Genomic DNA, 263,810 nt, shown 5'->3' with positions numbered 1-263,810 from the left:
GTAAGGTTATAATAGGCTAAATGAGTCCATAAAATAGTTAATCCTGTAATACATCCTAGTTGTGGATGATAATCAACATCTGTGAATACAAGGGGTACCTGATAGTCTAAATATTTCATTTTTCTACCTGTGGTCTCATACAGGACACTGATTTTGTAATAGAATGCTTGGAGGGATTTTTCATTGTCTGAAATTTGTTTCAGCACAGTTAACAGTTCATCATAGTTAGCAGATTTAAACACAACTCTTTGTTTATTCTCCACTGATTAAGAAACGTTATTCATTTTTAACATAGAACATTATTTGTGAGGAGGGGGAAAAATGGAATAGTAAGTCTTTAATAAGCTTAGTTTTCCTGGCTTTTCATGTCTTAAACTGCTTTTTCAGAGCATCAAGCCCTTCTCAAGTTGTATAAAAATGAGAATGTTCTATTACAAATGTGTGAGTAGCCCTAGTCTAAAATATATCTTTAAAGATATTTTTTCTTCTCTAACTTGTCTCATAATGGAATTAGTACTTTCCACATTACTTTGAACCAAAACTAGAACATTCCTATAAGTAAAACTATTAACTAATCATTAAAAATAGATCTGGAAGACTTTTTAACTTTCAGTTTAGGCTTACCTGGTGACTGCATTTCGTAGGTTTTTTTTTTCTTAAGAGGTATCATTGCACTGCAAAGTGATGGGCTTTATTGTAACATTAATTTGTGGAGTACCCTGTTTGGTTTCTCCATTGCCTCAGTTCCCTCAAAAAAAGAGAAATTGAGCTAAGCTCTGTAATTTAAGAAGTGATGTATCTTCTGTTGCTGTATAACAAATTACCACAAACTTACGGCTTAAACCAACATATATTTATTATTTGATAGTTGCCACAGATCGGGAGCCCAGATGCAGTTTAGCTAGATTCAGTGCTCAAGGCCTCACAAGGCGTCAGTCAAGTTTCAGCCAGAGCCACAGCCTTTGAAGGTCGGGGTCCTCTTCCATGCTTGTATGGCAGAACCCGTTTCTTGGCAGCTGTAGAATTCAAGGCAGCTTGCTGCTTCAAGGCTTGCAGGAAAATCTGATTTCAGAAAAGGCCCTAAATCTTTTTTTGAGGGCTCACCTGATTAAGTCAGGCTCACCCAGGATAATCTCTTGACCACAAAGCCAGACTGATTGGTACCTTAATTAACCTGCAAAATCCCTTCCCCCTTGTCCTATACCGTAACCTATAATATCTATCATATTCACAGATCTTGCCCACACTTGGGGAAAGGGGATAATAAAGGGCATGTGCATCAGGGGATCTTGGGAGCCATCTTAGAGTTTTGTCTACCACAAAGGAGTATCAGTCTTTAGATCCCAGAGCAATTTAGAAGTGATCCTCTAGTATATTGCAAGTTTGTTTCTGGACAACCTATTCGAATTTAGTGCAAGCTCTGGACCAGCTTCCTCCCAAAATGCATAAGCATAACAGCTTTAGGGACTCAGGAGTCTGTGAATTTCTGAATAGAAATGGTCTGTCATAATCCTCCCCTTTAAATGATTGCCAAGAGGTGACTTGTCCAGAGTCCCACAGAGTTTTGAAATTACTTGATTGCTTTTTGAGTTTTCAAAATTAAATCATTCGTTGTAGAAATTAAGGTGGTGAGCTACAAACAGGCCAATTTAGCTTCAATCAAAAGCAGTTACCAGTTAACTTTTGAGGTTTGGTGAATTATTTACTTCCTAAGTGTAAAAGTTCACTTGTTGACTGTTTTGAAGGTCATGATATCTGGTAAATTTTTGTACCTTTTTACTTCTTGATAATTTTATTCCTTGGCAAAATTCGTTAAATGTCAGCTAGTAATTTAATATGACTTGAAAAGAAAAATTTGCCCAGACATCCATTCCCATACTCTGAAATAGGAAATCCATGCCTAACTTGATGTTTTGAACGTTTGAAGGAGAAAATTATTTTCTTTTTAATAAATAAGCACACTGGGTTTCCTGGCTGGCATAGTTGGTGGACCATATCACTCTTGATCTTGGGGTCATGAGTTCAAGCCCCACCTCAGAAGTGGAGATTAATTATAAATAAATGAGGGATGTCTGGGTGGCTCAGTCAGTTGGGGCATGATCCCTGGGTCCTGGGATTGAGTCCTGACTTGGGCCTCTTGCTCAGCGGGAGCCTGCTGCTCCAAATCTGCCTGCTGCTCCCTCTCGTGCTCTCTCTTTCTGACAAGTAGATAAAATCCTTTAAAAATAACCCATACTTTAAAAGTTAATCTACAAACCTTTAAGAAAATAAGCACATTAAAGTATGTTTTTAAAAATAGAAGTAGGGTAATTAAAGTTACACTAGATCCCTTTAAGCAGAATCAAGGTGCACATTGACAGCCTTATAATCCAAATTCCTAAATTAAAGGGAGACTTTAAAAATGAAGATTTGTCAAGCCTGTGTTAACGGTGTGACCAGAAGCAAATGGACTGAGTACAGTGTAGAATTGCATATTAGAACAGCAGCAACGTACAAGGAAGATAGATTTAAGACTTAACCTAGCAGTTCCATTAGTTTTTAATATTCCCTTTAAATTCAGGCCCCTTAGGTGGCAAATTTGGTTCAGAATATCCATCTTAAATTGTGCTGTTTATAAATATGACAGCTGGTAACTTGTGAATAAGGGCAGCTGAAAGATTGTTTCTGATCTACCTCTTAACAGAAGACTACTTTATCATTGCTTATATTTTTGTGTCGGTTTCTGCCTTTACAGATTTTGTATCTTGCAGCTCTAAATACACTGCTTACACCAGGTTACTTAGCTTTTCCAAACCATCAATTCTTCCAGTTTTATTCATGAAGAGTTTTTTAAAGTTTTTATTTATTTGACAGAGACACAGTGAGATAGGGAACATGTGCAGGGGAGGGCAGGAGAGGGAGAGGCAGGCTTCCCACCAAAAGGGAGCCTGACATTTGGCTCGATCCCAGGATCCAGGGATCACGACCTGAGCCAAAGGCAGACACCCAACAACCCATCATGAAGAAATTTTTTATAGTCTTTTCCACTTTAGTTTTTCTGTTACTCTGGAAAGCATGAATCCTATTTTCCCTGCCCAGATCGTACTTCTATTTTGTATAGCTGATGGATTCCTTGATATTCTCTAACTTTACCTGAGATTTCATCTGTTTTTATTCCAAACAACTGTTTAAAGTGTCTAATCAAAAAATATATAATGTCATTTTTGTGATGTTCCCTATCTCCAGTTGTTTGCCTTCTGGATAATTCATTCAGCATCCTGTCTTCTCCATTCCTCTGTCTTTGGAGCCTTGTGAGAACCACCTTTCCCCCTTCTTCTTTACGTAGTTACCATTTCACTCTGTACACATACTAATCAACGCTAAATATCCAGCTCTTGGACTTAGGGGAGGGTGTTTTTCTTATTTCAAAGCCCTCCCATTGGCTTATAATTACGGGATTGGGAAGGAATCAACATAGGCTTATTTTCTCCCACCATAATACCATACTTTTTTTGTTTTCTACAAGTTGTCCCCTTGTTCAACTCATAAACATAAAACTTCCCTATTATGGATATTTTCTACCTCCAACCACTTCCCTTTGTACTGCCACTGTACTCTCTCCATAAAAGTTAATATTCTGCCTCAAATCTTTAGATCCCAGGGTGGTCTTTGGGGTGTCCCACTTTTGTAACTATGTAACTGGTGCATTAAAACTGGTCTTTAGCTCCTTTTCGCCCCCTTTGAACCATTTTAGGATGGTTATAGGATAGCTGTTAAGCTGTTAAGGTACTTAAGTTCAGTAACCTTGTTCCAGTATGAGTCAACTAGTGCTCAGAGATGCTAAAGAGAACTGAAAAGTTGCTTTCCTGTTCTCTCTATCCCCATGTTCCTTGTTTTGCAGTTCTGCCCAGCTACCAAGAGGCAGTAGTTTCTGAGTGTCTTTTTTGCATCCTAGTTTTCTCAGCTCCACAGTTCATACCTTGAATTTTCCAGATCTCTGTCTCCTTCCAGAAGCTGAATTTGTCCAATACTGTCTGCTAACCTTGCCATCCCCATTAACTTATTTTGTAATGCGTGTCTTACATTTATGGGAATTTTTCAGTCTGTGGAGTCTGTCAGTCATTGGTCTTCTCACATCACCATTTCTCCATCTTCCTTTCCACCGGGATTGTAAGCTTCTTAGGGCAAGATCTGCATATAAACAAAGCTCCATAAGCCCCCATGAAGGTGCCTTGAGTTCTGTGAAGGTTTACAGTGATAATGATGCATCCTCTCTGACAAACTGATTGTAGGGACTACTTCTAAAAATCATCCTTCTATCTGGAATTTTAAAATTTGCCTCATTGCACATGAGGTTCAGAATGTTTCCTGTCAGAAGGAAAGATACTTTATTCCTTGCCAGATGAGTGGTCATTTCTTCATTTTTGATGTTTTACCCAGTGTAGGATCTGGATATCTGACATACATAAGGTCTTGAAAAGGATCTTTGTGGGTTTTTCAAATACTGGTTTTACATACTATGAAGCAGAAGCAGACAAATATCTTAATACTGATGTAATTTTTTTTAAACATGTACTTTATTGAAATAACTTTGCATCATATCAGTAGCTGTTTTTACAAAGAAGCTATCCAAACCTATGGTTTATCCAAACCATAAAGGTAAGTGGTTGCTGTTTTAGTCTATCTGTAGAACAAAATTAATAGAATGCTATTTTGGTTATTGATGTTGCAGTAGTCATTGATTGAAACAATTGTATAAGATTTCTTTTGCCTGAGTAACAGTTAAACAAATTTTAGTTTCTAGAAATAATTAGGAGCAAGCACAAGGAACTCCCTCAATTTTGTCTAGTCCCAATCAGAACAATTCTAATAATCATCAGGGTGTTTACCCATTCTTTTCCGCTATCACAGAGGCTTTTGATACAAATTAAGACCTTGGCCCATTTGGTAATCTGGCTTTATTCTTAATTATTGTGGGACCTTGTAAAGTTATTTTATCACTATGTGCTTCTGTTTCTTCATCTGAAAAGTGGAAAATAATCATAATGCCTATTCAGTGGGTTATTTGACAGCTTAAAAGAGTTATTAGTCCATGTAAAATGGGCACCTGGGTGGCTCAGTTAAGTATGTGCCTTCTGGCTCAGGTCGTGATTAGAAGATTCTGGGACTGAGTCCCTCATTGGCCTTCCTGTTCAGTGGGGAGTCTGCTTCTCCTTCTGCCCCTCCCCCTCCCCCCTGCTCTTGCTCTCAAATGAATAAATAAAACATCCTTTTTAAAAATTTCATGTAAAACACTTTGAATATCCTAGGTAGATAATAAGTACTACAACTGCTAGGGGAAATTGCCTTTAACTTCAATTGCAAATAAACAGAGAAGCTCTTTTCATCTTTATATTTGGTAAATATCTGAGAACCCACATTGGACTAGGCATTAAATCAGTAGCTTGGGATACAAAGCCAATTAAAATGTAGCACTTGCTCGGTTTATGGGGAGAGACACAGTCATAAGTGGATAAACAAAAAGCAGTAAATACAATGATAGATGTACATGATACCTTTGTTAGACCCCACTGTTTGGAGACTGTATGACAGCATTTGATGGAACACACAAAATTAGACTTATTATCTCTGGATTCACTTATTTCCACCTTCAGACTTTTCTTGACCTATTCAGACAATTTTATTCAAACCCTCAACCCCTGCCTCCCCCTCATTCTTAGTAGATGGTCTTTCCTATTTGGGAGGTGGAGGGAGTTGGGGGGGGTGGCAAAGAGAACTATATGGGAGGAACTCCTCAGCTCACTTCCAGATTAGAAATCCACATATAGGGGGACCTGAGTGACTCAGTAAGTTAAGCAGCTAACTCTTGATTTTGGCTCAGGTCATGATATCAAGGTCATGGGATCGAGCCCCATGTCAGGCTCCATGCTTCATGCTGAGTCCACTTGGGATTCTCTCCTCTCCCCGTGCCCCTTCCCCTGCTCCCTCACGTGCTCTCTCTTTTAAATAAATAAAATCTTTTTTTTTAAAATCATATAGATAATTCATCCATTTCTTTCTGCTCTGTTTAAGAAGATACTTCTCTTCATAACCAGGGCAGTCACATCGTCTTGAATTCTATTTCTTGCTATTTCTCAGGAATCTCACACTATGAATTACGGCTTTTCTTTCTATCCAGCTATTCTTCAGTGTGATTTTTTTAATGTGATTCTATCAACATTTAAACATGCTCAGTTATTTCCTGTCTTAAAACAGAAGTGCAACACTACCATTCCAGCTACTACACCATCCTCACTTTACTATCAAAGCCAAAGTTCTCTTGAGAAGTTTGCTTGCTCACTCCAGTTGCTCACATCTCATTCACTTTCAGTTTCCTTACACAATCTTACAATCTCCTTTACCCCATAATTTTATAAAGCCCTTGACAAATCACCAGTGCCTACATTTCATTAAATTAAATGGGCAGTTTTTCTCTTTATCTTGACTCAGAAACATTAAACGTTTGACAACAAAATCAATGCCTCATTGTTTTTCCTCTTTGATCATTGCTACCTCTTCTCATGCCATCTCAGACCTTAGCCAACATTTTGTCTCCTTTCTAGAAATCTTTCTAGTCATTAAATGCTTAAAAGAGTTTATAAAGATTTTATTTATTTATTTGACAGAGATTACAAGTAGGTGTGGGGGGGTGGGGAGCAGGCTCCCTGCCGAGCAGAGAGCCTGATGCAGGACTAAATCCCAGGACCCTGGGATCATGACCTGAGGCAAGGGCAGAGGCTTTAACCCATTGAGCCACCCAGATGCCCTGCTTCAAGAGTTTAATTCTCAGCTCAGATTCTCCTCTCACACTAAACCCTCTTTATGCAGACACAATAGCCAAACTTAAGTGACCATCTATGACATGCCCACTGATCCTAATTTAGTGTCAGCTTTCTCTGAAATCACCGTACTGCCTCCTAGTTCCCATTGTATATTCTTTCCTCCTTTGTTGAAGATTAATTGACTATATAATTGTGGATTCATTTTTGGGTTTTCTATTCTGTTGATCTATGTGTCTATTTTTGTGCCAGTACCATACTGTTGATTACTACAGGTTTGTAATATAACTTGAAATCTTGAGTTGTGATACCTCCAATTTTATTTTTCTTTTTCAAAATTGCTTTGCCTTTGGGGCCTTTTGCTTCCGTACAGATTTTAGAATTGTTTGTTCTAGTTCTGTAAGAAATACTGTTGGCATTAAAAATATTTTTTTAATATATAAATAAAGCCTTAGGGCACAGGTGATTCAAGAATAAATACTCACAGAAGGCTACCAAGGGTAGAACAGGACCTTTACATTTTCAGAGGCGAATCATGGGACAGATTGTTGATACAGGGCATTCTTGGCCAAGGGAATTCTGAACCCACATACAAACTTGAATGTGGAATAAACATGGTGCATCCTATCCGGCGCCTGGTTAGTGAGCATATGACCTATGGTGCCAGTCCCATACTCAGCAGGGCCCTGTGCTTGGCCTAAAACAGTGCTGTCACCACCTGACCTTTTCATCATTTTTTTCTTTTTGTAATTAACATATAATGTATTATTTGTTTCAAGGGTACAGGTCTGTGATTCATCAGTCTTATACAACAACCAGCACTCATCACAGCACATACCCTCCCCAATGTCCATTACTCAGTTATCCCATCCCCCAACCTACCCCCCCTCTAGCAACCCTGAGTTTGTTTCCTAAGATTAAGAGTCTTACGTGGTTGACAAACTGTTGGCATTTTGATAGGGATTGCACTAAATCTGCAGATTGCTTTAGGGAGTATAGACATTTTAATAGTATTTGTTCTTCCAATCCATGAGCATGGAATGTCTATTCATTTCTTTGCATTATCTTGAATTTCTTTCATTATTATTTTATAGTTTTCAGAGTACAGGTCTTTCACCTCTTTGGCTTTTTCCTAGATAGTTTTTTGGTTTTGGTACAGTTGTACATGGGATTGTTTCTTAATTTCAGATTCTGCTCCTTCATTATTAGCGTATAAGAATGCAACGGATTTCTGTACATTGATTTTGTATCCTGCAACTTTACCGAATTCATTTTTCAGTTCTAGTAATTTTGGGGTGGGGTTTTTAGGGTTTTCTATGTATGGTATCATGTCTTCTGCAAATAGTGGAAGTATTACTTCTTCCTTACCAATTTGGATGCCTTTTATATTTTTCTTGTCTGATTGCTATGGCTAGGCCTTCCAGGAGTACTACGTTGAATAAATTTGAGAGTACACCTCCTTGTTTTGTTCCTGAACATACAGGAAAAGCAGTTTTTTCCCTTTGAGTATGATGTTTGCTGTGGGTTTTTCATATATGGCCTTTATTGTGTTATGTTCCCTCTAGACCTACTTTGTTGAAGGTTTTTATCATGAATGGATGTACTTTATCAGATACTTTTTCTGTATCTTTGAAATGATCATATTGTTTTTATCCTTTGTCTTACTGATGTGATGTGTGATCACACTGATTGATTTGTGAATACTGAACAACCCTTACAAAAGACAAACTAATACTCCTGCATCCTGGGAATAAATCTCACCTGACTGTGATGATTTTTTTTTAATGTATTATTGGATCAGTTTGCTAGTAGTTTGTTGAGGATTTTTGCTTCTGTGTTCATCAGGGATACTCCCTGTAGTTCTCTTTTTTGGTGGTGTCTTTGTCTGCTTTTAGTATCAGGATGATACTGGCCTCAAAGAATGAATTTGGAAGTTTTCCTTCCTCTTCTATTTTTTGGAACAGTTTGAGAATAGGTATTAACTCTTCTTTAAATGTTTGGTAGAATTTGCCTAGGAAACTCTCTGGTCCTGGACTTTTGTTTGTTGGGAGTTGGGAGTTATTGATTCAATTTCCCGTTTGGTATTTGGTCTGTTCAAATTTTCTATTTCAGCCTACTTCAGTTTTGGTAGGTTATATGTATCTAGGAATTTATCCATTTCTTCTAGGTTGTCCAATTTGTTGGCATAGAGTTTTTCATAATATTCTTGTATGCAGCCCTTGCACCAGTTAGTAAAGGTGTAAATGTAAAGGAAAAATTCTTGAAGGAAATTAAAAGTGCTACTTCAGTGACTACACAAAATGGTAAGAAAGCAAAAACAGCCTTATTGCTGAAATGGAGAGCATTTCAATGGTCTGGATAGAAGATCAAACCATCTACAACATTCCCTTTAAATCAAAGCGTAATCTGGAGAAAGACCATAACTCCCATTAGTTCTCTGAAGGCTGAGAGAGATAAGGAAGCTGCAGAAGAAAAGTTTATGCTAACAGAGGTTGGCTCATGAGTGTTAAGGAAAGAAGCGTCTCCATAACATACTACAAGATGAAGCAGCAAGGTCTCATATAGAAGCTGCAGTGTATTATCCAGAAGAGCTAACTAAAATAAGTAATAAAAGTGGCTACACTGAACAACAGATTTTCAGTGTAGATGAAATAGCCTTCTGTTGGAAGAAGATGCAATCTAGGACTCTCATTGCTAGAGAGGAGAACTCAGTGCCGGGTTTCAAACTTCAAAGGACAGGCTGACTCCCTTGTTACAGGCAAGTGAAATTGGTGGTTTTAAGTTGAAGCCAATGCATATTGGCCATTCTGAAAATCCTAGGGTCCTTAAGAAATATGCTAAATTTACCCTGCCTGTGTTCTAGAAGTGGAAGAACAAAGTTTGGGTGATAGCACACCTGTTTACAACATGGTTTACTGAATATTTTAAGTCCTCTGTTGAGACCTTCTTGGGGGGAAAAAGATTCCTTTCAAAATATGGCATTGAGGGGTGCCTGGGTGGCTCAGTGGGTTAAAGCCACTGCCTGCAGCTCAGGTTGTGATCTCAGGGTCCTGGGATCAAGTCCCACATCGGGCTCTCTGCTCGGCAGGGAGCCTGCTTCCTCTCCCTCTCTGCCTGCCTCTCTGCCTACTTGTGACTGCTCTTTGTCAAGTAAATAAATAAAATCTTAAAAAAATATATATGGCATTGAAGGAGCACCCAAATGCTCTGATGGAGATGTACAATAGGGGCACCTGGGTGCCTTACTTGAGTGTCTGCCTTCGGGTCAGGTCCTGGTCCCAGGGTCCTGGGATTGAGCCCAGCATCTGGCTCCCTGCTCAGTGGGAGCCTGCTTCTCCCTCTCCCACTCCCCCTGCTTGTATTCTGCCTCTACCAAATAAATTTTTAAAAAATCATCATTTAAAAAAAAGATGTACAATGATATTAATGTTGTTTTCATGCCTTGAACACAACATCAGTTCTGTAGTCCATGGATCAAGTCTTATTATTTAAAAAATACATTTTGTAAGGCCATAGATAGGATTCTTCTGACAGATCTGGGAAAAGTAAATTGAAAACCTTCTGGAGAGGATCCACCATTCTAGAACCATTAAGACCATTAGTGATTTATGGGAAGAAGGAAAAATCAACGTGAAGAGTTTAGAAGTTGAACCCTTATGAGTGACTGAGGAATTCAAGACTTAAGAAAGTAACTGCGAATATGGTGGAAATAGCAAAAGAGCTAGAATTAGGAGTGGAGCCTGAAGATGTGGCTGAACAGCTTCAATCTCATGATAAAACTTGAATGAACAAAGAAGGTTCTGGGGGCCCCTGGGTGGCTCAGTCAGTTAAGCATCTGACTGCTGGTTTGGGCTCAGGTCATGATCTCCGGATTGCGATTGAGCCCCACCTCACACTCTGCCTCCATTGTGCAGTATGCTTGGGATTCTCTCCTCCTCCCTCTGCCCCTCCCCCTGGTCTCCCTCTAAAATAAAATCTTTAAGGCTCCCTGCTCAGCGGGGAGCCTGCTTCTGTGTCTTCCCCGCCCCTCCTCCACTCCTGCTCTTACTTACGTGCTCTCTCAAATAAATATTTTTTTTAATCTTTTTTTTTTTTAAGTGCTTTCTTGAGTTGGGATCTCCTTCTGGTAAAGATATGTAAAGATTGAAATTACAACAAAGGATTTAGAATCTTACATAAACTTGATAAAGCAGCAGCACGGTTTGAGAGGATTGACACTCCAATTTTGAAAGTTCTAATGTGGGTAAAATGCAGACAAACAGCATCGCATGTCACAGGGAAATCATTTGTAAAAGGACAAGTCAGTCAATGCCGCAAACTTTAGTATTGTCTTATTTTAAGAAATTGCCACAGCCACTCCAGCCTCCAGCAACCACCACCCAGAGCAGTCAGCAGTCCTCAACACTGAAGCAAGACCCTCCACCAACAAAAAGATAAGGATTAACTGAAGCTCAGATAATGGTTAGCATTTTTTAGCTACAAAGCATTTTTAAAGGTATGTACATTCTAGACATAATACTAATGCATACTTCATAAAATATGGAATAGTACAAACATAATTTTATATGCACTGGGAAACCAAAAAATTCATTTGACTCATTTCATTGTGATAATTCGCTTAATTGAGTTGGTCTGGAACTAAACCTGCAATATCTTCAAGGTACACTATAACCATTTTTACTCTAAAAGTTCACATCAGGGAGTGGTCGGAAGGGACCAGAACAAGCAACACATAATATGCTTTATTTAGGGAGAGGGATTTAGGGATTTTAAGTGGAAGAGGGTCTTTTCAAATTTTTTTAATAAATCACTGTCAACTTTATTAAACGTGAATTTCAGGAAGACTAATTAGAAAACTTTAAAATAAAACTTTAAAATAGAGCAATCAAGCATGAGATAAGGAGGTGCTGAATAGGGCAGTAAATAGTAGGAAAAAGGAATGGCCTAAAAAATATTTAGAGGCATATCTAATATCAGTTATTTCTCATCTCCAAATCCACCCTAATTTGCACTACTTTGTGACACTGGAGCTAGATCATGTAAACATTTTTCCATTACCAGCTGGCACAACGTTAGGCTTTGCCAATATAGAACACTGGCGTGACATCACAAAACTATTGTGGGAGGAAGACACTTCTGGATGCCATCTGTCCATTTTTATTATTTACCACTGGAGCCTAGTGACCTTTAGAGACAAGTTCCTGCTGTGCCTTCAGGCTGTGCTCTTTCAACATGGCAGCAGCTTCAGAGCAACTCCCAACAGGTCTCTACCATAGCATCGTGGATATATACCATAAAGCAGATACGATAGTGGCACCTGGGCGGCTCCGTCTTTAAGTGTCTGACTCTTGATTTTGGCTCACGTCATGCTCTCAGCGTTGTGAGACGAAGCCCTGCGTCAGCCCCCAGGCTGGGTGTAGAGCCCACTCTACATTCTCATTCTCATTCTCCCTCTCCTTCTGCCATCCCTCACTCTAAGAACAAATAATAAATAAATGTTTAAAAATTTAAAAAGATGACAAAAATATATTTACAGTCAAATTTTTATCCAAGGAGTAAACTTTATAAGAATATTGCCAGAGTAAGGTGAAGAGAACTTAAAATGTTAATGCAGGAAATCAGTGTAATCTCAAAATATATAAGCTTTCAAAACTCAATAAGAAAATAACCCAATTTCGGGGTGCCTGGGTGGCTCAGTGGGTTAAAGCCTCTGCCTTCGGCTCGGGTCGTGATCCCTGGGTCCTGGGATCAAGCCCCATATTGGGCTTTTTGCTCAGCAGGGAGCCTGCTTCCTCCTCTCTCTCTCTCTCTGGCTGCCTCTCTACCTACTTGTGATCTCTATCTGTCAAATAAATAAATAAGTAAAATCTTTAAAAAAAAAAAAAAGAACCCAATTTAAAATAAGCAAGAATTTGCATAGACACATCATGAAGGATGATATATCATGACAAACACATGAAAAGATGCTCAATATCTAATCGTGGGGGAGATGTAAATAAAAACTACAAAATACCACTACACACCTATATTAAAATGGCCAAAATTAAAAACAAAAAGACAACCAAATACTGATAAGGATGCAAAGCAACTGACCCTCTTACATTCCTGGTGGGAATGCAAAATAGTCCAGCGTCTTTGAAAAACAGTTTTTCAATGTCTTTTATAGTTGAACATGTACTTGACCTTACAAGTAGCAATCCTGCTCTTAGGTATTTACTCAAGTGAAATGAAAACATGATTCACACAAAATCTGCACGTGAATGTTTATAGCTGCATTATTTGTAATCGTACAAAACTATAAACAACCCTAAAGTTCCTTCACCTGGTGAATGGATAAACTGGTCATCCATATAATAGATTATTAGCCATCAATTTAAAAAAATAAGTAGATATATGGGGCGCCTGGGTGGCTCAGTGGGTTAAGCCGCTGCCTTTGGCTCAGGTCATGATCTCAGGGTCCTGGAATTGAGTCCCGCATCGGGCTCTCTGCTCTGCAGGGAGCCTGCTTCCTCCTCTCTCTCTCTGCCTGCCTGTCTGCCTGCTTGTGATCTCTGTCTGTCAAATAAATAAATAAAATCTTTAAAAAAAAAATAAGTAGATATACACAACATGAATGAATTTTAAAATGCACTTTGCTAAATAAAAGAAGCCAAATTCAGAGGCTTTATACTGTTTGATTCCAATTATATGATAATCTACAATAGGAATAGGAATTGTATGACAATCTAGAATAGGAAAACAACTATCATTGGGTTGCCCAGGACTAGGGAGGGGAGAGTATAACTATAAAAGAATACAGGAGGGATGGAGAAGTGCTATATCCTTAGCGTAGTGGTGATTACACGACTATATTCATTTGCCAAAATTCACAGAACTTCCCACTAAACAGGATGAAATTTACTAGACAGGGGCGCCTGGGTGGCTCAGCAGGTTAAAGCCTCTGCCTTCGGCCCAGGTCATGGTCCCAGGACCCTGGGATCGAGCCCCACATCGGGCTCTCTGCTCAGTGCAGAGCCTGCTTCCCTTCCTCTCTCTGCCTGCCTCTCTGCTACTTGTGTTCTCTGTCAAATAAATAAAATCTTTAAAAAAAAAAAAAAAGAAAAAGAAATTTACTAGACGTAATTTATATCTCGATTTTTTTTTTAAGATTTTATTTATTTTGAGAGAGCACGAACTGGGGGAGAGGGGCAGACGGAGAGGAAGAAGCAGACTCCCCTCTGAACAGGGAACCTGATGTGGGGCCTACTCCCAGAACCCAGGGATCATGACCTGAGCCCACGGCAGACACTTTAACCAACTGAGCCACCTAGGGTCCTCTATATCTCAGTTTTTAAAATATGCTATCATCGAACACAAAAAGATTTGAATTAAAAGTCATAAATGTCAGGGCACCTGGGTGGCTCAGTTTTCCCAAGTTGACCTTTTGAAAGAAAAAATATAACAGGAATATTCATGAGAATTCCAAAAAGGAGTACTAGCTCTACCAGGCTTTAAAAATATAAATTCATCATAATTAGAAGTGTGGAACTGAGTCATTAATAACAATTCACTAAAGCCCAAAATTTTGAAAACCCAGAAGTAGACCCAACCACATATAGCAACATAGTATATGTTAAGAACAATATCTCAAATAACTGGGGAAAGATGAATTACTCAATAAATAGTAATGGAAAACTGAACAGTCTTCTAGAAAGAAAGTTGGTTTCATACTTAACATCTCATACCAGGAAAAAATCCAAACAAAAGTACAAAAACCCACTAATACTATAAAAGAGCTAATGGAAGAAAGAAGCTCTTTCTGGATATAATGCAAAAATTCAGAAGCACTGAAACAAGAAACTGATAATTTTACTTACATAAAAGACAATTATCTGTGCAGGAAAATCTTTACAAGCAAACTTCAAAAGAAAAACAACTTCAAAAATTAATCATTCTAGACAAAGGCCATTTTCTAACACGAAAGGTCCTTCAAATCAACTTTTTTAAAGTCTCAGTGGAAATATGGATGAAATATATGAACAGACAGTTTAAGGAAATATAAATGATTTTGAGTTGAATGGTGTCCCTCTAAATTTTCTATGTTGAGAACCTCAGAACATGGCCTTATTTGAAAAAAGGCCCTTAAAAAGAAAAGTTAAAATGTGGTCATTAGGGAGGGCCCTAATCCAATATAACCAGTGTCCATATAAAAAGAAATACGGAGACAGACATGCACAAAGAAAGAACACCATGTGAAAATGAAGGCAGCAATCAGAGTTTCTCCAAGTCAAGGAACACCAAGTATTGCCCACATCCCACCAGAAGCAAGGGATGAGGCATAGATCCTTCCTCACAGCCCTTAGAAGGAACCAACCCTGCCAATGCCTTGATCTCAGACTTCCAGCCTGCGGAACTGTGAGACAATAAATTGCTGTCGTTTAACGCACCCACCTTGCAGTACTTTGTTATAGCAGCCCTTGCAAAGTAATACAGGCTCTTGGACATAGGAAAATAGACTTAGCCTCCCGCAACCCCGCCACCAAAAGTACAATTAAAATTGCAAGAAGCCATGTGTGGTCTTCCTGATTGTTAAAGATCAAGAATCTGGTTAACAAAATGTGTTGTCATTAGTTTGTCTTACTGTTTGGGGTACAAACTAGTACAAATTTTGTGGAGGGAATTTTAACAAAAATCTCTCAAAATTATAAATACATGTAACCTTCTCAAAATGTGAGAAATGGCATACCTAGAGATGTATTCATTTCCACATCATTTGAAAAATCAAGAGACTAAAATTAACCATCAATATGGTACTGGTTAAATCAATCAACATACATATAAGGGAACATCATACACTTACTAAAAAATTAAGGAAGGGGCGCCTGGGTGGTTCAGTTGGCTAAGCAACTACCTTTGGCTCAGGTCATGACCCCAGGGTCCTAGGATGGAGCCCCGCATGCAGTTCTTTGCTCAGAGGGAAGTCTGCTTCTCCCTCTCCATCTGCCCCTCCCCCTGCTTGTGTGCACATGCTCTCTCTCTCTCTCTTTTAAATTTTTTTTTAAAAAACTTACTTGAGAGAGAACAAGTGGAGGGAGGGCAGGCAGAGAGAGATGGAAAAGAAGACTCCCCACTGAGCCGAAAACCCCATATAGGGCTCCATCCCAAGACCCCAAGATCATAACCTGAGCCAAAGGCAGAGGCTTAGACAAATGAGCCACCCAGGCGCCCCTAAATAAAATCTAAAAAAAAAAAAAAAAATCAGTAATAAATAAAAAATGAAAGAAGATTCTGTGCATCAATATAGAAAAATTCCCCAAATGTTAAAAGACTGAAAATGCAAAATGTATATAGTAATCTGTATTTGTGTTAAAAATATAACTACGCATTTGCTTAAATATGCTTAAAATACTCTGGAAGGATATTCACAAGAAATTATCAATATTGGATTCTCTGTGGAGAAGAACCCACTTTCTGAAGGACGATGTTGGAGAGACAGTTTTAATTACATGTTTTAAAATATATTTTTCGAATTTTCAGCCACATGAATAATAAAAACAAGAATATATTTTTTACATAAAGTTTCACTTTTGCTGCCACAAGGGGGCAGTGTTGAAGGCTTTGTGGTAGAACGCAATACTGAAATTCGTCTCAGGACAGAACTTTTTTCATTTGGCTTGTAATTTTCAAGGATCTAATTGGGGATTGAAAATACATAAAGTGTATTTTCATACAAGATAGCATATTTGGAGAGCTATGTGAATATTTTCCCTTCATTTTCCTAATTTTATAATCATAGTCTGTTTTCTTTTTGCTTTAATTAAAGCACTATTGGCTTGTGGTTAAAAACAAAACAGATAGTACAAAAGTACTTTTAATGAAACGTCAGTCTTCTTCTCTGTCCCACTTCGATTCCCCAGAGGTAACTACCTTTTACTGATACTGAGGTTACATCCAACACTTTAAATAATATGCATTGATCTCTAGTTTTTATTTTAGGGTCAACGTTAAATAGTACATGCTACATGTAATATGAAAGTCAGGAATTAGCTCGTAACACCTTCCACTTTCATTCTTCTCTTTCTCTTCCCAATTTTGATAAATTATTTTTGAATTCTTCTAAAGGTTATACTTTGTTCATTGAACCTCTATTTCTTATTCTGAGTTTTCAACATTATCTCTTAAGCCCCTGGTATGTAAGCGATAATGGTATTATCGCTTCAGCTCTTCTCTTCACCCCTGTGCCCCCTTCCTCCTCCCAACTTTGGTTGGCTTTTATCGAGATATAATTCATATGCATGAAGTCCATGCGATTCGATGGTTTTCATGCACAACAGTTGGGCAGCCATCACCACAGTCTAATTTTAGAATACATTCATTACTCCAAAAAGAAATCCATTCCCATTAGCAGCCACTTCTCTTTTCCCCACACCTCCTCCAGACCTACACAACCAGTACTCTGCTTTCCATCTCTATAGATTTACCTGTTCTGGGCACTTCAGATGAAGGGAATCATATACTATTCAGTCTTTTGTGACTAACTTTCTTCATCTGGCATAATGTTTTTGAGTGTCAGCCATGTTTTGGTATGTATCAGAATTTCATTCCTTTTTATTGCTGAACAATATCCCGTTGTATAGATATACCACACTTTGTTGATCTTAGTTAATGGACATTTTGGTTGTTTCCACTTTTTTTGCTATTATGAATAATGTTGCTGTAAACTGTTCAATTTATTTTTCATTTTATTCTGTAACCGTAATTGTCTTATCTATCTTGACTACGATTGATTCTAAAAATTAAAAAATAATGAATAAGGTACATTATTATGAACATGTTGCTCCTACAGAGCAAAATACTGTGCTAAGATTATATTTACTTCTCTACAAAACTAATATCATAATCTCCTTTTTACCCCCCCTCCCCCAAGACATCCCCTCCGGAGCCTTCTGCCTGCTAAGGAAGGAATCTGATAAGGGACTTGATCCCAGGACCCTGGGATCATGACCTGAGCTGAAGGCAAACACTTAATCCGCTGAACCACCCAGGCATCCCAAAAGCATCTTTTAATGGGTGCAAACTAGCATTGTGGAAAGGTAGTTATATATCTAAAGTTTATCTTCAAGATGTAACTGTTACTTGGAAAATTTTAAGTAAGCCATATAGAATTATTGCCTTCAACATAGGACACGCTAAAAAAAGGTTTTCAGGAGCGCCTGGGTGGTTCAGTGGGTTAAGCCTCTGCCTTCGGCTCAGGTCATGATCGCAGGGTCCTGGGATCGAGCCCCGCATTGGGCTCTGCTAGTGGGGAACCTGCTTCTTCCTCTCTCTTCCTGCCTCTCTGCCTACTTGTGATCTCTCTCTGTGTGTCAAATAAATAAATAAAATCTTAAAAAAAAAAAAAAGAAAAGAAAAGATTTTCAACATAACACACAATAATCAGATAATTAGATCACAAGTATTTCCTGTGTCACAAGCTTCCTATGTACTGGGTCCTGTCCTAGGCCCAAGGAATATTCAGTAGTAAATAAAATAAGAGATGGTTTTTGTTCTCACAGAGCTCATATTCAAGCTGATTATAACAGGTTCCATATTTATATATATGTTCTCTATATATATGATATGTATTTTATTTATGATATATGTCAGATATGTTAACTATTAGGCATTGCCGTTGTAACTCTCAATCCAGGCCCATGAGTGTGAAGAGTCTGAGGGAGAACTGGACAGGTCAACACGGGGTCATTGTTTACACTGGCAGCTATGGTCCTCCTTGCTTCTCTGAACTTGCCGCGAACACCAAAGGGATAGCGTGAAGCAGCTCCAGACCCCTGCTCCCCTCTCTTCGTGTTCCATCTTCTTCCCGCAGGACCTTTCCTTAGAAGCGCGGTTCTTGTTTCTATTTCTGTTACTCCTTCAAATCCTGTGGTGTCTTGGATTTGATTTTTGAAACTTAATGAAGGCTCCTTAACATCGCTCCCTAGCAGTTTGCCTAAAAGTTGTTTGGCAACTCCCAAGAACAAGGACAGAGCCCCCTAGCTACACCGGGTGGTCTTTCTTACTCCTGTTTTCCCTTAAATCAGAAATAGGAAGGGAGGAGGATGGACCGGAAACTTAGTTCAGACTCGTCGAAAGCACCCCCTCTCAGGCTGCCTGTCCCAACAAGGGACCTTCCACTCCAGGGTAGTGAGGGAGCACGTTGGACAGAGGAGGCCTTCACGTTAGCTGTCACTCCACCTGCCATGCGGTACAGACAGTGACGTGGAAGCAGCCAGTCTTATACTGAGGCCCAGTGAGGCAGAGCAAGCGGCTCCCCCCACCCAGAGCCGAGGGTGGAGAACAAAGCTAACAACGGGAGAGAGAACATGGCAGATTCAGGGGTCTGCAGGCAGCAGAAATCTGGGAAAGCCAGGAGGCTAGGGCAGCCCCTGGGACCACTGCCCACACTGAGAGGGTCCAGTCACCATGCACGTCAGCCTCAGACTTGAACTGTAAAGTCTGGCAGCTCAGAGGGGGACTGAGGGACTGAGCTGATGATGGATTGTGCAGAGCCACCAGGTACAGAAGCAAAAACTGAGCATGGTTCTAAGGCCCTTGCCTTCCCCCTCTGCCCAAGTGTACAAAGTCACAGAGCAGCCCCTCTCTCCTCAGCATCCAGACCCGCCTGAGAGAGAGAAGGAGCCTCAGCGGTTGTTTCCACAAGGCCAAACACTACCTAAAGAGATTTTTTAAGTGACAAACTTCAAATGGAAATTTTATTTAAAAATGTTGTTTTTCGGGGCGCCTGGGTGGCTCAGTGGTTTAAGCCTCTGCCTTCAGCTCAGGTCATGATCTCAGGGTCCTGGGATCGAGCCCCACATCAGGCTCTCTGCTCAGTGGGGAGCCTGTTTTCCCCTGTCTCTCTGCCTGCCTCTCTGCCTACTTGTGATCTCTCTCTATCAAATAAATAAATAAAAATCTTTTGAAAAAAATGTTGTTTTTCTAAGAACTTGTGAGTAAAAGCTTGTTAGTAAGATCACCAGACCTGCTAGACCAACCAGAGATAAAAATAAAGAGGGTACCTTTTCTCTGCACATCCAAGTTGTGAAATGCTATATTAGTGTTCTCCAAAGAAACAGAACCAATAAAGTGTATGTGTGTGTGTGTGTGTGTGTGTGTGTACACACATAAATACATAGATATGTACAAATGCACACACATATGCAGACAGAGAAATTTATTATGAGGAATTGGCTCAGAGGATTATGGAGGCTGAGAAACCCCACGATCTCTTGCTGGCAAACTGGAGACTCTGGAAAGCCCGCGGTTTAGTTCTAGTCCAAGCCTGAAGCCTTACAAGCATGAGTCAATTATATAAAGCCCATTCTGAGCACTGGAGAACACTGATGTCCCAGCTCAAGCAACTAGGCAGGGTAAATTCTTTCTTCCCCTTTTTGTTCTCTTCAGGCCCCCAGTGGATGGGACGAGCCCCCCATACATCCACTGGAGGTAATAGTCTGCTTCACTCACTCTACCGATTCAAAGGCTAATCTCTCCGGAGACATCCTCACAGACATACTCAGAAGTAATGTTTTCCTGGATCTCTGGATATTCCGTGGCCTAGGCCAGTTCATACACAAATTGATGTATCATAGATGTAGATTTTTTTAAATCCTGATATGGAAAAAGTCCATTTTGTCCTTTCTCTTCCTCTGTGGACCTCCCAGTCATAAAATTGGCCAAGTCTGATCCTTGATATGTTAATGGAGGACATAAAAGTTTTGTAGATGTTTTATTTCTCAAGACGATAGTGTAGCATGCTTTACAAGGCTGTTATCTTGTTTTGGAATTTTCTTTTTGAATGTCAGAAGCTAATATTCCTCATTTCTCTTCTAAGCGGATGGATCCAGGGCTAATCCTAATGGTCATATATTCACAAAGTCAAGGCATAATGCATATTAGTCATTTTGAAAATATTGTTTCAGGCGTAAATATCTGCTCTTACTTATATAAACTCTTTTTAAAGCAACTTTTGCATTCAACAATCCTTATTCCAACACACTCTTTTCTGAAAGCAGAATCATTACAAAGTGCTATAGGTAGGAAAGAAGGAAGGAGGAAAGGAAGGAAGGAAGGAAAGAAAAGAAAGAAAAAGAAAGAGGTAGCCTCCACGGAAATAGAGACTGTCCACCAAACCCTGTGTATTTGTACCACTAAGACTTTCTGGTCTCCTCCTTAGGCCTTAGTGTGGTGGAAAGAACATGGACATCTGTGTTGAGCAAGACTGAGCTTGAATCCTACCTCTGTCTTATTTACTAGGTGAGAAAAACTATTTAATCAATCTAAGCCTTAGTTTGCTAATCTGAGAAAAAAAAAATATGTGTTCTATCTCCTGGTAGGAGTAAATGAGGTAATATATGCAGAGTGCCAAGCATCCTTTCTGGAACATAGAAGGAGGAGGAGGAGAAAAAGGAAAAAGGAAACAAACAAACAAACAAACAAAAAAACAGAGCAAAAGGTCTACCATGGTTCTTTATCTCACAGAACCCCTCCTAGCAAGTTCTGTCTTCTTTATGTCTTAAATATTACTGCTAAATTTATTTCTATATTTGCCATTTTGATTTCCCTTCTTAAAGACTTCCTCCTTCTCTTCGATAGTGTAGGTCTTAAGGTTTTTGGGAAATTAGACAGGGGAGAATTACTGAACTTAAAAATCCTTCTTCATATAGAGTTGCTAAAAAAAAAAAAATTCCTAGTTAGTTTAACTTGTATTTTTTTGAAACTTAAAACAACATACATTTATATCTCACAGTTTCTGTGGGCCAAGAGTTCAGGAGTGGCTTAACTCGGTTCTCTGCTTCAGGGTCTGCTGGCAGGGTTGGGGCAATCTCGGTTTGCAGTTTAGCTGGGGAAGGGTCCACGTTGAGCATGACTCAGAGTGTCGGCAGACTTCCACTTCTCGAAGCTGTCAGGCCTCTGCCGAGCTGCCTGCAGATCCTTCCATGTGGGTCCCTTCTCAGGCAGTGCACAACAGGGGTGCCTGCTTCTTCAAAGCCAGCAGGAGAGAGAGAGCAAGACTGCCAGCCAGCAAGCTGAATATTACAAACATAACGTCATCGCCCAAGTGCCTTCCCATCCCATCCCATTTGCCATAATCTTCTGATTAGAAGCAAATCACAAATCACTGGTTCCCCCCCCACACACACACACACTCGGGGGAGGGAATCATACACAACGATGAACACCACACAGTTGCATACTCAATGGTTCAACTTTTAATACTGTTTTCACAGACAATTTCCTGTATCTCTCACGGATTTCTCAAGGATCAGATTTTAAGTCGTGGATTAAGAACGGTGGTTTGCCTTAAACCCTTTGTGGAATGAGACGGTCTGTCTGTATCTATTAAAAAATAATAATAATAACTTGCTCTTCATGTGTGGAGGCACCACAGGATACGCATTCGAGAAGAGGTATGCTTGGACTGATTTCTCAGCCGCCTTCATGCTTTCCACTGCTGGCTTCCCTTGACCACAGGCACAGACTTCTGAGGCAACAATTCAGAGGTATAATGGCTTTAAAAAAAAAAAATCTCTCTGTAATGAGCATCAAGTAAATGCCAAACCCCTGGCCTTAGTCCTTTAGCCCCAACTAAGATTTGGTTTATCCAAAGTTAAGTCAGCCGCTATGCATTACTAAAGCTGAAGTCCGTTGGTGAATATGTATGTAGTTTTCAGCTTCTTCAACACTCCAAACAACGGATAGACAGGAGTGATGGAGTTCCTCATTTGACTGTTTTCCTGCAAATAAAACTACATATAGCGAGTCCCTAATGAACCTTGGATCCAATTTAATGAGGAATCCACTCACTGCATATACTTAAGTGCTTTTGTACTTTTGTGAGACGGAATACGAAAAAATCATTAGCTGTTAAATAAGCCGATGTATTGCCATTAAGTAACTAGAAGGATGACTAACATGATTGTTTGCTTTTTCCAAATGCTATTTTAAAAATTTGTAATAATTTTGATTCATTCATCATACCCTTGGATGGCTCTATCCACTCCCTCTGCTGTGTATTTGGCTTAAAAGATTAGTTTTTAATCATAAGTAAATAATGAATGATAGTTTATGAGACACTAAACAACCTTTTGTACTTGCCTTTGAAATGGAATTCATTTTAGTAAAAAAAAAAATTAACCTAAAAATGGTTTTATTTTTAAAAAGTCCTCTCTTCTGTGAAAGATCTCCTAATTTAAATGTCTCTAGGATGCAAAAAAAGCTTTCAAGGGCATTCTGAGACCATATAGATTGGAAGAAGCACAAGGAGTGCCTAAGCAATATGTACAAAAACAGAGATTACCTCTCCAGGTAGAATCAAAAGTTGGTGGTAGAGATGTTTCTCTAGCAAGAGTCAAAAGGTTCTTTCTGTAAAAGTGAGATTTTTGTTGTACCCTAAGAAGGTGACTGTACCCAGGATACATGAGGGGCTGTTCATAGGCAAAATTTTGGCCATTGTATGGAACTGGAGAAGAGATTCTGTGTCGGGTTTATTCACACTGGAGATCAGAACAGGAATTTTGGACTGTGCATGCAGTAATAACCAAGGGACAGAAATCTGAGTTATAAAAGGCCTTTGAATGATGACAGACAAAGGAGGTGGCTACCTGGCTGGCCCCCACCCAGAACCATTACTCTGGAAAGTTCATCAAGCTGTTTTGTGCTTTGTGACCTGCCCTGAGAATTGCTCCCACACTTCCATGGTTTCCTTTCTTTCCCTCAAATTCCACAGCAGGAAGTTGTTAATCCCAGTTAGTGCTAAAACCAAGAGGTCCGTGTGTGTGTGTGTGTGTGTGTGCATGTGTGTGTATACATATATATGTATATATATATATATATTTTTTTTTTTTACTGAAATTTTTTTATGTATTTGTCAGAGAGAGAGAGAGAGCGAGCACAGGCAGACAGAATGGCAGGCAGAGGCAGAGAGAGAAGCAGGCTCCCCGCCGAGCAAGGAGCCTGATGTGGGACTCGATCCCAGGACGCTGGGATCATGACCTGAGCTGAAGGCAGCTGCTTAACCAACTGAGCCACCCAGGTGTCCATATATATATATATATATATATATATATATATATATATATATTTGATGATGATATTCCTTTTCTCATTTGTCTAGTTCTTGCCACATCTGTAGAAAAATACATTTTGACTTCCACACATGTAAAAACATCTGAAATATGCCAGCTTAGAAAGTGAGAATGTTTTCTCCAGGTTCAAAGAACTCATATTCTTATTTATCTTAATATACCTTTAGTCACCTTTTTACACCTGCACTTCGTAGGTATTCAGTACATGAAAAAATAAATAGAATTAATCTATTTCCTAGTAATACATATGTAATATTCCTTTTTTTAAAAAAAGATTTTATTTACTTATTTGACAGAGATCACATGTAGGCAGAGAGGCAGGCAGAGAGAGAGGGGGAAGCAGGCTTCCTGCTGAGCAGAGAGCCCGATGGGGGGCTCGATCCCAGGACCCTGAGATCATGACCTTATCCCAAGGCAGAGGCTTAACCCACTGAGCCACCCAGGCGCCCCATATGTAGTATTCTTATTTTGCCATGGGGTTATAAGTTCCATGAGGATAGTTGTTTCAGAGCTATAGTACCAAGTAGCCAGTTGAGATTTTTTAAAAATTTCTTTAAAAATGATTATTACAAAAAAAATGATTATTACAATTACTTATTTGCCAACAAAATTATCATAACTGACCCATTACCTGCTCCAAAAGAAGGCAGAACAAGAGAGAACAAGCAGAAATCCAGGGCAAGTTTTACTGTTTACAGTGTTTCTGTCTCTGGTCCAGTGAGTGGTTTTGTTGGGACTTAATCACCGGGTCCGTGAAGAAGACCACACAGAGGGTGAGAAGGTGAAGGCCTCTGGGTGACACCAGCTGGCCACCCCAGGGTTCAGGTGGCCACGGGGCTCTCTCCAGAGTTCCTGTCTTGTTTCCCCTGTTCAACAAAGAAGGCATTACCTGTGATAAACTGGGGTATGTGATAAAGGCACTCCCGACGACCGGCTCTCCAGTGTCACCTTCACTCCAGCCTCCCAGCAGGGTCATCACAGAGCGGTTCTGTTCAAATAGGTTGTTTACAGTGTGAGAGGCAAGAAGTGCCTGAGACCTTTGGGGGAACTCTCTAAACATCGGAAGATGGGCTTTCACACAAACCGAAGGCACTGCAAAGCACCCAAGTCTTCCCCCACACACACCCACTCCATTTGCTAAAAGCCTCAGGGCCTGCCCTATTTAAAAGGATGTCAGGTACCTTGGGCTAGGAAAGTGCTCAAGTCCACACAGTGTAGATGGCCATTATGGCTCTAGTGTCTCACTGGTAATTTAGTGTCATTTGTTGTGAGGCTGTTCCTCCATTATCAAAGACAGTTACTGTTGGCAACTGAGTGGTTGTGCCCCATAGACCCAAGTAAGTGAACCTTTGAAGCAGGACATTCCTTCTCTCAACACTAAGCTTAGCTAGGGAAGGCCCTCACTTGGGATTAGTTCCCAGGGCGCTTATCTCTATAGGACCCATGCGGGACGTTCCCTGCACTGGAAGTTGCGTTCTGGCATTCACTGCTGGAGGACCCAAACCACTGTTCCCTTTCTCTCTAGGGTTGGTCAGCAGTAAGCCTTCAAACCCAGGGGACCGATGACCTCACCTCCTGGAAAACAGAGCTCTGGGCCCCTCCTCTGGCAGCAGCCACTCTCAGGAGGCAAGCTTATTGAAACAACCCTGGCCCCTCTCACTGGAAAGCCAGAAGAAAAATCATTTTATCTGCCGAGGGACATACTGCAGAATGGTAGGCTGCCAAAGCAGGTACACATTTTAACTTGCACTTCCCTCCCTCTCACAATGTTCTGTCTTATCACACCTCATTCACACTCCCTAGCCTGAAATCTCAAGTCCTGTCTGCTACTCTCTTTGGAGTGTTAGAAACATTCTAAAGAAGCAAATGTGAGTGAAGGTGAAATAATGCATACCTATAGAAGTAAAAGAAATAATGCATACCTATAGAAGTAAAAGAACGAGGGGCGCCTGGGTGGCTCAGCTGGTTAAGTGTCTCTCTTGGTTCCAGCTCCGGCCATGATCTCACAGTTGTGAGATGGAGCCTCATGCTGGGCTCTACAATCAGCGGGAAGACTGTTTGAGATTCTCTCCCTTTCTCTCTCTCCCTCTGCCCCTCCCCTCTGCACCATGTATACTCTGTCACTCTCTCGCTCTCTTTCTAAATAAATAAATAAATCTTCTTTTAAAAACGTATAAGAGAACGATAGGAGTGAAAATTATCATTAGGATATAGATTCAGATTATATTCCAGCAGGGTTAGTTACGTATGTGTATGTGGTTAGTATAGCTACAGCGTCTCTCAAACAAAAGAACAAATAGATAAATGAACAAGAATACTATACATAGGCTTCAGACTGCCCACAATAGATACAGTAACTCGATGGTCTATCATTTGATGGCCAATATTATTTTGATTAGCACTTATTAGCCAGGTCTTTCAACTGTAACATTTTTACCTGGCAGAAACTCTTATGGGAGCAATCACTTTGGTTTGAGACTCAATTTTAGTCTTAAACACACTATGAGAATTTCAGGAGGAAAGGTCCTTAAAAGTGGTGGAGTTTCTTAGTTTCTCTTCCCTTGGAAGATTGACCTTTCCTTTCTTTCTTCTTGAGTTTGGTCATTTATTAGCTTCATTTGCATTTAGAGTCACTGCCCAATATAAAGTATAGCATGAATGTAACCCATTTTCCTCCTGATGACTAAAGCTTTTTGTTTGGTGACTATGGTTTGGGACAATCAGTATAATCTTGAAAGGACTTACTGAAGAGCTTGCCCCAGACCTTGTGTTACTCACCCCTTCATCTCCTCTGCTTGGACCTTATTCCATAGTCAGCCTTGAAACAGTGTATCTGGTCTTTCCTCCACCCAAAGGAACTGGAGGGAGGAGGGAGGAGAAGGGAATGAAGGCAGGAAGAGAGGAGGCACAGGGACTGTGAAACCCCCCCACCTCCACAGTCGTGAACTTATATCCTCAAGCCAAACACCAAACATTAGGAGTGGGCCTTGGGGAAAGGGGGGAGCCAAGTTTGCTATCTTCCCTAAATGTGAAATTTTTAAAAAGCATTATTAACAGTTGGGGAACCTGGATGGCTCAGTTGGTTGAGCATCCCACTCTTGATCTCAGCTTGGGTCTCCATCTCAGCATTGTGAGTTCAAGCCCCACGCTTGTTCTGTGCTGGGTGTGGAGCCTACTTTTAAAAAAGTGTTATTAAAAATATACTGGTTTACATTTAGTCATTTAGTTACTTTCTAATTTGTGCTGGTGAGAATATTTGTAGCAATTGTTACCAATTTAAACCTCTGTTATTTACAAAGTTCAGGAGTTACATAGTTTTGTAGAACTGCTGAGATCTAAAGAGCCCTGGGGAGCACAGGCCTTTGAAGCTGGAAAGGAGTTCAGAGACCAGCCCTCTCACTTGATGGACGAGAAGCCTGAGGCCCAAATAGGGGTATCTGGTGTGGGTTAATGGGCTGGAGGCACAGCAGGGGCCCAAGTGTCTCCCTCCTGGTTCAGTGCTTTACCACAAAAGCTGGTGCATTCTTTCACTTACTCTTCAAGAAATGTTTAGGCTCTCACTATGTGCACAACACAGTTCTGGGCAGGGTTCTGCCCTCCATGAATTGTGTTGGACACTAGTGAGTGCCGGCCTTAGGGAAGTTCAGGGTGCTGTGGGCAGGGCAAGGAAGTCCAGGGGCAAGAGCTCACAGGCCTCTCTGGGTAACAACTGCAAGTCATTTTGGTGTGACTGGAATGTGAGGAAGGGGATGTGAGGAGAAAACAGAGAGGGAGGAGGCTAGAGAAGGAGGCAGGGTTAGGTCTTACAGAGCCTTACAGGGTTGGGTCTTAGGAAGCCACAGAAGGAGGTTGAGCAGGACAGTGACCTTGGAAGTTGTATGCATCAGAAAGTCCCCTCTCACTGCAGCAGGGTGAAGAAATTAGTCCAGAGGTTTCCAGGGTGGCATGGATGGTTTTAAAAAGAGCCCCAGATAATGAAACTCTTAGCTTCTGGGGCAACAGGCAAAACCTGGTGGCTTCTTCCAGAAGCCTAAAATGGTTATCCCAAGTGTGCCATGCAAAGGTTGTCATTTTCTGTGAGTCCTGTGATAAGAAACAGATCGGAACGCACAGCCTTGGAGGAGAGCAAAACTCTAGGTGGGGAGCCCCATTCCACAGGACATCCAAGACATATTGACCTGAACCATGAGGTGAAGATTTGACTCTTGACTTTGTGTTTCATTGGTTGTAAAGTGGGGAGTAGGACTCAAGGTGTTGGGCAACCAGAAGGGTGATGGCGCCATTTGCAGAGATGGGGAATGTAGGCAAAGAGCTAGGGTATGGGGCGGGACTGTGAGTTAGGACATGCTGGTGATAAAGGATCTGGAAGACATCCAAGAAGAGTTAGGTGTCCAAGGAGCAGGAAAATATGTGGCTCTGGGATAGGGAAGGGAGCCTTGGCTAAAGCTGTAGATTAGGAAATCCTCAGCCTACCCATGGTCACGGAAGCTGGAACAGTGAGTGTGTTAGCGGAAAGAACTGTGTGCAGTGAAGAGAAAGTGGGTCCCAAGAAAGGAATAGCAGCATGTAGACATGGCATCAAAGTGGATTCCCAAAAGAGAAGGCATGGCCAGGGAGAAGGAGTGAGAGCTGAGCCTGTGTGCAAAACTGAGAGCCTTTCTAGAAGATAGAGCTGCCTAAGGGTGTAAAACGCTGCCAGTGCTTGCTATATGGGGTCGTCAATAACCGCACACTCTGGGATTCATCTGTATTCTCAATATACATGGATGGTATTCACTTTTTTGTTATTTTCTGAAAAGGAAAAAGGGGGGGAAAGTACTATGTAAGGTGAAGAATGCGGTTAACCAAGCTTCTTGAGTAATCATTTTGCAATATATACATGTACCTAATCATCACTTTACATGCCTTAAATTTACACGATATTATCTGTCAGCTACATATCCATAAAGCTGGAGAAAAAAACAAAAAAAGAGGAAAAAGACATTGTCATTTAGTGGTATGGAAGTGATGGAGAAAGAGGGAAAAAATGGAGACCCTGAGAGGTTCAGGTAGAAACTGTAGGACTGGATGATGAGGGACCTTTGAGACTATGGGGTCTATGGGGCACAGGGTTGGAGACAGGGCCTCAGTTCCATGTAGCATGAAGGACCCCTGGCTGGGACCAGAGAGCAGCTGGCAGTACGTGGTTGGGTATGCAGGGGGTGAGGTGGGGGGGGGGGATGTAACATCAAGACCAGCCTCTAATGGCTTGAAAAGGAGTGAGCTCTCATTACAAGCTTGGATGGAAGAGCAAGAGGACCTGTGAGTGGCCCTCCGAGACCATGACACATCCCTAGGGACACTTTGGAAGCTGAGGGTTTGCTGGTGGTGGAGAACGAAGGAGCAAGCACAAAATGTGCTGTCATCTACATCCGCACGGCTGAGACTGGGCCCACGTCCCCGGGGTGTGGAAGAAAGCCCAGTGTTCTCGGAGAGAGCCGCAGGAGACATGACTCCTCCGGGCAGAGCCAGTTTCAGAAGTGGAAGGAACTGTTAGTGGAAGGGAGGAGTATGTATGGGGAGTTTGTTTTCCTGGAGACGGAAGTTCCGGAAGTCACAGTAGAAAGGAAAGTTCAGGAAGGAGTGGAATAGTAGAAAATTAGGCCAGGGAAAGAAAGGCCAGAGGAATAAGGTGTTAAACATGCATAAGAGGAAACATGATGAGAGATGGCAGTCACCAAAGATATGCAGGACTTGAGGGAAGAAAGAGGTAGACTGGGAGATGGGAATGGGAGAGCAAATTCGGCTCTCATAAAGAACCACTGGGCTTCAAAGAGGGCCTTGGCCGAGAGAAGTTCAGGCCTTTTTCCAGTCTCTATAAAGAGCATGGGTCTCTGGGGAATAGGATATGCCCCACTTCTTGGGAGAATTTATTTCTGACTTGGTCCCTAAGTTTCCAGGTCAAAGTCGGGTATGGCCTGGGCTCTTCCCTCCACATATCTCCTCTGCTCCTCCAAAATAAATTCAAAGCCTTTAAATTAATTACCTGTCAGCTAGTGGGAGTGCTCCTAATGTATATTAGCCTTTCAAGTTGTCATCTTAAGAGTTTGGTGTTTGCTAGTTAATTCGAAGCACATTTTATCTCACACACTCTTACACATGCAGACCTAAACGTCCTACGACTGTGAATCTCTAGCCTATCAGACACCCACAGGCTGGGCCCAGCTTATTCTGGAGTGGCTTGGTGACTCGGTGAATCAGGCTGCGGTCAGAGGGACTGCTAGGTCTCAGGCTCCACCTCTGTGTTCCATGACAAGACAGGAAAGGTGTGTGATTAGAGGGGATGCCTGAGAAAAGCAAGAAGCAGATGTATTACAATGGATATGGACTATAATGAGAGAGGGATATATTTAGTGTCCCAGGAGCTCGTGTGATAATGTCTCTTTGGGTGGGGGATGGCTGCTCATTCCCTCACAAAATAATTTTACCAGCAGATATGAAATGGATTTTAAACCCTGGATGTGAATGCAGAAATTCTTCAATTTCAGCATGCATCAAAAGACCTTATTAAAACAGACTGTCAGCCCCTGCTCCCAGTTTCTGATCTGGTAGATCTGGGGTACGGCCTGAGAGTTTGCATTTCTGGCACATTCCTGGGTGGTGCTGATGCTGGTGACCCTGAGAAGTTCAAGTCGAAACTGTAGGACTGGATGATGAGGGACTCTGTGAGCCTCTGGGGGTGGAGACAGGGCCTCACTTCTATGCAGCACTGAGGACCCTTTTCTGGCTGGGCCCACAGAACAGCAGGCAGCGGGGGGCAGGGCGATGCAGCATCAGGACTGGCCACCGGTGGTTTGAAGAGCAGTGAACTCTGTTTAAGAGCGTGGAGGGAAGAATTTGGCTTTTCCAAATTTGGGGAACCATTGGCTCGCAAGAAAGATGAGACTTCCCGAATAACTGAGGGGGAAGCATGTAGGTCTAGGGGAAGTGGGATTCAGGAGACGAGGAGAGCAGAGGGAGGCAAAGGAGGTGGTGGAGTACTAGAAACTGTGTCAGACAGTCCTCCAAACTCTGATAAAGCCTTTCAAACAATATGTTTTGCGTGAAGAGATTTCTTGTGGAAACTGGAAATGGGCTTGAGCTCCGCCTTCTCGGATGATGTGGGAGATGAAATAGAGACATTACCCACGGGGCCAAGGGGATTTACAGCTAAGTCCATGGAAGTTTTCAGAAATCTTGAGGAACCCCTGAGAATTTTCCTGGGTGTTGGAAAATGAGGGTTGGAGGCAATTTAAAGGAGCTGCATGTTGAAACCCAAGGGATAAATAAACAAATAAGCAAATACATAAAACTCAAGGGATGGGGGAGTGGGGTTTTGTATCCCAGCTGACCTCTAGATTGTGTGTGTTCTAGGAAGAAGTACTTGCTGGGGAGAAGGAAAGCCTCTGGAAGAAGAGAACACTGTACATTCTTGATGTGATAAAAGCTAATAGTGTTCACAGTCCATCCAATGTTAGCAAATACATGGAATGCCTGGAAAACACAGAAGCTGCTCGACTTATGAACAGGACAGGATTCAAACGACTTTTTAATAAGCCCATGTGCCCATTAATCCAAGGTGACATTAGTATGCAAGTCTCCACTAACTGCATCCTTCGGTGACTAGAAGAGGCAATGAGGTTTCTCCCCTGAGTTAATTTTTCCCCTACTTGGGGATGTTCACAAGTGAGGGGATTTCTTTACGTACCACACCATTAGCTATGGATACTCTGAAGGGTAGGATCATTACATTTTCTTTTTTTTTTTTTTTTAAGATTTTATTTGTTTATTTGACAGACAGAGTAGATCACAAGTAGGCAGAGAGGCAGGCAGCGAGAGGAGGAAGCAGGCTCCCGGCTGAGCAGAGAGCCCGATGTGGGGCTCAATCCCAGGACCCTGGGATCATGACCTGAGCTGAAGGCAGAGGCTTTAACCCACTGAGCCACCCAGGTGCCCCCATTACATTTTCTACTTCATTTCTGGGCCAGTGATTTTTTTAAAATAGGAAGTCTCATTATTTTTGTAATCAGAAAATGTTTTCATAAAGCAGATTTTTATCTCATACTTGGATGTTCAGCCATCTCATGAACTAGAGACTTTTCTCACTTGAAAAGGGAAAAAGGGCAAGACAGCTTTATCACATAAAGAGGAGATTGGGATGAAGTTTAACTTTACTGTGTTGACACTGAGCAGACAGAGATGAGCACCTTGCGAGTGTGTATTTGAAATTGAACTGAACTAACCTGTTTTGTAACACATTTATTTTAACAAGCTTCTGACAGAGACCTGTGAGGAATGCCGCTGTGTGGGCACACGGGGCCCTTCCGGTGGCAGCCACCCCCACCCCGCCACCCCACATCCGTCGGGGGACCTCAGCTCAGCCATGCACAGGTCAGGTCTGGCTGCTAACAGAGATGAGAAAATTTCAGTGACATCCAAAACTATTAACATGGTTCTAACATGAGACAGTTAACATACATAAATCTAGCTCAAGCAGGGACGGATACCAAATTTGCTCTTTGTATTTCCAACTCCTCCAAACTGAAAATTTCAAAGCTTTTTGTAAGTAACAAAATTGGTTTCATTATTGAGTTTCTTTATCAGAAGTCCAGATACTGTCTCCTTCAGAGAGTAAAAGGTCCTCTTTCAGGAATCACTGTTATTTCCACTGCATTTGTAAGATATATTTTATATACGTGTGTGTGTACATTTTTTTTAAGATTTACTTACTTATTTTAGGGGGGGCAAAGGAAGAGGGAGAGAGAGAATCTTTTTTTTTTTTTTTTTAATTAAAAGAGAATAATCTTAAGGAGAGACTCCTGCTGACTCTGGAGTGCAACCCAGGGCTTGATCCCATGACCCTGAGATCATGACCTGAGGCAAAACCAAGAGTCAGTGGCCTAACCCAATGAGCCACCCAGGCACCCCTGTATATATTCTTAAAAATCCACATTGGCAGGGCTCTGAGTGCCCAGCCCAGCCCCCTTGACATAATTTTGGCTAAGAAGACAGTATATAAGAATTTTGAGGCGTTTCTGGGAAAGGTTTTCTTTCCTGGTGAAAGAGATAGCCATGGCTACCATTGTCCTTTCCTCCTTTCTTTTCTAAACAGCAGGCAGACATGGCGTCTGAAGCTGGGCCAGCTTCCTGTCCCCACGAGGAGAGATTAAGGGAACTGCAGAAGTGCTGGGCCCGAGGTTGGGGAGCTGCTGAACGAACACAGGGGACAACTTAACTCCAGGTTTCTGGTGATGTGAGAAAAGGAAACCCTACTTTTCTAACGCTTGTTAATCCTTCCTTGGGAGCTGCTTTTGTGTTACTTGCACCCAGAATAATCCCTAATTTATTCAGAGTCGCATACAGGTGCTGTGGCACACAGGCAAGCCAAGCGAGACTAGCAATGGGCAGTCCACGCAGGCCTGGGCAGGCAAGGAGTTGGTGCAGGAAGCTTAGTAGCCGGTTGTCAGCCGCAGGATGAAGGGTAGAAGCACCTGCTTCTCCAAACATCAAAACTACACAAAAAGGCACACTCAGAGAAGCATCACTGTACTTGCATTTCCCATCCACCATTCTCCGCACCCCTTCCCCACTCATGCCCTGTAGACTACCCATCTGGATTCCACTTCTGGGTTTCTTTTTGCACAAACGAGAAGATACATATATATTCTTAGATTCTCTTCTTTCTTTCTTCCATGTAAAGAAACTTTGAACTTTGCGTTTTTCACCCAATGTTCTGTCCTGGGAAGAACTGGGCATCAGTTCATGAAGATGTTCCTCACCTTTTACACAGCTGAATAGTACTTCATTAGACCAACGTCCCATAGTTTTTAATTCAACCACTCTCCTGGGCATAGGCATTTAGGTTGTTTCTAGTATTTTGCAAATATAATTGACTGCAAAGGTGCTGCAACATACAACCTTGTACATATGTATTTGATATTGTTGGAGGTATCTCTTGGAGTAAATTCTTAGGATTATGGAATCAAAAGGTAAGTGCTCATGTAGTTTTGTTAGATATTGTCATGTTTTTCTCCAAAAGGATCTGCATTCTCATCAGCAATGTGCAAGACTTACCAGAGCCTTACCACGGAATATGCTGTCACAATTTCTCATCTTCAATGATATTTTACCAATATATATGTGAGAAGTGTGATATATCATTTGCATTTCTCCAAGTATGATCAACTCTGAATTCAATCTTATTATATATGTGAGTGCCATTTTTGTAAATTATCTGTTTATATCTTTTCCCCAATTTTCTATCCTATTTATGGTATTTGTCTCTCAAATTTTAAGAGTTACTTATATATGAGGATTATATATTGGTTCTTTGTGACATATGTTGCAAATATTTCTCTCAGCTTTTCAGTTGTCTTGTTTTTCTTGATGGTGGCTTTGCCATGCAAATTTTTTCATTTTTATATTGAAAATTATCAGTATTTTCTTTCATTGTCTCTAGATTTTGAATCATATTTTGAAAGCCTTTCCCTACTTGGAGTATTTACAATGTAAATGTAAAAAGTTACATTTTGTGTAATATATGGAGGGTTTAATTTTTACTTTATTTAGAATCTTAATGCATTTGGAATTTATTCTCATGTATGATGAGAGGTATGGATCTAATTTAATCTCTCTCCCAGTGGCTAATTAATTGTCTCAGCAGCATTTAATAAAAAATCCATTTTTGCCTCTGTAATTTAAAATGCCAACTTTATTAGATACTAAATTTTATATGCATTTGAATCAGGACCCTCTATTCCAAGACTCATCAAACTTTTTCTTAAAGTGTCATATAGTTAAGTATTTAGGCTTGTAGGCCCTTAAAGCCTCTGCTGTTTGAAAGCAAAAATAGCCACGGACATTGCTGTAACATTTTATTTTCTCTCTTTCAAGATTTTATTTACATGAGAGAGAGAGAGAGAAAGAGAGAGCACACAAGGCAGGGTAGGGGGAAAGGCAGAAGGAGCCCAACTCAGGGCTTGATCCCAGGATCCCGGGATCATGACCGGAGCTGAAGGCAGAGGTCTCAACCCACTGAGCCACCCAGGCGTCCCTATTTGTCTATTTTTGCATCAGTTACTCATTCTTTTAATATAGAGGCCTTTTAGTATATTGTAATGTCTGGTAGGGTTTGTTTCCCCCTGTTCTATTATTTTTAAAAACAAATGTATGATAGACAATGAAATAATGCACCTATTTTAATCTTGTTCGCCTTTGGCTTTTGGTCTGGTTCATAGACTGACTTGAAAGACAGTTTCTGAGCTGATGCTTTGAGCAATGTTAGTGTAATCATTCAGTCTCCCAAGGGGCTAACACTTAGAGTCATGGCAATGATCTGAATGTACCCAGTATGGATTGTTAAAAAGTTAAATCCTGCAACTTACTGTATGGTTACAACTTTTTCATGCGTACTTAAAAACTGAAGTAAAAAATATTTTGCTGAGAAAAATATTTTGAAATGTTCTAATAATCACTGAGGACACTTGAAATATTCTGGGCCAGTACAACCAGAGCCAGGAGCAGTTTCAGGAGGCATTCCCTCCCCCTACCCCGGCGGTAACTACCTTGTCTACTGCAAATAATACCTAATTCTCCGTAAGCTAAGATCATTCGAGGTATAAAAATAATCCTGTCAATCATCTCTGACTTATTTAGCAGAATACCCTTCTGGTGAATAGTTTTAAATGACAGAAAGCTTCCCAGTTTTATGAGACCCAGATCTTTGTCCTGCTGGACATGTTAGCTAATCGTTGTTGGTAACCTGATCGCTAATCTGGCAGTACTAGCTGTTGTCAGTCCTACAGCTGGACAGAGTGGGCTCTATGAACAGGAATTCAGAAGTGGTGCATGAATAGGAAGTTTGTAACTCCCTGATGACCACTAAGAACCAGAAGCCCTAAACCGCAGGCAAGCCTGGCCTCACCATATACATGAGTTTCATGGTTTTGGCAGTTTTTGAAATTATAAAGGTAATTTTTCCTTTCCAGGAAAAGTGCACAGTGGTGGTTTTTTTGTTTTGTTTTTGTTGTTGTTGTTGTTGTTGTTATATAAACGTACAACTCACTTTTGGTTACCGTCAAGTGGGTACAAGCTGAAAACCACGGTGTCTCCTATTGATGCCAGAATGACTTTTAGAGAAGGAACGTTTTATCCCCTCGTGGTAGGAAAAGGAACTTGACCCTGTGAGTATGGGAGTCAGAAGCTTGTAGCATCCAAAACGGCCAAGATCCTCTCCATTCAAAAGTGAGTAGACTGTGTTTCGCTTCTGAGAGAGGGCGATGGGAAGCGAGGTCCAGTGAAATCAGGAAGGCGAGGCCGTGTGCGTAGTGAGCTGGGCAGTCTGCTGAAGCCATCGCAAGCTGGGACCCATCTCTGCCAACATTGTCCCACTGTAACAAACATCTTTTTGTTTAAGAGTAAGAGATCTCCAATTGTTCATGGACAGGTGGTAGAGAGGGTGACTTTTGTTTTCAACACAATGTGAGTGATAATTTGAACGGGAACCTACATAGAGACTTTAAAATGTTCTTTGAGGAAGGTCCCTTTAAAATGTACTCAGTGGGGGAAGGTCTTCCAATGATTTTGGATGAAAATGCCAACAGACCTGACTTTTTTGGTTGGCTCCGCAGGGTTTGGTACACAAAGCCCTGAGGCCCCTTTAAATTGCAAAACACAAGCTTCACCTTCCCTTGAAACTCCAAGCTACTCCCTCAGGTAAGGCCTGCTCCAGGAGGGCTGCTGGTTCCCGGGGCAAGCACAGGGCTGGCTTCTCTCTAAGTTACCCCCTCTCCACCTCCTACCCCTCCTCCCCCCACCTCTCCTCCCAGCTACCTACTGTCTCTAATCTGTCCTGCATTAGGACAGAGGGTGCAGGGGAGAGAAAGTTCTGGAAGCCCAGTTAGAGTTCTCTGGACCTGGGAGATGTTTGAAACTGACCTTTTTTCCTGGAGGCTCTTTTGCAATTCTTTGGAGACTTGGGAGTTCTTTCATGGGTTTCTTGGCATCTATCTTTGGGGGCTTCTCACCTGCGGTTTGCCTGGACCAGGAGAGGCGCTCCCCTCAGGCTCCTTGTTTACGCTTCCTGCAGCCTCTAGGAGTGCTAGGGTATTTCCAGCATTTCCCACTGAGGCTCCTTTGCACCTCTGGTTGGCACTGGGGACAGGACCTTAGGCCACCCTATCCCAGCTCATCTGATCTTTAGGGACACTCATGCTCCTGCGGCCCCCCAGCTCTGAGAGGGCAGGCCAGTTCTCCTCCTGCTGGCAGTCCCCTCTTAGATTTCCGGGGGCCTTAGTTAATGTCAGGCTGCTGGGGCCCTCGGGGACAGGGCAAGCAGAACTGAGCTCTTCAGTGGTGAGGGACAGACACTGGGGCAGAGAGGCAGGGCAGAAAACACCCCCCAAACCTTTACAAAGGGAGCCTTCACACATCTTCTGCCACCGCAGGACACACGCTCCAGAGGTGAGAGGCTAACACCCATGACCAGTTCTCAAAGTCCCCATATTCTCCCAGAGTGGTCAGCCTCCTGCTTTACTTCGGCATTTGATATCTTGTATCTTGAAGCTGTGACTCAAATTTCCAATGCAAAAGTCATCTGGAGAAAAATAATTTATTTGGTCTGGGGAGGAGGAAATCGGTCAGTATCTAAGATTTGGACCTAATACCTTAGCAGTCAGATGGAAATAGATATAATGATGTAGCTTTCATAGCTATGTGTATCCTAGTCTAGATGTGAAAACAAACAAACAAACAAACAAACAAAAAAACACACCTTTTTCCTGAGCCTGAGATCTGAGAGAAATTTGCCACAGAGACATACTGATCATTGTTTTTAATCATGATTTTTTGACAAATGAAAACATTTTTAATCCTACAATGATATATATTAATCATCCTCTCATGATGTGAAAGGGCCCTTGGATACAGCATCAGGAAGGTAAAATGTGGCCTTAAATCTGCTGTGAACCTGCTGTGGACCCTTGAATAAGGGACCCCTCTTATGAGCCTCAGTTTATTCTGCTGAAAATGGGAGATGATTGCTGGGATTCGTTATCTAGTTTTCTAGGAGTCTGTGAAGCCTTAAACACTGTACCTGTGAAAAGTACAATGTTCAGGGATCTTTTCTTTTTTTTTTTTTTTTTAAAGATTTAATTTTGTATTTGAGAGCGAGAGGGCACGTGCACACATCGTGGAGGTGGGGGAAGGCAGAACGGGAAAGAGAGAGAATCCCAAGCAGACTCTGGACTCAGCATGGAGCCCAACATGGGGCTCGATCCCATGACCCCAAAATCATGAACTGAGCCAAAAGAGTTGGATGCTTACCTGATCGTGCCATCCCAGCACCCCAATATTCAAGGATCTTATTAGGAAGGCATGGTGGATTAAATGGTGGTCACCCAAAAGAGGTGTCCATATCTTAGCTCTCGGAACCTGGGAAATGTGACCCAATTCACATAAAGGGTCTTTGCAGGGGTGCATGGGTGGCTTGGTCGTTGAGCGTCTGCCTTCAGCTCAGGTCATCATCCCAGGGTCCTGGGATCAAGACCCCGCATTGGGCTCCCTGCTCAGCGGGAGGCCTGCTTCTCCTTCTCCTACTCCCTCTTCTTGTGTTCTCTCTGTCAAATAAATAAATTAAAAAAAAATTTTTTTAAAGGGTCTTTGCAGATGTAATTAAGAATCTTGAGATGGGATCATCTTGAATTACTCAGGTTGGCCCTAAATCTAATGACAAGTGTCCTTATATGAGACAGAAAAAGAGAAGGAAGACACACAGAGGACAAGGCCTTGGGAAGGCAGAGGCTGGAGCTGGAGTGACACAGCCTCAGGCCAAGGGAGCGCTGGAGCCCCCCAGAGCTGAGAGGGGCAAGGACAGATTCTCCCAGAACATTTGCAGGTAATGCAACCCTGCCATCACCCTAGTTTTGGACTCTGTCTTTCCAAACTGTGAGAGAATAAATTTCCAAATTTATAGCCATTTGTTACAGCAACTGTAGGAAGCTAATATAGAAGGTGAGTAAGAAAAGGAAAGCACGTGGCCCAGCAGTGAAGACGCCTGCTTGGGAATCAGAGAACCCTATTTGGTAGCTTGATCAAGGGAGTTACTGAAACTTGCTTGTTCCTTCCTTTGTAAAATAAGGATAAAAATAAGAGACTTTTTTTTAATACTTCATTTAAAAGTTTAAACAATAGTAACTATTTTATAGAGTGGTTGTGAGGATTAAGTGAGTGAATGAATGATATAGTTGAGTGTCGGGTTTATATTAAGTGCTCGATAAATGTTAGCCATTGTATTGAGATTATGACATCTGTGAGGTGGATGTCTCTTCCTTTTTTTGAAGGCTATCTCTAAAACTTGTTTGGTGTTTACTGATACGTTGCTGAGATAATCTCGGCAATGAGACAGGGTACCAGAAAAACACATCATCTGCTTTTGTCTTTCAATCTTTAAGAAAAGGCGAATTCTGGTTATAATGAACACTGAGGGCATCCTGAAAGAGAACAAAAAGGAACTGTATGTTACTGTCCACATGAATCATTTCAAGGTCTTAACACACATGTACTTGATGTTGCCATCTTGAAGATACAGAATGAGGAGTGTATATGGCCCTGTACCAAGTAGGTGGGTCTTTGTAACTAGAAAAGTCTTAGCTCTTCTCCTTTAAAAGAAAACAGGGCAGTGTCTCAGAAGAGAATTTAAACAACAGAGGGGTATTATTCCCTGCCTCTAAAACTTAAGATGAATGCTTCCTGATTTTTCAGCGGTGAGGCCAGCCATGGCCAGGAAGGTATTAGCCAATCCCACACTTGTCTTGCCTCACTCCAACCAGTCTGAGTAGAGGTGACAGAGACCATAAACTGAAAAGGTGGTGACTATAGACATGACACATGGAAATTTAATTGTGAGGCGGGCAGCCACTCTGATTTGTGTCAACTACAGAAACCACTCTATGGACTTCAGAACAGGTGAAGATCACCTCCGCCTAACCCCAGCTACCTGGTCACCAGTTACCAGCAGTCTTGGGAACTCCCCCCGATTCAGGCCCCGGCTCCTCGTCCCAATTTGCTATACGTTCACCCTAGACTACAGCTTCTCTGATATTATTAACTCTACTGTAGCTGTGTATTAGTTCGCTTAGATAACAGGGATTGTGTTCTTTGTGTCTTTCATGCTGTGCATTTATTAGTCAAATAATCAAATTGGTTTGATGAAGTGGATTAGAGAACCAGATAAGACTGAATCAGCATCAAAATTCTATGAATGATTTACAGGAAAGAATTCTTGAAATTCAAAATGTTTGAATAATTTTTAAAAAGCTTTTATTTATTTATTTACTTGAGAGAGCGAGCACGCACAAGCTGGGGGGAAGAGTAGAGGGAGAGAGAGAGAGAAACAGGCTCCCTGTGGGGGAGGAAATCCTACTTGGGGCTCCAACCCAGGACCCTGGGATCATGACCTGAGACAAAGGCAGATGCTTAACCGACTGAGCCACACAGGTGCCCCAAAATAAAATGATTATTAATGATAGATAGTAAATGAAAGGGAAACTAGTTCGGAGGTAACCTACTATTGAACAGAAGATAGACTTTTCCTTCTCCAAATTGCGTTCAGTGGTATAGCTGAAAAGAGTTGGGTGAAATAAATCCTACATATGCCTCAGTGTTTAAAACTGAGTAGTTTAGGGGGGCTTGGGTGGCTCAGTCAGTTAAACCTCCAACACTTGATTTCAGCTCAGATCATGATCTAGGGGTCATGAGATTAAGTCCCAAGTCAGGTGTGGAACCCGTTTAAGATTCTCTCTTTTGGGCGCCTGGGTGGCTCAGTGGGTTAAGCCGCTGCCTTCGGCTCAGGTCATGATCTCAGGGTCCTGGGATCGAGTCCCGCATCGGGCTCTCTGCTCAGCAGGGAGCCTGCTTCCCTCTCTCTCTCTGCCTGCCTCTCCATCTACTTGTAATTTCTCTCTGTCAAATAAATAAATAAATAAATAAATCTTAAAAAAAAAAAAAAGATTCTCTCTTTTCCTCTCCCTTTGCCCTTCCCCCTCCCTCTCTAAAACAATAAAGTAAAATTGTGTAGTTCATATATTTTTTAGGTAGTAGTATCCAAATTGGGCTCAAACTCAGCATTAAGGCAATCATTAAGGCAATACCAACACAGCAGGTAGGTTTTTTTCCTCTGAAAATGAGGTTTTCCTAGATTTCCTCTTGAGTCTGTGAACTCTGCTACAGCATACAGTTTGGTGCTTTTTCTAGTGGAAATGAACTTGTATGAAATGCTAGGAAGTCCTCCTAGTTCACTGTCCCCTAGGCATTGCCCCTGTAATCACGGTACCAGTTGCTGCTGTGTTTTCTCTGAAGTCCTAGAAAGGAGCCGCAGGTGCCTTCCAACTTTGGAAAATCACAGCTTGTCTGTATTATATAATTCCTCTGAGGCTGATGTGCTGGGAGACAACAGAGGGATGTCGAATTCTGTGGCTACTAAAACCCCAAATCAGAAAGTGTTTTAGCTTGCCTACGGGGCAGCTCTCTGTGACTGAGGCCCTCTGTTCTGGTGCTTGAGACAGAGAATGTCTAAGCAGGGAGTCTGACTTGAGCGCCAAAGATTGACATAAAATTCATGTTGTATCGCTTCCTCTTCATATCACCTGTTAATAACTGCCAAAATTTACCATCTTTTTTCTTTTTCCTAGATTCTATCAAAAAGAGATCAGTGCCAGTATATAGGCAGAGCCCCAAAGCAGCTGAATCTTCCCTCTCCCTTCCTTTTTTGGGAGGTAGCTGAGCACCTTAGCACCTCAGATTTTTAGGCTGAAGGATTTTAACTACGTACTTCCGCATTCGAGTGTTTTCTTTTAGCCAGCCTTTCCAAGCCAACATGATCTTCTGCAGGGGGCCTGAATTCCAACCCACAAACCCAAGTAGGGAGGGTTGAGGGTCTCTGCTGAGGCTGCTATTCTTTGTGTGGACTCTGGAAGCTTTCTGCCACTTCCTGGTCATGCTGGGTCACAGGAAGCCATAGCAGAGTTGGAAGCCCATGGGCCTTGAAGGCCGCCTCCCTGTAGAAACAGCTGCAGCCCGTCCTGTAGGTGTGATAGCTTCCTCCACCCAGAGCTGAGTCATCCCCATTCTGAAGCGGCCTCCACACTCCTCTCTTTCTGCTTCTCCCAAACATTCAGCCTCTTCCCCTAGATGTTATTTTCCTCAGCCAGCTGAGGCTTTTTGGAAAACAGAAACCAGTTAAGTCTTGTGAGAGCTACTTCCGCTGTCTTGCGACAGAATTATTTTCAGGGAAGGAGGTAGGAGGGAAGACGTAAGTGGAAAATATAATAGCTCCAAGCATTATTCATTATTCAGTCATATTAACTAATTCTAGAAGCAATTACACTAAAAATTTTAAAATATCGATAAAGACTTTTTTTTTTTTAGAGTTTGGGTTCACAGCAACATTGAGGGGAAAGTACAGAGATTTCTCATGTATTTCCTGCGCTGTACCCTCTATGCATAGCCTCCCCCATGATCAGCCTCCTCCACCAGAGTGTTACTGATGGGGAACAGAAGCAGAAAGATGTTCACCATTAGCTCACTAGGCTGACCTCTAGCCATGGGTCCTGTCCCCATGCTACTGCGTCTTTTGTAAATAGGTTGCGGCCAAGCTCCTGTACCTGCCTCTCTCTGCTTTTCCTGAATCACTCACCTCCTCTTTGTTTGCTTCTTCTTTCACGTGCCAGATCTGGACTACTTCTTGAGAGGACTGGATGAATGCTTCCTGACTGTTGTATGTGGGGTTTTCTGCCTCATCCATTTCCTGGGTTAATGGCTATAATAATTGAAGCCAATGGTCTGGTTAGTAGTCTACCTCAGGACAGGGACTTTAAGGAATATTCCCAAGCAGCTGCCAAACTCTTTTTATTTCAGGGAGGTACCCTGTCTTCTCCAGCCTGACATGGACTACTTATTTTCACTTTTTGTTGGTGGAAAGAAAACGGGTCTGTTCATCTGTCTGAACAGATGAGCTTTAGGAGCAGAAGTTCTCTTTCTCTGCCCCCTGAGCTTTGATCCACCTCCAGCCTTCCAGGCCTCACCTCATCTCTTCTGCCTGCATCTTCCTCTCCTCCAGTTTCTGCACCAACTCGAGCGTGGACTGCATAACCAGCTCCTGTACCATCCTCAGTGCCGTGGGTGCCATTGGCTCCTGCTTCTCCTATCCTGGCTACCCAGGAGTGAAGGGTACCCCTCCCTGGACTTAAACTGCCCACTTCATTTCCCCACAGGTGTGCCCCAGGTAAAAATCGACAGTGGGGAACAAATTGATTGACTCTTTAATGGACCAAGGTGCAACATATTCAATATTTAAACTAATGAAATTTGTTAGTTTAATTAAGATAGACATGTCTGGGGGTGCCTGAGTGGCTCAGTTGATAAAGCATCTGACTCTTGGTCTCAGCTCACACCTTGATTTCAGAGTTGTGAGTTCAAGTCCTACATTGGGTTCCATGCTTGGCAAGGAGCCTACTTTAAAAAAAAAAAAAGAAAAAGAAAAAAAAAGACATGTCTTTAGCGCATTAAAACTTGTATTCTGCCAAGGCATACTAAAGGTCAAATAAGCTCAAGTTATCTCTGTTGCAGTTTGTCCGCAAAAGATGGCTTAGTATGAAGGTTAATTTTATGTGTCTCAAAGTTCTCATGGGTAACTGCTAAAATCGCCTTCAAAATCTTTGGTAACCTGAACCTTTAAAGTTTTGCTAAGTTAGATGACAAATTGGGTTAAACTCATTGGATAACTAAGTCTTTTCCAAATAAAATAGAATACTAAACATTGATTACTGAATATAGGCTCATCTGCTTTTGGTTTCTGACTGCAGAGAAACTGAGGATACTTGGGGCTGTTGGTAATCATGCTTTCTGCTTTATTGAAAGATTTAGTATGGACAAAATATATGTTTTTAGAAATTATGAAATATATTTGTAAACAGTTCCAAATTGGCTACTACTTAATTTTTATTGGAGACTAAGGCTTCTACAGGTTAAAATTCTGCTAAATGTAATGAAGACTGATGGAAATTAGGGAAACAACTCTGTATGCAAGAAAAAGATGTTTTTATGCTCCACAAGTAAGTGAAACCATATGATAACTGACTCTATCTGTTTGACTTATTTCACTTAGCATAATCTCCTCCAGTCCTATCCATATTGATACAAAAGTTGGGTATTCATTTCTGATAAAGGCTTAATACTCCATTGTATATTTGGACCATATCTTCTTTATGAATTTTTCTTTTGAAGGGCATCTTGGCTCTTTCCACAGTTTGGCGACTGTGGCCATTGCTGCTATGAACATTGGGGGTACAGATGGCCCTTGAACTAGTGGAGATAATGGATGGCCCCATCTTCCTTATAATTGGATTGGAGAATGTACTTGGGGATGCCCTTCTTTTCACTGTATCTTTGGGGTAAATAGCCCGTAGTGCAATTGTGGAGCATAACGGATAGCATGGAGGACATTGGGAGATGGAGAGGAGAAGTGAGTTGGGGGAAACTGGAGAGGGAGATAAACCATGAGAGACTGTGGACTCAGAGAAACAAACTGAGGGTTTTGGGGGGGGGTTGGGTTAGCCTGGTTGTGGGTATTATGGAGGTCATGTATTTCATGGAGCACTGGGTGAGGTGCATAAACAATGAATGCTGGACCACTGAAAAGAAATAAAGTAAAATAAAATGAAAAACAAAACAAAACAACAAAAAAACCCAACCCAAACAAACACTTTAAGTGATTGAGTCCTCCTAAGAAGCTGTTTTGAGACATTGGGGAGGGTATGTGATATGGTGAGTGCTGTGAAATGTGTAAGCCTGATGATTCACAGACCTATATCCCTGGGGCAAATAATACATTATATGTTAATAAAAATATGTTTTTAATACAAAAAGATATAAGGAATGGGATTTTGTTGAGAGAGAAAGAAAGTACTTTGGTCCCAAAATGAGACTGGGTATTTGGAGAGAAAAGGCTTAGGACAAAATCTGAATGAAAAAGAAAGTGTAGAAGACTTGTGAGGGGAAATTTTTGGAGTAGAATTTTATATGTGGTTAGGACTAATGTGGAAATGAATGGATTTTAAAAGTACATTGGTATGAGATTGAAATCCTGCTTTTTCTCTCTCCATTAAAATGATGAAGTTTTCTTAGATTGTTGGTCTGCTCTTGATAGAAAATGAAAATGAAGGGTTTTTTCCCCCTTTCTATTCTTTATCTGCTCAGAAAACCAAAGCTTCTATGTTTTGTCTTTATCAGGACTTCGATTACTTAAGAAAGTTAGAACTTTTCAATGTTGGGTGGCTCAGTTGGTTAAGCGGCTGCCTTCAGCTCTTGTCATGATCCCAGGGTCCTGGGATCAAACCCCGTATCAGGCTCCCTGCTCAGTGGGGAGCCTGCTTCTCCCTCTCCCTCTGCTGCTCTACCTGCTTGTGTCTCTTGCTCTCTCTATCAAATAAATAAATAAAATCTTAAAAAAAAAAAACTTCTCAATGTTAAAGGAGCTAAGTTTTACTAACAATTGTATAATCTTCTGTAGAATCCCTTAGTTAAATTTAAATATTAAATTTATAATGACCTGTAATCACTTAAAAATTTTTTAAAAACATTTATTTATTTGAGAGAGCAAAAGAGAGCAAGGAGGGGAGCATGAATGGGTGGGGGTGGGGGGCAGAGGAAGAGGGAGAAGCAGGCTCCCTACCTGGGATACCTACCTGGGATCATGACCTGAGCCTAAGACAGATGCTTAAACAACTGAGCCACCCAGGAGCCCCAATGACCTGCAATCCTACTGAGGCATGTGCTTTAAAACCTTCTGAGGTTTTTGGGGCATATGGGCCTGGCTCAGTCAGAAGAATGTGACTCTTGATCTTGGGGTCATGAGTTCAAACCCCATAGTGCATATAGAGATTACTTAAATACATATTTAAAAAAACAACAAGTTTCTCAGGTTTTTTTTTTTTTAAAGAAGGTTTTACACCCAGCATGAGGCCCAACATGGGACCTGAACTCCCCACCCTGAGATCAAGACCTGAGTTAAGATCAAGAGTTGGCATTTAATCTACTGAGGCACCCAGGTGCCCCACTTTCTGAGGTTTTTAACAAATTTCCTTGAGACCAGAATTGTAAAAGAAGTCTTTTTAACTAATTAGGCTTGTTTATTTGGTATGTTAAGTTTCTTGGAAAGCACTGTCAAACCAATAACGATAAGCCTTAGGTTCTCTTGGATGGGTATATGCTATAACTATTCTAGAAAATACATGAAATTCTTGAAGTTTTAATATATGTTGATATAAGGTCATTGCTTGAATGATTGAGATGTTGTGTGTCACAGAAACAACTGATTTCCTTGTCAGCTACATAATAATGAACCCCATATCAGATCTTTAACCATGTCCATTTCTGAGTCTTGATTTTTTTTTTGTCATTTATAGTTATTGTTCTGATGCTCTTGCAAAATGTGTTTCATCTTCAAGGAAATTCATAAAAAGGACTTCTGGCAGATACAGTTTTTTGAGATCTTTAAAATCATAAAACTGAGCTTCCAGAATTTCCAGAATGAATGGGCAAGCTGCATTCAAACTAAACAAAAACTAGTAAATAGGACTGAACGAATTGAGGAAGCTGATAACATATTCCGTTGTGAACAAATGGAAGCATTTAACTTTTCTCTCTACCTGAACCTTTCAGAGGTCAGAAACTCTCAGTGAGCATTCTTTCTTCCATGGCTACTTCCATTGTACAAGTTCAATGAGCTTCTGTTCTTCTTGTAATAGGACACCATTGGAAACATTGATTATAATACCAAAGCTTTCACTGGAATGTCATATTTGAGAGAGACATATATAGACTGAGATATGAAAGACAGCTCCAAGGAATTAGGATTGACTTTTTCGGAGCCATTAAAACCCGTTGAGAATGTTAGCCTGATATGTTGCTTACAGAGTGCCCAGCAGCCTTACCAGGTGAGTAAAGAATGTTACTTCCTGGCAGGTGCAAGAACCCTCAGGGTATTTGGGGACCTCAAGAAGAGGAATGCACCCAAATCTATAGGTATTGCAAACAAATATTTGGCTTTACTCTGGCCTTAAGAAGCTATTAAAAGTTCATTCTAAAGATTCCTTATAAAAAGTCCTAGCAAAGCAGATTTTAAAAGATCTATATGATCAATCACTATTTTTGCTAAGATTATATAAATAATTAGACCAAATTTGTTAAAACTGGACTTGTTTTATAAATGAATTAGTCTTGATTTGGCTGTCTTTGGAAATAAGAGTGAATTTAGAGAGAAAAATTATGCTTCAATAATGCATACTTATGGATGTAAGATTCTAGTTTTAATTGTCTTTAAATGTTTGCTGTTTGCCTAAACTAGACAACTTGAGGTAAACTTCAGACACATTGCCATAATAGCTCATATATAGACAATCCTTCTGCTTATCACTCTATGGGGATAATAAAAGGGACCCCATGGGCAGATGATTATTTAAACAGTTGGACACTAGGATGAATGCCCCAACAATTATGTAACTCAGCCATCACCTTGATCAATTCTATGTGGCTGGGATAACAAAACTTTTCCTTAAAAGTTAGATCATGGGGTGCCTGGGTGGCTTAGTGGGTTAAAGCCTCTGCCTTCAGCTCAGGTCATGATCCCAGGGTCCTGGGATTGAGCCCCGCATTGGGCTCTCTGCTCAGCAGAGAACCTGCCTCCCCCTCTCTCTCTGCCTGCCTCTCTGCCTACTTTGATTTCTGTCAAATAAATAAGTAAAATCTTAAAAAAAAAAAAAAGAGCATACCCCACCCCATGGGGTTAACTATGAACTAGTGGAGATAATGGATGGCCCCACCTTCCTTATAATTGGATTGGAGAATGTACTTGGGGATGCCCTAATCTCCTGGGACAAGTCATCTCCCACTTGCCAGTAATTCCTCCTAATTAGGATACTGTTATCCTAATTGTTAAGGCTGGATGTTAGACAAAGAAGGCTTCTTAATGCTTTTATCCCTCAGCCATATTTGTCCTGGGAGCCACCTCTGTTATTGTATAATTATAAGTAGAGTCTTTGGCAAAGCGTACAGTGGCTGCCTTTAACCAAACCCAACACAAAGTCAGCCCCATACCAGCACATATAGGTATCTTTCTATTACTAAAAATGTTTTTTTATTGGCCAATGGTAATGTTACATGGGACTCTCTAGTCTATAGGCACCTCTCTCTTATCCTCAAACTATCAACATTTTAACAGACTATAGCAACCCACAGATAGGCTCATGACGACAAATTTCCCCACTACACAGTCCTAATTGATACACCTAGGAAGGTTTATATCAAATATGTGATGGATGTATGTTGCTTACTCCTAAAATAGGACAACTAAGCCAAAAGGTCCTTTTATGCTGGGAATAGAAAAACCATACTCTCTTAATTTTTAAAAGATATTATTTATTTATTTGAGAGAGAGAGAGAGAAAGCATGAGCAGGGAGAGGGGTAGAGGGAGAAGCAGACTCCCTGCTGAGCAGGAAGTCTGATCATGCCCAGGATCCCAAGATCGTGACTTGAGCTGAAGGCAGATGCTTAACAGGCTGAGCCACCCAGGTACTTTGAAAAACCATGCTCTTGATTCATAGCCCAAGAGTACTTGCCAAATGGAGTGACTCCTCCCAAAAACCCTGTGACCATGCCATTATTTCACTAACAAATGATTAGTTTTCTACTGACTGGACAAGGCGACCAGGCATCAGACAGCTTGCACCTAATGGAACATAAAGGTTATGTGGGCCAAATTTGTGACCATAGTTTCCACCAGGCTGGATTGGAAGATTCACTATGCATGACTTTAGCACTAGGACTATCACAATTCCAGCTAACCTTCCATATCTAAAACAATGATAGACAAGACCCAAGTTCCATTGGTATGAACATCTGATGTCTCTTTTTCTTCCATCAATAGATTTAGAAGATGTCAATGGCACATGGAGGCCCTTGATAAATACACAATTAGGCCTTAAATGATTCTGAAGACAGCATCATGTTATTAAACACTAAAGTAACTCTATAAAAGTAACTCTATAAGTAATTCTATAAAATAGAATGGCATTAGATATCTTAGCAGCGGCTCAAGGAGGAACATGTGCCATTATTACAGTGGAATGTTGTGTCTATTTTCTAGATGATAACAAAAATAAAACAGAATTACTGATATGAGTAATCAAATTGGTGCTCTTAAAGTCCCTACACTGCCACTTACTGACTGGTTACATTCCTGGTTAGAAAGTTGACTGTGGTCCACGCTGAAGGATCTTCTCATTGCTCTTCTTATTTTCATTATAACATTAATACTATGTTGTCCCTTTCACTTTGTTCTCTCCTATTGTCCAGATACATGCAAGCAGTTCCTGACTCCTTTGCCCAGCTCACAGATGATTCTTCCTACTTGAAACAAATTTATTCCAATGTTCACTCTGGACTATATAGCAATGGCCTCTGTAATTTATTTATAGAGACAGATAGTGACCATTTTCAATCCATAGCTAGGGACATCTCTATGGCCCCTGTCAGCTTGAAGAAGTTATAGAAGATGAGCCTTTCACCCTTCAACAACTTTAAAGATTTAAAGAACAAAAATTGGTCAGGGGGGAAATGATGAGGGATGGAAGGAGAAAAATGTTCATCTTTAGCCCAGTAGGTTGACCTATAGCCTGTATAGTCTTGATGAGGATCAAATGTGTGCTGGTTGCTACATTCTAAAAGGGTCTCATGACTGCCTATACATCTCATCAATAGTTAATAGTGGGCTGAATGATAAGCACCAGAAAATCTTGGAAAAGTAGTTTTAGGAGTAGAAATTTTAAGAAAACATTCATGATCTAATCTTTCTTGCACATCTCCTCCCCCTTGAGCACTAAGCATATAACTGGCTTCATATAAGGTCCTGTCCTTGTGCTACTTAAATAAACTTACTAAGTTGTACCATACAATGTCTCAGGAATGCTTTCTTGGTTTTTGGATTCCACAATCCTGCAACAGTACATTTGTAACAAGCAATGAATCTAAACTGACACATCATAATCACTCCAAATCTAGAGTTAATATCACTGGTTCACTTTTTTTTTTTTTTTTTTTTTTTTTAAAGAGAATTGGGGCACCTGGGTGATTCAGATGGTATGGTGTCTGCTTTTCACTCAGGTGATGATCTCAGGGTTCTGGGATCAAGCCTGCTTCTCCCTTTCTCTCTGCCTGCCTCTGCCTACTGTGCTCTCTCTGTCAAATAAATAAATTAATAAATAAAATCTTAACCAAAAAAAAAAAAAGAATAATTTTTATCTAGGTACAGTGCATTTATTGCTATGGAAAGATACCCATATTATTTTGACAAGAAATTTAAAATCTATGAGGATGAATCCGATATTTAAATAGAAAATGTATAGGGATAATAAAGCTGAAATGGCTCTATACCACCATGTAACAGTAGGAATCCTAGGATATTGCCAGAATCCATACATCATAAGCAAACTTTTCAGTAACTGAATTGGCGAAGACATCTGAAATTGACTTGAGTACTACTCACTGATATTACCTTGTGTGTTTTTTTTTCCCTACAATTTACTGCATAAGACCCTAATACCTGAGGATATTGGCAATACAAGTATACCAACGCTCGTTTTTTAAAATTTGTTTTTAAGATTTTATTTATCTATTTGACAGCAACAGAGAGAGAGCTAGAGAGCTGGCGCGAGAGCACGTGAGCACACAAGTACGGGGAGTGGAAGGGGGAGAAGCAGGCTTCCAGCTGAGCAGGGAGCCCCATGCAGTGCTCAATCCCAGAACCCCAGGATTAATTCCAGACCCTAGAATCATGACCTGAGCCAAAGGCAGATGCTTAACGCTTAACGACTGAGGCTCGCAGGGGCCCCTAAGGCTCAGTTTTAACCAGCACAGCGTTAATTAACTTTTCAATATAGTTAAGAGATGGAAACTGTGGTTAAGAAATCTTGAAATACGGCTAAAGTTTCTCAAGAAAAAAGGGAACCCTGACTAGTGAACTGCATGTTTTCTGATTCTAGGGGTTTAAGAAGGTGAAAAGAGGGTGAAGAGATTGAATCAGAAATCAGGTATTCTGGGCAACAGTGGTTATCTCTCAGTGATAATTTCACGAGGTTGGGAAATGGAGGGGAGAGAGGAGGGAGATAGTTATAAAGGAGTCCTAAGGTGCCGCTGGCTGTCACACAGTAAGTTCTCTTTAAGAAAACTGTAATCAGAAGCCCCCTCCCCCACATTGAGTCAAGTATTCAGGTAGGTCCAAATGCTCAGATTTCGTGAACCAAAGGAAACTCGGAGTTGGAGCAGGACGGAGCTTGCCTGCTGGGTCGCGTGCCCTCGGGCCGGTGATCTCCCGTTGCAGAAAACCTGTGAAGTAATAATGGGAGACGCCGCACTTTAAAGTCTAGAATCAGAACGTGCCAGATTAGCTCCAAGTGAAAAACACTCCTATGAATCTTGCGGGAGGTCGTCAGCCGCCGCCAGGCTCCACCTCTCCCGGGGCGGTGGACCACGTCCCACTTCCCCAGCAGGTGGGCCAGCCTAGCACCACGGCTTGCAGAAGCACCCGCCGGCACTGAAGCGCCTTCTGCCGCGTGCCTCGGAAGCTTCCGAGAGGCGGGCCGGCGCCTAGTGCGCAGGTGCGGGAAGCTGGCCCGGGGCTTCGAGCCAGGCCCCGGCAGTTACGCGTCCGCCTCCGCAGGCGCTGCCGGCCGTTTACTTTTGAAAGGCTGCCCCGCGCTCTTTTCCATTGGCGGACGCTACGCAGTTGAACGTTGCCGGGGAGACTGCGCTTGCGTCCTGAGGCTCCGCGAGGCCCCGCCCCGTCTGGGCACCTGAAATCCCTCAAGGCGGAGGAGGGCGGGGACGCCAAGCATCTCGGGGACGCGGAGCGTGGATGCCGTAGAGTTGTTCAGGCCTGTGGAGTAGGTTGGTCTCAAACTCCCCGCGGTGAGTCTAAGGAGCGTCTTGGAGGGTTCCGTCTCCTTTGTCTGTAAGCACAGGTTGGTGTACTGGGTGTGTTTGAGGGAGAGTCTAGGAGCTTGGTCATGGAGAGCGTGGGCACGGGTCCTGCATTTACTCTCTCTCGTCCCAGAGGAGGAGGTTGCGGAACCTCGTTTTTCTCCCACGGGTGCGGAGCTGAGTTTCTGTTTGGGAGCAGGCCGCGTGTGGTGGTGAGGGTGAGAAGAGCGGGACTCCACAGACCTGGTCTGCCTCGCGTGGTTTCCGGCGGGGGGCGCGGGGGCGGTGGAAGTGCATTGTGGGGGGGAGGCTCGGAAAGATTTGCCCTAAACCTTGGAGAAAGGGAAGGGTACGGTTATGTTGCGGCCCTTTGTGAGAGGTTCTCACAAGACTTAATAGTGGGTGTGCCCATTTTACAGGTGTGAAACCTCGGTTCTGAGAGGCATTAGGAAAAACTGACCCAGGGCGCCACAACATTTAAATGGCAGAACTGAGACATGTACAGACAGACGCATTGGTGGGGATAACCTAAATCAGTATTTATAATATTAAGCTGGCAAAATCTTAATCTCCCGTGGATGTTTCTTGTTTTCAAGTTGACTTGAAGAAGTTAAATGCGCATGAATGTTTGCTCCGTCATCATCATTGTTGGCTAACATTTTCAAGTGCTCGTAAGATACTTGACGCTACAAAAAGAGATCCTTTGTGACCATTTATTTGGTCACAGGATTGTTGGAATTTTCAGTGTACAAGTGATACCTCTCCTGCACCACCAACTGTTGATATTTCTCACTATTTTTATAAAAACACAATGAGGCTTAGGGGAGATAAACGTCGAGGAGTGAAATAACCTTTCCAGTGATGTCATATTTAATCTGTTCTTTGAGAATGCAAACCTAAAATATTAAGGTAAAATTATTTTAATTTTAGAACACGAATAAAAGAAACTGAGGAAGTTGGAGAAGATAAAGTATATTCAGTCGCTAATCCAGAAGATCAGCAGCAAAGTAGGTAAGCTCTGAAAGATTAAGTGAATACAAAATTCTCAGTAAATTTTTTTGAGTGTATGATTTAAAGTGGAAGTTGAGATTTTTAAATCTGAAAAAAGACATGTTGGTGTATAAAATTCAAGCCATTTAGGAGGAGCATAAAGTGAAAACCGCTCCCTCATCTGACGTGTACCTTAAAGTTAGTCACTTTTGTGTACCCTTTCAGAAATTTTACAGGGATTTGTGTACATCTAAACAAATGGTATCATTTTATACATACAGACCTGCAAGTTGCATTTATTCCTTACCTGGATATAAAAACTATGCATTTACATACTGATTTGTCTTTTTTTTTTTTTTTGATGACTATGTAGCTACCCTTTGAAGTAAGTTATAATAATTTAGTTGGGGAAGGTGAAAATTTTGATTTTAGGTCATGTTAATTTTAACATTGCCTTTCAGCAAACATTGCTGAATATACTTTCACTGTGAAAAGTGCTGAGGGAAAAACAATGAAAACCTGAATTTCTCGTTTCAGTTCTTGGTTAAATCACATAAGTAGTTTCTTTTTTAGTTTGGGGAAATAGGTTGATGTCAAATGCAAGAACAATGCAAATGGGCAGAGTTAAAGTCATATCTGACCATAGGATTTTTTTTTTTTTTTTTAAATTTGAAAGGGTTATGGTGACCCACCCATTATTTTTGTATATTTAGATGTACAAATGTATTTTTAAAATTTTTCCCTATGTATATAGGGCGATTGTAGTATTTCTGAAGTAATCTTGAATTGCATAAAATGTGTCTTGTTATCAGTTAGGGCCACAAAGATGTGAGACCCAATCAGAATTTTCCCAGACTTATAGCTGACTCACACTATAAGTTCTGGAGCAAGTCACTTAAACTCTATAATGTGGTAAACATAATTTGCTTCAGAGGTTGTAAAATATAATGGAATTTTTATTACTATTCATGTTTAGAGATGAAAGAGGAATTGTTAGTGAATTAAAACTTAAAAAATCATTTACACATACTGTGTAAGAGAATGGATATTTTTTTGTACTGTTTAATTCTCCATAATCTCTTTCTACTGACCATTCACTATTCCAGTTAGACATCATGGAGGCTCTGTAGGAAATCCACTTTATGGAGAATGCATTAAAAGTTTAGAAATTCAGAAGTGTATTTGTTTTTGACACTAAAACACAAGAATTTTGTGAAATAATTTATAAGTGGATGGTTTAGCCTCAATTTCTTTCTTTCTTTCTTTTTTTTTTTTCAAAGACTTTATTTATTTGACAGACAGAGATCTATGCAAGTAGGCATAGAGGCAGGCAGAGAGAGGGGGAAGCAGGCTCCCTGCTGAGCAGAGAGCCCGATTCAGGGCTCAATCCCAGGACCCTGAGATCATGACCTGAGCCAAAGGCAGAGGCTTTAACCTACTGAGCCACCCAGGTGCCGGAAGGCAGAGGCTTTAACCTACTGAGCCACCCAGGTGCCCTAAGCCTCAATTTCTGAAAAGATTTATTTTTATATTCATTTTTTGATGACTTTTTTTTATTTTTTAATTTTTTAAAAACGATTTTATTTATTTGAGAGAGAGAGAGAAAGAGAAAAAATTTACCATTATACGCAGTAAGTGTACAGTGGAGGGTCATTAAGTTCATTCACACTGTTGTGCAACTGTCAGCACCCATCTGTCTCCAGAACTTTTTCCATCTTCCCAGACTAGAATTAAACAATAACTCTCCATCTCCTCTTCCTTTAGCCCCATTTTACTTTGTCTTTGTGGAGTGCTTACTAGTTTTTATATTACATGCACTTTCCACATCTGTTGCAATTAAAAGTTTTGCCTCCATTGACCTGAGTAATTTTCAGTTATTAAATGAACTTACATTTCTGGGAAGAATCTCATTTTGATCATTGTACTCTGGATTTGGTTTTGCTAATACTGTTTTCAGATGTTTATATTGGTATCCATTTTTGAAATTAGTCTATTTTAGTTTTTATTAGGTTTTGGAATCATTTTCTACTATTTTCAAAACAATTTGCAAACTCTACATCTTTGTATTATAGAATAGTTGAACAAGAAATTGCCTCCTAAAAATTCGAAAGAGCTCCCCCAGAGAAGCTTGTCCCTTCTTTTTTTCAGAATAGCACTTTTCTAATTTGTGAATTTCTCTCATATTTTGCTTTAGATATTCTCTGGTCAGTTTGGTATTTGAACTGATATAGAGAATAATTCATTTTTAGTAACTCTTCCAAATAGAGTAGAATAGAATTATGCAAGGTATTCTGATTTTGGATTTTTCTATTTTTGGTTTATTTCCTTTTTTCAATGCTGACTTTGTATATTTGTTATTTCTTCTTTTGTCTCTTGATGGGTTGGTGTATTAATAAATTGCTGCATAACAAATTATCCCAATATTTAGCAGCTTAAAAGAACAAATATTAAAATACAATTTCTGTGGGCCAGGAATCTAGGAGCAGCTTAGCTGAGTGACTCCAGCCCAGCGTCTCTCTCATGAGGTTGCAGCCAAGTTGTTGGCTGAGGCTGCAGTCATTGCAGGATTTCACTGGACCTGAAGTATCTTGCTAGTAAGCCCACTTATCAGCAGACTTCTAGTTTCTAGGGGGCTGTTAGACTGAGGGCTGGTCATAACAAGTGGACTTTGGTCTGCTCACAACATGGCATCTCTCCTCCCTCAGTGACAGTGATCTAAGAGAGATGAAGAGAGCCAGGTCATTCCTGATGGAAACCATGGTCTTACTACAAAACCTTGAAAGTAATATCCCGTTGCTTCTGCTGTATTCTCTTAGAAGGGGGTCCCCTGGGTGGCTCAGTCCCTTAAACGTTTTCCCTCGGTTCAGGTCATGATCCCTGGGTCCTGGGATTGAGCCCCGCATTGGGACCCTGCTGAGTGGGGAATCACCTTCTCCCTCTCCTGCTCCCCCTGCTTGTGCTCTCTCCCTCTCTCAAATAAATAAATAAATAAATAAATAAAATCTTAAAAAAAGAAGAGAGTCACTAGGTCCAATCTACACTCAAGGGAAAGGGATTACAAAAGGACATGAGTACTAGAAAGTGGAGGTCATTGGGGGGCTATCTTGGATGCTGCCTATTCCAGATAGCTAGTGGCTTATTTATTTAAAGAGACAGCTCTTGGGTTTATCAATACCAGCAATTTTGTTAATTCATTGTTTTCTTCATTTATTTTTATTATTTTTCTTCTGCTTTTCCTAGGTCGGTTTTCCTTTTTTCTCTTTCCCTTTAGATGAATCCTTTTTCTATTCCTTTTGTTTGGTAATGAAAGTATATAGCTTCAGCTCTGCCCTATACAATTCTTTTTTTAAACCTTATAGATTTTCCTAAGTATTTTTGTCTCGCATGAAAAAAGTACATCTTGGCTGGGTACAGAATTCTTAGGTCATATCCTTTTCCTTCTAGACCCTGTGGACCTTGCTATATGATTTCTTAGCATTCCTTGTTGCTTTGGAGATGTTCTGGTTATGTGTTGCCCTGTAACAAATACCCGAAGGCGTGGCTGGCTGTGTTTTCATGATGACTTTTTCACTCACATGTCTGGTACTTCATTGCTTCTCTACTTTTCCTCTCTTGCCAGCAGAGTAGCCTGGACTTTGTTTTACATAGTGATTCATGGGTCTGGGACAGTAACCTGCCAGGCTAATTAAGGGCTGTACCCAGAATGGTCATAGCATCACTTGTACTTTATATCCTGTTGATCAAAGCAGTCACATGGCCTGCCCAGGTTTTTTGTGGGGAGAAGAGATTTCATCGTTTGATGGGGGAGTACCACTGAAGCCACATTGTGGGGAGATAATGGTTGTGGCCATTTTTGGAAATTATAATTTCCCGGAAGAGAATTCTGAGACCATTGATTTTCCTTTTTTAGGTATCTTAGTTTTTTGCCTGGATGCTTGCTTGTAGGATTGTCTCTGTCTAAAATTTTATGTTTTTAGTTAGCTGTTAATAGTTAAAAAATAAAATAGCAGTATTGAGGTTAATAATAAAAAGAGTAGCCCCTCCTCTCACTTTTCCCACTCCTGATTCCTGCTCTCCAGAAGCAACCACTCTCATTCAATGATTTCTTTTCGTATCTGCTTCTAGATATTTGGCATCTGCTTCTAGATTTTTTAATGTGACTTCTTGAATTTTTACTTTTGACTTCCTGGAAGATTAAGATTTAGTTCTTAGGTGTTTTTTTAAAAATTTATTTGAGAGAGAAAGGGCACAAGTAGGCAGAGTGGTAGGCAGAGAGAGAGGGGGAAGCAGCCTCCCCTGCAGAGCAGAGAGCCCTATGTGGGGCTCTATTCCAGGATCCTGGGATCATGACCTGAGCCGAAGGCAGCCACTTAACCGACTGACTGAGCCACCCCGGTGCCCCTAAGATTTTAGTTCTTAAACACTGTTTCCTTCCTTTATTCCCTCCAGCAAATATAATAGTCATTTTCTTAGTTTGGGCTGTTATAACAAAAATACCATCAACTTAAGTGGCCTAAACAATAGATTTCTTGTAGTTCTGGTGGCTGGGACGTCCAAGATCAGGATGTCAGAATGGCTGGGTTCTGGTAAGAGTTCCCTTCCTGGGGCACCTGGGTGGCTCATTGTTAAGTGTCTGCCTTCAGCTCACATCATGATTCTGGGGTCCTGGGACTGAGCCCTGAGCCCTGCGTCAGGCTCCCTACTCTGCAGGAAGCCTGCTTCTCCCTCTCCCACTCCCCCCAACCTTGGCTTGTGTTCCCTCTGTTGCTATCTGTTAAACAAATAAATCTTTAAAAACAAACAAACAAATGATCCCTTCCTGGGTTGCAGATGGCCCTCTTAATGCTGTTGTCCTTACGTGGTGGAGAGCTAAGGAGAGGGAGCAAGCCATCCTGTCTCCTCTAAGGGCACTAATCTGTTCATGAGGGCTCTGTGCCCTTATGACCTCATCTCCCAGAGGCTCTACTCACTAATACCATCTCATTAACCGCTAGGATCTCAACATGAATTTTAGGGGGACACAGGCATTCAGTCCATAAGTCATGTTTTTTGGTAAAGTCAATATTTAATATTACACTAATATAAGAAAGCCATATATTTCCTCTCATTTCATGGTTCTATCACTTTTCCCAAACTTTAGTTTTGTCATCACCTCTTAATATGTTCAGACACTTCTTGAAAAATTGTCAGTTCCATTTCTCAAAGACATTCCTTTCGGATCTTCTTTTCCCAGACTACTTGTTCTCTAGGCTTGCTGCACAGTTGTCTTGGATTTAATTTCACCATTAACCCAGTGAGAATTCTTGCTTTTCTTTTCCAAAATTTATTCTTCTGGGTATAGAATTTTAGGTTGGAAGCCATTTTTTCCTGGAACATTAAAGGCATTGCTTCACTGCCTTCTATTTTCCAGTGTTGTTATGTACATACAACATGGCTAAATCCAAGATACTTATCCTTGAAAATAAACATTGGTAAAGTTTTTGCCCTTTTTTCCCCCTCAGAAGTCTGACCTGGATATAGAAAACTTCTGGGGCATGAAATTTCATGCTGGTTTCTGAAGAACTAGCTCTAAGCATGATAGTGACCTATACTTTCTGATTCTCAGGCAATAACAAGAGTCAGAAAGTTGCTGACCTTACAGAGTTGTTTTCATCTAGGCCTGCTTCTGTTAAACAGTTCTGACTGTTCATAAATGTATTGCCTAAAATCAGCTTTTTTTTTTTTTAAGATTTTATTTATTTGACAGAGAGAGAGAAATCACAAGTAGGCAGAGAGGCAGGCAGAGAGAGAGAGAGGGGAGGAAGTAGGCTCCCTGCGGAGCAGAGAGCTCGATGCGGGGCTCGATCCCAGGACCCGAAGGCAGAGGCTTTAACCCACTGAGCCACCCAGGCTACCCTAAAATCAGTTTTGAATAGCTCAGCAAGAAGAGGGTCGTCCAAGAGTAGGATTTTATTTCTGTATCTTTAGGTTATCTACAAACTTCTTTTTTAAAGATTTATTTAGTTATTTGTCAGAGAGAGAGAAAGAGAGCACAAGCAGGCAGAGTGGCAGGCAGAGGAGAAAGAGAAGCAGGCTTCCCGCTGAGCAAGGAGCCCAATGCGGGACTTGATCTCAGGACCCTGGGATCATGACCTGAGCCAAAGGCAGTGACTTAACTGATTGAGCCACCCAGGTTTCCCAGTTATCTGCAAACTTCTAATTATATTTTATTAAAAATGTTTATATACTTTGAAAGTTAACATTGAGACCGTATTTGCTTTTTATTTTATATGAGCCCAGGAGATGGCATTTTCTTTCAATATTGTTGTAAATATCTTAATTGTAATCCAAGTTGAGCTCTTGCGGGGAAGGTCCCTAAATGGGTTCTCAGGGAAAAATGTTTTCTAGAGTTTTGTCAAATACGACTTTAGAGGGAAAGGTTTGATTCTGTTTTAGTCCTAATTTTGGCACTTTTAAACATTAAATAGCTCTAATATTAATTCTAAGTTGAATATATGTCCACTGCTCAAAGTTATTTTTTCACTGCAAAGTGCTGTTTTTTTTTTTTTTTAAGATTTTATTTATTTATTTGACAGAGATCACAAGTAGGCAGAGAGGCAGGCAGAGAGAAAGGAGAAAGGAGGCTCCCTGCTGAGCAGAGCACCTGATGTGGGGGCTGGATCCCAGGACCCTGGTATCAAGACCTGAGCCGAAGGCAGAGGCTTAACCCACTGAGCAATCCAGGCGCCCCGTAAAGTGCTGTTTTGTTTTTTCCTTCATTATGGATTCTGACATCACTAAAATCCTCTGAGAAACATGTTTGTTTTTCATGGGTGGTTTTGTGTGATTATAGAGCTCTCTGTAGATATAGGGGAAAGTCAAGAAATCTTCCCAGCGGGGCGCCTGGGTGGCTCAGTGGGTTAAAGCCTCTGCCTTTGGCTCAGGTCATGATCTCAGGGTCCTGGGATCGAGCCCCGCATCGGGCTCTCTGCTTAGCGGGGAGCCTGCTTCCTCCTCTCTCTCTGCCTGCCTCTCTGCCTACCTGTGATCTCTGGCTGTCAAATAAATAAATAAAATCTTAAAAAAAAAAAGAAATCTTCCCAGCATGCATTCTCTTGCACTGAATGTCATCATCTGTACTGTTGCTCAGTTACTTTAGTTTCCTGGAATGCTTCACAGTTCAGGCTTAGTATCTGTGTGATACGTCTTGGCTCATTAGGGTTCTGAATATTGTCAATCTGAATAGAATATTTTTTGATAGATTCTCCTGTTACAGTTTTTCTGAAACAAAAGTAGAGATTTTGCTGTTTAAAAAACAAAAAACTAAGATCTGATATTTATGTTGGTTTCTTTTTTTTTTTTTAAGATTTTATTTATTCATTTGACAGCGATCACAAGTAGGCAGAGAGGCAGGCAGAGAGAGAGGAGGAAGCAGGAGCCCCACAGAGCAGAGAGCCCGATGCAGGGCTCGATCCCAGTACCCTGGGATCATGACCTGAGCCAAACGCAGAGGCTTTAACCCACTGAGCCACCCAGGTGCCCCTTAATATTGGTTTCTTAAGGGGTAGTGTTTATTCAATCAGTGAGTGAATCACTACTGTGTTTAGTGAATACATGTAGTGAATGCTTAAAGTTCTGTTTAGACATAACTCCTGCCCTTACTACAGGCTTACATCCTCTAATATATAGGGAAATTTGACAGAAATCTCTTAACTCTGGTTAAGTGCTGTAAATTGGCAGTACAGCATTCAGTGAGATTGACAAGAGACCTTATTTGGGGAGGAGACAGAGCCCAATTTGAGACTTGAATGAGTTTGATTTTGAAAATGTGAAGGAGCATAGAGCCAAAAAGTCTAAAGAGGGTTTTTGTTTTTTTTTTTTGTTTTTTTTTTTTTTTAAGATTTTATTTATTTATTCGACAGAGTTCACAAGTAGGCAGAGAGGCAGGCAGAGAGAGAGGAGGAAGCAGGCTCCCCGCCGAGCAGAGAGCCCGATGTGGGGCTCGATCCCAGGACCCTTGGATCAGGACCTGGGCTGAAAAGGCAGAGGCTTTAGCCCACTGAGCCACCCACGCGCCCCTAAAGAGGTTTTCAATAGTTAATAAAAGTACACAATTATTTGTAGATATCTTCTCAAACTTTTCATCTAAAAAGTTAGTTTTATAGAGGATGATTTACATGGATGGGACTTGGGCTTTTTGTTTTGCTCTCAAGTTTCTCTAAGTGATGGTGTAACTTGATTTTTCTCTACCAGGGCTAAGTTTAATTCCTGAAGATTGTGGCTTGCATTGAGGATAGGTACAAACTAAGACTGTAAGATAAGGTTGGGTACAAAACTGTCAGGCTTTTGTTGTTGGAAATGTCAAAAATATCTTGCCAAGAGGTCAAATTATTATTTCTGGGTTTCTTTTATTAAGGAAAAGAGGACTAATGATGTTCTTTACCACTAACGCTCTACTGGTCAGTAATTCATAGTTAAGCCCAATTAATAGTTCATCTTTAAAACTGGTTTTTATTGGAAGGACTAATTAAAAAATGTTTTTCCCTTCCAAATTGAAAGTATTACTTTGCAGTAGTAAACTGTGCTGATTCTGAACTTTAAGCATACTAGTATTTCAATTGAAGAAGCTAAGAAATTTATAGTAACTGTTACTAGAGAAATTTAATACCTTGCCTTAGGAACTATGGTTGAGCCAATTGGGAATATGAATTCTTTTTTTTTTTTTAAGATTTTATTTATTTGACAGACGGAGATCACAAGTAGGCAGAGAGACAGGCAGAGAGAGAGGAAGGGAAGCAGGCTCCCTGCTGAGCAGAGAGCCCAATGTGGGGCTTGATCCCAGGACCCTGGGATCATGACCTGAGCCGAAGGCAGAGGCTTTAACCCACTGAGCCACCCAGGAGCCCTGAGAATATGAATTCTTTAGAATTAATAACATAATTTTGCTAATCCCAATCTGTTATTTAGTACGAATGTTTGATCTTGCCTATTTTTGCACAATTAAAAAAAAAATTCATGGGACACCTGGGTGGCTCAGTTGGTTGAGAGTCTGTATTCAACTCAGGTCATGATCCTGAGGTCCTGGGATTGAGTCCCACATCGGGCTCCTTGTCCAGTAGGGAGCCTGCTTCTCCCTCTGCCTGCCTCACCCCCTGCTTATGCGAGTGCGTGCTCTCTCTCTGGCAAGTAAGTAAAATCTTAAAAAAAAAACAAAACCCAACTTATTTTCAAGTACAAATGATGTACATTCATTAGTTTCATGTGCGTAACAGTTTCAGCAACTCTATATATGTTATGCTCACAGAATTTTAGCTACTATGTCACTATACTGAGCTGTTAAAATACCACTGACTGTATTTCCCAATGTTGTGCCTTATCCCATAACTGGAAGCCGGAACCTTCCTATCGCCTTTACCTGTTTCACCATCCCCATCCACCCTCTGCCCCACAACCACTTTTGTTCTCCGTATTTTTGGGTCTGTTTTGGTGTTTTTGTTTGCACATTTATTTATTTATTTTTTTTTAAAGATTTAACTTATTTAGAATGAGAGCAAGAGCACGAGCTGGGGAAGGGGCAGAAGAAAAGGTAGAGAATCTTAAGCAAACTGCAGAGCAAGGAGCCCCCATATGGGACTCGATCCCACAACCCTGAGATCATGACCTGAGCTGAAAACAAGAGCTGGACACTCAACCAACCGAGACACCTAGGTGCCCCCGCTCATTTGTTTAGATTCCACATATATGGTATTAGTCTTTTTTCTGCTTAGCATAATACCCTCCAGGTCCATCCATGTTATTGGAGATGACAAGATCTCATTTTTCTATGGCTGATTACTCCATTATGTCTATATTTATCTCACACACACACACACACACACACCAGATCTCATCCATTCATTTTTGAAGGACACTTTGTTATTGCCTCCATATCTTGGCTATTGCAGTGAACATGGGGTGCATACGTCTTTTGGAATTAGTGTTATCTTTGTTGGTTAAATATCTAGTAGTGCAATTACTGGGTTATATGGTATTTTGATTTTTAGTTTTTTGAGGAACCTCCATACTGTTTTCCAGTGGTTATACCAATTCACACTCCACCAACAGTGCAGGGTTCCCTTTTTCTCCACATCCTTGCCAACACTTATTTTTCTTGTCTGATACTAGCCATTCTGACAAACCTAAGGTGGTGTCTCATGGTTTGATGTGAGTTTCCCTGATCACTGATGAGCATTGTGTCGTATCTGTTGGTCATCTGTATGTCTTTGAAAAACTGTTTATTCCGATCCTCTGTCCATTTTGGGTGTTGGGTTGTACAGGTTCCTTATATATTTTGGATATTAACCCCTTATCAGGTATCATTTACAAATAACCACTCATTGCCTTTTCATTTGCTGGGCAGAAACTTTCAATTTTGGTGTAGTTCCAGTTTACTTCGTTTCCCTTGCTTAAGGAGACATATCTAGAAAAATGTTGCCAAGGCCAATGTCCCAGAGATTATTTTCTATGTTTTCTTTATGGAGTTTTCTGGTTTTACATTTTGGACTTTAATCCACTTTGAGTTTATTTTTGTATATGGCGTAAAGAAATTGGTCCAGTTTGTCTTTAACATAGAGCTGTTCATTTTTCTCAGCATCATTAAAGTTCTCTTTTCTTATTGTATATTCTTGTCTTTGTCAGAGATTGCCCATGTACATGGGTTTATTTCTGGGCTATCCTGTTCATTGATCTATGTTTTTGTACCAGTACCATACTGTTTTGACTACTGCAGCTTTGTAGTATAGTTTGAAATCTGGGATTGTGGTACCTCCCTAAAGAACCGGCAGAGAGACAGGCAGAGAGAGAGGAAGGGAAGCAGGCTCCAGTTGTTCTTTATCAAGATTTGCTTTGGGGGGGGGGGACAAGATGGCGGGGTACTAGGAAGAGGCGTCTTTTCAGCTGGTCCCCCAAAGTGAGCTGATTACCTACCAAAGAACTCCAATCACCCATGAAATCAGCCTGAGATCAGAATTATACATGTCTGGATCTCTACAGGGGCAGAAGACGCCAGTGAGCAGGTAAAGCGGAATGGGAATGGCGGACTGATATCGGAAGATAAACCAAAGGGGGAGGGAGCCACCAGAGGCGACCGGTGGGAAAGTAATACCCCAATACGAGCGAGAGTGCCCTGCGTCTGGGGACCAGCATTAACTTGGAGACTGGTTGAAAGCACTCCAAAAGAGCAAAGGATTACGGGGGGAAATTGTGGGAATCGGGGCGGCTAGGGACAGGGGCTTAAGTCCCCAGTCCCAGACGGCCTCCCCGGCGCGGAGGCAGAGAGAGTGCGGCGGAGAAAACCAGCTCCTGGTCCCTAAGCCGCCAGCGCGCCCCAGAGTGCGTGGGTTCCGGCTCCTGTGAGGGGATGGGAGCCGCGCCGGTCTGCAGAACACGCGCTAGCCCTACCACAAAGCTTGAGATGCGCGCGCACGTCCCTCCAGCTCTCCTGGGTTTCTAAGGCCCGGGGGCGCTTCTTGACCTGCGCCATTGTTTCAAAGTCTAAGCCGCGTACCCGCGAAACTCTTCCCCGGACAGAGGCGCGCAAAAGCCCAGCCTGCGGCTTACGGACCAGCGCCCCGTTCTCAGTGCCCCAGACGCGCGCCCGACCCACAGCCGCCTCTGAAAAGAGGTGCGCGCAAGCCGGGCACTCCCAGCCCGGGCTGGCGGCAAAATCTCAGTGTGCGATTGCTGCTTGGAACCTCTCCGGCGGTCAGGAGCTCCCAGACAGCCGCCACTGCCTTGGCTTTGGGGACAAGCAAAAGATCCTGCGCCCCCAGGGTCTGCAACGTGGAACCTGCTCTGCCAGCGTCCAAGGGGGAATTTATTCAGCTTCTGCACCCAGACTGAGGCTTCTCTCTGAGACGGAGATCAGGAAGTGTTCCAGGGTGCACCTTGACTGCACCAGAGTTGATACATCCAGCTACATCTGTTCAGTCTTCTCCCACCAAAATGACTAGGAGGAGGAATGCCCAACAGAAGAAAAATACAGAGGATGGACCTTCTGCAACAGAGCTAACGGCTATCAACATAGACAATATGTCGGAAAGAGAATTCAGGCTAACAATTATCCAGGCAATAGCTAGGTTGGAGAAAGCCATGGATGACCAAACAGAATTGATTAGGGCCGAACTGAAAGCGACCAGACAGGATGTTCACAATGTTAGGGCAGAGCTTAAAGCTACCAGGGAGGAGGTCCACAGTGCTCTCAATGAGTTCCAATCTAATCTAAACTCTCTCAAAGCTAGGGTAACTGAGACAGAAGATAGAATTAGTAATCTGGAAGACAGAGAGAAAGGATCAGGAGGAAGCCTGGAACAAACAGCTTAGATCCCACGAAAGCAGAATCAGGGAAATAAATGATGCCATGAAGCGTTCCAACGTCAGAATTATTGGAATTCCTGAAGGGGAGGAGAAAGAAAGAAATCTAGAAGATATCGTGGAACAAGTCCTTCATGAAAATTTTCCGAATCTCGCGAATGAAACCAGCGTTCATGTACTAGAGGCTGAACGGTCTCCACCCAAGATTATACACTCCAAAAAAACATCACGACACCTGATAGTCAAATTGAGAAATTATAATTGTAGGTATAATCTCTTGAAAGCCGCCAGGGCAAAGAGGCTCCTTACTTACAGAGGGAAGCCCATCAGAATAACGTCAGACCTGTCCACAGAGACCTGGCAAGCCAGAATAGGCTGGCAAGATATATTCAGGGCACTAAATGAGAAGAACATGCAGCCAAGAATACTTTATCCAGCAAGACTGACATTCAAAATGGATGGAGAGATAAAGAGTTTCCAAGACCGGCAAGGCTTAAAAGACTATGCAACCACCAAGCCGATACTTCAGGAAATATTAAGGGGGGGGTTCTATAAAAGAGGAAAAATCTCAAGAATAGCATTGAACAGAAATATAGAGACAGTCTACAGAAAGAAAGACTTCAAAGGTAACTCGATGTCAATAAAAACGTATATCAATAATCACTCTCAATGTGAATGGCCTAAATGCACCCATAAAACGGCACAGGGTTGCAGATTGGATAAAACGACAGGACCCATCCATATGCTGTCTACAAGAGACCCATTTTGAACCTAAAGATACACGCAGACTGAAAGTGAAGGGGTGGAGAAGCATCTTTCATGCCAATGGGACTCAAAAGAAGGCTGGGGTAGCAATTCTCATATCAGATAAATTAGACTTCAAACTAAAGACTGTAGTCAGAGATACAGAAGGACACTACATAATCCTTAAAGGGACTATCCACCAAGATGATCTAACAATTGTAAATATCTATGCTCCCAATATGGGAGCAGCCAATTACTTAAGAAAACTGTTAATCAAGATAGAGTCATATTGATATGAATACACTAATCGTAGGAGATCTTAACACGCCTCTTTCGGAATTAGATCATCGAAGCAGAAAATCAATAAAGAAACAAGAGCATTGAATGACACATTGGACCAGATGGACCTCATAGATATATACAGAACATTCCACCCTAAAACAGCAGAATACTCATTCTTCTCAAGTGCACACGGAACCTTCTCCAGAATAGACCACATACTGGGTCACAAATCAGGACTCAACCGATACCAAAAGACTGAGATTATTCCCTGCATATTCTCAGATCACAATGCTTTGAAACTGGAGCTCAATCACAAGGAAAAGTTCCGAAGGAACTCAAACACCTGGAAGCTAAAGACAACCTTGCTTAAGAATGCTTGGATTAACCAGGAGATCAAAGAAGAACTGAAACAATTCATGGAAACCAATGAGAATGAAGACACTTTGGTCCAAAACCTATGGGATACAGCAAAGGCGGTCCTAAGGGGAAAATATATAGCCATCCAAGCCTCCCTCAAAAAAATTGAAAAATCCAGAACACACCAGCTGTCTCTACACCTTAAAGAACTGGAGGATCAACAACAAATCAAACCAACTCCACACATAAGAAGGGAAGTCATCAAGATTAGAGCTGAGATCAATGAGGGAGAGACCAGAGATACAGTAGAACCTATCAATGAAACTAGAAGCTGGTTTTTTGAAAGAATCAGTAAGATCGATAAGCCACTGGCTACACTAATCCGAAAGAAAAGAGAGAAATCCCAAATTCATAAAATTATGAATGAAAAGGGAGAGATCACAACTAACGCCAAGGAAGTAGAAACAATCATCAGAAGTTATTACGAACAGTTATATGCCAATAAGCTTAGCAACCTAGATGAAATGGATGCATTCCTGGAAAAATATAAACTACCAAAATTGAACCAGGAAGAAATCGACAACCTGAATAGACCGATATCTAATAACGAGATTGAATCAGTGATCAAAAACCTCCCAAAAAACAAGAGCCCAGGACCTGACGGATTCCCTGGGGAATTCTACCAAACCTTCCAAGAAGAAATAACACCTATTCTCCTGAAGCTGTTTCAAAAAATTGAAGCAGAAGGAAAACTTCCAGACTCTTTCTATGAAGCCAGCATTACCTTGATCCCCAAATCAGGCAAGGACCCTACCAAAAAGGAGAATTTCAGACCAATATCACTGATGAATATGGATGCTAAGATTCTCAACAAGATCCTAGCCAACAGGATCCAACAGCACATTAAAAAGATTATCCACCATGATCAGGTGGGATTCATCCCTGGGCTACAAGGATGGTTCAACATTCGCAAATCAATCAATGTGATACAACAAATTAATATGAGAAGAGAGAAGAACCACATGGTCCTCTCAATTGATGCAGAAAAAGCATTTGACAAAATCCAACATCTGTTCCTGATTAAAACGCTTCAAAGTATAGGGATAGAGGGAACATTCCTGAACCTCATCAAATCTATCTATGAAAGACCCACAGCAAATATCATCCTCAATGGGAAGAAGCTTGCAGCCTTCCCATTGAGATCAGGAACAAGACAAGGATGCCCACTTTCACCACTCTTGTTCAACATAGTATTAGAAGTCCTAGCAACAGCAATCAGACAACAGAGAGAAATAAAAGGTATCCAAATTGGTAATGAAGAAGTCAAACTCTCTCTCTTCGCAGATGACATGATTCTTTATATGGAAAACCCAAAAGACTCCACCCCCAAACTACTAGAACTCATCCAGCAATTCAGCAACGTGGCAGGATACAAAATCAATGTGCAGAAATCAGTGGCTTTCTTATACACTAACAATGAAAATACAGAAAGGGAAATTAGAGAATCGATTCCATTTACTATAGCACCAAGAACCATAAGATACCTGGGAATAAACCTAACTAAAGAGGTAAAGGATCTGTACTTGAGGAACTATAGAACACTCATGAAAGAAATTGAAGAAGACACAAAAAGATGGAAGACCATTCCATGCTCTTGGATCGGAAGAATAAACATTGTTAAAATGTCTATACTGCCTAGAGCAATCTATACTTTTAATGCCATTCCGATCAAAATTCCACCGGCATTCTTCAAAGAGCTGGAGCAAATAATCCTAAAATTTGTATGGAATCAGAAGAGATCCCGAATCGCTAAGGAAATGTTGAAAAACAAAAATAAAGCTGGCGGCATCACTTTACCTGATTTCAAGCTTTATTACAAAGCTGTGATCACCAAGACAGCATGGTACTGGCATAAAAACAGACACACAGACCAGTGGAACAGAGTAGAGAGCCCTGATATGGACCCTCAACTCTATGGTCAATTAATCTTCGACAAAACAGGAAAAAATATACAGTGGAAAAAAGACAGTCTCTTCAATAAATGGTGCTGGGAAAACTGGACAGCTATATGTAGAAGAATGAAACTCGACCATTCTCTTACACCGTACACAAAGATCAACTCAAAATGGATAAAAGACCTCAATGTGAGACAGGAATCCATCAGAATCTTAGAGGAGAGCATAGGCAGTAATCTCTTTGATATCAGCCACAGCAACTTCTTTCAAGATACGTCTCCAAAGGCAAAGGAAACAAAAGCGAAAATAAACTTCTGGGACTTCATCAAAATCAAAAGCTTCTGCACAGCAAAGGAAACAGTCAAAAAAACAAAGAGGCAACCCACGGAATGGGAGAAGATATTTGCAAATGACAGTACAGACAAAAGGTTGATATCCAGGATCTATAATGAACTCCTCAAACTCAACCCACACGAAACAGACAAACACATCAAAAAATGGGCAGAAGATATGAACAGACACTTCTCCAATCAAGACATACAAATGGCTATCAGACACATGAAAAAATGCTCATCATCATTAGCCCTCAGGGAGATTCAAATTAAAACCACATTGAGATATCACCTTACACCAGTTAGAATGGCCAAAATTAACAAAACAGGAAACAACATGTGTTGGAGAGGATGTGGAGAAAGGGGAACCCTCTTCCACTGTTGGTGGGAATGCAAGTTGGTGCAGCCTCTTTGGAGAACAGTGTGGAGATTCCTCAAGAAATTAAAAATAGAGCTTCCCTACGACCCTGCAATTGCACTCCTGGGTATTTACCCCAAAGATACAGATGTCGTGAAAAGAAGGGCCATCTGTACCCCAATGTTTATAGCAGCAATGGCCACAGTCGCCAAACTATGGAAAGATCCAAGATGCCCTTCAACGGATGAATGGATAAGGAAGATGTGGTCCATATATACTATGGAGTATTATGCCTCCATCAGAAAGGATGAATACCCAACTTTTGTAGCAACATGGACGGGACTGGAAGAGATTATGCTGAGTGAAATAAGTCAAGCAGAGAGAGTCAATTATCATATGGTTTCACTTATTTGTGAAGCATAACAAATAGCATGGAGGACAAGGGGCGTTAGAGAGGAGTAGGGAATTTGGGTAAATTGGAAGGGGAGGTGAACCATGAGAGACTATGGACTCTGAAAAACAGTCTGAGGGGTTTGAAGTGGCGGGGGGGTGGGAGGTTGGGGTACCAGGTGGTGGGTATTATAGAGGGCACGGCTTGCATGGAGCAATGGGTGTGGTGAAAAAATAATGAATACTGTTTTTCTGAAAATAAATAAATTGGGGAAAAAAAAAAAGATTTGCTTTGGCTATTCAGGGTCTTTTAGGCATATTCCAGTTCTTTGAAAAATACTTCCTGGTATTTTGGTAAGAGATTACTGTGAATTTATAGATTGCTTTAGGTAATATAGACATTTTGACAATATTCTTCCAATCCAGACTATGGCGTATTTTTCAACCTGTTTATGTTATCTTTAGTTTCTTCCATCAGTGTTGAATAGTTTTCAGAGTACAGGTCTTTCACCTTCTTGATTTCTTCCTAGGTATTTTATTTTGGTAAATGTAGTTGTTAATTTCTTCCTGCTACTGTTGAATGTATAGAAATGCAACAGATTAATTTGTATATTGCAACTTGACTGACTCTTCATTTATTTCTAACAGTTTGTTGGTGGTCTTTAGGGTTTTCTGTATAAAGTATCTTGTCATCTGCGAATAGTGAGTTTTACCTTTTCTTTTAACCAATGTAGATGCCTTTTCTTTTTTCTTGTCTGCTGTGGCTAGGACTTCAATTCTTGTGCATAGCTTAGATTTTAGCACTTAAAATGTAAGAAGTTGCACAGGTTATCATTGAGTAGACTTCAACAGAATACTGAATTTTACTTTTGCATAGAAGCAAACTTAAATAACTTTAATTTGAAATATTTACTACAAATTAGAATTGTTTAGCATGATTTTAGTCCCAAAGTAAGCTCTTAAAAAATGATGTCTATATATTAGGAACTGTATTACTTAGAAATGTATGTACAAGTGTTTTGTTACATGGAGGCTTAAAATCGTTTTTTCTCTTGACAGGAAATGCACAATTTTGAGGACGAGTTAACATGTCCCATTTGTTACAGTATTTTTGAAGATCCTCGTGTACTACCATGCTCTCATACATTTTGTAGAAATTGCTTGGAAAACGTTCTTCAGGCATCTGGGAACTTTTATATATGGAGACCTTTACGAATTCCACTCAAGTGCCCCAATTGCAGAAGTATTATTGAAATTGCTCCAACTGGTATTGAATCTTTACCTGTTAATTTTGCATTAAGGGCTATTATTGAAAAGTATCAGCAAGAAGACCATCCAGATATTGTCACCTGTCCTGAACATTACAGACAACCATTAAATGTTTACTGTCTCCTAGATAAAAAACTAGTTTGTGGTCATTGCCTTACCATAGGTCAACATCATGGTCATCCCATTGATGATCTTCAAAGTGCTTATCTGAAAGAAAAGGACACGCCTCAGAAACTACTTGAACAGTTAACCGACACACACTGGACAGATCTTACTCATCTTATCGAAAAGCTGGAAGAACAGAAATCTCATTCAGAAAAAATGGTCCAAAGTGATAAGGAAGTTGTTCTCCAGTATTTTAAGGAGCTTAGTGATATATTAGAACAGAAAAAAAAAATTTTCCTAGCTGCTCTCTGTGATGTTAGCAATCTGATTAATCAAGAATATACTCCACAAATTGAAAGAATGAAAGAAATAAGAGAGCAGCAACTTGAATTGATGACACTGACAGCATCTTTACAGGAGGAGTCTCCACTTAAATTTCTTGAAAAAGTTGATGATATCCGCCAACATGTGCAGATTTTGAAACAAAGACCACTTCCTGAGGTCCAACCTGTTGAAATTTATCCTCGAGTAAGCCAAATATTGAAAGAAGATTGGAGCAGAACAGAAATTGGACAAATTAAGAAACTTCTCATTCCTGAAATGAAAATTTCTTCAAAGAGGATGCCATGTTCCTGGCCTGATAAAGATGAGAAAGAAGTTGAATTTTTTAAGATTTTAAACATTGTTATAGTTACTTTAATTTCAGTGATCCTGATGTTGATCCTCTTTTTTAACCAACACATAATAACCTTCTTAAATGAAATCACTTCAATATGTTTTTCTGAAGTTTCTTTATCTGTTTACCAAAATTTATCTAACAATCTGCATGATTTAAAGAATATGCTATGTCACACTTTATATTTACTGAAGGAATTCATGTGGAAAATAGTTTCTCATTGAAAATTCAAATCTGAATTGTTTAAGTAGGCTTAGTCTGTAGAGCAGACTAATAGCCATTGCTAAAGGGAGATGTAGGGTAGGATGGACAAATAACAAAGTAAACTATCAGATTTACAGCAAATATAGAACTATGTTAAACCATCCATGCTGCTTAGCTAGAAATTTGTCAGAAATGATACACAAGGTGTCTTAACCAGAATATCTAGTTTACTTGATTTAATATATTATCCCATTTTATTTGCTTGAGGTTGATATTATCGTTGTGGCATTGAAATACTCCTGTATCAATACTGTCTTTTAGCTTTTTTTTTGTCTTTTAGCATTGTTACTGCAGTGGATAGTGTTGCAGTTATGTAAAAATAGTTTTTAGATCAAAAAATCCTTAAAGTGTATAGGCCTTTATTTTGATGTGGCTTAAAGCCTTTGGCCAAATAAAGATGTTGAGTAGAGGTATTAAATTCAAATAGCAAAGTCTAAAAGTGATAAGGGATTGTTTATATTAAGGATATTTTTGATCAAATATATCTGATTACCTGATAACATTAATATATTGTAAGATAGACTTAAGAGCCCTAGAATGTTTATCAACCTTCATTCCTGACAAAGCTATGGCTTTTGGAAATACATTGTTAGGGAACAAGCAGTGAACTTTTTCAAATAATGGTTCTATTTTATTCTGTGGTTTGTGTAAATTTAACGTTTTGGTTAGTGCTTTAGTCTTGCCAGTCAAATCTGTTCTTGGATAAAAACTCAAAACATGTTACTAGCATTGTATATTGTTGATAACTTCCATCATTAAATTTAGGTGGCATCATGCTAACTCTATTTGTCTTAAAAAATGGTCTTTTTCTGCTATTTGCTAATGCTATCATCAAAGTACCAATAATTTAACTTTCTTAAATTTTGCTTAAATGGGAGCCTGTAAGGCTATTTAGTCAAATCCCTTTGATTAGTTCCCTTATTGTTAATAGGGACTGGAATTGTGCATGTGGTAGGACTTCTGGCTTGCCCCTTTTTTTCATGAAAACGTTAAGTAAAAGATCATTTTCCAGAAATTCCAAATTGGCTGTTGCTCTTAGATCCATTCCCTAGGAGCCCTATATAGTTCAGACTTTCAGGTCCTTTTGGGGAATGTTCCTGGTCCTATACTACATATAAATTATGAGTTAATATGGCTGTAGTTCTAAAATGTTCCTAATGTCTTATCTGCTGAGAATATCAACACAAAGATGGCTGGCTGTATTAAGTCAAATACATGACCAGAATCAGAATATATATATAGCACAATTAAAAATCACAGAGGCAAAGAACACTTGGGAGGGTATTAATGGTGGTGGTGGTGAGCTAAATATTAAGGTATTGAAATATAAATACAACATAGTAACTTAGATTGAAGTTGGCTGGTCACAATACAGTATAAAATGCCTCTTTTTTTGAATACACATATTAGTAAGCACTGAAATTTCTCGCTGTTTGTGTCAAGCACTTCATGTCAGGTTTCTGAAGTAGGTATTATCTTCCAACTTTTTGTAGATAAGGAAATGAGAAGCGGTTTGCCTAAGGCCATAGAGCCAACATAAGGGACAGTATATTTTTAGTGTTTCTGCTGTTATGCTACCAAAACCTTAAGCCAAGATTTTAATTCAATTAGTACTAATTTATGTCTAAGAATCTATCTATATAGCTAAAGATTGGGACCATATACTTATTAACACATTTTAGGTTTGACATTGTTAAGTTGCCAGTTCTTAGACAAAACCGAATTTTATGTAGTGTGTGTGAATATAGTCAAGAATACAAATTACTGATTCTTAATACATGCTGTTCTGTTTTATAATTCTTATCAGGAGGATGAAACTGTAAAACTTAAAGTATATAATCTTGAAATATTTCTAAGTTTTATGTATAACAAAATATATTTTAATAAACTTATTTTGCTATTTTATGTGCATTTGAGTGGCTTAATAAGGCGCTCAAACTCAGGGGTAGTAGCTCTGGAATTTTCATATGGGTAATGGGAATTATCTAAACTCTTTTTTAAGACTTAAAATGTTGTAGAGCTTAGTACTAGAGTATTAAGTTCCGTAAATTCATCACTATTTTCACCAATGAAAAAGCACTTGATTATATTCTTTTTACTTTTCCCTTATATCTTGATTTAAAACAAATGACCATATTAGAGTTTCATATCTTGCTTTATTTAAGTCCATGTTCATGTATTTACATATTTAATGACTGTTATGACACAAACCATCTTTGTTGGATCTTTTAATACCTAAACAGTGGCTGATTACTGAGCTAATAACTTTTAGTTTTAATTTCTTAGGATCAATATCCCAAAATCAAATAGCTAGGGCAAAGACTTGATTCAATACCAGAATTCCTCTTGAAAACCAAGTGGTTGCCAACGTCAGTTACAGTGTGACACCGAGCTAATGCAGAAAAGAAAAAGCCCTGGCAGATGGATAGGCAAACAATTCCCATTTATACTAAGAAAGTTAACCCCTACATACTTTTTTTTAAAAAATGAAGCAACAATAATGGGTATATTTATTCCTTTTTCACTGATGAGTATTTTACTCATGTTCAGATACTGCCTGTTTGCTGACTGGCCCTCTTGCAAGTTTTAAACACAATGAGTTAGGAAAGCATATAAAATATTTAAATTTTCATCTTGTAGAATTCAGAACTGTTTAAAAAAATGTTCCCATTGTTTGGGTAATAAATACAGTGACTGTCCAAACTGTTATAGTAAATTAAATAGAATACCTTAAGAATTTATTCATTAGTAGTTGGCAGGCTTTTCCACTGTAGATTAGGGATCCATGATGGTATGTGCATCTTGAGTAACATGATGTAGTTTAGAACTTACTGTTCATGAACTAACATACTTTTAAACTCTGTTGGTTAGTAACTTCAGACTAAGGGCAAATCATCTAGCACTCCCAAGCATCTTAGTTTCTCCATAGCCTGTGCTTACAAAACTGGCAGATTCTTAGTCTCCTAGAAGCAGGTATATAGAATATTTTAAAAAAGATTTTATTTGAGAGACAGGACACAAGCCAGGGAGAGGCAGAGGGAGAAGCAGACTCCTTGCTGAGTGAGCAGAACCCGATACAGGGCTCAATCCTAGGGTCCTAGGATAATGACCCAAGCCAAAGGCAGATGCTTAACCAAAGGCAGATGCTTAACCGAGCCACTCAGGTGTCCCTAGAATATTTTATTAGATGATTTAACCTATCTCCTAATAGCATAAACTAGAAACCAGTTATATGATCCAGTTTAGGAATATGTATTTTACATAATTTATAGTCCTTTACAAATAGAAAATCAATAATACAATATGCTCAATCTTCACTGATTCAATTTAAAGAATCCTGGCTATAAATTAATTCAACAAAGTCCTTTAGATGCGATTTGTTTTGGATTTACTGCAACACTTTTTGTTATATTGTATGTCTTGTAAATTCCAATAAGTCTGTCTGAAATCTCAAACATGTTATTTCGAAGAGAAATTATTATGAACTGGGCATTTTTTGTTTGTTCCTAAAGAGAGAAAAAAATAGAAGTATTAGTAACAAATCATAACAAACATCTAACTTACTTGAAATGTTTTTGCTGGGCAATAAATTCAACATTAGTTTGATAATTAAGATGAAGAGGAATGATAGCATGTGTAATTTATGACACAGCCATTTGAGAGGAATTTGGTTATTTTGGGATGCATGGTTGCCTAGAAGCTTCTGGGGCGGGGGGGAAAGATCTAAGGAGACCAGGGATTCTAGCTGGGTTTCTGCTACTAATTTACATTACTTGTCCAAATTAGAAATATTTAGTTCAAATAAAGGACTTGGTCTCTCGGATGCCACAAGACACTGTGTTAAGAGTATAGGGGAAAAGCTCAAGTCAATAAATTCCATGTGTATTGTTAGGGAACCTATAAAATTCTCAGAATGAAAACCTCTAAATGATTACTTACATATATATAAAATGCGACAATGGACACATTTTTAAAATCAAGGGCTGCATCAATCTCATCCATGAAGTACAGAGGAGTAGGTTTGTAGTGGTGAAGAGCAAATACTAAAGCCAATGAACTAAGTGTTTTCTCTCCTCCTGAAAGATTGAAGATCTTCTTCCAACTTTTCTTAGGTGGTCGAACACTGTATTAAAGAAAATCTCTTATTAGATAACTTGCAAAGCTAAAGATTTCATGATTTGTTTGATTTAAAACTGGCTTCTACTATCTTTCTGGGGAATCTCTAATTGGCTTTTCACAGATTTAAACTTTTTTGAGGTTATTTTGTAAAAATGTTATTGGAGAACGAACACATAAGAACACCTACCAAAATTTTAAGATTTAAACAGCAAGACAGTAAACACTTCTTGCTATTCTGTTTCCAGTGCATTTTTTTGCTTTGCAACTTTAAATCCTTATGTTAAACTGAAATGGCTCAAATATTTAAAAAGATGAACTAGACAAATATCGTGTAAAATTAAGTATTTGCTGCTTGCCCAGAATTTATGTTGTAAATTGCTAATATGTAAACAAATTAATACTCACCATCAAACAAAACAAGCTGGAGATCTAAACTACACATCCTACCCTTAAAAAATACTGACAGTTTGTGGAGAATACGTAGAGATGTGTAACAAGAGGATCCAAAACTCAGTATAATTACAAACCTGAACATGATTCCTTCAGAGAAAGGATCCAAGCTGTCTACAAGCTCCAGTTCAGCATCACCTCCCAAAGTTAGCATTTGGTAATTTTCCTTTAATTTATTTGTTATTATATAAAAACCTGCCATGAATTCATTAAGCCTTTGTTTCCGAAGATCTTCATATGCCTGTCTAAACTGATCTCTTTCACAAGTAATTTTGTCCAATTCTGCTACCCGCTGTAAATACAATTCTTCCTATGAAAAAAAAATCACGAGAAAAACATCTATTTAGTTACTCTTCTGAAATGAGAGTTAAAACTGCTAATTATACAAATTAAAATTCACAATTTAGGTTAAGGACTAAAGAATTTCTAAGTCATTAACAGTTTACTCATACCTTCTTTTTATACTCTGCAATGGCACCAAGGTTTGGTTTCATTTCATGACACTGGGCTTCTAAGAGTGCAATTTGATTTGTTATAGAATCTGGGTTCTTGATTGCTTCAAGATCCTCTGGGGTTAAAACTGCAATCTCTTCAAGAGGACTGTCTTCTATGGGATGCAGTGATATTTTTGAAATCTAAAATTTCAATTTAGATGAGCATTAGGGAAGGCACAGAACTAATTATTTAAAAAAAAATCAAATCACTATATGACAAATTACTTATCTACTAAATATATACTAAGGATTTATGGCTAATTTCTGTAGCAATTATTTTTCAAAGGACAAGAAGAAAAATATTACAGTGTTCCAAAACGTTCAAGTAGTCTTTTGTTAAATCTCTGAATCAGCCCTGGGGTGAAAATACTGACTAGTGGAAACATTACACAGATATATCTATATATAGGAATTACTATTATTTTGTTCATTACATCCCCTGTAAACCTAAGAAATGATTATCTCTGGGGATTAAGTATCACAACATCTCAAAAATGCAAAATAGAAACAAGAAACACAACTCTTCCATAAAGGATCTTTTAAAGTGACATTTAACTAAATGGTAACCATCTTACCTCTTTTTGCCAATATTTTATTTTCGAATTATGTTCAGCAATGTGACCATCTATTTGTTCAAGTTTCAACTTAATACTAAGTGCATCTTTTTGAAGAGCATGTTCATTTTCTTGAATTATTTTTAGTTCTTGAAGTAGATTACGATGTTCTTTTTGGATCTCCGGTAAGGACCCCTAAAAAATAAGAACTACTACTATGGATAATGACCTTCCCAAATGGAAAGAAAGAACAGTATTTTTACATTACAGAGATGAAGAAATTAGCAATCTCTCCCTATGCCACTTCCGTTTAAAAAGTTTATTTATGGAAAAGTTACAATACTCCTCTATTCTTTATTGTACAAATAAATGTTAGTTATAGCTACAAAACTTTTAAGCTATTGAGTCTTTACTATGTCAAGGTACTGATGTCATATATCCAAATCTTTAAATTGCTTCCAATACCATTCACTTCCATCTCCAAGTCTTACCTCTGCAGCATTTGTGTTCTTTACGACCTCTGCTGCTTTGTCCTCAAGACTTTTTAGTTCTGCTGTTAAATCATCTACTTCTTTCTCAGTGTCTTTTATTTCTCTCTCTGTGCGAAAGACGGAGTCTTGTGCTTTTTTAAGATTTCTAAACAAGCAAAATGATACATTAAAAATGTGCTAACGTGGGATTTGTTTTCCTGCTTATGAGAGTTTACCAGAAAACTTCATGACATTGACAGATTTTACAATTTATGATTTCTGAACCATCCTTGATATGGTTTTTATGTTATACATACACTTCTGGGATGTATATTTTATTAAACTCTGAATATAAATTAATGAAACCTAAACCATGAAGCAAAGTTGTCCGTTGTAGTATTATATTCTTGTCATTTTCTTATCTGATTGGAGATCCTTAAATCTCTACACTCATGAAGTTATACCTTCCAATAGATAATACCTTCCAGTTAGGGCAATGTGTGTTTCCCAAGGACAGGAACAAGGACTTTTTTCCCCCTTAATAAAAGTTCCTTCTACTTTGACCAATGTGTTTAGATAAACTTCTGCTCCTAAGAAACAAATGGCTTATTAGTGCTTTATCTACCTTTGAGCCAAAAACACTGGAGTAATTTAACTACATAAAATTGTAACAAATTGATTATTAAGATAAAAAAGTTATTCACATTTTAACATTTTATAAACATGTTTAAGCTTTAATTATCTAGAAACACCAATACTCTAAAAATTGATTTAAAAACAAGACCTATGAATGGTTAAGACAATGGAGTAATCCAATTAACTAAAAACTAAGTTACCAAGACAATTTTGCTAATTCTCCTAGATCTATTTAATAACCATCAAACTACTCTATGCCAGAGAAATAAAACAGATTTTTAGGTGCACACAAGTGGAGTTACAGAGCTATACTTTGCCAAGGCATATACCGGTTCACCACTTAACACACACCCCACCCCCATGGTCATCATTAATGTTTAAAGGTTTCCCTTTACTAAAGTCTTATTAGATAAAAACATGTTAGATAGGATTAATAAGTAATAGCATACTTTCCAAGCTTTTCCAATATGGAAGCAGGAAGAAAACTGGTTAGGGTTAGCATACATACTCTACCTGTCAGCAGTCTTGATTGCTACTTGGGCTTTAGTAATAGCAGAAGCACATTCATCTAATTGCTTATTTATTTTATCAAGTTTGTCTTGCTGGGCCTTGAGTTTATGGTTATTGATTTCTACAATAATATTGTGTAATCTTTTAACCTCAGCTTCTACTTTTCCAGCTCTCTCAGCCACGTTGTCATATTCTGAAATAAAAAGAAGAGCTCAATTCACGTTTCTAAGGTTCACTATCACTTACTAGATGTAAATTTTGTCAGTCATAAAACTTAACCTGATGCATGCAAAATTTTAGACATTTGGGGAAAAGTGTATCTCAAAAAAACCCAGAACACACTATGTCAAAACAAATGGTATTATAACCACACATGGTTAAATTCTCTGGCTTAGCCATAGCATAAGCCACTCATTTCTTCTTTTTAAAAAATCAATTATTTATTTATTTAATTTGACAAGAGATCACAAGTAGGGGCGGGGGGGGGGGAAGTAGGCTTCCCACTGAGCAGAAAGCCCGATGCAGGGCTCGATCGCAGGCCTCCGGGATCACGACCTGAGCCAAAGGCAGAGGCTTTAACCTACTCAGCCACCCAGGCACGCCAAGCCACTCATTTATTAATGGCTTCATGTGCTCAGGATCTTTTAAAAAATCTTTGCAACTTTTCTCTCCAAGAAAAGTAGCCACTGGAGAGTGATGTACAGGGAAGTGGCATTAGGTGACCAGGGCTTTTATTTATTTTTAAAGATTTTATTTATTTACTTGACAGACAGAGGCATGACTTGAGCCAAAGGCAGAGGCTTAACCACTGAGCCACCCAGGCGCCCCCTGAAGCTGCTTTTAGAAACCATATAAAACCAAGAAAAAGGGGCGTCTGGGTGGCTCAGTGGATTAAAGCCTCTGCCTTCGGCTTAGGTCATGATTCCAGGGTTCTGGGATCGAGCCCCACATCGGGCTCTGCTTGGCAGGGAGCCTGCCTACCTCCTTCCTCTCTCTCTGCCTACTTGTGATCTCTGTCAAGGAAATAAATAAAATCTTAAAAAAAAAAAAAAAAAAAAAGCATGTCATCTCTATTAAAGAATGCCATGGGGCAGGGCACCTGGGTGAATGACCAGCTCTTTGTTTCCATTAGGCCTCTGGCTCCAAACTCAGAGCAGAGTTTGCTTACAGATTCTCTCCCTCTCCCTCCCACCCTCAGCTTGCTCTATCTCTTAAATACATTAATCTTAAAATAAATAAATAAATAAAATGCCACGGGGCTTAGTAGGACCACAGAAGCCTCCCAAAGCCATCTCATTGTACTCCCTTGGAAATCTAGAACTGCTTGCAGGAAAAGGCACTCAGATTAACAAGGAAGGGAGTAGGAAAATGTAGAGGTGCTGAAGAGAGGGGCATCTTGATCCAAGGTTCAGAGACCAAGAAAGGGGAGATAACCGGGAAATGGGAATGATAGGAAAGAGGCAGTTAAAAGTCTGCTTTGGGGACACCTGGGTGTCTCAGTGGGTTAAGCATTTGCCTTCAGCTCAGGTCACGATCCCAGTTCTGGCTTTGAATCCCGCATGTGGCTCTTTGCTTAGCAGGGAGAACCTGCCTCTCTCTACCTCCCCCCGGCTCCTGCTTGCTCTCTTTCTCTCTCTGGGCCAAATATATTAAGTATAAGATTAGGAGCATGGGTTCTGGAATCAGACTGCCTTGGTCCTCAATTCCTCTATCACCACATGCTGTATGACCTTAGGCAAATTATATAAACGATTCTGGGGTGCCTAGATGTGTCACTTGGTTAAGTGACTGCCTTCAGCTCAGGTCATGATCCTGGAGTCCCAGGACGGAGTCCCACATCAGGCTCCCTGCTTGGCAGGGAGTCTGCTTGCTTCTCCCTCTGAACCCTCCCTCTTCTCATGCTCACTTTCTCTGTCAAATAAATAAATAAAATCTTAAAAAAACCCAAAAAACCAAAAACCAACCATAATCCATTCTGTGCTTAAGTTTTCTTATCAAATGAAGTACTTAATAGTACTTAGTTTATAACCTTTTAAGTACAAAAGAATAGAAACCATGAAACAGAGACGTGACTTGCACAGAAGTATGTGACTGCTATTTTTATTCTATAAACTGCTACATTAAACACTTCAAACATTAAAAGCTTATTTTTAACAATCTCAAAAAAAAAAAAAAAAAAAAAAAGCACGTATGAGCAAGCAAGTAACTTTAAACATACCTGTTTTGAAAACACTAACATTTTCTTCTAGTAATTTCTGCTTTTTTTTGTCAGGGGCTGTAGCAAGTACATTAGCTTCAAGTTCCTTAACTTGGACATTCAAATATTCTTCTTGCTCTGATAAACGCTACAGAAATGTTTTAACATTATGTCAATATTTTAACTAATAACATTTGCCTTAAATAGTTTAAAAGAAATAAAGACACTTAAAATCTTTAAGAAAATACTAACTTAAAATATACTGGAGACTACACCTAGTGTTCAGGCTTGGAAAAACAATTACCTATATGTTATTAAAAGTTAAATGAATCAGAACCATCATTTTGAGAACAATTTTACATATACAATAATGCCTGAAACACTGTACCCATAGTGGGTAGTAATTTTAGGAATGTAACCTAATAATTGGATGAATGTATAAAGATATACCTAAAAAGCATTATTTATTTATTTTGAAGATTTTAAGTAATCGTTAGACCCAACCTGGGGCTTGAACTCACAACCCTGAGATCAAGAGTCTCAGGTTCCACTGACTGAGCCAGCTAGGTGCACCTGTCAAGGGTATTTTAAACACAGCAATATTCATGACATGGAAAAGATTTATCAAATTGTGATACAAACGAAATGCTCAAATGCAGCTGTAAACAAAGTAAATTTACACTGGTTTGGAAAGAAAACCACAATTTACTATGAAAAGTTAGTATGACTCATTAAAAATCTATGGTAAATATGGATATATGCATAAACAAACACAAAGACCAAATATATTAAAAAGTTCAAGGATATACATAAAAATTAAGGGTGATAATCTGTGTATTTTCTGCAAACCACTTTTTTCTTTTTTTTTAAATAGTGGGTATGCACTGCTTTTCATAATTAAAAAGCACTCTTCTTTGAAAAGAGAATGAACATAAAGGCTCACATAGATGTTAAAGGAAGACTCCATTAAGTATAAACGGAAGCCAAGAATAGCTGTGGTTAGTACTAAGGGAAACGAAATCAAGACACAGGATTTCCATCTAGAGACCCACTCTCCTCCCTTATATTCTAAAATTATAAGCAAACAACAAAATGGTTCTGCCAAATATTACTGAATTCTAACAGTTTTAGCTAATATTGACAAAAGAGTACCTGGATGCTTGCAGTAAATTTTTCTAGGGTATTCCTCATTTCTTGTTCATTATGCCTTAACTCAACTACTGCTTCTTCCAGTTGCACTTTTTCCTCCTGGATTTGCATTGCTTTTTGAGAGTGTCTCTGCAACTGTGATTCCATCCTATTTACCTACAAAGAATACCAGAGAAATAAGTTTACTCCATGAGTCATTTCAGATTAGCAGCCAAATCAACCAATGAATGAAGAAAACTGAAACTTGTGATTTTAAAGACTAGAATAAAACCAAAAATCCAGTTCCAATTCACAATCCTAAAGCTTAGGAGACGGGTCGAACTGATTTCTGTATCACATTTTAAGTGGTGTATAGTTACCTATTACATCATGAAAATTTTTAAGTGGAAGCATAGCAACTATTTCAAAATATGAGAAAAACAAACAAATAAAACCCAAGATACACCTTTTTGGAAAAAGGTCGGTATCCAGGACATTGAAGTATATGTTTTTAAGGAATAAAAAAGTATAGTGTTCCAAGGGGATGATGGAACACAGAAGTTTTTTCTAGACATTTTAACATTCTCATATACTTTTGGTCATGTTAAAATATTCTGAAATAAAATCTGAAAATATGCATCAGAAGTCTTTGCTATAGTTAAATTTTTTTGAAATAGAAAAAACAATTACACACTGCAACAATAATTATATGTGGAAAAACATTAAATGTCAAATGAGTGGTTAAATTATGAAATATCCATATGATCCAAATGTAATACTAGAAAGATACATATGTGGAGCATATATTTTCTAATTAACATGTTTTATTTTTAGAGCTTTAGAGGGTTTTATATTTTAAAAAATTCCCAAAGCTTATGTCATTTATACAAAATTCAATCTGTTAACTTAAAATTTGAGTACGCTTAGGCTGAATTTTATAGTATGTATGTTACATATCAATAAGCTTAAATAAAGGTCTGACTATAATTTTATATATGCTGACCTCTTCTTCCGAGATTTCGACAACAACTGATGAACCCATCCTTCCTTTCATTACTTTGCTTCCACCACCGGTCATTGTACCTATAGAACAGAAGTCAGACTTAGTTGTCTCCCCCAACAAGATTAAATAAACTCAATGCCAGGAAAAAAGATGATTATTACCTGACTGTTCTATGATTTGCCCCTGTAATGTCACCACTCTCCATCTTCTATCTTTTTGATATGCTACTCTTGTGGCTTGGTCTAAATTGTCAGCAACTAAGGTATCCCGTAAAGCAAAGTAAAAAGCCTGGCGAATTTTCTCATCTTTTACTTTTACTAAATCAAATAACCGAGGAGTATTTTCAGGAGTTTGAATTTTGGTCATTTTATTTGCCCACACTGTCATCTAAAAGTTAAAAAAAAAAAGTTTCATTTCAGGTATCATTTATGTAAATAATATACATATATTTGTATCAGGTAAGATCATGTATACAAGGTTCTGAGTATCTGCATAACTGAGTATTATTCTACTATTATTGGAAAAGAGTTACTGTAAAATTCTATTCACTGATGATATATAAAATCTTATGGAATACACACACACGAAACTATTAAACCTAGTATTTCAGCAAACCAATATACAAAAATTAATTGTATTTCTATACACCAGTAATGAATAACCTAAAAATGAGATTTAAAAATTCCATTTGTAAGGTCATATTAAAGAGAGAAAACCTCCAAAACAGGAATTTAACAAAAAAAAAAAAAAAAAAGAAAAAGTGTACAGTAAAGGCTATAAAATATTATGGTATAGATTCAGACCTAAAAAAATGGAAGACATCCCCAGTTCCTGGACTGTTAAGGTTTAAAATTATTATGATGGCAATACTACACAAATTGATCTACGGATTCAATGCAACCTGCATCAAAATCCCAGTTACCTTCTCCTCCCCCACCCTGAAACTGACAAAATTCATATGGAAATTATAGGGACTCAGAATAGCCAAAACAATCTTGATATCAAAGAACAAAATTCGGGGTGCCTGGGAGGCTCAGTTGGTTAAGAATCCAGCTCTTGATCTCAGGGTTGTGAGTTCCAGCCTTGCATTAGGCTCCATGCTGGAGGTGGAGCCTACTTAAGAAAGAAACAAAGGGGCGCCTGGGTGGCTCAGTTGGTTGAGTGACTGATCCCGGTCATGATCCCGGAGTCCTGAAATTGAGTCCCACATCAGGCTCCCAGCTCCGCGGGGAGTCTGCTTCTCTCTCTGACCTCCCCTCTCATGCTCTCTCTCTCTCAAATAAATAAATAAATAAACAAAGAAAGAAAGAAACAAACAAAGGAACAAAATTAGAGGACTCTTGATTTCAAACTTTTTTTACAAAACTATAGTAATTAAGACAGTCCTAATGCAAGGACAGACATACAGATAAATGAAGAGTCCAAAAATAAACCCTTACATTTATGGTCAGTTGATTTTTGACAAGGATGTCAAGTAAATTCAATGGGGAAAGAATAGTCTTTCCAACAAATGGTGCTGGAACAACTGGACATTCACATACAAGAGTAGAGTTAGACCCTTTAACACAGTATTATAAAATTAAAATGGATTAAAAACCTAAATGTAAAAACTAAAGCTATAAAACTCACAGAAGAAAACAGAAGGTCAACCACCATGCCCTTGGATTAGTAGTAATTTCAGGTATGACACACAAAACACAAGAAACCATATTAAAAATTTATCAAAATTTTTAAAAATTATGCTTCAGAAGAAACCATCAAGAAAGTGAAGACAACCTACAGAATGGGAGAAAACCTTTGCAAATCATACATCTGACAAGAGATTTGGACCCAAAATACAGAAAAAAAGACTCTTACAACTTAGTAAGACAAATATACCAGTGAACAAATGGGCAAAGGATTTGAATAGTTCTCCAAAGAAGATAAATTAGCACATGAAAAAATATTTAACATTAAGCAATCAGGAAATGCAAATCAAAACACAAAGAGAAGGGTGACTGGGGGCGCAGTGTTCAATTCTTGCTCTCAGTTCAGGTTTTGATCTCTGAGTCGGGAGTTAAGCCCCATGTTTGGGCTTCATACAGGGTATGGAGACTATTAAATAAACTGAAAGCTTTATACATTATGGGTAGTACATGGTACAGCAGCAGTGGGAAAATTTGTCAGTTCCTCAAAAAGTTAAACAGTTAACAAATAACCCAGCAATTCTTAATCCTAGGTATTAACCAAAGAGCTAAAAAACATGGGTCTGCACAAAAATCTGCATATAAATGTTCATGGCAGCATTACCCATACAGTCAAAACATGGAAAAAACACAAATGTTCATCACTGATGAATGGACAAACAAAAGGTGGCACATCCACAGAATAGAACAGCTTGGCAATAAAAAGGAATGAACTGTTGATGTATCCTACAACATGGATAAATTTTGAAAACCTAAACTAAACCACACACAAAAACCTATATATTGAATGATTCCATTTATACAAAACACCCAGAACAGGTAAATAAAAAAGCAGATTTTAAGTTGTGGGGGGTGGGTAACTATGAATGAGTAGTCTTTTTTTTTTTTTTTTTTTTTGGAGAGAGGAAAATATCCTGGAATTAGTGGTCATGGTTTAACAACCTTATAAGTACACAAAAACCCACTGAACTCTATACTTTAAAATGGTTAAATTTTATGATATGTGAATTTTATCTCCATAAAAGGTTTTCGGTTTTGTTTTTTTTAAAGTAGTTACTGACAATGGAAATTAAAAAGAGCTACCAGTCACTCTAATATTGGAATATATATTCCTTCAGGGGAGGCATTACAAGGTTTTTTCCTATAACCATATGTCCCTAGGGCCTAAAATAATCCTCAAAATATTTCGGGTGTTCACTAAATAACTATACAGAAAACTAGGGTTCAAAAACCAAAAAGTAGTTTTCACTTTAAAATTAAATTACAGGTAATTATAGGTAGCTTATTATGAATACCCACCTTATCCAAACCTATAAAGGTTGCAACTCCAATATTTTGTCTTTTAAGGAAGTTCACACAATCTTGGGCTGTATCAATAGAATCAACAACAATGTAGTCTAATGCATGACAACAGGAGGAAATAGCAACATCATATTTTTCATCAATTGCTCCTAAATCCCCCTAATAATTAAGAGGAAGGGAAAAAAATCAACGCATAATCAGTAGGAAATTAGGCACAGGATCATCACAATTTCTACAGACCTTTCATTACTTTTACTTGAAAAACTACTTATGTATGGTATAAATAATATAAAAAGGGTACACAATGAAAAATATGTGTTCTTCTCAACCTTCCCCTTCTGCAAAATCAATTAGTTTTTAATGTACCTTCAAAAAAATTTGGATATGCATAATTTGAATTTTTAATGAACACAAACGAAAAGCACTGTTTGTTGCATGAAAATAATGTGAAGAGTTTAAAATCTTTCAACCTTAAAAGTACTATGGCATAAACAAAATAAATGCTAAAATAATAAAATTTTTAATTATTGAAAGCCAGCTAAGATTATTTAAGTCCTGATGAAACACATTTGCCTACATATCTATTAATCAGCCATTAAGCAGCGTCCACAGACTAGACTTTTCCATGAGAGCAAAAGAATAGAGTCAGATTATCTCCCAAGAAAATCAGGTGGAAGTCACCTGACACAAAGACATGGAAGTAACCACGCTGGGTAATTTTCATTTGCCCTTATGAATCATTCTTTTTCTGCTTACTTCTCTGGAAGGTTGACTCAGGAACTGCACTAATTGGTACCCTTAGTTCTCTAGCTTTAGAGAATGTGAGGTATCAGCTTGAGATGGCATGGCAGAGATGAAAGGGGCTGAAATATTTCCCCCATTCCCTCCTGTCAGCCTCTAGCCATGACTATAGTTCCCTTCCCTCTTCAAGTTCAGGGGTAGTAATGGTCTTCACTACTGATAATCCTGGGTTTCTATATTACCCCTTGTTCATTTCCCTACATTCTAGCCACACCCTTCAGTAAAATGGTATAAAACACAAAATTTATCAAATTCCTGTTTATTAAAAAAAGAATGAAGTGGTTTTGTTAAATTTCCTTATCACAACTACCTAGTTTTTTTCTTGGTAAGAAAATGATAGCTATCTGAAACTAAAAAAGAAAACTTACTTTTAATCATACCCATAACCCATGAGATAATCCATACTACAAAAGAATTTTATCAAGCCTGAAGAGCAAAGTGTTTAAAAATCAATGTCTTTTAAAACTAAAATAAATGTTATTTCATGTACAGTAACTTAGCATTACAGTTCTTTAAGTCAATGGAAGAAAATTATTTACAATGTCTTTAAGAAAAATATATAGTCATTGCCAAATAAATCTACTTTACCAATCTTCCATATATTCCTGGAATCCTGCCAGATTTTTTTTCTTGAATTATTGCATCAAGGACTTTCCCCCTACTTCGATTCATTGCTAAGGAACTCTTTGCTTCTTCAACTTTTTGAAAAAGATCACGAACCAAACTTTTAAATTTTATTTCTTCTTGTGTAAGTTTTTGAAGTTCTTTTTCTTTCTAAAAGTGTAAAGTGAAGAAAATGAATCCTAGAAGCATCTGCCCAACCATAGCACAGAATTAGTTGTAATGTCTCATAAAAAAAAGGAAAGACCAATAATAAACACTTGAACCAGAACTAAACTTCCATCTTGCAACTGTTGAGGCTAGGTTTGAAAATATGGATGAGTTTTCATTTTAAAGGAACATAAAATTATTTGAGTCAATAATAAGGAACGTGAGTGTAGTATGGTTCTGGTAGTACACTGACTGACAGAATTAGTTGAGCTATGGCTGTGGAAATCCCAGCTTGGCACCACACAGCTATGCAAAAGTGTGTCTTAATTCTTTAACATTTTAAAAAATTATTTTATATATTTGAGAGCGAGAGAGAAACCATGAGAAAGGGGAGGGTCAGAGGGAGAGGCAGACTCCCCACTGAGCAGACAGCCCAATGAGGGACTCAGTCCCAGGACGCTGGGATCATGACCTGAGCTGAAGGCAGACACTTAACCGACTGAGCCACCCAGGTGCCCCAGTGTATCTTAATTTTTAATGTCCACACTAATTAAAAATGGACCTTGGTACAGGACCCAGAAAACAGGTTAGTGGACAGGACTATGGTTATACTGTGCTTTGCATTCTAAATAATGACAGATTTTTATATTTATTATATATGTGGTGTTTTTTTTGTTTGTTTTTAAAAAACCACAGCCCTTTAAAAAAAGATTATTTTAGAGAGGGAGAACATGTCCCATGAATGGCTGGGGGGGTGGTGGGTAGGACAGAGGGAGAGAATCTTCAAGCAGACTGCCTGCTGAGTGTGGATCTCCCCCTCCCACTTGGGGTTCTATGCCATGATCCATGAGATCACAACTGAGCTGAAACCAAGAGTTGGATGCCCAACTGACTGAGCCCATCCAACTGCCCCCAAATGCAGTTTTGAAAGGGAACATGGTAAATGAACAGTACTACTGCTATACAAAAATGTCAGGATGCCAACAAGAGGAACCATACACATGGATACAAAACCCCAATCTCTGTTTCTCAATCTCTTAAGTTAGAGCAGCCACTTTTCCCCTGACATTCTCCCTATCTCCCGGCTTTAAAATATTACCTCTATTATTAGTCATGGTGTCAAGTAAAAGCTCAAGTTACAAATATAATTTATCCCCAAATAAAATGAATCACCAACAAGACAGAAGTGGTCACTGGATATAATTTTACATTTTAATTCTAACTGGCCATGAAATTCCCTGATGACCAAATGGTGTACATTTACTAAAATAAAAAGGTTTTCAGTATAATTCAACTTCAAACAGCATTTTCTATTGCCATCTTACCCAATGAGGGTCTCCAAATTAAAGCTGTGAAATTCCTTAGAGACCTAGTTCACTCAAGGATAAGGAGGGGAACCTAATAAAGAGCTAAGTTAGATATCTTAATTTGTTTAAAACAGTATACAGTCCCAACAACGACAACAGAACTATATACTTAAGTTCAAAATCAGAAAAAATATACTAAGATATATGTAAGAATGAATATAGAAACCATCTATTTAGGTTTTTCATTTATCCCTGCGTAAGTTGTCTACATTTAGATTTAGGGAAACACAAACTTCCTTTTATTTCTGTGGGAAATAATGGTGGCAGTGGCAGTGTTATCTATTGTTTGACACTTCGGGGGAGAATAGAGTTCCTTGATAGACTCAATTCACAACTAACTCCATTCTTTTGGGGAAGATTACACTAAATGAAAAAAGTAAATCTAAATATATCAGTCACTTCAGATGTTTAAATTAGAAAAAATATATATAATGTATGAATTGATAACAAGTGTTGATAAATAATATTTCAGATGAAATACAGAAGCAAAGATTTACCTCCTTTAATTCCAGTTCAGACTGAGGGAGTCTTGCTTCTATTTCTCTGATTGCAGCTTTCCTCTCTTTGAGAGTCTCAGAAGCTGTAATTAGAGCTTCCTTGGCCTTACTTAATTGAGACACTGCAGTATTATGACGACTGAGATAGATATCAAGTTCTGATTGGGCAACATCCATCTTTGAACGAGCTTCATTTACCAATTTGCTGAAACCCATAAGTTCTTTCTCTCGACTCTGTTAAAATATGATGGACTCCATTAAATCCGAAATACATTTTCAAAGCTAAGCTTTTGAAATGGAAACCATACATGTTGACTTTGCCTTTAGAGATTCTATAAACATAATACAAAAAAATAATTTTTACAGTTGGAATTAGACTAGTAGTTTTTGCCTAGTGGCCAATGTTCACTATACACAAAGTCTCTTCCCAACTAATTTCACAAGGGCTTAATGGACTAGATGTAAATATGCTCATTGTGGAAATTAAAACAACAAAAAAAGAGTGGTCCAAAGAAAAACCCAAGTCTAAACTCTAGATCCATGGTCTTTCTACACTACTTTATCTGAAATGGTAAGGAATAAGGACTATTGAGCAGAAAGTTTCCTCAAGTATATTTATATTGAGAATCTTTGTAAATTTTAGAGGGTAGGCCAGGTAATCCTCAATACCAGTTATTATTTGACAAGTGAACAGAAATTATGGGCTACTATAACTGACTGTGTAGAAAGGATCTATATATTAGAATAATGGCAAATGAAAGGCCCTTACAAAAGCTCAATCCTTCCCTTTCACACATAAGGGAAAAGGCCCAGGACCAGGGGTTATGTGCAAAGTCATCAGATCATCAGTTTAAATGTCTGATGGTGAAAATCATGCACACTAACATATATACACACTGCTCATGATGTTCTAGGCCTATTATGAATGTTATGTATGAATTCTTTAACATAATGATTTCATGAGGTACTATCAATGTTCATTTTGAGGAAAATGAGGTCAGTTTAAATACTTTGCTCCAAGTCATACAATCAGTCTTAAATGGTAGAACCTCTGTTTTCAGCTACTATATTATGTTGAGGAATGAAGAAACTTGGATATATGTCCTGGCTTTGTCATTAACTCATGGTGCCAAGACACAGAGAAATACTCAATATGCATTAGATGAGCAAATGTGAAAATCTGTATCCATAAAGTACTATATCATAAAAGCTACTGCATTATCTACTGCCATTTTAACACTTTGGCATCCTACTTGTAAAAGTTTATAGTGCAGCATTAGAACACGCCTCTATTCTAAAACAGATCTACTAAATCTTTAATTTAAAAAAAACACAAAACCCAAGAAAACTTTACAGAGATATACAAAGTTTGCACAGAAGTCTATAACTTATGTATGTAAGCCTTACATATCTATATGAATTTACTTATATAACATAAGTCAATTCAACTCAATTACTAATTTCTACTCAGTTTTGTCAAAGGTTGTGAATATAAACAAAGACAGCTAAACTCTGTGCTTTATATATACTCTTGTTGGGCAGATAAGATATCAATATGACCACCTCACTCTCATTAATAAGGTGCAAAATAGCTAATGTTTATTATTTCTAGGTACTTTATGTGAGAATATGTACATTTTATTTTCACGAAGATTCACAAGATGGTTAGTATTTTCTTCCATTCTGAGAAGAGCACTTGGAGACATAACCCATGCAAGATCAGAGATAATAAATGAATGAAGTAGGATTTCAACCAAGAACTGACTCAAGGGCCATGGTTTCAAAGTATTATACAAGTGTTAACAGGAAAAGAAAAAAAAAGGTAAGTATCAACCTGTGGTTAGTGTGTTTCCATGTTTTTATAGGTACTAACCTATTAAATTATTTTCTTGGTAACTTAGAAGAAGAAAAAGACTATCTGATGAAATTAGCAAACTTAAAAGAATGACATATATAACAAAGTATTTGACATCACGCATTTCTTGCCATCACCATAAATTCTCATTTAGTTAACTTTTTTAAAAATGGGAAAGTAGAAAACAAAAAGGGAAAAGAGTCTAGGCTGTTTTTAGAAACATTAGATATTAGAAGTCCAAAATTATTCTAGCAGTTCAGTTTTTATTATTATGCAAAAACATTAAGTTAAAAAAAAAAAACCTCACCAAAATAAATATCAACTGATAAAGAATCTTACCTCTTTTTCCTTCTGAAGCCCCTGTGTTTCCTGTTTAAGGCTATCCATAACTTCTTTTAATTTGTCTTCTTCTTTCTCTTTTTCCTTCTCTAGAGCACTGCTTCGAGCTGTTGTTTCAGTTATGATCTTCTCACTCTTGGCAGGTATACTTTTAAATTCTTCAACCTAAGATGGTAAAATAAACTTATTGGAGCATATGCCTTTAGACTAATATCATCAATATTTGACTTATTTAAAACTATTTCTCAGGGTCCTCTAAGTCTTTGTGGTTTCCTCTGTAAATCAGACTTGAATTAGCTAGCTTTAGCAAATACTTTAACCATTTATTGCATTTCTGTGTTCTCAGTTTAATAGAAAAGCTAATTCTATGAATTCCTCATTTGTTAAGGAAGAAAATCCTCCCTTGCTGGCCATTAGGTCTTTCTTCCTTCTGCTCCATTTTCAGGCTGTAATTACCCTTTTTCACCAATTAATACACTCAGACTATATGGAATTCCCAGACTGTCCCTCACAGAATATTGCAATTTACCACAGATTACTTTTATACCCCTGGCCTCCCTGAAATCTTAAAATCTTTCATGATACCCTTCCAAAGTTACCATGTAGGACTAATATCTTATTCCATTAATACCTTTGATAATAACCATTTACTGACATATTTTGACTAAAAGCTAATACTTCTCTAAGTTACAGCTGGCTTAGTTGTAATTTAAGGGTTACTCTCAAATCCATGTTTTTGTTTATCCTGATAACCCAGTATTAGTTCAGTATTTCCCAAAATGATGACCCTCAAACACTGATTCACCCAAGAGTTATTCTCATGCTGAGCATAAAATATTTTGTAAACAAATGTATTTGGAAAAATACAATGAAAGACTCCCAACTGATTATTAGGGACTCCTAAAAAACTGCTTCAAACTTCATTGTTTTTAAAGTTTTAGAACAGCTACTCAGCTCCTTGTAGATTTTGAGCTTTCCCTTCTTTTCTTTTCAAGAGGGAACTCCTACTCTGATATTTTCAACTTGATTTTTGTTGGAGGCAGGTAATATTTTTATAAGTCCAAAATATATAACAAAAACATCTCTTTAAACTGTTACCCTAAGAAAAAGAAAACTATTTTGTGATCAAATAGAACTGCTATTTTGGTAACTATTTCCCTAATAGTGTAAGCCACAGAAAAATAAGCTCTAAACTCAAAGCCAATGAATGCTATGATTTACTTTTAGAGAAAAAAAATCCTGAAACAGTTATTATTCAGAATCCCAACTCATTCTCTTAAAAATAAGGACTGGTACATCTACGAAAAATATTGAAAATTAGATCTGATATTCAGATTCTTTGAAAACCTACCTTTTCTTTGTCTTTCTGAAGTTGTTTCTCCAGTTTCTTGGCTTTACTTGAAGCATGTTTTAATTTTTCCTGAACTTGAACATCTTCCAAATCCAGCTGTGTAAATTTTTCTTTGTTTTCCTCAATAAATTTTGTTATTTTATTCAGTTTCCTAGCAAGGAAAGAGAATTATGTCACTATTTTGGATATTCATTTAAAGCCATGTTATATGCCCTGCTGGGACACTGCTACTGTAAACACGTCCAGACTCATACGAGGTGGAAGATCCTACAGCAATCCATTTTCAAACTGCACCTCCCACTTAATTTGAAGAAGCCATTAAGATATGATTATGAGAGCTGCTTTGTCCTTCTAAGCTAGCTAGGAAATACATTTTCCAGTGACTATAATGTCAAGGTATAGAAAGAGTTAACCATAAACTTAGGTGAAGTTCATTTTAAAGGAAAAAAAAAAATCACATGGGTAAGAGATACTGGTGTTACCAAATACTGACAGAGAAAGATCATGATAAAACTTAAAAAAAAAAAACAAAAAACAAAAAACAAAAAACCAAAACTATCTAGAGTAACCTAATTCTACCTCAACTAGATTAGTGGACTGTTTATTCTTTAGACAACTAACATGTCAGATTAGATGCTGATTTTCGCTATGATGGTTTGAGTTGTGTTCTGCCACTAGGGGGCAGCATCCTCTGCTATTTTAATACCAGAGTTGGACATTGAATTTGTAATAATCAATCGGATGCAGGGCAATTAAGTTTATTTTCTGTTTGGAAAAGGAAACCATTTTATATGCTGGCAAAAGCATTACACTTATGTGCTGGCAGTAAGATTATGTATGAACACACACTTAAAAACAAGAACTCAACCCAAATACTTTTAACACTTTCCAAAAGATTATTACTTCTCTACATCTTTTACAGCTTTATTCTTAGCTTTCATTTCATTTGATAGTATACTGCTCTTCTCATTAATTTCTCTGGTATCTTCATGAATTTTTTCCCTTTGAGTTTCCATTTCAGCAATTCGTTTCTGCAGATCGTAACTAGAAAGAAAGAAAAAAAAAAATCAGAGAACCCAAAATGCCATTTCTAAAACTGTGTAACTACTTCTGGTAAAACCAGTTGTTTTTAAAGTATTCTTTTTTTTTTTTTTTTTTTAAAGATTTTATTTGAAGGAGAGAGAGAGAGAAAAAATGAGCAGGGGGGAGGGGAAGACTCCCTACTGAGCAGGGAGCCTAATGTGGGCCTCCATCCCAGGACCCTGGGATCAGGACATGAGCTGAAGGCAGACGCCCATCTGACTGAGCCACCCAAGCGCCCTGTGTCTAAAGTATTCTTAGCTGCAGTCAATTTACCATTACTTAGGGCTAGGGGAAGGGGAGAGACAGGGAGCACTGGAGGATAGACCTGAGGGTCAAAGCTAGAATTAAGGACAAAATAGGTTCCATATAGACACAATTAGGCTGGCTATTACATGAATTATATATATATAATAATTACATGTATAATTATTATACATATATATTATTATGAATTATAGAGAATACATATGTAGAATTATTAAGTATGTTAACAAACACTGGTGAACCCATCTCCCAACTAAAAGTAGGATTCTTAAAAGTCAACTTTGAGGACTTCAGGGGTAGGTAGGACAATAGGAAGATCCTAAGTTCACCTCATCCCAAGGATATAATGGGTAACATCCACATCAGTTTAAACCCAGAAAATGATGAAGACTGGCAGAGCACTCTCCAGAGCTACATGTAAAGAGGCCAGCCACACTGAAAATGGTAGGAAAGGCGGAGACAGGCTTGGGACTACAGAGACCCAAGGCACTATTCTTGGGAGGGAGAGGTGCCACAAGCATAAAAAAAGGGAGGGAAACAGACACATCAAGAATCCCAGGTATGGGGAAGAGGAATCCCTGTAACATTTGGCTTTGAAAACTAGGGGGGCCTAATTATGACAGTTCTGATAATCAGTGGGGTGTCACATCTTAACTTCAAATATCAACAGGAAGAGAGGAGAGGGTGAGAGGATACGGAAACCTGACCCTTAAAGAGACAGCACAAAAAGCCAGTGGAGATAGAGCATAGAAGCAGCAGTTTGAAAACTGGGGTTTATGTGAAAGAAATTTATTTACTAATCTCAGAGCAAGTGCTGGACTGGAAGGGCAGACAGCTTTAGAAGATTCTCCCAGAAACAAAGGAGCTAGCAGGAGCCATTTCCTTCCTCTATCTCCCAGCCTAGATACACAGATAGCTGCATGAACAAGTGCAATGCCAATACCCTCCACTTATCTTGCTAAGAGCTTGCACCCTCCCCCAATTCTCCTGAAATCCTGCCCCCTCTAATAAAATGCCCTTGGCCAGAGCCCACCCAAAGTGGTGCCATAAGCCTGGCAATGTGCAAGCAGCACAGACAGGAACCAGAACTGCTCCAAAGTGACACCTGCCCTGGGGAGAGGCGAAGACTGACTAAACCCCAGCAGTGGGCTGGGAGCAGACACCTGGTCTGGCTGCAGACCCTGCTTACCAATAGAAGCTTCTCAACGGACAACAGGGAAAGTGTCCTGTAGTTCGGTGCTATTGTATCTCTGGCAAATGCCTAGTCTGATTAAATTCAAGCTCAAAGTGGCCCCAGACTAGCTCACTAACAACAGAGGGAACAAACCTGCCCAAAAGGCAGAGAGACTATTGCAGACAACGCTGAAGGCAAATGCAGCTTAGCCACATCAGTGGGGCACATGCAACAAACACATAACAGATATTCCTGCAGTGGCAAGTTCTGGTGAACAGAAAACACTGCAATGCAGGGCACTATAGCACCTCTTTATGAAGCCACTACTTTCAAGAGCAGGAGACTGACTTTCCTAACACACAGAAAACCAGAGTTGGACAAAATGAGAAAACACGGAAATATGTCTCAAATGAAAGGACAAAAATCACAAGAGACCTAACAAAATAGAGATAAGCAGTATGTCTGATAAAGTAATGGTCATAAAGATCCTAGCTGGAATTATGAGCGGAGGACCTCATTGAGACACTCAACAAAGAAACAAAAAACATAGAAAACCACCAACCAGAGATGAACTCAACAACTCATATTAAAAATACACTAGAAGGAATAAATAGAACAGAAGAAAACAAAAGAAAGGATCAGTGACCTGGAGGACAGGGTAATGGAAAGCAATCAAGTTGAAAAGGAGGAAAAAAATAAAAATGCAGAGTGGGAACTCAGCAACACCATCAAGCGTAATAACATTCGCATTACAGGGATCTCAGAAGAAAGAAATGGGGGCGGAAATTTTATCTTAAGAAATAATGCTGAAAACTTCCCAAATATGGGGAAAGAAAGTAAAAAACAGAATCACTATATGATTCAGTTATTCCACTACTAGAATTTATCCAAAGTATATGAAACCACTAATTTGAAAAGAAATAGGCACCCCTATGTTTACTGCAGCATTTACAATAGCCAGATACGAAAATAGCCCAAATGTCCATCAAAAGATGAATGGATAAAGAAGATGTGGTACCGGATGCCTGGGTGGTGCAGGTTGGTTAAATGTCTGCTTTGGACTCAGGTCTTAATTCTAGGGTCCTGGGATTGAGAATGTCCCGGGCTCCCTGCGGTGGAGGAGAAGGAAGGGGAAGTCTGCGTCTCCCTCCCCCTCTGCTGCCCTGCACATACTCTCTCTCATACGCTTTAAAAAAAAAAAAAAAGTGGTATATAAACACACAACCATAAGAAAAGAATGAAATCGTAACATTTGTAATATGGATGGATCTAGAAAGTATAATATTAAGTGAAATAAGTCAGAGAAAGACAAACACCATATGATTTCACAAGTATGTGGAATTCAAAAAATAAAACAAAAGGATCAAAGAACAAAAGACAAACCAAGAAAAGAGATTCTTAACTACAGAGAACAAACTGATGGTTACCCAGAGGGAAGGTAGGTGACAGGATGAGCCTAAGAGGCTAAGGGGATTAAAAGTATACTTATGAGTACTAAATGTAAAATTGTTGAATCACTACAGTGTATACCTGAAATTAATAAAATAATATTAGAATTAAAATGAAATAAAAATAATCAACTTTAATAATATGGTAAAAGACCCTAATTTAATGAATTACATAAAAGTTCTTAGAATTTTTTTTATCTTTTTCTTAACTATAGGAAAGACAGCTTAATGTTAGAAATAAGAACTGATAAATTAATGTACTTACATGTAATACTGACAGACATGGTTCTTTTTTCTAAATATTTCATTTTCCAAGGTAAGAAATTCAATGGCAATGTTTTTCTCTCCTTCTAAGGCATCCTTTTCCTTTTCCACCAGCTTAACTCTGTTTAACTATAAAAATTTAGTGTGTACAGATTATTCAAGTATGCTTTATATGTATAGCTTCAGTTTCAAATATACCCACATTGGACAAAAACATCAACAATATTAATAAAACACTGAATTTTAGATTTCTTTTTGGCATTTAAATGAGCAATCTAAACAGCAGATTTCTTCAATAATTCTAAATTTAGTATTTGACTCAACAAAACCTGTTCAATAAACAGTCTGATTTGCAAGATAAGTCTCAGAAAACTCACCTTCTCTCCTCTGTGTTCATTTAATATTTCAACTCGCCGACACAAGATTTTAATAGGCTCATTTAGCCGTCCGCAACCAATGATATCTTCTAAGTATTCAAGCATACCCTCATCATGTTCAGTCTGGCCTTTTGGTTTCATCATAGCGATTTGTTCAACTTCACCCTTTAAAAAAAGTTGTATTACACACTTACTGTCTATGTTAGCCACATCATCTTAAGTGAGGATCAGAAACAATCAAACCCAACAGTAACCAACAACTAAATGATGTCAATCAGTCGTTCAATGAGATTTAATAAGATATAAATAAAAATGTTTTCTCCACTGGTGTTAGGAGTTTTCACTTTCATAGGTGGTTAATATATATTTGTACTCCCTTACACAAACTCTTACAAAATTACAATATATAGTCACATACACGTATTAGAGGCAAAGAAAGATTCCCTATCTAAAAAGTTCATTCAATATAAAAAATAAATAAAAGTATTAACTTCTCTATGAAGCAAAACTCAGCAAGAAATTCACATAACCTACAATTACTTTGGCAACATTATCAATTGTTAATAACCTAATTAGAGCTCCTGTTCTGAAACAATGAATTTTCAAAAAGATCCTTCATAGCTCAACTGTAGTAGGAATCCTGTCCCAAGATGGTACGTTATTCAACTTTCTCTATAAACCTGGTGTTCTGAGTTCCTCAACAAGTGCTAGACTTTATAATGCCCTAACTTCCTAATATCAAGACCATTAAAGAGAAAAGAAAATGACCTACTTACTACAAGACATCCAAATGACCGAAAACTAAAGGTCATGGTACATATGAATTTGGAAAACAATAGCAATTAATATAACTACTTTCAAGTATAATTAAAATTCTTAGATTAGCATTATTTGTATTTATAATTATTTAATTACAAAGGAAAAAAGAAAAATGCACAATCAGTAACCTTCAAGGCTGATTGCCAGGCAGCCACTTAGTTTCATGGTGGAGAAAATTTTGTCTAAACATGCTGAGGCAAAATGCTGCTGCTTTACTTCACAGCACAAGCCTGCTTGTGCTATTACAACAGAAGATGAGGCAAGAAGAAAAAATATATACTACAACTTTATTTCAGCAAAATAACAAGGGTGAAAAAAATCAAGAATACCCATAAAAAGCATACCATTTCCTCAATTTAAATATTCAAAGTATTTATGAATAAATCTCAAAAATCTGGAGCAAATCTTGCCAATGTAATGACAAAGTCATATTTACTAAAAGCTCCCACATAAAAATAAGAAAAAACAAAACAAAACACAAAACAAAACAAAAACACAAAAAAACAACTTTGGGCACTTGGCTGGCTTTGTCTGTAGAGCATGCCACTCTTAATCTCAGGGCTGAGAGTTTAAGCCCCACGTTGGGCATGGAGTCTACTTAAAAACAAACAAAAAAAACCCCAACAAATACCAAAAAAAAAAAACCCCCACAAACTTAAAAACAGTTCATTTTAAATCTAATCATTTAAAAACATAACAACATTTTTGTACACTATCACCTTTCTATAGTTTAACACAACAGAACATTATTATCAAACACAAAGTAAAATGTTATCCAGAGAGCTTGTTATTTTTTTATTTCTCTGTAACCTTCAGTAATGTAGAGTGTTTTAACTAAGTGTTTAAAATATGTAGATATTTATAAAAAACCTTTTATTCTGCTTTCAATCATCAGGTCCTTCCATATGTTTGCAGTATTAGCTTTAAGTTTTAGGATTAAACCTGGAATAACATCCAAAGTTTGGGATTACAACAAGCAAACGTCAGCCCTTGAAGAAGCATAGAGTCTTATCAAAGTTTTTAAGGAGGCAGGTTTTATCAACAGCAACACTACTCACATTTTGGGCTGGATATTCTTTGTTGTGGGGAGTTTTGCTAGGCATTACAGGATGCTTTGTAGTATCTCTGACCTCTACACACTAGATGCCAGTAGCATACCGCCCCGCCCTCAGCTGTAACAACCCACAGTGTCTCCAGACAATGCTCAATATCCCGGGGATAGGGATGTAAAACTACACCCAGCTGAGAATCACTAATTTGAGATAGTACTCTTTTGGGGTTTATAATACAAACAAAAGATATCTGACATCTGATAATCTAATATACTGCCTAAATCGAGTATCTGAACACCTGTTTTAAGAGGACTGAAAAACTAGGCCAAGAGAATTTAAATCTTAGACAAAGGGGCATACGGTATTACTCGAGTAGCTGCTTTTTGGATAGCCAGAAGTTAGGACTCAGTGTAGAAGTTTACACTGACAAAAATATTCCTAAAGGCATTACACTTTTCCTGGCCAAAATTACTCAAGAGATGGAATAATGCTATTAGGAGACTGCCTAACTTTGAGTAAAACATAGTGGCAGCTTCTTTTGGGTTACTTGTTCTTCCCTCCCCAGTTAAAATGATGGCTATATAGCTATGATTTTTTAATTCTAATAAGGCTGCAGTCTGTTGAAAATAAAAATGCTAAAGTTAAGACAAGGACATTTATGAATCAAAATAGTTCCATTACAAGTGCCACAAAACATTCAGTTTTAAATTGTTACATGGCACTCTTTCTTTCCCCAGCCAGTTATTAATAGATTAGTACTACTGAGTCAACAGGCTACTACAACATTTAGGCCTCCACCTGTCATTTGACTTATTATAACTACTGTGCTACTCCAGTGACAACCTGGGACTTTTCTTATGGCTCTGTTCCTTGATATTCTTTGCCTGCTTTACCACCTACTACTATTTGCTTTCTTCTTTTTCCATTTTACATCATTTCATATATACTGGGAGTTCACAATCTGTGCCTGGAAAACCATTCCCCCACCCCCGCTGCTGAAAACATACCTATCCCATGTGAAATTATACAATATAGTTTTAATTTAGGGCATAAGTTATATGCCCATACATTTCAGAAATGATTTGAAGGCATCAACCTAAATTTAAAGTCGCCCATCCATATCAAGGCCCTAAATCACAAATAATGACAGCATGAAAACATAAAAAAATTTCAAGTTGCTCTCATATTAGCATCTGAAGCCAGACAAGTCCTACAGGCCTCCAGGTATCTCTAGCTTCTATACCTTCAGTAGACGGAGTAAGATTTCAAGCCCCCCCCCCCTTTTGCTGTTCTTTACTACAAACTTTAATTATATCAGAGACATTAAGCAACTATGCAAAATACCAACTATGGTTTTTAAGAGTAACAGAAATTGCAAATATATTTCAAAAAAATACTTATAATAATCAAGGGCTTAAACCTTAACTCACTAAAGTAGGTGGCAAATCAGGATATTGTGATTCAGTTGCACTATTTTTGATAACTTATTTTATAGAAATACACAATTTAAAAATCTAAGAAATAGGTATAATGCTCTTTATTCTTAATTCATATAGAATCTAAATTTTAGCAAGTATGAACCACAAGAAACTCAAGTCCAGAGCTATATTAAAACTTTTTTCCTAGGGACGCCTGGGTGGCGCAGTTGGTTGGACGACTGCCTTCGGCTCAGGGCGTGATCCTGGAGTCCCAGGATCGAGTCCCACATCAGGCTCCCAGCTCCATGGGGAGTCTGCTTCGCTCTCTGACCTTCTCCTCGCTCATGCTCTCTCTCACACTCTCTCTGTCTCAAATAAATAAATAAAATCTTTAAAAAAAAAAACAAAAAAAAAATAGATTGGGGAAAAAAAAAAAACAACAAAAAAAAACTTTTTTCCTAAAAAGGCTTGAAGGATTCTTATGATAAATATGGGTGTTTGCATCAAAATTAAATGGCCCCGATTTAGTGGGCTCTAAAATTTTTGAAGATTTTATTTGAGAGATCATAAGCGCCCACACACTGGAGCATGGGGAAGAGGTACAGGGGGAGGGAGAGGGACAAGCACAATCCCTGCTGAGCACAGAGCTAGATGCAGGGCTGAAGCTCTCCATCTTGAGATCATGACCTGAGGAGAAACCAAGAGTGAAACGCTCAACAAACTGGGCCACCCAGACACTCCTGGGCTTTGAATTTTTATATTGTCTTGATAACCTTTTTATTTTCTCTACTTTCCCCTGTACCATAAATTATTGTCCTTTATATTCTGCTAGTAAATTTTTATTCTAATTTGCTCTTTGTCAGTGTCAGAGGACAACAGACCAAATCACCAAGGTTAGTATTGGCCTAAAATACATACATAAATAGAAAGGATAATGCTTTAGTAGGTAGACAGCTTGATGTCTATTCTGGTTGCTTAGGAGTAGCTTCTTTCACAGCTGAGGCTGTTGAATCAGATACTTTTGGGTAACTGATAAAGCTAAAAAACTCTTTTGAAATAGCACAGACTAATTTCTACAGCTAAGACTATAACCAAAATAGTTTGTATGACATGCCAGGCTTGGGAAAAATAAACTGGAAAGAAAAAGGAACAATAGATAAACTAGATTAACAAAGGTCTGAGTTACCTATTTCCAAATTATTACACAATAAGAAAAAAGTCTTGGTTCTTATTTAAAGTTCTATCTCAGATTTTATAATAATGAAGACAAGATGTATAGGAAATTGAAAACTTTGACAAAACTAAAATTGCCTTAATAGTTGTAGCTTTTAGGAGTTCACGAAACTGTTCCTGAGACAGCAATCATTAGTGTAATTTTGAACTGCCATAAAAGCATTAAGGTTATCATTCTTTTAACTTTGGAACAAATGTTCCAAAACCAATTGAATCTCATTTATAAGTCATAGTTACCATGAAATGCTATGGAGACCTAACAAAACCCTACTTATTTGCACCAACAGTTATTACAACGGGACAAAGGCTTTGAAATTAAGGTAAATATAAATGGGGACATGTACAAACACGAGAAGTACAATGGCCAATTATAATCTAACACTTTTTGAAGGCATGTGTGCATCCCTCTAAGGACAAGAAACAGGGCTTAATCATTTCTGTATCTTTTATATCATTTTCGTACATAGCCTCATCATGTACTCATCTGAATCAACTGATGCAATTTAAAATGGATCCAAATACTAGAAATGCCTACTTCAAAAAACTACTAAATCAATATAAACACTGCAAAAAAAAAATTTTTTTTTTTTTTACTGTTATGGACTTCTAAAATTTAATGGTGTTTAATCTTAAAAATCAATATTCACTTTACCTAATTCAGATTACTTAGCATGATCACTGGCCAGTCTATATGTTTTAGTCAAACTAAGCACTTGTGTTTTGATATTATGCTGTCTCCAAGTTCCCAGCCTCCCAAATCACATTAAAAGAAATCTTCAATGGGAGAGAAAATAATTAAAAAACCATAGTTTTTACTTACCTTCAACTGCTTTAAAAAGTTAGTGCAGGAGTCTAAACTTTTGAAAAGGAATTAAACATCCATAGAAACCACTGTCACTCTCCCTCAAACTTTTAAATAGGGCATCATTATTCTACCTAGTCCAATCTTTATTTCTTCTTCCTAACAAGTGAATTCCTAAGGTTCCTACCTGTCAACTTAATCAAATGGAAAATCTGTTACTTAGGAAGTTTACCTTATATTAAAAATGTTTTAAATAATTTGTTAAAAGGACACAAAAAGGTTGTGATTATAGGAGGACAAATGGCATAAGCTTAGGTACTTCAGAAGTACATGTTTAACGAAACTGACATTAAAAAATTACTGTTATTTACTTCTTTGGAAAGTTATGACTTTATTTAGCTTCCTTTATTGTGGAATTATATAGAGAGAATGCACCAAAGGAAAAAAAATTACCCTTACAGGAGTTAAAATGCAGTATACTTTATTTTGAGGAATCTTGGCACAGATGTAAAATTTTAACCAATTATCCCAGGATGACAGTAAACAGCAAATAATAAACAAAAAATAAACACAAGAATAGGGTCCTGCAAAATGCTATTATAAAATATAGTATTATAGAGTGAAATAACTTATAATCCATAATTAACCAAACCAAATCCTAGAATATGAAAGTCCATATAACACTTAAATTTGATTAAAGACAAACATACATACACAAATACACACAGCTTTATTTTCATATTTTGTAAATACAAATTCTGTTAAGAAATATATCTGCAGCTGATTTCCCCCAATATTCATTTTTAAATAAGTCTGGGTTACAGAAGTATTACAAATGTACCATGCCTGGTAACAAAAGATAGTAACAGAAGTCATTCTAGAACAATGGGAACTGACTGAGAACACTCAGGCATCCTAATGAAACTTTCAATACCAAATCAAAATTCCCAACTTAGTTTAAAATCAGTAGCATAAGACATTAAAGAATACGAGCAGCTATTTTACATCACAATATAGTTTTGTTTTAATAATTATGCTCTTGGGAGGGTCTGGATAGAACACAGGAAAAGAAAGGAGCTTCAAATCAAAAAGGAATTAATATATCTGACAAAGCCATGTTTTACACTAATAACTTTCTGAACGGAAGACAAAAGAAATTAGGTATTTTTCTTACCAGGCAAGACTGGTAAAACACATCTTTACTCAGAGAACACAGGGTTCCTAATAAAATTCAACTTAACACCAGGTATTAGATTTATACCTCTCTAAAGACTTTAAAGAGTTGTGCTATTTCATAATGACATAGGAGTTATTTTCTTGTCTTCCAATATTTAGTAGTTCAAGTAGGCCATTCTAACCAAAACAAAAACCAGCTTGGTAAGCTTTTAGTTAACCATGCCAAGGTTAAAAAAAAAAAAAAAGTTAAGGCACTGAAGTAAAATTGTCAAACACCATGTGTACAGAGTTCATTTTTGTGCTATTTAAAATTAGTACAGATAAGAACAAAAGGACTATTAAAAGATAATGAATCTCATTTAAAATATTGTCTTAAAGGAAAATATAAACAATAACAATAAAGAGCTGTTATATCCCTGTCACGCTAAAGCAGCACAATAATATTGGTGTTTAATATTTATTTCACTACGCCAATATTTACGTGCTGCTAGAGCGGAACAAGTATGTCAGTCCATCCAAACATAAAACAAGCATCTTATGGTGAAAATAGTTTTGAATGAATTTCCTTAAATTTCTAGAGCAGCAAATAATGATTCGCATCTTGACTGTAGTATGTAAACCATGATGTGCTGCTACAGTACTTTAAGGCCTCAATAATACAGGATTCATCCAACAGGGGGACACCCCTCTAAACTTTATTGAGGAAAAAAAGAAAGAAAGAAAAAGAAGAGACTCTCTTAAGTCTTTAATAAACTTACCTGCAAGATTAAAAATCTATTATGGTCCAGGTCAATTCCATGGCTTCGAAGAAGAATTCCAACATCCTTAAACGTTGTCTTTTTCCCACTTATGTGATAGACAGAAGTATTATCTCTGTAGGCAGTTCTGGATACATAGAAGTTACTGTTAGGAATGACTTCATAATCATCCCCTTCCTGTTTTGCATAAAAACAAAACCAGAAAACAATTGTTGGTATTAAGTCACAGGTCTGCACCAAATTTCATTCTCTTCATATTCAAACCAATTCTATGGATTAAAAACTTCAACATGCATATAAACTGGCAATAGTTCTAAGACATAACCCTCTGAGCAAATAGTCTCCAAGTTCTGATCTCTTACTCGTAGATCACAAAAAGCAAAAGGCCAAACAAACAGAAACAAAACAAAAAACCCACCTCCAAACAAGTCAAAATATATTTGACTGAGAAAAAGGGCATTTGAAGTGAGACAAGAATCTCACCATATCTGAAACAAACTCACCTAAATTATCAAGCCATGTTGACAGATTAAATTACTTGTCCCATTTTTTAAAAGCTGCAAGAAATGATCCAAGGAAAGGAAGGTAATAATGGCATAACATGGCTTAACCCCCACCCCCGCTTTTTGGTAAACAATATTCTATTAATGAAAGGTATAAAGAACTGCAAAGAATTCACTACTTTCCTCCAATTTCTAGAAAAATCAAACAAATTTTAAAAAATGAAGTGTAAATCTACTTTAATATTAAAAAGTTGCTTTCCCTTAAAAGCTTTCCCATTCTGAAATTATGGCTTTTAAAATTTACACAAATCAAACATAATTATAATAAGCAAAGAAATCAAACCTGATTTACTGGCAATCATTTTCTAACCTAAATTGTACAACAGAAAAGCACTAAGAAACAAAATAGATGCCATCATATAAATTTTATTAAAGTCCATTATGTTAAAAAAAAAAATCTAAAAAACAAAAGTTAGAAGCCAAGTCACATCCTCGCCTCACTATGAAGGTTTCTATATTTTTAGGTTCCAACCGGTCAGTTTTAAGCCATGAATTTCCAACGTTAGCTATTCAACAGATAAGAAAAAAAAACGAGTACTAGCAGAACCATGTAAATAAGCTAAATATTTTACCTAAAATTGTTTTTCTAGAAAAACAATTTGCCTTTTCCCTGTTTTAAAAGGGTGGTTTTATTTATAAAGCATAGTTTAAACTGAAGCAGTTTTTTCATATTACAGACAACTAATAACATTAATGTGAATTAAAATAATGGAGATGGTAAAATTAGTAACATTTGTAACTTTTTCAAATTTAAGAAATTTATCTGAAAGCAATAAAAACAACTTTAAAAACGAACCCAAAATTTATAGTGAAAGAATGCCTCGATGGCACTCAGGATTATACTCAATGTTTTATTCTAAAAAGGTAAGTACTACAATGAGCTACATATAATTCATTCCCCTGGCTAAAAATTTTAATATTTTAAGTGTAACAGCTGCCACCAACACTACTCAAAAAGAAAATATGGTCTGGAGGTAATGAAATCAGATCTGGGGGGTAATAAAATAATTATCTGTTCTGCTTTAAACATACGCTGATTTTTTAAAAAGCCAATTTAAGCCAAAAATAATAAATGCACAAAATATGGAAATCTTATGTTCCGTACTTGAAATTGCAAATAACTAAATACTCCAAAGTCCCTTACCTTATCAATTATCTTCTGAAAATGAACCTCTACAGTACAACTCTGAATGTCCTTGTGTTCATCAGAATTGTGTATTAGTACTGAAAGTTTTTTAGATCTTATTTTTTGTGCTCGATAGCCAAACACAAAAAGCATAGAATCAATAACATTGGATTTGCCACTGCCATTTGGCCCAATAATACAGGAAAAGCGCTGCATAAAAAGAACAGAAAATAAATTAAAATAAAGTTAAAAAGGTCATACCATACAACTGATTTTAATTTAAACTGCTTGCCTTTTTTACTTGCAGCAAAACTATTAAGTATTTAAAAGGTTTCATTTCAACTTTTCTTACATCATGTTCTTTATCACAAGCTTCAACACTTTTAATAAGACCATATTCTCATTCTAACTCACTTTTTTACAAAATTCATTCTAATAGAGAAAATACTTCCTTCAAACAAAAAACTCACCAATTCTATTCTGTGAGGGGAATCTTAACAGCTAAAGTCGTACCAAAGATAACCAGTATAAACAAAAATTAATTTCAGTTGTTAAAAACACAGGAAACATACCATGTGTTATCAGGATGAACATGATAAAACTGATTTATTTATCTTGTAATAAAAACACATGACCCTATAATAGTTACTTAAAACAGTCAAATACCTTATGAAAAGGTCCCAGAATTTTTTCCCCAGCATAGGATTTGAAGTTCTGGTTTACAATATGAGTTATCATAAGCCGAGGAGCTCCAGCTTCATTGGCCATTGCTGGAGGCGGGGGAGGAGGGATGCTATTCAAAATTTCTTCTAAACTTCTATTATCAATTTCCTCACTTGGTGTCTCTAGGTCAGTCAAAGCAAAGGGAAAGCAAGGGGGGAAAAGCCTATATTAGTGCAATTAGTTCAGAGAACTACTGCTTGCTAATTTTTGGAGAAATGTTATTTATGAAATCTAGGAATCTGTATTTTCCACTTCAATGTATTATCCTAAATTCAGGAGAAATGAGAATCTTTCAGCTTAGTTTTGTAAAGAAAAAATTCTTAAAAGAAATAACCTACAAAAATACATCTCTTAGGAGTAAAAATGCTACAACATAAGGCAGGTCTGGGAAAACCAGAACAACGTGATTCTCTGCTCCTCACCTAAACAGGTGGTTAAATCCTAAGGCTCTATTCCTCTTATCTCTGAGTACCGGGAACCTTAACTTTGCACACTCAAGAGCTCCAGCGACCCTGTCACAGGGGCTTTCTAATGTTACCCAATTCCCGTACTCACAAAAGTTACAGTAGTTTCGAGTAAATTATTCTCTCTTTAAACGCAATTTAAGACCAGGGAAATTAAGTTATGGTCAAGCAACTTTAAAGATGCAATCATGTTAATTCTGTCCTAGAAAACTGTATACTAGCTATTGGCTTACCGACTTCCGTGGAAATACAAGGCCACAAATTCATAACTGTAGCCATGTACTTGCCCTAATCCCCACCAGCACCGTTACATCGAAATTGCACGAAGACTCTGATCTCTGAAAATTGCCAAATCGCTTTCTTGAGCTGCTCTATGGGACCGACACGCGACCAACAGACATCAACTCCGCAGCCCCTCACCTCCACGCCTCCAAACACCAGTCAGTCCCGGGTTAGGCGCGGACCCACTATAGTCTCCCAGCGCGTTTTCCGAGGGAGTCGCGGTGGGGTACTCACCTGCGGTAGCAGGGGCCGGGCTGCCCGCGCGGCCGGGCGGGGGTTCCGGCTCCGCGTCGCTGCTGGTGCCGTCCGGGGACTGAGGCGGTTCTTCCCTTCTGCGCCGGGCGGTGGAAGGTTGGGTGCCTTTGCGGGGCATGGTCGCTGGGGCCGGGGGAGAGCCAGGGGCAAGTCAGCCCGCCGAGCCGCAGGACAGTACCGGTACATTCCCCGCTGGAGCCCGCGTCGGATGGGTTCAGCCCCCACCCCGTCCCACTCGGGGGAAAAACTCTGCCCGTTTCCGAGAGCCCAGTTTAAAATACGCCGCTCGACGCCAGCGGTGTGCTCGGTAAAGAAGGCACGAAAAACCCAAGTGCCTAAAAGGCAGGATTCGTTTTAAGTCCGAAGCGAGTGGGAAAACCTAGACGTGCCTGGTTGTCAAGCAAGGATAGAACTGCCTAAGTTCTTTTTATTTCCTTAATGCCCCCTACTCCCGTCCCCCCACAGGTGTAAGAATCTTATCCTTTAACTTCCTAACGAAATAATTCCTATACGCCGGAATTTACTGACATTCCCACGCTGCGGGGGTTAGAGAAGCAAGCGCACGGACTCTGCGAGAAGAGTTCTATTAGCTTCAGGTTCGGGGGGGACTATCAACTCTTCCTAGAGTAGCTAAGAAGACTAACGGGCGACTCGCCGCCTACTTTCCCCGCCATTTAGCTCTCGGTGCCGTTGACGGCCGGGGGCTTCCAGGTCTCCTCGACACCGTCCGACCGGGAAAGGCGGCAGGAGACTGGGGTCGACCACTCTCGACTTCCAAATTAGACATAAGCAGCGCCTGCTCCAGCTCAGTCATCTTGGGGTGGCGGGGTCTGTCCCTCCGGGGCCCGTTGCGGAATCTCGCTGGACAATAAACTACAAAAGGTCACCACTAAAGGTTCAGACCCGGTGATTATTCCCTTGAGAGAAGAGAGAAGGTCAGGGGGCCGGGGCAGGGGAGACGCCCTTTCCCCAACAGAGACCAGGATTTCTGAGAAAAGATCCGTGAGGCTTAGAGTCTGCGTCCCCCGCACCCCCGCCGAGAGACGCTTAAGTAGCTCAGAGAAGTGGCGCCCGCGAGAAGCGCGCGGGAGTCCCGACTGCCGGGAGGCGGCCGAGGGGGGAGGGGTGACAGCGAAAGAAACCTCCCGGCGGCAGCCTCAGCTCAGCGGACTTCGGCGGCTCCAGCTCAAGGCCTCTACTTTCCAGGCGCCCGCAGACGGGGCAGGAAGTAAGAGTGTGACAACCTAATCAGGAAAAGAAGTACTTTACCTGCGGGGTAGTCCACGCACACCGAAGCTGGAAACCGTTGTATAGCACCCCCGCTTCTACCGGTGTTTCGGCTCCGGGTCCTTCACTCGAAAATGGCGCCTAAAATACAAACTCGAACGGAAATTCGTTACAAATGCGCGCAATGCTTTCTGGGAACCACTAATTTGAAAAAAATGCGGCGATTACCACCGCCATCTTCTGGTCGCTTACACGCATGCGCGAACTCCTGGCGGGACCCTTGTGCCTGGGCACTTTTATAAGTTATAAGGTAGAGCGAAACACTGTTTTGTCTGACTCCTACGGCAGCAGTATTTTTATAAAAATATTTTTCTTAAAAACACCAATCTGGAGAGTGGTGAACGAGAGGGAAAAAAAACCAGTAGGGCTCCACCCACAGCTGGAGGAGGACTCAGTCGTCCACTAACGTCCCTTAAGAAGAGGGCGGGATCGGGTGACCCGCGATGGGGAAGTATCGCGAGAAGAAGGAGTGTGCGTAGCTAGTAGGAGTCACTATGGTGACGGGGAGGTCGGGAGGCTTCTTGGTAACTGGTCCTAGCTCTGTGGGAGCAATCGCCACTGCTTTCCTGGAACTTAAGGTAAATCTCTTCACCTCTGGATGTGGTGAGGAGGGGGTTTGAAAATTGTGACCATCAATGGACCCCACCTTACTTGCTTTAATAGTGTATGTGACATAGAGCATCAGTTATTTTTCCATCTCCGTGGAGGCAGTGGGGCTCTGGACGTAGCTTTTGGGACGCGAAGCAGGAAGCCCAGAGTCTGGAAGGAGTAGAAAGACAAAAACAAAAATCCTGAATTGGTGAATGATTGTATGGTCTATATGTGATTAGCAAAATAATTTCGAATTCATTGGTGTTAGGTTGTTAGTGTCACTAGTGAAAGGGGATTTCGGGCTTTTGAAATCATTTGATTGAAAGATTCCGTAATGGAAAAAATGATTTGTTGATGTCATCTGGTTATCTTTATGAGAAAATTATCGATCGGAAAATATTTCTTAAGTAACCTTTGAAATACGTTGCGTTGTGCAAGGCATAATCAGGATTATTAAGCAAGTATTCCTGTTCCAAGAAAACTTAGTTTTGTTAGTCGATTTTTAACCTGTAGTCTGTGATCCTGGTAGTAAGGTGATTGAGATTCAGTGGAATTCCTAATTAACCCTTCCTCCCCCCAGCACCCCCCTTCCGCTGCTGAAACTGTAAACAGAATTCTGTGTGTTTGTGCTTTTTCTCTGCGGACTTGGTTTTCCCAGAACTTTGATTACTTTCTCAAATGTGGTCCTAATCTCCTATTATGTTAACCACTGGTTGATTTGACTACCTCCAGTGATGTATTTATTCAGCGACACTTAGTTAATTGACTTTGAGAACTGGGAGCCTTCTTTTCCCCTTTAACCTTTGCATACCTAGGGCCCGTCACAGTAAAGCTCCCATAAATCTGCTTTATAAATGAATTTATGTTACCATTCTAAGTAATTAGTATGAGTCTTGCCCCAGGAGCATAAAGTCAGGTTCAGAGATTTTCAAGTGGGGTGTGGAGGACACCCCTTACAAACTAAGAATTTGGTGAGGTTCAGAGACTAGTGTGGTTAGCAGGAACATTGACTCGGTACTAGAATGCACATTTATTTATTTATTTTTATTTTTGATTTATTTTTTGTCTTTTTAAAAAAAGATTTTTATTTGTCAGAGAGAGCACAAGCAGGGGGAACGGCAGATAGAGGAAGAAGCAGGTTTCCCGCTGAACAAGAAGCCAGATGCCAGACTCAATCCCAGGACTCTGAGATCATGACCTGGGCCTGAGCCCAGGCAGACACTTAACTGACCAAGCCACCCAGGCGTCCCTATTTATTTTTATATTTACTTACTATATTTACTTAACATATAGTGTATTATTAGTTTCAGGGGCAGAATCTAGTGATTCATCTGTTTCGTATAACACCCAGTGCTTATTACAATCAGGTACCCTCCTTAATGCCCATCACCCAGTAATATACCTTTATTTTTAAAGTTGAAAAAATTATTGTTTTCATAAGACAAATTACAGACATTAAAACTCAATGAAAAAAATTTTTGGCTGGTAGGCATATCAAGAAAATGTAGTGATTCTGTTTGAAGGCTTCTGGAGTCTTGAATTTTCAGAGTTTATAAAACACTACAAAACCTGAGTCAGAGAGATATCAATTGTGAAAAAAGCAAAGACTAGACCAAACTGAGTGGTGTGAAAGAGTCATGGAGATGATGTAGTAGAAAGATGTACCATAACAAAATCCCAAGTCCCATCATTTTTTTAGCTACGTGCCTGGACAGTTTACTCAATTTATCAATCTCTCTGAGAATATTTATTATAAAAATCAGTACATAATGTCTGCCTCATAGGATTGTTTATAATTATCTAGCACACATGTGAAGCATTTGATAATACTGTGTTTATGACATTGACCTTATTAGGGCATGTGCTAAGGATGAATAATGGGATGTCAAGTTAGAAAATCAGCTTATGAAGGGTCTTGAAAGCCAGATTGAGCATGTTAGATATGATATAGAGGAAATACTTATTAGAAAAATTTTGAGCTAAGGAATGACTTGGTTAAAAAAGAAAAAAAATAACGATATTTAAGTAGGATGTGTTAAAGAGGAGAAAGACTTACATCAGGCATGGCTGTACTGAATTATTAGTATACAGTCTTCCATGTGGAGGGAGAAGTGCCTACACAGTAGAATGGAAAAATATCCAGGAACATTTGGGGGGAAAAATCTATAGCTTCTGAAGATTTTAAGGTTTAAGAGTCGAAACACCTAAAGTCAGTCAGATAATATTCTTTGTTGGTGAGTCCCGAACTAGTGATGAGGAGAAAGAAAGAAAAACAAGTTATGGATAATTCCTAGTTTTACTGCCTTTGATGATTGCTATAAATAGCAGTAGGTCTTAATGACAGATGAGAAAGATACGCAATTTCAATAAATCAATTAAGTAACCTATTGATTTAGATTTAGTTCAACCTAACCATGCTCCACTCAGAACAAATATTTTCAAAATAGCTTAAACCAGGTTGTATAATGTAGAAAAGATATTTATAACAAACAGCTACAGAGTAGACCTAAATCTAAAGTGAAAGTAGGACGCTTAGAATAAGTGAAGTGATTTGAGAAGAGATTAGAATCACAAGAAAAAGTCTTGATTAATTCCTTCCAATATTTTGGATACTTCTCATGAAAATAACAGTGTTTAATTATAAAAAGAATCTGGTCAGATTGGGATGGACTAACTTAACAGTCATTTGGTAAAGTATAATCAAACCTCATCTTTCTGATCCAAAATCATCTAACAACCGTTATGTGTAATTTCAGGCAGTCTGAGAAAAGAACCCTCACTTTTTACATTTTAAAAGGGAAATTGTACCACATAGGAAGAAATAAAAATAAATTTAAAGAGAATAATAGAGTTAGAATTCAAATCCACATTTGCAATTCTTTACGTGCATACTTAAGTTTTGTCATCATCATAATATATTTTTTTGTCTGTCTTCTAATGAGTTTCAGCATTTCATAAAGTCTGATATTAGATTTGTGGATAAATGTTTAAAAATATGTCTCAAGTTTTTAGTTAATTGTGAGTATTTGGATTAATTGGATATTAACTAATAAATAAATATGAATTTATATAAGTAATGAATACTTAGAGAACGTTGTTCAAAATTAATAAATTGTTTGGGGTGCCAACCCTAGGAGTCATGACCTGAGACAATGGCTTCTGCTTAACCACTGACCCACTCAGGTGCTCCCATCTCATTTTCTAGATCATTGCACAGCACTCTGGCATATTGTTGAATATGATTATTTTTTATGCTAATTGATGAATTAAAAGGATGAATTAAAGATGACTACGTATTTGAGATTTTCTGGCTAGAATTTATTAGGCCATACTGTAAAAGGAATATAAATACAGCAATATAAACAATTATAAAAGGCTGGCTCAGTTGGTGGAATATGCAACACTTGATCTCACGTTGTGGGTTCGAGCCCCACACTAGGTGTAGAGATTACTTAAAAATAAAATCTTACAAAAAAGATTAATAAATTGGCTATAGAACAGGACATATAGTAATGACTATTCCTCTTGATAATATAATGTTATTATACATTTACATATTATACATTTTGTTGTACATACACATAATTTATATTTATGTATCCATGTAATATGTACATAAATACATTATACATTATATATTAGTACATGAATGTTATTGGAATTCTCACCCTTTTTTTTTTTTTCTTCAAGATTTTATTTATCTGACACAGAGAGAAAGTACAAGCAGAGGGAGCGAGAGAAACAGTCTCCCTGCTAGGCAGGGAGTCTGAAGTGGGGCTCTATCTTAGGACCCTGGGATCTGACCTGAGCTTAAGGCAGATGCTTAATCAACTGAGCTAGCCAGGCTCCCTGAAATTCTCACCTATCTTAACAAAAGAAATAGGAAGTGAGGAAGTAGAATAGTGTTTTGGGGAAAGACTTTTGAAAAATGAGTTTGCTTTTATTCATGTCAGTTGGGATTAGGAAAGATATATCCACTGGGAGCAGAGGCAAAGAATATAGCATAGGAAAGAAAATAGGATGAGGCAGTGCTATATGAATGAATATAACATACAAATAGATTAGTTTTTTAAGGTTGTAAAGTGAGGATAGCACCAGAAAATGTCCATTCTTAGACTCTAGGAAGGAGAAATAATTATAGTAATGCCTCAGGATGGATTCTGGATTATAGGTGATAGAAAACCTAATCTAAATTGTCTTGAGAAAAAGGGAAGTTTTTCTTCCACATCACTTATTTGAATAAAAGTCATGGGCCACCTGTGAAACAGTCTCTGCAAAGGGAATGGGATGTTCTAATTGGCTTAAGTCTCTCTCATGCTGGCTTCACTGAAGCCACATGGGCTAAAAGTGGGGAAGTGGGTGTTCCAAAGAGAAAAATTCTTTGTAGCTAGGAAGAGTGACAAAAAACACCAATTTTCAACTATGAATAGCTAACAGTTATGTAATTTTTTACTATGTTTCAGGCACTTCACTGGACATTTTACATACATTTAATTATCATAACCAACCTGTGAAATAGATATTATTAGACATATTTTATATAAGGAAGAAAACAATACAGTATCTGGAAGATCAGTAGGTAAAAGTTTCAATAAACGGGAGTGAAGTGCAGTAGAGACTGAAGGGAATGAGAATGTGATCCTATGAGAAAAATAACATTAGTTTTTTTTCAAATGCAGAAATGCATGAAGAAGACAACAAAACTGGGCCATAGTCTTATCACTCAGATAATCCTGTACTAAACATACAAATGTATATATAAGTAAAATACTGTGAACATAGTAAAAACTTCAAATGGTACAGAAACCTAAAACGATAATTAAAACCTTCCCTTCTCATTCCAGTGCACCTACCCTTACAGAGGTCTCCATTGTCTTGCATATCTTCCCAGAAAAATCTTATAGAATCTTCTAGCTTAAATATAGTCCTTTTTATTTACACAAAAAGGATTGTGTTATATTATACTGCCATGAACTTTTGTTTTTGTCATTTAGCATTATACACCTCTTTCTATATGAGTACATACAGATTCAACACACACAGATTCACCTCATTTTAAATTTTTATTTATTTTAAAAAAACTTGTTTATTTGACAGAGCACAAGCAGGGTTAACGGCAAGCAGAGGGAAGAGAAGCAGGCACCCCTCTGAGCAGCGAGCCCAATGCGGGACTTCATCCTAGGACCCTGGCAATCATGACCTGAGGCAGAGGCAGCTGCTTAACCCACTGGCCCACCCAGGTACTCCCATCTCATTTTCTAGGTAGTTGCACAGCACTCTGGCATATTGTTGAATGTGATTCTTTTATGCCAGCTGATGAATTAAAAGGATGAATTAAACATGACTACGTATTTGAGATTTGAGAATCTCATGGTTTACTGACTAGAATTTATTAGGCCATACTGTAAAAGGTTTACAGATACAGCAAACAAGAATAATATTAAAAGTGTGGTTGGCAATATCTAGACATAATCATGGCTAGAACTGCAGGGGAATGTAAATACCACAGTATATACATATACTTTAGCAAATGCATAGAGGCATTGGAATGGGATGGGGGTTAAAGATCTTCAGTAATTGAACTGTCTTCTGGCCATTTGCAAGCCTATTTTCTTTGCTTATTATGTCTCTGAATTTGTCTCTGGAAATGGTGCCTGCCTCCGTCTTCTCTTACATGCAAGAGATCCTACCTCTAGTCTGCAAGTGATTTTATGACAGGGCAACCTGGGTAAAAAGATCTGCCTTCCTCTCTCTCTCTCTCTCTGTACTCTCCTGGGAAAGAATCACAGGAATCTGATCAGAACTATCAATTTAGAAAACTGTACATAAAAGTTGCACTTTTAAAAATAGGGCCTTGGATAGTCATAAGCAAACCATTCATTTTAATATCAATACCCAAGGGCTAGCTAGTATGCAGATGACCCAGAATTTGGTATAAATGTACTTATGATTTAGCTTTTGTGAGTTATCTATTCTTCACATTCTTGTTCACTCCTGAGGCTTATCTGCTATTTCTTATCTATAAATTGATGTTATGCCTTCCCTCTTTCCTGCCTAAAATTTTTCTCATCTTGTTAGTGCTTCTACCTCTTAATTTTAATTCTTTTTCTAGATAAGATTTTTTTGGTTGTGTATTTATTTATTTGAGAGAGAGAAAGAGAGAGTGCAAACGGGGGCGGGGGAACAAAGGGAGATGGAGACGGAGATAATATCAAGCAGACGCTGCTCTAAGCCCAGAAACTAGCTCCAGCCCCCATTTCATGACCCTAAGATCATGACTTGAGCCAAAATCAAGAGTTAGATGCTCAACTGACTGAGCCAACCAGGTGTTCCTCTTAGTTTTAATTCTTAAGTCTAATTCTTTTTTTTCTTTTTTTGTAAACCATTTAACCATTTTTAAGTGTATAGTTCAGTGGCATTAAGTACATTAATATTGTTATACTATCATCTCCGTCTATCCACAGAACTCTTTTCATCTTGCAGAACTGAAACTCCATAGCCATTTGAGAATAACTCCCCTTTCTTCCTCCTTCCTGCCACCAGCCCCTGGCAACCACCACTCTACTTTCTGTCTTTATGAATTTGACTACTGTAGTACTTCATAGAAGTCGAATATACAGTATTTGTCCTTTTGGATGCTAACTGGATTATTTCAGTTAGCATAATAGTAAGTCAAATTCTCAAAATTAGTTCTGAATTCCAGTTTTTTGGTTCTAATTCATTTTCACATTATAAACACATATATCCACAAGCTGAGTGTGTAATCCATGATGAACATTTAAACTTAGTTTTTGATAGAAGTATACAGAGTTCTGTAATAAACAGGTGTATGCAGTTGCATATATGTCTTGATGTGCATTTATATGTATGTGATAAATTCTTATGACTAGCGATTCTTCCCTGGCTAGATTTCTTATACAATACTTTCATTGAATTGTAGCTTCTAACAAAGTTTAGCATAGATGTGTCAGATTGGCAGAGCCTAGGGTACTTACCTCTGTCTAGCTATAAGGAAGGCTAGAGAGGAAATAATGTTTCTTATAATGAGAAAAGGACTCATAAGATAGGGGATTACCCAAGTATAGGGAAACCAGTCAAAGGTGTGGGGTAGAGAACAGAATAAATGACCATTAGCAGTAATTTACCTGCTCTTCAGTAATGTATGCGTTGCGTTTCTGTTTCTCCATATGCCAGCACTGGGTTCTGAGTATTTTGCGTTTAACCACTCTGATAACAGAAAAATGGTATCTAGTTGTTTTAGTTTTCATTTCTTTAATTATAATTGAGGCTAAGCATTGTTTCATGTTTTTGATTGCCCACCTACCATCTGTACTTATGTTTCTGTGAACTGTTAATTTATATGTTTATCAGTGCCCTTGATCCAGTGACTTCATGGATGACTGTGTTGTCTTAGTTATTTTCTGCTTCTATACTATTGCCAATCTATCCCTCTCCACTGATTCCTTCTTTTTTGTCCCCAAACATGCTGGAGTTTACCCTAGTTAAAAAGACCTTTATAGCTACTATTCTATTCCATCCTTGAATCTCTACACTTAAATAGCTTAATATGTACAGTTATATAATTTCAACTTCTACCCTTATGACCTATGCTGCTGATTCCGTTTTAGAGCATGCAAGGATGGTTCTAGATGCAGAGAATATAGGAATGAACAAAATAGACAAAAGTTCTTGCACTTAGGAAGCTTACATTTTAGAAAGGGAACAGTAAGTAAAATGCATAGTATGGCAGTTGGCCTTAAATAGCTTGTACAGGGAAGGCTTCACTGAGAAGGTGATTTGGGGGGAAAAGGAGTAAGCCATGCGCCTACCTGGGGGCAGGGACTTCAGTCAAAGAATACAAGTTCAAAGGCCCTGAGGCAGGAGCATTCTTAGTATGTTAGAAAAGGAAGAGGTTTGTGTGTTTGGAGCAGTTTGAGTGAAGAGAGAGAGAGGAATCAGGTAGGGTCAGAGAATATTAGGATATGTTAGGGCTCTCCAGAGAAAGAAGAGTTGATGTTGTAGTCTTGGGTCCAAAAAATAGAAACTTGGGCAAAATTTCTGTGTTGCAGTCTGGAGGCAGAATTCCTTCTTGAGGACATAGTGGTCTTTTGTCATAAGGCCTTCAGCTGATTAGATGGAGGCCACTCACATTATGTAGGGAAATCTGCTTTACTCTAAGTCGACTGATTATAAATGTTAATCACTTCTAAAAAATACATTTAAGCAACATTTAGATTAGCCCAAATAATTGGGCACTGTTGTATAGCCAGGTTGACACATAAAATTAACCATTACAGTAGAGGAGTCCAGATTAAGAAAAGCTTTGAACACTGTTGGAAGAACTTTAACTTTGAGTGAGATAGGAAGTCATTGTAATATTTTGAGCAAAGAAGTGCTATGATCTATTTTAAAACAGTCACTTTGGCTGCTGTGGTAAGTATAGATGATGAGGGGTTAGAGGCCAATTAAGAGGCTATTATATCCAAGCCAACAAATGATAGCACCTTAAACTGGGGTCATAACAGTGGGGGTGGCAAAAATCAGATACTCTGAAGATAGAGTGTAAAAGTTTTGATTTTTAAAAGTTGGAGTTGAGATGTGAGAGGAGAGTCAGTAATAATTCTAATTCTAATTCTAGGCCTGTGCAACCACAAGAAAGGAATTCCCATTTACTGAGATTGGTAAGGCTGTGAGAGGAGCGGATAGAGGAATGATCAGTGGTTTCATCTGGATCTCAAGTTTGAGATGTATGTTAGACATTCAGATAAGTTGTCAAATAATCAGTTAGATATAAAATCAGGTTCAGTGGAGAGGTCTGAACTGGAGATAGGAAATTGGAAATTATCACTATGCAGTCAATATGTTTGAATTTATATTAAACCATGAAGCTGGGTGATACCACCATGGCAGTAGTGTAAATATAGAGGAGGTACAAAAACGGAGCCCACAGTTTAAGGCTGGGAAAATTAGGACAAGAAGTTGGTGAAATTTATTCCCTCTATAACTCTGCAGTTCCTTTCCCTTCCTAAACTGCCCATTGAAGTAAAGCCTAACACCCCAGTAGATTGAAAAGGAATCCCGCAGAGTTCCATGTACTCTTAGGAAGATTGCCTCTTCCTCCCTTACAAAACTGCATCAACACTGCTAACTACCTTAGAGACCAGTTCCAGGAAGATGGCTGCAATTTAAATTGATTATCCACCCTCCCTTGTGAGACCACTGGACTATTCCAGTATACCTTATGTTTACCTCAATCTCCACATTCAAGACTCTTAATTCCCTATATTAGTTCGTTACTGGGCTTAGCTGTTGATGATGGTAATTTACACATGATAAAACTTTATTATCTGTCACTGAAAAGGTGGTAAAAACTGATAGGACTCTCCACAAGGTCAGGAATCTTGGCTCTTTCTATCTTCTTACTGTTGTATACATGGCCTTGATGACATAGCGTGGAGAGTGTTACTCTTATTTTTCAAGTTTTATTTGTCAATTATGTTGTGATTTATAAAACTTTTGTAAGAGTTAATAAAATGGCTTCCTTAGGAAACTCATTTACTTTTCGTATTGCTGTTGTGGTTAACCACAGAATGTAAATCCCAGATTGGGCCACTAGGTTGATGATGATGTACCATCTCCACATGGGTTTCAGAATTGTTAATGCCCTGTGTGGCCACATCTAGTTTTGAGGGCAGCTGGGAAACATAGTTTTATTCTAGGTGGCCAGTGTACAGCAAAAATTCAGATTTTTTTTTATCACAGAAGGAGGGATGAATGAATATTGGAGGACAGCCTGCCATTTCTACCATTTTCTACCATTTGTCCCAAACTCTTAACTCCTCCCCATAAATCCTACCATTCTACCTTTTGGAACTCACAGTATGTTATTGGCCAAATCTGCATTCTCAGCCTTTACTCTGAATGATCCCTTTACCTTGGTAGTCTAACTTAAATCTTGTTGTTTCCTAAGGAAATTGCTTTCCCCATGACCCCTTCAAGTAGAGGCTGTTTGCCTCCCAGGATCCCATGTGTCAAAAGGCCTTATTTCTCACTGATGTATCTGGACAATGGATTCTTTTTCTCTTTCTCTTTATATATCTCTAGTCCCTTTAAACAAGTCCTACCAGATTAAACCATTCTCTATCCTTTTTGTAGTCAGTTGCAGATCTCTGCAGTTTTTCCTCATTCAATGAATATTTGAGCACCTAGCTGTCTTTTCCTCTACTACTATTATTGTCATTATTCTCAGTGATTTAATATCCACAAATCATTCCACTCCATTCCCTGGCCTCTTAACTCCTTGGCCTCATATACCCACTTTCACAGTCTTTTTTTTTTTTTTTTTCCTTTTTAAAGATTTTATTTATTTATTTGACAGAGAGAGAGAGAGAGAGAGAGAGAGAGAGAAACACCGAGACCACAAGTAGGCAGAGAGGCAGGCAGAGAGAGACTGGGGGAAGCAAACTCCCTGCCAAGCAGAGAGCACAATGTGGGGCTTGATCCCAGGGCCCTGAGATCATGACCTGAGCTGAAGGCAGAGGCTTAACCCACCGAACCACCCAGGCGCCCTGCACTTACACAATCTTAACCGACCTTATCATTACCAATGTCTACATTCTCTCTCAAAATCTGATATAATTGACACATAATAAAATAAAACTTAAAACTCCAATCTGAATTTTAGTTTAGTTTTTTTTTTTTTTTAAGATTTTATTTGTTTATTTGACAGAGAGAAAGAGCACAAGCAGGGAGAGTGGCAGGCAGAGAGAGAGGGAGAAGCAGGCTCCCAGCTGAGCAAGGAGCCCAATGTGGGACTTGATCCCAGGACTCTGGGATCATGGCCTGAGGTGAGGGCAGATGTTTAGCCAACTGAGCCACCCAGGAGTCCCTTACATTTTTTCTTCTTAAGCCCCACAAATGTTGACCTATACTGGACCAAAAACAACTTATCAGTGATTTTTAGGGGTAAAGGCATAGTTGCTCCCATCATTTTCTCATATAAAATTGCAGAGTAGATCAAGTTAGCTATACTGTGGAGATTTTCTTACTATTATCTCCCCACCTCAGCCACTCCCTCTTCCCAAATACTACTGACTGATCAGCCTTGATGACCATGGCTTTGGGTGGAAAAAATGCCTCAATGCAGTCCTCAGGAAGCTTTGTACTTCCTCAAATTGGCAATGCTCTAATACTTCTTTTCTCTTACCCTACTATCCAGTCTCATATTAGAATGCACATATCCTTCATGCAGATGATCTCAGCTAAATAGGATAGAATATCTTTCTGAGCAAGGGAGAATCTTCCCAGTGTTGGAATGCCTTGCTCTGATTCCTTGGCACCAGGTTTCTGAATGGTCGCAGATACCTTTCTTATCAAAACCATACTGCCTTTACTATTTACATGGGATTATAATTTCTTTGGTGAGGAATTATTCCTAATTATCATGGTTTTCAACAATTTGAGGTATTTTGATGTAGGATACATCATGCCTTTGCCAAAGATCTTTTAAGTTTCTGATTGCAATTGTATATTCAGATTTTACATGTATTTTCTTATCTATTGTGTTGTCACCAATTTGTCTGCCTTTATTGTTTTAAAATCCTTATAAGCTTGGTGAATTTGAATCATTGTGGAAAAAAAGCAGGATTTTGTAAGTACTTTTGCTCTTTTTCCTCCCTATAATTAGGAGAAGTTCTGATGGAAAGGAGGAAGTAGTTTTGAGAAAGGTGCTAAAGGTACTCCCAAAGATGAAAAAATAAGGCCCGGAAGGTGTGCCTCAGAGAGAGCATATTCTTGCTCTGGCTACTATACATAGATTCATACTTTTTAAGAAGGACAGAAATCTCCCTAAATGAACTAACCGGAAAAGAAGTGTTTCTGACCCTAGTTGCATGTTGGTTGACCATAAATCTTAAGATTTTTTCCTGTGGTTTTAACAGTCCCCACCCCCACTCAATCTAACAAATTAATGAGCAGAATAAGTGAAAAAGGTGCTTTGAAATACAGCTGTGTTTAGCACTTTGCTGATCTAAAAGTCTTCTTGGGTTTGGGAGAATGAGAAATTATCTAAGGGAGGTCCACTGAATACTTATCTGTACTCAGCAGCTCCTTTGATGTAGTTAGCAGTAATTTTCTACTGGGCAAAGAGATATTTTTTCCTTTAATTACACTTTCATTTGTTTTTTTCTTTTTAAGTTAGTGATATTACTCAGAAAGAATCCTGTAACTATAAATTAGGTTTAGACAATTTAGCAATTTTCTTGTTTATATAAATAAATATATGAGTTATATATATGAATAATTTATTTTTTAAAAAAATTTAAAAAGATTTCTTTATTTACTTGCAAGAGAGTGAGCAGAGGGAGGGGAGATAAGCAGACTTCCACTGAGTGGGGAGCCTGACCCTAGGCTCAATCCCAGGACCTTGAGATCATGATCTGAACCAAAATCAAGAATCGGCTGCAGGGGCGCCTGGGTGGCTCAGTGGGTTAAGCCTCTGCCTTCAGCTTGGGTCTTGATCTCAGGGTCATGGGATCAAGTCCCACATCTTGCTCTCTGCTCAGCGGGGAGCCTGCTTCCTCCTCTCTCTCTGCCTGCCTCTCTGCCTTCTTGTGATTTCTGTCTGTCAAATAAATAAATAATCTTAAAAAAAAAATCGGCTGCTAACCAGCTGAACCCCCTGGTTCCCAAGAGTAATTTAAAAAATTTTATTTATTTATTTATTTTAGAGAGAGAGAGCGCATGTGTATATGCATGAGTGGTGGGGGAGTTTCAGAGAGGCAAGGGGCAGAAGGTAAAGGAGAGAATCTCAAGCAGATTCCCGGGACACTGAGCTTGGAGATCCACCTGGAGCTGGATCTCAGGACCCTGAGATCATTACCTGAGCTGAAATCCAGAGTCAGATTCTGGGGCGCCTGGGTGGTTCAGTTGGTTAAGCAAATGCCTTAGGCTCAGGTCATGATCCTGGAGTCCTGGAATCAAGTCCCGCATTGGGCTCCCTGCTCAGCGGAGAGTCTGCTTCTCTCTGACTCTCCCTCTTGTTGTGCTTTCTCTCGCTCTCAAACACATTGTCTTAAAAAAAAAAGGTGCTTAACTGACTGAACCACCAGGTGTTCCAATTTATATATATATTTTTAAGTTTCTCATTTTCATTCCAGTATAGTTAACATACAGGGTTATGTTAATTTCAGATATACAATACAGTGATTCAGCAATTCTGTACATTACTCATTGGTCATCACGGTAAGTGTACTCTTTAATCCTCATCACCAGTTTCAAGCACAACCCCGCCCCTCATAATCACCAGTTTGTTCTTTATAGTTAAGAATCTGTTCTTGGTTTGTCTGTCTCTTTTTTCCCCTTTGTTTGCTTCGTTTCTTAAGTTCCACATATGAGTGAGATCATATGGCACTTGTCTTTCTCTGACTTACTTCACTTAGCATAATACTGTGTAGTTCCATCCATGTTGTTGCAAATGGCAAGAATTCATTCTTTTTTATGGATGATTAATACTTCATTATATACACACATACACACATACACCACTTCTTCTTTATCCATCTGTCAATTTACACTTGGGCTGCTTCCGTAATTTGGCTATTGTAAATAATGGTACAATGAACACAGTGGTACATATTTCCTTTTGAATTAGTGTTTTTGTATTCTTTGGGTAAATATCCAGTAGGGTGCTTCTGGATTATAGGGTAGTTCTATTTTTAATTTTTTAAGGAAATTCCATTTGATTGTTTTCTTGTGATGACAAGGTTATTTGGGGGAGTATTATTCTTTTTCTATATATATATATATTTTTTTTTTTTTTTAAAGAAGATATTTTATTTATTTATTTATTTGACAGAGAGAGATCACAAGTAGGCAGAGAGGCAGGCAGAGAGAAAGAGGAGGAAGCAGGCTCCCTGCCGAGCAGGGAGCCCAATGCGGGACTCGATCCCAGGACCCTGAGATCATGACCTGAGCCGAAGGCAGTGGCTTAACCCACTGAGCCACCCAGGCGCCCCATCTTTTTCTATATTTTTATTTGGCAAATTATCATTGCAATTTTTATAGAACTCTTATAAGAGATTTATTACCTCTTTCTTAAATAACTCACGTATTTTTTTCATTGCTACTGTGACAATCATAACTGTTGGTCAGTGTATCTATGTCCAACAGAATGTAAACCTCAGACTGATGATGTCATAATAGTCACATGTGGGCTCCAGAATTGAAGCCATTAAAACTAAGGCCTTGATCCCTTGATTAGACCTTGAGAATTTATTGTAATGTACCATTCAATAGGACCAATAATGATCTGCCGTTAAGGGGTTCCCAGTTTATAGAGTCTTTTGATTTGGCCCTAGGACAGCTTTTGGAAATTATTTACCTGCTCAGAATTAGTGGTGGTCTGTACTTGTATAATGTTCAGGCAGGCTGTAGAGGACCTCTGGAGTCCCACCCAAGGCTTCCAGTCACTCCTTGGCAGGATTAGCATACTGACTAGTTTTCTTCTTCTTTCCATGTATTTGATGCCAACAGTATTAAAGGTGTTTTGGTGTCCTTAGAGTGCTAAAATGTTTTGTTTGCTTTTATTTTTTGTGTACATGTGTTTGTTTTTAATACAGATTTTATATTTTCCCCCAACTTTTATTTTACAGTGAATACAATCAAATTGCATTTTAAAATTTTGCTGGAAGTGGAGACATGAGACTGAAGATATCTCTTTTAAAAGAACCAAAACATATCCTTTTGATACTTAAAAACTTATTGTGATCATCTATTGTTAAAAGTTTCCTATTTTGTATTCTAGTTATAGAGTGGATTTTTTTATTCTTTTAATGGTAATTTAGCTAAATTGTTTTTGAAATATTTGAGATCATGTGCTGCAGGTAGTTTTCCAAAGCAAACTATTTGCTCTAAATCTTACTTTCAAATTCTTACTGACATCTTTTTTACTCTGTTTAAGTGCATAAAACACAGTTTTTGTTTAGTCTAGTAGGATCCTAAAGAGTGGCTTTTTTTTTTTTTTAACAAAGTAACTTCTTTGCTATTGTGATTTAGTATGTTTTCACTGAGTTTTGCTCTGTTTCTTCATACTCATGATAAAGTGGAGTTTAAGCCAGGGAAATCTGAGCAGTGAGACCTTTATTATTTCATGTGGGAAGGTCGTGATTATAAATATTTTCTCAAATGCATGACTCTATATTGTGTTAGCAGGAATACCCAATTATGTATCAGGAGGATATGACAGGTCTCTCTACCTTCATCCTTAGTTATTTAGATTAGTGCTTCTGTAAGAATCAACTGTAGACTATTACAGGTCTGTGAAAGGATGAGTACAGAAATTAGAAAGTAAGAGGTAAATTCTTAACAGCAATTTGACATTGTCATAACACCCAAATATAAGATCATTTTTCTAATAATTAATTTTTATTTTATCTTATACAGGTTGGAAATAGAGAAAAATGTGGTCCTTCATCAGAGATAGCAAAGCACTGTTTAGATATTTGATCAAATTTTTAAAATTTATACTATCCTGCTTATTTAACCTATTGAGTAAAATAGAATTCCTTTGATTTCTCCTTAAATCCTTTTTACTGTCTTTTCAAAGTGTTCTCTCAAGAGTTCATGCCATATACAGTCTTACAGATTTTGACTGTGTCTGTAGTCTGCTTTTACCTTTTCAAGTTGAAGTATAACAGTTTTTTAAACTTTCTTAATCTGTCAGTCCCCTCATTTCTCCCATGTTCTTAGTTGACCTGTTAGGCTGAAGATCTATCACACACATCTGTTGTGCACTTACAGCAATTTATACAAGGATAAACTTAATGTTTTTGTTTTGGAATGGTGTGCTGTTTTTGTGTATTTTTCTTCCTTTCTTGGTTTTATCTAACATTCTCCCTTACTAATGTTACGTTTTACCTAACATTATTTAGACCATAGCAATTATATTGGAACAGTTTTTTCAGTAATGGTCTCGTGATATCCAGGTCCTTTTGTTTAGATTATATGTTGAATATTCCAGTGCTACTTTGTTATCTGTTTTTGAAGACTCTAAAGATCTTCCTGTAATTTCTTTTACCTTTTGGTTATTTGCTTACTCTGTCATTTTGAAATACTAAATCTTAGAACATTCCAGAATAATTATAGCACATTGTTTCTTTTTCCTTGGAGTTTATTGATTGTTCAGAAAAGCCAATAAAAAGCACTAGTGAGAAGAGGAGGAAGTAAAAGGATTATACAAAAATAGCAAGAAAACAACCCAACTAGGAATGATCTGGTAATACAGATACCCAGATATATGAAAGAGAAAGGTTTCTCTTAAATGACAAACTGAAATGCCTTCTCTATATACACAGTTCTGCTAGGGTAGGCAGCCTGTTCTGATGGAGGAACAGAGGGCTCCTTGAGCACCTCAATTTATGGAAATCCTCCTGATAAATCAGAGGCCGAAAAAATGGGTTAAATAAAGTAGGAATTTTAGGGTTCATATCTTATCCAGTGCTATGCGTCATGTAGGTGCAGTAAATTATAATTGAATTGTTTCCTGGGTTTAATGTCAAAAAGTTTGGTAAGATTTTATTTTGGCAGGTAGGCTGTAGGGTTTTTTCTAGGTAAATTGTTATTATAATATGTAATTTAAGCAGGTATTTTCCTGTTAGATTTCGGTCTTCTTTTAACACTTGATTTTTTTTAACTTATCAAAATAATACATATTTCTTCTAATATGATATAGATCTATATAGATTTAAAAATTACAATTCATTATTCTCACCTGTCCCCCAGCAGTTTAGTGTATATCCTTTTATACCTTTTGATCTGTTAAATGTCTTTGTGTATCTTCTGGCCTTATTTATGGAATCTTTTGTAACAAAATTTAAAATTTTTCATGTCAGATCTTTCTTTTTTTTCTCTTTTGGCATGTGGATTCTTGCTTTCCATTCTTCTTGCAATTGTCTTGATAGATGCAAGTCATGAAATGAAAATGTATTTAGAAAGTTGAAACGTTTTACTCTATCTTATCTTTTTCCTATAATCTGCATCTGCAAATTATTTTATTATGATTTAAGGTTTTTGTGTGTCTCCTTAACATGGTTATACATCAAGAATTAGTAAGCTGTGTGGGCTGGACTACGGCTGAAGAACTGTATTCATGTAGTGATGATCACCAGATAGTGAAGTGGAACTTGTTAACCAGTGAAACAAGTCAAATAGTAAAGCTTCCTGATGATATTTACCCAATAGATCTTCACTGGTTTCCAAAAAGTTTAGGCATAAAGAAACAAAGTCAAGCAGAAAGCTTTGTCCTCACAAGTTCTGATGGTAAGTTTTTAATAAATGTTGTATGCTCATCTTTGTATTTAAAAGACATATTAGTGTGACTTACACTTTTCGTTGTTTTACAGAGCTGATATTTGTAGATCTGCATGCCTCTGTCTACACATTTAATCCATATTCTTTGTAGTCATTTGCTTTGTGAATAGGCTATAAAACTGTTGTCATGGGAGAAAGTAAAGCTGGCATATCATGGGATTTGATCTGAGCTTTCAGCTTTACTTTTTCTGTGATATCACTGAAAATAGTTGTTAAGCTGTTATCAGTTTTGGTTTTGAATTTAACTTTATAACATAACCACACTAAAAAAAATACGGACACACACAAAAAATATGGGCACAATGCAACATTTAATAAGCTATTTAATATTATCTTTCTTTTCTTTTTAAAAAATTTTTTATTTATTTATTTGAAAGAGAGAGTGAGAGATCATGAGCAGAGGGGGAAGGGTAGAGGGAGAAGCAGACTCCACGGTGAGCAGGGAGCCCAATGTGGGACTCAATCCCAAGACCCCAGGATCACAGCCTAAGCCCAACGCAAACGCTTAAACCAACTGAGCCACCCAGGCACTCCTAATATTGTCTTTATTTTCTGTTACATGTTAATTTCCACTCAACAGAGTTGGAGTTTTGTTTAATTTGAGTGTAGCTTTATTACTGGTGAGTAAAAAGCACGATTTTTCTACTTTTTGAGGAAATGTTTTTATTTTCATTAAAATAACTTGAACTGCTTTTGTCTGTATTACACTTTACCTACTTTGTCAATTTAAAATACATTCATCAAAAGTAATGGAAACTTATTTGACTAACTTATGCACAGATGGAGATTTTGGTTCACCTAACTCTAGGGGTGGATCTTCAAGCACAGCTGCAATTACACCCCTGTTCTCATCATCTCTTAGATGGGTTCTCCCTACAAGGTGAGCGTGATGGCAGCCAGTAGCTCAAGGCCCATCCATAGAGAAGAAGTGTCAGCAGAGAGTCCTTCCTCAGTATCTCTTGCAGACAAGTTGCAGGAGAGTCCTGAGGAAACTTGTGTCCTGTGCTAATGAAAGAATCACTGTAGTCATGGGAATAGGACACTGATTAACTGAACACAACTGGCCTCAGGCTACCATGGAAAAGTAAAGAGAAAGAGAAGAGGGCTTTTGTAACAAAACAGGGAAGGGATGTTATGACAGAGTATCAAATCAGATTTCACTTCTTTTACAGACAGAACTTAGGATTTTTTTTTAACCTTATTTTTCTGAATCTTGATTAAATGAGATGTTGTGTGAAAGTAATTGGACTTAGAAGATTGACTCTGAACCACTGCTAGAATTTGGCTTACCTCAGATGTTAAAATGAAGGGTTGACTTAAAAAAAATTTTAATTTTGATATAATTTCACATTTGCAGAAAGGTTGTAAGAATTGTAGAAAAAACTCCTGCGTATCCTTTATCCAAATTCATTTCCTGTTAACATTTTGTCCCATATACTTTATCATTGGCTTTCTCCTTCTCTCTCCCCCACTTGACTACATATATACACGCACATACACAGACACACATACTTTTTTTTCCCCTAAGTATTTAAGGATCATTTATAGACATGCAACATGCCCCTTTTACCATAAAATACTTCAGTGCACTTCTCGAGGGTGAGGATTTTCTGTTACATAATCACAGTACATTGGTCAAAATCAGGAAATTTAACATTGATGTTAAATTGAATATACAGTTAATATTCAAATTTTAACAAGGGCCCTAATAACATCTTTTATAGAAATTTGTTTTTTTCTGGTACAGAATAACACACTGCTTTTGTCATATCTCTCTAACCTCCTTTAATATAGTTTCCTCAGTCTTTCTTTTATGATCTTAATAGGTTTGAAGAATACAGATCTGTTTTTTCTTTATAGAATGTCCCTCAATTTGTGTTTGTATGATATTTTCTTATAATTAGATTCAGTGTACACAGTTTTTAGCAGCAGTAATTAGGGCATCAGATTGCGAGGTTCACGATGCTGGTTTGATCCATTATTGGTGATGTTAACTTTGATTACTTTGAAAGGTTGTATTCACTAAAGTAATCCACTGTGAAGTTACTATTTTTACCTTTTAATAAATAATTTGTGAACAAATACTTTCAGGCTATGTAAAAATATTCTCTTCCTCCATAAAATTCCACCTACTATTTTAGCATCTATTGTTGATATTCAGCTGAATCATTTATTATTCACATGGTTGCCAAATGGTGATTTTTTTTTTTAATTCCATAATTCCTTCCATATTGATTAGTTGGTATTCTGCTGCACGGAAAAGCCTGTCTTTTCCTACCCATTTGTTTACTTACGTCAGATTAGACTCATAGGTTCTTTATTTTATTTCTGTAATTTTTAAATTTTGTTGTGAAAATTGTCCCAGCTTTGTCTAGTGGAGTCCCATTAAGCCAGCTCCTATGAATTTTTGGGGGTGGGTGGGTGGGATAATGTTTCCTCATCATTTTTTGAGCACTGCTTTGCTGGCACAAGATGTTTCAGTCTTATCTTGCACTTTCCCAATCCAGCCCCCCAAATTATCCATTTCTCCAAGGAGATCTATTCTTTTCTTGGTGCTTTCTGGTATTTTAAAAACAATATGAGAATGCTAGCAAGCTCATTTCAATGAGGTGTGTTTGCTTCAAGGTCCTTTCAGAGAGCTAAGAAATGGAGTATAAATATATATTAAAGAACAATTTTCTCTTTCTCCTGTCCTTCCCTCTGTTTTCTTTTCTTCCCTTTTCTTTCTTCCACTTCTCCTTCCTTCCTTTCCATACTAAAAATCATGAGTTCATTCTGATGCCACCAATTCAACATCACAGTTGGTTAATTCCAGTCTTTCTTTTTTCCATATTTGGAAACAGTGAGTGAGCCTGGCTCCCATTATTCTCAAATATATTTGCTCACTTGCTCAATTCTGCAGTACAAAGTAAGTTCTTTCAGAATGGCTTATCTATACTACTGCAAAAAACTAGAGTTTAATATTTGTTTACTTTTGCTTTGATCTTTATACTGAATATATGGAGTTAAAGTCCTGTGTTCAATAGTTACTTGCATTTCCCCTTCCTTAAGTGATATGTTATTCACAGTTAAATGTGTTGTGTTTTCTACTTAAGGTTTCCATTGTCTCCCATCCTTGTTGATTTATCTTCTGAATATGTAAAATAGTAACTTGACAAAACTATATTAAAGACAAAATTATGTTAAAAAACATAGACAAAATACAAAGACAAAACTATATTTAAAAAGCATACTCAGGAGCGCCTGGCTGACTCAGATGGTTAAGTATCTGCCTTAGGCTCAAATCCTGATCCCAAGGTTCTGCGATCAAGCCCCACACTGGGCTCCCATCTCAGCAGGGAGTCTGCTTCTCCCTCAACCTCTGCCTATCTCCACTGCTCATGCTCTCTTTCTCTCTGGGTCTCTCTTTCTCAACTGAATAAATAAAATCTTAAAAAAAAAAAAAAAAGCATACTCAGAGCAATGTCACTATTCCTACCCACCCAATCCTATACACCTTATTTCTGTTTACTCCCTGTAGATAAACAATCTTTTTGGTTCTGGTTTATCCTTCCTGTGTTTCTTTTGGCAAAGTAAACAGATACATGCATATTTTCTCATTTCACCTTTTGTATTACACAGGTGATATACCATATATTTTATTTGCATTTTCCTTTTTAAACTCAGTAGTATATAAAAATTAACTTTCTATCTGATGAATATGGACAATAAACATAATTAGTCTTGATAATTTTTGTTGTCTGAGTGTCTCTCTGAATTAAGATCATTTAATTACACTCAACTAAAGAATAATTGCTTGAGTCTCTATTTCAAATTGGTTTTAGAGAAAATACTTTCTGTGAGGGAAAATATTTTAATGTAAAAATGTAACTTAGGGGCGCCTGGGTGGCTCAGTGGGTTAAGCTGCTGCCTTCAGCTCAGGTCATGATCTCAGGGTCCTGGGATCGAGTCCCGCATCGGGCTCTCTGCTCAGCAGGGAGCCTGCTTCCTCCTCTCTCTCTCTCTGCCTGCCTCTCTGCCTACTTGTGATCTCTCTCTGTCAGATGAATAAATAAAATCTTTAAAAAAAAAGTAACTTAAAAGATAAATTTGTGAGATTTATATAAATCTATAAGTATAAATATATTATGACTCTTCAGAGGAAACTATAATGTTTAATATTATTTTTAGGTTCACTCTATTAATAAAACAAATAACATTACATGCCACAGCTAGATGTGGGAAATGTGAGAACCAAAGCAGAATAGTTGAATATTTTCTTTTAAGGTAGGATGAGGAGTATCGGGGCTTGTAAAAGAGGGAAAAGTATGATAGACCGAAGCAAAGAAATGGAAGGATAAGATAGAAAAAGCATCCAGAAATGAAAAAGAAATGTTCAACAAAGAAGAAAGTAGCTGTCAATGGGAGGTAGTCAAGGGCTTTTCTGTCAGATAAACATTTGAAGTTATTTTATGTATCAGAACTATATTATTTGTTAACCCAATACTTAATACTACTCTGGTTAAAAAAATACATAACATGAGATCTGCCCCATTAACAAGTTTTTAAATATACAGTGTGGTATTGTTAACTATAAGCACAATATATGTACAGCAGATCTCTAAGACTTTTTCATTTCGTATGATGTTAACCCAATTAAAAAAATTTTTTTTCTTCAAAATTTAATTTACTGCTCAGGAGTTTCTTTTTTCTGGTTGCCACCAACTTTCTCCTCTTGATTTTTCTCCCCCAGTGTTGGCAGAGAAGGGTTGCAGTTTTGGAGTTCTTCTTTCTCTTCCAGTGTTTTTTCATCATACCCCCTCCCTCTCCTGTGTAGTGGTAACATTCCAAAAGAGATCCCTGAGATCTGGTGGTAGGTCCTTAAATATATAAGGCAGACTTTTGCCAAGTGTTTTGTCTTACCAATAATTCTCTCCAACATTACTGCTTTTTGAATATTTCATGCAGCTGTACATTACTTTTTAGAAAAGATATTTGACAATGTATTAAAAGATTTACATTTAAAAAATAATTGGATTATGTAAAATGCATTAGGGGACTTCTGGTGTATAATCTTCTGTAAAACTGTTAAATACTCCTTAAATTATATTTACTGAAAGATGATTTTTTTAAATACATTGTATTAGATAGCTTAAAATAGTTCTTTTATTTTCTTAATATGTCTATTTTTAAATCCCACTTTAAAAAGAATTTGTGTGTTCATTTCTTTTATCATAAGTTGGTAGTTGGTTATAGATCTCTGGCTTTTTGCAACCATCTGCCAAATCATTTCTGCTATTAAGCAGTCTGCAAAAGTGCTTGTGTGTCCTTTTTCCTAACACCCTATTCCAGGTCCTTTCATGTTTCTACGGACATCTGCTAAGGCATTTCTAACTTTAAGAAATGTGTTTTATATAATTTTAATGTTTCCTCTGTTCTTTTTCTTTTTTATAACATATCCCTCTTTTTAAAAAGTCTTTTTTTTTTTTAATGAGCAAAAGGTTAATTTTTCACCTTAGGAATTAAATATCCAAATCTGCTTTTTTGTTCAATAAATTAATAATTAATATAACCATATTGACTATATTCTCTTCTCTACCCCAGCTGTAGCAAATAATTAGAAATAAATTGATCTGCTTTTGGGTCTTGCATTTTGAAAAGATTATAGAAAATTTGGAGAGAAGAAAGAAAATAGTTAAATGGATAATTATGGGCTTAAAAATATTTGTGATGTGGGGCACCTGACTGGCTCAGCCAGTAGAGCTTGTGACTATTGATCTCAGGGTGCTGGGTTCAAGCGCCGCATTGGCTGTGGATCCTACTTAAAAATTGTTTTTTTTTTTAATAAAAAAATAAAAGTATTTGATATATATATAGCTTTATATTTTTGGTTTTTTCTGGGTGTGCTAGTCTCATAATCTGTAATCAGACAAAATACAAAGGCCAAAGATTTATTGAGTGCCAAATCTAGCAAAGAGCTGACCCTAGTTGTCCCAGTATATATCTTTCTATGTGAGGTCATAGGAAGCAAGAATAATTTTAGCACTTGTCAGAAAATCAGTATTAGGTATTTTAGGATAAGAAATATCAATAATCTAAATACATAAAATTTCTCAAATACAGAATAGATTGAAAGGAAATATCTGGATCCTTCATTTCTGGTTTGAGAGATATTTGGTTAATCTCTTTGGTGATGGATTCATGCATTAGATGCAACAGTTTATATGCAATATATATTGTAATATATAATATGCAATATAATATATATCATAATATATATATGCAATTATGTTTATTACGTGGATATTCTGTGTTAGGCAGTGTGCTAACATTTAGTGAGAACAGATCTCAATAAAGTAAACAATGACCACAGGATTAGCTTTCCACTTACTATATATCATCTTTACAGTTTCCTCTTGAGATTTTTTTCCCCCTTACCTTTTCTCTGTAAAGCAACTGATTAAAAAAAGCATATCCCAGTTAATTTCAAGTTAGTTTAATGAAGAGAATAATAACAGTTGAATTTAAAGTAATTTTATTACATTCAAAAATGACCTAGCAATAAATAAAAAGTTAAAAGGAAAGGTATGGGGAAATATAGTTGCTGCTGGTGGGTAGTTAGATGAAGGAAAAGGGTAGCTTATTTTAGGCCTAAAAAATGAATGGTGAGAAAAGAAAGCTACTAGATGGAATGAGAAAAAAAAAAAAAAAGAATGTCAGCGTAGTCTGTTTTTTCTTTTTTTTTTTTCAAGTTAGGAGATGGTTACCTAGTTGGTCAAATTTAACAAGTGCTGATTATGTAAAAGCACTACTGCAAATAAAAATATGTAAGACATGGCCCCCTGCCCTTATAGAGATCACAGCCCAGTAAAAAAATGCTGTAACAGAGCTGCAAATAATGCTCACAGTGTAAAAAAGACGGAATTATTTTGTTGGTAAGAAGGGGTAGATGGTTAGTGAAGTAACCACAGGGTGCTAGGTGTTAAATGTTTCAAAGCCATCTGTATTAGAGTTTCCCAGAGAAATGTCTTAAAGCCATCTCAAGCATTTGACTTAGATATATAGATATTTAGTTATTTATTTTAAGATTTTATTCATTTATTTGAGAGAGAGAGCATGAGCAGAGGGAGGCAAAGCCAGAAGCATATGCCCCCACACTGAGCAGAGAGCCCATCGTGGTCCTTGATCTAAGGACTCCGGAATCATCACCTGAGACGGAGGCAAACACTTAACCTACTGAGCCACCGAGGTACCCCTGACTTAGATATATTTTTAGTGAATTGTTAATATTATGACAGTCTGGAAAAGCCTTCAGTTAAAAGTGTATTCAAAATAAATTCTATGACTCCAAAATTTGATTAGCCACATGATTTTTTTTTTACTGTAAGATAGATGACTGATGATAGATTGATTTGTGGGAAACTTCTAATTTTATTGTACTTAATTATTATGAGCTATGTATTACTAGATTTCATGATTATTCAAACCCACATTATTTCATGGTCTTCTCTCAGCCTTTTAAAAATAAGATATTTATTTATTTATTTATTTGTCAGCAAGAGAGAGCACAAGCAGGGATAGTGGCAGGCAGAGGGAGAACCAGGCTCCCCGCTGAGCAGGGAGCCCCATGCGGGGTTCATTCAGAAGATCCTGAGATCATGACCCAAGTTGAAGGCACTGATGGAGCACGTGGGCACCCTTTTTTCTCAGCTTTCTGTAATACTTTATTCTTTGCACCGTTGATTTGTCCCCTTGATATTTCTTAGGTACTTTAAAGTTGTAAGTTTAAAAAGTTGTGCTTTTTACCCATATACGTGTGAACTTTTTGAGAATAGCAATCAGGTAGCCTGCTCCTTTTTGTCTAGCTAGTGCCGGGCACAGTGTAAAATCGTATGAGGCAAGTATTTTAAAATTTGGAATTATCGATTATTAAATTAAGTAAACAACAAGGCCATTAAACAGAGGTGGCTCTATGCCTTTGGCCAGCATGAGCAAACCAATATCTGTCTGTAAACACGTCAAGGTTTTGAAATTAAAACCAAGGATAACCAGTCACAAACAGCCAACTAAGCCATAGGCTATAGCCAATCAATAATTTCCTCACTTTGTTTTTACCTTTGCTCTATAAAATCTCTGCCTCAGCTCCTGTTGGTGAAACATACTTCACCACTTTTGGTTTAGTGCAATCCATTTGGAAGATTTTTGTTCAAACTCTTAAAATTTTTTGTCAGACCTCAGTTTATTTTTTTTTTTAAATTTTTTATTTTTAGAGAGAGAAGAGGGGAGGAGCAGAGGGAAGGAGAAAAAAATATGTATATTTTATTTTTTATATATATTTTTAATGAGAGAGCTGGGGAGGAGGGGAAGAGAGAGAGAATCTTAACAGACTCCATGCCCAACATGAGCCGGATCTTATTGCCCTGAGATCATGACCTGAGCTGAAATCAAGAGTCAGATACTTAACAGACTGAGCCACACCAGTGTCCCTGCTTCAGTTTATTTTTTAACACCTTTTGACTTTCCTGGTTCCTGTCTTCTATACCTTTTCAAGCTTTTCTATATAGCCTGCAAAAAGTAAAAAAAAAAAAAAAAAGTAAGGCCACAAAACTCTGCTTAATTAGAAGGTTTTTTTGACATTTCTCTTCGCCCCCTTTGACCATATCCCAGTGGAGTTCTATTGTCCCTCTCATCTATCATAGCATCGTATAATACTTCTATTATATCACTTGTTTCAGTGTTTTATAATTTCGTTTTTGTGCCTATTTTCCAATAGATTTGTTTTTTTCTTTGGGAGCAGGAACAGTTATTTGAGTAGTAATATTATTTGTCCTTAGGTCTCCAGTGCCTAGCACTGTGCTAACTAGTCTAGGAGAAGGTACCTGTTTAAGAGATATTTATTGATTGAGTAAATTCAAATAGATTTTTCAAGTTTAATTTCTTTTAGGTAAATTTCATCTGATTTCTAAGTTAGGAAGAGTGGAAAAAAGTGTAGAAGCTCACTGTGGAGCAGTTCTTGCAGGAAGATGGAATTATGAAGGAACAGCATTAGTTACAGGTAGGTTGTCTGCAAAAATGATGTTATAAATGAACTGTTTAAAGAAAAATTTTCACAGAATCAGAATATTTTCTTTAGTAATAGTGTTTTTCATTGTCCAAGAGCAAATAATTGGCACAGCATTGAACTAGGCTTCTAGATAATGTTATGATTCAGAATGTCATTTTATTAGATTTCATATATGACTTATAGACAATATTTTTATCAAGGCTTTTGAAATGGACACTTATGGGATAAATAAAAGTTGTAATTCTTTAACATGTTAAAATTCAAAATATTTAATTGAACTTTACCCCCATTCCTTCACTCTCCCATTTCCTGCCCTATTCTCATAAGCATTCTCATCTTCATCTATGCTATTAGCTAGCTAATGATGTCTAAAAATTACCCCAAAAGGTAATGGCTTAAGATAATAAACATGTATTATCTTATAGTTTCTGTAGATCAGGGAACAATTTAATTTAGCTGGGTGGTTCTGTCTCAGACTCAAGACGTTGGATAGGGCTGAAGTCGTGTGAAGACTTGATTGGGGTTGGAGGTTCTGCTTCCAAGATGGCTCACTTGCTCTTGGCAAGAGCAAGATGCTCTTGGCAAGAGATCTTAGTTCTCTTCTCCTTAGCAGGAGGCCTTGGTTCTTAAAAGGGCTTCTCCATAGGGCTGCTTGAATGGTCTAACTACATAATTGCAGACTTCATAAGGGAGTGATCCGAGAGAGAAAAATGATAGGTACAATATATTTTATGACCCACCCTTGAAAGTCATACTCCATCATTTCTACCATATCCTATTAGAAGCAAGTCACTAAATGTAGCCCAAAGAAGAGAAATTAAGCTCCACCTATCAAAAGGAGGAATAACAAAAAGTTTTCGGATATGTAATCAAACCACCAACCTATCCTCTGGACTTTCTGTAGGGCTTTGTTCAGTGAATTGTTTCCTCTCCTGCCTATTTTTTTAACTTGTCCTTTTCCAGTGGTTTCTTTTTCAGCATATAAATATGTCCAGATGTCATCCATCTTGAAAATTGAGAAGAAATGGAATAAAAATTCTGCCTTTAACAAATGATTCGCTCTAGAGAATTCTTTCTTTCTTTCTTCTTTTAAGCAAGTTGTTCAAAAGAAAAGTCTACTATATCACTCCATTCAGTCCCCAACTCACTGAAATTTGCCTGCTGCTCTTCTTATTGCAATGAAAGCACTTTTCTTTGAATTCTAGGATGGAGATTTCAGTGAAAATGAAAGCATTAGTTGAATAATATACTCACAAATCTCCTAAGATTAAAGGAAAAAATAAAACTTTTTGACATGGAAGTTAGGAGAATCTGATAAAATTTTTTCAAAGTAATTTCAATTAAATTTTATAGTTATGAAGCACTGTTATTTAATGAATAAATTGTGTCTGAATTTTAAATATGTATTAATGTAGATATATTGATTTTTCTATGCAAACTTAAGGTTTAAATTTATTTCCTATAGATAAAAATATCAATTATTTTTCTCTTTATAGTTGGAGAAGATGGACAAATAAAAATCTGGTCAAAGACTGGGATGCTGAGATCAACTTTAGCTCAGCAAGGTATGTATATTAATCAATTAAGATATATTAATAGTTCCCTTTAAAGACTATTATAGTTCCTAAGACTGATTTAGGTAAGGTTCAAAGCCTGAAATCTCTTATTTTTTTTTTTTTTAAGATTTTATTTATTTATTTGAGAGTGAGTGAGAGAATGCACATGAGTGGGGAGGGGTGTGCGGGGGGAAGAGAGATTCTCAAGCAGATTCCACTGAATGGGGAACTCAGCTCAGGACTTGATCTCATGTCCCAGAGATCATGACCTAAGCTGAAATCAAGAGTTGAATGCTTAACCAACTGAGGCACCCAGCACCCTGAAGTCTCTTATTTCTTTTTCTTTTTTTAAGATTTTATTTATTTATTTGACAGAAAGAGACATAGCGAAAGAGGGAATACAAGCAGGGTAAGTGGGAGTGGGAGAGGGAGAAGCAGAGTTCCACCAAGTAGGGAGCCCAGTGTGGGACTGGAGCCCAGGACACTAGGATCGTGACCTGAGCCAAATGCAGACTCTTAACAACTGAGCCACTCAGGCGCACCTCTTATTTCTATTTATACTTTTTCTTCTTACTTTCTATGTTGCCTGATAAACCATGGTAACTGTATTATTTGAGCCAAGAAATATAAGAAACACTCAAGGCCTTTTTCTTTTTTAGTGAGTCTGTATAAATGCAGTTAAAGGCTGATGATTTTTTTTTTTTAATAATTCTGAATCCTTATGAGCATATACTATTTGGAATAGGATTGACTGTCTAGTTAAGTAAATAATAGTAATAGAAATATTAGGAGTAACTCCCTACTTAAAAAGTCCTAATAACTTCATAATATTACCATCCTTTCTGAACTGTACTACACCAAAAACTAATGATGTACTGTATGGTGACTAACAAAATAAAAAAAATAAATTGTATTGTATGTTTGATATCTAAACTACTGGAGGGGAGCAGATACTCTGATGGTCCAAAACATGGTAAACTGCAACTGCTTAGAGAAGCATTTCAGTTTTCCATGTTAATTGGGAGGAAGTGCCCATAAAGTTAATTCAGTGGTCATTCCTGTTGAGATTTAGGTTACATACAATTTTTTTTGTGTATATAGAAGATGTATTTTACTAATTAGATTTTTATGTAGGAATAGTAAAGCGGTTTTCATGTTTAACTGAAAATATATCAGCTGGCCTTCAAAGATGGCAGACTATTCTCGAGAATTATATAATCAAGTTATATGTGAAGCATCTCTGGTAACTGACTTCCAAAAATTTCCAGATTTCATTTAAAAAAATTTTTTTAATGATTTTTTAAAATTTATTTGGCAGAGAGAGAGAGAGAGAGAGAGCACAAGTGGGGGAACAACAGGCAGAGGGAGAGGGAGAAGCAGGCTCCCTGCAGAGCAGGGAGCCCAGTGTGGGGCTCCATCCCAGGACCCTGGGATCATGACCTGAGCTGAAGGCAGACACTAACCGACTGAGCCACCTAGGCACCCCCAGATTTCATTTTTTAAGTCATGTTTACTCTTAAGATAGTGTTAAAATAGGGGCGCCTGGGTGGCTCAGTGGGTTAAAGCCTCTGCCTTCGGCTCAGGTCATGATCCCAGGGTCCTGAAATCGAGCCCCGCGTCGGGCTTTCTGCTCAGCAGGGAGCCTGCATCCTCCTCTCTCTCTCTGCCTGCCTCTCTGCCTACTTGTAATCTCTGTCAAATAAAATAAATAAAATCTTTAAAAAAAAAAAAGATAGTGTTAAAATAGTTAAATTTCTTTAGCTACCCATTAACCAAATTTTAGCAAAGGGTAACCATAAATACTGGGTAGTACTTATCTAGGTAACCATAAACACTTGGTAGTAGCAAAAATGTTGATGAGATTCAGTTTATCCATTTTTTTTCTCTGATTGCTTCTGCTTTTGGTATCATATCTAAGAAACCATTGCCTAATCCAAAGTCACAAAGATTTAGACTTTTATTTTCTTCCACGAGTTTTATAGTTTCAGTGTTTACATTTAGGTCTACAATCCATTTTGAGCTAGTTTTTGTGTATGATGTTTATTTTAGAGAGGGATGGGTGGTACTCTTTTTAATTTTTTTTTTCCTTCCTTCCAAATAGATGGGTAAATAAATTCCCTTAGAAAGTTAAAATACTGATTAGGTCTATGATAAAGGTAATTTTATTATGTCTTCATCACATCATGTAATATTTTCCATTGACATTCCAAATAGCTATAATTTTCTTAACATCAAATGACTGAAAGGGCTTATCATTTTTATCTCATTTGAATCTTATTTATTCTCCTCACTTGAGGTTTATATTAAGTATGAGATTAATGAGCAAAATTAAGTTATATAGATTTTCATATTTTACTTAACCTGTTGATATTTCAAGATAATCAGATATCTTTGGATTAAGAATTACAGATTTACTATAGAACTATGCATCTGATTTTTAGGTTTTTGATTGTTGGTGCCACCCACGCTTTCCTAATAAGGCATAGACTTTTCCTGTTTCATCTCTGGGGAAAAACATTGGAAAAATTAAGTATGATGATATTAACCCTGAAGGAAAAATTTCTGGTTATTTATAAGGTTTATTTGATTTATTAAAGGCTACAATTTTTGATGGTGATTATGAACTACTGATAGCTGGATGCTAAAGGCTCAAATAAGGAGGCCAAAATAGGTGGGGAAGGGGACTTCTGCCTCTTTTAGGGGGAAAAACTATAAATTTTGGCAAAAAAATGAAATAACATAAGCCTGGGTTATTGTAACACTTGGAATTCAGTAAAAGTTGAAAACATCCTGGTGATTTTTACTACATGTTTATATTAGTTGCATTTATTTTTGATGAATAGAAAAAAATTCCTGAATTCATTTCTTTTTTTTTAGAAATAGATATTTTATTTATTTATTTTTAGATATTTATTTATTTATTTCAGAGAGAGCACATTCACATGGTGGGGGGAGAGGGAGAGAATCTTTAAGCAGACTCTGCTGAGGGTGAAGCCTGTCATAGGACTCTCTCTCGCATCCCATGAGATCATGACCTGAGCTGAAACCAAGAGTTGGACACTTAGTTGACTGAGCCACCCAGGCATACCTTTAATTCATTTCTTAATGATTGGGGATGGATATATAGATAGAAGTCATGGTCATCAGCTTCTCCTCTAATATAGAAAAAGCATTAATCCCACGTTTTTAAATTTTTTTTTTAATTTGACTTAGTTTAAAAACAATTCCTACTGGTACTTATGAGGAGTTATTTTTCCTTATTAGAGAAAAATAGTGTATGGGCCAGGGATAATTATAATTAAGCTTTGTATATTTTAATTATAGGCTAAAATTGGAATAGAGTAATACTGCAAACCTTTGAGGACATTTCCCCCATATTATATTCAAATGGAAGGATGGAATGACAAAAATGGAACCTGGAACATGGAAAAATGGAACTAAATAATGAATTTAGTAAAGGAGGTGAACTGGAAATATAAATAACTGTAGCATAGGCAGGATGTTTTTGTTATTACAAAGGTGCTGTGAGAGGAAAGCAGAGATTATTGCTTTGGAGGGAAAGGAAGTATTAGAAAGGCTTCCTGGCAAATATCAGAATATCTTTTTTTTTTTTTTTTTTTTTTTTTTTTTTTAAGAGAGGGGTATGGGAAAGGAGAGAATGAATCTTAAGTGAACTCCATGTCTAGTGCAGATCCTGATATGGGGGGCTTGATCTCATAACTCTGAGATCATGACCTGAGCTGAAACCAAGAGTCGGATACTCAACTGACTGAGCCACGCAGGTGCCCTTGGAATATCTTTTGATTGAGCTTTAAAAGATAAAGAAAGTAGGGAAGGAAATGGGCCTGTTAGCAATGGAGGGGAGCTGTGGAGGAAGTTAGGTGGTCAAAGGCTTAGAGGCAGAACAGCATAAGGTAGGGAAATCAGGTATATAGGAGCAGACCCTTTGGGCCAGAGGGCAGCTATATGAGGCTGTATATCCAAAGAGACCAAGACATTGATGACAATGGATGCTAAATGAAGGGTTTTGATTTTGTTTTATGAGTATACCAAACCTTAAAAAAATAAACAGAAGAATAAGAGGTAAAAACTATCTCTTAGGAACATAAACTTAGCAGTAATATGTAGGATAAATCAGAAGAAATAGAGATTAAATGGGGTGGCCAGCAATAGACATATGAAAAGATCTGAACATCACTGACTATCAGGGAAATGCAATTCAAAACCACAATAGGATAGCACCTTACATCTGTCAGAATGGTTAAAATAAAAAAAGACAAAAAACAACAAGTGTTGGTGAAGATGTGGTAAACAAGGAATCCTCATGCATGGTGGTCTAAGTTAATACAGCCACTGTGGAAAATAGTATGGAGGTTCCTCTTAAAAACAGAAACATTGTATAATCCAGTAATTCTACTACTGGGTATTTTTCCAAAGAAAATGAAAACACAAATTCAGGAAGATATATGCACCCCTGTTTACTGCAGCGTTGTTTACAATAGTCAAGATGTAGAAGCAACCTAAGTGTCCATCAATAGAAGAATGGATAAAGAAAATGTGGTAAAAATGTACAATGGAATATTACACAGCCATTAAAAATGATGAGGTCATCTCACTTGAGACAACATGGATGGACCTGGAGGGTATTATGTTAAGTGAGGTAAGTCAGGCAGAAAAAGACAAATACCATATGATTTCACTTATATGTGGAATCTAAAACCAAAACAAATCAGTAAACAAAAAGCAGAATCTGACCTATAAATATACAGAAGAAACTGATGATTGCTAGACAAAAGAGGGTGTGGGGGTGGGCAGAATGGTTGAAGGGAAGTGGGAAATATAGACTTCCAGTTATGAATGAATAAGCACCAGAGTATATGGCATAGCATAGAGACTACAGTCAATGATACTATAATAGTGTTGTATGATGATAGATGGCATAGCATAATATATAGAGAAATTGAATTACTGTGTTGTACACCTGGAACTAATGTAATGTTGTGTGTCAGTTACAGTAAAAAAATTAAAAATAATAATAACGAAAAAAATAAAATGATAAAATGGGGGTGACCAGTAAGGAGGTTATTGGAATGTTCTATGCTAGTGTGCATTGAGGCTTGAACAGAGACAGTAATGATAATTGAAAAAAGTGAATAGTTCTTAGTAGTTGACAGGAATGGATATCCTATAAGAGGTAGAGAATTCAGAAAGAAGAATTAACGAGGGATTCTGTGTAGAGGGATGATAGTTTTGAATGTGTAGAGTCTGAAGTCTTCGATGCAAGTAGAAATACTGTGTTAGGGCTCAGAAGTAAAGCTGAAATAATGTGAGAGTCAATTATTGAAAGGTGAAGCAATAGGGGAAGTTGTGATCGCCAAGGGATAAGTGGCTGAGGATAGAAACTGGAGATACAAATGCATTCATTTAAGCCTTTTCTCTTTACTAATCCAAGAACATATATAACCAAAAAAAGTTGCTTTTTTGTGGAATAAATCCTATTTGATTGCTTACTGATAATATATGTCCCTACAAATAGAATGGAAGGGAAATAATTCTTGGTTTTTAAATTCTTGATGATTTGGCAACCGAAAAAAAAGTTGAGTTCCTACTATCATGAGCAACACAATAAACAGCTAGTTGCTTATTGCATTACAAAGTGATTTCTAGTAGTGGTGGGTAATAGATAGTGCTTATATAGTATCAGACTCTGCTCTAAGTACTTTACCTATATTCCCCCAATGTAGACTTATATTGCATTCAAGGCAAAGATAGCTTATACTTCACTGTGATAGTGAAGAGTTTGTTTCAAAAGCATTCTTAAAAACATGCAAAAACATTTAGGGGCTACTTTTTAGTATGAGTTTGAAAAACATGGTATATTTGACCATGTACTTCCTTAAAACAATTGAAATACATTTTTGTCTCCTGTGGTTTAAAATGCCTTCAACAGGTTGAAAGAATTTAGATAATTTGTTTTACAGAGAGATAAGGGTCTGACATTTAACACAACCCCAGGTGCATGTGGTTTCTTAAAAAATGTCAAAAAGGTCACATGATCTTAGTGTACAGAGTCAGAAAAACAAGATATTTTTGAGTGTCTTAACTGAAATGGAACATAAATAAAAATTCCCAATATAAAAAGCAAGAAATTCTTTAATTATTATGAAACTACTTTTTTTTTGTCCATTTTTTTGGTAACTATTGGAATTAATAACATTACATAATTTGCTAAACTTTTGGTTGAAAACATATTTAACCTGAAGTCTATAGTTGTTATTTTCATACTGAGTTTGCAAAGTGAAGTGTAATGATGAGAGATTCAATGCTTTAATAAGCATGTTTTCAAAAAAAATATTTTAAATATTGCAGGTTTTTGAAATGTAAGTGGGATGGATTTCATTATAATAAAAATCATTATTTTCTTTATAAAGCTAATTTTTCCACTTTCAGTAATGATGTTCATCAGAACTACCCAAATTAGAAATTGTATAGTATATCTCCTTTTGGAAAAGAAAGCATTGGTATATACAGTGGTTTCACACTTAACATTTTATTATAAATATAAGAGATGAATATAATGAAAACTTGTCTTAGTTCTTGTCTTGATATTATATCCATTTTAAATATTAGTGGTTAGGAAGATTGAACTAATGGGACTTAACCATTAATTTGTTTTTGTTTGTTTTCTTGTTTGGTTGTTTTTTAAAGATTTTATTTATTTATTTGACAGAGAGAGAGAGCACAAGTAGGTAGAGTGGTAGATGGAGGCATAGTGAGAAGCAGTCTCTCCACTGAGCTGGGAACCCAAAGCAGGACTGGATTCCAGGACCTGAATTGAAGGCAGCCGCTTAACCAACTGAGCCACCCAGGCGCCCTCTGTGTTTGTTTTTGATAAACAAATGTGGTTAAAAGCCACATGTTATAGCAAAGGAATTGCTTAACTTTTCCTCTACAATCTTATTTTGTTTTATACTATAAGTTCTTATATCTGTTTTTTTAACATTATTATTGTTTAAAAAATATTTTATAATCAGGAAATGAATAAACTCCCAAGTCCTAACAGGGAAGATAATAAGTATTGTGAAGATTTATAAGGTTAATAAGCAAGGAAATGGTGACACAGCTGACTTAATGAGGCCACAAATTCAATGCTAAAGAGGACAAAAGCGTCCCTAGCTCCTCATCCTATACCCCAACTGTGCCTTTTACCACAACTAAAGGGCTAGAGTCACATCCTGTATAACTCAATAGGAGTTGTATTTACTGAATTATTTCCTTGGGGGTAGATGTTTGTCATTGTTTAATGTATACCCCAGAAAAGTGTAATTTTACTGATTGTATTCAGGATGATTTGATAGTCCTTAATTAGAATACATTAATTTACTTTTTGCACAATAATTACAACTATAATAATGGAAATAAAGAAGGTACCTAAAACTCTACCACCCTATCAAATAAGCATTCAGCCTCTATTCCCTTCCAGTACTCATCAAGAACCATATTTGAAATATCTGAAATTTGATTTACATGTTCTAGGGAGTTTATTAGAGTTGAATTCTATTTGGCAATTTACTTGTGAAATCCAGGTAAACTTCTGGCTACTTCCAGAGAATATTCCAAGAGAATGTACTTACCAAGTGCAGAAGAAGTGCCTTCTGGCCATTTGTGGGTTCTTCAGATACAGATCAATCCTAGATGTAATTGACTGAATAGCGTATTTAGACCCAATATACTATCTAACCTAAATCATGAAAGGCATGCTTCAGAGTTTATTTGTTTCGTTGGTTTTTTTTTTTTTTTTTCTCTAGGTCTGTTGTAAACTAGACTTTCTAAATTCCTTAAACCACTGAGACTTGCTCACAACTGAATTATATTCTGATTGGGAATAAAATGGCATGAAAAAAGTAGGGTGTCACTTGAGCACAAGCCATTACTGAAATTTACTCCCTGTTGATTACTGATTACTCTTGTTGATTAGCATCAGTTGGGTTTCCCATTTAAATGAACAGTTAAATCTTATTGATTACCCATAAATCCTCAGACTCAGATTTCATTTTCCTAAGAATGTCTTATTCATTCACAGAAAGTCAACTGCTACAGTAGTCTGATTTACAAGTTCTAGATGATTTTTGAAAGTGCCTTTAGAAATATTAATGGATTAATATTTCATAGATTAATTATATAACCTTGATTCACTTTCCTAATGGATGGTAACTGAGTCAGAGAGTGGAGTACAGTTTATTTAATGCTTTTGCCAGTATAATACTCATTTTTTTAAAAAAACTAGGTTCAAATAAAGTACAGCCTTCCAGAAGATATTAATGTGAAAGTCATTGAGTTAAAAAAATACCTTCTCCAAATTCCTATCCTAAGAAATTGAAAACAGTATGAAGTTTAAAGTAGTTTATAGAATGGTACATTGAGGGCGCCTGGGTGGCCCAGTGGGTTAAGCCTCTGCCTTCAACTCAGGTCAGGATCTCAGGGTGCTGGGATTGAGCCCCGCATGAGGCTCTCTGGTCAGTGGGGAGCCTGCTTCCCCACCCCCTCTCTGCCTACCTCTCTGCCTACCTGTGATCTCTGTCTGTCAAATAAATAAATAAAACCTTTAAAAAAAAAAAGAATGGTACATTGAGTCAAACATGTACTTTTCCCCAAAAGTATAAGTCAGCTTCATCTTGGTTATGCGGTATCTGAACCCTTCTTAGCCTAGCTTTCAGGCCAAAGTCCCGCTTGATCGATAGCAAAACTTTCCCCAATCTGATATTTAATTTGCCATTTATACATTCATAGATAGGAGGGGGTAGATCATTTTGGGGTAGAATGGTTTCTGTCCATTAGAGAACTGCTTAAGCGGCAGATGAGTGGTAGGTCTATTTCCTGTAGTATCCTCAGGAATGGAAATTAATCAATAAAGTAAATATACCATTAATATTTTTGTATGGAAAATTTAAGTCAACTTATGTATTGAGTCAGTTTAAGCACTGATGGCTGTTGGTGGGAAATGATAAATCATGACTTTTCTGATATTTCTTTATATCTTAAAATAAGTGTATTTATTTTATGTTCTATATTTTAGTAGCACACCATATTGAATTCCTAAAAACTCCCATCCTCTTTTCTCAGCAAGATCAAAATTAGTTAAAAACATAGTTTTTCAGTTGCTTAAAGTAGATTTTCAATGGTCAGTGTGAACTCAGTTTGTTTTAGTATCAGGCTATTCTTAAAGGGCCATTGAATATGAAATGAAATGGCACTCCATATTGCTTTTCTGATGCTCTTAACTAGCTCTCTTGTTATAAGGCATAATAATGAAAATCTGTTGATTTTTTTTTTTAATTTTCTTTTCCTTTTTACAGGAACACCAGTATATTCAGTAGCATGGGGCCCTGATTCAGAAAAAGTTCTTTACACGGCAGGCAAGCAGCTGATCATTAAACCTCTTCAACCAAATGCTAAAGTTTTACAGGTATTTCTCAGGCATTTGTAAGCTGTTATCAGGATCTGTTGGACTGCTAAGTGAGAGGTCACTTTCTTAGGAGTCCCTTTCTTCTGGGTGGTCTTTTGTCTGAAGCTTTTAAGTGTGTGTTTTTACTAGCCTTTATTACAGAATAGGGGATATCTGGTTATGTTTCTAACGAGGTTCACTTCCTCCTTATTCCAACTTACATTATACCAGTAAATCATAAATGTGTTTTGAGTTGCTAAATTGTCACATGATTTGGCATGATAGGCATCTTTAAATTTAGCAGAGTCAGCCTCACATGTATAGATTTGAAACAAAACAGGACAAAATCATAAAACTTAAAAGCTTGTTTAGACTGTGTTTCTTATCATTATAACTAGCATCCTTCTCCTCCTCTTAAACATCATTTATTCAATACACTTAAGCTTTCTCTAAAACCGTAGCATTCTTTTAGTATTTTTAGAAGGGTCATCAGTGTAATGTTTAGAACAAGTTAGGTGTATATACTTTTCCCAAATATATAGAAGCAAAACTATGGTGAGAGTTAAGACAGGTCAGAGTAGGATAAATTAATGAAAAATTTTAAGTCTGTATTCAGGGTTTTGATGTTTGATTTCAGTGTTAAAAGGCAGAATCATTTTCTTCATATTTTGATAATGTCACAGTATAGTATGGATAATAAAAAGACAGCCTTCAGACTTAGTCACCTGGTTTCAGATGTCCACTTATTTACCTAAATGTAACTTTAGGCAAGTTAAAAAATATCTTTGATTCTCAGCTTTCTCATCTCTTAGTTGTGATGCTAGTACCTACTGATAGGACTGTTGTGAGGATTAAATGAGTTAAATTACAAAGTGCATATGACAGTCTATACAATAAGCATATTGAGTGCATATAGTAAGCACTCAATATAGAGTAGTTGTTACTATAGATGTTACTGGAGAGTTATGTCATCCCTACCATTTAGTCAGCCTCTAATAAATTAGAGCCAGGGAGGCTGGAAAAAAGATGTGGAATGATTGGGTCCTGAGTAAGGGATTTTGGTGCTGGAGATTGAGCAGCTACAATGGGTATAAAAGTGTTTTAAGAAGAACTGTCAGATTTAACAGTTCAGTATGTATAGATTTTGGGGAGTAAGAAAATAGAAATGACATTGAGTTTCTATAATTTTAATTTCTATGTAGATTATGCTATACATATTTCATAAAGTCAACATGCATTTACATTTCTACTATATGCAGAACACTTTGCTAAGAACTATGGTACAAACAAGAAATAGAAGATACAAGTCCTTGCTTGCTCTTAGGCAACTAAGGTAAAGAATTTGGGCAAATGGAAGAAGCTGCGAAAGAACTAGTTCCGCCTGCCTTTAGTCAAAGTTCTTCCATACCACTTAAACTCCAAAAATCTGCTTTAAAATTATACAGCAAAAACAGGCAAGGTGAATCTTTTGGTTTATAGTTATGTGATTTATTGAGATACCTGTAATTAGGCTTATATGAACACAACTCAGACAGATACTATATATTACCATTGGTAAATTATAGTTTAGTGGTTTAGTAGAATCTTTGGGCCAGCACGTAGTAGAGGGCAAGAAAAGCACCCATTGCCAAAATTCGGCTACTGTGGAAGACGAGTTGAAGTATAATTGGTAACTTCGTGCAAATTTTCTTTTTTTTTTTCTTTTGGGTAAACTAAAGCTGTGGCAGTTTTCGTTAGGTATAAACACATATTCAAATTTGGTTTGTCCGCAAAAAGGAACACTTACTCTTGCTTGTAGAATATAGTTTAAAAGTATATACCTGATTTCCGGTAAAAGCTTTAGGGACTCTTCTTAAGACCCAGAGCTTGGTTTTATAGTGTGGAGACTTTTGTTTATTTATTCATTCAGTGAAAATGTAGTACATACATACTATATACCAGATACTGTGCCTTATGTGAGATAATTCAGAGTGAAACAGAACATAGTTTCTGCCCAAGAAGCTCGTTGTCAAAGGAATTTCACAAAATGTCTGGTTAATTAAGAAATAATTGAAAACTGTCTATGCCTTATGTGTAGTATATAAATATGTATAATATAAACTGATAATTCTAAATCATAGTATATGGAAGGTTTAAATCATATTTTGTTCCTAACTTTTGAATATATAAAAATTTATTTTTATAGTTTAGAAAGGAGACTCTTGAGAATCTCTGTGTATGTGTATCTATATATACCCATATCTGTGTCTGTGCATTGTTTTTTTAAAAAATATTTTATTTATTTATTTATTTGACAGAGAGAGAGACACACGGTGAGAGAGGGAACACAAGCAGGGGGAGTGGGAGAGAGAGAAGCAAGCTTCCCGCAGAGCAGGGAGTCTGATGTGGGGCTCAATCCCAGGACCCTGGGATCATGACCTGAGCTGAAGGCAGACACTTAACAACTGAGCCACCCAGGTGCCCCTGTACATTGTTATTTTTATCCTTGTAGTCTGTTTCAGGACATTGTATCAATTTGATGGGAAATTCTGTGAATTAATTCTTTTTAAAGTATATTATCAAAACATTTGTTTTTGAGAGTAGCTATTTTTATATATCCTGAGTAAAGCAAGCTATGAATTACTATTTATTCTTAAACTTATTTGACTCTAATTTAATATTTTACTCTGTGTGCATTAAGAACAATAGGATGGTCTGTTGTGCAACATAGTACTGGAAGTCCTAGTCTCAGATACAGACAACAAAAAGAAATAAAAGACATCCATATCAACAAAGAAGAAGTCAAACTTCCACTCTTTGTAGATGACGTGATAGTCTGTGTAGAAAACCCGAAAGAACTCCACCAAAAAATTGCTAGAACTGCTGCAGGAATTCAGAAAAGTCACAGAATATAAAATCAAAGCACAGAAGTGTGTTGCATTTCTATACACCAATAATGAAACAGCAGAAAGAGAAATCAAGGAATCAGTCCCATTTACAATTACACCAAAAACCATAAGATACCTGGGAATAAATCTAACTAAAGAGGCAAAAGATCTGTACTCTGAAAACTGTAGAATACTTATGAAAGAAATTGAGGAAGACACAAGAAATAGAAAAGCATTCCATGCTCATGGATTGGAATAATAAATATTGTTAAAATGTCTATACTACCCAAAGCAATCTACACATTCAGTGCAATCCCTATCAAAATAACACCAGCATTTTTCACAGAGCTAGAACAAACAATTCTAAAATTTGTAGGGAACCATAAAAAACCCTGAATAGCCAAAATAATGTTGAAAAAGAAAACCAAAGCTGGAGGCATTACAATCCCAGACTTCAAGCTGTATTACAAAGTTGTAGTCATCAAGAGAGTATAGTACTGGCACAAAAACAGACACATAGATCAATGGAACAGAATAGAGAACCTGGAAATGGACCCTCAACTCTATGGTCAACTAATCTTTGACAAAGCAGGAAAGAATATCCAACGGAAAAAAGACAGGCTCTTCAACAAATAGTGTTGGGAAAATGGGCAGCAACATGCAGAAGAATGAAACTGGACCACTTTTTTACACAAAAAATATTTTTACACAAAGATAAATTCAAAATGGATGAAAGACCTAAATATGAGACAGAAATCCATTAAAATCCTAGAGGAGAAGTGGGCAGCAACATCTTTGACTTTGGCCACAAGAGCTTCTTACTAGACTCATCCCTGGATGCAGGGGAAACAAAAGCAAAAATGAACTATTGGGACTTCATCAAAATAAAAAGCTTTTGTATAGCAAAGGAAACTGTCAACAAAATCAAAAGACAAGCAACAGAATGGGAGAAGATATTTGCAAATGACATGTCAGATAAAGAGCTAGTATCCAAAATCTATAAAGAACTTAACAAACTCAACACACAAAGAACAAATAATCCAATCAAGAAATGGGCAGAAGACTGGGGTGCTTGGGTAGCTCAGTGGGTTGAGGCCTCTGCCTTCGGCTCAGGTCATGATCCCAGCATCATGGGATCGAGCCCTGCATCGGGCTCTCTGCTCAGCGGGGAGCCTGCTTCCTCCTTTCTCTGCCTCCCTCTCTGTCTACTTGTGATCCCTCTCTGTCAAATAAATAAATAAAATATTAAAAAAAAAAAAAAAAGAAAGAAATGGGCAGAAGACATAAACAGACATTTCTCCAAAGAAGCTATCCGAATGGCGAACAGACACATGAAAAGATGCTCAACATCACTAGGCATTAAGGAAATATGAATCAAAACCACAATAAGATACCACCTCACACAGGTCAGAATGGCTAAAATAAATAACTCAGGAAACAACAGATATTGATGGGGATGTAGAGAAAGGAGAACCCTCTTACACTGTTGGTGGAAATGTAAACTGATGCAGCACTCTGGAAACCAGTATGGGGGTTCCTCAAAAAAAGTTAAAAGTTGGGGCACCTGGCTGGCTCAGTGGGTTAAAGCCTCTGCCTTTGGCTGTGGTCATGATTCCAGAGTCCTGGGATTGAGCACCACATCAGGCTCGTTACTCAGCGGGGAGTCTGCTTCCCCCCACCTTCTCTCTCTCTGCCTGCCTCTCTGCCTACTTGTGATCTCTCTCTGCCAAATAAAAAAATAATAAATACATAAATTTTTTAAAAACTTAAAAAAAAAAGTTAAAAATGCAACTACCTTACATCCCAGCAATTATACTACTAGGTATTTATTCCAAAGGATACAAACATAGTGATTCAGAGGTGCACATGCACCCCAAATGTTTATAGCAGCAATGTCCACAATAGCCAAAATACGGGAAGAGCCCAAATGTTCACCAGCTGATGAAAAAAAGGTACACATACACACACACATACACACACTCAATGGAATATTACCATTGCAAATCTTGCCATTTGCTATGACATGGATGGAACTAGAAGGTATTGTGCCTAGTGAAATAAGTCAGTCAGAGAAAGACAAATACCCTATGATTTCATTCATATGTGGTATTTAAGAAACAACATAGATGAACATAAGAGAAGGGAAGAAAAAATAAGATAAAAACAGAGAAGGAGGTAAACCATAAGAGACTCTTAACTGTAGAGAACAACTGAAGTTTGCTGGAGAGGTGGTGGGTGGGAAGATGGGGTAAATGGGTGATGGATATTAAGGAGGGCACTTGTTGTAATGAGCCCTGGGTGTTATATGCAACTAATGAATCACTAAATTCTACCCCTGAAACTAACACTACACTGGAAGTTAACTAACTTGAATTTAAATAAAATCTTAGTAGGTTAGGAATGGTCTATAGAGAGAAAGCCCTTAACATCAGTTACTCTTTGATGTGAAGATAATTGGCTCAGACATTAAAATGTACCTGTGGTCTTCAAGAAGAATTAGTTCTTTTTCAGTTATATTATTCTGCCTTAAACATGGAAAAATGCGTGTGCTAAATGGGCACATGAATTTATTGTATTGAAGAGCAAGAGGGGATCCATGCTTACTTACTAGATTATCAATTTCTGGGTGACATATATGTAATGCATTCTATAAATGTGTATAGAATATGTACATATCTGTGGAAAACTTTTTTTGTTACGTGGTAACAAAGTTTATATACAGAGGTTTCTTATGTAATTCAGTGACCAGAGACATGAAGGTAAAAAGAATGAGGCTTAAGAAAATATGCAGAAGAGAATGAACAGACTAGTAAAGAAGATGGTCATATAATAAAAGTTTTTTAAAAAGAAAAGAATTAGTAAATAAGAATGAAGACAAGGGGCGCCTGGGTGGTTCAGTGGGTTAAAGCCTCTCCCTTCGACTCAGGTCATGATCCCAGGGTCCTGGGATCGAACCCCGCATCGGGCTCTCTGCTCTGCAGGGGGCCTGCTTCCTCCTCTCTCTCAGCCTGCCTCTCTGTCTACTTGTGATCTCTATATGTCAAATAAATAAATAAAATCTTAAAAAAAAAAAAAAGAATGAAGACATTATCTTTAACTGAATCAACTGTGTAAAAAAAGAGTAAGATTTGGATTCAGTCCAGTGTAACCACACTTGTCAAGCTTGGAATACTTCAATAGCAAGAGATTTTCCATCTGGAGTCCAGGCAATTGAGATTTATAAGGAAGTAAGCTATATAGTGGATGTAAGCTATATAGTGGATGTCATAATCCTAAGTGTTTTCATTACTTTAAATTAGAAATGAAACAAGCAAATGAGGTTATGTGTAACAGCTATCAAAGGAAGATGGGAATCTCCAAAGACAGGATAAGAGAATCATTAGGCAAACTGTCTTTTCTTTAAAAAAAAAAAATAAATAAATAAAGCAAAATAAAACAAAACTTTCTAGTGCTCTTGAAGGTATAATTAAATCTTTTTTTTGTTTTTTTTTCCCTCATAGTGGAAAGCTCATGATGGCATTATTCTAAAAGTAGATTGGAACTCTGTCAATGATCTGATTTTGTCTGCTGGTGAGGACTGTAAATATAAGGTATATGATTTTTGAATTTATCATCTGGTTGAAGGAATTAAATTTAGGTAAAAAGTATTTAGCAAATAAGAATATTCTTTTAGTCTTTCACTTTAGCTATATCTTTTAACTGGAATGATTTGGCAAATTGTTATTTTATAATTTTAAGTGGTATTTTAAAGTGTTGACTTTCTCATTGACCTATCTTACTGATCTGTAGAATTTGATTTAATGAGCAGGAACATAAAACTCCTGGTTTTACTGGTTATTTAAATTAACTCAAGTTTTAAAAATCAATCTTACTGGTTTATTGAACGTTGTTCAGCTTCAGACCAAAATAATTTATACTATAAATAAGATTTAATGTAACTGAAGTTAGAGGAAATTTAACTGAAATAAATACTTTTAGGTAAAGTTGATAGAGCTTACTGACCAAAAATTTTAAGCAAAAAATTGAATATTTCAAAACTTTGTTGTTTAATTTAAAGGACTCAAAATGTATAGGTTGTATGATTAACCAAAGATTTAGTGAAATTGGAGAATTATTACAATGTTAAAAAAATTTTTTTGAGATATTTAGGTTTTAAAGAATACAGCTTTCCCCCCTTATGTGATAGTAAAGACATTTAGTCAGTACTATTATAAAGTGTTGATTTCTAAATCTCTAATTGATACCTTACTGTTAGGACAAACTTTTTAGTAATAATATGGTGACTGTTATATAAGATTTTTAAAACTTTGGTTTTTTAGGTATGGGATAGTTATGGCCGCCCTTTGTACAATTCACAACCTCACGAGCATCCTATTACGTCAGTTGCCTGGGCTCCAGATGGAGAGTTATTTGCTGTTGGATCGTTTCATACTTTACGCTTGTGTGATAAAACTGGGGTAAGTCATAATGGTGAAGAATCACAGATGTACTGTCATAAATGTGATTATGCATAACACACCTGGTTCTCAATCTTTAAAAAAAAATTTCAGTGAATGCGCTTGACTGCATCTTTTTGATTTGCCTTCTGAATATACTAGTTCAATCAACTCCAGATTTATGGGACCATATAAACTCTAAGTTGAATTTGAGGAATGGGTACATTCTCTATTATTTGTCTTTCTGGTAATAGTGATTTTAAGCATGATTATAGAAGATGGTGAAGTAGCTACAGTATTAAAATTTATATCCAATCAACATGGAGAGTTCAGTTTTTGAACTTTTTTTTAAACTGTCAATATGTTTCATATAGAAATTTTAGTTGCATGTTTTTGGCATGGATTAATAGTAAGTTTTAAAAATGATCATTTTTAAACCAGAGGAGTTGGGTTTTTGGCTCAGTGGGTTGAGCCGCTGCCTTCGGCTCGGGTCGTGATCTCGGGGTCCTGGGATCGAGTCCCGCATCGGGCTCTCTGCTCGGCGGGGGGGTCTGCTTCCCTTCCTCTCTCTCTGCCTGCCTCTCTGCCTACTTGTGATTTCTCTCTGTCAAATAAATAAATAAAATCTTTAAAAAAAAAAAAAAAGAATTCATGTTTGCATACACGGGGGTCCTTTTCCTCGCAAGAGAGTATATATACCCTTCTTTGTACAAATTCTGTTTAGAACCTAAACAAACAGCCAAGCTCAACAACATTCACCCACTGAACTTAAATAATGAGTTACTTCATCAGAGTGTTACAGAAGCAGCCAAGTGATGAGTGGGGTTATTCTGTACTACTCCTAACTAAGAGGAAATCACATAATTGTTCTGTGGCTTATTTTCCTTGAATGTACCAGGACCATTAAGTTAGAATTATTGAAGTTTTATAAATGATCTGCTTTATAAGTTTTCTATCACATGAAGTCTGGCTTCATATGGCTTCAAAATATGCCTGGCTTTAGAAGCTCTCTGAACTGTAATACCATAAAATCCATTCAGTCTTTCCCTCACGACTCCCTCATTTGTATCTGTACTCAAATTAGGCTCATGAATCTTCTCCGACCCTAACATCCTCACTCATCTTTTCCTTTCTGTGGAATGCTCTCACCACTGTTTTATACTTACTGAATTCTACCCATTCTTTAAGGCCCATCTGTGTTTAACTTCATTTCCTCATACCTTCTGCAGGTATTTATCTGTTTTTCTAACTTCCTCTCCTATAAAGTCTCTCTTTTTTTAGTTATAAATTAGGATGTTGTATCAGATAATCTCATTTTCATCCAATATTTCAGTGATGATTCTAAGTCTATAGAATATGTACACATTCTCACAATGTATTATGCTTTTATATTTTCCATTTTCATTTTTTGTATGTTATTGTTGGCTTCCTAGATAGTTTATAAGATTCCATAGGTCAGTGGTTCTCTATTATCTATATAACACAATAGATACTCAATAATTCACTTATAAGTCGATTTAAGCATGATCATTTTAAATTGCCATTTTGGGGTACTTGGGTGTTTTAGTTGGTTGAATATCTGACTCTTGATTTCAGCTCAGATCATGATCTCAGGGTCCTGAGATCCAGCCCTGTGTCAGGGTCTATGCTCAGTGGGGAGTCTGCTTGAGGATTCTCCCTCTCTGCCCTGCTTACGCTTGCTCTCTCTCTCTTTTTTTAAAATAAATAGATAAGGGTGCCTAGGTGGCTCAGTCTCTTAAACGTTTGTCTTCTGCTCAGGTCATGATTCCAGGGTCTTCGGATCCACTTCTGCATCAGACTGCCTGTTCAGTGGGAGTCTGCTGCTCCCTCTCTCTCTCTGTGTAGCGCTCTCTCTCTCTCAAATAAATAAATAAAATCTTGAAAAAATAGACAAATCTTTAAATGCCATTTTGATGAAAATATTTAAAAATTTAAAAATGTGGGGTGTTGAGTTGATTGGAATAACTGAATTAAAGATTTACTTTATTAAACACTAAACCTGTTTTTAGAATGTTAAATTCTATTCTGGAAAAGTAAACTTTCTAAAAGGATTTTTCTTTTACCTTATTCAGACTGAAGAATTGTAACAGTTTTTTAAGGATTTGAGGTTAGCACTTATATATATTTTCTTTTATTCAATAGACATCGCATTTATACTGCTCATCAGAGTATTTTAGAAACTGGTGATAGAGAGATGTAGAGATTTTCACTCAAGGTGTTGATAGTCTAGTATAGAATCAAGCTATAAGATTTATAGTACAACGTGACAAATGCTATACAGGAGGATTATTTTGTGCAAGCACTATGAAGGTGTGGAAGAGCTTAGTTCTGCCTGTGAATATTGATTGGAGAGCTGAGGCTTGAAGAATTAGTAGTTCTTTAAGGAGACAAGTTGGGAGATGAGAGTTGCAGTCAGAAGGAACCTTTGGGTATCCAAGTATGGTGACTTTTGTGCAAGATTTTGCATGGGATAGTACCAGGAGATAACACCGAAAAGATATTCTTGGACCAGATCTATGTTTGCCCTGTAAAAGAGTCTAGCATTTAAAAATCAAATTATTTTCTGTGAAGCACTCTTAGGAGTTGCTGTAGGGTAGAAAGGAGGTGAGAAGGCTGAGCTCCTGGTCATTCTTTCCAGCTGCAACCAGAAACTCTCTGCATTAATCAGTTTTTCTATTTGAGCATCCAATATTAGACTTCCTTTGAACAGCTAAAATAATAAAGTTGAAAAACTGGTATGTTAGTCAGTAGAAAGCCATGGATGGTGGCTAGTGACATGATTATATTCAAATATTGGAAATATTGCTTTGGTATCAAAGGAACAGTGGTACAGGACAGGGAACAGAACATGATAAGGCAAGGAAGTCTGTTAGAAAAATTAAAAGTAGATTAGAGTTTATTTTCAGGCAGTAGTGAGCCACTGATTCATTTTAAGTAGTAACCTTATTAGATTTAGCATTTTTAGGGAAATGTATTCTGAGATCAGCAGGGAGATTTCTAATTGGATAATTTTTGTTGACCTATCTTCAAGTTACTAATCCTTTCATTGGTTATCTTCAATCCTTTCATAGGCCTGTCCAGTGAATTTTAATTTCCAATATTTTTTTGTACTTCTAGAACTTCCATTTGGTTATTCTTTCATAGTTCTTATTTCTCTGCTGAGATTTTCTCTGTTGTTACAGTGTTCAAAATGATATTTTCCAGTAACGTCTTGGTTATAATATCTTCTTTAAAATCATTATCTGCTAATTCTAGCATTTTGTCATCAATTGCCTTTTTTCTTGTGTCATTTTTCTTGTGTGTTTGCATAACTAGTAATTTTGAATTGTATTCTGAACATTGTGAACAATACATAGTAAAGATTCTAGATTCTGTTATGTTTCCCTAAAGAGCACTGACTTCTATGTGTGTGTTAACAGGCAGTTACCTTGACTAAACTCAGACTTTAGTCTGTCTTTCTTTTGCTGGAAAGATGACGTCCCTGTGGCCTTTTTCTTTCTGGAGTTTTCCTGTCTGTTTCCATCTGCATGGTCAGTGAGCTTTATCCTCTGATTTCTTGGCCTGTGACAGCAAGTTTCTATCTGAGATTTAGCCACAATTCCTGGCACCAGTTAGGATCTGTTCTTAGATAAAAGGTTGTAAAAAAATGGAAATGAACTCAATACTGTTTCCTTTTGTCAACCATTGACTCTTCTCAAGTTTCTGCCTGCTTTTTTTTTTTTTTAAGATTTTATTTATTTGACAGAGAGAAATCACAAGTAGGCAGAGAGGCAGGCAGAGAGAGAGAGGGGAGGAAGCAGGCTCCCCGCGGAGCAGAGAGCCTGATGTGGGGCTCGATCCCAGGACCCTGGGATCATGACCCGAGCCGAATCTGCCTGCTTTTTTTTAAAGCAGCTTTTTTTTTTTTTGAGACATAATTTATATACTATAATTTTACCCATTTAAAGTATACAGTTCAGTGTTTTTAAGTGTATTCATAGGGCAGCCACCACATTCTAATTTTAGAAATGTTTGTCTCCTCTAAAAGGAGTCTCATACTTATTTACTATCCATCCCTATTTCTCCCTATCCAACTCCCAGCCTGACAACTACTACTCACCTTTCTTTTTCTATGGATTTCCCTATTCAGGCCATTTCACATAAATGGATTAATACAGTATGTGGTTTTCTGTGACTGGCTTCTTTCACTTAGTATAATGTTTTCAAGGTTCATCCACATTGTTTCATTCATCAGTATTTCATTTCTTTTTTACGAACAAATAGTATTCCATTATATGAATATAACATATTATATTTATCCATTCTAAATTATCAAATTTTGATTATTATGAATAATGCTGCTAAGAATGTATATAAGTCTGTACAGACATGTTTTCATTTCCTTGGGTTTACTTAGGAATGAAATTACTAGGTTAAATAGTAACTCTATCTTTATAACTTTGTGAGGAACTGCCAAACTGCTTTCCAGAGTAACTGTCTGTTTGCTTTTGATTGCTCTCCAGTCTTCAAGTAGTTGTTTTATTTCTTGTCTTGGGTGACTAGGTGTTATTTGTGAGAAGGCTAATCTGATAGTAGCTGTTCTACCACTATCATTCCTTACATATCAAGTTTATTTAAAATAATTGATCACGAATTTTTTTTTTCGAATATGGGTATTTTCTTTTGTTTTTTTTTCCCCAATTTATTTATTTTCAGAAAAACAGTATTCATTATTTTTTCACCACACCCATTGCTCCATGCAAGCCGTGCCCTCTATAATACCCACCACCTGGTACCCCAACCTCCCACCCCCCCGCCACTTCAAACCCCTCAGATTGTTTTTCAGAGTCCATAGTCTCTTATGGTTCACCTCCCCTTCCAATTTACCCAAAAGCACATACCCTCCCCAATGTCCATAACCCTACCCCCCTTCTCCCAACCCCCCTCCCCCCAGCAACCCACAGTTTGTTTCGTGAGATTAAGAGTCACTTATGGTTTGTCTCCCTCCCTCTCCCATCTTGTTTCATGGATTCTTCTCCTACCCACTTAAGCCCCCATGTTGCATCACCACTTCCTCATATCAGGGAGATCATATGATAGTTGTCTTTCTCCAATTGACTTATTTCGCTAAGCATGATACGCTCTAGTTCCATCCATGTTGTCACAAATGGCAAGATTTGGTTTCTTTTGATGGCTGCATAGTATTCCATTGTGTATATATACCACATCTTCTTTATCCATTCATCTGTTGATGGACATCTAGGTTCTTTCCACAGTTTGGCTATTATAGACATTGCTGCTATAAACATTCGGGTGCATGTGCCCCTTCGGATCACTCCGTTTGTATCTTTAGGGTAAATACCCAGTAGTGCAATTGCTGGGTCATAGGGTAGTTCTATTTTCAACATTTTGAGGAACCTCCATGCTGTTTTCCAGAGTGGTTGCACCAGCTTGCATTCCCACCAACAGTGCAGGAGTGTTCCCCTTTCTCCTCGCCAGCATCTGTCATTTCCTGACTTGTTAATTTTAGCCATTCTGACTGGTGTGAGGTGATATCTCATTGTGGTTTTGATTTGTACTTCTCTGATGCCGAGTGATGTGGAGCACTTTTTCATGTGTCTATTGGCCATCTGGATGTCTTCTTTGCAGAAATGTCTGTCCATGTCCTCTGCCCATTTCTTGATTGGATTATTTGTTCTTTGAGTGTTGAGTTTGCTAAGTTCTTTATAGATTTTGGACACTAGCCCTTTATCCGATATGTCATTTGCAAATATCTTCTCCCATTCTGTCAGTTGTCTTTTGGTTTTGTTAACTGTTTCCTTTGCTGTGCAAAAGTTTTTGATCTTGATGAAATCCCAATAGTTCATTTTTGTCCTTGCTTCCCTTACCTTTGGCAATGTTCCTAGGAAGATGTTGCTGCGGCTGAGGTCGAAGAGGTTGCTGCCTGTGTTCTCCTCAAGGATTTTGATGGATTCCTTTCTCACATTGAGGTCCTTCATCCATTTTGAGTCTATTTTCGTGTGTGGTGTAAGGAAATGGTCCAATTTCATTTTTCTGCATGTGGCTGTCCAATTTTCCCAACACCATTTATTGAAGAGGATATCTTTTTTCCATTGGACATTCTTTCCTGCTTTGTCGAAGATTAGTTGACCATAGAGTTGAGGGTCTATTTCTGGGCTCTCTATTCTGTTCCATTGATCTGTGTGTCTGTTTTTGTGCCAGTGCCATGCTGTCTTGATGATGACAGCTTTGTAATGGAGCTTGAAGTCCGGAATTGTGATGCCACCAACTTTGGCTTTCTTTTTCAATATTCCTTTGGCTATTCGAGGTCTTTTCTGGTTCCATATAAATTTTAGGATTATTTGTTCCATTTCTTTGGAAAAAAAAAAAAAGGATGGTATTTTGATAGGAATTGCATTAAATGTGAAGATTGCTTTAGGTAGCATAGACATTTTCACAATATTTGTTCTTCCAATCCAGGAGCATGGAACATTTTTCCATTTCTTTGTGTCTTCCTCAGTTTCTTTCATGAGTACTTTATAGTTTTCTGAGTATAGATTCTTAGCCTCTTTGGTTAGGTTTATTCCTAGGTATCTTATAGTTTTGGGTGCAATTGTAAATGGATTGTAAATGGGATTAACTCCTTAATCTCTCTTTCTTCTGTCTTGTTGTTGGTGTAGAGAAATGCAACTGATTTCTGTGCATTGATTTTATATCCTGACACTTTACTGAATTCCTGTATAAGTTCTAGCAGTTTTGGAGTGGATCTTTTGGGTTTTCCTTCTGCCCATTTTTTGACATGATTATCTGTTTTGTGTGTGTTGAGTTTGGGAAGTTTGTTATAGATCCTGGATATCAACCTTTTATCTGTACTGTCATTTGCAAATATCTTCTCCCATTCCATGGGTTGCCTCTTTGTTTTGTTGACTGTTTCCTTTGCTGTGCAGAAGCTTTTGATCTTGATGAAGTCCCAAAAGTTCATTTTCACTTTTGTTTCCTTTTCCTTTGGAGATATATCTTGAAAGAAGTTGCTGTGGCTGATATCGAAGAGGTTACTGCCTTCGTTCTCCTCTAGGATTCTGATGGATTCCTGTCTCAAGTTGAGGTCTTTTATCCATTTTGAGTTTATCTTTGTGTACGGCGTAAAAGAATGGTTAGTTTCATTCTTCTACATATAGCTGTCCAGTTTTCCCAGCACCATTTATTGAAGAGACTGTCTTTTTTCCACTGTATATTTTTTCCTGTTTTGTCAAAGATTATTTGACCATAGAGTTGAGAGTCCATATCTGGGCTCTCTACTCTGTTCCACTGGTTATAGTCTGTTTTTATGCCAGTATCATGCTGTCTTGGTGATCACAGCTTTGTAGTAAAGCTTGAAATCAGGTAATGTGATGCCCCAGTTTTGTTTTTCTTTTTCAACATTTCCTTAGCAATTCGGGATCTCTTCTGATTCCATACAAATTTTAGGATTATTTGCTCCAGCTCTTTGAAAAATACCGGTGGAATTTTGATCAGAATGGCATTAAAGGTATAGATTGCTCTAGGCAGTATAGACATTTTAACAATGTTTATTCTTCCAATCCAAGAGCATGGAATGGTCTTCCATCTTTTTGTGTCTAGAAATAAATTTTTTAAAGAAAAAAATCAGAAGAACAAAGTCTAAATATAAAATATCAATAGAGAAATTATAAAAAGGAATCAAATAGATTATCTTGAACTGAAAAAAATGAGCAAAGAATAAAAAGTATATTGTAAATGTCTGCAGAACCCAAAAATATGATTTGTCTCTTCATGATACAAATAAAAATCACAGTGTAATGCCACTTTTCAATCTTCGGAAAATGGGAAAATGTGTCTCCTTACAAAGCAGTGAAGGGCATATTAAGTGGTACAACTTTTCTCAAGTATAATTTGGCAAAATCTATCTAGATCCTTGAAACTTTGACACAGCTATTATCCTTTCAAGGAAGTTTAAAGATGCATTGCATATTCATTTGTTCATTTATTTTCATATTCATTCATTCCTTCATGAATATTTATTGTGTCTATTACATGCCAGGCACTTGCCCTAGGTGTTAAAGAAGCAGCAATAAACAAAATAAATTCCCTGCTCTCTAGAGTTTTCATTCCAGCAGATGAAAAGCTATACACAAACAAACAGAATCAATATATAATATGTTAAGTGATAATAAATGACATAAAAAAATAAGGCTGGGTAAGGAAGATGGCATTATTTTAGGTGAGGTGGTCAGGGAATTTCATAAACTAAATATACAGTATTGAGTTGTTAGTAAAATAAATTATAGTACAAATAAATTACTTATGAAATAAAAATTAAAATCCATAGTACCATAATTTTTCCCTTCATTTGATAATAAAATTTTTAACTTTGATTTTTAATAAACACATTATTCAAATACATGAAATAGAAGCTTTCAAGTTAAATTAGTTAGTGTTAATAAATATACAGAATATATTATTGAATTGCATTATGTTACATTAAATGGAACAGAATTAAAGAGAAAAGATACCTTTGGCCAGATTTTTAAATTAACCTACGTTATTGCTTTTATTAATCAGCAGGTGGTGCTATTGCTTGTGTAAGACAACTTTTGCCATTTTTTTTTTCACTGTTCATGAATATTCCGTTAGTTATTATAATAAAAAGACTTCCCTCTGTTCATTCATTTTTCCATTCAATTAAAATAATTGCAGTGATTCATCACCTGCAGTAACTGGTCTTACTGCTATATGTAACTTTTCATTGTCAATTACAGATGTCAACACATACAATTTAAGATAGCCTGCAATTTCCTAATTCCTGGGATATGAGGGAGAATATTGATTTTAAAAATCATTAGTGTAACAAAGAAATGTAAGAAAGTTTGTATCTATCATCTCTTCCCCCTAAACTTAATCTGTAAGCACACACTTTTACAAGCTGAATTCATCCGACTTGGCTAAGGATACATGCTTTTGAGAATCTTTTTAATCTAGTATTTATAGAGCAGTAGTAAAGAGAAAGGTGAGATTGGCATTTGGGAGGTGCTTTTGTAAGTTTTTACAGTTAAATCTTGTGTTTTAGTGTAAATATTTCTTGTTGCGTTGGTGGGGAACTCTGTGCTTAAGCAGTTTGACAGAATACAGGGTAAAAATGGTCTCTTCTCTTTCAAGGACGTAAAATCCTTTAATGAATAAGTCAACACTTTATAAATGCATTCTCATTTGTTCTCTATATTGGCTGTGCAGTATGATGGCATATTATATTTATTTTTTTTAAGATTTTATTTACTTATTAGAGAGAGAGTATGTGAGCAGTGGGAGGGGCAGAGGAAAAGAGAGACTATCAAGGAGATTCTGTACTGAGTGCGGAGCCTGGCCGTGGGGCTCAATCCCACAACCCTCAGTTCATGACCTAAACCTAAATCAAGAGTCAGATGCTTAATCCACTAAGCCACCTAGGCACCCCATGTTGTAATGTACTTTAATGTAGGAGTAGTATTGACATGGTTGTAGAGCCCTACAGTCAAGATCAAGACTCCAGTGGTGAATTTACAGAGTTAAATGGGCTGAGCTAAGTGATTACCTCTTCCCTTTCAATTCCACCATTCTGCCATACGTCTTGCATGGCCATTGGAAATACCTGCTTGCTTCTTCTCATAAGTAGTAATAGGGTTTTGTTTCTTTGTTTTATAGGAAGATTGTTACAAGGAAGAGGCAGCACTGCACATGGTATATTAGAAGTGGGTAAAACTCAAGCAGTGCTAGAGAAGTGTGGCTGATCCTGTAACTTCAGACTTATTCTATACTTTATTATACTTGGATATAAGTAGCAGAAACCATTAAGCAAAAAGAAGAACTGGCTACAGGGTTACAGGGATATCTTCCAGAGGCCAGGTCAAGGAACTGTGCTTCCTTTGCAGTATGAGACCCTACTATCCGAAATTGGGAAATTCACCAAGCATAACAATCAGAGTTCTATTACAGAATTAATTTTTAATCTTAAAATCAATACCCAACATATGGCAGGTGTTCCATAAATGTTGCATTTTAATGGATCATTGTACAGACAAAAGACATTGTTTTGGTTTCGAATGGCTTATATTTACTTAACAGTATAACTCAGTGACTTACATTGCAGCATTTTGACTGGATTATTTCTAGAATTGATCCATTTAATCAATTTGGTTGATGTTTTTGAGAAAGCTACTTTACGATTTCTAAATCTTTGGGATGCCTGGGTGGCTCAGTTGGTTGGACGATTGCCTTCGGCTCAGGTCATGATCCCAGAGTCCCGGGATCGAGTCCCGCATAAGGCTCCCAGCTCCATGGGGAGCCTGCTTCTCTCTCTGACCTTCTCCTCATTCATGCTCTCTCTCACTGCCTCTCTCTCAAATAAATAAATAAAACCTTTAAAAAAAAAAAAGATTTCTAAATCTTTGGCTTTTAATTTATTTCTTGGATTTTTCTACTTTAAAAAGGTTGAAGTCATGGGCGCCTGGATGCTTCAGTGGGTTAAAGCCTCTGCTTTTGGCTCAGGTCATGATCCCAGGGTCCTGGGATCAGCCAGCGTGGGGCTCTCTGCTCAGCGGGGAGCCTGCTTCCTCCTCTCTCTCTCTGCCTGCCTCTCCACCTACTTGTGATTTCTGTCTGTCAAATAAATAAATAAAATCTTTAAAAAAAAAAAAAGGTCGAAGTTATGGTTGAACTCTGGGAAAGAATTCTTTGCTAAGGACACAGGCATATTCATTCATTCATTCATTTAACAAATATCGATGTGTGCTAAGCTCTCTGTGATACTCTAGCTAGTCAAAGAATAATATTCATATATGTCCTCTAGGAGTAAGTCACCCTCTATTGAGAGTACTGATATGTAAACAGATAATTAAATAACATGGTTATTTAATGGCAAAGATTATAATTGTTGTGGGAGAATAAAGAAGGAATAGAGTATTGGCAAGTTTTTAGGTATGTCTGTACTTAGGATGAGACTAAAGTTGGTTTAAGTAAGCTTTCTCTCTGGTCAAATACCTTAAAAACATTAAAATGTGGGTTTTTAAAAAAATAACTAGAGATCTTTTTTTAACCAATAAGCACAAATTTGATATTGCTTTTTTTTCTGATTTTGGTACCTAAAAATCCAAATTTAACTATCTATGTCTTGAAACACAGAACTTCACTTCTGTTGACAAATGTTCTTTAAGTGTACATATGCTAAAATCATGCAAAAGCTCCTGTTACAAATGGACCAGTCCACTAACTCCTTCCGCACAATATGTCATTGTTCCTCCACCCTCCCATTTGGAGAAGTGGTATAATTTCCTCTTCTACAATCTCTCTCATAGTATCTTCTGCATAAACAAAAATACTTCATTAACTAAACTCCAATATTCATACATTCTGATTAATTAGTGCTAGAAATCAGTTATGTAAAAATTTTAAATCCTTTATTTTGATTTAAGGAAAGATATTATTTCCTCTTATTTAATCATTTTTAGTTAAATTATCTTTCCCTTCTGAACCTCTTTCTTTTTATTTATTTATTTTTAAGATTTTATTTATTTGAGAGAGAGCATGAGAGGGAAGAGGGTCAGAAGGAGAAGCAGACTCCCTGCTGAGTAGGGAGTCCGATGAGGGGCTCCATCCCAGTACTCCAGGATCATGACCTGAGCCGAAGGCAGCTGCTTAACCAACTGAGCCACCCAGGTGCCCCCCTCTTCCCTTTTAAAAGAAATTCTATAGATTTTTTTCCCCAGACCATTATGGCATATTAGTATCATCTGTTTAGTATCATCTGTTTAAATTTTAATAATCTAAAATTGATCCTTAAGGATTTTCCCCTCAGGATTCTAAGATGTTCATATTTTCTCTGAGGAAGGTTCTGTTTAAGAGTCTAATTTTTTCATACCATCAGGAAATATTCATGAAAAAAATAGCTTGCTTTTTCTTAATAAAGACATGCCTCAGAGATTTTGTAGGTTTGGTTCCAGAGCACTGCAATAAAGCGAATATCAGAATACAGCAAGCAAAAATGAAACTTCTTATTTCCCAATGCATGTAAAAGTTATGTTTGCTCTACGTTATAGTCTATTAAGTGTGCAATAGCATTATGCCTAAAAAAGATATTTATATACCTTAATTAAAAAATACTTAATGCTAAAAAAGGCTAACCATCATCTGAGCTTTCAGTGAGTCGTAATCTTTGCTGGTGGAGGGTTTTGCTTTAGTGTGGATGGCTGCTGATTGATTAGGATTGTGGTTGCTGTCTTATATGGACTTGGTTCATGGTGCCCCAAAACAATTACAATAATAACATCACTGATCACAGATCACTGTAACACATATAATAATATTGAGAAAGTTTGAAATATTGTAAGAATTGCCAGATTGTTACACAGAGACACAAAGTGAGCGGATATATTAGGAAAAACAACATCAATTGACTGGGTTGTTACAGGTTGCCACAAACCTTCAATTTGTAAAAAATGCAGCATCTACAAAAGCCAATAAAGTGCAATAAAATAAGGTATGCCTGTATAATTTCAATGCTTTCTGTTTAACTTAATGGTAGACTATTAAATGCATATTTTGCTTGATGTCATAAAGCCATTTTGATTCTTTTTTCTTTCTAAAAACAACTTGTTCAGTAATTTTTAAATCATTTCTTTTGGATATCCTTGAGAATTCGATACCATGTGAACAATACCAAGATTCTACTACCACTTGGCAACAACATGATCAAATTATTGTTTAGTTTCTTTTTAACTGTGAATGAACCTTTTGAAAGCCAAAACCACAAACCCCAAACTACTTGAAAAAGTGGTAAAAGTACTGGTTAATGTGTTTATGCTTATATCTGAGTCTGAATCTTTAGAGAAGAAAAAACTTAAAATCTCCGAATTGGGGCACCTGGGTGGCTCAGTCCATTAAGTGTCTGCCTTCTGCTCCCAGGACCCTGGCATGGAGCCCCAAGTTGGGCTCTCTGCTCAGTGGGGAGTCTGGTTCTCCCCCTCTCTCTGCCCTTACCCCATCCGTCGTGCTCTCTCATGTGTGCTCTCTCAAATAAATAAAATCTTGAAAAAAATGATAAATAATAAAATTTCTAAATTGACTTCTATAATTTCACAGTAGGTCAAATAATGGGCCCCCAAAGATGTCCATGCCCTAATCCCCAGAACCTGTGATTATGTCACCTTACAAGGTAGAAGGAACTTTGACGATATGATTAAAGATATGGACCTTCAGATGGTAAGACTATCCTGGATTATTCAGATTGGCCCAGTCTAATTGTAAATCCTTAAAAGCAGAGAATCTTTCCCAGCTGGGTTAAAGGATGAAGGAGGAGGAGATTCAAAGTAAGAGCAACTCATTCTGCTGTTGCTGGCTTTAAAGATGGTGAAAGGGCTCCACAGCAGATGAATGCAGGTGCCTCTAGAAGCTGCCAGTGGCCTGCACAGAAATGAGGACTTCATCCTACAGCTGTAAGAAACTGAATTCTAAGACCCTGAATGAGTAAGGAAATGGATCCTCCCCTAGCCTCTAAGAAGAAATGTAGACTTAACAACAACACCTTGATTTTAGCTCAGTGAAAACAGTGTTGGATTTATGATCTAAGCCATTCTAAGTTTGTGGTAACGTGTTACAATAGTAATAGAAGATTGTGTCTTTGTAACTGAAGTTCAGGGCCATGAATATGTGGCAATGAGTATGTGGATGGAAATACCCTGGGGAAGGCTTCTACCACCTATTGTTAACAAAACTTCTATTAGTTTTATTGCTTTGACTTAAGAAATTATTCTTTTCAGGTCCTTTTCCAAGTATTTGGCTAGTTGAGAGCAGATTTCAAGTGAGAGAGTGAGGAGAGAGGTATAAAATACTATTACACAGGGAGAGGGCCCTTTATGGAGAGAATTGGGTTGGCCATAGAACACCGTCAATGTTTTGGGTATTTGGGGAGGTACCAGAGTCAAAACCAAACTGGCCAGCCTTAAAATTTTTCAAGATTGCTTTAGAAAAAAATATTGCTAAACCTCTCAAAAGCATGCCCATCAACAACTGCTGTGCTCTTGCTCAGTGACATAGTGCTTCTTTATAGGCAGCTGAAAGTAACATTGATGTTTTACTTGAATAACATATTGTGAATACAGATCACATTTGTGTTCTATAAACTTATTTTATAATTACTGCTTTTTCTATTGCTTTTTTTCTGTTTTTTGCTTATCTTGTGTTTTTAGAAATTATTTGTTCTTAACCAAGCCAAAATTAGTATTTGTTTACCTTTTCATACTCTGTATCCTAAGAAAACTGTGGTTGCTGCAATCAATTTATTGCTTTGAATTAGGGGGGAAAGATAGACTACTTCATCAGTATTGTGAAGGCACAAACTTCATCAGTATTATGAAGGCACAAATAGTGTTTAATATTAAACAGTTTAATTAGATAAACAAAAAAGCTTATATTTTGAGGAAATTAGCAGCAAAAAATCAATATAACAAAAATAATAAAAACAAAAACCAAAATATAATGTGATAATCATAACATACCAAAAAAATTAGTATTTTCATATTTGTATGAACCTGTGTACCTTTCAAGTCTTCGGACAGACTTTTTTTTAATATTTTTTTTTTTGTTAGGTAATCTCTATACCCAACATGGGGCTTAGACTTAAAACCCTGAGATCTGGAGTCACATGCTGTATTGACTGAGCCAGCCAGGTGCCTCTGAACAGACCTATTTTATGAACAGACATGGTTATGATTACTGCACATATATTTGTATGTATCTTTTTACTTTTTAGTATTGATGTTGTATACTTATTTTAGTTCAATATTATGTCTCAAAACACTCAAACTATGAAAGCAAAGCATAATTTCAATAAAAATAGGTTAAGGGGGAAAGATAATGGCAGAGGCAGAATTTTTTTAAAAATTAAGATGTAACATATACAGTATCTTATGTGTAAGCACAGTAAATTTTTACATATGTAAATACCCAAGAAACCACCACTCACTGATATGAAAAATATTAACAACCCAGAAACTTTCACTGGGTCTCCTCCCAGTTAGTTACTCTTCTATTGTAACTGCTATTCTGACTATGTCATCATAATTTAGTTTTGCCTGCTTGTGACTTTTATATAAATGGAATCATACAGTATTTTTCCTTTCGTCTAATTTTTTTTATTCAACCATATGTCTCTGAGATTTATCTATGTTGTTGGGTATAGTGTCATAATTTTTTAATCTTTTCAAATCTCCCCATAAAACAGAAAAGAGTATAACCAACATTCCACAGACAGCCACTACAACAAAACTTAGATGATATCATATTTCTACAAACTCCCAAATCCAAGTGGTTTTCCAAAATAGTGGTATTTCGACACGTAAACATAGTCTCAGCATCTGTGTGTGAGGAAGCAGAGGAAAGGCAGCTAGGTGTCTCAGATCATGAGAAAAGAACTCCCAAATTGCCAATAAATGCCTGAAAGTGAGACAGGCCAATCAGTTCAAGTAGAAGTTGAAACTGGACAGAAATCTGTAGGATCATAGTCGCAGAACAGGATCTTCATCAAATTACATAATGTTGCCAAAGATAATGAAGGCATGCCATAAATAGACAAGCCCTGCCAAATAATACAAAACAAGTTGAAGGATATTAAAAACATGCAAAAGCTATGAAATAACTATATAAATCAAAACAAGGAAAATTAAGAAATAAGGTGACTAGAGAAAGGGAGACTAGAGATGGCAGAACTCAGAAGGGGATTATAAAAAAGGGAAAAATTATTACAGAAGTGAAGATGAAACTAGAAGGAATATAAGGCAAATAAACAATGGATATTGCCTTAAGGGATAATAGGAAGTAAAATGAAAGCAAGGGAAGGGCAAAAGAGATACAAAGTTTTGATAGAAAATGATAGATACAGAAAATAAAGATGCGAAGTATATGTAATAGTAGTCTTCAAAGGAGAAGCCCAAAGTTATGAACAGAACAAATACTAAAAGCTACCACTCAAGAAAGATTTCCTCAAACGTAAGGGATTTTAAATTGATATTGAAAAGGCATACCAGATACCTAGGAGAATTGACCCAGGGCCAACACCCAGATAGATGCTAAAAAAAAAAAAAAAAAAAAAAAAAAAACAAAAAAACACTATAGGAGTTTAAAGAAAAAGAAAAAAATTCTGTGGACATCAAAGGAGAAGACTCACTCATACAGGGGAGAAAATGAAAATGTCACTAGACTTTGATAACAATACTTTATGCTAGACTATAGGTAAACATAGGATACTCAAAGAATAGACGAGCCAAACATTTTATATCTGGCCATTCTGAACTTTAAAGGTCAGAAGCAAACTGGTATAAACATGTAAGGACTCAAGGAATTTGGTTCCCATAAGTATTTCTAGGAGTCTACTGGAGAATTAGCTTCAGATTAATAATATGACTAGGGTTATAGCAAAATAAGTACTGATTGTGAGCACAAGATACATATTTACTGAGAACTAAGACAAAATGTCTGTGAAGGATACAGTATAATAGGTATCGGCTATAGGTACACATTGCAAAAATGGGAGTAGAATGGAAGTGTATGAAAAGTAGAATAAGGTTGCTTGCAGATGTTAATTGGGAATAAAAAGATACTACTTAAAATCAAACACAGGAAAAAGGGAAGGGGGAAGATATCTCTTAATTTTCATGTTGCTTATAGTGGATAAGCACCTAAAACAATTAACAAATTCCTTAATATTACCAAATATCCAATCACTGTTCAAATTTTTCAACTCTTTTCTTTTTCAGTTTGTTGAAATTAAGATGCAAATAAGATACAGTCATTGTGATTGATCTGTAAGTTCCCCTTCCAAATTTTTTTCCCTTTGTAATTTTCTCTAGTTAAAGAAACTGGTCATGTCCTGTAGTTTCCCACAGTCTGGATTTTGCCATCTGCAGTCTCATGGTGTCATCTAACACGTTTTGGCCGTACCCACCCTACAACTACTGTATCAGAGAAACTGGAGTGGGTCCAGTAATCTATTTTAACAATCCCTCTAGGTAATTCTAATGCACACTAAAGTTTGAAAACCAGTGCTTTCTGTTACTCTTCCTACTTTAGTTTGTTTGGAATTCTAATAATAAAAAGTGAAAGAGGAAAAATTAGGTTGATGAATGTGTAGCATTCTGACTCAATATTGCCTTGATTTCCCTTGCTTAGAAAGTTCTACTTAGCCCTGCACTCAGGCATGTTACAGATAAGCTTTGCCAAAACTGCTTTTTACCCAAATCTAACTCACTCGAGATGAGGAAGGATATACAGAAACGACATGACCCAGGGAGATGAACCATGAGAGACTATGGACTCTGAAAAACAATCTGAGGGGTTTGAAGTGGCGGGGGGGTGGGAGGTTGGGGTACCAGGTGGTGGGTATTATAGAGGGCACAGCTTGCATGGAGCACTGGGTGTGGTGAAAAAATAACGAATACCGTTTTTCTGAAAATAAATAAATTGGAAAAAAAAAGAAAAAAAAAAAAAAAAAAAAAAGAAACGACATGACCAGATTCCTGTACTCAAAGATCAACTGATCAAAGACAAAGAGGTTACACGGTCTTCCTTTCCAAACAAAAACACTCTCCTTGCCCCATCATCTAGCCTCTCAACTTAATTGCCCTGTCAGGTGGTGAGCAGAGCAAGCTTGGACTTGGTAACAAATGTAAAAAAAAAACAAGTATACGCATAAATATGAGAAGCTGGATTAGAGGCCAAGACATGGGTCATGTAATTTTCTCAAGAGCTGGCAGATGAATTGTCAGGGTATTAACAGTGAGCCAGTTGTTAATGATAGTCTTAGACCAAATTACAGATTTTGCTTTTCTTGTAGAACAGTGTCTGTATGTTAAAATCACATAGAGAACTTGAAAAAAATGTACCCAAATCTCATCCCAAGAATTTCTGGACTTAATTGATTGGGTCCCTGGGTTTTGTTATCTTTTACAAAAGCACCCCAGGTGATTCTAATGTGCAACCAGAGTTAAGAACCAGTGTCCTAACTTTCCCATGCTTAAGAATCCCCCAAAGAACTCATTAAAAGTTTCCTGATCCTCAGAGGAGTTGGGTCCATTAATTTACATTTCTAACAAGATCACAGGGAATATAGATGCTCCTGGCCCAGGCATATCCTAAAGTAAGGGATAGTTGCCTTAAAGCAAAAGAAAAGTGTTAAATGTTAAGTGAGAGGGATATTTAAAAATTAATCTTCACGGTTCTTACTACTACTATCACTAAATTACATCTAGGGAGGCTGCCTTATTTCTTTCTAGGGTTTGAAACACAAATGTGAATATTCCATGGCATATTTGGGGAAGAGAGAGGCTTAGAGTATTAAAAGTCTCTTTATTTATTTTAAAGATTTATTTATTTGAGAGAGTACAGCAGCAGGGTTGGGGCAGAGGGAGAAGGAAAGAGAATTTCAAGCAGACTCCCTGCTGAGCGTGGAGCCGGAATGGGGGCTCAGTCCAATGATCCTGAGACCAGGACCCAAGCTGAAAGCAAGAGTAGGACACTTAATGACGCTTAACTGACTGAGCCACTCAGGCACCCCTAGAAGTCTGTTTAAAGCACAGGTGATAAATAGATCCTTTTGACTTACCAATAATTATTAAATTTACTGACTGGACAAAATCACCTTATCTCCCAACCCAACCCCCCAGATTTCATAACTATTGAAGACCCATTCTTTGATGATTTGCTTGTGCTTGTATTTTTTTTTTTTAGAAACTAATAGAGTCATCTAAAAGAAAACACTTCTTAATTTTAAATAAAAATACAAATATTTAATATAACTTATATCATGGTACTGTTATAGTATTTGAAGTTTGTTTTTAGGGATAAGTTGCATGTTGCAGATGTCATTGTTGATGAACCTTACAGACTGAAAGAAGTCAGAGAAATACAGGATGATGATGGTATTATCTACACATTTCTTTCCAGTTTCTCCTTTTAGTTAGGATCAGTCATCCAGGGGTTCTTAGATACATTTTTCTATGTTTAATTTTAGTAAAATGTATCTTTCTGGCTGATTTGTTCTTTGGGTATTTTAAGATCGTACTTTAGAGTAAATAAGTTTAAGGGGCACCTGGGTGGCTCAGTCAGTTAAGCATCTGACTCTTGATTTTGGCTCAGGTCATCATCTCGGGTTGTGAGGTCAAGTTCTGTGTCGGGCACCACGCTGGGCATAGAGCCTGCTTAAGGTTCTTTCTCTCCCTCTGCTCCTTTCTGCCACCCCCAGTCCCTGTTCTCACATGCGCTCTCTCTCTCTCAAAAAAAGTAATATTTTAAAATATGAATCTGTGGTTTTAAAATAAGATCTTTGTTGCATCTACACCATGAGAATAGACTAGTTTTAGAATGACAGATGTGCCATAAGCCTAGTCTAATCTGTTTTGTATATTAACAATCAAGCCTCATTTGCCTATACCAACCACTTAATTTTTATGTAAAATAGTAGTCATGCAGGATTTCGTAATACTGTTTGTCAAACACAAATGAGTTGATTTCATTTTATTGCCAGAAGCATATTGCTGGTATCCTTAATGTTCTTTGTCTTATTTTTAAAAAGATGATTTCAACTATTATATATATTCTTTTCTTGAACTTGCTCTTTTTAATTTTAGAAAAGGAAGTTTCTAACATTTTCGTACTGCTGATGAAGTGAAAGTTCATTCATTACCTTCTCCTTGATAACTTTTTTAATAGGCATTTTATTATTATTTTTTAAAGATTTTATTTATTTGAGAGAGGGCATGGGAGGGTGAGGGTCAGAGGGAAAAGCAGACTCCCTGCTTAGCAGGGAGCCCAATGTGGGGACTCAACCCTGGGACTCCAGGATAATGACCTGAGCCAAAGACAGTCACTTAACCAACTGAGCCACCCAGGCACCCTATAGGCCTTTTACTTAAGCAACAGGTAGAGGTTTAAAGGATGGTGGAAGGGGGTTGGAAAAAAGTATCAGTGAGTGGAAAGAGTCATTCAGCATATTTATTGTATATATGAACTTTATAGAGAATTTAAAGTCTTTTATGATAGTAGTGTGAATTAATGAATCTTTTTCTATATCTTTCCCATTTTCTCCACATTTTTTGGTCAGTGAGCCCATAGCTAACAATGAACACATTTGAAGAAGCAATATTGTGCAACAAGATTAATACCCACCAAGAGCAACCAAAAAATCAACAACAAAAAAAATCAAGACTTAATTTGACTTTGGGCTGTAAGGTTGGAAGAATGGGAAGAGAATGTATATCAATTTAGTCAAATAAATAAATCATCCTTTTAGCAAATATGTATGTCGCATCTGAAAAAATGAAAGAAAATGCTTGTAATAGCATCTTTTTTTTTTTAAGATTTTATTTATTTATTTGACAGACAGAGATCACAAGTAGGCAGAGAGGCAGGCAGAGAGAGAGAGAGGGGGAAGCAGGCTGCCTGCTGAGCAGAGAGCCCGATATGGGACTCCATTCCAGGATGCTGGGATCATGACCTGAGCCGAAGGCAGAGGCTTTAACCCACTGAGCCTCCCAGGTGCCCCTTGTAATAGCATCTTTTAAAAGTCTTTTTCTTACTGTCTTATACACACACACACACACACACACACACACACAGTCTCTTTCATCCCAGTTGATGCTTATTGATTAGATAACTTTCTCAAAAAGGTAGTAGACTCTAGAAGAGGTTATATTTACTACATTATGGGAAAAAAAAAGAAGAAGAGATCCATTAACCTATCTTTCATGATTTAAAATATATATCAGAGATGTCTAGTTATATTGTGTGTTTAGTTTCAATTTTTTAGTGACACTATTGGAATATTAAAACCAATCTTTTAGATGTAAGGACTATAGAGATCCTTAAGAATTAATAGTAAGGTATCTTTTTTTTCTTCTATAGAGTCTTTGTATTTACCCGTTAGTATTATTACTTAATAATAATAATGCTAATGGAAATGGCATGGGTGTTTTGCAGTGCTTAAGAGATTTTATATACTTCTGTTGTATTCTACTATGTACTTTAAAAATTACATCCATATCTTCTGTTCAGTACACATTTTAGTATGAAAAATATTAATTCTAGGATAAAGGCACAGTCTTTTAAAAATCATCTTAAAATGTTAATGTATCCTCAATTTAAAACTTCTTTAAGATTTTTTTTTTTCAGTGTATCAATTTTTCTCTCATTCTTTCTTCTCCAGTGGTCATATGCTTTAGAAAAGCCCAACACTGGCAGCATATTTAATATCGCATGGTCAATTGATGGCACCCAGATTGCTGGAGCCTGTGGAAATGGGCATGTTGTTTTTGCACACGTGGTGGAACAACGCTGGGAGTGGAAAAATTTTCAAGTAACATTAACTAAACGAAGAACCATGCAGGTATGATTATGTTCCATGGCTGATTAACCTTGCTTCTTCTCTCCTCAGCTCACTCTACAGAATATGGAATTATCTTCACTAAGTATATTTAAATCAAGTTTATAAAAATTCAATCATATCAGAACTATTTTAACTATGCCATTAATGACTTTTTTCATGACCTAAAGTTAAGAACCTCTCACCATTATAGAACCCAAGTGCCCACAGCTACTCTGGTGGTAGGGTTGAGGCAGGGATGGTGAAACTCAAAGCGTTTAGGGAATGTATGGATTCAGTTGAAGAAGGGGGGAAGAAGCTATGACAAGTTTGATCTAACCACTCCAGTTAGGGGCTGACCCCATGGCAGGCCTAGCCTGCTAGTCACTGTCAGGATTATATTATTTTATTTATTTATTATTGTAGAAGCTTATTTAACCTGATTTTTAAAATTTTTTTTTTCCTTTTAAGAATTACTTAGGCAAGCTAAAGTGGGAAAATGGTAAGAAGTTTTTACTGGGAATTAGGGAGAGAAAAACAAGTACTTCTGGAGTAAAATAAAACCGGAAGGTTAGAATGTGGCAATGGGAGGTAGGGGGAAAAGTCCAGTGGGAGGAGATATCAATGCAATTATAAGCTTCTTAAAGGCACAGCACTGTGTTTCATTCAAGCCCAGTGTCTTACGTATGATAAATGCTCAACAAATATTTTAAAAGTTGGTTGGCAAAAGGTAGGAGGAAGGGGCCAAGGACTATGTGCCAGTGGCAAACCCTCTGCCAGAGAAAGGTGAACCTGTACCTTCTAAGTCTTCTTCCTCCTGTCTGTAACTGTTGCCTCTGTCTTCATACTGAGAATTCAGAGTATTGTAATTATTTGGAAACATATGTCTTGTCATTTCTAGGTCTACTCAAATATTCTTTAGCTTAAGTATCCAGATTTTTAAATTTGAATAATATCACTAGATTAATAATAGTTAGCTCTACATTATAGTTTTTATTTGTTCTGTTCACTTATCTTTAAATTTTTAAACTTTTTATTATGGAGAATTTAATACCTACATAGAAGTAGACAGAACAGTGTAATGAGTCTCCAGGTACTCATCACCCAGCCCTAACAACCATCAACCCATGATCAAGCCTGCCCCATCTATGTCCGTATCTTCCTCCTTCTCCATTATTTTGAAGCCAATTCAGATATATTTTATCTGTAAAATTTTCAGTATACAACTAAAAGGTAAGGACTCTTTTTTTAAAAAAATATTTATTTATTTATTTGACAGACAGAGATCACAAGAAGGCAGAGAGGCAGGCAGAGAGAGAGAGGAAGGAAGCAGGCTCCCTGCTGAGCAGAGAGCCCAATGCTGGGCTCAGTCCCAGGACTCTGGGATCATGACCCAAGTTGAAGGCAGAGGCTTTAACCCACTGAGCCACCCAGGTGCCCCGGGACTCTTTAACATAACCAAAATACCATTATTGTACCTTAAAAATAATAATTCCTTAATATTATCAAACATCCAGGAAGTGTTCAAATTTTCAGTCGTTTCCTACATGTCACATTTTTTAAAGTTTGTTTGAGTGAAGATCAAAGTGGTTTACAAGTTGTAATTGGTTGACATGTCTTTAAGTCTCTTAACTTATAGATTCCCCTTCAATCTCTGTTTTTACCCGCTGCATTTTATTTGTTGAAGAAACCAAATTGGTTTGTTCAACAGAGTTTCCCACAGTCTGGACTTTACTAATTGTATCACTATGGTGTTTTTTGACATACTCCTCTCTCTTCTCTATTTCCTGTAAATTAGTTTTTGGATCTCGATGATGTTATGTATAAATAGATATTGCTGTTAATTAACCTGGAAACCAAAACATTATTTATAGTATTGTATCTGTGACAAAGAATGCATTGTGAGTTTTTTTTTTAGTAAGATTTTATGTATTAATTAGAGAGAGAGTGCATGAGAGAGCACAAGCCAGGGAGAAGGGCAAAAGGAGAGGGAGAAGCAGACTACCTGCTGAACAGGGAGCCTGATGCAGGGCTCAAATCCAGGACCCCAGGACCCGAGCTAAAGACAGACACTTAACCAACTGAATCTCCCAGGTGCACCACATTGGGTGTTCTAATCAGTTAATTTGGGGACATGATTATTTTATTCACATAGTGCATAGGGAGCTAGCTAATATAGTAGTGCTAAAATAAATTCTAACCCTATTTTCAAAAATGTCCCAAGATGAGAATATATCTAGAAAGAGGAGTTTTTCTTACATAATAAAAATGAGTCGTCCTAGAGATTAGAAGATTTTTACATGAGATAAAGTGAACAGTGGAGGTGCTAAAATGACTTTTCTAATCCAAATTCCCTTTATACTTAAAATAATGTTTCTAAATAATCTTTCAAAGTTTTAGAACTAGAGCACTATTTTAATTTTTTTAAAGGTGTTTTATTTTACTCTTTCCGTGATTATAAAACATTTGAGTTACACTTTTGCTAAGTTAGGCCTATTCAGTGTTTTTCTTAGAATACCTTCATTCACACATTCAATAGATATTTATGGAGTGATCCCTACTTGCCAGCCCTTGGGGTAGGCAATGGGAAATGAAGTTGTAATGAAAATAAATTTGGTCCCTGTTCTCACGGAACCTCCTAGATTAGTATGTTGAAAAATCTCTCTCTCTCTTTTTTTCCCCATAAATTCATGTCAGAGAAGTAGACAAGGCATTGTTAGATTCAGAGGCTTAAATGTCAACAAGATTTCATCATTTTCCCTTTCTTGACTTTCCTTTTCTCTGTATTGGCTTTATTTTTACAAAACCTCTCCCTCATTTATAGCCTTGATAGTTCAAGATGCTTTACTCTCCACAGAAGATTCCAACAGAAGTCTCAGCATCAGGTCTCATGTGTCAAGATTAGGTTGAGTGTATTTAGTTTGTCGGGGAGGATGAGTCAACCTCATCTAAACCTCTTGGTTACTGAGAATAATGGAGAGAATGGTCCCCAAAGGAGAACCAGGGTATGTTTACCAGAGACGAGCATTTGATTCTGGGGAGACAAAAACCAACACATTTCCACGATGGTTTATCCTTTGGCTGTTTACTACCATACTGTACTAGTTATCTTTTCTTTGTTGCATAATAAATCACCCTAAAACTTAATGGCTTAAAATAACAACATTTGTTATTTCTCAGTTTCTGTGGGTCAGGAATCCAGGCATGGTTTAGAGAGGTTTTCTGGCTTAGAATCTTTCATAAGGCTACAATCAAGGTGTTGGCTAGGGCTTTAGTCACATCTGAAGGTTCCACTAGGGGAGCATTTGCTTCTAAGCTCACTGACATCGTTGTTGGCAGAATTCTGTTTATGATGGTCTGTTGAACTGAAGGATTCAGTTTCTTGTTGACTGAAGGCCACTTTCAGTTCCTTATATGTAGGCTTTCCAAAGGGCAGCTGAAAACTTGGCAGCTTGCTTTATCAGAGCAAGCAAGTGAAAAGGGCCAGAGTGAGTGTAAGCAAGACATAAGTCACAGAGTCACAGTTTTTTATGCCCTGAACTAAGAAGTGACACCTCATCATTTTTACCATATTTGTTCACTGAAAGCAGACTGCTAGATCCAGTCCACACACAAGTGGAGAGACATATCCACGAATGTGAATAACAGAAGGTGGAGAGCACTGAGAGCCACTTCACCAGCCCATTTATGTAACTAATGCAGCTATTCTGTATGCAGTTGAAACCAAGCCCATCCCGCCCTAAAAGAAAATAACTTAGATTCATCCACTTATTCCATCCAGTTCTAAATCTCTGGTCTGGAAAACTATAACTAAATGTGAATTTTATTTATTCTTCTTCCTCTCCGCTACCCACCCCCCACCCCAATATTGCTAACCTGCAGTGATGGGAAAACAGGATGACTGTGTTGAAAACAATTTGGAAAAGAGGAGAGGGAAAACAACACATTGTTATTACTAGGTCCATAGCTAAAATCTAGCTGGCCAGGAATACACTGAGAACTCTTTCTTTGCAGTAGAGTTAGCTGCTTTGGTTAATTTGGCAACCTTGGTGAGCTTTTCTGGGAAGATCTCCCACTTGGGAGCATTCCCTTTCTGGGGACTGTACATTAAGCAGCACTTAGTTTCGTTGTAAGGGGTGGGGGCATGGATTGTCATAGGGACTGAACAATCACGTTTTTTTGTGCATGTTTGCCTGGTTTGGAGTTTCACAATTTCCTTAGAAACTTGGTAGACTGTTGGTTGGTTTGTTTTTTATTAATACAGAAACCAGGGATCAGGTTGAGTCCAAATCGTTAAATAATAGAGCTGGACCCGGCAGTTGCTACCTGGCAATAGGCTTCATTTTTACCTGTCTTCCTGGACCTCAGCTTTTCTGTGTATGGTAACCTGGGGTGAGAAGTTTTCTTCCTTTGTCCTTTGCCTTTAGGCTGAATCTTAGTGGATGATGCTTTCTGAAAGAAATAGCTGATGTCTTTGTTAGGAAGAAATGCCTAGAAGGGAGAGAGTACTGGTGAAGGAGATGAAGCATTTCCCAGGTCTCCTCTTTACCTTTTTTTTCTCTCCTGCTCCTCTCAATTTAGCAAGGGGCACAATTTTGGCTTTTCATAGTTGGCATAATTCAAGATTGAGTTTTAGTCACTCTATCTTTTGTAAAGATAAGAATTAATAATAGAGTGATTTTGAGGATTAAATGAAATGATATATGTAAAACAAAAATGAATGGTAAGTATTGCTATGATTATATCTATGTATAGGATTAAATGAATATTCTGGAAATGTAGAAACAGAATTTTTGGGTTTATGTCAGTCTGAGTAGTCTAAATATTGTGGTCAGGTAGAAGTATTAGGTGATACAAATATCAAGAGGCTAATCTTGGAAATGCCCTAAATTGAACAGAGTAAATGGGTGCATTTTTAAAAATCTCTCCCTCTCCCTCTGCCCCTCCCCCCCAAATAAGTAAATAAATCTTTAAAAATAAAAATAAGTAAGTAAATCTTTAAATCTTAAAAAAAAAATTCAACACAGTACATTTCTGATGTGAGATTTAACATAGTTTTGAAATTATAACCACAATTGTCAGGGTGTTTTGTTATTATGGCTGACATGTTTTATTCCTTTTTTAGTTCTAGTGTTCTAGATTCACAAAAAAGTAAGTCCCCCCCATTGGATGCTTTAGGCAAATATGAATTTTAAGAAACCTATTTGTAGTTGAATAATGGCAGAGGCTTATACAATTGTACTGTTAAATATTGAAATTCCCCTGGGTGACTCAGTGGGTTAAGCCTCTGCCTTCGGCTCAGGTCATGATCTCAGGGTCCTGGGATCGAGTCCCGCATCGGGCTCTCTGCTCAGCAGGGAGCCTGCTTCCTCCTCTCTCTCTCTCTGCCTACCTCTCTGCCTACTTGTGATCTCTGTCTGTCAAATAAATAAATAAATAAATAAATAAATAAATAAAACTTGAAATTCCCCAAACTGGTATTAACAGCTAGTTTGTTTCACTGTATATCATGTTGCTATAAAGAAACTACCATATAACTTCCTTTAAAAACTTCCATTCCATTCCATTAGCTTTAAAATGTTTTTAAGAGAGGATGGTATTGGGACGCCTGGGTGGCTCAGTTGGTTGAGCGGCTGCCTTCGGCTTGGGTCATGATCCCAGAGTCCTGGGATCAAGTCCCGCATCAGGCTTCTTGCTCGGCAGGGGGCCTGCTTCTCCCTCTGCCTCTAGCCTGCCACTCTGTCTGCCTGTGCTTGTGCTTTCTCTCTCTAACAAATAAATAAATAAAATCTTAAAAAAAAAAAAAAAGAGAGGATGGTATTATGGGCTTTTAAAAAAGTTTGTAGATTTCTGGTTAAGATGGTATCATTAAGTTCACACTAGGGAGAGGGACTTACCTGTGACTCCAAAGAGATTAATAATATATGAAATACATGTATTTTTAAAAAGACTTATCTCAGGACAGCTGGGTGGCTCAGTCAGTTAAGCCTCTACTTTTGACTCAGGTCATGATCCTAGGGCCCTGGGATCGAGTCCCACATTGGGCTCCTTGCTTGGTGGGGAGCCTGCTTCTCCCTCTACCTCTGCCTGCCTTTCCCCCTGCTTGTGCTCGCTCGCTCGCTCTCTCTCTCTGGCAAATAAATAAATAAAATCTTAAAAAATAAAATAAAAATAAAAAGACTTTTCTGGATTCAAAAACAAGGTAAACAAACATCTCTGTGCAACAGAAATGGAACAAAAATGGAGAGTGTGGAGTGAAGTCTCTGACCTGCTGGACTCCTGGTCCAGAAGCAGAGTGGGGAAGGCAGGGAGGAGAGTGGCTCTGCTAGCTAATGGAACTAAAAGTACTTCAACCTGATTTAGGCCTGATTTAGGTCTCTTTAAAATCAGAGCATGGGGATCTGCAAGGTAGTTGTCTTCTCCCCTTCATGAAAGACCTCAAAAAGCCTTGGATTTAAAGAGAGACTTGCAGAGATGCCTCCTGCAGTCATGGCCTGCTTGGTTCTAGGGGACCCATTCTCTTAGCCCTGGGGTTGTGCAGTATGCAACCTGCAGTATACATCCATGGCTTTGCAGACACAACTCAGCTTTTTTATCGAAAGCCCTCTTCACATTTTTGTTTCAAGTCAAAATTGGCTGATTCCTGAGAGCAATGGTTCTTCTACAGACTTCTCAAGTAGAAGTGTTTTTCCCCTTTATGCCAGGTATTACTGAGTCTAGAGATTGAGTGGATGTCTTCTTTATCCTTCATTGCTGATTTCAGGCCACAATAATTTCTTCTTCCCTGAACAACACCAATCCTTTGAAGCACCTATGATCAGAGTACTCCCCCTTTTGCAGTCATTTCCCCTACTCACTGAAGAGTGAAGCAAACGTATCAGTGTCTTTTTCTTTAATATAGTCCAACATTGCTGTTTTGTAGTAAGACTTTTTAAAAGTGTCCAAAAGATTAAACTGTTTATTTTATCATAACCATAGTAGCATTTCACATTTCTCTAGTTGTTTACTCAATATATCTTTCTATGATAACAGGTCCCACTTCTCCAGTTATTTTCTGAATACATACTTATATGGTTGATTTGTTAATGTCAGGAAACAAAGTCTCACTTTGCATTTAGTTGATTTGTGTCTTCAGTCTTTTTAAATCTGAAACAATTTCTTCTCTTTCTTATTTGCTTAAGAAGCCACGTGGTTTGTTCTGCTGAATTCTTCACTTTTTCCCGTTTGCTTTCCTATGGTGTGATTCCACTTAACGTGTTCATCTGACCCCTGTATTTCCTGTAAACTGGTTATTAGATTTAGAGCCTTGATAAGGATAAAGAACACTTCGTAATCAATGCTGTGGACTTCCTCTTGCATCACATCAAGAGACAACATATGTCAGCTTAGCTCTCTTTTAGTGATGCTATGGTTAATATGTTCAGGTATTGTAAGTCTTGATTCATCAATCATTAAAAAAAGTCCGAAGAGCTCTTTAGGCTTTTACTTTAATATTTTTAGCAGCCATTGATAATACTTGTCTAGAACCATATTTCACTGGGATTTGCAAAATGGTAATCTTGTAATTCTACCATTCCTAACACATTTATTAGCTAAAGTTCTTCCGTGAGACACTGCCTTTTCAACTATTTGGTTACTCTGAGGTGAAATAGTTATGAAGTTATTTTCTGTATTTACCAATTTTCAAATAATGAGTTGATTTCCCCATGAATGTTGTTGTTGATGATGATGTTGTCATTATAAACTTGCAGATTTTAATATTTTAGAGAACCATTATTTAATGCTCAAATGGTCCCATCTTTGGCCTATCTTACTATCTATCTATCTATCTATATATACACACACATATGTATATTAAACTATATCCCAAAATACAGTTTAAAATAGCAATATCAATTAATATGTTATGAGTAGTGTTTTGGGTTTCTTGCTTTGTTTCTGTAACATAAACAAATCCATATATCACAGGTAGGGCCCATCCCCAACTCCTCAGAGCTCTTATTATTTCTGTGCCTAGAAAGTACCCCAGAAGCTGCCCTATTGCAAGGTGATGATGGACAGCAAGAAGGCATCTGCTGGCAGGGTCATTCCAGTAGTCAAGCTAAATACTCCATTAATATGGTACTCTGACAGAAGAGACAGTCGTAAACCCAGTGTATCAGAAGTTTCAGATCAACAGGACTATCATCTCACTCTTCTTCAATTTCACAGCATTCTAAAGGGAGTAAATCACCAGATTTGCATGCATCAGGGTCCACCAGACACTGCAGAAATAATGAAAATATTACCTCAGAAATACAGAAAGAAGCTTGTATCTCAAGAAGAAATTGAATTTATCCAACATGGAGGTCCAGAATAATCACTAACAGTATGGCTGCTGTTTGTAATCAGACAAAAGAATGGTCTTTACAATAAAGGACTTCTAATGTGGCACATGAAAATTTATACAATAAACAACTTGAATAAATAGTGTGTAAAAAAATAAAATATTGGAAATTTAGATACTTACATCTCCCAGTGTAGGTATCTTGGTCAGCTTCTCCATAAGCTTACCTAATTGTTTATGTACTGATTTAAAGTATTCATTTAAGAAAAAAAAAAACAAATCCATATATCTTCATATCCTTCCCTTCATTAGATGAAAGGTTTTATACTGTACACATTGTTTTGCATCTTGCATTTTTCACCTTACACTATATCCTGGAGATCACTCTATAGATCTTCTTTCTTTTTGGAGTTGTGTAGTATTCCACTTTGCGAGTATGCCATAGTTTATTCAGGCTATCCCTTACTGATAGACATTTGGGCTGTTTCCAGTCTTTTGCTATTACCAATAGAGCTATAGATAGTTACAGCATTTCATGTGTGTGTTATTTCATGATTTTGCTTATTTTTCTTTGCAATAGAATTCTAGAAGTAAGATTGCTGGTCAAGGAATATATGTATATGTAATTTTGCTATCTATCATGGTGGTAGTTTTATGGGGATGGGAGTTGAAGAGCAGATAATAAAAATATAATATACCTTATAGGTATAAGTGCTTTGAAGAAGTACTTAAAAGAAGTTTGGCTTTATCTTTTTAACTTTTTTCCATACCCTTTCTATAGTTGTCACATTTTATTTAGAAAGATGATAACATATTGAGGGAAATTTTTAAAAAATCTAACTTCTAGGTACAATTAATCTCTTTTTCTCTTCTTCCACCTTTTACTACAATGTCCGACCCATTCTGGTATTGACAAGAGATTAGATAAATTTAGCTTGCTCGATGTTTTTCTTAATTTGTTGCAGATAGTTTATCAACTTCAGGGTTGTAAGCAGATACTGCCAAGGGTTAAAATCCTTGCGAACTTTATTCTGTTACTTTTATAATGGTTTGACTATCATAAGTAAAATTTTTATTTGTTTGTTGGTACTTAGCTTCCTTATATATTATGTCTGTCTATGTTTTAACATATGGAAATACTTGTGCCCCTCTGTGCAGCTTGACTTCTTCACTGTGCAGCTGTGCAGCTTTACTAATACCTACCACTCCATTTTGATTTTTTAAAATTATTATATCGCTTTTTACAAGAACTTAAATTTTAAAGTAAGACCTAGCCCTAAAAAGAGACATTCTTACTGTTTGGATAGGAATCATATAGTCTCTTTCCAACTCCTATATGCCATATATATTATTTACTATATCTCAGTGTTACAGCATTTTTCACCTTATTTCTCCATTGCTACATTGACATTCAGATTGGCTTTCAGGTTAGAAATCTACATTTCTAAGAAGTTTTTTTAATGTCTTTCTTTTGTTAGTTGACTTTTATATAAACCAAGTATGTTGTCTTATGGCTAGTTCCTACTGAACTCTTATATGGTTAGGTAATCTAGAGTGCATTGAATTTTATGCTTCAAAATCTTGCTAACTTACCTAATTAAAATGCTGATGTATTTTAATGTTGTTTGTTGGTATTTCATTTTTCCTTGTTTAGGTTCGCAATGTTCTTAATGATGCAGTGGATTTACTGGAATTCCGTGATAGAGTCATTAAAGCATCTTTGAACTACGCACACTTAGTTGTTTCAACGTCCCTTCAATGTTATGTGTTCTCGTAAGCATCATGCATTTCTTAAAAATTCAGAGTTTTGTCTGTGATGAGGAAATTTATTTTCAGCCTTTCCTATCAACGTGGTTTGGTTCTAAATTTAATTTTCTTAAAACCTCGCTTATCCTAACTTACTCCCAATCAAGAAGTGATTTTAAAATGAGCTATAACCAATGAAAATAAATCTAATAAAGTTGTGCATCAGAGATTAATAATCATTTTTATAATAGAAAATACTTTCTCTGAGAGTGTTTACTCTTTCTTTACTCACAGTCCTAAGGAATTTAGTATAACTTGATTTCAAAGTTCGGAGGAACAGCTGATAAGTATTGGGAAAAGGACCCACCTAGCCACTGGAAGAGAGGGAACAGCTAGCAGCCTGACAACAGGCTAAAAGATGTTCAATAGAGACACAAGGAGGTATTCAGGCTTAGTATTCTAGCCTAGGGTAATCATGGATGTTCATACTGAAGATACAGAGTTGCCCAGAGATGATCAAGGAAAATATATTCAATCTGCTTTTTAGAAAGCAGGGAATAATTTCAGTACACCCAAGAAACTTGTGCTTAAAACAAATATATTTGGTATTTTTCAAAATGTAACTCCGTATGTGCTGATGAATGTTGAACTAGCTTTCTGGAAACAAACAAACCTGATTTTTCAGTTTGCCTGTTTCTGTAATGTAAATACTTCTACCAAGGCTGATTTCAGGTTACCAGTATGATGTCACTGAAAGCAGAATTGAAAAGAGATGCACAGTAGCGAGCCATTATATAGAATTGCCACCGTATAGATACAACAGATGTAAATAATCTCAAGTGCATAGATAATAGTAAAATGTAGTAAGATCATCTGGAAGTAATAGGTTTGGAGCACTTATCTTTGTTTTGAATATAATTTGCTTAATTACAAGTTTATATAATTTAATTTTAAATAATAGCTCTGTTAAACAGTTGGCTTGCAGAATTCCTGAAAATATACCAGTTGGTAGAAGCTGGCTCTAAGCATGCCCCCAGCTGACTTCTCAACTATCCAGGAAACTCAAGTCACCACTATGTTAACTTCCTGAGTTGTGAATAGTTAAGGATTGTTTTTTACATTCTGTGCTTATAACATCATGTGATTATAGTTTAATCATTGAAGATAAAATTGAAGATAAGGACTATATGTGTCTTACTCACAACTGTACACCCAGTATCCAGCGCTGTACTGTGTTCACCATGTATAGGTACTTAATAAAAAAAAATTCTTGGATGAATAAATGAATCAAAAAACAAAGTATAGTGGTATCTTGGATTCCTAAGCCCAGTAGTACACAACACAAAGGTATCCAATATGATTAACAGCAATACTTACTACAACTATATATTAAAAACTCTCACTCACTATATGTAAATCTGCTACTAATCAGATCTGCAACTTAGGACAGCAGTCAAGAATTAAATGGAAGAAGCAGAGAAGAGAGGGGATAAAGAAACAGGTGGCTCAATTTAAGTTATAATATAACTTAAGCTAATATAATTTAATATAAGAAAATTTTTTCTCATATGAATGAGAAGGAGCAACAATAAGACTCGGGAAAGTCAAGAAAGATACCAAGTTAAGTAGTTGCTATATAGGGGAGAGATTATAGAATGTGAAGAGATTTCACAATCACTTAGTGCATATAGTCATTTGAATAATTCATTTTCATGGAGTTGAGGAAAAATAGAGAAGATCTCTTCAATTGAGGGTTTGTTTGAAGAAAGGTAGGGCTCTTAACCACCCCAAATGATGGGTTCATTCTGCTAGTTTTAGTGGCAGTGATGTAATGTTTGAATCCATAGGATTAGTATCATGTGTTACTTGTATTAGAAAAACTCCTTTTTAAAATACTTAAGAAAAGTTTGGCAGTTATGATTTAATTTTTTTTGTCACTCTACTTTTCATGTATTAGTTAATATTACTTTATCAGGCAAACGTAAGATGACTTGCCCAAATCACAGAGCTAATAAATGACAGAATATGTACTTAGGGTTCCTCAATTCACATATTGTGATTTCTAGAATAAACATTTTGTTGAACATTTACTATTGAATACTTATTACTTACCCGGAGTTTGATTTCTAGTCAGGGATACAGCCATGTAAATGAATGATTTCAGAACAATGTGCCTAGTCCTATAATAGAAATATATACAGTTATGGTGAAACTGATAATACTTTATAAAGTGAATACTTATCTATTTATTAAAGAGTATTTGGTTTTTTAAAAAGTTAATAAACATCCCTTTTATTTATCTTTTAGTACGAAGAACTGGAATACACCACTTATATTTGATCTTAAAGAAGGAACTGTTAGTTTAATTCTGCAGGCAGAAAGGTATTTGTTTATCATGTTTGACTCTTGAATATGGGGTTAAAATATTTCAGATTGCAGTAAAGTACTCTTTAAAGCATGCACTTACAGAATGGTATATTAGTCCTTTGGGATCAATCTGCTTTTATTTATTTTAAAGGAAAAAAGTGAGAATAAGCTATTAGGTCAGTGGTTCTGAAACTTGTTGGTCTCAGAATTTCTCTACCTTTTTTTTTTTTTTTTTTTTTTTTTTTTTTTTTTAAGTGTAGAGCCCAGTATGGAGCTTGAACTCATGAGCCTTAGATCAAGATCTGAGCTGAGATCCAGATTCGGATGTTTAACTGACCGAGCCACCCAGGCACCCCTCTCTACACTCTTAAAAAACGTTCTTGGAGGTTATATATAGGTTATATATCTCATCATTTACTATACTAAAATTTTAAATTGAGAAATATAAAAGAAATTAATTTATTAAGAATGATGAGGCTAAATTTATTACAAGTAAATATCAAAGTAGTGATGTGAGAGAATGAGAGGGAAACGGGTGAGTTGGGGTGCCTGGGTGGCTCAGTTGGTTAAACTTCTGACTTCAGCTTACATCATGATCTCAGGGACCAAGCCCCAAGTTGAGCTCTGCACTCAGTGGGGAGTCTGCTTTTCCCTCTCCTTCTGTCCCTTCCCCCTCTTATGTCCCCTTCTCTCTCTTTCTCAAATAAATAAATAAAATCTTTAAAAAAAATAAAGAATGAAAGAAATGGGGGAATTACTATAAGGTCGTTTTGACCTCAGGATCCTTATTTTTTATAGTGTTCAGGTCTTACTTTTGGTTTTAAATATTTGAAACACATTGATTTTATGAATCACTACATGAATGTGATCTGAAGTTTGAAAAATAATATTCTTTACCCACACCTTTGGTGTATGCAGGACCATGAAACTCCAGGCCAACAAACTGGAGTAAATTGGGAATAGCTATTCCTCAAGAACCCACACTTTTCCATGAAAACTATCATCAATCAGTCTATCGAGTACAGTGATATCCGATTGAATCAAAGGTCAGTCTTAGGAAGCTAGAACCCAACAAAACCAGAAATAAAGTTTGAAAATAGAATCAGCAATTGCCTAAAATAGCTACCCATGAAATCTTTGCACTAAAAACATATATTTTATTCCTCATTCCTTTACTCACACCTAGGCAATCTCTTAATAGTGTTGTTACCAGGTTTTCTAACCCCCAGCTTTTATAAATAGCAAACCAGAAGAGGAATGCTGGTGGGCTGTGAGAGGCTGGCACAAGGATAAGAAGAAAAGTGACTGCCTGGTAAGGCAGCCTGGGGAAAACAAAAAGCACAGAACTGTATCGCTGAATAGCTTAATTATTCTGATGCACCAAGAGATTCTCATGAGTACCAAAGCTGTCAGTTAAACAGTTACTGAAGAAGATAATCATCACATTGATGACCTTGAGAGTTGAAAAATTGTGTCAAATTTTGTCTCATCTGTTTAGTGAAATTGAAATATATTCTCTTGTAATATCATACATTTTTAAAACAAAAAGACATCTTTTCCACTTAAAAGATAAGGTGTCAGCTATCTAAAAAACCATATTTCTGAAATTCTTTTTACTTGAACAGTGCCAAATAAATTTTATTTATACATTACTTATTAGTGTATTGAGTATGCTCTTAGTAAAGGCATATGTTAATGGCATAACTGATTAGGCAATTAAAGAATAATTTACTTACTGCCTAATGTTTGTCCTATTTCTACATTTAGAAATGTTTACCCTTGGAAACACAGTGTTACTCACAAGAATGTTAAAAGCTTACACAATGTCTTGTTCAGGAGAGAAAAAGTTTTTAGTATTGAAACAAAAAATATATACTAATATGATGTGTCACTTTGTCAACATTAGCAAATATTGTTTTCATACATTAATGTGTAAGGGCCAAACCCTTCAATTAAACTACATACCAGTACTCAAGTATTAATTTAATTAAAATGTATGTATTCATTTCCAAGGCAAGAAAGAACACTTAGCAATTCCTAAATCAAGAAATAGTTCTGAATCAAGGGTTTTACAGTTTTGAACATAAGATTTTAAGAAGTAATACTGCGTTCAGCATCGAGGAATCAGGCACTTCAGTATGGCACTAATATGAGTGTAAATTATTAAAACCTTTTAAAGGGCAATTTAAAAATACATAATAAAAATTTATAAGTATATGCCCTTTGAGCCAATTATTATATTTCTAGAAGTTATACTAAGGAAATAAGTAAGATATACAGAGATATGTATATACATTCTTTAAAACGTGTATAAATATTCTTTAATACTGTGTTTATAGTCATACTTTAAAATAATGAATAATTTGAAATAAATGTCCATCAGGAATGAGTTAATAAAATAAAATTATAATATATCTATACTTTGTCTTAAATTATCTCTGTAGAGAGAGGATTGCTAGAGATCTTTTGCTTTTGCTTTATTGTTTGAATTGTTTTTTACAATGCCATAAATTTTCAAAGGAAAAAAAATTAGATTTTTCCAAAGAATAAACTTTTTCTCCAGTATAAAAATGAAAATATAGTAAGCTTCCATTTGAGAATGTATTTTTATTCTTTTTTTTTAGACATTTTCTTCTTGTAGATGGTGGTGGTATCTATTTATATTCTTATGAAGGCCGCTTCATTTCTTCTCCAAAATTTCCTGGAATGAGAACAGATATTCTGAATGCACAGACTGTGTCTCTGAGTAATGATACCATTGCAATAAAAGACAAAGCTGATGAAAAAAGTAAGTGCATTTTTATAATTTTCCATGAAATTTGTTAACAGTGTAAAATTTCCTCAAATTAGCTTTTATTTTCTCATCTACTAATATGTTAACTTTATATGAAAGAATTATGAGCTTCCTAATTCGTCCTAAGTGTGAATTAATTAAAGAACTAGAGTCATATTATACCCAATTGATTGATAGACATTGTGACGACATCAAAGCTTATTGGTAAGGAATAAATCCTTATATATTTAGTAGCTGTTCTTAGAGAGATTGAGTTCAAATTTGTGAGTCCTAAAAATGTTTGTTAATTTTTAAATTTAGTGAATTTTTAAAAAATGTTCCCTTTTTCTTCATTAGGTATCGTAGTAAATACTGTGCTTCATTGTACTGTGTATTTTACTTATATATACTTATATTTTTAGAAATATTTTAAAATTTATTTTAAATTACTGAATTAGAAGACAGTTATGAATAATTTAAGATTTTCATATAAAAATAAAGACTACATATTTGTAAATTGATTTAAGTATGTAAGGTGTTTTGGAATTCCATCATACAGAGACACCATTTTATTGGGGCATTGCTATATCACAGCAACATCATTCAGTACCGAGTACTTGCCACATACCAAGTATTTTCCTAGAAGCTGAGGATACAACAGTGAATAAGACACACAAATGAACATACAAATATGTAATAGGTTGTCAGCTAATGATATGTGTTGTGGAGAAAATGCAGGATGAGGGTATAATAGAGTATGCTGGAGGTGGGACAGGACAGGGAATGACTATAGGACAAGTAAGTGCAAGGGTTCTGAGATGGGAATAACTGACATGTAAAAGGAACTGCCAGAAGTCCTAGGTCAAGGTAGAGTGTGGGAGGAGAGGACAGAGAGAGAAAGATCATGTAAAAATTTGGCCGTGGTAAGGATATTGGCATGAGAGAGACAGAAAGAGGAGGAAAGCATAGTATCCTACATTTTTATCCTGGATGAATAAGACAGAAGATGGGGAAGGAGGAAGGTTAGAGGAAGTCCACATACGGAGTTCTATTTTGGTCACGGTAAGTTTAAATGCTTCTTGAACATTCAAGCAGGAATGCAGAGTAAACAGTAAGATAGACAAAGCCAGGTCTCAGGAGAGAGTTGGGAACTAGAAATATAAATTGAGAGTCACTGGTGTACAGATGCTGCCATGGCACTGAATGAAATCACCTAGGAAATGAATATAGGCAGAGAAAAGGACCAAAGCCTGAGCGCATCAATATTTAGAGATGGGTGAGAGGAAGTAGAGCCAATGAGATAAGAGAGAGAGTGAGTTTTCCCTAAATCTTAGTGGAAAAATATTAAATAATTATTTTTCCCTATTGATTCATATTGCTAAACATTTGTTTGTCACTGTGATGTGTTATTAAAAGAAAAAAGAACTGACCTGAAGGGTAATTTTGTTAGTCCATGCTATGAAAGACCTAATTCAGGAGCTACTGTCCCGCTGTTTAATTTTCAGTATTTTCAGGTAACATCATGTCCCATGCTGGTAGAAATATAATCCTCCTAAATAGAGCTTTTATCTCTTCATGCCTTAGACCTTCTCTGACAGAGGACATTTGGTGATTGCTTTGTTTTCTGAAGGACTTCCTTTCTGGCTAAAAAAGAGAATCAAATAAGATACTAACTGGTTAGCAGACGCATTTAAGATTGCTAAGTAATTGTTGATAATAATAATTTGGAAGTCAGAGTTTTGTCTTCAGTAAACTTAAATTTAAAAATCCTAGTGATCATCATGAGTTAGTTGTCTTTACTTCTCTTGTTCAACACCACAGATTTCAGATAAAGGCTATATAATAAAGTGTATGTTTCCTACTAAATATACCTTATTCTGAATTTTTCTATATTTAATTCACATCTGAAACATTATTTGTTAATTCTTTGATAATTCATAGAATTTTAGAGCTAGAAAGAACTATCAACATTTTCAGAAAGAAGGGTTTATCTTCCAATAAATTACCTGTTTTACTTTAATTTTGATTGTTGAAGATGATCATGCAATTCTGTTTTGCTGTAAACAGAAACTCAAAAATACCTGAATAAAATTATTGTTGTCAACTGATATAAAATGAGCAGGAACATATTTTTCATATGTTCCTTTTAAAAGAAACTAGTATTCATTGATGGCTAAATAGAGGTATATGCTAACAGTAGAAAACAAATTGAAGTACATAGAATCATTAACCTATGAAATGTTCCTTCAAGTGGGGGGACCATTCCATATGAAACCAATGGTGCCTTCCTAATTTGGGAGCTCCTTTATAAGTAGGATTCTTGCACTGCGTACAGTATTCTATTCTACCACTTTGGGTGACCAATTAAGTATAGAGGTACTAGTGCTTTTGGCTTCCTTCTCCTTAAACACTTGCACAGATATGCTATGATATTAGTGTGGGTGGCTATTTGGAACAAATATCTGGGTATGGGGAGAGAAGTTAGAGAGCAGTTTCTTATGTTTAGAAGCAGCTCTTTCAGGCTGGCAGCTCTTTGGTTCTTTCTACCAGTGTTTGCTACATATTAACACTAAATACAGATCCAAGCCTCCCATAGTTCATGGCCACTTATAGTTAGTTATAGAAAGAAGTAGACAAATCTATCCCTATACCTCCATCTCTTTATAATATGTGCAATCAGCAAAAGGATGGAATGCTTTTATCTTTAAAAAAAGCTTCTCTTAAAAACAAAGAGGCAACCCCCGGAATGGGAGAAGATATTTGCAAATGACAATAACAAGACAAAAGGTTGATATCCAGGATCTATAATGAACTCCTCAAACTCAACACACCCAAAACAGACAAGCATATCAAAAAATGGGCAGAAGATATGAACTTCTCCAATGAAGACATACAAATGGCTAGCAGACACATGAAAAAATGTTCATCATCCCTAGCCATCTGGGAGATTCAAATTAAAACCACATTGAGAAATCACCTTACACCAGTTAGAATGGCCAAAATTAACAAGACAGGAAACAACATGTGTTGGAGGGGATGTGGAGAAAGGGGAACCCTCTTCCACTGTTGGTGGGAATGCAAGTTGGTGCAGCCTCATGGGAGAACAGTGTGGAGATTCCTCAAGAAATTAGAAATAGAGCTTCCCTATGACCCTGCCATTGTACTCCCGGGTATTTATCCCAAAGATACAGATGTAGTGAAAAGAAGGGCCATCTGTACCCCAATGTTTATAGCAGCAATGGCCATGGTCGCCAAACTCTGGAAAGAACCAAGATGCCCTTCAGCGGACAAATGGATAAGGAAGATGTGGTCCATATACACTGTGGAGTATTATGCCTCCATTGGGGTACCAGGTGGTGGGTATTATAGAGGGCACAGCTTGCATGGAGCACTGGGTGTGGTGAAAAAATAATGAATACTGTTTTTCTGAAAATAAATAAATTGGGAAAAAAAAAAAAAAGAAAGGATGAATACCCAACTTTTGTAGCAACATGGACGGGACTGGAAGAGATTATGCTGAGTGAAATAAATCAAGCAGAGAGAGTCAATTATCACATGGTTTCACTTATTTGTGGAGTATAACAAATAGGATGGAGGACATGAGGAATTAGAGAGGAGGAGGGAGTTGGGGGATGTTGGAAGGGGAGGTGAACCATGAGAGACTATGGACTCTAAAAAACAATCTGAGGGGTTTGAATTGACAGGTGGGTTGGAGGTCGGGGTACCAGGTGGTGGGTATTATAGAGGGCACGGATTGCATGGAGCACTGGGTGTGGTGAAAAAATAATGAATACTGTTATGCCGAAAATTTAAAAAAAAAAAAAGTTTCTGGTTTGGGGGCTCCTGTGGCTCGTTGCTTAAGGGTCTGACTCTTGATTTCAGCTCAGGTCATGATCTCAGGGTTGTCCGATTGAGCCCTACCTCAGGCTCCATGCTCAGCACGAAGTCTGCTTGAGATTCTCTCTCACTCCCTCTGCCCCCCTCCACACTCAGCGTACTCTTTCTCTAAAATAAGTAATGTTAGCCAGTGTTTTTTTCCTATGTGGCCTTTATTATGTTGAGTTATTTTCCTTCTAAACTTACTTCATTGAGAGCTTATTATGAATGGATGTTGTAGTTTGTCAAATGCTTTTTCTGCATCTATTGAAATGATCATAGAGTTTTTATTCTCTCTCTTGTTAATGTGGTTTCCATCGATTGATTTGCAAATATTGAGCCACCCTGACATCCCTGGAATACATCCCACTTGATTGTGGTGGATAATTTTTTTTAATGTATTGTTGGATTCAGTTTGCCAATATTTTGTTGAGGAATTTTGCATCTATGTTCATCAGAGATATTGGCCTGTACTCTTTTTTTGGTAGTGTCTTTGTCTGTTTTTGGTATCAAGATAATGCTGAACTAATAGAGTCAATTTGGAATCTTTTCTTCCTCTTCTATTTTTTCTTAATTGTTCGAGAAGAATAGGTATTAACAACCTTTAAATGTTTTGTAGAATTTACCTGTGAAGCCATCTGGTCCTGGACTTTTGGTTTGGGGGAGTTTTTTGATTACTGATTCAAGTTCATGGCTATTAATAAGTTTATTCAAGTTTTCTCTTTCTTCCAGCTTTAGTTTTGGGAGGTTATATGTTTCTAGGAATTGATCCTCTCTTCTAGGTTGTTCTAGGTTGTCCAATCTTTGACATATAATTTTTCATAATATTCTCTAATAATCTTTGTATTTCTGTAGTGTCACTTGTTATTTCTCTTTCATTTCTGATTTATTTCAATCTTCTCTTTCTTTCTTTCTTTTTTTTTTTAACGAGTCTAGCTAAAGGTTTATCAATTTTGTTGATCTTTTCAAAGAACCAGTTCCTGGTTTCATCGGTCTGTTCCATTGTTTTGTTTTTTTTTAGACTCTATTTCATATATTTATTCTCTAATCTTTATTATTTCTTTCCTTCTACATGCTTTGGGCTTTGCTCATTTATTTTTTTCCTAGCTCCTTTCTATGTCAGGTTAGGTTGTTTGAGATTTTTCTTGCTTCTTGAGGTAGGCCTATACTGTTATAATCTTACCCCTTAGGACAGTTTTTGTTGCATCCCAAAGATTTTGACCATTGTATTTTCAGTTGTCTCTATGTATTTTTTATTTTCTCTTTGTCTTCTTGGTTGACTCATTCATTATTTAGTTACATGCTATTTAACCTCCATTTCTTGGTGTTCTTTCCAGATTTTTTTCTTCTGATTAATTTCTAGTTTTATATCATTGTCATTGGAAAAGATGCATGATATGATTTCAGTCCTGTTTAATTTGTTGAGACTTGTTTTGTAGCTTAACATATGATCTATTCTGGAGAATGTTCCATGAGCACTTGAAAAGAATGTGTATTCTGCTGTTTTTTTGGACGGAATCTTCTGAATATATCTGTTATATTCATCAGGTTCAATATGTTGTTCAAAGCTACTGTTACCTTGTTGATTTTCTTTCTGGATGATCTATGCGTTAATGTAAGTGGGGTATTAAAGTCCCCCACTATTATTGTATTACTATCAATTTTTTCTTTGTGTCTGTTAATAGCTGCTTTATGTAGTGAGTGCTCCCAGGTTAGGTGCATAAATATTTACAATTTTAAAAAATATTTACAATTGTTATATCTTCTTGTTGGATTGTTCCCTTTATCATTATGTAATAATGTAGCATATGTAGCATAATGTAGTAATGTATGTAGTAATGTCTCTTTGTCTCTTGTTACAGTCTTTTTTTAAAAAGTCTATTTTGATATAAGTGTTGCTACCCCAGCTTTCTTTTCACTTCCTTTTTCATCATAAATTTTTTTCCATCTCTTCACTTTCAATGTGCATGTGTCTTTAGGTCTGAAATGAGTGTCTTGTTGGCTTCACCTTTCTATTTATTTCATTTTTTTTTAATTTTTAAAGGTTTATTAATTTTTTTAAGGGAGAGAAAGAGCACAAGGTGGAGGGGCAGAGGGAGAAGGAGAGAGAATCCCAAGCAGACCCTACACTGAGTGTAGAGACCAAAGCAGGGCTCGATCTCATGAACCATGAGAGCAGGACCTGTGCTAAAACTAAGAGTCAGATGCTTAACCACTGTACCACCCAGGTGTTCCTTGGCTTCACCTTTTTAGGTATCTGGTATACTTGAGCTAAGAAATAATATCAGTTTTAAAATTTATTTATTTCTTCAAAACTAAATATAATACTGATGCTAACTATACTTGAAAAACAAATTATATCAGCTTTTGCTTGGAGACTCTTCTGAAGCATTAATGAAATATTGGTTTTCCTCCATTGCATACCCATTTAGTCATTCTTTTATTCTCAGATACTATTTCTCCTTCTCTCCATTTATAAAGAACTAGTGGGCTGTCTCTACTACTGGGCAGGATAGCTGCATTCACATGTAACCTGGTATTTACCAGCTGGAATGGAAGCACAACCCATTACCTCAGGTCCTTGGAAATTCTGACCTCAAAGTTGAAAGTACAGATAGTTTCATGCCTCGGAATCATTTCTGCTTCTGATAATTGTAGTTGTAACCTTGGTCCTGAGACCATTGTATCTAGTAAAAAAAAGAAATTTGAGGTGATATGGGAAAGAAAGCAAAAAGTATAGCCATCATACCAGCATTCTCCTTTTGTGGGAATAACTGCATAGTCATGCTAGCATCTTCCTCACCCCCTATTCCTTATTTCCACTGAAACTGCAGAGGAATTTAGTGTGAACATACCCTTTGCTCCCTTCATGTTGAGTGTCAGTACCCACTCATGAAGTCTTGTAAGCTAATTCTTCATGCCTATATTACCTTTTTCCCCATTTAAAAATACCATTGTTTTCATTGCCCATTCTAATTCTTTACCAAACTATTACTCTCAGAAAGGGTCTCTGCCCATTGTTGGGCATGATGGGCTGTAGAGTGTGTTCCTTGGTCTGAAGAAATGTGACTCAGTGGTCCAGCTCAGTGCAATACCTTCTACTCCGGTTCTTCCATAGTACTCTGAACCTTTGCCTCTACCACCGGGTAAGCAAAGCTCAGCCCAGAGTCAGTGTCCATTTCTGTCAGGACCCACTTGTAGTCCCCAGTGCTCCAGGCATCAGTCAGACTTGCCGCTGTGCACAACGACTCCCTGCAGAGCAACCTCCCCATAGCCATCTGCAGTCCCTAAATCTCTCTTGTTGGCAGACAGAACAGTTCCTGTTGGTATTTTGTGCCTCCATAGATGCAAAAGGAATATGTTTAGAGTCAACCCCTCTCGCATTGTTTCAGTCCCCTCACTTCATTAACTCAGTGACTACCTCAAGTGGCACACTTGAGTGTCTGCTCACCATTTGTAAACATCTTCTGATGCTGGAAGAGGGTTCTTCTGATGGGCATTGACATGGCCTGTTTGAATGCACCCTTCAGATTTTCACAGCGATTTCCATATGGCCATGCCCTGGAAGAGCACCCTGTTCGTAGTCCAGTGTTCCACTGCCCATCCACCACACCGTATGGCCAAGCCATTCCAGTGCCTGTGAGTAGGTCAAAATCCAGACATACGGGTAAACAGCATGCAGTGCAGCTTGCTGAGCCAATTTGTTTTTACCTTTTGTGATCCGAGTGGTGGCCTTCCAAACCCAGTGTCTTGTGTTCCTGTTGGAACTGCCGTCCATAAGCCAAGCAGCTGTTTTTTGGTCTGTTGAGAGCTGTTAACAGGCTCTGTGCGAGTGATGCTAGAATCCTGCAGGTCCTCACATGGTTCCAGAGTTAATTTTGGGGCAGACAGGCTACCTGCTCATGAACATGCTGTGGAACTCCATGTGTTGCCCTGATGGCGTGTTCCTGCTCAGACCATTTCTGTTCTATCACAGAATCTCCTGGGCGCTGCCTTCCTCTTAGAGCATTTCTCTGACATCACCCAAGATATCCTTATTTTATGTTTTTCAGTCAGAGGCAGTTTCACTTAGTGTCTGGTAGCAAGCTAGTCATTGCTCCTCCAAATGGAAATTGTCTTGTATAGAGTTCCAGTAGCTATCACTGGGAGGTGCTCCCACACCCCCCAGTCTACACTCCACATAGACTGCTGTACAGAGAACGTATCTTTATTAGCACTCCAGCTTCTGTTTGGTACCATTTGGTATAAGACCTCTATGTTTGGGCAGTCTCATTGGTTCCCATTTTGTATGTCTAGTTAATATTGTTGGAGAGGTGGGTTTTTCATGCCTTTTGTTTTATAATATTTGATAGGGGAAACATTCCCCAGCTAGGCACAATATCAGTCCTTATAGCCCATACAGGTAAAAGAGACACAACTGCTTCATATGAAGCTTCTTCAAGTGTATTTTCATTTAAATGTTCATCTTAATCCATTAGTTCTTGTATTCTCTTATCTCTCAATCTAATTGACCACCAGTAGGACTTTGCCAAAAGGTTTTAGTTTTACAGCACTAGGTAGTGGAAGGATTCCTCAGTCAGACTCAATATCCAATCCCACTAACATTCAAGTAAAGGAGACACAGCCTCTTCACATGAAGCCCATTTAAACACTCCAATTTTCATCCAAGCTTCACTTTACTCATATTAACCCTTGCTTTTCTCTGTTCTTCCAATTTAATTTTAGTCCTCACTATAACTTCACCAGTGGGTTTTGGTACCACAGTGCATGGGACTCTCATAACAAGAGGTCCTAGAAACTTCTCTCTTGGACTCCCTGACCATTTTACATACTCCTGTGCATAAGGCCTTGTGTCCCCAGTAGAGTGTTGAGCCAAGAAACCCTTTCATCAATCCACCTCTTAATTAAATTGGGGAACCATAGCCCCAGGCACTTGGAGGTGAGGTTTCTTTTTGCTCTCTTGCCATATAGCTTTCCAAATTCCTCCAAACTAGGATGAATAAAGCAGATTTATTTAAAGGCCTTCAATGTTAGATGAACAGCAGGGATTTCCCATTGGTTCATCCAACCTTTTTTTTTTTTTTTTTTTTTTTTAACCCCATCAATGTTTGTTTTATTCATCCCATTTCTTAGATTTTCACCTAGCTGGGATGAGGCCCTTGATGCTCCTCTCTGTCTATCTCTAACCCTTTTAGCCTTTTTCATGATTTTTTTAGCATAACTTTTTCCTTGGGAAGTCTTAAGGATAGTCACTATACCTCAGGCTAACCAGAATCAGGATTTTCTCCAACATACTCTTTCAGTGGGAGCATTGGGACCAGAGGCTGTAATTGGGACTGTCCAGAATCTATATTTGGCCCATCTCTTACTTTCATTTTAGCTATTACAGATTATAATAACCATGGGATTGTATATTTTCTCTTTTTCAAATTATTTTGCATTTTCTTATGCATCTAGTGAGCCAGCTTCCCAGGAGATTGATCCATCATCTCAAAATTCCATAGGTAACTTTTACTTCTCACAGCTGATTGCAGCTTAGCTGCTGTTTCACACTGTGGATGATCCTGCTGCCTTTAAGAGTCAGAGGTTCCTCATCCCCTGTTCTTTCATCCTTTCTCTTCCCAGACCGCATGTTTCAGTGAATTAAGGTTGTTGCAGTGATTCTCACCCTTCCTGACACCTACTATTTCATTTTTACCTTAACTGGTATATTGCAGTCATTTCTAATACTAACAACCTGGAGTTAGGGCAGACCCCAGGGCTTAAAGGCAAAGTTCTCCTCAAGACTTTCCTCATTTCAGACACTGGCCACAAGCTTCAGGGAGCCCCAGACCAACCCATTTTGCTGACTGACTGGCTACAAATTCAGGGACTCTGGTGGCCCCCTCAAGTTGGATAATTTGCTAAAATGACTCACAGATCTCAGGAAGATGCTATACTTAGAATTATAGTTTTATTATAAAGGATACACATAGGGCGAGGCCTGGGAAGGAACACAGAACTTCTATGCCTTCTCATGAAATCAGGACACATCACCCTCCCAGTATATCAGTTATGTTCACCAATGAGGAAGCAACCTTGAGTTTTTATGGGATTTTTATTACATGGGCATGATTAATTAAATTATTGGCCACATGACTGAACTCAATTTCCAACCCCCCAATCTAATCTCCCTATCCCCAGAGTTCAGGGAACTGAATATGCTTAGGCTTTCTGATGACCCATCTCCTATTTTGAAGCTATATAGGGGCTCACCAAGAGTCTCCCCACCAGTATAACTAAGACATTCCTAATCACTCAGGAAATTCCAAGGGTTGTTGAAGGTCCCTGCAAGGAACCCAGGACAAAACCCAGAAAAACTACTAATTATACCACAAGGAACTGTGCACTGACCCCAGAGAATTAAACAGTACATGACACATTGCCTGGTATTATAGTAGACACTTGGCACATTTTTCTTTTGTGAAATATGATTGTCTGATATTATATTTGTCCAAATCAGAGTTCTGAAAATTACAAATTACATCTAGATTTGGACTTGCCATTGTAGATCTTATGGAGGAGTGAAGCCATACCATTACATTAATAACTATTCTAAATAGGGAATATGTTTTAGGAAGAAGAATTCAGTTCCACTGTTTTTTAAGAGGTATAACCCCATTGATAAGTAGGAATTTGATGCTGCTGCTCTTCTATGCTGATAGATACTCTATGGTTTAGAGGGTTAAATAATTTCTCATTAGGATATAATAATACACTGAAGTTTACCGATAAAAATTCTAATTTAATACGTTAACTCATGCTTAATTTTTTTTTCCAAGTAATCTTCCTTTTTGAGGCATCAACTGGAAAACCATTAGGCGATGGGAAACTTCTTTCTCATAAGGTAATGGACATTAGCTACTTCTAATGTAAATAGCCACTGTTTAAAAATAGCCACTTTTTAAAATTAATGTTTTCATTTTAAGTCAAAAAACATAGAAATTAATTTTTTAAGTTATCTATAGTAATTGCTTCATCCTCCACTTTATTTTTATTTTTTAAGTTTTAATTTATTTATTCATTTTTAAGTAATCTTTATAACCCCACAGGGGACTTGAATTCATGACCCCAAGATCAAGAGTTGCATACTCTTCTGAATGAGCCAGCAAGGCAACCCTAGAAATCAGTTTTATATTTAAACCCAGTTGCATTCTACTAGAGTATTTTGCCTAAAAATGTCACAAAGACTGAACACTAGTAAACTCTGTAATGGAAAGCTATATATACAAATTAAATGGATAAAATAATCTGATTTATATGTCTTTATTAAGGCTATTTACTGCTTTTTAATAAAATATTCTATTTTGATTAAACTTTTAGTACTTACCAGTAAATAAAAATGTGTTGCTTTTCTAAAGAACTTGCAGTTTTCCCACTGACCAATCTTTAGCCAGCATTTTCTTTTAGGTTTTAACACTGTAGTTAAACTGAAAAAAAAATTCTATAGAAGGACAAAAAGATCTTGAAGTTACTTATTGGTTTTTGATTTTTAGCATTAAAATAAAGGAGCACATTTTATTTATTCTAATAAGAGATATATTCAGGTTTAGATATGTTTTTAACTTTATTGTTCAATGCCACTAGTGAAGCATTAGTCTGTATTTTATTTTCCTCTTTTTGTAATTATTAGTTTGAGTTTGAATAACAAGTAAACTCATAAGGTTCAGAAACAAAAAAGCATAAAGTATACAGGGAAAAAGTCTCCCTACTATACCTGTTTCTTATCAGTACAATTCTGTTCCACCAAATAAGTAACAAGCATTATTTTTTTTGGTAAGATTTTTATTTATTTGACAGAGATCACAAGTAGGCAGAGAGACAGACAGAGAGAGAGGAGGAAGCAGGCTCCCTGCCAAGCAGAGAGCCCGATTCAGGACTCGATCCCAGGACCCTGAGATCATGACCTGAGCTGAAGGCAGGGGCTTAACCCACTGAGCCATCCAGGCATTTAGTAGCAACCATTATTAAACTCCATTTTCCTTCCAGAAACTTTTTTAGAGCATATATATAAACAAAACTGATACATGTTCTTTTCCACCTCTTTTACAAAAATGTGACATTCAACTCTGTATGTTGCTTTTCTCACATAAACTGTTCCTGGAGATCTTTCTGTATCAGTACATAAAGTACTTTCCCAATCCTTTTCCCCTCACCATACAGTATAACATTTTATGGGTGTATCAATTTATTTGACCTGTGTCCAAATGATGGGACATTTAAGGTACTATTATACCTTCAAAAAAGCCCAAAATAAATCCTAGCAAGTCTAAAAAAATAAAAAAGTCTTAACAAGTCTTAAGACAGTAAGTAGTAAATAAATCCCTCTTGGATTCAGTTGAAATGAATCCACACTGAACCATATAAGGAAAGTCCTTTAACTAGCTAGTGTAATAGTGTAAGATAATGCAGTATGCCAGAAATACTTTGTTATATGGACAGAACACTAATCTTAAAGTCAGAAATCTGAATTTTAAATTCTGGATATGCTTGTCACTAGTTTTTCTGAGCGAAATCACTTAATGGCTATACATGTCAGTCTTCTTGTCTATAGAGTAAATATAGGACTACTTACTTTACAAGGTAAAGTACCTTGTACCTTGTATAGTATAGTTCCTTGTATCTACAATACAAGGTAGTTTCCTGTTTCACAGGAAATATGAATGAATGTGTAAAATCTAAAACCCTAAAAACATAAGATATTTTCATAAATCTACTCTTAAAAATCTTTTAAAATTATAGGCTTTCTATTTAGAGTAAATTTTGTTATGGAATGTATTAATTAAAGTAGACCTCTCTTGTGATATTCAGACTTGTCTCCCCCTTTCACTCCGTCTACTAAATGTAAAACAGGAGGACAGATAGAAATGTTTCTCAGCATGGTGCATCTGGGTGGCTCATTGGTTGAGCTGAGCATCTGACTGGGTTTTGGCTCAGGTCATTATTTCTTGGGTCATAGGGCTGAGCCCCACCTCCTCACTGAATGAAGTTGGGCTCCAAGCTCAACCGGGAGTCTGCCTGATGATTCTCTCCCTTTCCCTCTTCCCCCACTGGTGCACACACTCTCTCTCAAATAAATAAATAAACACATCTTAAGAAAAAGAAATGTTTCCCAGCTTATGAAGTTTCAAAAAAATACACATTATTTGTAGTGTTTTAAGGGGCATCTTTCCCTTGTAAATTAAAAAAAAAAAAGTAACTGTGCTTTAGCTTTTGAGTTATACCAGTAGTTTAAAATTACTTAACAGGGACATTTTATCATTCCAAGTAGGGAGTGATATTTAATTGATCTTTAAGTAAATAGATGTTCTTGTAATTAAATAATTTAAATGTTCTGATTCAAGCACTAAAGCTAATCCAGTATTTTCACTTTTCTAAATTTTAGAATGAAATTTTGGAAATTGCTCTGGATCAAAAGGGACTTACCAATGATAGAAAAATTGCCTTCATTGATAAAAATAGAGATCTCTGTATCACTTCAGTGAAACGATTTGGGAAGGAAGAACAAATTATCAAACTTGGTAAAATAATTTAAAATAATACATTTAAAATTTGATTACTTTGAATTTTCTTGAATCTACTCTGTCATATTTATACTAAGTAGCATACTTGCTTGAATTAATCTGTGAATAATGCTTTAGTATAACCTTTCTTAACTACTTAACACCACTTAAATAGCAAGTCTTTAGCTGCTACAGCTACATTAGCATTGAAAGAAATACTTATAAATTGAAACATAATGGTTCTAGATAAAATACTCAAATATTTCCATACATTTTTAAATAACTTTTTGCACATTTTCACCATTAAATGATCTGAAAATATTGCCATACCTACCGAAGTTAGAAGGGGTCCTGTATGTCAGTTTATTTTTTAAAGTATTTTTAATACTTACTGTAGTGGAACTAATAGTACCTTAACATTCTTTTTAAAATAAGGAACAATGGTGCATACTTTGGCCTGGAGTGATACATGTAATATCCTTTGTGGACTTCAAGATACTCGATTTACAGTGTGGTATTACCCCAATACGGTTTATGTGGACAGAGACATTTTGCCTAAAACATTATTTGAAAGGGATGCAAGGTAACATTTTACTGCTGGAATTATTTGTTGTGATAAATAACTCTAAAGTGTCATGTTTTGCCCCTATAATTTCAATCCCGCAAGGTACCTTTCAATCTACTCAGTCAATGAAATTGCTTAGCTAATGCTAGCTTAATGAGTTTTAAGTGTTGGGGTCAATTTGAAAGTATTGTATAATACTATTATATTTATTTGTTCCTTCTTTGGATATAGTTTTCCTTATATAATTTTCAAGCCTGAGGTTGTTTAATGTAACTCAGGTAGTTTTTTCCAGTGTGTTTTAGTGGTTTTAATATGGACATTGTTAAGATTTTTCAGTGATATAAAAAATGTGTCAACCTTTATTCTTTCTCAGATTATCATAAATTACAAATTATTATCATACTTACAGGACTGTATGTGTTTCTAGAATTGAATTTTTAAATTAATATTAAAGATAGAAAAACTATATAAGGCTACTGAAGAGGTTTTTTTTTAATTTTACAGTCTTCAGAAAATACATGTATATTCCTAAATTCTCTAAGAAATAACAAGATCTCTCACTCTTGACAAAATAAGAATACAAAGCTTCTTAGCTCCAAACCTTAGCTTAACTTTCAAATCTATTCTGAGTTCATTTTAATATTCAGTTCATAACTTTAGCAAAACCAGAGAGGATCATTTTAAAAGTATTTAAACTAATGAAGAGAAGTTAGTCTTTTGAAGTTCATCTCTTTTTATTAAGAGCCTTGGAATCACCTTAATTTTTTATTGGTATATACTTTCAAAAGTGAATGCCGAGATTTTTAAACATTTGTATAATTTACCTTAAGACTTAGGGGGGTAAAGTTTATTTCAAATACTTTTAAGCATAGCTCTCAAATACGTAATAATTTTTTTTAAATCTTTTTTTTTTTTTAAAGATTTTATTTATTTATTTGACAGACAGAGATCACAAGTAGGCAGAGAAGCAGGCAGAGAGAGAGGAGGAAGCAGGCTCCCTGCTAAGCAGAGAGCCCGATGCGGGGCTCGATCCCAGAACCCTGGGATCATGACCTGAGCCGAAGGTAGAGGCTTTAACCCACTAAGCCACCCAGGCGCCCCTTTTCTAAACAAATTCTGTGTGTTTCACCAGTATTACATCATAATACATCACATTACAATTTGTGAAAATGAGGATAGAAATAAAATGAAAATTAGGAAGGATTTTAAAACTCATCATTTTCTGTGACCAACAAATGAGGGGAAAATGATGTACTAATGAGCTTGAGAGGGATTCCTGAGATTTTTTCCCCCCAATCTACCTCCACTTTCAATGATATTTCACAGTAATCTTTTACTGTTTATCAGGTTGATGTTAAAACACTTCTGGGGATAGAGGTTCCAGATCTCCCTAGATAAACCATTGGCTATTTTGTCCCTGTTAGTAGTCATGATGCACTGCTTAAAAATCCCTCATAACTCATTTGCAAATTGCCATTTCTTTTTTTTTTAATTTTTTAAATTTAATTTTATTTTTTCAGTGTTCCAAGATTCATTGTTTATGCACCACACCCAGTGCTCCATGCAATACGTGTCCTCCTTAATACCCACCACCAGGCTCATCCAACTCCCTACCCTCTTCCCTCCAAAACCCTCAGTTTGTTTCTCAGAGTCCACAGTCTCTCATGGTTCTCATGGTTCGTCTCCCCTTCCAATTTCCCCCAACTCACTTCTCCTCTCCATCTCCCAACGTCCTCCATGTTATTTCTTATGCTCTACAAGTAAGTGAAACCACAAGTAAGTGACTCTCTCTCCTTGACTTATTTCACTCAGCGTAATCTCCTCCAGTCCTGTCCATGTTGATACAAAAGTTGGATATTCATCCTTTCTGATGGAAGCATAATACTCCATTATATATATGGACCATATCTTCTTTATCCATTCGTCTGTTGAAGGGCATCTTGGCTCTTGCCACAGTTTGGCAACTATGACCATTGCTGCTATGAACATTAGGGTACAGATGGCCCTTCTTTTCACTACATCTGTATCTTTGGGATAAATACCCAGTAGTGCAATTGCAGGATCATAGGGTAGCTCTATTTTTTATTTTTTAAGAAACCTCCACATTGTTTTCCAAAGTGGCTGCACCAACTTGCTTTCCCACCAACAGTGTAAGAGGGTTCCCTTTCTCCACATTTTTTCCAACACTTGCTGTTTACTGTCTTGTTAATTTTGGCCATTCTAACTGGTGTAAGGTCGTATCTCAATGTGCTTTTGATTTGAATCTCCCTGATGGCTAATAATGATGAACATTTTTTCATGTGTCTATTAGTCATTTGTATGTCTTCTTTGGAGAAGTGTTTGTTCATGTCTTCTGCCCATTTTTTGACATGATTATCTGTTGAGTGTTGAGTTTGAGGAGTTCTGTATAGATCTTGGATATCAGCCCCTTGTCTGTAGTGTCATTTGCGAATATCTTCTCCCGTTCCGTGGGTTACCTCTTTGTTTTGTTGACTGTTTGCTTTGCTGTGCAGAAGCTTTTGATCTTGATGAAGTCCCAAAGGTTCATTTTCGCTTGTGTTTCCTTTTGCCTTTGGAGAAATGTCTTGAAGTTGCTGTGGTCGATGTCGAAGAGGTTACTGCCTATGTTCTCCTCTAGCATTCTGATAGATTTTTCCTCACGTTGAGGTCTTTTATCCACTTTGAGTTTATCTTTGTATATGGTATAAGAGAATGGTTGAGTTTCCTTCTTCTATACATAGCTGTCCAATTTTCCAAGCACCATTTATTGAAGAGACTGTCTTTTTTCCACTGGATATTTTGTTCTGCTTTGTTAAAGATTATTTGATCATACAGTTTCGGGTCTATATCTGGGCTTTCTACTCTGTTCCACTGATCTGAGTATCTTATTTTTGTGCCATTATCTCAAATAGGTAATAATTTTTGCCAAATTAAACTGTTGTATTTTGCTCCAAGAGTATGGCAAATTAGATTTGAATGTTTGTTTAAATATATACATTCTACCTAGAGTTAACATTTTTGTGGGTGAATTTTGGAGATTTGGAGACTTTATATCTGTATGAAGGGTAAACTTCCCAAATTTAGTGTATATGAAAGATTTTGCTCAGAACATAAATTATACTTTGCTTTTTTCCAACAGTGAATTTAGTAAAAATCCCCATATTGTGAGTTTTGTTGGAAATCAAGTAACTATAAGAAGAGCTGATGGCTCACTGGTTCACATCAGCATATCACCATATCCTGCTATTCTCCATGAATATGTAAGCAGTTCAAAATGGGAAGATGCTGTAAGACTTTGTCGCTTTGTTAAGGTACTTTACATTTTAGATCCCTAATTTTGTATATATTGCATATTTACATATGTCTTTGTACAAAATAAGAAATGATAACAGCTTAGGGCTGGAAAAATCATGGGTCTTTTTAATGAGTGAAAACATAAGCAATACAAGGGGATAGATACTGCTGTGTGATTTATTTTGGAAGAAGCTATAGATTAAATGATTCCTAAGTTTTACCACCACAGAGATTTTAATTTATTCGATCTGGGATGAATCCTAGGCATATTTTTTAATTCCTCAGATGGTTTGTACACTTAACGTTAAGAACCTCTACTTTAGATCAGCAGTTCCCAGCTTGGTTGAATCCAGTTTTTTCAAGTATATTTGACCACAGAACTTTTTAATTTTACATGGCTTAGCAGCCCTTAGAATACACTTTTAAAATGACTTTTAGATGCTTTCCCTTACAATGAGTTGTTGATGGCAATCTGCGATAATAGCATTGTCTGAGAACCTATTTCTCTGGTTCCTTGTAAGTTAAATTCTTTGACCTCATCAAAAAGACTGGAGGGTTTATAACCCTTAATTATCTTAAAAGTATGTCAGAAGTTCAAAAATAAATCTTTGATAATTAGAAATGAAAATTTGCAGAAATTTTATTCAAAAGAAATTCTTTATGTATTATTAACGTATTTCAACAAAGTAGTCACACAAAGTAGTTCCACATCATTAATTAAATCAGTAGTTTTTAAAGTGCCATGCTCAGCAAAGTTTAATTTTTTCATTCAAAAGCAACTTTAATGTATTTTAAATCATTGCTTATTTTAAGGCAGTTCTGCTTATCATTGAAATAATTGTTCTCCTATTTCACTTTAGGAGCAAACCATGTGGGCTTGCCTAGCTGCTATGGCAGTTGCTAACAGAGATATGACCACTGCAGAAATAGCCTACGCAGCAATTGGTGAAGTAAATAATGTTTACTTATCTGTATGTTTGTGGTTTTTCTTACCATAATTTGTTACATTGCTGTCACTATCCACTTTGTATATTGTTTTCTTTTTTTAGATTGATAAGGTTCAGTACATTAATTCTATAAAAGAGCTTCCATCTAAAGAATCAAAAATGGCTCACATATTAATGCTTAGTGGGAATATACAGGAGGCTGAAATGATACTTCTTCAGGCTGGCCTTGTTTATCAAGCAATCCAGATCAATATCAATCTCTATAACTGGGAAAGGTAATAAAAATTTTTTCATCAATTCTAAAACCCAACTGATCTTAATATATTCTTCTGTCTACCACTTGGAAAATTACATTTTCCACTGTACTTAATAGTTTTCTTAACATCACAGAAGAATTTATTCACATTTCTATTTGTGAGGAGTTTGCCATTGAAGATTTATGCCTTCTCTAAACTTGCGATTGATTAGAAGTTGAAGTGTGAAGAAGAAAAGAGAGGCTAGGATGTCTCCCGAATTTCTGACTTCAATAACTGGATAGATGGTGGTATTATTAGTGGATTTGGAAGGGAATATAATGAATTCAGTGTTAGGCATGTTGGATTTGAAGTATTTGTGAGGAGATAGAGATGTGATAATCGCCCAGGGAGCGCTGTGATGGGTCCACGGAGGCCATGCACGCCCCTCTTTTTTTTTTTTTGGTTCCACACGTGGGACTTTACTGGGGCCGTTACAGGCCGAACCAGTTGGGCAGGCCGCTGCGCCAGGGATCCTGGCTCTGCCTCTGCCGCTGCTCCTCCAGGAGTTTGTCCTGGACGTTGTCGCCGCTGGGGCTGCTGTCGGGGCTCTTTTTCTCCGGAAACAGGTCGGGGAACGTGAAGGTCTGTCCATAGACCAGCACATAGGCCACCTTGTAGTCTGGTCTCTTTACCCTGACGTTCCTGTGGTCCCTCTTCCTGTTGGAACCATGCTGCACCCTTGTCCGCACGGTGGCCACAGGCATGTTGTAGATACGCTCAAGGTAATTCCGGAGGTCCACCCTGGTGATCTCCATGGGGATCCGAAACTGAAACTGCATGGTGTCCTCAGGCTGGGCCATGCTGGGCCGCACCAGCCAAATGAAGAAGTTTGTTCGGAAGACGCGGAGCTGGGGGTTACCCAGCTGGTACAGGGGGTACAGCACGTTCCGCGCCATCGCCGGTTTCTGGGCCGCGGACGCTCAGGAGATAGATTTGAACTGGGGACGTAGATTTAGGAGTCATCAGTAAATGGATAGCACTTAAAGGCAGAAGAATGGATGCAGTTACTTGGGAAATGTGTAGAGTAAGAAGATCAACTACGTTTATGGGATGGGCTAAAGAGGAGAAATCTGCTGAAAAACTGGGATGAAGCAGTCATATTGGCAGGGAGAGGTACAGCCATGAGAAGAGATTTATGATGCTAAGGAAGAAAGGCAGTAGGATTTGAAATGAGGAGTGCACAGTAGTAGCCTTCTCTGCATTAGGCTTCAACACAGATTGCTTTCAAAACAAAGTGGCATGCTTCTTCTCTCTGACATATTAGGTCATTCTCTCAGATATGTCTCTTCGTAAAAAAAAAAAAAAAAAAAAAAAGCTATAGGGCTTATATACACCTGAAATTACATTATAAAATTGGCATGCTGATTTTTCCAGGTTTGAAATGTCTTTCATCATCTTGTCTCTCTCAACCTCTACCCTACTATTTTTTTAAAAGCAGATCCGAGTAATCAGATCACTTTATCTATAATATTTCAGTATGTATCTCAAGGTTTTTTAAAAAAATCTAGCCACAGTACCATGGTCACATTTTAAAGAATTAACAATAATTCTATTCAGTGTTGTTATTTCTTTGATTGTCTCGTGAATGTTTTGATTTGTTTTATGGTTTGTTTTGTTCAGGATCCACAAAAGGTCCATACCTTATGATTGATTGATGTGTTCTCAAGTTTCTTTTCATCTTAATAGGTTTTCCTCTTTCTTGTGTTTTCTTGTAATTTTCCCACTGCAGAAACTGGGCCAATAGAGTTTTCCCATAGTCTGGATTCTGTTAATTACATCTTTGTGGTGACATTTGACATGTTCCTCTGCCCCTTGAATTAGCCATATTGGTGTTGAATCTAGAAACTTGATTAGATTCGAGTTTAACTTTTTTTTTTCCTTTTAGTAAGGCTCAGTCAGAGGTGGTATTCAATATATTTTCACAGTGACTGGTTGCCTGTCTTTTTCTGTTGATCATTACCCAGATCCATTAATTGGAATGAATTAATTAATGATCATTACCAGATCCATTAATTAATTAGAATTCTAGAAGGATAGAATTTAAGGATTGGATGAAAAATATATTACATTGCTTTTCCGATCCCTGAATTTCTATATTTATTTAAGTCCTTTAGAAGGGAACAGATTTCATTTTGTTAATATATGTTATTCTATTTGAGAAGTACAGTCCTGCTGGTTTGTATTTCTGTCATTCCTATTTGAATTTGAAAATTACCTGCAACCAGGGTGGCTCAGATGGTTAAGCATCTGCCTTTGGCTCAGGTCATGATGCTGGAGTTCTGGGATCAAGCCGCACATCAGGCTCCCAGCTCAGCGGGGACTCTGCATCTCCCTTTCCCTCTGCCTCTCCCCCTGCTCATGCTCTCTCACTTTCTGTATCTCTCTGTCTCAAAAGGATAAATAAAATCTTAAAAAAACAAAAAAAGGGAAAAAGAAAGTTACCTGCAACCTAGTAGGTTACAACCCTTAAAGAGTTGTAGGTAAGCAAGTCATCTATTTGATGTTCACTTTGGACATTTGGTGGTAGTCTGTTCTCAAAAATTGAAGTTAAAAGAGGTAGAAATTTTATGTAAGTATTAGTAAAAAAATAATTTTTCTACTTCTACCAGTTATATAAAGTGATTTTGCTTCATTCAAGTTATATAAAAGATCATATTTTGAAGTTATAAAATCTTTTTATATAACTTCCTTCTATTTAAAATCAGAGAGGATACATGGATTTATTCCAGCACCATAATCTAATGTCACATTTGTTTGGTTGCCAAATAACCATTTTAAAACTAGAGACAGGCTGTTCCCATAACCCTTATATAATTTGGAGTGAATTCCCTCCTCTGTGTGATAAAGAAACATTTTTTTACCCAGTGTATGCTTTTAGATAACATTTAAAATAGCACATATAATTTGAATGTTTACCATTAGCTATTGCTCTTCAATCAGATAATACATATTTTATAATAATGACTATCATATAGATAATACTTAACATCTAGTATCTAAATGCAGTATTAGACCTCATACTCTTATCTTTTCTGCATAATTAAATGTACTGATGTTCCATAACAAATTACCTCTTTGGAGATAATTTTCTTTCTGAAAAGCCCCAACCCAGAATAGATGCTTACATATTCCCCACTTGGAATACTTCTGGTTTGGCACAACAAAAATTCCTTCCCCAGTTTTGCTCAGTCATAAAAAAAGGAGGAGGAAATGGCATATTTCAGGTGCCAAAGGGCTGGTTCGCCAGACTCTCCACTCACACATCCACATTGGAGACAGAGCCTTAGGGATATATAGAGGGTGATAGAGACAGGATTAGAAGGATTAAACATCCTTATTTCTGCTGCTCATTTTTTGAGACTTTGTGAATTGGTTTTTGCCTTCTTGCATTTCACTTCCGTTCTTCTATGTTGCAGTACTTCTACATTCTTTTCTATGTATTCTCTTTTTCTCTGAAAGACTTAAAGTCACAGAGGAAGGAGGGAACTTAGTGAGGAGTTTGTGATGGGTAGCAAATACTGATCCTTGGAGTTAGCCATATGGTTTATGTAAATACATTTTTTAAGAAATCATTGTGCTGAATATTGGCATTATCATTTGTATTACACATGACTTATATTTGTAATTTTTATATTGTCTTTAAGGGGCGCCTGGGTGGCTCAGTGGGTTAAGCCGCTGCCTTCGGCTCAGGTCATGATCTCGGGGTCCTGGGATCGAGTCCCGCGTCGGGCTCTCTGCTCGGCAGGGAGCCTGCTTCCTCCTCCTCCTCTCTCTGCCTGCCTCTCTGCCTACTTGTGATCTCTCTCTGTCAAATAAGTAAATAAAATCTTAAAAAAAAAAAAATTAAAAAATTATATTGTCTTTAATATTTCTTTCAATTGTCTACCAACTGTCAATTAATGCACAGGGCATATCTAAAATACTTTTTAAAGTGAATGTTTAGGCCAAATCAAAGCATGCTAAAAATGAAACACATTTTCCTACTGAAGGGTCACATGTTGCAAAAAATCTAGTCAGTAGTTACTGTTGTCTAAAAGAACAGATTTATAATATTTGCGTCTGATAAATAAATCATGACTGGCCTATTCAGAAGTAATATGTCATATTAGGAGACAAGGGAACTTGAAAAAGAATGTGCTTTAACATCATACTTAGAAACAAGATTACAGGTTACCTGGGTGGCTCAGTCTGTTGAGATTGGCCTTCAGCTCAGGTCATGATCCTGGAACCCCAGGATTGAGCCCTACATCAGGCTCCCTGCTCCACGGGAGTCTGCTTTTCCCTCTGACCCTCCTCCCTTTCATGCTCTCACTCACTTGCTCTCTAATAAATAAAATCTTTTTAAAAAACACACATAACAAGATTACAGTGAACAATATAGTATTGATACATATTAATTGGATTATAAATTTTAAATGGCTATTAACTTTTTCTAAGAACCAAATGGCAAAAGGCATTTGTCAGATTTTTATTATCCACAAATTTTAGTTTTATATTTTAAATTTGCTGTGTTATAACATAAAGGATATCAGTATTTAATTGACTATTAAGCAGAATAAATTCTAGACTTTAGATAAATTCTAGAACAATAAATTATAGATTTAAAAAATGGTTAAGATGGTTAAACCACTTACATTGGGGGGATAGTCCATTCACGTGAATTTTATTATGATTTCAATGAATTTTTCAATGAACGTTGATCATACATATACTCTGGAGTACTCACCAAAGAGAAATAAAACTTGGATTTCCCTTCAATAAATATGTAGGTTATAGAAGAGACAGACTCATAAATAATAATAATATACTGTAAGTAGTGCTGTAGAAATAATAGTATGCGTAAAATGTTATGGAACACAGATAAGAAAATGGTCGTTTATTTCTGCAAAGGAAGTTGATCAGGGAGAAGAGATCATGTTTGATCTGAACCTGGAAGTATATGTAGTGTAAGTAGGAATTTGAAGTATAAGTAGGAATTTGCAAGATGGGTGAGGTAGGGAATGGTGTGTTCCATATTGAGGAATGAGTGGGGAGGGACCAACATAGACCATTTGTCCCACTGTCTTATCCCAAAACTCTACTGTGTATTGATGCTAATACAGGCAATGCTGGTAATCTGTTTTGTTTCTCATTATAGGGCACTTGAATTGGCTGTAAAATACAAAACACATGTTGATACAGTTCTTGCTTACCGTCAAAAGTTTTTGGAGACATTTGGTAAACAGGAAACTAATAAACGATATTTGCAGTATGCAGAAGGTGTAAGTATTATACTGTATTTTATGATAATGTATATGCACTTTATAAGTGTATATATTTATTTTAATAAGACAAAATTGGAATAATTCATACCAAATCTCTAAAAAATAACTTTTGCCTTATGATATTATAGTCTTATTTTAACTCTGTAATTATAGTACTGATTTTTTTCCAGAATCTTAAAGCCATATGTTTTATTTTGTTTTTCAAGATTTTATTTATTTATTTGAGAGAGAATGAGAGAGACAGAGCACAAGTAGAGGGAGGGGCAGAGGGAGAGGGAGCCAGTCACTGGGCTTGATCCTGGGACTCCAGGATCAGGACCTGAGCTGAAGGCAGGTGCTTAACCAACTGAGCCACCTAGGCGCGCTGTAGAGCCATGTTTTGATTAACTCAAGTCTGTTTTCATTTTATTTAATTTGTGTTAAAGTTGGGTGCTAATTGATATTTTTATATAAACAATATAAATGGCTGGGATAAAGGTTTCTGACTCCTGTATTTTGTCTTCTACTAGCTGCCCCTCTGCTCCAGGGGAGATACATAAACACACAGGGCATTGGCCAGAAAATGGATACTTTGTCACTTTGCAAAATTTTAGGGAGCTGGTTCGCACCTGGAGAAGGGCCTAGCCCAGGGAGACCTCACTGCCTAGAACTAAAGAAGGCTAAACTTTTGCCTTTCAAATCCCTGCCAGAATCTGAGGTTTCATCACTATAATTAGAAGAAAGTCATTCCAGTATATATCAGCCGACAAGGAGAGGTGGAGCAGTTTGCCTAGGTACCTAGAGCAGGACTGTTGTTCGCCACTGGCTTAGATCCATCTAGGCTCAGACTACAGAATAAACGGTTCACCTCTAGCCATGCAGACCCAGGAGCCTTGTAATCCCAAGACAGGGGCAGCCTTGCTCCCAGCTCTGTGAACAGGTTGATTTTTGTAGCCTTTTATTCATTCATTTATTCAAAAAGTCTGTATGAGTGTTCACTCTGGCCAGGTATTATGCTGGATGCTGAGTCAGACAGGACTTCTGTTTTTGTGGAGCTTGTAGATGATGTGGGAGTGCTGCTTCTTGGAGACAGAATAAAATGGAATGTTCTGACCTGTCCTAAAGGGCAGGGTAAATTAGATGGATCCTGGGAAGAGCAAAGAAGGTAGGGAGAAGGTACCTATGATGTCCACTAAAGCCAACATCATCCATTTGCTATATGACTTGAGAAACTCCATCTTTCTCCTCGTGTATAGATTAAAGCACAGTTCTTTCCTACTATGGGTCTTTCACATGTGAGTCTCCTTTACTGTTCATTCACACAGAACACTTCATTTCTGGTCACCTCATGTGTGGCTTTGTCCCCCATGCCAACAAACAATTCTCCAACACCAGCTGGGTGTCTTATAATTTAACTCAACTCTGACACTGTCTACCTGGAGATAGTATCAGATTCCACAGGTAAAGGGCTCAGTCCCACAGGATTGCACCCCACCCCCATCAGATGCTGGTTGCAAGCCCAGGTTATCACCCGTGCTTCTAAGACTAACTAGTTATAGGTCAGAGGTTCCAGTAACCCCTGCTTTAGGTTTCACATGCCAGTCACAAGTCCAGGTTTTTAGCTGCACTTCCAGCTCACAGCCTATAATTCAGAGGTCCCATGTCTCTTGTTTGATTAATGTGCTCACAGAACTAAGGGAAACATTTACTTATGTTTATTTAAAACACAAGTTTAAGGGCACCTGGGTGGTTCATTTGTTAAGCATCTGTGTTTGGCTCAGGTCCTGAGATCAAGCCCCACATGGGGCTCCCTGCTTGGCATGGCTTCTCTCTCTCTCTCGCCCAGTCCCACTGCCTGTGTTCCCTCTCCTGCTGTGTCTCTCTCTGTCAAATCAATAAATAAAAAATCTTAAAAAAAATAAAATAAAATAGGATATGATAAAGGCTATGGATGACAACCAGATGGAAAGATAGTCAGGACAAGGTTTGGGAAGGCCCTAACTTCAGAAGCTCCTGTCTCTTCAAAGTGGGGTGTGTCGTCCTCCCAGTGTGGATGTGTTCACCAAACCAGAAGCCCTTTGAACCCTGTACTTTGGAATTTTATGGCGGCTTCATCCCATAGATGTGATATATCATTAACTCCATTTTCAGCACTTCTCCTTGCTCAAGAGGATGGGGATCAGGATTGAAAATTCCTAGCTTCTAATCATGCCTTGGTCTTTCTGGTGACCAGCCCCCATGCAGGAGCCATCCAAGAACTCAATCTGGAGTTGTCTCTCTCTCCTTTTTTTTTTTTTTTAATTTTATTCATTTATTTGGGGGAGAGAGAGAGAGAGCACAAGCCAGGGGTTGGGGGGAGGCAGTGGGAGAAGCAGAGTCCCAAGGATCAGGGAGCCCAATGTGGGGCTCCATCTCAGGATCCCAGGATCATGACCCAAGCTGAAGACAGCACTTAACTGACTGAGCCACCAGTCACCCTGGAGTTGTCTCTTTAAAAGAAAAAAATGCTCCTTGGGGCTCCTGGGTGGCTCAGTGGGTTAAAGCCTCTGTCTTCAGCTCAGGTCATGATCTCAGGGTCCTGGGATTGAGCCCCACATTGGGCTCTCTGCTCAGCGGGGAGCCTGCTTCTCCCTCTCTGCCTACCTCTCTGCCTACTTGTGATCTCTCTCTCTGTCAAATAAATAAGTAAAATCTTTTAAAAAAAGAAAAAAAAATGCTCCTTTAACTTGGGAAATTGCAAAGGTTTCAGGAGCCCTGTATCAGTAACCAAGGTCAAAGACCAAATATTAGAACAAAAGATGCTCCTAGTGTTCTTATCACTTAGGAAATTAAGAGTTTCAGGAGTTCTCTGCCTGGAACTGGGAGCCAAAACCAATATATATATTTTCTGTTATCTCACACCATATTTAGCACACTGAGTGTTGTGATCTACATTTTTGCACTTCAGAACAGTTCACAAAGTAGTAAAGCCTTTGGGGCCATTCTTAGAGTTTCTTCAATGCAGTTTCAACATCTGGATCTGGGATAGACACGAGTTGTCTATTTCTTAGTAGGAAGGAGTGTATATTGTTTGTTTGTTTGTTTGTTTGAGAGACATTTGTGGGCTGAGCAGGGAGCCAAAGGATTGGATGCAGGGCTCAATTCCAGGACTCCCAGATCCTGACCTGAGCCAAAGGCAGACGTTTAACAGACTGAGCCTCCCAGGTACCCAGAAAGGGGTGTATTTTACAGATGTTCCACAGACTTTTTGTTTCATTCAGAACTTCAGTACTGAAAATGAATCCTCTAAGAGTTTGGGCTCTGAGAACTTACTATACTATTGGGACAATTTCAGGGCCCCTGGGATCCCTGAGGACGACATTCTTAATTCACAGAATAGAACAGCCGCCACTACCACTACAGGGCTAAGCAGACCAGAGAATCACCGATCACTTGATCTTTTTGTCACAGTTTTGAAAAAATGATGAGATGTTAAAACTGAGCACTTGGGGCACCTGGGTGGCTCAGTGGGTTAAGCCTATGCCTTTGGCTTAGGTCATGGTCTCAGGGTCCTGGGATTGAGCCCTGCATCGGGATCTCTGCTCAGCAGGGATCCTGCTTCCCCCCTCTCTCTGCCGGCTTCTCTTATGATCTCTTTTTCTATCAAATAAATAAATAAAATCCTTTAAAATTTAAAAAAAAACAGCATTCACATTAAATTCACTTGATTGCATAATTTTTAAACAGATTCATACTACTCTGTTTCTTCATCATCCTTGCCATCAATATTTTTTTTTTGGTATTTTCATATTAGGTGCTTTAGAGGATGTAGAAAATGTAATACTTACCTTCAAATTTTTAATTATCATAATTTATAAATATTGCATTATTATAATCAAAATATTTTAGATAACAAAAATTTAACATTGTTACCTTTTTTCTTATTATCTATGTATGCAGCTGTTACCAAAATGTAATAACTTCAATCACAAGAGTGGCAGAAATCTTCAAATGGGGTAACTAGAACAACATGACTTTGTGGTATTTTGAGGGTTTTTTTTTAAACCCTGAAACTATATAGGTTACCTTGACTCCCCATGGTCCTGTGTTCTAGTATCCTCCTTTTTTTTCTTCATTAATGTAATTTGGAAGCTAACTAGAAATTACAAAGCAGTATTTTAAGATGAAAATTACTTTTTACTTAAAAATTCCCACTGTTTATCTAAGCCAAAATTTTGATTATATAAACTTGAGAACTATGAGTTAAATACAAAGAGATTATTAAAAACTGAGAAATTAGGGGAACCTGGGTGGCTCAGTCAGTTGAGCATCTGACTCTCTCTCAGCTCAGGTCCTGATCTCAGGGTCATAAGATCCAGCCCCACAACGGGCTCTGTGCTGAACGTGGAGCTTGCTGGAGGTTCTTTCTCTCCCTCTCGCCCTACCCATTCTCACTTTCTCTCTCTCTCTCTCTCTCTCTCACACACACACATACACACACACACACACACACAAGAAATAAATCTTTTTTAAAAACTGAGAAATTTATTTTGGATATGTGGTGAATTCTGGTGGGCTCACAGTGCATAGTGTGAAACCTCATAAGTGAAAAGTTTCATATACAATTGTACTTACGAGCTCTGAAATGTTATTTGGACATTTCTTGTTTAAAATATGGAAACCTGGGATTCATACAAAATGGACTGTCTTCTAAGAACCCTAACTAGAGTCATTATCCCTGGTCTACAATAGTGTTCAATAAATATTTGTAAAATAATCTGCAATTCTGGCAAATAAAATTCACTGTACCGAATATATTCTGTACAAGAAGAAAAGCAGAAAAACCAGGAAATGTTTAAAACATTATTCCAGGAGAAAGAAAACAGTGGAAATATAAACAAACCAACAGCTTGGGGGCAGAATTTCAGAAGGTATAGAATTTTGAAAAAGATTGAGAAGTTCAGACAAACCACTTTAGGCATAGCTACTTTCTAAGCTCTTTTTTGCAGGCTTTAAAGCCATATAACTTTATGAGGTCCTGAGACACAAAACCCAAGAGAAATTGTTAGGTGATAGCTCATCTGCTAGGTAGTTACCTTTTCTTTATTCAATATTTATTGAGCACTTTGGGCAGACAATGTACTCCCCTTGTTACTTTGAATATAAAAATAAACATGGCAGACGCTGACCAGGTAGGAGATTACTATAATAGATCCACCAGAAGATGGAAAGGATAAGATTAATGTAAAAAAGTTTTTTAAAAAATCGGTTGTAAAATCAAGAGAACACTGTGGCTCGGGGTGGGAGGAGAGGTAGTTAAATATCTTGGCCAGCAAGACACTTGAGAGCAACTTCAACATTTCTAATATGGGTGACTGGTAGATGGGGAGAGATACCATTAATCTAGATAAGGAACATGAAAATACACATGTTTTAGACCTTTTGAGTTTGAATACATGAAAATACACATTTTTTGTTTGAAGTCCCAGTAGGGTATCCAGGCAGAGATACGTAATGGGCAATTGGAAATATAATTGTGAATACTGAAGATATTGACAAAGCAGCAATCAGAACATGATAAATAGATTTATTGTCATGACCACGTAGGCATAGTTGAAGCTATGTGAGTTGATGTGATCTCCTAGGGAAAGTATAAAAAGGTTGTGGTTGGAACCCTGATGAATACTAACAGGAGTTTGTCTAGGGAAAAGATACAGGAGGGGAAAAGAACATTTAGAAAACTGGAAAAAACATTTAGAAAGGACAGCGCAAACCAGGAGCGAGTGATATAAAGTCTGAGAGATTTTTCAAAGTGCTGTGGTCAACAAGGTCCAGGGAATGTTTCTACACTAGGGCCGTTTTCTTCCTTTTGTCTTCATGCTCTTTCCCAGATATATGCATGGACTCATTCGTCTCTTGTAGGTCTTCAAATCAGCTTCTCAGGGAGGCCTGTTCTTACCACTCTGTTTGAAACATAAGACCCATTCCCCCCAACGCCACACCTGGCCCTCACTGTTTCCCTTCCCTGTTTTCAAAACTCTTACCACTTCTCACATTTTGTATATTTTTATAGACTCCATTGTTACCTTTGCTATTCTTTCTATGAAGACTGATTTTTATCTTTTTGTTCACTGCTGAATCATTGCACCTAGAACAATCTTTGGCATATAGTAAGCACCAAATATTTTTTGACTGCGTAGTTGAATCATATATAGGATGAGAATAAAAATACTTAATCGTGGCATTAGTGAAAAGTTTATGAAGTATAGTAGGAACATGGCCACATTACAGTGCTCTGGGGAGAAAATGAGAGTCAGGAATGAGAGTGGTGGTTTGCAGGGAGACAGTATTGAGGGGGAAGGATGTAAGGAGCAGCCAGTGAAGAGAAGGAAATTGAATATGTAAGTGATAACTGAAGGCAGATGTCCCTTCTGGGGAAGTGGAAGAAGATGGGATTGGGGACATATGTGAAGAGGTTAGCCTAAGACAGAAGTGAAAGAGCTAGAGATGGATACAGATGTAGGTAAGTTTGTGTGAAGAAGGAAATTAAGTGAATTCATGTCTGATGGCCACTGTATTCTCTGTAAAGAGGAAGCTGATTTTCAGCAGAGAGTAAGAGAGCGGATGGAAAGCCATTTGGTATGATTCTGAAATACTTCCATGTGAATAAGAATAATTTACCAGGGACTAGAATAAGAAGTGCCAAATAGTACTGACCCTCCCTATAGTATAAAAAGATGTATCTTTGTTTAGAAGTCAGTCACTTGAAAGTTGTCATGAGTACATCCTTATCTAGTACCCACTAGTAAAAATACCTAAGAACTAAATTATCTGTAGAACACTATTCTAAAACTGGATTAATGCCAGAGTGAAAATGAAACATTTATTTTCAGTAGGATAGCTATCAACTGACACCCTCATCTGTACTATGACAAGTGACTAATACAGATATCATCAATTTGCTTGATGGACTTCTGGTGCAACAGAGCGACAGTCGTATAGTGCACGGTTAATGTATGGTTTTATTGTGATGGATTTGAGAAACGAGTGTAAGTCAATTCAAGGCTGGAAGAAGGCCAAGACATTAATCAAGTTTTGTCTTTCTCTTTGCGAATGTTTTGTTAGACATAGAAATGAGTGTTTTGCCATTTAAAAATATCAAGCTCTGACCTGATTGAAAAATCAGTCTTTCAAATAATTTAACATTTGTTCTACCTTTCAGTGAGCTTTCACTTGCGTCTTACCACAGACATTCATCTTCTATGAGTAAGCAGGATTCTTTTAACTCATCTATTTTATATATTATAGACAAGTATATGGAATTATCTTCTTAAAAAAATTGACCCAAATATCCACAAATTACAGAAATTTAGTTGAAGGATATTAGAATAAAAAAAAACCACATAACTTAGTTCCATCAACTTCCAGCACAAAAGAGGCGTGGGGGTACCTGGGAGGCTCAGTTAAGCTCTGACTCTTGATTTCTGCTCATGTCATGATCTCAAAGTTGTAGGACGGGCCTGCTTCTGGCTCCACGCTCAGCAGAGTCTGCTTGAGATTTTCTCTCTCTTTCTCTCTCCCTTTGCCCCTCGCCCCTGTGTACGTGCTCTCTCTCTCCCATCCTCCCTCTCTCATATAAAGCTTAAAAAAAAAAAAAAAGGCATGGGGTCGTGATAAGGTTAAATTAATCTCCCAGGTACTTGAAAGAAATCCATTCAGGCAGCATGTAGTACTTCAGTCTGGTTTAATGCTACTTATTTCACACAACTCTGCTATGTGGAGGTGAAAAACCTATTCACTTTCGGCTCAGTCTCAAAGTTTGGGTTTATTTCATTGTAAATCAGTTAGTTTAATCTAGGCCCCAATTTTTCTGTGTCTTTCCTGAGAGAATACACATTCCTAAAGTAGTGATCTCCAAACTTTTATAAACAATAGAATGCTTTTTCCTAAATAAATTGTTCATGGAACTCAGAGCGGAGTCCACTGCTAACATCCAGTGTAATGAGCTTAGGGGAAAGGTAGGGTAGAGGATACTGCATCATGGATCAAAGGGAAGAACAGGGGTGCCTGGCTGACTCTTGATCTCCCATTTGTGAGTTTGAGCCCCAGGTTGGGCCTAGAGTTCTTGAAAAAAAAAAAAAAAAAGGAAACAAGAATGGTAACACTTGTGATTGTTTTTGTGTCCCCAGCCTTGCTTACCCACTGTCCTTCCTTTAATACCTTTTTTGCCATTGTCTAAACCATCACCATGTCTATATTACTTAAAAAGTTGTTGCCAAGCAGCCACATTTTCAGAGTATGCTCAGGAGAAGCAAGTGCTCCTCTATCCTTCCTTATAGCTAGGCTTCTAATGGAAACCTCGGTATTTAAGAGGTGAAGTGCTAACCCATGGCTTCATGGTGAGGACCCTGTCCATTTTTCTCCTTTTTCACCTCCTCTTGTCCCTGAGGCACTAGTGCTGAATCCTAAGACTCCATGGGACTCTGTAGATGTACCCTCTATAAATAGTTACAACTAGATTTTGGTCTTTTCAATCATAATAAGTGTCCTTGCCTTTTGTTGTGGTAATTGTTCTCTTTGATCTTATTCTTAAAGGTATTTTTTTAGCATTATTTTATGACTTGTCTTTCATGCTCTCTTTTTTTGCTAGTGATTTAGAAGCTATTTTATTTTTGTTTGCTCTTGGTTACCTTGAATTAAGCAAAAATATGTTATACTATATCAGTATGTTTCTTCTTTTCTTCTTTTGCAGCTCCAAATAGATTGGGAGAAAGTCAGAGCCAAAATTGAGATGGAAATTACTAAAGAACGAGAGCGATCATCAAGCAGCCAGTCCAGCAAGAATATAGGTCTAAGGCACTAAATTTCTTGCTTACCTCGAAGAAGTTTTACCTTTTGAAACTAATTCTGATTAATCAAGGATTATCATATTTTCAGTGCTAAAAAAAAGGCAGTATCTTTAAGTATAAGCACTTGCTATGCAATACTAAAAGTACATTCAAAAAGACTAATCACAAAGTAATTGACATAATTTCATCTTTTATATATTTTAGTCTAATAATTAGCAAAATATTCCTATATGTTTATGTAGTGTTGCTTACATTCCAGTTTTTTGTCCATTATTCTATCCCTGAATCTTCAGCATGAGCAAATATTAATTCTGATAATAAAACATTGGACTCTTAAAAATGTACATTATCATTAATTTTTATTCAACCTCTAAATTATAAGATGTTCCAAAAGTTAATTTATACAAGAAAAATACATGAGGATGGATTTATGAAAATGTATGTATATTTGTACATCAATGTTCATAGGATAATTCACAGTAGCAAAAACGTGGAGAAAAAAGATGTCTATCAACAGATGAATGGATAAACAAAATGTGGTAGAGACATACAGTGGAATATTATTCAGCCTTTAAAAGGAAGGGAATTCTGACACATGCTACAACATGGATGAACCTTGAAAATACTGTGTGAAGTGAAATAAACCAAATATGACCCCACTTATATGAGGTGCCTACAGTAGGGAAGTTCATTGAGACAGAAAAAATAGTGGTTGCCAGCTCTGGGGGAGGTGGAAATGCGGCATTATTGTTTAATGAGTACAGAATTCCATTTTGGGATGAATGAGGTCTAGAAATGGTAATGATGGTTGCACAGCACCATGGATATACTTAGTGCCACTGAATCATACACTTGAAAATGATTAAAATGGTAAATTTTGTTCTTAACATTATTTTAGAAATATATCTAGAATAGGCAAAAAATTTTTCCTCATTCCTTTCCTGACTTGAGAATGTTCAGGCACTAGGTCCTGGAGTCTGAATTTGTGAAAATCTTAAATGATAAACCTTTTTGTCTACCTTAATTCAGTATGTCCTAAAATTATTGCCACAAAAGCTTTTGATCACTAACACGAATATTCTTTAGAAAAAGTCCTCCATGAAGTAAATTTTGGAAAGGTAGATTATAGACTGGGTATATGCATATGCATTAGAACGTGATTACCTTGGGACGCCTGGGTAGCTCAGTTGGTTGAGCGGCTGCCTTTGGCTCAGGTCATGATCCTGGGGTCCTAGGATCGAGTCCCGCATCAGGCTCCTTGCTTGGTGGGGAGCCTGCTTCTCTCCCTTTCCCTGCTTGTGCCCTCTCTCTGTCTCTGTCAAATAAATAAATAAAAATCTTAAAAAGAAAAAAAAGAAAGTGATTACCTCTCTCACCCCCATTTTAATGAATATATTTAGATTTCTTTTATGAAAATATTTCTGACTTTTCAGCGTATTTTTCTATTTTTTTTTAAAGATTTTATTTATTTATTTGACAGGCAGAGATTACAAGTAGGCTGAGAGGCAGGCAGAGAGCGAGAAGGAGGAAGCAGGCTCCCTGCTGAGCAGAGAGCCTGATGCGGGGCTAGATCCCAGGACCCTGGTCCTGGGATCATGACCTGAGCTGAAGGCAGAGGCTTTAACCCACTGAGCCACCCAGGTGCCCCAGAGTATTTCTTTTCTTTACTGGAATGTTGAAATGTTCTGTTCTTCATCCAGCTGCTGGGTGTAAGAGTGAGTTCAGTTTGTGAGATATGATTGAGCAGTTTTCTTATAAGTTGTATTTATTTATACATTTTATATTGTTATATTCCAATAAAGAGTTTAAAAAGAAAAATGGTTAAAAGGTTAAATGGTTAAAATGGTTAAAATTTTATATTTGTTTTACTATAATTTAAAAAGTTAAAAAATATATAATGAAATATGTCTGCATTCTAACAATTCTGATACCAACAAGGTGTTCTACAATTCAATTCTGACATTACCCAGAGTTAGTGTCAGGTCCCACAAACTAGAGGACAGGATCTCCAACCAGACTGCTCGTATTTCAGTTGCCAGCCATATGCGGGGATCCCAGGATAGCCACACTTCTGACTTGGCTGCAAATTTGAGGATTCCTACCATATCCACTTTAGGTTTGATAGTTCACTATAATGACTCACTGAACTCACTAAAATGCTTTACATTCAACTATAGTTTTATTATAAAAGACACAACCCAGGAACAGCCAAGTAAAAGAGATGCATAGAGCAAGGTCCAAGAAAAAGGAGAGATCTAGGGGGACAGCAGGGCAGCATAGGGCTTTCATGCCCTCTCTTCATGTGATCCAGGACCGTCATCCTCCCCGTACATTGATGTGCTCACCAACCAGGAAGCTCTCAAAGGCCTTGCTGTCCTGAATTTTTTATCAGGGTTTTAATACATAGGCATATAATTGATTAAATCACTGGCCATGTGATTGAACTCTTTGTCTCCTTGGAGGCCAGGTGACTGAAAGTTTTAGCCCGCCAACCATGTGGTTTTTTTGCAGGCCAGTCCTCATGCTGAAGCTGTCTAGCCCCCTTCACTCACTCACACACACCACACCACACCACACCACACATATTCCTCATTAGCATAACAAAGATACTCCTATCATTAAGGAAATTCAAAGGGTTTTGAAAGTTATGTACCAGCCACCCCCTACACACTTCACCTCAGACCAAATACATTCTTTATTATATCACAAGTCATCCCCTGGTCTTTGAACATGGGATCTTTTACAGCAAGGTACATACCTGACTGAGCATAAAAGATACAGCAACATTTAGAAGAGTCAATGTAGGGTAAAGATAAGAAGCTATTAATCAATTTCCCAAAGCATTTGTTTATCAATAGAATTATCTTTTCAACAATGCCAGTGTGTAATAACGTATCACATTATCATATACATAACCTGAAAAATAGAGAGTCAAAAGATATTGGCACATTACTAGAGTCCCATCCAGTCTCTAATAATTAGTCCAATTGTCATCACATCCTAGGACCAGAATGTCTCACAGTGAGTGCACTTAGGGTTGCAAGTTTCCTTCCAGTTGTCAAGTTTCAAAAGGAGGAGTGGTCTCAGCTTCATACTTTCAGGCATCTGGTATAATTGAGCTAAAAGACAATCTCATCTCTTCCTATAAGCTTCTTTCCAAGCATTAATATTGGAATTTTCTCATTGCAAAACAAATTTATTTATTCTTAGCCAGTCTTCCTCCTCTCCATCTATATCCAAACCTTTTCACTTTTGAAAGGTACCTTAGGTTCAGCCACTATGCTCGTCTAGATTGCAAGCAACAACACAAGCCTAGCAAGTGCCTCCCCCTTAGCCTGCTACCATTCATGCAGGATAGGGTTATACAGGCACAGACCTAGTCGGGCATTTCTATCCATAGGCTATATGGTTTATTCATTGTTAGCTCCTAAAATTGCCAGGTAGAGTGAAAGCACAGCCCACCCATCAGGCCCTTAGGAATTCTGACAAATATTTTATAACAGTTTGTTGCAGTTTGCTGCTCGGCCCACCCCGAGATACGGCTGCATGGTTCGGTAAGTGGTGCATGTGGCCCTGGAGATCCTGGTGGCCTGGCTCTGTGTCCCCATGGTCATCAACCTGCTGAGTCTCACGCACATCATGAACACCCTCCCAGGATCGTCAACAAATACGGCACCTTCGGAAGCATTACCAGGGAGAGCCGGAGGTCATCCTGCAGGGCACAGTCATCCCCAATGCCAGCACGCCTGCCACCCTGTGGGAGGACTATGAGTTCAAGTGCAAGACGGGTGACCCAGGGCGGCGGCCAAGCTTCCTTTCCTCTCCCCCTACCACCACCACCTGGACTGGCTCATGTGGTTCCTGGCCTTCCAGACCACATGGTCTACAAAGCACAGTAAATGGATCATCCACCTGGCAGCCAAGCTCCTGGCCAGCGACGGCACAGCTCTGTTCATACTGTGCCGTCTCCTGGAGGCCCTCAGCCCTCCAGAAGATAGGGCGCCCCCCCAGGTGGGTCCAGGGAGAGCACTCCAGGTACAGGTTCAGCATCCCTGGAGGCCCGCACGCTGCCACGGGGAGTGGTGTGTCTGCAGGAGGATCTACCCCCACCTCCCCCGTCCAGCCACCACAACCCGAGAGAACTACTTCCGGTTAGGGGCGTAGCCACACCCGGAACTGCGGTGGAAGCCGCCCCAGGTCCGTGAGCCACGGATAAAGCACGAAGGCCTGGGGAATAAAAGTTCCTTCTTCTAGCGCTGTAGTTGCAGCCTTGGCCCAGGGACCAGACACCAGGTAGGAAAAGGAAAATTGAGGTGATGTGGAAAAGGGAAAAAAAGTATAGTAGTTGTACCAGGATCCTCCCCCACCCGTTGAGTCCTGATCCAGAATAGTGGGAACACTCCCCTAACCCCTCATGTTGAACGTGAACACACACTCGTGAAGGCATGTAAACCAGCCTTTTTTGACTCTCTCCACCCACCCCCCACCCCCATTTAGATAACCAGTGTTCGATTGCCTGTTCTAATTCTTTACCAAAGTACTACCCTGAGGAAGATACAGGAAGGAGTCCCTCTTTATCTGTGGTGTTCGTTTCCACCGTTTTAGATACTGGTGGTCAGCCATGGCCCAGAAACAGGCGTTCCTCCTTCTGACCTTTTGTCAGATGGTCAGTAGTCAGTCCTCACTTTATCTCATCACAAGAAGGGTGAGCACAGCACAATGAGATATTTTGAGAGAGGGAGAAAGATGACATTCCCATAACTTTTATTGTAGTATATTGTTACAATTGTTTTGTTTTATTAGTAGTTCTTCTCTTACTCTGCTTAATTTATAAATTATAGGTTATCATCGGTATATATGTATAAGAAAGAATATAGTGTACTTAGGGTTTGGTACTACCTGCAGTTTCAGGTAAGCATTGGGGATCTCAATGCATATCTCCCTGTGGACAAAGAGGGCTACTGTTTTTCTCTGCCCACTGTTGGGCATGATGGGCTGTAGAGTGTGTTCCTTGGTCTGAAGAAATGTGACTCAGTGGTCCAGCTCAGTGCAATACCTTCTACTCCGGTTCTTCCATAGTACTCTGAACCTTTGCCTCTACCACCGGGTAAGCAAAGCTCAGCCCAGAGTCAGTGTCCATTTCTGTCAGGACCCACTTGTAGTCCCCAGTGCTCCAGGCATCAGTCAGACTTGCCGCTGTGCACAACGACTCCCTGCAGAGCAACCTCCCCATAGCCATCTGCAGTCCCTAAATCTCTCTTGTTGGCAGACAGAACAGTTCCTGTTGGCATTTTGTGCCTCCACAGATGCAAAAGGAATAGGAATATGTCTAGAGTTAACCCCTCTTGCATTGTTTCAGTCCACTCACTTGATTAACCCAGTGGTTACCTCAAGTGGCACACTTGAGTGTCTGCTCACCATTTGTAAACATCTGATGCTGGAAGAGGGTTCTTCTGATGGGCATTGACATGGCCTGTTTGAATGCACCCTTCAGATTTCCACAGTGATTTCCATATGGCCATGCCCTGGAAGAGCACCCCGTTCGTAGTCCAGTGTTCCACTGCCCATCCACCACACCGTATGGCCAAGCCATTCCAGTGCCTGTGAGTAGGTCAAAATCCAGACATACGGGTAAACAGCATGCAGTGCCGCTCGCTGAGCCAATTTGTTTTTACCTTTTGTGATCCGAGTGGTGGCCTTCCAAACCCAGTGTCTTGTGTTCCTGTTGGAACTGCCGTCCATAAGCCAAGCAGTTGTTTGTTGGTCTGTTGAGGCTGTTGGTCTGTTAACAGGCTCTGTGCGAGTGATGCTAGAATCCTGCAGGTCCTCACATGGTTCCAGAGTCAATCCTGGCGCAGATAGGCTACCTGCTCATGAACATGCTGTGGAACTCCGTGCGTTGCCCTGATGGTGTGTTCCTGCTCAGACCATTTCTGTTCTATCACAGAATCTCCTGGGCGCTGCCTTCCTCTTAGAGCATTTCTCGGACATCACCCAAGATATCCTTATTTTATGTTTTTCAGTCAGAGGCAATTTCAATTAGTGTCTGATAGCAAGCTAGTCATTGCTCCTCCAAATGGAAATTGTCTTGTCCAGAGTTCCAGTAGCTGTCACTGGGAGGTGCTCCCACACTTTTGTCACAAACCCCAGTCTACACTCCACATGAGGCTCTTGCGCAGAGGATCTGTCCCTACCAGCACTCTAGCCTCTGTTCTATATTGCAAGGGCCTGAGTAGTCTTACTCATTCCCATTTAGCGTGTCTAATGACTATGACTTGAAGGAAGGATTTACATGACTTCTGTTTTACAAGGCTAGGTTTATGTTCCCCGGTCAGACACAATATCCATTACCATAATTCATTCCGGTAAGAGTCATAACCACCTCACATAAAGCTTGTTGAGATAGATCAGTTTTTGTCCAGACTGTTACCTTAATCCCATCACCTCTTGGATTCCTCTGCCCTCTCCTCTCCATTATTCTTCCAGCATATCAATGTGTTTACCAGCTAGGAAGGTTCTCCCAGTCTCAGTGTCCCAAGTTTTGTTGTTGTTGTAGTTGTGCACTCTTGATAAAATCACTGGCCTTGTCATTCATCTCTAGCCTTTGTCTTCTCCCTGGAGGCCAAGTGGCTTAGGAGTGTAGCCCTCTAATCACCTTGCTGCTTTTTCTAGTAACTAGCACCCACCCTGGAGCTACTAAGGGCTCCTAGAGTCACTTTATTAGTATAAGGTACTCCCCTCTCTCAAGAAATTCTGAGGGCTTTGGAAGTTCTGTGCCAAAAACCAGGGACAAAGACCAGAGATATTCTTTATTATATCACAATATCACTTTGACAGTCATAATGTGTATTTATGTCCTTCTGTCTTACACTTGAAAAAATATCTTTTAGAAACATCTTGGTTGGTTTAAACTAATAATTTCATACATTTTAGGGGATTTGGTCTAATTTGGTGCTTTTTAAATATACATATAAATATTTTTATTTATTTCATAACCATCAAATAAGGAAGATTATTCACACAGAATGCCTGGGGTCTGGCCCCATTACAGATGAGTGAGATTTTGGGGGGCATGATGATCCCTCCAAAAATGCTTTGGCACAAAGACTGTGGTACATGGAACATTAAGTTATAATAACTGGAATATTGTGGTACATGGAACATTAAGTTATAATAACTGGAATATGAAACATAAGTTATAATAAAAATAAGAAAACATAAGCAAGTTTTAAAGCAAATGTATTTTAGAAAGTGGTTTACTATAGCAAATGGTTACCATGAGTATCAATGGAAGAATATCTTCAAATATCTGTCATTTTGTACTTAGAGAAAATATATTCATTTCTGAAAACATATGGTACATAAATCCTGTTTAGATAAATACCTCAAACATATTTTTCTTGTCAATTCTTATACTGAAAAAAATCAGAATTTACAAGGTACAGAATATTAAAAGGTAATATCCATAATAAAAATATATGGGTATATGGATTTGTTGATCTGCAGGTAGAACTGTGGCAAAATCACTTGTCAGATTTCTTTAAACACAGAAGCCAAAGAGGTGATGAAGCAACTCTTTTTCTTTTTTTTTAAAGAAACCCATCTTTACCTTCCCCTTGCCCACAGCCTGTATATTATCAGTATGTCCTGCTCAGTGGGCCAAAAAAAAGGTATAAGATTTTCGCAAGCTTACATTGCCTGTAACAAAGTCATTTTCTCATTTTGCCTTCTTTCCTCTAAAGCTACTCTGTCGCCACAATTTGGCCTGAGCTGCTGGACATCACTCTCTGACCATCTTACGCTAACCAAACACTGTATAATTTTTTAAATGTAGCGATTTCTAACATGGATGATTTCAAAATAATTTAGAGCAATTCAACTTTTCAGAGGCTTCTAGATGTTCTAAATGATCAAAAACTGCTCTTTTATTCTAATAACTTCTACTGTAAAGTAACATTCATATTAAATTGTTTAATTGGAGAAACACTTTAATAGTTCTATGGAAATAAGGCAAATATAAAGTGGCTGTAAGCTTAGCTCCCATGTTTTAGCTAGCCAGAGTCCGCAGGGCCAGCTGCAGCTACAAAAACTGACCCCAGATCCTGCCTTGTTATTAAAAGGACTTTGAATTCTGAAAAAAGTAAAATAAAATAAAAAATAAAATAGGGTGTAATGGGGTGGTGTCACTGAGAAGGTACAATTTGAGGAAACACTTCAAGGAAGTAATGCTCAATTTAAAGTTCTGCCAAATAACATATAGGAAAACTATCAAACAAAATTCCTATTCTGTGAGCTTATGTAACCCTTCTTTAACATAATTTAAAACATGCTAATCTGTAAACGTCTAATCTATAAAATCTATAAAAATTCTGCATGGTTTTGACATTAATAGTATCCAATCATACATAACATGGCTTATCTGTGAATAGAATTTATTTACATGGTCATAATAATGTAAACACTGAATATTTGTCTAACCAAATTATAATTATTTAGGTTCATAATCCCATATCTGAAACCCTTGGGCCAAATATGTTTCAGAATTCAAATTTGTGGGATGCATGGGTGGCTTAGTTGGTTAAGCATCTGCCTTTGGCTCAGGTCATGATCCCATGACCCTAGGATCAAGTCCTGCACCGGGTTCCTTGCTCAGTGGGGAGCCTGCTTCTCCCTCTGCCTGCTGCTCCCCCTGCTTGTGCTTTCTCTCTCTCTCTCTCTGACAAGTAAATAAAATCTTTAAAAAAATTCACATTTGTTTAAGAAACACAATGGATGTTCAAAATTTCTTGTAATACAACAAATAGATAATTACAGAACATCCCTAGAAGGGTCTTACCTGTCACTCCCTAATCAAACGTATCAGTATTTCTGCAGCTCACACATATTAATATTTCTGCAGCTCAATATGAATATTTATATTAAGCAATAAAAATTAGAAGTAGTTTCTCATCCGTTTTGCTGCCAAATGAGTTCAGGTTGGGTGAATTATGAAACAATGTTTTGGAACTGGGGCTATGGGATTGTGGGTTTATTTTGGAGGAATTGAGTACATATATTGGAGAGAGATAGATGGAAGATTAAAAAAAATTTTTATCTTCATTTTTTTCATAGTGGAAAGCAATAAATAATGCCAAAAAAAATCAGGAAATAATAGACATGCTATTTAGTGATGTGGCAATAAACAGCAAGAGGGTCAGCTGAAAGAGCTGGAAGTGGCTGCTTCTAGTAAGAGAGAGGGGCACTGAGAAGGAGCTTAGTCCTGCTGTTTTTTTATAGCAGGTCTCATAAAACTATTTGTCTACTTAAATCTGTGCATATATAACTTTGACAAAACCAGAAATGGACCCTTAAGAGGAAGTATGCTAACCCCGTATCTGACAAGGGACTTGCACCAGAATACCTAAAAAACTATCAAATCTGAATGTAAAAAACAAATGATTTCAATTAGAAAATGGGCAAAAGACTTGAACAGACATTTTACCAAAGAGGATATACTGATGGCAAATAATGCGCATGAAAAGGTGTTCAACATCTTAGTCATTAGGGAAATGCAAACTGCAGCTTCAACAATCAGAATGGCTAAAATAAAAACTGGTGATATCATGAAATGATGGTAAGGATATTGAGAAACTAGATCACTCATATATTGCCGGTAGGAACATAAAATGTTCCAGTCACTAACAGAAGGAGTATGGCAGTGTCTTGCAGACTAACCATGCACATACCACATAACCCAGCAATTACAGTCTTAGGCATTTATCCCAGAGAAATGAAAACTTATGTTCATGCAAAAAGCTGTACACAAATGTTCATAGTAGCTCAATTCATAATAGCTAAGAGCTGAAAACAATGCAGAGAAGATGTTTTGGTGGGTGAATGGTTTAACACATTGTGGTACATCCATATCATGAAATACTATTCAACAGTTAAAACTATTGCTATACACAACAACTTGGGTAGATCTCTAGGGGATTATGCCAACCAATCTCAAAAGATTATTTACTGTACAATTCCATTTGTATGATGTTCTTAAAATAACAAAATATGGAGATGGAAAACAAATTAGTCGATGTCAGCAGTTAAGGATTAACTGGAGGGCGTGCCTGTGGTTATAAGGCTATAAAGGGTGGCATGAGGAGCCCTATAAAAATGGAATGATGCTTTGTCTTGATTGTGGTGGTGGTTACATGAAGTTACACATGTGATAAGATTGCACAGAAACAGAAACCTTCGGTGCAAAATAGTATTATATATATTTACCATGAATACATCTCTATGAAGTAAAAATATACAGAGAATATTTTGGAAGGATATTCACCACACAGTGGTTAAAGCTCAAGTTGAAGAAGTAGGCGGGGATTGAGGGTGATTGTGTTAGCAGGGATTTTGTTGTAACGTTTTCTTTTTTAAAGGAAGAAGTGCTTGCTATTACCTGGGTAACTAAAAATTTAATCAAAAAAGGACTGGAAGATCTCTACATTTGTTGGAATATCTCAGCGTAGTGGCATAAACTATGGGTTTTAAAACAGGGTTTTCTTGTATGTGTCTGTGCGCATTTATTTGTAATAGGATTTTATTACTTTTTTCATTTAATGACATTATGTCATGGACGTTTTCCCATATTAATAGATTTCTTAGCACATCATTTTAAAAGCTGCAGAACTGGGGTGCGTGGGTGATGCACGCATTCGAGGGTGAGACTCTTGGTTGCAGCCCAGGTCTGATCTCAGGGTCATGAGATGGAGCCCACATCGGGCTCCACACTCAGTGTGGAGTCTGCTTGAGTTTTTCTCTCACTCTTCCTCTGCCTCTCCCCACTGTGCTGTCTCCGTTTCTCGCTGGCTACAGAATGTCTCTTTGTATGATGGAGCAGAATTTATTTAATCAGTGTCCTACTATTGGATAATTAGGGAGTGTTCAATACTTCACCATTAGCAGTGCTTCAAAGGCTATCTCTTGCAATCAGATCTTTGCACAGGACCTTGATTATTTCCATGGAATAGATTCTCTGTGGGGGAACTGCTGAAACAAGGCTAGATATATTTTAAGGCTTTTGATAAGTACTAAAGGGCTGCTTTGGATGGATTCTGGAATTCAGGGCCTCCTCAAAGCTCAATGTAGAAAACTCCTTCAGGGCCTCAAAGTCAGACCTGACCCTTCCTTTTTCACCTCATATATAGATTGTACGCTGTGCGAGGCTGTGAGAGTTTTACCCTCTGATGTACTATGTATGTATAGACTCCTTTTCAGAAGAAGAAATTGAGGCGCGAAGAAGTTAACAATTCAGCTGAAATCACAGCCCTAATAAGCAGTGGATCTGAGGTCATGAGCCTCAACAACCTGGTCCACTGCTGCTTCGGATTTTTAATGATGGCATATAATAACATATAATGCTGTATTTGTCTCAGGTATACAACGTAATGATTTGGTATTTGTATATATTGTGAAATGATCACCACAATAGGTCTGGTTAACCTCCCTTTTTCTTTATGGCTGAATAATATTCCATCTTATATTTATACACACCCCAATTTCCTTATCGATTCATCTGTTGTTTCTGTGTCTTGGCTATTATAAATAATGCTATAATGAACATAGAAGGACAGATATTTTTTCAAGATAATAATATCATTTCTTTTGGATAAATACCCTCTAGTGGAATTCCTTGATCTTATGAGAGTTTTGCTTTTAATTTTTTGAGTAGACGCCATACTGTTTTCCACAGTGACTGCACTGATTTATATTCCCATCAGAGCACAAAGTTTCCCTTTTCTCCATATCCTTACCAACTCTTGTTATTTCTTGTCATTCTGATAATTGCTATTATAACAGGTATAAGGTCAGATCTCATTGTGGTTTTGATTTGCATTTCCCTCATGGTGAGCAATCTTGAGCACCTTTTCATGTACTTGTTGGCTATTTGTAAGCCTTCTTTGGAAAAATGTCTGTTTAGGTCCTCTGCCCATTCTTAAAATAGGTTTTGTCTTGTTTTTGGTTTTTCTTTCTATTGACTAGTAGGAGTTCTTTTTACATTTTGGATAGTAACTCCTTAGTAGATATATTATTTGCCAATATTTTTTCCCATTCCATAGGCTGCCTTTTCATTTTGTTGATGACTTTCTTTCCTATACAGAAAGAAGCTTTTTAGTTTAGTTTGGTTTACTTTGATGTAGTCTTACTTACAGATTTTTGCTTTTGTTGACTTAGCTTTTGATGTTAAATCTAAAAAATCATTGCCTAAACCTGTGTCTAGGTGCAGAACTCCTATGTTTTCTCCCAAGAGTTTTATGGTTTCAGGTCTTATATTCAAATCTTTAATCCATTTGAGTTACATTTGTGTATAGTCTAAGACAGTGGTCCGGTTTCATTCTTTTGCATATAGCATGTGTTCAGTTTTCCCAGGACCCTTTACTGAAGAGGCTGCCCTTTCTCCATTGCACATTTTGGCTCCTTTGTCATAAATTAATTGACCATATATGTGTGGCTTTATTTCTGGGCTCTCTATTCTGTTGCACTGACCTGTGTGTCTGTTTTTATGTCAATACCATGCTGTTTTGATTATTATAGCTTTATAATACAGTTTGAAACCAGGAAGTGTGATACCTCCAGCTTTGTTCTTCTTTCTCAAAATTCCTTCTGCTATTTAAGTCTTTTTGTGATTCATATAAATTTTAGGATTTTTTTGTCTATTTCTGTAAAAAACGACATTGAAATTTTATAGGGATTGCATTGAATCACTGTTTTGGATAAAATTAACACTTTAACAGTACCAGTTCTTCTAATCCATGAGCACAGAATACCATTTCACTTATTTGTGTCTTTGTCAGTTTCTTTCATCCAAGTCTTATAGTTTTCATTGTAAAGATCTTTCACTTCTTTGGTTAGATTTATTCCTTTTTTTATGCAATTATGAGATTGTCTTAATTTCTCTTTCTGATAGTTGATTATTAGTGTATATAATTTTTGTATATTGATTTTGTTTCCTTCAACATTATTGTTTATTAGATCTAACAGCTTTTTATTTTTGGTAGAGTCTTTAGGGTTGCTGTGTGTGTTTAAATATAATTTTTGTAATTTAAAAAAGCAACAAAACGGCTTTTAAAACACTTGAGGGAAATAACATTCATGGTAAAATACTAGAGAGTTATATAGTCATCCATTCCTCTAGAATATAACCTATTTGGGGATTGGACCAAAGCATTAGGAGTTAAGAGTTACTGTACTACATTATTTAGACTTATTGAAAAATTGTACTGAGCTATAATATTATACCTATAGTGAGTAATGAGGATCTAATGTTTATAAGCCTTATGGAACATAATTAATGTAAAAATGGTTGAAAGTTATTCTTGACATTACAGTATCTTTTTTTTTCTGTAATCTCTATGCACAATGTGAACTCACAACACAGAAAATCAAGAGTCACATGTTCTGACTGAGCAGCTAGGTGCCCCTATAGTGTCTTCCTTACAAGAAGTCAGAGGAGAAACTTCTGCCAAATGTCAGTTCCAGAAAGATCTGTACTTCTCTCAAGCACCTGGTCTGGTCTTTACTTACAAACACTGAATCCTTTAATTGAACTTTTTCTTTGTATTTCCTGCCAAAAAGCTCAGAACCAAGGTATAACCTTATTTTTGCAGCTTTGCCTTTCCCCAATGCCTTTGTTCCTTCATTTACTTTTGGAGGATCTTGTTTTGTGTGTCCTTTTTGCAAATGACCTCAAGTATATTTTTTGGTGAGTGGCTGAATGAATAGTGCATGGATGAGTGGATGGACAGATGGAAATATTGATGTATTTACAGTTTGATTTTTTTTTTTAACCTTTAAGTTCTACCTTTTGGAGCTCTGTAAAGAAAGTTAATTCCACTTCTGTAAGTTTGCCTTTTAAATATTTCATGACAGTTATATTCCCTTGGCTTTCTCTTCTTCAAATTAAAAATTAGAATTGTCTATATGAATTCTTTTCTTTTTTAAAAATTTTTCTTTAAAGATTTTATTTATTTGTCAGAGAGAGAGAGAGAGCGTTGCACAAGGCGGAGGCAGAGAGAGAAGCAGGCCTCCCTGATGAACAAGGAGCCGGATGCGAGACTCGATCCCAAGACCCTGGGATCATGACCTGAGATGAAGGCAGCGGCTTAACCCACTGAGCCACCCAGGCATCCTTATATAAATACTTTTCTATCAGACTCAGTTCTGTCATACCTGAGGTAGGTTTCAGTGTCCCATCCATTTGCTCTCATTGACCTGCTCTTCTCCACCTGTTCTTTTATCCTCCTCAGAAATGTGGACCCTCCTCTATACTTACAGCCCTCATGTCCACTCTCCAGGACCTACTTCCAAGACCACTGTTTCCACTTTGTCCTTGCCCACACCTTCTCTGTGGGTGAAGTCTCAAGATCCAGTATCCCAATCTCCTACTCCACTGGCCTAGCTTTCTAGTGTTTCTTACCTGTCTCCCACTGCACTGCTCCTTGACATCAAGCTATCCACGCTCTCAACCCTTCCCATATGAGTTAGTCTGCCACTCCTGGTCCTTCCTTGCCTGCTCAAGCCCCATTTCTTTTTTCCTACACAGGCTTTCACCCACAGTGTAGTTGAGGCCTTCACCTCAACCAAAACCAGTTGACAATTTTTTAAGTAAAGTTAATATGAGACCTATAACATACCTTATTGTGACACCCAGCTGAGGTAGGTACTCTCCCCATTTTGCAGAAGAGAAAATAGCCTTAGAGAAATTAAGCAACTGGCTATGGCAGTCATATAACTAGTAAATCCAGCGTCTACACATTCACTGGGTAGTCTAAATCATGTTATTCCATATAAAGTCTTAACAAACACTCATATTCTACCACAAGAATATAAATAGAATCTTAATTTGGGAAGCTCTTTTGTTCTTGTTTACATATTAGCTGGCACTAAGGATTTAGTGATAATGTTAGACTCTACAGTTCTTGTTTTTTACGCTGAGCATACAAAAGACAATCTGGCTTTTTTTTTTTTTTTTAAGATATTGGACAAGATTTATGAGCTATTTTAAAGAAGTGTTTTTCAATTTTTAAATTTAACAAAATCAGACCAGGAAGAAGGCACACTTGGTATTGAAGGACTTGGCTGAATGAAATGCAAAAAATAATATCTCTGTTGTCTTCGTTGACCATTTCAGGTTTTATTCATAAAACTTTTCTGCCATTTCCACAGTAAAGATTTCTGGCCTAGATTCTATTGTTTTTTAAATAATAGTTCCTTTAAACAGCAAATGACAAATAATAGCTACCTTATTTCACTTGTGAAAAAACAAAAAGTGATTCTAATGAGATGCTGTGCAGCTCCAGCCACAGCTCCAATGATAAGATATTCTGTGAGGTTAAATTAATTGCATGGCAAAAGTTTAGTGGTTCAGAGTAACAGCTCCGGGGTCTAACAGGCTGAATCTACTTCCTGGATCTTCTGCTTATCACCCATGTGACTTTGGGCACACTACTCTGCCTCTCTGTCTGCACTTTTCTCATCTGTAAAATGGGGTTAATAATCCTTGTTATTAACCTCTGGGGGCACCTGGGTGACTTAGTTGGTTGAGCATCTGACTCTTGATTTTGGCTCTGGTCATGATTTCAGGGTCATTATATCGAACTCCAGGTCGGGCTCTGCACTGAGTGGAACCTGCTTAAGATTCTCTCTCTCCTTCTGCCCCTCCCTTCCACTTGTGCTCACACTCAATAAAGAAAATCTTAAAAAAAAAAAAAACCCTTAGTTCCTCCTGTTATGAATTTTAAATGACATAATATATGTAAGATGCCTAGCCCAGTGCCTGGCATATGTAAGCATTCAACAAATTACAGTTATCATTGTTATAATTATCTTGGTAGCAAGTGAAGAGTGCTACCACCCACAGTAAATGACAAGCTTATGTCTAAAAATGTGCACATTTATATTTTACTCTTTGGAAAAATGGCTACAATGTAAGCTGCTACCAAATTTTAAATCAGAGCTAGAAATGCTAGAAATGATATTTAAGTTATCAAAGTAAATTTTGAGAACTCACACACAGTACTGTAAGTTTCAGGAATTAACTTATAGATTAAAATTAGGTGTCCACAGAAAGCTTTGGAGCACCCCAAAACAGAATCTGGGACCTGTAGAAACTCTCGGGCTCCTCAAGAGAGTGCTGCAAACACTTGTGGCAGAACTTGTGGAAGACCTGACAGGTATCAGGGAGCTCCCACAAACAAACACCAAAAGAAACAGGAACAAATAAATGGCAATCAGTTCCTCAGAAAGATTAGGAGTGTGCCAAAGCACAAGCCAGACTCAGTAAAAACTAAGAATTCTGACAGGAATGCTGAGGGCACCTAAAATAAAACCAGAACCCATGGAAGACCTGGCAGCCATCAGAGAGCTCCTACAAACCTAAAGGAACAAACCAGTGATGGTAAGGTCCACAGAAAGCTTAGGAACACTTGAAAGCAGACCCAGAACCAGTAGAAATTCTAACAGGCATCATCAGGAGGCTGCTGAAGACACTCAAGATAAAACCAGAGCCCTCCGAAGACATGGCAGGTATCAAAGAATTCAGGGAAACACCAGCAGAACCAGAGAAATACATAAATGGTTGTGATGTCCACAAAAAGCTTAGAACAGTCCAAAGCACAAACCCGAATGATGAGGAAATCTAAGAATATTCAGGATACAGCTGGAGAAGAACGAGGAAAGCGCAGACTCGGTGGAAGATCTGAAGGCATCAGAGAGCATCTAAAAACACCAAAGCAAGCAGCTACACCCAGAGAGTAAAAGCAACAAGAACCCCTCATCTCCCAAGCAGAAATGTGGAAAAGGTGAAACCTCACTCCGGGTGTCAAGAGACCCAGTGGAAGACTCAACAGGAGCCAAGGGCCTTAGGAAAACTACACAGTAAATGGTGGACCCCAGAATATAAGACAATCAAGAAGAAGCTTGGATTTCTCCGGAGAGAAATGTGAATCCACTGAACTGACAACACTCAGGAAAATTCTGAAAACTTCTGTGGGAAACTTTGTGGGAAACTTCTGTGTGAACCCAGAAAAGACCCAACAGGCATCAACGGTCAAAACTCCTAAAGAAAAGAACCAAGTAGAAGACTTGACAGGTGTCAAAAACCTGCAAAACAGAGTTAGTCAAAGAACAAGATACACCCTAAAAAAAACAAAGAAAAGTTTCAAGAATCTAAACATTTGCCTAGTCCAAGAGATAGTATGCAGAGATGAATGGAAGAAATAGGAACTTAATTTTCAAGCAGAGCTGAGTCAGCATTGTCCCTCTATCACGGATACAGGTGTATAACCAATATAGAACTCAGGAGTCTCATTGCTTCTAGAAACAGAAAAATTTTCAAATAAAGTAAAATGGAAAGAATACTGTGCAGAGCTTCTAAGAGAAAAACTCAGAGAAGAGGAAGAACTCAGAGAAGAGGAAGATGTAAGTTGGTATAAATCAGAGAAAAGAGCAACTTGGAGTTCTAGGAGATGTATTTTAGTGAAAACAAGTACTGAAAATTCAAAGCAAAGTAACAACATACAAAGAAAGAAAAATAAGAACTGGGAGAGATCAAGATAATGAAGGTGCTTGGTTAAGAAGTTGAAGAGGAAAAAAGAGAGAAACTTTAGTCGGATGGCATAAATGTCCAGCATTGTAAAATTTTTGTTGTAAAATTAAAAGTGAATTCTGTAAGTAAAAAACAATAAATAAAATTAGGTTCTATGTGTATTTAAATATAATTAAAGTATTGGTTTTATTCAACATTTGATTATTTAATAGGGAAATTTTTTTTTTAAAGAAGACATTCTTTCCATCTCTATGGAAGAAAGGATGTTTTAATTCCTTACAATTAGCTGGTTGTTGATTCATTCTTTGTTGATAAAATACCTTCCCTTAGCCTACTATCTTTTCCCAATGGATGAAAGGTGAATGAAAAAGTAAATTGTAAACTAGTGATACAACCTTGCCAAATATTCTATTACTGATTGGCTGTCTGCAACTTAGAGTTTTGGAGAGATGATTAATGCTGGGGTACTCAAAATAAAACAACTTGTCATTGTTTCTTTCACTCTGGAAATCCAAATTAATTATGTTCATGACATTTTTACAGAAATCAGTGCAGAACATTGTTTAAATCTGAACACCATATTCATGTTTATAACATAGTAAATTCCAGCTGCGAACTTTTTCCTTTATTAATTCCACTTTATAGAAACTGTATACATAAAGTACAACATTGAGGTACTTAGCATATGGCCTTTTAAACTGTTGGAGGCCATTTCCTTAATATTCCCTTCAGCCTCTACAGTTCAGTCTTGTTTTCCTTATATAGTACACCTGATGCCCCTTGGCATAATTGCTAAAGCTGTCTTCATGGTTGAATTAATGGCCTCTTGAAACTATTATTCTATTTCAAGAAGACATTTCCCCCTTGTTTATGATATTGAACACCAACAACAAATTGCTTTTAAGCAACAAATTTCATGTGTGTTTGTATACATATATAATTAAATAATACACATAACTGAAAATTTTAAAGTCATGCTTTTAAGCAACTGATTTTATATATACATAAATATGTGCATATATATACATATATATCTGTGCCCTCACCTATATAAAAAATGTTGAAAACAAGTAAAATCACATCACAAATTATTTTGAGTTGAGAGAATAACTTTTCTTCATTAGTGCTTTCTACATTACTATTTTTTACTAGTTCTAGGTAATAAATAACTGCCAGGTGAAATCTATAAAATTGTTACACCTAGATACTGCCCTTAGTGCTTTAAAAATGTTTCTATCCAGGCATTCAAGCACCGTGAATACACAGGTTCTGTGTGTTTTAACAGGGTATGGTGTGTGTGTGTGTGTATTTGTAACCATGAAACATGTTCATTTGTCACTAAAAAATTAGTTTTTAAGAACTCCTCCTCCCCAAAATTGTGCTTGGTAAACAATGAAGTGCAAGAAAAAAACCAGAGTCAAACTCATCTTTATTAACTGAGAGATGTGCATAAAAGCTTGTGTGCTGTGTAGGAAAAAAAACAAGTGTTAAATTTGTGGTGACTTTAAAATTCAGTGGAACCTCACTGCATGACTAGTATTACATTATAGACATTCTGAATTTTAGGGGGAGAAATGTTCCATAGTTGATACAAGGGAAATACACTTGATTCGTATTATAAATGTTTTTACAAGATTTTGTTACAAAGCTCCAAATGCTAATAACAGCAACATGTAGGATATACTACATATACTGGTACTTGAATGTTCACGTTGCTGTTTTGGATATGGGTGAATTGTAAGATGTATCTAAAACATACCCTTAAAGGACAAATAATTTAAAAGATTATGGTAACTTTCCTGTTTGAATGGAGGGTGATATTGATAGCCACATGTAACTAAAATTTACAGTGTTTGAATAACATTAATGTGCAGTTACTCAATATGATGTGATTTCATTAAATCTTGTCCCATTCTCAATTTAAATAAATTGTCTCAACTCCTTATTGTTTTGCCAAACACAGCTTAAAATTGCTTTTAAGTAAGAAAGAGACACATGTCATATTTTATTACATTGCCATATAGTCACACATCTGATACAGTTTGCACAGAGAAAGATTTTAATGTTTTTCTGTATTTTAATAATACTTCAAATGATTTTAATGACAGGACCATTAGCTTTTAGCAGCTTAGAGTAAACCATTCTCTTCTGTTACAATTCAGACTTCTTAGAACTGTCAGACTTTTTCTATTAGCATTTAAAAGTCATTTTCTCAAATTAATTTCACAAATCACTTCTCAAATTAATCAAATCAGTTTCCTCTAATACAATCTCAGGATTGTCAACCTTTTTTCAATCATAAGAACAATGTTTCTAAATACATATATATGTAAGGTTCACACATGTAAAATCTTAATATAACACTCATCCTTCTCCAAGCAGAGAAACATTTGTTTTCCTTTTCCTTTCATGGTGGTCATAAACTATAGTAATTATATGGTATACAATATGTATATTGTACATAGACTGTGCATATGTACATTATACATAATGCATTTTAATATTTTATATTACCATTTGCTTAAAGGACATTTCATAGAATGGTAGAGCTGATACAATGACATTCATTTTTTTCTTAGGATATGTTGACTAAATCCTTCTGTAGTACATTACTTGCACAATTATGGCTTTAAAGAGAAGTCACAAGTTCTTATGTTTTGTGTCATGTTGTGGAATGTACTTCAAAATAAAGGGGAAAGCATATGACATCATGCTTCATGCCATGGTATGACATATTATGCATCAATCATTTCTACATACAACTATGTGGTGAGTGATACAATTAAGACCTAGACTACACAATCTATGCTTATTACAAAATGTTGTATATTATGCCACAGTACTAAAAATAAAATATATTCTTCTCAAATAGTGAAAATAAGATATCCTTCATGTGTTTTAGGTCACATCTGATTTCTTCTTTGACCATGCCTCTTTTTTCCCCCATTGTAAATGAAATCATGTCCAATATTTTGTTAAACAATAATGACAGACAATTCCCAGACCATTAAGGGGAAGAGGGCCATAAAGAAGAAAAGACGATTATCTTGTCATTAATTGCACAAATACACTCCTGATACGTTCAATACATGGCAAAAATACAAAAATAAAAGACAAATAAATATAAATATCTTCTCAGTTATTGAGAAATCAGAAGTCCAACTGTACCTTATTAAGAATACGATCTTCGATACACCTAATTCCTGTGTGTCTTCAATAGGTACAGCACCTAACTGGATATCACGGGTATCCCTCCCCGTACTGTGAGCCATCAGCGGTGACTATGCTTGGCCAGGAAGATACCAAGGGGGGATTTTGGGTTCTCCGCAAGGGAGGGAGGGATTCAATCATACCTAGACGCTGCTCTCCCCGACCGCGCGCAGCAGTCTCCAGTCGCCGCTCGCCCCTACGGCTCCTCGCCCTCCGCCCATCTTGGGAGACCGTGACCTGTCCAGGCGAGAGGCAGAGGTATGGAACTGCGTCCCTTTCCCCGCATCCCCAAAGGTGACAGCCTTTCTCCCGACGCACTAAAGGGCTCACGTGTTCTCTTTGATTCGGAAAGCAGGCACTTACGAGTGAACACAGGTCTGAGGAGAGGCTGAGGGCGGGGACGTCCTTCGAAGTTGCGCTCCAGCCTCGTCCGCTTCTGTCGCCCCCGCCGTGCGAGCCTAACGTTTCCTTGAACCGAATGAAACGTAGGGAAACTTAAGATACCGGGGCAAGCGGGAGTGGGGGTGACTCCAACCCAGGCGCCGGGCGACAGACGATTCGGCCCGGGTGCCAGGCGGGGTCTGAGGCAGTCGGCGGTGGCAGCGGCCACCTCGGTCGTCGCGTCCCACCCGCAGCCCCCCTAGCCCCGTTCTGTCCGCGCGGTCCTCGAGCGGCCACAGACGCTCAGATGAGCGGGAAGCGGCCCTCGCCGCCGTCGGACTCCACGGCGCCGCCGCCTCGCGGGCGGCCAAGCACCGACACGGGCAGCACGACCTCCCCGGGGCTGAGCTGCTGCAGCCGCATGGACTCCTCGTAGGTGGGCAGGTACTTGACCTCCTCGTAGCTGGGCAGCTGCAGGAAGACCGGCGAGACTACGCGAAGCTCGTGCTCCGAGGCGCAGGAGGGGGCCGAGCGCCCGCCGCCTCCCCGGCCTCGGCCCCCGCCGCCACTATCCAGCAGCGAGTCCTGAGAGCCGGCGGTCGCCTCGTCGCGCAGTAGCGCAGGCGAGTCGTCGTCGTCGGGCGGCCCCGCGGCCCCCGGCGGCCCTGCGCCCCCCGGCGGTCCGGGCCGTGCCTGCCCTGGCCGCGCCTGGCCTCGCGGGTACCTGCGTGGGCTAGGGCAGATGATGCGCTGCAGGAAGTAGCCGATGGCGAAGAGCACTAGCAGGATAAGCAGCCCAGAGAGCTTGCGGACGAACCAGCCCACGTTGTCTAGGAAGGCGTGCAGCGGCAGCTTGCAGCAGCGCACCGCTGTGGCGTTGGCCGCGTCGCAGCAGCGCTCCCGCTCGCCACACGCCAGCTCCGCGCAGCCCCCGCCGCCCCGCGAGGGCGCCACCAGCGCCAGCGCCAGCAGTAGCAGCAGCGGCAGCAACGGCGGCGGTGCCGGCGCCACCGACAGGCCCTCCGTTGTGACCCCGGGTCCCCACATGGCCGGCGCAGACCGTAGCTAATGTCCGGGGAGGGGGTTGGGGGGATCCGTCTGTCCGCGTGTCCGTCGGCCCCTCCCCGGGCGCTGGGCTGGGTCCCGCGCGCCGCCTCCCGCGCCTCCGCTACCTGCGGCCGGAGCAGTCCTCACTTGGCCACGCTTGGGCGGAAGGAGGAGCCCGAGGCGCGCCCAGGCTGCGGGAGGCGGCCGCTCCTCGCGGCGGGAGCGGCCTTCTGAGTTTCTGACCTTAACCCCGCGCGCCCAGCCGCCCCGGCCCGCCTCAGGGCTCTTGGAGCCGCCCAAGATGGCAGAGGCAGCCTGCCCGTGACTGCCGTGGGCATTTTCGCCCCGCCGGCCGCACTCTTCCAAGCTCCCCTTGTCACCCTCTGGGGCTGGAAGGGTTAACGCTCCGCTCTGAGCCCGGGAGCCCCCTGATCTCGATTAATTCAGCCGTCGCGCTCTTCCCCGCCGCTCGGGCGGGGGGCTCTTGCTGGCGTAGGTGTCTCGGTTTTAAGTGATTGGATTTCCCCAGGAATGTTATTTAAATTGACTTGCGACTGGGATTCGCTTACCATCTTTCTTGTGATCTTTCTGATTAAAAATGGATGATGGCCACTAATGGCTAGAGCAGCCCCGCAGCCGTCCCAGAGCTTGGGGGGTGGGGACCGCCGGATGGTTCCGGGCAGATGTTTGGGGCTGAGAAGTTGGAACTCCAGGAGACCTCCAGAACAGATAGAGAACTCCCCAGAGAGACTCAAGTGAGGCACCAACACAAGTATCCCCGGGGAGGCAGGGGAGCCCTCTGTTGACCAAGGAGAGGACAGGGGGTCCCTATTTCCCCAGCGGCTCATCCTATAAGACCTCACTGCATCCGAGACACAAAACAGGGATTTGGGTTTTGGGGTAGAAAGAGGCCTCTTCTCCAGCCTGAAAACACATCTGTGAAATGTCGAAGGGGAGTTGTAAGTGGTTGGCACTGTTCCTGAGCATTGATCTGCATAGAAAGGGTCTTTCTCAAGGTTATTCTTCTTTGCAAAGTTTGTCTTTAAAGGGAGTCTGTGGGCGCCTGGGTGGCTCAGTGGGTTGGAGCCTCTGCCTTGGGTTCAGGTCATGATCCCAGGTTTCTGGGATCTAGCCCATCATCGTCGTCGTCATCATCATCATCATCATCATCATCATCATCATCGGGCTTTCTGCTCAGCAGGGAGCCTGCTTCCTCCTCTCTCTCTGCCTGCTTCTCTGCCTACTTGTGATCTCTGTCTGTGAAATAAATAAATTAAATCTTTAAAAAATAAAATAAACAAATAAAAATAAATAAAGGGAGTCTGTGCTCTCTCAGCACAGGGAACAGAGTATGGGTCCGGGTCCTGGAAGTCACTACTTCTTGGGGATGGCCCTGAGGGCACTTGGGAGGGAAGGCAGTTAACCAAGTTTCTGACTCACAGTCTGCTGCGGGGTGGCCTTCAGCTGCCCCTTGGAGCCACACCATGGAGAAGCCAGGAGCTTGTGCTTTTATGAAAGAAGACTGAAACAGTTATCTTTTTAGGATTAGGATTTATTCATTCCTTCACCCCTTAACCAATAGGACCCCTATAGAGAAATCAAGCAGGAAACTCCATAGTCATTGAGAGAAAAAAGTAAAAGCAAAGGAAAAGTGTAAAGAAAAGCAGGGTTCAAATGTAGGCCAGATAAAAGCAGACTTCTCTCAGAGTAAGTGATGCTGTACCTCCCTAATAGCCTTATGGACCAAGGTTAAGGGTGGTGGTTTGATTTAAACAGGCCATTGCCCTGTCTAAATGAAAGCATTTAAAATATTTCCGCTCCTGGGAACACTTTACTTTGCCTCATACTCCAAAACAATCCTTTCTCCCTCTGGAGAATCTTGGAAGTGTTGCTCAGACAAGTTACTTCATGTGAAACTTGGTTGGTCCTTCTTTCTAAGCTCTCCTGAAGCCACAACATTTCTCCGTGCCATGGTCTTTTTCTCTGTAGAGAGACCGTAAACCAATTTTGTAAAGATTGATTATCAAGGGGTTTCAAATTGAAGTCAGATAAAGGAGTGGAAATGATTCATTTTTAAACAATGAACATTGCATTATTCTTTTACTCACCCATTCTTTTGTCAAATTTACATCAAACATCTTCTATAATCAAAGAACTCTGTTAGATATTCACCATTATGGGGAGGGAAAAAAAAGAGATTCTTCCCCTAGCATGGAATAAACTGAGGTCTGCACTCCCAGCTGCTGCCACTAAATGGAGTAAAGAAGAGACTCATCAAAGGGCAACAAGTGGCAGTTTTCTCTTTGGTCCTGATTCACTCTTACTTTCCCAAAGAAAAAATAAATTAACAAGTTTCAAACAATCTTGAGGATGAAGGCAATTCATAGCTTGAGATGGGCTTTGATTATGAAGCTGAAACCTCTTTGGGTTTTTTATTATCCAATCTCTTCGGATTTCTGCTGGTAGTAGTAGGAGCAATGCAAAAATAAAGGAGGAATGGCATGGCTGGTGATACACAGGTGAAAGTGCGGGGCACCAGGGTGGTTCAGTCAGTTAAGCAGCTGCCTTCTGCTCAGGTCATGATCCCAGTGTCCTGGGACTGAGCCCAGCATCAGGCTCCTTGCTCAGCAGGAAACCTGCTTCTCCCTGCTTCTCCCTCTCCCTCTATGTGCCACTCTTCACTGCTTGTGCTCTCTTTCTTTCTCTGTCAAATAAATAAACTCTTAAATAAAAAAAGTAGGTGAAAGCACCTTGCTTCTTGTTATTTTGAAATTACTAAACAAACAGCATTGAATGGTTTAATTTCTGTCTGCCTTTAAGGTGTTAAGATTCGTTTGCATAATATTAGAACAGTAGAAGAACAACATAGATCTTACATGAAATAAGACAGTGTCAGAGTTACCTATATGAAAATAAAAGGATGAGGTCTGCAAAATGAGTATGAAATGGATTTTTATTTGATTTTTTTCTTTCCAAATTGATAGCCTCAAAATATCATCCATTAAAGACCCTCTACAGAAACTGGCACCTCTGTTTTTTCTTCTCTAACCTCTCAGTCTCACTTAATTCATTTTTATTTGTAATATAATTTAGAGTGTGTAACCTTTCGAAGGAAAGAAAAGAAACACTATAGCTTTAAAAGCTCCAGAAAAGACCTGATCTTTATTACTCAGCATCCTTATTCTTTATACTTTTTTAACACACAAATGAATGGAGTAGACTTCAGCTCACAGAAAGTCATAAATTCAACTTAGTGAGGAAGTTAGAACATAATTACATGTTCCGTAGAATAATTGAAAGATAAAGGAAGATGACAATGTAAAAATGGAAAAGAAACCTCATTTTGTTGAAAATTGGCACTAAATTGTGTGTAAGTAAGTGTGTGCAAGAGATAAAAACAGATGGAAGGGGAATGGAGACTGTCTTTTATCCAAAAAACATGGTGTCTTGGAGTATAGCTTGATAGACATTAAGAATATTAATTGCAGGGTGCCTGGGTGGCTCAGTCAGTTAAGCATCTGCCTTCCACTAGGGTCATGATCTCAGGAACCTAGGATTGAACCCCATGTGGGGCTCCCTGCTCAGCAGGAAGCCTGCTTCTGTTTCTCTCTCTCTCTTTGCCTCTCCCTGCACGCTCCCCAACATTGAGCTCTCTCTCAAATAAATAAATAAGATCTTTTTAAAAAAGAATATTAATTGCTTTATCTTGCCATAATGCTTGAATATTTTTAAAAAAATTTACCTTCCTCATTTATTTACACTCATATAAATAAATGCCAAATTAGCCACACTTTTTCACTTTTCAAAACAGAAGAAAGTAAACAGAATGCAAGAAAACTGGCTGCTGTTTTATTTATGCTTCTCGGAGCCATCCTGATAACTTGAGTGAAACTGGGTGGCCTTATCATTCAACTTTTTGTTCTATCACATGACACCTGGTCCAGAAGGGAATTTTTCTCTGAGCTCCACTGATTGTGAGCTGTACCTTCAAGCCTGTGAAACAATAGTTCTCCACCTTCCACATTCCTTCCTCAACATGTGTAAAAATGGGCATTTGGGACCTTGTAAACCATCCAGTCTGTAGGAGCTCTTTATTAAGGGCGTGTAGGATATTTCCTTACTACTAACTTGTTATTAAAATTGATTTATTAACCTTCTCATTTTATGGTTTCCCTCCCTGAGCTACAATAAATTAAGGGTTTTTTTTGTAAATAGCATATATTTACATAAATGTGTCTATATAGAAATAATTTGTGATCTGAAATAATCTGCTTTGAAGTTCTTTTCAGATCGTATTTCTTTCATCACTTATTTAATAAATACTTAATGAGGACTCACTTTGAGCTAGGGGATACTATATTCTGTTTGGGGGATTCTATAAAAATCAAACTCTTCCCTTTCCCCAGGGAGCTTACTGAGGAGAGGAGAGAGAACAACAGACACTAATCAGTTAAACTAATGAATTCCTAATTCCAACAATGACCAGGATTATAAAGGAGAAGTTTAGCTTACTAACATTTTTTTACACTAGATATGATCTAGAAGGGGGGTGTGATGAGGGTATCAGCCAGAGAGTCTTCCCTAAGAAATAGTTCCTTAAGAAAAGACACGGTGAAGAGGAAAGATGTGTTCCAAGCAGAGGAAACTGCATGGGGACAAGTTCCCAAGGTGGGAAGACCCTTCCCTCATCATCTCTTATGCTTGGGGCAAAGCCTATGTTGTTTCTACTTCAACAGTTGAGATTCTCTCCTATATAAGCTTTAAGTAGAGTCAAGCCATCTTCCCCTGTTGTGTAATTTTTTTCCCCAAGATTTTATTTATTTATTTGACAGAAAGGGAGAGATCACAAGTAGGCAGGCAGAGAGAGAGGAAGCAGGCTCCCCACTGAGCAGAGAGCCGGATGCAGGGCTTCATCCCAGGACCCTGAGATCATGACCTGAGCTGAAGGCAGAGGCTTAACTCACTGAGCCACCCAGGTGCCCCTGTTGTGCAATTTTTAGACAAATCTGGTTCTCTGCAATGTCTGTAACGGGTTGTGTGATGATAGTTACCTCTGCAGTCCTGTTCAGTTTCTTCTTGGAGACCAGGAAAGTTCCAGCAATGTGTCCTATTCTCTCCACCTCCACACCCCGAACTTGGACTACAGTTTGGATTTCCTTTCAACTCTATTAGTTGGCAGCTTGCTGACAAAAGGCTTCTTCAAGCCAAATGTTTGAAGTAGGAGAAAAGTCAACGTGGGATGTTTGTATCTTTTGTTCAGATTAGGTGCAAAAGGAAATGGCAACCTTTCTCACCCACTTGAAATAAAAAACAAAAGGATGAGTACACTCAGAACCTTATGAACATAATATCTACATTTGTATTTGATCTTTCAGCTTTTCAAAACACTTCTGCATGCATTGTTTGGTTTTCTCCTCACTATATTCCCATGAGATGGGCTGAACTTATTCTTACCCCTTTTTCCAGGTGAAGAGAGGTTAAAAAGCACCTGAATTCCAGAGCAAATTGGTGGCAGTCCTGAAACCTGAATCCAAGCCTACCTCAAAATTGTGAGTAGGCATCTTACTTCCTCACGGACTTGGGCATGTCTCAAGGGGCCCCTGTGGGGGAGGCATTTGTCTTCTCTCAAGCACTTCCAATGTCTTGAGAGACCAGCCAAATTATAAGGAAAATGAGAGTCGAGCTGGACTGTGTTCTAGACAAGGAATACGAGATTCTCCTGAGGAAATAATTTCTGTCACTTCTGTGGCCATTTTCAGTAACACATTAATAATGGTTTAGATAATAATACTACAGGCCAGCTATTTTTGTACGCATTTCTGTAAACAAAAAACAAATTCCCCTCCTTCATTGTTTCATTCTTTATCCATGAACTAAGCTAAGTTATATGCTGGAGAAAACAAGGATATATTGGGCTCTGAAACACAGTATGTATGATGACTTAACCTTCCCTGTTTAAATTTTGCTTTATACCAATTTATCAGTTAATTCCTCATGGCAAACTTTCTCTTTTTTGCTAGAGATATAAAAACTAAACCATAAATATTATGAGATATATTTAGTAAAGCCAAGAAGATCTGAAATTAGAATTCCAGTTATGTCAGCTGAATGAATTCATTCTCACTCATTCTTTTTTTAAATGGTCAGATTGTTGAAGTTAGAATATATTTGTCAGTAGGCTGATGTACCAGTCAAATGCTCACACTGGCAGAAAAATCATATAGTGTGAAATGAATAAGATGAAACATTTTTACGCTCCATTATTTTAACTTGAAACTAGTAATATACCCTTTGCCTCCCTTTCATTACAAGGAAAAATTGGTTGTTAATACTGTTTTCTCAATATTCTCTGTATACCTGGATGGAGTGTGAAGTGATTGTTCCTGCTCTGTACTCTACCCACAACTTTAGAGTTACGGGGCATCTGGACGAGTAGCACTGACTCTGAGCTGGCCATTCGTCCCAGGACAGGGCTTCCTGCTTCTATCGTTAATTGACATGGATAACTATCTTCCAAGACACTTGTGAAAATAGATCAAATATCCAAATTTTGGGTTAACAATTTCAACTGTAGATTTATCCAACTACAAATTTTTTAAAGGGCCTTTTATTAAAATTTATTTTTTTAATTTTTTTTATTTTTTATAAACATATAATGTATTTTTATCACAGGTCTGTGAATCGCCAGGTTTACACACTTCACAGCACTCACCATATGTGCACCTCCCCAGTGTCCATAATCCCACACCCCTCTTCCAACCCCCCTCCCCCCAGCAACCCTCAGTTTGTTTTGTGAGATTGAGTCACTTATGCTTTGTCTCCCTCCCAATCCCATTTTGTTTCATTTATTCTTCTCCTACTCCCTTAAACCCCCATGTTACATCTCCACTTCCTCATATCAGGGAGATCATATGATAGTTGTCTTTCTCTGATTGACTTATTTCGCTAAGCATGATACCTTCTAGTTCCATCCACGTTGTCGCAAATAGCAAGATTTCATTTCTTTTGATGGCTGCATAGTATCCCATTGTGTATATATATCACTTCTTCTTTATCCATTCATCTGTTGATGTCCATCAACAGAAGAATAGTTCTTTTCTCCTACTTCAAGAACTATGGTTCTTTCCATAGTTTGGCTATTGTAGACATTGCTGCTATAAACATTCGGGCGCACATGCCCCTTCGGATCACTACGTTTGTATCTTTAGGGTAAATACCCAGTAGTGCAATTTCTGGGTCATAGGGTAGTTCTATTTTCAACATTTTGAGGAAACTCCATGCTGTTTTCCAGAGCGGTTTCACCAGCTTGCATTCCCACCAACAGTGTAGGAGGGTTCCCCTCTCTCCGCATCCTTGACAGCATCTGTCATTTCCTGACTTGTTAATTTTAGCCATTCTGACTGGTGTGAGGTGATATCTCATTGTGGTTTTGATTTGTATTTCCCTGATGCCGAGAGATGTTGAGCACTCTTTCATGTGTCTGTTGGGCATCTGGATATCTTCTTTGCAGAAATGTCTGTTCATGTCTTCTGCCCATTTCTTGATTGGATTATTTGTTCTTTGGGTGTTGAGTTTGCTGAGTTTTTTATAGATTTTGGACACTAGCCCTTTATCCGATATGTCATTTGCAAATATCTTCTCCCATTCTGTCAGTTGTCTTTTATTTTTGTTAACTGTTTCCTTTGCTGTGCAAAAGCTTTTGATCTTAATGAAATCCCAATAGTTCATTTTTGTCCTTGCTTCCCTTACCTTTGGCGATGTTCCTAGGAAGATGTTGCTGCGGCTGAGGTCGAAGAGGTTGCTGCCTGTGTTCTCCTCAAGGATTTTGATGGATTCCTTTCTCACATTGAGGTCCTTCATCCATTTTGAGTCTATTTTCGTGTGTGGTGTAAGGAAATGGTCCAATTTCATTTTTCTGCATGTGGCTGTCCAGTTTTCCCAACACCATTTATTGAAGAGGCTGTCTTTTTTCCATTGGACATTCTTTCCTGCTTTGTCGAAGATTAGTTGACCATAGAGTTGAGGGTCTATTTCTGGGCTCTCTATTCTTTTCCATTGATCTATGTGTCTGTTTTTGTGCCAGTACCATGCTGTCTTGATGATGACAGCTTTGTCATAGAGCTTGAAGTCCAGAATTGTGATGCCACCAACTTTGGCTTTCTTTTTCAATATTCCTTTGGCTATTCGAGGTCTTTTCTGGTTCCATATAAATTTCAGGATTATCTGTTCCATTTCTTTGAAAAAGATGGATGGTACTTTGATAGGAATTGCATTAAATGTGAAGATTGCTTTAGGTAGCATAGACATTTTCACAATGTTTATTCTTCCAATCCAGGAGCATGGAACATTTTTCCATTTCTTTGTGTCTTCCTCAATTTCTTTCATGAGTACTTTATAGTTTTCTGAGTATAGATTCTTAGCCTCTTTGGTTAGGTTTATTCCTAGGTATCTTATGGTTTTGGGTGCAATTGTAAATGGGATTGACTCCTTAATTTCTCTTTCTTCTGTCTTGTTGTTGGTGTAGAGAAATGCAGCTGATTTCTGTGCATTGATTTTATATCCTGACACTTTACTGAATTCCTGTACAAGTTCTAGCAGTTTTGGAGTGGAGTCTTTTGGGTTTTCCACATATAGTATCATATCATCTTTGCCAATTTGGAAGCCTTTAATTTCCTTTTGTTGTCTGATTGCTGAGGCTAGGACTTCTAGTACTATGTTGAATAGCAGTGGTGATAATGGACATCCCTGCCGTGTTCCTGACCTTAGCGGAAAAGCTTTCAGTTTTTCTCTATTGAGAATGATATTTGTGGTGGCTTTTCATAGATGGCTTTGATGATATTGAGGTATGTGCCCTCTGTCCCTACACTTTGAAGACTTTTGATCAGGAAGGGATGCTGTACTTTGTCAAATGCTTTTTTAGCATCTATTGAGAGTATCATATGGTTCTTGTTCTTTCTTTTATTAATGTGTTGTATCACATTGATTGATTTGTGGATGTTGAACCAAACTTGCAGCCCTGGAATAAATCCCACTTGGTCATGGTGAATAATCCTTTTAATGTCCTGTTGAATCCTATTGACTAGTATTTTGGTGAGAATTTTCGCATCTATGTTCATCAAGGATATTGGTCTGTAGTTCCCTTTTTTGATGGGATCCTTGTCTGGTTTTGGGATCAAGGGGATGCTGGCCTCATAAAATGAGTTTGGAAGTTTTCCTTCCATTTCAATTTTTTGGAACAGTTTCAGGAGAATAAGAATTAGTTCTTCTTTAAATGTTTGGTAGAATTCCCCCGGGAAACTGTCTGGCTCTGGACTTTTGTTTGTTTGGAGGTTTTTGAATACTGTTTCAATCTCCTTACTGGTTATGGGTCTGTTCAGGCTTTCTATTTCTTCCTGGTTCAGTTGTGGTAGTTTATATGTTTCTAGGAATGCATCCATTTCTTCCAGATTGTCAAATTTGTTGGCGTAGTGTTGCTCATAGTATGTTCTTATAATTGTCTGTATTTCTTTGGTGTTAGTTGTGATCTCTCCTCTTTCATTCATGATTTTATTTATTTGGGTCCTTTCTCTTTTCTTTTTGATAAGTCTGGCCAGGGGTTTATCAATCTTATTAATTCTTTCAAAGAACAAGCTCCTAGTTTTGTTGATCTGTTCTTTTGTTTTTTTGGTTTCTATTTCATTGATTTCTGCTCTGATCTTTATTATTTCTCTTCTCCTGCTGGGTTTAGGGTTTCTTTCTTGTTCTTTCTCCAGCTCCTTTAGGTGTAGGGTTAGGTTGTGTACTCGAGACTTTTCTTGTTTCTTGAGAAAGGCTTGTACCGCATATATTTTCCTCTCAGGACTGCCTTTGCTGTATCCCACAGATTTTGAACTGTTGTGTTTTCATTATCATTTGTTTCCATGAATTTTTTCAATTCTTCTTTAATTTCCTGGTGACCCATTCATTCTTCAGAAGGATGCTGTTTAGTCTCCATGTATTTGGGTTCTTTCCAAATTTCCTCTTGTGATTGAGTTCTAGCTTCAGAGCATTGTGGTCTGAAAATATGCAGGAAATGATCCCAATCTTTTATACTGGTTGAGACCTGATTTAGGACCCAGGATGAGATCTATTCTGGAGAATGTTCCTTGTGCACTAGAGAAGAATGTGTATTTTGTTGCTTTGGGAAGAAATGTTCTGAAATATCTGTGATGTCCTTCTGGTCCAGTGTGTCATTTAAGGCCTTTATTTCCTTGTTGATCTTTTTGTTTGGATGATCTGTCCATTTCAGTGAGGGGAGTGTTAAAGTCCCCTACTATTATTGTATTATTGTTGATGTGTTTCTTTGATTTTGTTAATAATTGGTTTATGTAGTTGGCTGCTCCCACGTTAGGGGCATAGATACTTAAAAATGTTAGATCTTCTTGTTGGACAGACCCTTTGAGTATGACAATAGTATCCTTCCTCACTTCTTATTATTGTCTTTGGCTTAAAATCTATTTGATCTGTTATAAGGATTGCCACCCCTGCTTTCTTCTGATGTCCATTAGCATGGTAAATTGTTTTCCACCCCCTCACTTTAAATCTGGAGGTGTCTTCGGGTCTAAAATGAGTTTCTTGTAGGCAACATATTGATGGGTTTTGTTTTTTTATCCATTCTGATACCCTGTGTCTTTTGATTGGGGCATTTAGCCCATTAACATTCAGGGTAACTATTGAGAGATATGAATTTAGTGCCATTGTATTGCCTGTATGGTGACTGTTACTGTGTATTGTCTCTGTTCCTTTCTGATCTACTACTTTTAGGCTCTCTCTTTTGCTTAGAGGACCCCTTTCAACATTTCCTGTAGAGCTGGTTTGGTGTTTGCAAATTCTTTCAGTTTTTGTTTGTCCTGGAAGCTTTTAATCTCTCCTTCTATTTTCAGGATAGCCTAGCTGGATATAGTATTCTTGGCTGCATGTTTTTCTCATTTAGTGCTCTGAATATATCATGCCAGCTCTTTCTGGCCTGCCAGGTCTCTGTGGATAAGTCAGCTGCCAATCTAATATTTTTACCATTGTATGTTACAGACTTCTTTTCCCGGGCTGCTCTCAGGATTTTCTCTTTGTCACTAAGACTTGTAAATTTTACTATTAGGTGACGGGGTGTGGACCTATTCTTGTTGATTTTGAGGGGGGTTCTCTATACCTCCTGGATTTTGATGCTTGTTCCCTTTGTTATATTAGGGAAATTCTCTACAATAATTCTCTCCAATATACCTTCTGCTTCCCTCTCTCTTTCTTCTTCTTCTGGAATCCCAATTATTCTAATGTTATTTTGTTTTATGGTGTCACTTATCTCTCGAATTCTCCCCTCGTGGTCCAGTAGCTGTTTGTCCCTCTTTTGCTCAGCTTCTTTATTCTCTGTCACTTGGTCTTCTATATCATAAAGCCTCATTTATCCTATCAGTGAGAGCTCCATTTTTTATTGCACCTCATTAATAGCTTTTTTGATTTCAACTTGGTTAGATTTTAGTTCTTTTATTTCTCCAGAAAGGGCTTTTATATCTCCCAAGAGGGTTTCTCTAATATCTTCCATGCCTTTTTTTGAGCCCGGCTAGAACCTTGAGAATCATCATTCTGAACTCTGGATCTGACATATTACCAATGTCTGTATTGATTAGGTCCCTAGCCTTCAGTACTGCCTCTTGTTCTTTTTTTTGTGGTGAATTTTTCCACCTTGTCATTTTGTCCAGAAAAGAGTATATGAAGGAGCAAGTAAAATACTAAAAGGGTGGCAAAGACCCCAGGAAAATACGCTTTAACCAAATCAGAAGAGACCCCAAATCATGGGGGGGAGAAAGGGGATAAAAAGAGGTTCAGAAAAAAAAAATTTTAAAGAAATAAAGAAAAAATATAAATGAAATATATGTATTAGATAAACTAGTTAAAAATGTTAAAAAAGAAAAGAGTAAAAGTTTAAAAAATTTAGCAGAAGAAGAAAAAAATTGAAAAAAAAAATTAAATGAATTGCAAGACTAAAGAATCATGGGGAGAAAGCCATGAGTTTCGTGCTTTGCTTTCTCCTCCTCTGGAATTCCACTGCTCTCCTTGGTATTGAACCTGCACTCCTTGGTAGATGAACTTGGTCCTGGTTGGATTTCATGTTGATCTTCTGGGGGAGGGGGCCTGATATAATGATTCTCAAGTGTCTTTGCCCCAGGCAGAATTGCTCCACCATTACCAGGGGCTGGGCTGAGTAATCCGCTCGGGTTTGCTCTTGGGAGCTTTTGTTCCCTGAGCACTTTCCATAGAGTTCTGGAGGACGCAATGGAAATGGCGGCCTCCCAGTCTCGAGCAGGGTGGAGCCGAGAGCTTGGGGACGCACTCCTCAGTGCACCTTCAGAGAATAGCACCCAATCACTCCCATCTCCCTGGCCTCTGGCTGCACTCCGAGCTCACCCAGCCTGTGACCAGTTCAAGGTAACCCTGAGCTGAGAGCTCACTCCTCAGCTCTGTTTTTGTAGCCGGCTTCCCCTTTCTAATACCTGCAAGCTCTGTGACACTCAGACACACTCGATTCTTCTGTGACCCCGTGGGACCTGGAGCCATGCTGACCCCGCATGGGCTTCACCTCTGTTTAGCTTCTGGAGCGATGTCCCTCAGCAGAACAGACTTTTAAAAGTCCTGATTTAGTGCTCCGTTGCTCTGCCGCTTTCTGGGCGCTGGTCCCCTCCCTCCCCCTCTCAAGCCCCGCCCCCCACACTTTATCTTCCATCGCTTTGGATTCACTTCTCCCTCAGTCCTACCTTTCAGAAAGTGGTTGATTTTCTGTTTGCTGTTCTTCTTCTCTTCAATCTCCCATTGGATTTGTAGGTGTTTGCAATGTTTAGATAAGCTATCTAGCTGATCTCTTGCTAGCTGATGTAGTCTCAGCCTGCTACTTCTCTGCCATCTTGACTCCTCCCCCCTCTAAAAGGGCCTTTTGAGTATAATCTTAATCTTCTTTTTTTTAAAAAAGATTTTTTTACATATTTATTTTTGAGAGAGAGAGAGAGAGAGCAAGTGCGTGTGCATGAGCACAAATGGGGGGAGGGGCAAAGGAAGAAGCAGGCTCCCCACTGAGCAAGGAGCCCCATGCAGGACTCAATCCCCAGACCCTGGAATCATGACTTGAACCCAAAGCAGATGTTTAAATGACTGAGCCACCCAGGCACACTTAATCTGCCTTTTCATTTTTATTTTCCACTCCTTCCCTTCCTGCACCCTTTGCTTCAATAAATGACTACCTGACATAGATCTTCAACTCCCTGCTTAAGAGATGTTGTGCCTTCCCTTTGGCTGTGACCTCCATCAGGGCACAATTCTCTTTTCCCATCTCCGCAGGTCAAAACCATAGAAGATGTAGCTCCAATGTCACCTACCCTCCATAATTTGTACTACTCACCCCCAAAGTCACTGTCCTCATTCAGAACTTATCTCTTTCTTTTAGGAACTTCCTTGATACCATCTCCTATTTGTGGCAATTCTCATTTTCTATCTTACTTCAGGAGGTTGTGTACCTATCTTAACCTTCAGGCTTCTAGAAATCCGTTCACGGCAGTAAGCTTTGTATCTGTGCCTCTGTAGAGCAGTGGTTTTCGACCCCTTTTGGACAACTTGGGAGGTCACCTGAAGGGTTTCCCTGCACCTACAGTACCTCCTCATCCATTGCTATGCTATTGTTGGATTGCAACTCCTCCCTGCCTGCCTGTGCTCTCTTAGAAATTTGTGAGGCAAAGTTCTCAAAAGATAGCACGCCATTTTTCTATAGTCCTGATTTGCTGTTAGGTCACTCAGCAAGGTTTATGCTGCCGCACACAAGTCACAGAACCCATTCCGTTCACCCTCCCATGGGACAGGCATCCCCATATGTGTTGGGCTCACATGGGACAGCACGAACTGCTTAGTGTTGAGGAACACATCTATGAGGAGCTTCCAAAGCTCCAGAAAGCCATGGCCGCACCATGCAGGAAACTCCACCTTGGCAACTTATTCACAATAGATGCGGAATGCATTTTTACAGAATTAGTTTACCTAAGTTTATGAATCTGCTTATATTTTCAACATGTACCCTTCTCCTGAGTAACTATTGTATGGTTTTGCTACCTGCAGAATAAAGTATTTTACCTTACAAAATAAGCCATTACTTACTGGCAACCTGCCTACTCTTAGCACCTGGGCCAGTCTGGGGTGATTTTGCCTTTAGATCAACTTCCAACCTTCACAGCTCTGTCCTATATCATAGAAGACCTGATCCCTTGAGGGGATCAGGATTCTGGCAGCGTTCAGCCAGGGAGAGACTGGAGGCGGGTAGAGGGAGAAGCTGGGGTGGGAGGCCTGGAACTCTGGGCACTTCCATGGCTCCCATGGACAGGTTTGCTGTGAGGGCTCTTGTAAAACCATTTCTTCCCTCCCATTGTTGCTAATCTCTGGGCTGCTTCACTCTCTCCTGGGAGCTTCTTAGCTCTTTCTCTGTAACCACTTTCTTGTATTTAATCTAAGTCCTTCTGTTTTAAATACTGAGAATGATTTCTTTTCCTGATTGGACCTTAACTGATACGGTGGCCCTAAACCCCCTTCTATAGCTCTAGGGATGTAGGCATAACAAATGATACGATTCCTCTGATTCTACAGATTGAAGGGAGTGGTGTTTTCTCCTTTCTTGCCTAAGTCTAGTCCCATTTCTCCCACCCATCTGCATGGAAATGTTGGCCTCCATTGCTAGATAGTGTTAGTACAGCTCTGTGACCTTGACCACAGAATCTCTGAGTCTGTGTTTCCTCATCTGTAAAGTAAAGGATATAACACCTACCTTACGGAGTGGTTATGAAGATTAAATGAATAGATACATATGAAGTGCTTACAACAGTGCTTGGCACATAGCGAGGTCTATATAAGTGTCAGCTATTATTATTTAACCAAAAAGAGTACATTATCTTTTCTTGCCTTTTATTTTGATTCTGAAAATGGTGAAGTACAAAGCTAATTTGTCTTAGGGCTATCATGATTTTATTAGATTTGTAACTTGTCTTCCTGAATCAGCCAAAGACAAATGGAGCCCATTAACTTTGTAGAATTTAATATTTGGCCCTGAGCTTTATCATTGGCAATGCTATAAGAATTAGCCACATAAATTTGTTACTGCATTTGGAAAATGGCTGGAGGCATTATGTCTCCTATGAAATTCTCCCTTTGAATGATTACTTCTAGAATTCTGTCCAAAAAAGCCTTGTTTTCCTTATGGACTGGACCTGTTAAAACTTTATTCTTTTTCATCATGGTAATTATGTAAATGGCCATGAATCCCTTTTTGCTTTGGTTGCTGGGGAGCTCAGAGCTAAATTTAAAGTTTAGTGACATACATGCTGGTCCCTCCTTTTCTCCCTCCATATTTATGTTTCTTCTTTAATATAGCCTTGGTTTTTAAATTCAATTTATTTTTTAAGTCTTATTCATATTTTGCCATTTCTACTTATGTAACAAATTATAGCAAGTCTTTCTGGAGTAAGTATGTGATGTAAATAAGTAATGCTAAATTTATAGGGTTTTTAGAGCATGTTGTGAGTTTCCAGTGTTATTCTGCATCACCGAATTTCTTTAGGGTATAATCTGAGTGTAAAAAATTATACTCTTAACTACAATATGTCTTGGGAAGTTCAAGTGGTTTGGTCGCATGTCTCAGACATTTTTATCTCAGAACCAATTATAATAGCCGTTACCAAAGTCTCACAGAGGAGGAGTTCTTTGTGATGCTACTGCTATTTGGAAAAATAGTTTGATGACCAAGTAAGTTTGGAAAATGTCTAGTTACAGAAAATTATGTCAGCTTCATTAATTCAGGATTTTTCAGAGCCTTTAATTTGTTAAGGTACATTATGATTCTCTAACTGGGAACAATATAAGTTAACATTTTTCTAATGTATGTGACCAAGGAACTCCTTCCACACTGTACTGCCACTTTTTTTCTTAACTGAAACTCCAGTTAATATTTCAGAAGTGAGGGCTCTTTAAGATAGGCCAACGTCCCATAGACTGGGTTTTGCCAGGCCAACAAAGCACGTACCATTTTTTCAATAAGTCCACAAGAAATTCTGAAAGGACTGTCCGCCATCAATTAAGAGCACTCCTTAGAATCATGAATCTTGAAGATTCTATTTTTTAAAAGTTCATTTTACTTTAATCATAAAATCAGATTATTTGGAAGGAAATGCATATTTTTAGTGCTTGGTCCTCATTGTTTTCTGCTTCAAGTCTACTAGTCTGGACAGAAATATAAAATCAATGACTATGTCACTGACGTGACATTTAAGTTGTTCCGTATCACGGGGCTATGATTTAGTTTTAGACAGAGTCAGATTCAAAATGAGTCTAAAAATAGCGTTAAAGGGATCAAGCTGTGAAAATGAGAATTTTTTAAATGACATATTTGGGAAATAAAAGTAATTGCTTTTGAGAACTTTTCCATATATAAACCTCAAACATGAGGCACAATTTTATTAAGATTGACAAGACTAATCTATAATTAAAGCAGTTTGGAAAGACATTTACAGTGATTTACTTTTTCTTAAAGCTGCACAAAAATGGATCCTGCTAAGTGGAACTGTCTAATAATACAGCATTCTGGCTGCCAGTCTGTGCTTGGTTCCAGAGAGCACTGGCTCCAGAATTCCAGATTTCTCTGTTAATGTGGACATTTATTTCCTGTTACAGCACAGTTTTCCTATCATAACTCGAACACTAACACTTCTTTTGTACTTATATTTACGAAATGCTTGCACATGTGTTATCATGCTTGTTACAACATGATGGATGACGAAAGTGTTAGTAGGAACAATTGTGCTGGGTGTTCGGGAGTTCGAGCCATGGAGTCAGATGGACCTGAGCTTACCTTGCTCTAACATCAGTTCCACAGTCTCAGGGAGGCTACCTAACCACCACAAACCTCGGTTTCCTCCTCTGTAAATGGGAGTAATAATAGAATCTAACTTATAAG

General features: G+C 37.9%; 5 protein-coding genes, 1 long non-coding RNA gene and 2 pseudogenes across 10 annotated transcripts; 4 read left to right on the top strand and 4 right to left on the bottom strand.

The window, feature by feature from the left end:
• Positions 1 to 51,812: 51,812 nt before the first annotated feature.
• Positions 51,813 to 73,911, top strand: TRIM59 (tripartite motif containing 59). 3 transcript variants are annotated; one of them, XM_044251705.1, is made up of 3 exons: positions 51,813 to 51,938; positions 52,881 to 52,957; positions 70,748 to 73,911. In XM_044251705.1, exon 3 carries the CDS (start codon positions 70,751 to 70,753, stop codon positions 71,960 to 71,962), a length of 1,212 nt encoding a protein of 403 aa, XP_044107640.1. In that variant the 5' UTR covers positions 51,813 to 51,938; positions 52,881 to 52,957; positions 70,748 to 70,750; the 3' UTR covers positions 71,963 to 73,911. The 3 variants fall into 3 exon arrangements, with proteins under 3 accessions (XP_044107640.1, XP_044107638.1, XP_044107639.1); XM_044251703.1 differs by having other exon boundaries at positions 52,881 to 52,961; XM_044251704.1 differs by having other exon boundaries at positions 51,930 to 51,991; positions 52,881 to 52,961.
• Positions 73,912 to 75,162: 1,251 nt separating this feature from the next.
• Positions 75,163 to 110,187, bottom strand: SMC4 (structural maintenance of chromosomes 4). The gene is made up of 24 exons (XM_044251702.1): positions 110,082 to 110,187; positions 108,792 to 108,935; positions 107,755 to 107,933; positions 107,107 to 107,298; positions 105,400 to 105,576; positions 98,142 to 98,306; positions 97,766 to 97,893; positions 94,435 to 94,575; positions 93,532 to 93,682; positions 92,181 to 92,345; positions 89,987 to 90,220; positions 87,940 to 88,125; positions 86,548 to 86,709; positions 83,725 to 83,950; positions 83,564 to 83,643; positions 82,585 to 82,737; positions 81,454 to 81,580; positions 79,239 to 79,428; positions 78,111 to 78,255; positions 77,641 to 77,814; positions 77,024 to 77,206; positions 76,649 to 76,881; positions 75,942 to 76,125; positions 75,163 to 75,508 (listed from the first exon to the last, which is right to left on the bottom strand). The coding sequence occupies exons 2-24, from the start codon at positions 108,928 to 108,930 to the stop codon at positions 75,356 to 75,358; spliced, it is 3,867 nt and encodes a 1,288-aa protein (XP_044107637.1). The 5' UTR covers positions 108,931 to 108,935; positions 110,082 to 110,187; the 3' UTR covers positions 75,163 to 75,355.
• A 381-nt stretch (positions 110,188 to 110,568) lies between these two features.
• On the top strand, positions 110,569 to 224,944 carry IFT80 (intraflagellar transport 80). Of its 3 annotated transcripts, none has more exons than XM_044251697.1 (20): positions 110,569 to 110,677; positions 125,342 to 125,424; positions 127,785 to 128,006; positions 136,981 to 137,091; positions 138,597 to 138,665; positions 148,013 to 148,122; positions 154,469 to 154,558; positions 155,288 to 155,425; positions 176,646 to 176,825; positions 186,782 to 186,900; positions 189,181 to 189,255; positions 191,865 to 192,028; positions 202,711 to 202,775; positions 205,314 to 205,449; positions 205,867 to 206,014; positions 209,136 to 209,307; positions 210,151 to 210,240; positions 210,340 to 210,512; positions 215,671 to 215,794; positions 224,508 to 224,944. In XM_044251697.1, exons 2-20 carry the CDS (start codon positions 125,388 to 125,390, stop codon positions 224,616 to 224,618), a joined length of 2,334 nt encoding a protein of 777 aa, XP_044107632.1. In that variant the 5' UTR covers positions 110,569 to 110,677; positions 125,342 to 125,387; the 3' UTR covers positions 224,619 to 224,944. The 3 variants fall into 3 exon arrangements, with proteins under 3 accessions (XP_044107632.1, XP_044107633.1, XP_044107634.1); XM_044251698.1 differs by lacking the exon at positions 110,569 to 110,677 and adding an exon at positions 115,888 to 115,930; XM_044251699.1 differs by lacking the exon at positions 110,569 to 110,677 and adding an exon at positions 123,900 to 123,932.
• Positions 184,852 to 185,160, top strand: LOC122908654 (annotated as a pseudogene).
• On the bottom strand, positions 210,965 to 211,429 carry LOC122908653 (39S ribosomal protein L23, mitochondrial-like). The gene has a single exon (XM_044251700.1). It carries the CDS (start codon positions 211,427 to 211,429, stop codon positions 210,965 to 210,967), a length of 465 nt encoding a protein of 154 aa, XP_044107635.1.
• Positions 224,945 to 227,334: 2,390 nt separating the features above from the next.
• LOC122910092 lies at positions 227,335 to 228,768 on the top strand (annotated as a pseudogene).
• Positions 228,769 to 244,218: 15,450 nt separating this feature from the next.
• On the bottom strand, positions 244,219 to 246,006 carry LOC122908651. The gene is made up of 2 exons (XR_006385001.1): positions 245,756 to 246,006; positions 244,219 to 245,629 (listed from the first exon to the last, which is right to left on the bottom strand). It is a non-coding gene; the product is annotated as an uncharacterized LOC122908651 (long non-coding RNA).
• Positions 246,007 to 246,076: 70 nt separating this feature from the next.
• C6H3orf80 (chromosome 6 C3orf80 homolog) lies at positions 246,077 to 246,820 on the bottom strand. The gene has a single exon (XM_044251696.1). The coding sequence runs from the start codon at positions 246,818 to 246,820 to the stop codon at positions 246,077 to 246,079; it is 744 nt and encodes a 247-aa protein (XP_044107631.1).
• Between the last annotated feature and the right edge of the window lie 16,990 nt (positions 246,821 to 263,810).

This window comes from Neovison vison, chromosome 6 (genome assembly GCF_020171115.1).
Source record: "Neovison vison isolate M4711 chromosome 6, ASM_NN_V1, whole genome shotgun sequence".
Classification (NCBI taxonomy): Eukaryota; Metazoa; Chordata; class Mammalia; order Carnivora; family Mustelidae; genus Neogale; species Neogale vison.
Note: the sequence above shows the minus strand (reverse complement) of the source record. Positions and strands in the feature narration are given on the sequence as shown.

Excerpts from the sequence above, each read along its gene's own strand:
- LOC122908653 (XM_044251700.1), bottom strand. The coding sequence starts at position 211,429 with ATGGCGCGGAACGTGCTGTACCCCCTGTACCAGCTGGGTAACCCCCAG.
- TRIM59 (XM_044251705.1), top strand. The coding sequence starts at position 70,751 with ATGCACAATTTTGAGGACGAGTTAACATGTCCCATTTGTTACAGTATT.
- IFT80 (XM_044251697.1), top strand. The coding sequence starts at position 125,388 with ATGAGACTGAAGATATCTCTTTTAAAAGAACCAAAAC. Across the intron at positions 125,425-127,784 it reads TCTTTTAAAAGAACCAAAAC|ATCAAGAATTAGTAAGCTGT; the intron begins ATATCCTTTTGA and ends ACATGGTTATAC. Across the intron at positions 202,776-205,313 it reads GGAAACTTCTTTCTCATAAG|AATGAAATTTTGGAAATTGC; the intron begins GTAATGGACATT and ends TCTAAATTTTAG.
- C6H3orf80 (XM_044251696.1), bottom strand. The coding sequence starts at position 246,820 with ATGTGGGGACCCGGGGTCACAACGGAGGGCCTGTCGGTGGCGCCGGCA.
- SMC4 (XM_044251702.1), bottom strand. The coding sequence starts at position 108,930 with ATGCCCCGCAAAGGCACCCAACCTTCCACCGCCCGGCGCAGAAGGGAA. Across the intron at positions 90,221-92,180 it reads GGCTTCAGAAGGAAAAAGAG|AGTCGAGAGAAAGAACTTAT; the intron begins GTAAGATTCTTT and ends ATATTTTAACAG. Across the intron at positions 81,581-82,584 it reads AATTTACTGCAAGCATCCAG|CGTTTATCAGAGCAAGAAGA; the intron begins GTACTCTTTTGT and ends ACATTTCTGTAG.